The following is a 258,575-nucleotide window of genomic DNA, read 5'->3' on the forward strand; positions in this document are numbered from 1 at the left end:
TATTCAAGTCTGATTGGCCAGACCAGACATTGAAAAAGAAAAAAGAGTCTCTGTTTCCCTAACTGCAGCCTTAGAATTCTCTGGCTACCTGCGTTTCAGATTTTGCATGGTATAGACATTTCACAGCACATGCTCTCACACAGACAGTACAGACAATCAACAAAACAAATACAGAACAAATACAGACTGAGCTCAGAGTTTAAACAACAGAGAATTAGAAGCTTTCATGAGTTAGCTATTAGCACCCCTATAGTCTTTGGGGAAGCCTTGGTGTTCCTGATTTTTCTGACTCTCCATATCCTATCCCTTAGGAAGGGGGAAAGGGGAGATGGAGGAGGACTAGGACAGGTAAAGGAAGGCGAGGAGTAAGGATAAAATGCATTTATCCTCCCCATAATCAGAGCCTTCAAGGGAAGGAAGCAGGAATAGGGCAGAAGGCAAAAACAGAGCCCTTAAGGGAAAGGGGAAAGGGGGAGGGGAGGGAGAGAGAAGGCAATGGTAGCAGAACAGAGTTACCTCCCTCTGGATCAGAACCTTTCCTGGGAGGCAGAGGGGGAGGGGGTAACAGCAAAGTGCAGTTTTTCTTTCCCTGGATCCGGGCCTCCAAGGGAAGGAAGGAAGGGAGGGAGTGGAGGAACAGTTGGACTTCTAATTCTAGTTTTTGACTGATCCATAGTTAATTTTCTAGATCAATCAGTGTTTCCAGGGGATCTATGTGCGTTTGACCGCAGATCTGCGTTTTACCACAGATTTGATCCCTGACCCCAGAGCTAGCTTAAAGGGAATTTTCAGACTTCAACCAATTTTGTGGGAGTTCTTTTTGGAAGCTGGGAAGAGAGACAACTTACCCCCACCTTGTCAAGGCCAAAATTCCAGGAAAAATTAATCCTGTGGTGCCCAAAAGCGTTGGCAAGGTTGGGCTGCATTGTTCCAATTCCATCATTTCCATCCGAAAGTCACGGCACCGTAACTGTTAAACCTCAAAATTTGGTTGAAGGAAACAACAGAGCTAGGTGATAGAAAAACCCATGTTGTTTATTATTTTCCTTTAAAGCTAGCAGAGCTAGCTTACTTGTACGTACAAGGAGTCAGAGCGTAAACTCTGACTACCTGAACAAAGCAATGAGAAAACTTATATACGTTATTTTAGCAGAGCTAGCAAGCCTGTATTATCTCATTTTTTATGACCCCCATGTATGTTTAACCATGATACAAGAAGAGGATTTTCCTTAATTGAATAGAGTTGTAAAGGATGTTGACAAAAGTCAGTTGAGACTACAGCCCAGCGTCTCTGTGTCTCATTACATTCCATAACATAGTATATACCTGTAGAATATTAAGCAAGGTAATCTCTCTTGGGGTTAGGGTAATGTCCTTAATGATCTGGCCCTGTTGACAGAGGTAAGAGTATTTCCTGAGCAAACTTTTAGAGAGAACAAAGAAGCCCAGGTCCTGGATCTTCATCCAGTTACTCATTAATTCAGGCTTTGGGTCTAGTTGAAATTAGAAATGATATAAAATAGTATAATATTTTCCACATCAATTGCTTTTGTTAGTCGTGATTCTCCTCAGGCCCTGGCAATTCTATAGTCCTTGAGAATTCACCTTAAAATTGCTTAAGATATTAATAAAATGTGAATCTAGTAGATTGGATGTTTTCTCTTCTCTCTCCCAATCCTGGGAGGGACTGTCCACAGCCTCCTGCCACTCCACACTCCATCAACGAGAAGCTAGTAGACATTTTGAGTGGCTTTCTAGCAGAGAAGCAAGAGGGAAATATGGAACCAACTACTGAAACCGAGACCCCAGGGAGGGCCCAGCCAGAGCCCTGGAACCCAACTGGCAACACACTCCTCTGAAAGTATAGCCAGAAAATATAAACACCCCTCCAACACCTAACAGATTGCTTCCTATGCCAGCTTGGCCCCTTGAGGAAGTGAGGGAGATTAGCCACCCCCCCCAACTCAGCTCCTACATAGACACCAAGTTCAAGCCCAAAGACCTCCTCGAACTAAAATCCTAGGATCCTTGCTCGTCAGGACTACAACATCTAGCCTGGAATCCTGGGCTCCAGGATCTCCGTGGCTCAAGCTCCCAAGTCCAGGAGCCCATTGTCTTCACTTAGAACTAAAAAGAACAAAAAACAAGACAGAAACCCCAAGCCATTTCTCGGAATCCCATGGTCTGGGCAGGGAGGGAAAGGTGGCCCTCCTGCCCTTGCATTTTTACCGTGTGGTCTCACATTGAGTGACATCCTTCACCTCCAGGTATGGCAGAAAAGAGGAACTGTCCACATTGGATACACAGATACAGAATCAGTTTAGGCAGTGTGGGCAAAGGAAGCAGGTGGCTCCCAACCCCAAGGCAGGCTACTCCAAAAGATTCGAGAGTGCACCAGTTGTCCCAGCTCTCAGAAGCAGGTCCCTGGCTCTCCCACATGAATACTTCCATCCATCTAAGATGACTCGAACATATGCCAAATTCCACTACACTCAGTGTCATCTTACCACAAGGGTTAGACCCTTCTGTGGTTCTTTCAGAACCCAAGATCCTTTTGTTCTAGACCTCATTCTGGCCAAGAAAGAGGCAATTATTTTCAACACCTCTGTCTCTGGAAACTCCACCACCACTCATTCCTGGTCATGGAGGCCACGTGGCTGGTATGATCCCTAAGGACCCAATCTCTAGGAAGTTAATTGCTTCAACCCCAGGCTTGACTCACTGCCACCCTACCTCTCCTGGGTTTGGGAAGAAAACGGGCCATTTTTACAGATATGTTTTCCCAGCTGCTCTACCAGCTCCACCCCCCATTCCATACTTGTGACGTTGAGCATGCACTTATTCCTATGGAATTTCATTGTCTTAGATTTAGCCCAATGCTTTGGCCTGTCAAGAGCCTTCTGTCATCTCCTGTCTTAGCTATTCCTCCCAACTTGGTGTCCTCCGCTAGTTGGATGAGCACGCTGTCTTTATCCAAGTCATTTATACATGTGCTAACCAGCACAGGAACTGGACAGATCTCAGAGGCATTGCACTGGAAACTTGCTGGCAAGCACACATTGAACCATTGCTGACCACACCTTGAGTTCCGTCGTTCAACCAATTTCAAAACTATCTAATATTTAATAATAGCAATAAACAGCCTGATATTACATTTTAATTCTAGACTACATCTATCCACCTTTTGTACAAGAAGAGCATGAAAGAGTTTATCAAATACTTTCCTAAAATTTAGGTAAACTAACCTGCAGCACCCCATATCTTTTGCTTTAGCAACCCTGTCAAAAAAGGAAATAGACTTAGTATGGAGTGACTCGTCCTCCTTGAAGTCTTTGTAATCACCACTTCCCTTTCCGGAGCATTGGCTTGGAATAAGGAATTGCCATCTCTGTGAGCTCAAATCTGGCCTTAGACACTAGCTGTGTGACCCTGGGTAAGTCACTTCATCTTTTTGCCTCAGTTTCCTCATCTGTCAAATAAGCTGGAGAGGGGAATGGCCAAGCAGTCCAGTGTCTTTGCCAAGAAAACCCCTGTAACCGGAATGGCCTTTGTTTTCTTTGAATGACTCAGCTTACCTCATTGAGCCTCACTGGGCCATACCTGGGAGCAGAGAACTTCCTGTGTGATGAGTCATGGGGCTGGCTGAGGGGAGGTGTTAACTCTAGAGCCATGCCCTGTTGGGTGTTAACCTAGTTTACGCTAGGGGGAGGGGCCAACTCAAGAGCCAATCGGCGCTGGTCATTCAGGCGGCGCTTGATGATGTCAAAAACTCTATAAGAGGGGAGAGGACAGCTTGAAGAGCTCTCTTTCCTTTTCCGGTTGGCGTGGGAGCAGTGGGGAGCGTGACTCTGGGCCAGCCCTTGCCCTCGGGCTGAGCCCAGATGTTGGTAACTATGAATTGTATTGGGTCTGTCTGTTGATATTTGTAATTTGTTTGTATTTAGTTCTGAAGTTCGGGATGATGGTTTTGTTTTCCCCCAAACTAAATGAATATTCTGAACTTCAGGGTTCTGGCTGTTTGTTCCCCTGAACTAGCTGACTGTAATCTGTATTTGGCCTGTCTGTTGATGCTTGCCTGTATGCTTCCCTGAACTAACTGAATGCTGGTGTTTTTTGCCCTGAACTAAATGAATGTTGTCTGTATGCTAACTGAATGCTGGATTAAAGTAAGCTGGTCAGCCCCTTCACTGTGCTTTCCTTGTTTAAGCAGATAAAAAGAACCTGTGCTTTTCCAGCATGCTGGCAGCCTCCTGGGTGCATCTTACGCCCACACAGAAGCTGCTAGCCGATTGTTAAAACAACCCCAAAGGGGTCAGGAAGGGACACGACTGAAATGACCAAACAGCTCTTCCCTCACCAGGTGCTTACTAGCTGAGTCTTTTATGATTTGTGCTAGAACTTTTCCAAGAATTAAAGCTGAGCCCACAGGCCTAGAGCTCAGTTGCATTTTCTTCTCTCTTTCTAAGAAATATCTGAACCTTCCATGGGCTGCCAGTTTTTCAGCAGCTAGCACTGTGCTCAGGCGCCCTCAGTTGCCTGCCCCTGCTTCCATTCCCTGTTGATCTGTTTCAAATTCGAAGGTGATGGGTGTGTTCCTCACACAGCCATGTTGGTCTATGGAGACAGCTCCTATTTTCATCTCCACATCGGAATCCTTTCCTTTTGTGTCTTCAGAGTCTCAGTCTTGATAGCGCTCTGTCCCTCCTGGACAACCTTTCTTTGAGCCTTTTGAACTTTGCTCTCCCCAAATCTAGGTGCATGTTGGATGATGCCTGGCTTACCGTGGTCACTTCTGCCCAACATTCCCAACCTTCCCAACCTTCCCACCCTAGCAGCCAGTTCTTCCTGGTTAGGGAACCACATCTAGAACAGAAGCTCCCTTTGTTGGTTCCTCTACATTTTGAACCTTTGAGAGTAGCTGGGTGGTACAATGGGTAGAGAAGTAGGTCCAGAGTTAGGAAGACTCAAGAGTTCAAATCTGGCCTCAGATATTGACTAGCTGTGTGACCTTGGGCAAGTCACTTCATCTTGTTTGCCTCAGTTTCCTCACCTGTAAAATGAATAGGAGAAAGAAATGGCAAACCACTCCACTGTCTCTGCCAAGAAAAGCCCCAGTGGAGTCACAGAGAGTCAGACACGACTCAACAACAACAACCACCAGCATTTGAATTATCATTAAGACAAGTCAAGAAGAGAAATCTAGATGACATTTGGATGACTGAAGCCTGCCCATTGCTCTCTCCTGTTTCCCTGCTTCTCATGTATTGCCTCTCCTCTCCAGCTGGTCCATGATACCTTCTGACAGCAAAGTTGCTTTTCACGTCTTGATCTTCACCTAAATGCTCCCTGGCATGCCCTCCCCCCCCTTCTGGTGCCCAGGATGCCCCATGTATGTACAGTCTGACTACTCAGTCCTATTCCATGTAAGGTAATCCCCTCAGAACCAGAATCAGGTCAGGTTTCATCCCACTGAGTCTCATGATACATAGGAGGCCAAACTTGCCTCCATGGGCTACGACCTTAAGCTCTTCTTATCTGTTGCCCAAATGTGGGGCATCAGGGAGACCTGAGTTTCAATCCAGCCTCAGTCACAAGAGAGAACAAGGCCAGACTGTGAATGGCACAGCTAAGAGGGAACATCATCAGACATGAGATCCTGGACCATTGAAGTGTCTAGGTCTGAAAGCAGGGGTGTGCTCTGTGGGCTGTGACCTTCTCCAATTGCTTTCCTATTCTCTGAATCAGGAGCGATCAGGAACCCCATCCCCTTCACCCCCAAGCTCTTTGATTCCTGCTGATCCTCATCTCCAGACATACCCTTAAGATTCCTCCTGGCAGTTTCATTTATCACCGTGAATCATCCGCAGTGGGTAGAGTCGTCAATTTTGACAAGTCAGGGGAAGCTCTTTGTCATGTCCCAGATGCACGCCCCAGGAGGAAAGCCTGAGAGCGGATGCCTCCAACTGCCCATCTCATCTCTTCTGCCTGTGACCAGTGCTGGATGGCGTCCCTCTTTGGGTTATACTTAGTGGGGCAGGCGTCAGACTGAAGCTAGCCCATGGAGTGCTGAGCCTGTGTCCTGGCCACTTCTAGGGAGACAGCTCAACGACAAAGCCTGGTGCATGAAGCAGACTTGTTATTGGCTCAATGAGTTGATTTTCCCATCTGCCAAGTATAGCAGGAGTCTTGGGTTCTTCGATCTACCAGGCTTCCTCTTCCGGAGGGGTAAGGATGAAGGTCAGGCTGTTCCCTTTGCCCCACCCCCTGCAGAAAGGTGGACTGGCAGTGGCTAAAGCAGGTACAGCAGGTGTGGGCGCTCAGGCTCACACAGGCTCTTTAGGTGTCCAAAGGCAAAGACAGAGCTGGCTCCCCAGTTGCCAGGCTGGCTCCTTATTCCCTATACCAGGGCTGTCCAAAGTACAGCCTGCAGGCCTCATGCTGCCCACAGTGCGATTTTATGTGGCCCACCTGTGGGTTTTAATTTTCATGACAAAAAAATAAAATAATAATCGCATGGAATGCGTATTAGATTTTTAATTCCATCACTAATAAATAATCTCGTTGATGTTCATTTTCTTTGGTGTTTTAAGCGGTATTAGGGACGGAACACATCACACGGCATTTTCAATCAATCTGTGGGATGCGTTCCGCTTGTACAAGGCAGACTAGTCAGTATGCACCCACCTTTATACTGTTGTGTTGTCCTTTGTTGTTTTGTGTTTGCTTTTGCGCTTTGCACCTTCACTTGCTGTATTCATCTCCTACTTTCTATCAGTGTACTGTATTTTTTATTCTGGGTGTGGCCCTCGAATAATTATTTTATTTTAATGCAGCCCTAGGATAACCTAAGGTTGGACAACCCCGCCCTATACCATGCTAATCTTCAAGGTCCTTATCATTTGGAGCAGAACTGTGTCTTGGCTGGACCTGATGTGGAGAACTCTCCGTAAGGAAACTCTGTCTACCAATGCCTACAGGTGCCCACTCTTCAATTTGTGGCCATGAGGCAGTATAGCTCAGTGGCTAGAAAGCTAGCCTGGCTCCAGGACAGCCTAGGTCCAGATCTCATCTCTGACATGGTCAAGCTGTGTGACCCTGGACACATCACTGTCCCGATAACTCATTATAATTGTTGTTTGTTGTTATCAGATGTGGCATTAAGCAGTGGCTGGAAGGGTACCACAATGGAGTCATCTTCATGCCAACCTAAGACCCATTTAGTGAAGTTACAGAGAGGCAGGTTCGACTTCTATATACACAGGAACTTCCTCCTAATCAGAGGGAAGGTAGTGAGTTTTCTTTCATAGAAGGCAGGATGACCACCATGACATGTCGTTGGGGGTTCCAGTTTCTGGGGAGGCTTGACTTGTACGCCCTTTACCCCTCTAAGATTCAATGATCTCATTCGCCAAGGCATCACCTCACTGATCCTACGGAGAGGACTGAAAGTCACCCCAAGATCTGACCAGCCGGTGACCTGTTTCAAGTCTTTTCATCTTCTATGACCTCAGTTTTCCTATCTGTAACCTCAGGAGATTGGATCCACGTAGAACCAGTCTCTCAGTATTCAGAAAAGCGTTAACCAAAGTCCCCTGAAGTCTGCTCCCCAGGTGCTCAGTTTCATCCATGCGTACCTCCTGCATGGCCTTGCTCCATCCACCATCCAGGTCACTTCCCCACCCCAGGTTCCCACCCCCCAGCCTGCAAACATGCTTAGGTCTTACCTGTAAAGAACCACAAGTGAAGCCTCTTCCCTCAACCAGCTGCCCTTCCAGATCCTGTCCATCACCCTCTTCCTCTAGAGAGTCCCTTTAATTGCTGCCTTCTCCATCCTCAACCCTGGCCCCCGAGTGACCATTCCCACCACCCCAGGCAAACTGCCCTCCCCCAGCTCTCACCATCTGCTTGTCACCAGGTCTACCTCCTCCCCTTGTTCTCTACCCTCCACCCCTGCTCTTCTGGACTCTCCCCCAGGGTTCTCAAGGGACCACACTCAAGGATTCCCTCCTCCAGCCCAGTTACATCTAGCATCCACCATCCAATCACCTTAAAGTTCACACAAAGGGTCAGCTTTAGAGCTGGAAGGAGGCCTAGAAGTGAACCCATCTTTTAATTTTACAGATGAGAAAAATGAGGCACACAGATTAAGAGACTTGCCACATGAATAGAAATGGGCAAAATGGGATGGCCCCATGATGCTGCTTGTTTAATTGCAGGCTATACTCACTATGGGATGCTAGGGGGCACCATAATGGATAGCCACTGGGCCTGAAGTGGAGATCTGAGTTCAAAACTCACTTTCTAGCTGTGAGACACTAGGCAAGTTATTTCACTCTGTTTGCCTCAGTTTCCTCATCTGTCAAATGAGCTGGAGAAGGAAATGGAAAACCACTCCAGCATCTTTGCCAAGAAGATCCCAAACGGAGTCATGAAGAATCAGACACAACAGAAAAAATGACTGACATCCTCGCTCTAAGCTTGATTGGTTCTGACAATTTGGTTGGCCCCTTACAGGGCAGTCCTAGTCTTGGTTCACTCCAGTGAGCCTGATTTCACACTTGGGTCTGGCATCCACTCAACTGTCTACAATGACAACTTGCTGGGTGAGAGAAGACTTTGGAGAGCTGTGGCTGCTGTCCTTACATCCTGGCAGGCTGGCAGCAACAAGGTAGCACCCTTGGTCTGCATATGTCTAAGCAGGGAACTAGGACCACTGGGTGGAAATCGTAGGGAAGCAGATGTTGTTTGTCTTTCCTTCTCAAAGAGGACCGTGACATCAGAGAGGTGATGCCAGGACATGCAAGTGGATTGGATCGAAGTGAGGGGGAGCTGTGCAAAGTCACCAGCCTCACTTTCTCTTCCAGAGCCATCTGGGTCCAGAGGCCCAATACAGCTCAGGATGACTGGAGAGGACCCCAGATACAGTGGGAGACCGGGCCTTTTCAAGTTAAGGTCTCAGTTTAATAGGTCTCAGTTTGACCAAGGCAATGCCCATTCAGTGATTAAGACTAGGCAAGAAATGAGGCAGAGAGTGGTCTCTTTTATCCAGTTTAAAAAAATTAGTCTGGGAGAGGAAGATGCCCAGGGTTTCTGGCCAAAACAGAAACATTGCTATTTCCATTCAATCTGAGCCAATCAGAGCCTAAAGAATGACCAAGTGGGGCTTGGCCTGGGACCTACTGTCGGCCAGTCAAGGAGATCCCATCCCAAGAGTTACCAGATCACTTCATTTCTTTCTCTAAACTACAAAGCTGAGGCCTCATTATCTGTCCTCTGGACTGTGGCCACAGACTCCCTATCACAAGTCTCTCTGCACCCCCATCATTCTTCTGCCCATCTGCCAAAGTGATTCTCCCAATACATAAACATGACCCTATCAGCCCACTCTAACCTGGACACACATTCTCAACAAATTCGAATGGTTGCCTACTATGTTTAGGATTGAATATAAATTCCTGTTTGGCCCTCGAAACTTCACACCTTGGCCCCCTCCTACCTTTCCTGTCTTCCTATATACTACTCCCCTCAGCGTCACCCTTAATGCCTCATTCCTTCACTCTATTCCCCCCGCCCTGTCCAATCTGTCACCAAGGCCCATCGATTGCACCTTCGCAGTATCCCTCCAATATGCCCCTTCTCTCTTCTGACATTACCAAGCCCCTGGTGAGGTCCTCATCACCTCATGCAGCAGGTTCAGGGCTCTCCCCACCCCAGTCCATCCTTTTTTCAGCTACTAAACTGATTGTCAGGCCATTCCCACCCCATCCCCTCCCCCGCCAGTGGCTCTTCATGCCTCTAGGATCCTATCGGACATCCAGAGTCTTCATGATCCAGCTCCCTCCTTCCTCTCCAATCTTCTTATACCTCACTCCCTGGTGCCCCTCCCCTCTCCCCAGTGTATTCTTCCATCCACTGACACAGGCCTCCTGTCTCTTCCTCGAGCACATTCCACCCCTCAGTTTGGGGAATGCTCTCTGGCTCTCCTTGTGTCTGAAATACTCTTCCTCCTTACTTCTGCCTCCCAGCTGCCTGACTTCCTTCAAGACCCAGCTAAAATCCCACCTCCAACACTTTCCTGATCCCCTTTCATTCTAGTGCCTTCTCTCTCTCTCTTGATTATTTCCTATTAATCCCTTAAATAACTTGCTTCTACATAGCTATTTGCTTTTTCTTCTCCCCATTAGACCACGAGGTCACTGAGGGCAGGGACTGTCTTTTGCCTTTCTCTGTGTGCCCAGCACACAGTGCACAGTGCATATAGGAGGCATTTAATGTGTTTATTGACTGACTCACTGGCTCTTGGGTCTGAGTTTTAAAGGGACCTGGGGATTCTCAGAGAGTGGTGGAGAGAAGGAAGGGCATTCTACTGGAAAGAGCCTGGGCAAAGCATGGACCCAGGAGATAGAACACTGCAGTTGAGACAGGCCAGGCTGCCAGGGCATCCCCGTGACCTCTGTGTCCACCTCCCTGCTATCTGTGGGATGTGGGAGAGCCTCAGTAGAGCATGGACCCAGGAGATAGAGCGCTGTGGGTGAAGCAGGCCAGGCTGCCAGGGCACCCCCATGACTTCTGTGTCCGCCTCCATGTTATCTGTGCTGGGATGTGGGAGAGCCTGGGGCCAAGCAGCAGCCAGCACACACTGGAAGGGCTGGCTAGGGTTAAGGCAGGCTTATGTTCATCCTTTAGCCTGTGCTGCCCTCTTGTGGCCCTCAGCCAGTGATGCAGCCTCAGAGCCCACTTGAGTCTCCTTCTTTTCTCAGAATCCCCACAAAGAGGGTGGTGGCCCCTCCAGCAGGCAGCCAGGGTGAGGCAGGAGCCTGAAAGGAGCTCAGGAAGCATCTGGTATAAATTCTGACTTGACAGAGTCCTGGGGGAGTCATTGCGAGCACTTAAGGGAGCTGAGTTTATAAACCAATGTGAGAAGAAGAAGGATGGAGAAGGAGTTCTGGACTGGAAGCCAAGAGGGAGGGTCCTAGCTCCACTTCTGCCACGGAAGTGCTATGTGACCTTGACCCAATCATCTCCCACTTTGAGCTCCTGTTTTCTCATGTTTGAAGTGAGAAGGCTGAGCTGCATGGTCCCTTCCGGACAGTCTTCACCCCCATGGCTTAGGGCTGAGAGGGGCAGGAATTGAATGATGTGCGTTGCCTAGTGGGGAAGGCTGGACTTCTCTTACAATGGGTTTTCTTGGCAAAGATACTGGTGAGGTTTGCCATTTCCTTTTCCTATTCATTTTACAGATGTGGAAACTGAGACAAACAGGATGAAGTGACTTGCCGAGGGGCACACAGCTAATGAGTGTCTGAGGCCAAATTTGAACTCAGATTTCCCTGACTGCAGGCCCTGTGCTCTCTCCACTGCACCACCTAGCTGCCCTCAACATACACACACACACACAAACCAAGGCACATGTACACAATATGTATACATAATACACACATGTACATGTACATAGGCATATACAGATATAACACGCACACACTTATATGTACATATAGAACAATGCACACATAAACATATGTATGTGCATATACATAACACATGTGAACACACATGAGCGTATGCATATACCACGTAACATACATGCATACACACGTGTGCATGCATTCTATACCCCAAATGTGTTCTGGTTCAAAAATGACTAGCAAGGCATGCAGGAGGAAAGTGTTAAGCCTCGAGGAAAAGCTTCAAATGAAATAAAGTCTTCTGTGCTCCTGAAGAAGCAGCATAAAGGAACTGGCACTGTGGCCCAGCGGAGATGATGCTGTGATAATAAAGGAAACCTCCATGGCCCACCCCCAGCCCCCACAAGCCTGGTAGTTTTTAGTGCATGGTCTGGCCTCATGTGGTGATGTTTAGGAATTCACATGTCACATTATCGGGGAACTGACTATACCTAGTTGGGTAGTGACGGTGCTCGGGGTCGTGGAGGTAAGGAAAGCCTTCACGCCGAATATTGCCCATGTTGGAACTATGTCTGTGTAACAACAATGTGGCTGGCAGCTGAGCAACAAGAGCTGCCAGCACAGGTTCTTTGATCTCCTTTACTAAGGAAAGTAACTTATAGGGGTTAACAACCTCACTTTAATCCAACATACGAATATCATTCACTTAGTTCAGGCAGAAAAGCCTGTACCCTGAACTCCAGAGCAAATACAAAGAAATTACAAACAGAGACAACGTGAGCAAACCAAATCACAATTCATGGTTACCAGAGAACCAATGGGTCTGGGTTAGCAAAGCAGGGGCAGGGACAGTTACAATGGCTTGCCCAGAGTCTCAACACTCCTTCTATGAGTGAGCCCCCAAGGAAAAACACCAGCCTCTGAGTTTATACATACCCATTCAGGGTCAAAGGGAGTCACAATGGGACTCAAAAACCCATGTGACCTAAAAGCATCACAAACATTTGACTCAAACCCATGTATATTAGGCTATCCCTTGAGGTAAGGAGGTCATCAAAGACTCTGGATTTAATCAAAGAAACAAAGGCTGGACTCATCAAGGGCACTTGATTACATAAGTGTTCCAAAAGAGAAAACAGTAAAAAAAAAAAAAAAGTCCCACCTTAATTACTGATACAGTCTGAAAGGAAAGACTTTGTTGGGTAGAAGTGAGGAGGGAGGAGAGTGTGTCCCAGGCAGGTGGGGCAGCCAGTGCACAAAGGAGAGGAAGTGTTGGGTCTGAGGTCCAGAGGGAAGGACAACTTGGCTAGATGGAGGGGTGGAAGGGGGGAAGGAAAGCTTATGAGGCTGGAAAACCTCTAGGTCAGGTTGTGAAAGGATTTAAAAGCAACCAGAGGAACAAACCTTTTATTTCAGAGGTAATAGAGAGGCTCTAGGGTCATGTCGAGTAGGAGAAACACCCAGGCAGGTGAAGAGAAGGGTTGGGGAAGTGTCTGTTTTGGTTGGTTAAATGTTTGGGTTCCTTTAGACTTAATTAGATTCTCTTGTTTTTCCCCATCTTTGTTGGAAATGTTTCCCAGGTATATATCTATCTTCCTGAATTAAGGATCTTCCAAAGGTGTCCCTGCATCAGTGGGTATCAGCGGATAGAAGACCAGGAGCCTGGGCTGCAGGAACTCCGGACCCAGGGCATCCAAGGAGTTACCTTCTTGTGAAAAAAAAGCCCCGATCCCCGGGTGCTTTTTAGGGTCATAGGAGTCTCTCGTCTTTTCCTTTCTTTTCTTTCATTGAACTATATGAAAGAAGGGCTAATCCTACAGAGGAGGACACCTCGGTCTAAGCGCATGTGACTTGTTCCTCCATTTAACCCCTTGATCAAAGGGAGAGGCACCTGCTTCCTTGTTTCTTTGAAGTGAAGTTCAGGCAAAGCATGGGTTAACTGCTCGTTTTCTGGATTGGTCTAGGTTAATCAAAGTTCTAGATTCTTAGTACAAGGAAATATTGTGTCTTAAGGCTCGTGGTTCCTAGATGATCCTTCCTCAAATCAGGTAAGCATTGGATCTGATGTCTAGGTTCAGTTCCTTCACTAGCGTTGATTAAGAGCCTGTTGGGTTCCAGGTGCTGGGCTTAGCCCTGGGGAGATAGACAAGGTACAAATAGTCCCCGTCTTTCCGGAGCTTTCATGGGGAGTGCATGTTTCTTACAGAAATACAAAGTGTAGACAAAGTAATTTCCAGAGAGAAGGAAGGAGTGCTGATCTCTCTGATACATTGTATCTTTTAAAAGCCAAGGTGAAAGGGAGGGCCTGGCTGGCCCGGAGAGGGCTAGGTTTCCCAGCTCAGACAGGCTCCAGTGGTGGGGAAGGCTAGCTGAAGGCCTGGAGATTGTGCCTAGTCTGGCAAGACCAGCAGACTGGCCCTCCTCTGCCGCCCAGCCTCCTCCTCTTCCTCCCCTCCTCCCTTCCTCTCTTCTCTATCCTCTTCCCTCGGTCCTCCCCTTCCCTGAGGGCCAGGTTGGGGGGGGGGGAAGAGGGGGGGAGGAGGAGGAGTTCCAGGCTCAGCCTCTGATGCCACGGTCTCCACGGCAACACCCCCAGGCCAAGCCAACCGACAATAGGCTGCTCCCCCTGGGCCACCGCTGCTTGTGGGCTGTTGCTGCTGCTGCTTCTCCTGCTGCTGCTGCCGCTGCTGCTGAGGCGCTTTGAATCCCTCCTAGATCCTGGGTTCTAATGATCATTGCGGGCAGGCTCTGTCTGAAATTGTTCTGAATGACCAGTGCCAATATCAGGGAGAGACCACCCAAGGAGACTGCAGGGCTAGGCATGGAGCACCTCTTTGTGGAGGAGGTAGCGGCATCTCTGGTCCGAGAATTCCTCAACAGAAAGGTAATTTCTACACCTGGGGGCTGTCCCCCAGCCCACCCCCACCCTGGCGGGTGCCCAGCTCCTGGCTGCCCCCAGACCTGGGAGCTACGGGTGGGCGGGCTGGGGAGGGGCATGGGGCTTGGGGGTCGGGGAGCTCCGCGAGAGAGTCGGTCAGGCAGTCCTGGCCAGGGAAGCAGGGATCTGGCCCTGGCCACTTTGGAAGGCTTCCTGTAACTTCCCAACAAAGCACCCACCCAGGATCGCCTGCAAAGTGGCTAGACTACATCTCCCATGAGTCACTTCTTTAAACAGGAATTTCCTTCATACACTGAGTCCTGGATGGTGCCTTCCCGGCTGAGAGTTATTTACAGCCCCTCTCCTGGGCGTCCAGGAATCAGCAGCAGCCACGTGGCACTCCCTTGATTAGAGTCACAGTCTCAAGAAAGGAAACTTCTATCTTGCCCTCAGATAAGAGGCTGCCCCTCTGCTTGTCTCCAAGGGGGCAGGATGCAGGCCTGCACTGAGGCCAAGCTTATCTGCTGGCTGTAAATGGACAGACCAAGAGCCACAGGAAGTCAATAGCCTCAGTGCGCCAGAAGGTTAGCAGAGTCTGCTAACTGTGCTTTCTAAAGAGGAAGCCCTTCTCTCCAGCCTCCTCCTCACCCTCTCAACCCCACTCCCCTTCTCCCCTGTCCCCCCCCCCCAAAAAAAAAACCCAATAAAGTGAGAAGGAGCTCTGTACAATGCCCTTACAGCTACTAGGCTGAGCATCCCTGGGCATTAGCTCATTTGCCAGCACAGCCCCAGGTAGTGCCCTCCTCCCCCCGGGGTTCCTTCACTAGCTCTGTGCTGCCTGCCTTCAGGTAACAGCCAAAGCAGCGATGTCATCGCAGGAATGAAGGGCAGAGGACCTAGGTGGTGGCCTGCTGGGGCCTACCCTGGGAGGAGCCTCACATTCAATGCCACTCAATTCAGTAAGCATTTATTGAGTGCCTACTGTGTGCCAGGCATAGTGTGGCTTTCCAGCTTCCACTGGGAGAGGGAGGCCTGCTGGCAGGAAGACTGAGGCTCAGATCCTGTTTCTGCTGAGGCCTCTTGAGGCAGGGATGCAGTAGAAAAGGTGCTGGCTCTGGAGTCATAGGATATGAGTTTGACTCCAGGCTGTGTGACCTTGGGCCAGTCACTGCAAGGAGCTCCAGTTTCCTCATCTGCAAAATAAGGGAGGTGGATTCAGTGGCCTCAAAATCCTATGATAAGCTGAAGATTGTCCAGGGAGGGCGAGCAGGGCGGTGAAGGTACTCAGAAGCATGTTATGGGAGGACAGGTTTCAAGCTTGAGCCGCTTAGTCTTGAGGAAGACTTGATCATTAATGACCTTCAGTTGTTTGAAGGGCTCCTCGGCATGTTCAGCTCAGCTGGGACAAGTTCTGTTCTTGTCTGGTTTTTGGAGGGAAGAACCAGGACCAGAAGGAAGAGGGTGCCGAGAAGCGCATTTCAGCTCTACAGGGTTTAGTGTCGCCTTTGTTGAAGTGTCAATGCTTGTGCTTGTAAAGATGAGAAATATGGCACCCTCAAGGTTCTAAGGAAAGTGTTCTCAACAATGGAATGGGCTACCTTCACAGGTAGTGAGTATCCTGCAATAATTCTTCTTCTTCTTCTTCTTCTTCTTCTTCTTCTTCTTCTTCTTCTTCTTCTTCTTCTTCTTCTTCTTCGTCTTCGTCTTCGTCTCCCTATCTCACCAAGGCTGGAAGTGCAGGGTCTACTCCCAGGCTCAAACCCTGTCTGCTTGTCACAAGACCTTCAACCTGCTCCAATTCAGACCGGGGCTGGTTTTTTCCATCCTTTGGCAGCCAGGGACTGGCTCCCAGGGGCTCATCATGTTAAAGCTGAGCCTAGTGTAGACACCTGCTTGGCTTAGCCTACAGACACTCAGATCACCTGAGCTCAGGCAGTCAGCCAGCCTCAGCCTCCTTGGTTGCAGTGGGATTCTTCAAGTGGAGGCAACATCCCCTTGTTGGGGTCAGTGCCTAGGGGATCCTTGCATAGATCAGGTTGGACCCTTCCAACTTTGAGTTTCAGGGTGTTTCTATGGCACTCAATATTTCATGGCTATCAGTAGAGCATGCTTGCTACATGACTGAACCACTGGGCATGTAGATGTTTCTATTCGTACATGGCACAGATCCTCATGAGATTTTTCATTCTCAGATCATTACTTGGCAATGTGCTACAGCCTTAAGCACCCAACCATGTACCTTCCTACGGTCCTTTGGGCCAGCTGTGATTTGGATTCTTCTGAGATGCAGGTCATGCTCCCTACAGCTTTCAAAGACTATTAGTGCTGAAAAGATGAGCAGGTGTGCAAAGAATGGATCAAATACTTCCCCAACTTTGATCCAGTCCCATTTCCTCTAATTCTACTCTGGATCAATTCACTGTTCTTGTGCATGGTTGCTCCAAGACACACACACACCTAGACATACATAATACATTCCTTCCTTCCTTCCTTCCTTCCTTCCTTCCTTCCTTCCTTCCTTCCTTCCTTCCTTCCTTCCTTCTTTCCTCTCTCTCTCTCTCTCTCTCTCTCTCTCTCTCTCTCTCTCTCTCTCTCTCTCTCTCCCTCTCTCTCTCTCTCTCTCTTTCTCTCTTTCTTTCCTGAATACACATATTGGTGAATCAACACACTCAGTGAGATGTCTACTGAGTCCATTATCTGGGCAATATGCTCTCTTCATGCACTGATTTTGTCAGAATAGGTCAACTCTTTGGAGTGGCCTTACTGGGGAAACTGGGCACAGTGCAATCAGCACCATATCATCTACAAACAGGGGTATCTGGGGACTGCCCTAGGTGAGGGGGCCTCTATTCTATTGGGACTTTCCACAGAACAACTTCCATGGGGCTGCTAAACCCTTTTGATGAGTATGTATCTTCCTCCTTTATGCCCCTCTTTATATTAATGCTCAGAGCATCCTTGAATAGTTATCTCTGTGGCTGGGTCTGCCATGAAATCTTGTATGGTCTTAACCCAAAAGGAGAGTCCCCAAGTTTTGTCTTTGTTCCATTGAGTCAAAAGGACTTTTTTCCCAATCCACAAAGACAGTAACTTATATTCTCTATTGACTGTGGGCCTATGCATTTGTGGGGTAGTGTAGAGAATCAATGGCCAGTGTCTGTCTTTGCCCTTCTCATGTTTCCAGTAAGGATGCCATGTATAGACTGTTCTTATAATGATTTAAAATTTTGGGGGGATATTTTGAGTTCTGAGTTTCCCTCCCTCCCTCCTAACACCACATTAGAGAAGGCCAACATTTGATAGAGATAATACAGGGAATCATGCAGTGTGTATGTCCATACATGGTTCTTTCTCTGGAGGTAGAGCATCTTCCTTCATAGGTCCTTCATAGCTGACTTGCTTGTTGATACCACTCAAAACAGCTTTAATCATTCACCATTATTCTTCAAACAGGATTACCGTTGCTGTGTATGACATTCTCTTGGTTCTGCTCATTTCACTTTTCATCATTTCATGCAGGTCTTTCCGTGTTTTTCTAAAACCAACCCGCTCATCATTTCTTATAGCATGGTAGTATGCCATCACAATCACAAATCACAACTTGTTCAGTCATTCCCCAACTGACAGGCATCCCCTCAGAGACACCTGCTATAAATAGTTTAGAACATATAGATTCTTTTCCTTTTTCCCTGGTCACCTTGGGAAACAGACCTAATACTGGCTTTGCCGGGTCAAAGGGCATACACAGTTTTATGACTCTTTGGGAATTGCTCTCTAAAATGGTTGAACAGTTCAAAATTCCACCAACGTTGTGTTAGTGCCTCAATTTTTCCCACATCCCCTCAACATTTGTCATTTTCCTTTTGTCATATTGGCTAACCTGATAGCTGTGAGGTGGTACCTCAGAGTTGTTTTAATTTGCATTTCTCTAATCACTAAGGATTTAGAGCATTTTTCACATGACCACAATTTGGATTTCTTCTTCCAAAAACTTACTATTCATATCCTTTGAACATCTATCAATTGGGGAATGCCTTATGTTCTTATAAATTTGACTTGGTTCTCTATATATTTGGGATATGAGGGCTTTATCTAAGAAATTGCTTATAAAATCCCCCCCACACACACACACATAGTTTTCTGCTTTCCTCCTAAGTTTGGCTACAATGGTTTTTATTTGTACAACCCCTTTCTAATTTAATGTAATCAAAAGTATCCTTTTTAGATTCCGCAATGCTCTCTGTCTCGTGTTTATTCATAAATTCTTCTCTTATCCCTAAGTCTGATAGGGAATGTCTTCAGAGCTTTTCTAATTTACTTGTGATATCTGCCTTTCTTTCTAGGCCATGTCTTGGTAAATAGTATAAAATATTAGTCTGTTCCGGGTTTCTGCCAAACTGCTTTCTAGTTTTCCCAGCAATTTCTGATCCTCCTTTCTATTTCTTAGCCAGGACCAGACAGTTTTGATAATTGCCATCTTAGAATAAAGTCTGAGATCTCCTTCTTTTCCATTGATTTCTTTGACATTCTTGATCTTCTGTTCTTCTAAATGAATTTTGTTATTTTTTCTAGCTCAATAAAACATATTTTGCTAGTTTAATTGGGGTGGCACTGAATCTGAATAAGTGTATTAGTTTAGGCACAATGGTCATTTTTATTATGTTGGTTTGGCCTGACCATTAACAGCGAATATTTCTCCAATTATTTAAATTTGATTTTATTTGTATAAAAAGGGTTTTATCTAGTTGCTTTGTGTGTCTTGGCAGGTATACTCTCAGGTATTTTATATTGTCCATGATTATTTTAAATGAAATATTTCATACTATTTCTTCTTGCAGAGCTTTGTTGGTAATATATAGCAATGGTGATGATTTATGTGGGTTTATTTTATATCCTGTTACTTTACTAAAATTATTATTTCAACTAATTTTTTAGTTGAGTCTCTAGGATTTTCCAAGTGTATCATCATATCATCTGCCAGATGACATACTCTTATTACCTCATGGCCCATTCAGATTCTAGCCATTTCTTTGTCTTCTCTTATTGCTATAGCTAACATTTCTAATGCAATATTGAATACTATTGGTGATAATGGGCATCCTTGTTTCATTCCTGATCTTATTGGGAAGGCTTCTATCCCCCTTACAGATAATGCTTGCTGACGATTTTAGGTAGATGCTTCTTAGCATTTTGAGGAAAAATCCATTTATACCTATGCTTTCAAGTGTTTTTTAATAAGGAGTATTGTATTTTGTCAAAAGCTTTTTCTGTGTATATTAATATAATCACATGATTTTTGTTGCTTTTGTTATTGATATAATCAAATATGTTAATAATGTATAATCATATTATATTGCAGAGTTCTCCTAGCTAGTATTTTATTTAGGATTTTTGCATCAATGTTCATTAGTGAAATTGGTCTACAATTTTTCTTTGTCTGATTTTGCTCTTCCTGGTTTAGGTATCAGCACCATATTTGTTTCACAAAAGGAGTTTGGTAAGACTGCTTCTTTGCCTATTATTCCAAATAATTTATCTAATATAGGAATTAGTTGACCTTCAATGTTTGGTAGAATTCACTTATTTTTTAAAATAATATTTCATTTTTCCCCAATTACACGTAAAAAGAATTTTTAACATTCGTTCTTTTTTTAAGTTTTGAGTTCCTAATTTTATTCTTCCCAACCCCTGTACCCTCCCTGAGACACTGAGCAATCTGATATAGGTTATGCATGTGCAATCATATAAAACATCTCCATGTTAGTCATTTTGTGGAAGGAAACTCAAAAAACAAAGACAGGAAGGAAGAAAGGAAGGAAGAAAGGAAGGAAGGAAGGAAGAAAGGAAGGAAAGAAATATGTTTTGTCTGTATTCAGAAGCCATCCATTCTTTCTCTGGAAGTGGATAACATTTTTTATCACATGTCCTTTGGAATTGTCTTAGATCATTGTTTGCCGAGAATAGTTAAGGCATTCACAGTCTATCATCTTAGAATGTTGCTGTTACTGTGCACACTGTTCTCCTAGTTCTGTTCACTTCACTTTGCATCAGTTCATGTAAGTCTTTTGAGATTTTTCTGAAATCATCCTGCTCATCATTTCTTATAGCACAATAGTATTCCATTACATTCATATACCACAACTTGTTCTGTCTTTCCCCAATTGATGGGCATCCCCTTCATTTCCAGTTCCTGCCACCACAGAAAGAGCTGATATAAATATTTTTGTACAGATAGGTAGAATTCACTTCTCTATTCCAATGCTTTTTTCTTAGGAAACTCATTTATGGTCTGTTGAATTTCTTTTTCTAAAATAGGTTTATTTAGATATTCTGTTTCCTATTCTGTTAGTCTGGGCAGTTTATATTTTTGTAAGTATTCTTCCATTTCACTTAAATTGTTAAATTTATTGGCAAATATTTGGGCAAAATAACGCCTATTGGGGCAGTTAGGTAGCTTAATGGATAGAGCACTGTGCCTGAAGTCAGGAAGAGCTGAGTTCAAATTTGGCCTCAGATGCTTATTAGCTATGTGACCCCAGACAAATCATTTAACCTTTGTTTGCTTTAATCCACTGGAGAAGGAAATGGCAAACCATTCCAAGATCTTTGCCAAGAAAACCCCATGGACAGTATGGTCCACAGGGTCATGAAGAGTCAGACATGACTGAACAACAACAAAACTCCTAATAATTGCTTTAATTTCTTCTTCATTAGTGGTATATTCACTCTTTTCATTTTTGATACTAGTGATTTGGTTTTCTCTTTTTTTCAAACTATATTAACCAATGGTTTATCTATTTTATTGTTTTTCTTTTCATAAAATCAGCTCCTAGTTTTATTCATTAATTCAATGGGCTTCTTACATTCAATTTTATTAATGTCACCTTTAATTTTTAGTTTTTTCAATTTGGTATTTAATTGGGGATTTTCAATTGTTTTTTCCCTAGTTTTTTTTTAAATTGCATACTTAATTCATTGCTCTGGTCTTTCTCTATTTTATTGATGTAAGCATTTAGAATTATAAATTTTCCTTTGATTCCTGCTTTGCTGCATCCCATACATTTTGGTATTTTGTCTCATTATTATCATTCTCTTTAATAAAATTATTTAGTGTTTCTGTCATTTGCTCTTTGACTCACTCATTCTTTAAGATTAGGTTATTTAGTCTCCAGTTAATTTTAAATCTGTGTTTCCATGGTCCTTTATTAAATGTAACTTTTATTGCATTATGTTATTGAAAAGATGCATTTAATATTTCTACTTTTTTGCATTTGACTATATTTTGCAAAGGTGCCACACACCACTGAGAAAAAGGTATATTCTTTTCTATTCCCACTCAGTTCTCTTCAGATGTCTATCATATTTAGCTTATCTAAGATTTTATTCATTTCCTTGACTTCTTTCTAATTTATTTCTTGGTTAGATTTATCTAGTTCAGAGAGGAGAAGGCTGAAGTCCCCCACTACTATAGTTGTCTATTTCCACCTGAAATTCATTTACTTTTTCCTTCAGAAATTTGGCTGCTGTAGCATTTAGTGTGTATATGTTTAGTATTAATATTACTGTGTTATCTATGGTACCTTTTTACATTATGTAGTTTTCCTGCTTATTGCTTTTAATTAAATGCATTTTAGCTTTATCTTTGTCTGAGATCATCATTGTTACACCTGCTTTTTTTTTTTTAACATTAGCTGGAGCATAACAAATTCTACTCCAGGCCTTTATTTTTGCTCTATGTGTATCTCTCATTTTTAAATGTGTTTCTTGTAAACAACATATTGTCGGGTTCTGGTTTTTTAGACATTTTGCTATATATTTCCATTTTGTGGGTGAGTTCATCCCATTCACATTCAAAGTTATAATTATTAGTTGTACATTTCTCTCCATCTTATTTTTTCCCATTATTTATCCTTCTCTCTCTCTCTCTCTCTCTCTCTCTCTCTCTCTCTCTCTTTAATTTACTTCTGACCACTGCCTCCCTAACTCACACACCCTTCTGAGTCCCTCCCTTATCCTATTTCCTCGCTCTTCCTATTTCTCTATAAGTAAGAAGACTTTTATACCCTTCTAGATGTATATGTTGTTCCCTCTAACCCAGGTCTGATATGAATAAGATTCTCATGCTGCTGACCCTCTACCCCATCTTCCCCTTCACTGTAAATGTTCTTCCATTTACACTTCTTTTGCATGAGATAATTTGCTCCATTTTACCTCTCCCTACCCAGTTTTATTCTTTAAGATCCCACCATAATCAACTCTTTATCTTCATATGCTCTTTCTAATTACCCTAATAATGATAACATTCTTAAGAGTTACAGATATCATTTCCCCATATAAGAAGAAAACAGTTTAACCTTATTAAATCCCCTATAACTAGTCTTTCATGTTTTACCCTCTTATATTTCTCCTGGTTCTTGTATTTGTAAATCAAATTTTCTATCAATTCCAGTATTTTCCTCAAGAATATCTGTAAGTCCATTAAATATCCATTTTTTCCCCTTGCAGGATTACACTCAACTTTACTGGGTAGGTTATTCTTAGTTGCAAACCCTGCTCCTTTGCTCTTCAGAATGTCACATTCCACACCCTTTTGTCTTTTAGTATAGAAGCTACTAAATCTAATGTTATCCTGACTGTAGCTCTACAATATTTGAATTTTTTTTCCTAGTTGCTTGTAATATTTTCTCCTTGACCTAGGAACTTTGAGACTTAGCTATAGTGTTCCTGTGAGTTTTCATTTTGGGGCTCTTTCAGGCAGTGACCAGTGGTTTTTTCAATTTCTATTTTATCCTCCTGTTTTAAAACTTCAGGGTAATTTCCTTAATAATTTCTTGAAATATAGTTTCTAGACTCTTTTTTTGATCATGACTTTCAAGTAGTCTAACCATTCTTATATTATCTCTTATTGACCTTTTTTTTAAGGTCAGTTGTTTTTCCAATGAGATATTTTATATTCAATTCTATTTTTCATTCTTTTTATTTTTTTATTATTTCTTGATGTTTTATAAAGACATCAACTTCCCCTTGCCCAATTCTAATTTTTAAGGAGTTATTTTCTTCCATACGTTTTTGTATCTTTTTTCAATTTCTTTTCATTATTTTCTTGATTATCCGGCATTATTCTTATTTCTTTTCCCATTTTTCCTCAACCTCTCTTATTTTACTTTTGACGTCCTTTTAAATCTCTTCCAAGAACTCTTTTTGGGCTTGTGACCATTTTACATTTTCCTTTGAAGCTTTATAGAAAGCTATTTTGTCTTCTTCTGAATTTGAAACCTGATTTTCTCCATCACCACAGTAGCTATCTAGTTCTTTCTCTGTTTTTAATTCATTTCAATGGCCTGTTTCTTGGTTGTTGACTTTATGTTAGAGTCAGGCTCTGCTCCTGGGGTGTGGAGGATAATGTCTCAGGCTTCAGGTTTTTTGCACTGCTGTTTTCTTGGCTTTATCTGGGGGCCTTTGATCTCTTGGTTCTTCCATTGTTCTGTAATTTAAGGGGAAGTGTGGTCACTGTTCCTCATGCTTTGGTCTATAAGTGACTTCAGGTGCTCTTCTCCACCTCTGAGCCATGACCAAGGCCCCCAGCAATGCTGGCACCACAATTGCTCTTACTCTCTGCAGTTCCCCCAGCGGCTGCAAATGCGCTCACCCCTCAGCCCTGGAACTGAAACCAGGGACTCTGCTCTCCTGCAAGTATCCTTTCTGCAGTGGTGGCATTCACTCTTCCTCATTCCCCAGCCTGGGATTGCATCCACCAATGGCCCTGCATCTAGTGCCAGTAGGTGCTTTGTCCCCTCCCCGTTAGTCTTCCACATGAACCACAGACCCCCAGCAGTTTGTGGGATAAAAGTTCTGGAAGCTGAGACTGCCCCCAATATGTGCCTGCCCCCAGGCCTTGCATTTCTGCCCCTTCACGTGTCGCCAGGTTACCAGCCCATAGGTCACATCTTTCCTAATGTCCTCCTGAGTTGGTTTAGGCTGGATGACTGCTTTAACCTGACTTTTTGTTATTTCTGCTGCTCTAAAATTACCTTTGGGCATTGTTTTCATGCACAAAGGGCATTTGGGAGAGCCGGGTCATTTCCTGCCTTCTCCTACCATCTTCCCACAATTCCTTCTCATAATGATTTTCTAACTATAACAAAGTCAGCGTATGGCTTGGTGAGTGCTAATATCTGATCACAGTCCTTTTTGGAATAATCTTTTTTTTCAGTCTGTAATCTTTTCCCTTCTTTATAAAATAAGGTCACACCCAAGGATTTCTGCTGTAGGTATTTGGTGACATTTTCATTTCCTCAGTGAACACATCTGGCTTCTAAAGCTGAGTAGGTCTGACACTCTTCCTTCAAGTCCATATTTTATTTCCAGGTAACCTTTCCCTAGGGTATGGTGCTGCTTACATCGGGGAATGTGTTGGACTCTCAGTCTGAGCTTGGAAAGTGATGTCAGACCAAGAACCAGTTAGTGGGCCAAACCACTAAGAATTGTGGTCTAGCACAGTCTAGGAAAGGCCCTGCCTTCTGAATGCAAGCCCCTCATTTCTGCCACTTGCTTTATATGGTAACCAACCAGGTAGCTTTGGGTGAGAGCTGGTGGCACTGGGGGCATTGATCAGCCTGCCCAATGGAGCTCTAGGGGTCCCCAAGGCCTAATTTCTCATCTGCATTCATTCAGCAGCCTGTACAACATCCTCCTGAATGAATGCTCCCCTGCTGGCCACCACCCATGCTTCCATCGGGCTATCCAGGGGCTGGCCTTCCTTCCCCTGGCAGTATGCTTGACATTTCCCAGAGCCTTCAGTCCCCAAAGCTCTACAATGTTGGCCACAACACCTGTGCTCTCACTGACTCAGTTTCACAACTTATTTGAGTGTCCAGAGTGTCCTAGAAGAGAGGAGAAAACTGAGGTGCAGAGAACTATGGCGTTAACTAAATGTTGGTTGAATATAAGACATTCAGAGAATCTTGACCTCCCTGGGTTCTAGTCCAACCCCCCTCACATTTAAAGCCCAGAAGGAGGAAGACACTTTCCCAAGGTCTCAGGGGTAGTAATGCCAGAGCCAGAATTTGAACCCACCTCTGATGTTTTTGGTGTCTCTTCCACACCATATACAGTGTCATACCTTAGGAAAGGTCATTTTAAAGCAAAACTTAGATACTATGGGAGGGACTGCCCCCTAAGCAGAAAGGACTGATGAGGAACTTGGGTGGGGGAAGTCAAACTCAGAAGGGTAGGGGGGAGGGTAAGGTTACTCAACACAGAAAGCTGTTTATTAAGTTCTTATGAGGTTCCAGGCATGATTCTGGGGCTACAAAGAACAAATGAGAGATTCCTGACCCTCCTGGAGGGCCACTTTACTGGAGCCTGGGGGCATCTGGCATCTACATGGACGGGGTGGAAGGAGAGCCCCTGGAACAAGGTGGGATTGGGAGTTGGGGTGGAGACTCCCAGGGAGAAAGGCAGGCCTAGATCAGGCAGAGGGCCAGACTTTGTCGGACCACAAACACTGCATGGTCACATAACTCGTCAGTAAGTGGCGATGGTGGACTTCAGACTGACGCCTCTGCTGCTGCTGCTGCGAAGCCCCCCCGGGGCTTCTTTGGAGTTTCTTCCAGGCAGCGGGGCCCTTTGGGTCTGCCCCAGCGGCTTCCAGTAAGTAAGCAGTACCAGACGCGGTAGATTGGGCCAAAGAGAAGTATCAACCAGATGTTTCCAACTTCTTCCAGGGTTTAAAAAAAACGAGCCTTGTCATGGACCAAGAACACCCTCGAGGTGAACACAGCATAAACAACAGGAATGACCTGAGGAAGGTTCTGCATCTAGAAATGCTTTATAAAGAAAACAAGGTACGCAAATTTAAGGGGGCGGGGCGCTTAAAGCTGGGGGAGGGGTGGCTGCTCTCCCTGAGCCCAATTGGGTGCAGGGTTGGGCCCTGCGGGGAAGATGCCCATATATGTGAGGCCCTGCTGGGAAGATGTCCAGAGCGAAGTGTATGTGGGCAGCTGCCAGGAAGATGCCCAAGGCCGCTGGCCTCAGTATAGTTGGCTCTCCCTCATGTTGAGAAGGGGTGGGGTGCAATGATGCCGACATTGCCCATGGTCATCCCCCCAGAAGTCCACTTCTCTTACTTTCAGGCCACCTCAGACAATAGCTCTTAGGCCTTCTCCTTCCCCCACACGATGATTTTTCATCACTGATGGCCAATTATTCCCACATGTGCCATTTTCTACTCTTCTGTCCTAAGGAAAAGCTGCCTCAGCTCAGCTTTCCAGCCCTGCTTGTCACCTTCAACATTCTGTTCTAACAAGGTGCATTGCCCAAATGTCAGAATCCTACACAATACTCTAAAATCGATCAACCAGTCATTCAGCCAACAAACATTTACTAAGCACTTTGGTTGTGCTAGATGTCGGGGACACGAAGACAGAAGGGAAACATTCCCTGTCCTTGGGGCATGACCATGGCTTATGTTCCAATGAAGGAATCAATGTGTAAGCTTCAGGAAATTTGAGACCTATACATACCCAGTAATTTCTTGGGCAGACAGCTCTAACAGGTGGGGGAATCAGAGTAGGCCTCCTATAGGAGGGGGCTTAGGAGCTGTAGGGAATTCCAAGAGGGGAAGTTGAGGAAATGCATTTCAGGCATGGGAGATACGTGTGCAGAGACAGGACAGGGAATGTCACATACTGGGAACAGCCAATTGAGCTGGAGTACAGCATGTGAAGGAGAATGGGTTCATGGGATCATCCATGTAGAAATAGAAGGGACTCTAGAAGCCCTGAGGAAGTCTCTGGGGCCTTATTCGCAGGAGAGAGTCATGGCTAGGAATAGCCATTTGGCCTGTGTGGAAGATGGCCTGGAGAGGGAGACACCAGTTATGAAGCTTTTGGAATAGTCCAAGTGAGAGGTGATGGAAAGAAGGCGTATGGAACTGATAGTTTATTTGTATATTCCTCTTGAATAATGCATTTCATTCGTGATTGATAAGTGTCTTCTCTTTGGGGGAGTCCATAGAATACACAAATAGCCTGTCAAATGCATAATTACACCCCATGTTCATGTTCACTCTGAGAAGGAAGGCAGCAGGATCTCTTGAAAGGCCTCGTCTTTCCTGCATTTCATGGCGGTATTTTCAAGTTAAGAGAATTTTTATTCCATTAACCAGAAAACATTTATAATTAAGTCTGCTTCATAATTGTTAATATGCCAGCTGGGGATTCCCTAACTTTGGAATGCGCGCTGGCCATGTCTCTAAAGCAAAGTGAACTGGACAAAGGAAGTGAAGTCATCCAGGCCTGAGTTGTGTTTTCAACCCCTGGGTTAGGAGCCTCCTTCTCTCCCAAGCCAGCTCAGCACCTTCTCTGAAGCTTAGGGAGGGGCCCAAAGCACTTGCCCAGGGTCACACTGTGCTATGTCAGAGCAACACTAGAACCCAGTTCTTGGTGGCTTGGAGGCCAGCTCTCTACCCACTGCCCCCTGCTGCCTCTCCAGTGAGGTCCTAAACTGGGCAACTGTCTGTCTGCTTACAGTCAGCTATTCCAGAGCCCTAGGATTTCACTCGTCTGCCTGGAAATACGTCTTCCACTAAGGCAGATGGAAATGCTTTCTACTCTATGGAGCTGTGTCTGAAAGGGATCAGTTTTCCGGTAGTCCAGAATTCCTGTAACATCCCCTGTAATATTCCTTTCTGATGATGGGCGCTCCCACTATTGGAGAGAATCAGAAAGATGAATTGGGTCAGTCTGGTTTGCTACTTTGAACACTGAGATAACTTCAGTTTCCTAGATTCTGGGTCCTGGGTATTCGGTGACCTGATTCAGATGAGTTGTGTTTAATAAACCAGGCTACAAGAACTGAGCCTGTGGGGATTTTGCTCATTCTTCCTCTGAGCTCTCCTCAGTCGCCTCCTGGACAGATCCATGTGGGTCTCTCAACAGGATCTCAAATTCGATCTGCCTAATCCTAACTTTCCATCATTTTCACCTTCTCCGGTCTTCCCTGGTACCACTATGCTCCCAATCATCACCAAGCAGAAACTCAGTTATCTTGGACTCCTGGCAGTTCTTGCCCCTCATCACTTATATCTGACCATAAGGCCTTGCCCAGACTCTCACTACCTCTTACCTTGAGTCTATGACCCACTCATCTCTACTGAAAAAGGATTAAGATATTGGTGGCAGGAAGAAGATCCCAGACCTCCATTACTCCAGGAGAACCCTTGAGGGGAGTGGTCTAAAGCAACTAAGCAGTGACAATTGTTCTGGAATGCTGCCCCCAAATTTGAACATATTCTGATCTTGTTCAAGGTTCCTATAAACCTTACCTCAGCTAGATGGTCCTTAGGTAGAGGGGCATGTCTGGGAGGCACTATGCCCATTTGGACATTTTTCTCTTTAAGTGAGAAAGAGCTTGGATTTAGGATAATGTTAATAAAATAAAACTGTCAGACTGGGGCCTAAAATGCAGAGTAAAGGATTAATATTTCTTCCCTTAACAATAGGATGAGAAGATCATAGAAGGGCCCTTGGGGCCTTTAAACCATGTCTTCGTTTTAAGTTGCTGAGGCTCCAAGGCCACGCAGGCGTCAGAGCTAGGGTTCAAACCAGGTCCTCAGGCTTCATGTCCAGTCCCTTTCCACTGGCCCACACAGTCTCTGCCAGATAAAGAAGTTCTCCTTTCAACTGGGGGAAAAAACGAAAGATGTAAACTGGAAAAATTCAAAGATGAATGTTCAGGAAAAAGGTCTTGGGAAAACTTGACTTTCTAAAACTTGAAGCAATTCATACAGCTAAAATTTTTGTCTCCCAATAACAGGTAAAGAAAAATCCTCTGAAAACAAGCCTCGAAATCATTACAAGTTACTTTTTGGATCATTTTGGAAAGAACAGTTACAATTTAATACAAGAAACACCACTTTCTATTGTTTCAGCTTCCAAGATGAATAACAAACTACCTTGGAAATACTCTGAGAATTCTGCAGTGAATGATAATAATACACGGGAGATTTCAGATGAAGAAGGAAAGCACAGGTACCATAGTGCGCTGTCAGAATAGCTGTTTCCCTGCAGTCTAGTAAACACTTTTCTAGCTAGTGTTTGGGCTTAAAAGTATTTGGGGGTGAAAGATCTACAACATAATAGGGTTATTCATCCGTGGCTTTCTTGGTCACGTTCAAGCCTCTTTCTTTTTCAAGGGAAAGAGGAGAAAGTCAGATTGGCATAGCACCTACTATGCGCCAGGCACTATGCTAAGTGCTTTATAAGTATTCTCATTTCAGTTGTGCCGTTTGTAAAAGGATGTTTTAAAACGAAATATTTGGGGAACCCGAGGAGGAACACTAGGCTGGCATTGCGGAGGCTTTCCCGTCGTGCTGAGAGCTAGGGCCTTCGTTTATTTTCAGGTCTCAGGGCCTTTAAGAACCTGCTCGGCTCTCTAGAGAAAATTAGTCTCCTGAGTATAGAGGGGAGCAGGCTCGGGATTTCTGCCCCTCATCTTCATGCCTGCAGTCCCGGGATGCGGGGTGACCGTTCTTTGGGGAGCTCCACGCTCAGTGACCCAAAGGGCTGGTGCTCGCAGATCTGTACAGTTTCTCTTGCTGGCCTTGTGGGACACATTGTGCGGTGAGCTCAGAGCTGGACCGATGCCCTGGCGGCTGCTCTCCGCCCGGGGCCGTGGGGTCCGAGCCTCGGTCCTGGGCTCCGCCCTCCCCGGACGGCCGGCACAGCGCGAAGGGGCGGCCGGGGGGCGGGGACCAGAGGATGCTCGGCTGGGGACAGCGGGCACCTTCTCCCATGAGGGACCTGTGGGGGGGGGGCGCGAAAGAAAGCCCCCAGCCGTGGTCAGCCGTGGCACCGCTGGGCACGGGGGGCTCCGCGGGAGGGCGGCCGCCGCCTGGCCCGTGGAGAGGGGGCTCCAGGCGTGGCCGCGGGCTCGGCTGGGCGGAGCGAGGCAGTGAGCCCCTGGTCCTCCAGCGAATCCCAGTCCCGCCCCGCCTCGCTGGGGGAAGGGCGCCCGCGAGGAGGGGGACGGTGGGGAGCGGGAGCGCCGGGCGGGGTGGCAGCTGTCCGCACCGCCCCTTAGGGCACGTGCAGTGGGGGCGGGCGAAGCTCCCCGCCGGGGCCCTCTGCGCATGTGCGTCGGGCCGCCCGGTGAGGGCGCGCGGCCGGGGCTCCGCCCCTCTGCGCATGTGCGGAAGGGCGCCAGGCCCGGCGTCGGGGCGCGGGCGGCCGCCACCTCGAGCTACCGGTGGCTGCGAGGCCGGGCCCAGGGAGCCTCGTCAGGGCCGCGGGCCTCGCTCGTCTGGGGCCAGCCGGGGAGCCTGGAGGAGGGGCGCCAGGGCATGTCCTCGGCCGACGTCAGCCTGCCCTCCATCGGGCCGCGTGACCCCAAGCCCAGGGCGGCTCGGGCCTGGGGCTGGCCCCCAGCCTCGCTGCCGCCCCTGCCCTCGCCGGGCCTCGAGTGGCCTCGTCCACCCCCCAGTCCTCGAGCCGCGGCCCGCCTGCAGCTCCTGCCCAGGTAGCGCGGCCCGAGAGGAGAATCACGTGAGGTGGGGAGCTGGGATGGAGGAGAGAGCCCCTGGAGGGGGTGGGGGAGGGGGAGGAGAGAGAGGGAGAGGGAGAAGGAAGAGACGAGAGGAGGAAGAAAAGGAAGAAGGAAGGAGGAAGAGGAAGGAGGAGGAAGAAGGAAGAGAAGAGAGGAGGAAGAGGAAGGAGAAGGAAGAAGAGAAAGAAGGAAAAGAAGAGAGGAGGAAGAAGAAGAAGGAAGGAGGAAGAGGAAGGAGGAGGAAGAAGGAAGAGAAGAGAGGAGGAAGAGGAAGGAGGAGGAAGAAGAGGAAGAAGGAAGAGAAGAGAGGAGGAAGAGGAAGGAGGAGGAAGAAGAGGAAGAAGGAAGAGAAGAGAGGAGGAAGAGGAAGGAGGAGGAAGAAGAGGAAGAAGGAAGAGAAGAGAGGAGGAAGAGGAAGGAGGAGGAATAAGAGAAAGAAGGAAAAGAAGAGAGGAGGAAGAAGAGGAAGAAGGAAGAGAAGAAAGGAGGAAGAGGAAGGAGGAGGAAGAAGGAAGAGAAGAGAGGAGGAAGAGGAAGGAGGATGCGAAGAGAGGAGGAAGAGGAGGGCTGGAGGAAGGGTCCCTTTGTTGTGACCCCAACCCGCTAAGCATCCCCTGTGCCCCCTTTTCTGCCCTGGCTGAGGGCCCGCCCTGAGCCCTTCCCCCCTGTGCTGACCTCTCGGGAAACAGAGAAACCTTCTACATGTGGAGGGAAGAGGGGCCGCTTCTGGCTGCGCCTCTGCTGTCCGTCTGTCCAGGAAGGTGCAGAGCGAGTGCAAGCCTGTGGGAAAGCCTGGGCAGGCTCAGGGGACGCAGCCGGAGAGAGACCCTCTTAGAGTGCTGGGCATCCACACCCCTCCTTGCTCTGGGTGAGGGGCGTCAGCAGCGCCCCAGAGAGGTGTAGACAGTGAGCGCTTATGGATGAGAGGCCCTGCTCCACCGAGGTGGAGGGAAGCTCATGTTTGTGAAGGAGAAACCGAAAGGAGCTTGTGCCTGGCACGTAGTAGGTGCTTTACTGCCTCAGCTCTGTGTGACCACTGAAACTCCCTAGTCCAGACCGACCAGATAAATACTGTAGGAGCCATGAGAGCTGGAAGGCTTCGCAGAAGCACAGCCAGTGTCCTTCCTTATCGAAAGGGGGGGTCTGGTGAGGGCGACCCCTTGGCCGAGGTCAGCTTTCGGCTTTTTGGAGGCACAGAACACAATGAGTGTCTCCTTCTTGTGTCCAGCCAAACCCTAGAGGCGTTAGGTCATTTAGGGCTAAGGGGGGGTCATTTCGCACTTAGGGAAACTGAGATCCGTAGAGGTACTAGTACTGGTGCCAAACAGGGTTTGAAGCCCCGGATCTTGTGATGTCCAAATTTTCCTGCCACAGATAATTGTAGTCTATATACCACGGAGGCAAAAGTCCTAGTATTGCAGTGCGTAGGCTTGAAGGCCTTAGGAGTTAGGCAAAAACTGACGCCTATTAAAGTCATTTGGCAAGTGGTTTGCTGGTAGTGGGTTCTGTCCTTTGGGTTATGCACTATCCCGTGTAGTAGTAGTGGGGGTAGTCGGAGGGTGGAGAGGTCTTCCCCAGGTGGTGCTGGTCGGCACCGTAGTGCTGAATGCCTGCTTGGTGGCTCTCCGTGGCAGTGACCTTGGTGTTTTGGGATCGTGCTTTGGGAAGACCGCCTTGCCCATTTGAGACATGAAAGTGGCGATCCTGGACCTGGGAGCTCACAAGGCAGCTGCCACGGCCACGCCTAAATGGCACTCCCTCTGAGACTCCAAAGCTTTCTTCTTGGGAAGGATTGTCTTGTTTGTTGGTTTGAGATGAACCCTTAAAATGGTATTTGAGATTAAAAAACAAATGCAATATTTGATAGCGAATTTATCCCTTCTCTAGGATTTGTTCATTGGAAGGCTGGGACTATGGGGCAGGCATTTTGTAAAGTGGGACCCCCTTGAGGGAAGGGCCCGGGGCCTCTCATCTCTTTCTCTCCGCCTTGCCTGGCACATAGTAGATGCTTAATAAATGTGGAATCTCTTCTCATTGGTTCTAATTCTTTCAACATGACTAATGTGAAAATATATTTAATATGAATTTATATGTAGACCCTGTATCAGATTGTATGCGGTCTTGGAGAGGGGGGAAAGGGAGAGAGGGAGAGAAAATTTAAAGCTCAAAAGCTTGTGGAAGTGAATGTTGAAAACTAAAAATAAATTAATTAAAAGAAATAAATGTGGAATTACATTGTTGAGACACAGAGGGCAGCAGAAGGTGGCAGAAGGCACCTGGGTGTCTTTGAAAGGGAAGGCTGGGTATTTGGGCCCTGCCTGGCTGGCTCACCAACACTGATGTGCAAATGTTCTGGGTGTTCAGAACAAAATGGGTGGGTCTCCGCATTTCTGGCATGGAGGTTAGCACTTTCTGAAGTCCACAAACCACATTTTTTTATTTTTCCTTATATAGCACATTGAAAACCACAGTTATGTGAAAAATGCCATAGGAAAAAAAACTTTTTTTGAATAGCAAATAAAGCCATTTACATCTGGGTTACCTTGGCAGCCTTTCAGGAATTATCTGTTTGCAATAAATAGTAGAGAAAAGCCACAGGGGCAGTCTCTTGAGTTAGAAAGCCACAAATTTGCATCATCTGTGTTGTATTGCATTTTTATTTATTTTGTTCAACATTTCCTAATGACATTTGAATCTGTTTGGGTCAGTGCACTCCAGTGGCTTTGCCCCTCCAGAGTACAAACTGTTGGAGTCAAATAGACCAAAGAAAGCTCCATTCTCTGACCTTGACCTTTTTGATGTCATGCTGAGCCTAGTGAGGTATTTTTTTTTTTCATTTCAAAACGACAGTTCAGCCCGTTATTTACACTTTGGCTGTGACTAATCTGAATAGAAATAAGATTCTGTGAAAGTAATAGGAGTACGCTAGACCACAGTCTAGCACTTCAGCTTTTCCTAAATTCTTGCCAGTTACCAGCAGAACATGCCCTCAAAACACTGAGAAAGAGCTGCCTTGGTTAAAGACTCCATCCCCGCCCAATGACAAATGACTGCACTGCCTCAAAAGCATTTTGCATCCCTTACTAGGTGGCATATTTGCCTGGTGGTGGGCAAGTAGTCAAAGAAGAATGTGAGTGCTGAGGAATTGGAGGAGTGAGACAAGTTCTTAAAGCAAATCTCTTCTTTCCGGTAGGCGTGGTGAATGTGACGGGGACACTCTCAGTAACACCACATCCCCAAAGAAGCCTCTGCACAAAAGTAAGACCCCCAAGTCTATCACAGGAGATGGGAGCGGTTCTCCACCAGCCGAAAGGGAGAAGATCGTGGCAAGCAGCTTGGAGAGCCCCAAGATGGCGGAGCCTTCTTCAGAAGTGAAGAAAACGAGAGATGTCAGACTGAGGCCCGGCCTCTTGGCTAGAGGAATCTTGTCTGGCCCCATCACCAACTCACAAGAGGTCATTATTATTATTTGGATGATGGTGAAAGAGCCTCTGTCTGGTGGGGGCGTGAGGAGACCCAGGTTGAAGACTTGGCTCTGCCTCACACTCGCTCTCTGATCTTGTGACTTTACTTGCTTCTTAATAGAAAAAGGGTGTTGGACTAGTGGATTTTTGAGGTCCCTTTGAATTCTACAATGTTGCAGTCTTTTTTTATTACTTGGTGTGCACTCTACCTGTCCTCTTTGGAACTGGGGAGTTGGGTCTAGGCAAGGCAGAGGGCAGCTTCATCCAGGAGATAAAAGTCAGTGCAGTAAAACAAAAAAAATATAGCCTCTAGAGTGACTTTTATTTTTCATTTAGGCAAAATACCTCTTAAAATGACTTTGTGGTTTTACAATCTCTTAAAATTATCTCATTAGGTGGCTCACCAGATCTAATGAAGTCGAAAAAGCCAAAGAATCAGCTCTGTAGCCATGAGTTGCCTGCCTGGCAGTCCTGTGCTTGGCCCCTCTATACCTGGGCAGCTGCTTAGACATGGATGGGCTAGACTAGGAGTTGGTTGGTCTTTCCAGGGATAGAGGAGGCCACCGTCCTTGCGGGTGAAGCAGAAGGACCTAGTGAGACGATGCCCTTCTCCCATCTGGCTTCTAGACCCACTCTCCCCATGGCCACAGGGAAGGTCTGCCTCTCTGGGGTTCCATTCCCTCATCTTCAGAAGGAGTCAGTGATCATTCAGACCCATTTTGTCTCTGATTTCCAGAAACTAATGACCTTTTATTTGATTTGGATCTATAATTTCATAGGTAATGCCTGGTGTGGAAACTCTCTCCTCCTCTGCATCCCATCCATTCACTCAGACTTGTAGAAATAGAGAGTTATCTGGAGTTCTGAGAAGTGACTTGTCAGGGTCACACAGCTAATAGGCTTTAGAGGGGGGAGCCCCATCTTCACCAGGCTGTACGGCTCCTCACGTTGCGGGGTGGCCATGCTCAGGCTGCATTTGTAGACAGAGGGTGTCCAGATACAGAGAGGCTGCAGTGGGCAGACCAGGCCACATCAGCAGTACTGTTTCCCAGCCAAAATGCCCCATTTTTAAGAGGGAACCTGACAAACTGTGGCACAAAGCCTGATGGGTGTGGAAGTGGATGGGGCCTTGCTGAACTTGGCTTTGAAGCAAAGGAAGGAGATGTGGGTGTGGATAGGTGAGCTGTGTGCAGGTCTCAGAAGGGTGACCTTAGGTATTTCTGGGAGACTGAGAGTTATGGGCAGGATCATGGGCTGAGGGTGGCAGGGGAAGGCAGAAAGAATGCAGATTAGTGAGGCTTTCCTTTGGGCAGTCATGATCTGCCCTTCGGGGTAGGTGTCAGCCAGAGGCTGTGGGAATTTGGGGCCAAGCCCAAGAACAGGACACTTAGGAAAGACAGATAAAAAGTCTCTCACTTTGGTTCAGCAAAGCAACTTCAAAGTGCAAAGATATGGGGGTGTAATGGCTGGACAACCGTTTGCTTAAAAATAGTCATTTAAAAATTCCCTTGACTGTAGGCCCAGTAGGGCCTAAGAGGGCAACATGGAGGCTGCATAAAGAGGAGCTCAGTGTCTCGCACTGGGAGGGCAGTCTTGTGCTCAGTTCTGGGCATCCCATTGTAGAAGGATGTTGAGAAAGCTGGAGAATGGCCAGAGGAGGGTGGCCGGGATGGGGCTGGGTCTCAGGGAACAGGTGATGGAGAGAAGAATTGGCTAGGTCTTGAGTACTCTCTTCAGGCTTTTGAAGGGCTCTCATGTGGAAGTGGGATGCCCTTTGTTCTGGTTGGCCCCAGAGGTCAGAGTCTGCAGGGGCAGCGTGAGGCAGGACATGAGGGAAAACCCCCACAAGTAGGGCTCTTCAGGTGCAGTGGGCAGCCTGGAGGGTCTGGTTCCCCCTCCCACTGCACATTCTTAGCCAAAGGCTGGCCAAGCATTAAACAAGTCTCAGTCCCAGCTTCTCTCCCTTCCCCTTCCCACCTATTGAGAAGGCAAGAAAAGCAAGCGCTTCCCAAGGACATTCCAGCCTCTGGCTGCAGTGCGTGGCTCTGCTGGTCCCTCCAGTCTCTGAAGTTGCCCCTGTCCACAAGTCCTTTCTCATTGCACTGTAGCAGGTGGAGGTTTGGCACCCTTGGTGTCCGAGGCCAGGAGCCAGCCTGTGCTACTGCCTCACCAGGCCCACTCCCACTCTAAGCCTAACTGCTGCTTTTGTAGAAGTGACAGCTCCTCGGGTCCACTCCAGCTCCCTGCTCTGCCCCCACATAAGCATCTGGGAGGGGCGCTGCTCTTCGGAGCTCTCTTGATGTAGCATGTTACTCAGTAGCGGGGTCGTAGAATGTGGCAAGTCATGGGGTTACTGCTCGTGGCTGAATAGGATTTCCCTGGTCTTAGTCTCTAGTACAGAAGAAGCAAGGCAGCCTGGTAGAGATGGGTTCTAATCCTGCCTTTGTCAGTAACTCACTGTGTAATAGGAGGCAAGCCTGTCTCTGGGCCTCAATTTCCCCATCTGTGTAATGGTGCTGTATGTAAACTAGCTGGTCTCTGAGGGCCCTCCTAGCTCAGAGAGAGACACAGAAATGACTGTTGGTAATAACATGCTAAGTAGGGATGGAGTGGACTCTAGATGAGACGGCTAGGGTACCTGGGGAGGCTGGGAAGCCTTTGGGGGCTGTTTCTCAGCCCGCTTTTGGAGAACCTGGGGGCATTCTGAGAAGAGGGAAGCACCAGAATGTTCTCCCCAGGGGCATGTGAGGGGGAATCAAAACTCATCTCTCTCAGACTCCCAGCCCAAACCCCAGAGAAGCTATCATCCACTCACCTCCCCCTCAACAGCACACCCCTAATATCTGGAAGCATGGTTCAGCCCATTTCCTGAGCCTCTAGGTAACAGTGGAAAGGTGAGGTCCACCACCTGAATCTAGAGGCCCCCGCTTTGATCCTGCCACCACTCCTCAGCCGAGCCTCGGTCTTAGCCTAGTGCTGGCCCCAGCCTCCACCCCTGTTTAAGGGCCTAAAGACTATTCATCTTTGTATTTTCAGTGCCTAGTACAGTGCCGGGCATGTAGTAGGTGCTGGATAAATACTTACTGATGATCAGGCACTGATTGAGAAGTGCTAGCAGTCGATAATCGTTGTTAATGCCTTGTCTGTCAGGCAGTAGCCTCCAGTTACCGCAGGAAGCTTTGGTTCCATACAGTTCCAAGCAAAGCGGAACCCTTAGATGTCGGACTCTGCAGTACTGGAGGATGATTTGAGTTCCCTCGGCCTCCACCTGCCCATCAGCAGGGAAAAGAACTCGTCAGTTCTGCTTCCACCTTTTGTTGTGGTAAAGGGATCCGAATGAAAATACTGACTTGTTTTTCTTGGTAACTTTCTCAGGACCCCCTCAGAAAACGTTTCCTGAGACGGTCGTCAGGACTGAGCGCAGCACAGAGCCGAGAAGAAGACCCTCCCAAACCCCCAGAACTCTCCCCTACTGGCCACACTCTTTCTGATGCCTCTGTGGCCAAAAACGCCTCTTCCTCCAAAAGTTCCCTGGGCACTCATGGCAGTTTGGACTCAGAGAAGTGGAAGAACCTGTCCGACACCACTTCTGACCCTCTCGACAAAGTGCACTTGGAAACGGACAAAAACAAACTGAAACACTTCCCGGAAGGCAAGGCCACAGTGAGTAATACCGCTGAGAAGACTGGGCCAAATGGGAGGTTGCTCTTTCCCTGTGCAAGTTCAAAGCCTTCTCAGGAAAGACAGGAAAAGGCTTTCAAATGGAATACTCGGTCTTTGGTGCACAGGTAAGCCTCTGGTGAGCTGGAGCCCCTTTCTAAAGAGGGCCTCGAAGAATATCCCCAATAAACCGGAGGAGACGCACCAGTCTACCCAAGTGACCCGAGTGTCATTTTATGTAAGAAACCTGCTTGGGACCATTCCTTTTTGCCAGGGAATTAATGTTTAGACTCATGGCAGCTGCCTTCCCCAGAGACCTAGCAGGAATTCCTGTCCTGTACCCAGGGTGGCATCCCCATCTCAGCCACCCTCTCAAAGCCCCTCCTTATGAACCGCTTAGTCCCCTCGGGCTGCCTTCAGCCACTCTCCCTTTCAAAATGCGCTTTCAGAAAGGGACCTTTTAGCTTTATTTACTGTAAGGGAAGGAGCCACTGATTAGGCAGGATTTTAATGTGTTATCTTTACAGGGGTGGGGGGGCTATTTGAATAGGGGCCCAAACTCAGAGCTAGACCAGGGGCCTTGGGTTTGGGAGCCTCCAGCCCTGGCCTGGCAATAGGAGAGGCAGGCTCTGGTGGGAGAGCTTCCCCACCAAATGTGGCTGGGGGTGCAGTTGGGAGCTGCCTGCTCCTCCTCTTCGGAAGGCGAGGCCAATAATTAATAATGTCTCAGTAGATTGTTGTGGTCATAATGTTTTTCTTTCCGTATTAGCTCCTCCTTCCTAGATTACATGGAGGAAGAACAGACTTACCTTGACTTGAGCATGGGTCCAGCATTAATTTAGCTATGACTCACTTGCTCTTAAGTATTCTGTTTAGCTGACATGCTTTATTTGTCTAGGTTCCTTATTAGTCTAGGTACCCTAAAACTTCAAATAACCAGAACTCAGCTGACCAAAATGTTCAGTTAAATGAAAATTTCCCTTTGAGGAGAAAAGCACATGATAAGAAAACACATAGATATCATGGATTTATTTGGAGAAATTGCTTGGCACCATAGAATAGAAAATGTTCTAGAGAACAGAGGACTTCGGGTCTTTTCCTCCACCTTCCATTAAATGTTAGCTGTATGACTTTAGGCAGTTGGAGCCTCTCTGGGGCTGTGTGCTCAGCCAGATGATCTCTAAGGGTCTTCCAGCTTTCATCCCAGGATCACTGGGGTCTAACCCCCAGTAAAGCTCCTGGGCCAGCCTTCATCAGGCCAGTGGATCCCCTACACAGCTGAAAACACCATTCCCAGGGTTAATTTGAGACTGTTTAAGCCCATATGAAGACAGCAAAGTCATGACTCCATTTTAGAAGGATTTTCAGGAAGGGCTTTTGTCATTGGCCAAAGGAGGCTTCCCCTTGTGGCGGCCAGGTGTTTGCTGCTGTCCAGAGCCTCTTGGCACTGAACTGTCTGGTCCTGAGCCCCAGAACTTTCTGGGAAGCCCGTCCAGTCGGCTAGAAGCTGCCCAAGCTCTCCTAGTCTGCTGGAGACTGGGGTTGGAATCCAGGCTCCGGCACTTATCAGGTGACCAGGGACAAGTCTGGACTATAGGCCTCAGTTTCCTCATCTCTAAAAAGGGGGTCATGACAGTGACCTCACAGTTTTGAGGAAAGCACTTGGTAGCTGGAGAACTTGTCCAACTTCCTTGTTTTACTAACAGCTACCTCAGGCTTGCTCAAGGGAGCACAGGTAGTTTGTGCACTCAGTGCTGTCACTCTAAATCCATCCGTCTTCTTCCTGTACCACGCTGGGCCTAAGGCTATTCCCTGCAATCTCAGATGTTGAACCATGAGGCTAGGCATGAGCTGGAGATTCATTGGAGGAGGTTGTGAAGATTGCCAGGACTTGGCCTCCTGTCTAGCAGACTTGGCCTCTGCTGGATGTCACCCGTACCTAGTGGTCATAGCTAAAGGCAAGAATATTGAGAGGAGGATGAGAAGGATGGTGAAGGACCTTGAACACATACCATAGGAGAGTCTGTTGAAGGAACCTGCAGTATCTAGCTCTCCTACTCCTAGTAGGAGCATTTCGGCCACTTTCTAGCTCTTTTATGGTCCACTTTATAGTTGCAAAGTATGCATTAAGGCTTCCTCCGCACAGGTGCTAATTGTCCTGAAGGAATTCTTCCCTTTTAACTTCAGTTTCAGCGTGCCAGTAAATTTCTTCACATGTTCAGACACAGACTCTTCCTTGTTATCTTAATTCTGTAAAAAGCAAACAAGGTATTTCTAACCTTCACCTTCATCCTTTATCTGTTGGCTCAGTTTGACTTCTAGACTTTAAATCCCTCATCAGTGTGAGCTCTTATAGAGCTCCTAGTTTATTTTCAGGGTCTGCCCCTGAGCTCTCAGGACTCAAAGGCAGGAGCTCTAGTTAGGTAAGCCAGGGCAAAGAGAAGGGCTGGCAGCCAGCCAGTATTTGTTATTTAGGGCCTTCTGTGGACCAGGTAGGGGCTGCCCTGGGAGAGACACTGTGCATGTCAGCAGTGCTATTCGGCCTCAGGCTGAGAGCCTCGGAGGATGGGAGATTGTTGGCCTAGAGCTGAGGACCCCAGGTGGCAGAGAACAATTAGCCGGGATTCTGGGCTTGCCAGAAGCCATTACTTGGATCTGCCTATAAGCCCTGACAGTGTAGGGGTGGGGTCTCAGTGTCTGGGCTACTGTGGCCTGCATACATTAGCCAGATTTGGCAGAATTCATATTTTAAGATTTGTAATTGCTGATGACACTGGGCGATCTAGCCTGAGAAAAGAGCAATTCGTGAGACCTCGAAGCTCTGTCACTGTCACACGCAGTCCTTTTAGTTAACAAGCTATATACATAGGCATATGTATATCAATGTAGCTAGATTGTGGAGAGGCCTGCCTCCACAGCAGCAAAATTGGTTTGGCGTAGAAAACATTCTCTATCATTTCTCTGTGAAGATTTGCTGTTTCTAACCACAAAGGAGTTTGCAGGGGTGCAGTTATTTTGTGTGGGGCTTGATAGCATGGCCCAGGTGTTGAGGGGGGCAGTTCCCATTCTCAGGCACCTTCACGCAAATTCTTGGATGGCCACTTGTGGCGTCTGGGCATCCTCTTCCTCTGTGACTTGGACCAGTTCAGTGCGGAGCTCCCTTTCTCCTCCTTTCCCATTCTGTGATTTTGTGCTCAGTCTTCGGGGGCCATGTCACTTGTTCAAGGCACCAGATGAAGGTGCTCTTGGCCCGTCTTTGCTGTTGTTTCTCCAGGAATGTGCCATCTGTCTGTCTGACGAGAACATGAATTCACAGTGTTTGTGAGAGTTAGGAATTCATTCTGTGGCTGCAGAACCAAAGTTTGTTTTGTTTTCCTGTGTTGAGCTAATCAGCCCAGACAAGAACTAAACACACGCTTGTTGGCCTCGTTTGTACTTAGCTCATTCAGCAGCTGGTGTCTGTTGGCTGGCTGCAGGGGCTGTAGTCTGGGGCCACTTTCTAGGGAAGGCAGTTGCTCAAGGTGCCCCTTTCCTCCCCACATTGCCCTGTTCGTGCCTGTTTACCCTGAGCTCCCTCCGGAGGGTGGCCAGGGACGGATTTGTGCCCTATCTTCATGCCCCGTGTGCACAGAGCAGATGCTTACTATACGTTTGCTGGTTTGGACTGGACTGCAGCTTCCTGTGGAGGCATGGGGGGCCCTTCTGAACTTCTTGTGCTCTTGTCCTTGGCTGGGACCCCATCTTGCCTCACCCCATCTATCCAACCAGTTGCCAAGACTTGTTTCTAGCGCCATCAGGTCCTAAAACTCCGACCGTAATTTAGGCCTATTGCCTCTTGCCCTGTCACTGCGCTAGCTTTCTCACTGCTGCCTCTGCATCCACTCTCTCCCTCCCCAGTCCATCTCCACACACCTGCCAAGGTGGTTGAATCAACGAAGATCTGATTCTTGACAAGGAGGAGCTGGCTGTTGGGGTGGCACTGACCTTTCCACCTTAGTTTATGACAGAGAAAGAGAGGAGAGCCAGGCACAGTTTGATGCTCCCCAGATTTCTGGGGAAGTTCCTATTTCAAAGATTCAGAGGGAGGAGATAGGTAGGTTCTGTTGGCCTGCGAATCTGTAAGGGCTCTCAGCCCAGCAGGAAGAATCGCAAAATATCTCTGGGATGAGATTCTGGCTGAACAAAGGAAGGCAGGCCTGCCAAGGAGGATCAGGAACAGTGTGCAAGTCCAAGGAGCTTGCTGACCAGCTGAAGCAAAGGGCAGAAGCAAAGACAGGGCTGAAGGACTGGCCCCACTGGGAAGTCAGGCCCGTGAGCCCAGCCCAGCCAGGGGTGTCTTTAAAGGAAGAAAAACGGAGATTGGGTTTGGTGATTTTGGTGAAAAGAGGGGTTAAGACCAAGGAGAGAGTGGCTGTGGGGAGGGGGACTGGGAGGGTAATGCCACCGTGAGCAGCCCAGCTCGAATTGTCCTGTTCCTGTGTCAAGTAGACTGTTTTTTGGAGCAAAGATGAAAACCCAAAGAAGTAGAGGGGGGTCAATTAGGAACCAAGGAGTATTTGTGTCCGGATTTGTATGTGACAGGCATGAGTTAATCACAGTTAAAAGCAGTTGTACTTAAGTAGGCAGTGGCACCTCGGTCTCTCTGCAGCTGTGTGTAGAGGGACGCATGCTCTTGCCATGAGTCCTGAGGGACCTCATATCTAGATCCCACTTAGAGTTTGAACTTGCATGAGAAAAGTGGCCGTTAGGTGGCAGCAGACCTCCATGCATCCACATAGAGCGGTAAATCCACTCTAAGGACTAGGCTCCTCTTGCTGGCATGTTCTATGCCGGGCTAGAAACATCTACATCTCACAGCTGGAGTAAGGCTTAAATTTTCATTTTAAATTTATCTCTTATTGCTTTGATTGTTGAAGTCCAGACTCTTCACATCAGCTAGATTTTGTTAGTTCAAAGAAAGACAGTACATCAAACCAAGGAGAGCCCAAGGCTGTTATGGGTTGGGGATGGCTTGGAGTCCAAGAAACTTTGTCATCGTGCATGACTTGGAGTCTAAGATTGCTGCAAGCTTTTGGGAGTCTCTTCTTTCTTAAAGCGGTTAATCTCTTGTGTGAACAGTCTTTTAGCTACTCACAAGCTTGAGCTGTGTCTAAAGGGATGGAGGACCTAAAGTGGGTCTTGTAGGAGGCTTCTGATCCTAGCCTATGCTTTGGGGGCCATCATGGGGATATTCTGAATGCATGCCATGCCCCATCCCCCATGGCTCCTGAATCCAGGGAGGGTAGGCCAGTGGTGCTTGTTGTGATCTGGGGGAGATAGGTGCTCCTCATTGCCTTGTTTCTGTATGGATGGATATCTGCAGGGAATGCAGATATGCTTGAACAAGCCTTACTTAAAAGGGGTAGCAGCTTTGTAAAATCGCCCCAGTGTTACCCACAGACAGGACCATCTCTAGAACATGAGTTGGGGTTCCAGTTACTATGTGCACTTCACGTAGGAACTCTTTTCTCACTTTGAAAAGCCATAAATTGTGTTTTCTTGTTCAAGGTTTTCTTCAGGTGCCGAGGAGTCTTGTGTATTCATCTCATATGAGTGGGATTCATCTTGTTTGAGGGAAGAGAACCTTGAAAGGCCAGATTTTGAATCATCTGGTCAAATGCTTTGTGATCAACAGCCGAAAGAAAGCGATGCGATTTTATCTTTTCTAAACCACAGGCAAAGACTTGCTAGAAAAGCTGGTTCTGGAATTACGCTTCCAAAGGATGGGGGGGAATTTCCTAGGTAGCTTGTGAGGGCATTCTAGGCATGAGGCAGCATGGACGGAGGAGGGGAAGGAAGTCTAGCTTGGCTGGAGTGTGGACACCCAAAGGGGAAGAGGGTGAGATAGTAAGTTTACAAGCCGGTGGTGTAGACAGCCTTTCGAATGCTGGGTGTGGCAGGCTTTGAGCATAGGGATGACATCATTGAATCTGTTAAGATAGGTCTGATAGTGGTGTGGAGGCTGGTTTGGAGGGGTCTGACAAGGAAGTTTGGGGGTTGTGTTGTGGGGCTCTTTAATTCCTGGGAAAGACTATACTGAAAGGCTTGCCTTGGGAAGGATCTGGCAGGAAAATGTGCCTTTTGAATGTTTTCAGTCCTGATTTGGTGGTGGTGGTGGTGGTGTGTCTGTCTGTCATCTGTCTGTCTGTCATCTGGGCTGTTTCCGTACAATGCAGAATAAGTGTTAGCCTGTTGTGTGTGACTCTATTAGAGAGTTTAAATGCAGGCCTTCATTAACAGGCATCTTCGAGTTCCCCTAAGATGTGAACATAACACTTGCTTTTATCCTTTTCTGTTTTACTAAAGAATCTTAAACCTAATTAGAGACAGAAGGTTGAGCATGATTGAAGGAGAGAGGATTTCTGAAGCTGTTCAGAAGAAGCCAAGAGGTCACAGAAAGTTTATAAAATCCCCTCCTCTCCCCAGCTTCCCGGGGTCAGTGGAGGCAATGCTAGTGTGCCCCTGACTTCCTTTCACAGACATTTGCCCCTAAACCTGGTGGTGGTTTTTGTCAAAGCTCTGACAAAGTTACTTTCCTAGAATGACAGACATTTTGTCCCTGGGAAGGGGGGCTCAGCATCCTGGGAAGTGTCCCCATAACCTGGGGTCTGCAGTGGGCACGTTGCGTGATTCTCTCTGTTTGCAAAGTGCATTTGTGTGTAGACGCTCCATTTTCCATTTCTGAGAAGTGCCCTGAAAGCCATCAATTCTGCCTTTTGTGGGGAGGCCAAAATTTCTTGCCGGCTCCTTTCAAAAGTTGAAGATCCTATTATCACAAAATAAAGACACCATCAACAGTAATAAGCACGATGGCTGTTGTCTTCTCTCCTCTGAAAGTAATGGAACAGACGTAGTTACAGGCCACACTGGCTCTTAAGACTGGCACACAATTTAGTGGAGGCCGAGATTTTGCCATTGTATGCATGTTTGCCAAGTACTCATGGTTGTCTACTGAAACTTCCAAAATGAAATGATTTCATCTAGAAAGCACAGTTTTTAGTCTTCTCTTAGAGGATTTAAATACACAATAGGAAACCATGCAGTCCGGCATGTTACAGCCTGCTTTTATTGGAAGTTTTTAAGATGTTAGTGTTAGATGGCATTTGAGAAATGACCTAGCTGTTCAACCTCCTACCTGATGTAGGAATACTCTATTTTACCACATCTCTGCTAAGTACTCATCCTCCTGGTGACCAGAAACTTCCTTACTCAGAAGACAGCCCAAGCTTCTTTTGGCCAAGAGGAAGGTCAAAGATGGTGTAACTCCTGGGCTCAGAGACTCCTTCCTGAAACCAGTGGCCTGATGACATTTTGGGGCACAGATGACCCATGATGCCCCCTACAAATCTGATGTTTACCATATTACAGAATAAAGAATTGTAAAAGCCAAAGAGAAGCTTTCTCTTTCATCCTGGAGGTAAAACAAGGCTCCACTGGAGTTTACTGAGAGTGGCATGATCAGAGCTGGGCTTTGGGGAGAGAGCCACTGGTGTTTATTTTGTGGTGGTTGGGCTGATGGTGTGCGGAGGATGGATTGGAGTGGGGAGACCCTGGCGGCTAGAGGTGATGGAGGCCTTGCTTGGGTGGTGCCTGCCAGGGCGCAGCCAGGAAGCAAGCATTGTGGAGGGGGGTGAATAGGGAACTTCTCAAGCCAGGAAAGGACAAGGATGAATTCTGTTCCAGACAGGTGACGTTTGAAAGGGATGTCCAGTCTGAGATGTCCAAAAGGCAGCCAGTGAGTCAGGCCGAGCGCTTAGGATCAAGATCAGAGCTGGCGATCATTCTGGCCCACTGTGAGTCCTGTGGTTTTTCTGCATTTTCTCTTATATGGTAGACCTGAGACCTGGGTGGTCACCCTACGCCTTGGAATCCAGACATGAGCTCTGTTCTGACCAGATTCAGAGATTTCCTAGAGGCAGCTTGAGTAATGGCAAAAATGAACCAAAGAGAGACCCCAGGATGGAAGCTCTGGGCTTATGCGGACCAGGTTCAATCTTGGTGGGGGTGGGGCACTTAAAAAATCATGGCCTTTGATATGTTTTGCTTTGTTTTCTGGCTTTAGCCTCCTGCCAGCCTTCTAGCTATAGGAACAATGTACTTAATTCTTTTCTTGCAAAGAAATTGCCTTCCTTTTTCTACAAGGCTGGATCTCAGAACTCTCAAATGTAGAGTGGCTTGGAGAGGCAGCCCTGAGGCCAGGCGCATGAAGTGGGATTCCCTTTCTTCCTCTTTCCCTTCCTCCCCTTCCCCCTCTTCTCTCTTCCCCCTCCTCTTCTTCCTCCTCTTCCTCCTCCTTCTGCCCACTCTTCCTTTTCCCCCTCCTCCCCTGTCCCCTCCTCCCCTTCCCCCTCCTCTCTCTTCTCCCTCCTCCCCTTCTTCCTCTTCCCCCTCCTTTCTATTCCCCCTCCTCCCTCTTCCCCCTCCTCCTCTTCCTCCTCTTCTTTCTCCTTTTGCCCCCCTCCCCCACCCCACTGGAAGTCTAGATTCAGGAATTCTCTATTATCCAGTAACTCTTCCCTCCTCTATTTGGGAGCCTGAACTTCAGAACTTTGGGATTCAGTAGCCACCCTCTTGGCACGTGAGTAAAGGAAGCTCCTATGCGCCGTCTGGTGGAAGCCGATAGGAAGGGTTTCCAAGGGAGGGAAGGGGGTCTTCTATGTCTGCCCAGGCCTGTCCATCATCTGCAGCAACTCCCTCCTTCCCAGCATCAGGCTCCATCTCTCGCTCTGCATCCTGCTTTTTCCTGGCCTTGCCAACAAGGTCTCCGACTCTGCAGTCCACCTCATTTTTATATGTAGCAGCCTGAGCCAGACTTCCTTCTCCAGCTGATCCTTTCGTCCCCATTCACTGAGATACAGTCAAAGCCCCAAAGCCTCCCTGGTGAACTAGACCGAGTTCTCTACTAGTGGTCAGCAGCATGACCTGTTTGACCTTGTGCTGGAATAGAGCTATCTGCCAGCCATCCCTCTTGGTCCTGGCTTAGATCTGGCATGGTTTGTGGGGCAAGCCCCAAGCACAGCCCCACTCCCTGTGGTACTGCTAGCTTCTAAGTCATGCCTTCAGTCAGAACTGCTGGGCTCTGGGATGTATCCAGTCTTTGTCCATCAGGCTCAGTGCTAGGCTACAGCGTGACAGCATTCATTTGGACAGGGCCTTGTCTGTCCACACCTAGGGCTATGCTCCATGTGTACATAGAGTGTTGGAATTGTACTAAACCACAGAATCTGAGCATTGGAAGAGGCATAACCTCTCCGACAAGGGGCGCATGTGGCCTTTTGGCCTCCCTGGGAGGGTGAAGCTGCTGCTTTTGAGGCAGGCCATTCCTTTTCTGGACAGCTCAGATTGTGAGGGGGTGTTTCCTGACATCAAGCCTAAATGGTCAGTGCCAGTCAGAGCAAGGTTAATGATCTCTCCTCCTCATGGCAGCCCTTCCTGTGTTCTTGTCAGTGTGGCCCAGCAAAAGTGAGCCGGATGTCGAGTCAGAGAACCTGGGTTAGAAATCCTGGCTCTGGACCTCAGTGGAGGTTAGATTAGATAGTCTGGGAGGTCCTTCTTAGCAACAAGTCTGTGATCCTGTGTCGTTTCCCCCACCCCAAGTCTTCTCCAGACTCAAGATGCTCAATTCCTTCAAACGGTCCTCATCCACGTGGACTGGAGACCCTTCAGCATCCTGGTTGCTCTCCCCTGGATCCTCGCTGGTTTAACTGAGGTGCCCAGGATTGAACCAGTACTCTAGACGATGGTGATGAATGATGATGATAATGATAATGCCTGCTGGGATGGTTCTTTATTTCTTAGAGACCCTAAGATTATTGGTTTCTGTCCCTGCTTGAACCCTTCGTCCATTCAGCCGTGTCACTCATCAGTAACCTCCAGTGGCTCCTTTTTACCTCTAGGATGAAATAGAAACCTTCTCTTTGGCTTTTAGAATTCCTTGTCACCTGACCCCTTCCTCCCTTTGCGGTCTTCTCGCACCTTATTCGCCCAACTCTGTGAGCCAGTGACCCAGACTTCCTGGCTATTCCTCACCCAAGACACTCTATCTCTCCATTCTGCATTTTCACTGGCTGTCCTGCGTGCTGCAGTGTTCTCCTTCCGTACCTCTGCTTCCTGTAGATCTCCATCGAAATCCTGTATTTATTCCAAAAGCCTTTCCCATCTTCACAGATCTCCATTTATCCTGCAGATATCTTGTTGATATAGTTGTCTCCCCATCAGACTGTGAGCTCCTTGAGGGTAGGGGCCATTTTTGCCTTTCTTTGTATCCCTTCCACCTAGCACACAGTAGGTCCTTAATAAATTCTTGGTGACTGCCTGCCTGATCGATTTGTCTAGTAATGTCAGAAAAGGAGAGCAGGGAGTCTGGCACACCCTGTTTTTGATGAAACCAGACTGGCTCTTTGGGATCACTGCTTTCCTTTCTAAACCTTCACGACCATCTCATTAATGATCATCCTAGATTGTTTCCAAAGGTCAGAGCCAAGCTCAGTGGCCTCTAGTCTGAAGACTCTGTCCTCTTACCTTTTGTGAAAATCAGGAATTTCCCCCTCTCCAGTATTGTGGCACCCTGCCTTTTTCCACTGTTTTTCAAATATTGACAAAGACTTGGCAATCAGGCCCATTTATCAGTTTCTTTGGGATGTGAGGTGGTAATTCATCTGGGTAGCTAGGTACTCTCTGAGGCTTTCCTGTCTTAACTTTCTGAAGACAATCCATGTTAGGGCCCAGAACTCCTTAAGACGCTCTCACTGTCAGTGAGTATTTTACCCACAAATACAGTAGGTTTCTGGTACCCATTACTTTGGTGTTTTTTTTTAAAGAATGTTTTGTTTTATTTTTTTCTCAATTACATGGAAAGTTTTTGACATTCATTTTTTATAATTTTTGAGCTCCAAATTCCTTCCCTCCCTCCCCTTCCCTCTCCTTGAGAGGGCAAGCACTTTGATATAGATTATACATGTGCCATCAGGCAAAATGTATTTCCATATTAGCCATGTTGCAAAGGAAAATATGCAGACCGAAAAACCTGAAGAAAAATTAAGTAAAAAAGTCTGCTTCAATCTGCATTCGGTTCTCTCTCTGTGGAGATGGAGAGCATTTTTTATTACGAGTCCTTTGCAGTGATACTGAGAAGAGCTGAGTCATTCACCGTTGATGATCCTACGGTGTTGCCGTTGCCGTGTGGGCTGTTCTCCTGGTTCTGCTCACTTCACCTTGTATCAGTGCATATTAAATCTTCCCAGGTTTCTCCGGAACCATCCTGCTCATCTAGTACAGTTGCATTTCATCGCAGTCATATACCATGGGCTCTAGTGGGTGGCCATCCCCTCAGTTTCCACTTCTTTGCCACCACGAAAAGAGATGCTTTAAATATTTTTGTACACATTTGGTTCTTTTTCCTTTTCCTTCATCTCTTTGGAATATGGACCTGGTAGTGATATTTCTAGGTCAAAGGGCATGTGTGGTTTTGTAGCCCTTTGGGCATCATTCCAGATTGCTCTACGGAATGGTTGGATCAGTTCACAACTCCACCAACAGCGCTTTGGTGTCCCAGTTGTTCCACATCCCCTCCAACGTTTGTCATTTTCCTGTCTGTCACATTAGCCAGTCTGACAGGTGTGAGGTGGTAGCTCTCAGGAGTTCAGTGTGTGGTTCCCAGCTCTACACAGCCACCTCTAGACTTTTGTCCTGTGTTCTTGCCCCACATTACTGATTGCTTAGTAGACATGCATTTGGCCTGTAACCTTCTCATTGTCTTCCCTACCACCAACCCGTCGCTCTTCTTGACTTCTCCATTTTTGTTTTTGTTTTTTTTGCCAGCCCTTTACAGAAATTTCCAGTCACTCAGGTTTCCTCTCTCTATCTCCATATCCAGTCAATTCCACCATGTCCATCCTTTCCTTCCCTCCCTCATCAGGTAGAGTGCTGTACAGTGGCCTCCTAACTGGGCTCCCTGCCTCCCATCCATCCTCCCCAGAGCTGCCCCGGGTCTCATCGTGTCACTCCCTCTTGGATCGAATACAGGCTCCCTTCGCAGTCTGGCTTCTGCCAGTCCTCCCGTGTTCTTGTTCTTTTCCAGCCAAATCAGCCTCCACGTTGTTGTATCCCTTGTCCCTGTGCTCGGGCTGCATGTCATGCCTGGGGTGCAGGCCCTTGTTGCCTCCATTTCTGCACTTCTTTGCTTCCTTTAAGTTCCCTCTCTTGGCCCACTTCCCTTCCTACAGGAGGCCCACCTCTACCAAGGGTGAAAATGATGCTATGAAGGCTGAGTGCCCGAAGGGATGAAGAAGAAGCCCCTTGGGGTGGGGGGGCAGGCGGCGAGGCTCTTAGGAGGCAGGGGGAAAGGCTCCTCAGGACTCACAGAAGTGGTGCTGAAGACAGTTTGGAGAATGCTGATGTGACTGAGCCAAGAGGCCATGAAGTCCAAGGGTCTGAAGCAGGTTCTCCAGGCGGGGTCTTGGGCAGGAGAGGAGAGGATGCCTGACAGCTGGCCTGGTGAGGACTGTGAGTGACCAGGATGAAGAGGAGGAGGAATTCAGTTCAAGCCAACAGTCCTTCCCATGACTCAGTTCTACGAGGCAAGGCAGGCTCAGTCATAAAGGCAAAGCAGAGGCATGTGTTTTAGGATTTGCTGAGAGGAGTCGAAGACAACTCCTTGTCATCCTACGCGTCTCTGGTGGCGTTTGTCCAAGAGCCCTTGGCAGTTTTATTACCTCTCACAGCTTTGCTTCTGGTGCTCTGTGTTTATTGGGAAGTTGGGAACACTTCCTCCCAGAATAATTTATGGACAGAATTACTGTCAGTTTTCATTAGTTAACACATGCCCCAAACTTCCTTTTTTGATCCTTTGGTAAATAAAACCACTATGGATGAGGCCATCCTAGGGCAGCTCCCTTGGGATGCCACTACTCTCTGCAGTACACAGCTCCATTACCTAGCGGAGTACTGCATGATCTGGGTAATGGCATTGATGGTAGGCTCATGACCCAAAGCAGGGAGGAATGGGTCACCCAGTGGAGGAGGGGGGCCAAGATCGTGAAGGGCTGGGAATCTATAACCAGGAGGTTAGGTTGGAGGGACGTCTGGGAGAGGAAGTGATGACTCTTCAGGTATTTGAAGGGCTGGTCATGGAGGACAGATTAGATTGGTTCTGTCACGCCCCCGCCTCCCCAGGGCAGAACCAGGAACAATTGGGGGAAGTCATGGAGAAAGGTTTAGGGATGGATGTCAAGAAAAACCAGCTTCCCATTGGAGCGGCTGGGCTGCCTGGGAGCTGGTGGGTTCTTCATCCCGGAGGGTCCCCCCCCTGAGTTGTGTGACCCTTGTTGGGGCCCTGATGTCCCTGCTTCCTCTGGGCCTCTTCTCTAATGTGGCTTCTGTGCGTCTGTCATTTCTCAGCTCAGGAAGTTTCCTGGCTCCTGACGCCTCCAGGATAAATGCAGACTGCTCTCTGGGACACTTAACTCCCTTTGCCTCCAGCTTCTCTTCCCAAACTGATTTTACATTACTCCTCCTCATGTACTTCATGTTCCCAACTGGCTCCTCGGTCCAAGCCTGGGCACAGGATGTTTCTAGTGTCTGGAATGCTCTTCCTCCTCCGCTTGGGCTTTTTTCTGATCTTCCAACTGGGGTTGTTGTCCTCTCCTCCCCCGTTCTTTTGAATCACTAGCTTGGGTCCTCCTGTGGAGCTTCCCTGGTGAGAGAGGTCAGTGGATAGAACCCTGTGCTTCTCGTGTGGGGCTTACCGTCTCTATTGTGCTGAGTTCCAGCTTCTGCTGTTGTCGGATTGGCTCTGCGTTTGTCCCGCCATTCTCGTCCCTCAGTGCGTACGTCATGGCTGAAGACCAGGACACTGCTCTGATGCTATCATCCGAGTAGGCAGACATCGGGGCGGGCCCAGAGTCTTAGCTGCCCTTCCGCTTTCACAAAGGGCTCTCTCAGTTCCCTGTCACCCCTGTGCACACTACCATAGCTTTGGCCTCACTTGACTTGGGCGTCTCTTGCCATCTTCATCTTCTCTAGCAAGCTGGAGCTGCTGTTCATCTCTGACAGGCAGTGTTCAGCTTCGTGTGGTCAAATGTAAATTAGTGGATTGTCAGTCCATCCTTGAAATTGGACCCGCTCCATACCTACAATCAAAACTTTGCAGGGACAGCCTGTTTCAACAATCTAGCTAGCAGCTTCTGTGGGGGTGTAAGATCCACCCACAGCCAGCACCCAGAAAGCTGCCAACAGCACAGGTTCTTTTGATCTCCTTAACTAAGGAAAGCAAGGTGAAGGGGTTGAGAAGCTTACTTTAATTCAGCATACAAACAGTATTCACTTAGTTCAAGGGAAAAAGCCAGCACACTGAACTTCAGAGCGAATTACAAACAAATTACAAACATTGACAGACAGACCCAATACAGATTCACAGTTACCAACATCTAGGTTCAGCCCGGGAGCTCAGAACAAGGGCTGGCCCAGAGTCACTCGCACCACCACTGCTGCGGGAATGAGCTCCAAAGAACAGACAGCCAATCCCTGGTTTTTATATCTTTTACAGGGTCAGGGGTGAGTCACACATGCCAATCGTCACAAAGAGGCCACTTAAATCCACGTGGTCTAAGAGCCTCTGCTCTCCCAGACATGTAAACTAGGCCCTCCCTGGAGTTAGCCCCACCTTGGGCCCCACCTTAGTTGCCAATCCACACCCACATAGGTTTTACACCTAATAGGGGTTTGGGCCTGGGGCTTAGCACTTAGTAAGACTCAATGAAATACTCTGAATTACTCAAAGCAAACAAAAGCCAAACTCTTCAAGGGCACTTGTTGAACTAAGTGCTAAGGAGCCCATTTCTGCTTACCAACACACAGCCTTCCTCCAAGGCATCACAAATCTCTTGGTGAGGAAGTCTTTGCTTGGCAAATGGAGTAGCTTTTGGATAACTGCACCCCCACTTCCCAGCTGGCATCGTGCCACATGGAGCCTTTTCTGGGTCTGCCTGGCCTGATGCTGATGCACACGTGGTGGGTCAGGGCCAGGCTGACCTTCGTGGCCTTGCTACTTCTGGTCCTTGCCAGTCCTGTTGTGCCCAGCTCTTCTTGATAGTAATACCATCCTAGACGTCTTGGCTTGCTCTCAGTTTCTGCGGATGTGACCAGCCAAAACACTTCTTTCTTCTCCAGATCAGTGCTCAGGCCCTGTGGAGACACTGTTACTCCACACTAGACAGGGCTCCAGAACACTTAGCCCGTTTCAGGTGACAGCTTTGGCCCAGCATCTTTTACTTTCCTCCGTCTTTCCTTCTCATGTTCCTCCGCTGTCTTCCTGGAGACAAGGACTGTCTGCTGCACGGTCCTTCTGTGTAATTCCTGGCTCCTCTCTCCTTTGCCATGTGCCTTTGAAACACGGCAGGTGCCCCTGACATCCTTTGGAGCACATTCTCAAACTGATGGGATGTTGTAGGGCTGCTAAAACCTGGCATCTTGTTTTCCTCTTCCATTGGAATCTTCTTCTATCCACTGCTCAGATCCAGTAAGTGGATGTCTGGCCATGGCGGACCACTTTCATCCTCTTGTTCGGAGCCCAGGATGCTTCTTGCACCTGGGTCTTCCTCAGTCCTTTTCTTAATGACCACTAAGACAGACAGAATCTTTGAGGATGACATTCACTGGCTGTTCCTTCAGGTGGTTTTTGAGAGATAGCTCTGCTAATGTCAGGTGTGGTGAGTTGCTCATTGGGCATACTCCATTCTCCATTCCTGCACTGCCATAATAGGGACAGTGAACTTCACCATTGCTAGTGGGGAGCCCCAAGATGGAAGCCTTGACTTCTTTAGGGAGGTAGGCCCTTCACACAGTCCAGTATCAGACCAGAAGGAAAAGCTTCTCACTGCTTTTATCCCCATGAGGAAAGGCAGTCAGTCTGTCTTAGAAGCCAGGCTATGGTAGATTTCTTCTCTCCATAGCTTTACTTACCTAGGTCCACGTTGGCATCCCCCAGTAGAGCATCAGCTCTCTGAAGGCAAAGACAGTAGTTTCTGTGAAGATAATTTGGATACTGCCCCCCCCACCAATTTAATCAGCATCTATTCAGTTCTTGTGATTTGGTGGGTGTTAGTGATTGTATAGTGAATTAGGTAGAATAGGATTAAGTTTGAGTTTCTTAGTTAATGCTCTTAGGATAAAGTTAGGATTGATTAATCCACCATGTATTGATGATGATATTAATTGGGTTTGATTTATCAGCTAGATTCATACTGTATCACTCATGTCTGTTGTAAGAATTTAATTGCTGTACTGCACGCCTTCCCCCCCACCAAGTGCATGGCTCTTTGCCCTGTGAATCACTGCTACCCACTCCCTCATGACCTTTGCTTTAAAACTGCAACTTCATTGGACCCTAGCACACTGTTGGTCAAACACTAGGGTTTGATGTTCTTCGGAAGGCCCAGGAGCCTGCTGATAGGGTCTTACGACCTTTGGAAAACTCTGGTTAAGATGGCCTGCAGCTGATGACCTGTGAAAGACCTGAGACCAAAGTAGTTTTGGTTGATGGACTTTGACCTTAACCAATCATAGGCATTTCCATGCTTCTGAAGGAACCTTCCAAGAACTAGAGGACCTCCCAGGGACCCCCAAGATCTGGAAAGCTCTTCAGCCCCTGACCATGAGGAAGGTCTTGGACCCCACTGATTAGGGACCACTGGTCTTCCTCATCATTGGTCAGTCATGTTTGGAACTATGTCTTGGTGACTTTTGCTGCAGATTGGAATTTTGTGGTCCACCTTTCCTTTTCATCTTTGTACCCTGGCCACTGTCTCTTGTACTTTCTGGCTTAATAAATGCTTCTTGAATTAAACTCTTACTTGTCTGCTGAGTAAGAGAATTGGTTATTAAGAGGTGAATTTTTTCTTCTGAAGCAATTTATCTGCTAAACCATAGTGGGGTTGCTATTGGCATTGGTGAAAGGGATACTCATTCTATTGAAATCACAGATTTTATTCCTCAGAAGAATGTAAGCTTCTTGAGGGTGGTGGGCTGTCGGGTGTATGTCCTTGTATCCTCAGCCCCTTGCATGGTACCTGATATAATACAAGGGGTTTAATAAAGGTTGTTGAGTTCAATTAAGCTAAGTGGCTGCTGCTCCAGGTGACCCCAGCCTAGACCTTGAAGGGAGTTGTGATTGACCGAAGTCCCAGAACCTTAGTTCTCTATGATAGAGAAGGCCAGAGACCTTGGAGAAAAGTTGGCATGCTCTCACAAGTTTGGGTTTTTCACAGTCATTCATTGATTCGTTCATTTGGAGGAGCCAGGAGAACACCTCCATGCCAGCTTGTGGGGCAGAAGTGTGAATGGCAGGCCCTGGAAGGGGCTTTTCTTTGACTGCCTGGGAAGCTCCTTCCCAAGGCTGGGAGCTGGGAGCTCAAGGAACATGTACACGAAGTACTTGACACATTTCCTCCGGAGTTTGCTGAAGTCCATGGGGGCACAGGGAGCTCTCAGAGATGGGGCGACACACAAGGAAGGAGAATTAGCAGGAGAAATGATTGTTTGTGGGGATACTGCATCAGTGTCGTCTCCAAAGCCACTTCATTGTGCAGCGACTTTTCCACGACTGCCTGGTCTCTCCCCACCATCTGATGCCTCTTATGGTCACACTTTGGTCCCCACGTGGCCATTGCACCTAGATGCCTACCTATGACTTCATCTTGGTTCTGAAGTTAAGTGGTTAAGGCACAATGTTTTTGTGGAGTCCAAAGCTGTGAGCGTTCTCACAGGAAATGTCAGGCCACATGATCTTAGTCAGCTTTTCCATATCCTTAAAGAGAGAGGGGAGGAGGGAGAAGAATCTGTTTGTAAAACGTCAGCGACTCCAGATCTTGGTAAAGTGGCCACACATTGTGATGACGTGTTTAAATGGTGCCTCTTCAGTAACCCAATGGTTTCAGAGATCTGCCTGACGTTTGTGAGTAGATGCAGCATCTGGGTCTTAGGCCACTCCAGGCCAAAGGACAGGGCTGGATTTGCCCATTTCAGAACTTGTCTGCTTCTGACCCTAGGATTTTGTGAGTCTTCTTTCTCTTGGAGTGGCCTCAGGAGTTGTTTGTCCACAGGCCAGCTGGAGGGCTGAGGAAAAAGAACCAGTAGAATTTAGCCCCTTTCTCTTGGGGAAATCCAAATTGTCCTTTGTTCAGATTGGCTGAATGCATGGATCAGACACGTTGGGTCACCGCCACTTCTTCAGTCCAGGGATTTTGCGTGTGTGTGTGTGTGAGTGTGTGTGTGTGTGTGTGTACACACGTGGGGAACACGTGTTCAGGTTTGATATGATTCTGGTACAAAACTTTTACAGAATGGTTGGAATTGGCCCCTTGGGTAAACTTACATTGAATGGGATGAGAGGAAGTAAACAGTGGATGACAAAATCACTGAGGCCTCCAACCTTAGTGTCTCACTGGACTCCTCTGCCCATGACCCCAGGTGCTGTCATTTTCATTTCCTGGTCATCTCTCATGTGTGTATGTCCACTTCTGTCCACCCCTGGTCAGGGCTTTGCTGCCTCCAGGAGCTTTCTATTTCATTTTTGTGCCTCAGTCTCTCTTCCATGCTGCTGCTGGGGTAATGTTCCTGAGGTGTTAAAACTACTTCCTGACCTCTCCCCTTCCCACCTTTAGGATCCAGACCCCCAGACCTCATTGAGGCACCTTTCCCATGGCCCCCCATCTCCCTTCTCTATGTCTTTCCACTGGCTGTTCTCCATGCCTGGCTCGCTCCTGGCCCGGGGTAGAGAGGAATTAGGAATAGCCAACCATAGAGAAAGACTTCTGCCCTCTTCTTGCTTGTCTTCTCTTTTCTCTGCCAAGGAAAATGGTCTTTGGCCTGCAAAGGACAAAGCCATTCTGAATACTAGGGAGGTGATGCCCAAGATAAGTGAGCAGATTGCAGGAGAGCAGCTCCCTCCCTCCCCTTCAGGAATGGGGTGGGCCCTCCTCACCCCAGACCTGTACCTTGGCAGTAGCTGCTGGTGGGGGGAGTCGTCTTCTGCCTCTGGGATCTCTCCACTCCCACCCATCCTCTTTCTGTAGCCACTGAAGAGATTTTCCTAAGTGTAGGTCCGATCATGTCATATTTCTGCCCCTCACCCAGTAAACTCCACTGGTTCCCTAGTGCCCTTGGGGATCAAGTTCAGAATCCTCTGCTTGGTATTCAAAACCTTATCACTTAGCCTCTCCCCCAACTTACCGTCTTACCTGTACTCCCTGGCTCTGGCCTCCTGGCTGTTCCACAAACAAGCCCCTCCATCTCTCAGCCCTGGGCATTTTCTCTGGCTGTCTACAGGCCCGGAACCCTGTCCCTCCTCTGCTCAGACTGCCAACCTCCCTGTCTTCCCAACCCCTCTTGATTCTAGTGTAGCATGAACACATCGTGTATATAGCTTGTACATTTCTGTTTCTTTTTGTCTCCCCCCCATTAGATTGTGAGCTCTTTGAGGGCAAGGCCTGTCTTCAGCCTCTCTTTGTATCCCCATTGCCTAAAACAACACCTGGCACATAGTAGGCACTTAATAAATGCTTATTGAGTGACCGATCGACCACACGCCTGGCAAGTTACCTGGTCCAGATGAACGATGTCTTCAGGTGCTGTAAGAGCTGGTGGATGTGATCACAGCTGCTGAGATTTTGTAAAGACAGTGAAGGAAGGGGGACTAACTGAAGGGGCAGGAAGAGGGGAAACGAGGAAGATCCTGGAGTCTGCAGCCACAGTGTGAGAGCTTAGAGATGATTCTGGAAACGTTCTCCAGTGTTAGTAAAGACAGGCCTTGTTTTCCTCCAGAGGTGAAGGCGTTGACCACAAAGACTTCAAAAGTAAGTCATACTGAGCTAGCCTCATTGCTAGCCAGCATTAATTAAGCCCCGACTGTGTTCCAGGCATGGGGACACAAAGAAAGGTCTTCAAGGGATATTGTCATGCATTCTAAAGGGAAAGACAACAATTATATCCACTCACACACACACCCAGAGGTGCCTATATTCAGTTCAATAAACATTCATTAAGTGCCTTCTGTGTGCCAGGCACTGTGCTAAACATTGGGGATATAAATAAGGTAAAGATAGTCCCTGCCCTATATATGTGTGTGTAGATATAAAAGTCATCTAATACTAAAATCTCTGCTTTGTCTTATTAAGCAATAGCCTTGAAAATTTAAAAAAAATGCAGTGAAACTCATTTTATGGTTTAGAGAGAGGGTTGTGCCATAACTTTACATCAAAAGAAATTCTTTTTGATTACTCAGTTCAGTTCAGTTCACCAAACATTTATAGAACCGGGCGCTGGGTTGTGTGGACAAGAAAAATCCCTGTGTTCAAGGGAAGGGAACAAGTGCTTGTTAAATGCCTACTGTGTACTCTGTGCTGTGCTAAGAGCTTTACTTATTTAATCCTCAAGGAGTTTTTGTTCTGCTCTTTATGGTCTATATATGTTCAGGCCTCTATTTACAAGTTTATAAGCTGGTGGATGTTTGAGATAAATAATCGTCAGGTTTTTCTGGTCAGTGCATCATGTTAGAGAATGCTTGAGTTGAAAGAAGAGAAGTAATCTGTACTTGAGGAGGACTTGCCTAAGGAGAGGAATCCTGGAGTCTAGTCCCTTCATTTGTTAGAGGAGACTCTGACTGTGGAAGGCATGTGCCCATCTTAATGCTGGGGCCTGGCTTACTGGGTGATTTTTCTTTCTTCCTGAGAGGTGTCCCCACACCTGTTTGAGGCTTCAGACTCAGTGGCAGGTGGGTGGCCACTGGTTTATGGTGCTGGGTAGTCAATAAGATTAGAATGACACCCAGTGAGCTTGAGAGATTTCTGACTTTTGTCCTGGCAATGCCTCATTCCCCACAGAGCCACTGTCCTTTGGTGAAGCCTGCAGCCCCACGGTGCTGGTTGTCTGTTGCTTGTCCTTTGTTTCTGAAGAGGACCCACTTGACGTGTCTGATGATAATTTGGTCCTTCAACAGGTTGAAGAATCAACAGTGGGAAATTCTATTCTGGACCTCACCATAACTGGCAGTGAGGAACTGATTCCTGGGGTGGGAGTGGTGGGAATCTTGGCAAGAAGTGAGCCTCCCTTCCTAGAGTTTATGATGGAGAAATAGAAGGCTGAACACAGTCTGACCTGCAGCTTAGATTTGGGGAAGGCTCCTTCAAGGGACTCAGATGAGGAGTAGGTGTAATCTTTTGGCCTAATATTCTGCAGGTGATATCAGCCTAAGAGGAATGGGAGAAACTCAACAAAGAAACTTCTGGAGGCCCAAAGCTGGAGGCTGCTGCCCTCTGTCCTGGTTAGGCCACATCTCAAATATTGTTTTTAGGGAGGACTTTAAAAACCTGGAAAAACACCAAGAAGTGAGCAGACTCAGTGGTAAAGGCCTAGGGTCCGTGCCATCTGAAACTTAGTGGTAGGAACTGTGGGAGGGGGCATGGAGTTAACCTGGAAAAGAGAAGATGCAGGGTATGTGTTCACTCTTGCCAAGTATTTGAAAACGTTGATATGGGAAAGGAATTTCATTTGTTTTGTTTGGCTCCAATGGGCGAACAGGGCAACAGATGGAAATTTCAAAGAGCCAGATTTCAGCTTGCTCCAAGGAACACATTCCCTAACAATTAGCACTCGGCATAAGTGAAACTGGCTTTGTAAGTATGACCACTGTTGGGAATGTGGGGTGGGTGCGGTGGACCTGAGTGGAAGTAGAGGCTACTCAAACCTCTCCTGGATTCTTGGATTTTGTGAACAGCCAGTACGAAGGCCTCAAGGCAGGAAAGCAGAAAGCTTCCCAGGGGCAGAGGAGGCTAGAAAGGTAAAAGGAGTGCCAATAGGCCAGAGGGCCTTTAAGGTTAGGTGGAGCCATCCAAACTCCCTTAGTAGATAGCAGTAAGCCCCCAGAGGAATGACATGGCCAGGTCTGATCCACTTTGGTTCTGAATGGATGAAATAATAAAGCATTTATTTACTCAGTGTAAAGCACCGTCCCAGGGGCCAGAGCAGGCCCTGCTCTGGAGGAGTTCGAGTTCTAATGGAGTCACCACATTTAGGCAAGGTTTTAGCTGCAAGTCGGAGGGAGAGGGCTCTGTGCTTGGTGGGCAGTGGCAAAGCAGGTCATCCTGCTGCCTTTTTAATGTCAGAGACGAGCAGCCTGGAGAATTTCTCCTCTTCCTCCATCCTTTTTTTCCCCACTTCTCCTCGCCACCGCTATGCAAAGCAAAAACCTGAGATCTGAAGGACAGTTGGTTCAGACAGTGTCCAGATGAAGAGCAAGAGAAAGAAACAGAGAAGGAGAGTCCCAAAGACATACCCTGTGTGGAGCCATTCCACAGGGTGGTGGGGAGAAGTGCCAAGGTCTGGATTGCCTAATATCAATTTCAAAAGATGTTTCTGAATCTAGGTAGTACAGGAGTGTGGGGACCATTCAAGTGTAGGCAGACAAGCCAGCTGAGTCAGACCCTGCTCCTGTCAGGTTGACACATCCCTACGTGCACCTGCTTTATTTTCACATTTTAATTCACTTACTTGAGTTGTCAGTGTGGTTTTGTTTATTTGTTCATATTAAATAGGGGTTTGCTTTCAAAGGGCAAAATGCCTTTTAACTGACATTTTAAATGTGGTAACATTTGTGCTACAAAGGGAAATTTAAAAGAAACAATGAAGACATTTTCTAAGAATATTCACAATGCATACATCCGTCACAATTTGATTTATAGGCGATGGAGAACAAAGCATCATAGAAGGCTCTTCAATAAGTCACAGTCTTTGAACATGGAAATCCCATGACTGAGTTTAGGAGACCAGCCTGTTTGTCCTCTCACTCAGCTGGGAACCCCCTGTTCCCCTGCTCAGCTTTCAGCTTCTGCTGGGTGAGCTGCCTGTTGTTCCAGAAACACTCACAGTAGAAAGGGGGCCGTCAAGTCAGGCCGTTTGGGATGAGCGCACATTTTGGGGAACTCGCATCCCCAAACCCAGACTTCCATTGCCACTCCCATTGCCCACTTTTATTTTTTAATAGCGGCTTCCTTAAACAGGGGGAGGGAAGAGCTGTCACATTTGAGGCCTGCTAACCCCTTGAGGCAGACATGGGAGGAAGAGTGGCAGGTGCAAAGAGGCAGGTTTAGGGGCTCTGGGCTGCCCTGCTGGGGTGGGGAGGTAGGGTGCGTTTTCAGAACTGACTTGGCTATCGAAGTCCTTTATCTCAGAGACTTTCTGATTCTGAGGTGCTGAGTGTATAGTTTCCTAATGTACTTCTGTCCTGCCCAAATCAGGTCTCTCTCCTTTCAGCTTCATTTCTCTCCATGCCCTGTATTGGTTCCATCTCTGTGCTGGTGTTCATCTTCTGCCTGCTCTCACTCTCCCTGTCCAAAGCTCTTTTCCCTTTATTAAACAACAGACACTCTGTGCTACAGCAGCTATTTCAAGGAGAAACTTGGGCTCGCCAAAGATGCCTCCCGATGTCCCAAGAGCAGTCTAGTCTTCTGCCCTGTACTTACTCAGTTCTGGGCTTCATTGATCTGTGTTCATGGGCTCTCCAGCCAGCTGCGTGTCCCATTATGGACAAGAGGGGTGTGTGTGTGTGTGTGTGTGTGTGCTCGCCCATGGAGATGGTTGTGCTGATCTCTTTGGAGTGCTTATGGATCTCATTGAGGAAAGTCACCTGTGTTCAGGGGTTTGATCAGCATGGTGGCCTGTACCAACAGGAAAGAGGATCTGCAACACTTACCCCCCTCTAGGGCCCTCTCTCGCATTGGGACACAGAACGGGGTCTTCTCCATCACAGTGACAAACACCTGGTGAGCATTTGTCTCCCTGTTCTATCCCTTGCTTGATATTAATAGAGGATCTTTCAGAAAGGTAATTTTAATCAGTGTAATTTCTTAGTATCATACTATCCTATCATTTAATGGTCTGTATACTTTTTCTGTCCTTATGACATTTACCAGCTCTTGAGTCTTGCCAAGCTAATACCACCATGCCAGGCCAGGTTGTGAGGCAGAAGGCACATAAGATCTGAAATTAGAAACCCACCTCAAGCTCTCATCTGACGCTTGCTAGTTGTGTGACCGTAAGCAAATCAGTAAGCCTCTGATCCTCAGTTTGCCCATCTGTAAAATGGGGGTCCTTGGACTCCCCACTTCACAGGGCTCTGGGAAGGTTGAGAAGCCACTGAGTGGTAGATGGACTGAGCTCTCATCAGCCGCCCTTGGGCACTACCTTCTTCTACCCCTCTTCACTCAGAGCTTGCTGAGGTAGAATGGGCAGAGTTGAGGATTGGGCGTGAGGCGTTCGGGTTGTCACGCCTGGCCTTTAGTTTCCTCCTCTTAGTGGCCAGTATCCCTCAGAGCTGCGGCGGGGGCTGATCAGGGGACCTTGGTCAGCACTGATGTTCCAGGGGGTAAGGGGCAGGGCCAGGAGACAATGGGCAGGTCTTGAGGTTTGGCCTGTTCCTTAGGCCATTGTTACCATCTTTGTTCCAGGAGGAGAGGTGAAGAAGTTTTACCTAGAGCTCTGAGGAGAGGCAGTGATAGAGGAAGAGCTCGATTCTGCAGAGGTCATAGCTCTTTGCCCCAGTTCCCGAGTGTAGCAGGTAGGGAGGACTTCACTCCTGCCCCCACCGTCAGCACTGGTGACTTAGTACAGGATGCTCTGTCCAACAGAGAGCACCACCACAGTCCAGCTGTGGGTTTGAGTGGCTCCAGGGAGAGAAGCAAGCCAAGGGAACCCCAGAAAGAAGTCTGAAGATGCCATGAGACAAGCCATCAGGACCTTCCAGTGCCCAGGGTGTGAGGGAGCGGCCCTTGGGAACTTGGCCTCTATGGGACCTTGCTTGGCAGGGGACCCCACAGAAAAGTTTTTGTCAGGCTGATCTCACTATCCTGCCCTCTCCTTCTCAGAATTGCTGAAGGAAGTCTGTGGAGTAATGGAGGGGAAAGTGTCCTGTGAACCCCTGAGGGCTTTCCTCTGCTGAGCACGGTCAGCTCAAGGCCAGCTGCTCCCTGGAGCAGGACACCAAAGGCTAGTCCTTGGCTTGTGCACGACCTCATCTGCAGGGAGCTGCTTCTTTCAGCTGTCTGCATGTAGGCTTGGCTGGAGCCATCACTTAGCCCTAGGCAAGTGAAGAGATTTCATTGGTACCGAGAACTCTAGAATAAGGGAACTCCATCCACCAAGGCAGGCTGGCATTTCCTCTGTAGCTGTTGTTCTAAGAGGCTGTGTGACTGATCTGGGGCCACTGAGGCATGGGTGTGTCAGAGGTGGCCTGGGACCTCAGTCTCGGTGCTGGGGCTCTTAACTTGGGGCCTGAGAACTCAGGCTGTTTTTTTGTTTTTGTATGTTGATGACTTTCATATAGTCACTGGGAAACTTGTCCTCATGGAGATGGCTTCAGCTTTGGGACTCACCCTTTATTTCCTTCTGCCCCTGATTGGAGGACTCCCATAGCTCCCCTTTGAGGGCATCAACACGCAGCCGCTTGCCCCTATGCCCATTTTCAGCTTCAGATTGTGAGCTCCTCGACAGCAGGGGCCATCTGACTTTTTCTTATTTGTATCATCAGCACTTAGCACGGTGCCTGATGCATAGTAGGGACTCAATAAAAGTTTGTTTTCTGCATAATGGGTTTCCTTTGTCATCCAATGTATGTTATCTTATGAATTTAGAAATGTGCTTCTAGAAGGGGAGAGGGGAGGAAGGGAACAAAATTATTCCGTTCCTACTATGTATTGGAGGCTGTGCTGAGTGGGTGCTTTATAGGTATCATCTCATTTGAACCTCACAACCACCCTGGGAGCCCCTGGGCTTCCCATGATGACCCTCAAGTCAAGACCCTCCCCCCTCAGAGAACTGTAATTTGTAATAAGATGAAAAAGCAAATTAATATGGAGGCTCCTGCCTTCCAATCCTAGGCTCTTTCCTAGGGATAGTTGGCACAACTGGTAATAATATACTAGCAAGATCTGAAATTTTTATCACACTTTAAGGTTTGCCAATTATTTCACATACATTATGACCCCAGGAAGTAGATGCTGTTATTATCCATGTTTTAGAGATGAGAAAACTGAGACTGAAGATGTTTAAGTGGCTTGCCCAGAGGCACACTGCTAATCAGTATCTGAGGCAGGGTCTGGACTCCAGCCTTCCAATTGGAAGCCCAGCGCTCTAAAGCCTGGACCACCTAGCGCTTGGGTGGCAACTTTCCGCATCCTCCCCAGACCTGCTTCTTCTGATAGAATGTCCAAGGCTCTGGTCAGTACTGGCTGACGGATTTCAGTCGCTTTCAGAGGGATACCATCTCAGCACTGCAGCTTGGCATTCAAGGCCCCCCACACTCTGGCACTCTCTTACCCTCTAGCTTTTTGTCACACTAACCCTCTCCAGGAGCCCCACATTCCAGTGAAACTGGACTCTGACCTCTTCTTCATTCCTTTCATCTGTGCACTTGAAAAAGCGCCCCCCGCCCCACCCAGTGCCTGGAATGTACTCACTCATCCTCTCTGCTTCTCTGAGTTTTGTCTTAGTTCAAGCCTCTGCTCAGAAACCCCCCTTCCCATGATCCTCCGATTTTTCTTAGCTTCTCCCTCTTCAGTTTATGTTGTCCTTTGTTTATTTGCTGACAGAACTTCAGGTCTTGGGGACAAGGAGCACTTTATTTTTGAAATTCCAAGGCCATGAAATCTTGTTTTTGACACATATTTGTGATTTTTAAAAATATTTTTTTCCAATTACATGTAAAAACAATGTTTAACATTCATTCAGAATTTTGAGTTCCAAATTTTCTCCCACTCTCCCTCCCCTCCCCCCTCATTGAGAAGGCAAGCAATTTGATATTGGCTATACATGTGCAGTCATGTAAAACATTCCCATGTTAGTCGTGTTACAAAAGAAAACAGACCAGAAAAAAATGAAGCCCAGAACTGAGTAAGTACAGGGCAGAAGACTAGACTGCTCTTGGGACATCGGGAGGCATCTTTGGCGAGCCCAAGTTTCTCCTTGAAGTAGCTGCTGTAGCACAGAGTGTCTGTTGTTTAATAAAGGGAAAGAGCTTTGGACAGGGAGAGTGAGAGCAGGCAGAAGATGAACACCGGCACAGAGATGGAACCAATACAGGGCATGGAGAGAAATGAAGCTGAAAGGAGAGAGACCTGATTTGGGCAGGACAGAAGTACATTAGGAAACTATACACTCAGCACCTCAGAATCAGAAAGTCTCTGAGATAAAGGACTTTGATAGCCAAGTCAGTTCTGAAAACGCACCCTACCTCCCCACCCCAGCAGGGCAGCCCAGAGCCCCTAAACCTGCCTCTTTGCACCTGCCACTCTTCCTCCCATGTCTGCCTCAAGGGGTTAGCAGGCCTCAAATGTGACAGCTCTTCCCTCCCCCTGTTTAAGGAAGCCGCTATTAAAAAATAAAAGTGGGCAATGGGAGTGGCAATGGAAGTCTGGGTTTGGGGATGCGAGTTCCCCAAAATGTGTGCTCATCCCAAACGGCCTGACTTTACGGCCCCCTTTCTACTGTGAGTGTTTCACAGAAAGAGCCACTATAAATGTTTTTGTACACATGGGTCCTTTTCCCATTTTTATGATCTCTTTGGGATACAGACCTGGAAGTGGTATTGCTGGGTCAAAGGGTATCCACGGTTTTGTAGCCCTTTGGGTACACATTTTTATGATTTCATTAGAACTGGGAAACTCTTACCTAGAAACTCCTGCTGCAGAGGGGCCATTTCCTTGGAAAGCCTTGTCTTAGAGAGAGAGTATCCAGGCACCTGCCCAAAGTCTTGGCTTGAGCTGAGCCCACCATCCTCTCCCAGGAGCCGCTTTGTAGGCCATAGGCAGTCAAGAGTTTTGTTGAGTGGATTGGCCTCATTAACATCCCACTTCTTCCACTCCCCACTCCTTTCTTAAGTCAGTGAAAGGATTGTGGGACGGGAACTAGATCTAGTTCTCAGGTGGTTTTTAGTGGCTGCTCTTGATCTCTCTGCCCGGGTCGTTTCCTCCTGTTCCTGTCCCCACTTAGGAGAGCACCCAGCTCAAGGTGGTGCATCGAATAGGTGCTTAATCAACATTTTGCAGTGCGTGGCACATAGTAGGTGCTTAATGTTGAGTGATTGTTTATGTAATCACATTTGAGAGTGTTTAGGATTATGGGGAGGATGGGAGAGGGAAGGGTGAATTAGGAATTGTGGGAGGGCAGCAGGACTGGAGATGTGAGAAAGGAGGAGGAGGATGCAGGGAAGAGTGAGGTAAGAGAACAGGGATTGTTTCACCTGTGACTCTGTGACCCATTTAGGATTTTCTTGGCACAGATATTGGAGAGCTTTGGCGTTTCCTTCTCCAGCTCATTTTACAGATGAGGAAACTTGCCCGGGGTCGCACAGCTAGTGTCTGAGGCCAGAACTGAACTCAAGACAATGAGTCTTCCTGACTCCGGGCCTGGCTCTGCGCCATGGTGCCCCCTAGCAGCCCATAAGATGGAAGAGCAGAGGAGGAGCTTCCTATCCTCCGAGGCCCTCTGGTCCAGCCTGGTCTATGCCATCCAGAGGATGCGTGTGTGTCCAGCCTCCCGAGGCAGCCTGTGGCCCTTCTAGATGGCTTTCCTGGGGTGCCAGGGGCAGGAACTCTGGGCTCAGCACAGGGCCTCAGGCACCCTTGGTGATGGTGATGGGGAGGATGGTGACCGTTGGGAAGTGCCACAAGTCTGCCTCTTTGCACCTTCCGTTTGTGGTTTCGTCCTCTGGGGCCGAGCTCACCCCTTTTCCGCAAGATCGTCCTGCAGATGCTCTCATGGCTGCTGACCACCCTCGGTTCCTTCAGCCCATGCTCATGTGCGTGCTCTTGAGGCCCTTCAGCAGCCTGTTGTTCAGCCATTTTCCAGTCATGCCCGTCTCTCTGTGACCCTGTGTGGGGTTTTCTTGACAGAGATGCTCGAGGGGTTGCCGTCCCCCCCCCCACTCGTTTCACAGATAAGTACACTGAGGTAAACAGGGTCACACCGTTATTAATGAATGTCTAAGGCCACATTTGAATTCAGGTCTTCCTGACTCCAGGCCTGGAACTCTATCCACTGAGCCACCCAGTTCCCCTTCACCATCCTAGTCACCCTCCTTTGGACACTCTGCAAAATAGTGGCAGTTTTTTGTGGGGGGGGGTAAGTCAAGACCCGTGATTTCTTGGTGTGGGGAACTCCATCCATCAGTGCTGGTGAGCAGCAATTTGGCCATTTGTAGCCATAGAGAATGGCCTGGAGCACCGAGGGACACCAGGACAAGGCAGTTGCTTTTGACTTTCTTTGGAGCCGGCCCCTTTTCCTGCTGCCCTGGCAGTACTGGAGCTGGCTCCCCGGTCCTGCACCCTTTGCTTGGCATGACATGGCCTGAGAGCATATTCACTTCCTTACTTCTTACTCAAGGGAGCTGCCCAGGTTACAGGCCCAAAGGAGTTAGGGATGATCAGTGGCTTTCGCCTGTGCCTGCTCCCCTCCCGCTCCTCCTGGGTGGCCTTTGACTTTTCCCTCTCTTTCCTCCCATATTAAAGACATTTCTCAGCTACCTCTCAAGTCCCCCTGGGTGGCTCCTTCTTCACTTGACAAATTGCCCAGACTTTGGTTGTTCTTACCCAGCTTTAGATGACTCTACTAATCAGCCACAGCTGGAGACGAATCTATGAATCCTAAAAATTTTAACCCCTGAATCTTGTAGATGAAGAAATGGGGAGGGGGGCTCTAGGGAAGATGGGAATTTACCCAAAGCCCTCAGCCAGCTCATGTGTGGCAGAAGGAGAGAGGGAAGGAAGAGAGGATGGAGGAGAGGATGGGGAAGTCAAGGAGAAGGCGGCCTTCTGGCTAAAATGGGGATTCTTGATAGACTTTGCAGCCCAATCCAGCAAGAGCCTCCTCTGTGCCACGGATTGTGCTGGGGACTGAGCCTGTCCTCACGTACTTCCTGCTCTCCCCAGCTCCCATCCCGCCTTTTCAATTCCTGGACATGTGCTCCGTGCTTCCTGGTGTTGATCCTCTGGGAGAGCGAGAGCTTCTGCTTTTCATTTGGCCCCCTAGCCCCAGCCCCAGCCTTGAGCATAGTGAGTCTTCAGGTGCTTGTAGAGTGAATGAGCATTCCGGGACATGCTCGCCAGATTTCTGCACCCTCTGGAGGTGGGATTCCATGGCCTTTTTTGCTTCAGAACATCTCCAATTTAAAGATTATTTGGTCCTTTGATTCTGGTGTAGACCAAACTTCACAGAAGAAAGCCAGAGCTTTGTAAGGCAGGTTTTTCTGAGGGAGGGGACTGGTCTTTTCCTTTGTTGGAGCACGAAGTGCCAGAGCCAGAGAAGGAACACGATGTGCGCTGTGTGGCTCTTTTTTCATTCATGTCACTTTATACATTTGTCAAAGGAAATTAATTCAATGGAACACACTACAGCGCAGCCGGGATTGTTTCTGTAACAGTCTTGCTTGCTGCCAGCGGCTAGTGGGAAATTAATTTCTCTGCAGGGTCAGAAGAGCAGTCCTTTGTGGGGCAGAGTGATGCCATGCTGTTGTTGTGAAAACATTCTTTAAAAACCCGATTGTCCTTCAGCTGCTCCAGCTTCACACAAGTTGGAAAACACATTTTTCAACAATACCAAGAAGTGGCCATTTGTATTTTCTGAACGTTTGCAGTGATTCTGTGAGGTGGGGACTTGGAGGTGTTGCCACCAGACTCTGCTGGTGAGGAGACAGAGACTCTGGGGGTCATGCAGCTGGGATTGGAGGTCAGATGACTTCCAGGACACACACCTCAGCTCTGAACTTCTCAGCCATGTCCATCAGGCCGTGGCCATGCCTGCTTTACAGGGTTCATTTCAGGTTGTCCTTAGATGCTGAGTCTATGATGTTCCCCTGTACATACACTGAAGGGTCTGGTTTGTAAATTGACTACGTGACAGACGTTGGAGAGCAGAGAAACTCGGAGTCGAAGTTTCAGGCCCTGTTGTCCATCAAAGGTTAGGGAGCGACTGAGAATCAAGAATCTTTGCGATGAATGGGTCCCAGCTGAAAATGGAGGTGCCTGGCCCTTGTCAGCCACCTAGCAGCCACATAGACAAGGGCTCCCCCTGCCCCTGTCACCATTCGAGTATCGGACATTTTCAGGGATGGTTTACCTCTGGCACATACAATCTATGCTTACATTTTGTTTTTCAGGACGGTCCCTATACATACCGTGCCCGTCTGTGTGAATGAAGAAGCAGATATCCTCACACTAGGTATGCCTATTACATTCATCCTTACTTGGCGGCTATCAATGCTAGATTTAGTTAAGGGCCAGGCCCTTGTTGCCCGCTGGTGTTCCAGGCCCATGGCTAACTGCTGGCCAGAGTCCTGACTCTGCTCCTCCTGTGCTGAGACCCTGGGCGAGCCTCCGTCTTCTCGTATGTTAAACAAGGGGTTTGAACAAGATGGCCTTCCAGGTCTGATTCCCCTCAGGAAGATGTGACTCTGACCATTCAAACTCAGCATTTCCAAAATGGAATCTTTGATCATCTTTCCTTGAGCCAGCTCCCACTGCTGGCTTGTTCCCTCCCCAACTTGCTCCTAGGGCAGAGCTAGCCTCAGAGCTGCTGAACACCCCCCCCCCCCACAGGGCTAGCCTCAGAGCTCCTGCTGCTGAGCCCTGCCTACCTGCTCCTACAGGGCTAGCCTCAGAGCTCCTGCTGCTGAGTCCTTCTTTGTTCTCCCACAGCGCTAGCCTCAGAGTGCCCACCACCCTGTCCCACAGGGCTAGCCTCAGAGCTCCTGTTGCTGAGTCCCCCCCCCCCCACAGAGCTAGCCTTGGAGTTCTTGCTGCTGAGTCTCCCCCCACCACCCTCACTCTCAGGGCTAGCCTCAGAGCTCCTGCTGCTGAGTCCTTCTTCCTTCTCCCACAGGACTAGCCTTAGAGTTCTTGCTGCTGAGTCTCCCCCGCCCCACTCTCAGGGCTAGCCTCAGAGTGCCCACCACTGAGTTCCCTCCCACCCTCTCCCACAAGGCTAGCCTCCGAGCTCCTGCTGCTGAGTCCACCCCCCCCCCCTACCACAGGGCTAGCCTTAGAGTTCTTGCTGCTGAGTCTCTTTCTCAGGGAGATGAGTCTTCCTGCCTCCTAGCTGGCACTCTGGGCGCTGTGGTGCCCCATGCTGGCCCCTCCAGACCTGGTGCTCTGGGTGCTCTGGCATCTTATTTTTCCATCAGTAAATAAAATTGCAAGGAAGAATCAATACTGATAATTTTCCTCAATGTGGTGCTTTAAACTGAGGTCTTAACAATGATGTTTCCAAATGGACAGGCTGTGTCAGGGCTGGCATCAGACTCTCCCTTTCTGTGACCCTGGCCTAGTCACTTCACCTCCACCTGCCTCAGCCCCCAACTATGAAATGAAGATCATACAGCCTCTCCCTCCAGGGGGCTCTCTGAAGGCTGCCTCTGCCCCTTTTGTGACACCTCTCTGCAGAGTTGGTGGCAGGGAGGGCGCCCACCTGCATGGGCATAGGGCATTTCCTTGGCTAGAACCAATGAAACAATGGCCCCAGACCCTCCTAGTTTGGATTCTGAGAGGGGGAGATAAGCATAGCCCCTGGGGACAGGAGCAAGACCAGTGTGCCTAGACTGTGCTGTGCAGGAAGGGGAAGAACAAAGCTGGAACAGCCTGTGGCTTGGGGCCAGCTCTGGAAAAGCTTTCAGAACCTCAGCATTTGGTTCTGAAGGCAGCTGGAATTTGCTGAGCAGGGGAGCCCCTGGTCCTACAGGGTGATTCCAGGGGGCCTGGGCTGGCTAGAGTGCCCAGGATCATGGATGGAGAGCCCAGAGACCCTAGCGTCCATCCGGTCAAGAGGTCCAGGGAGGCGATATCATGTGGCTAACAAGTATCTGAGGCAAGCCTTGAACCCAGAACGAGTCCAAGACACTTGAGGCAGGGAGACCCAGTGAGAGGTTTATTCAGTAAGCCAGGCAGGCCATCAGTGGCAAGAATTGGCTGCTGGTTGGATAGAGATGTGGGTCAGGAGAGGGAGGAGTTGAGGCTGGTGCCCAAGGTGGGGCCCTGGGTGACTAGGAGGCCCAGTGCTTGGCAGCAGTAGGGGAGTGAGGAACAGGCACAGGAAGTCAAGCCAAGGAGAAGACCAAGTTATCCTCTGGGGGAGCCCCTTTCCAGAGTCTGGTTTGCTCTCTGGTCCCTGCCCTGATCCTTCAGTCCCTCAGAGACATGGCATGAAGCTCTCTCGTGGCACAGTCCCCTTCCTGTCTCAGAGAAGGTGCCCTGTACCTGTGGGAGAGAACAGATGGAAATAAGGCTGCTCACTCAAAGCCTAGTGTTACCGAGTTAGTGGGAGCTCCCCGCAGCCAGAGAGGTGTCCAGGCTGTGCTCCATCCCTGCACAACAGCCCTGGGTTTTTAGGGCCTGCCTCCCCCTCTCAATCTTTCTTGGAGAATGTCACTTGAGGAGCTCATTTGAAATCCACGTTTATTTTTTCTCTCTAGTTTCCAGGCTTTTGTGACTCTATGGAAAAGCTCTCTAATACCTGCTTTGTCCATATGCCCAGTGCTCTTAAGTGGCCAGAAACTGCCCCACTGGTCGGGCCTACCCTCAGATACTGTTGCTAAGGCCTGAGGCTCTGATTCCGGAGGTGCTCACAGGGAGAGGCAGAGCGGAGGACTGATTCCCGGCCTCATCTGGGCACATGGTCCTTGTGATACGGGGACTCACCATGCCATGGTGGGTTTGGTGATTCTACCTTTATCTCAGGGTGGCATTATAGGGACATATTTGATTTAATTCCTTTTTAAAAACAGACGCAGTTGGGCAGCTGGGTGGTACAGTGGATAGAGTGCTGGGCCCGGACCCAGGAGGGCCTTCAAATTCAGCCTCAGACCCTTACTAGCTGTATGACCCTGTTTGCCTCAGTTTCCTTATCTATAAAATGAGCTGGAGAAGGACATGGCAAACCACTGCAGTGTCTCTGTCATGGAGAGTGAGACACAACTGAAATGAGTGAACAGCGCCAGTGAGATACCTCATTGTTTCAGAGAAACTCACTCACATCACAGCTCCCTTGTTGATTCCCATAGATGTCTCCTGGCTTATGTGCGACCTGAGCAAAGCTGTCCCTAATGCTGTTTTCTCAGTGTATACTTGGATTTTATTCTCAAAGAAATGGCATTTTAGGGGATATTTGGGGACTCTCTACTTTCAGACCAGTGCAGTCATTTTTGTGGGTTGGGGAGGGGGAAGAGTCCCTTGACTGGGCTTGTCCGCATGTTATTTCCAGGGTGGCATGGAGTATTTGGCTCCAAATACCAGGATTTTCTCTTTGTCCACCTGGATACTGACCTTCTTAGGGGACTAACATGGCAGGGATGGTCTCCATTTGTTCTCACCCTGTTTCGTGGCCTTCATGGTTACCCTAGAGGAGAAGGTAAATTCCTGAGCCCTTCTGTACCTTCATGAATTAGAAAAGGGCCCCTGGGGTGAGGGAGGAACTAGAGTAGTAACATTTGACTCAGTCAATCCAGACCCATTTCTGCCTCCAGTGGGTGATGTGAGCCACGAAGCTGCACATCCCTGTTTCTTGTGTTTCAGAGGATGTGGAAGATGAAGAACTTTTAAGTGAAGATGTTGTCCAGTCCTCTGCCCTGTCAGGGCCATTGCTGAAGCTGCAGGTGACATCCAAGCCAATGAGCCTTTGGGCAGCAAAAGTAGGTCTGGCCTTTCTGGGGCGAGAACATGGAAGGGATGTGCTTTGGATCTCGGGAGGTTTCCTCGAACCTGGCTGGGAGCACTGTTGCCTTGGGCCGTGCTCTGTGTAGGAGCTCTCGGCCTCACTCCATGTCCCCACTCAATGTCCTCACTCCTCCTCCCTTTCCCGGGAAGGAATGGCATGCTGGCATTGATCTCTGCCCCTCTGCATCCATATGCACATGTGCTGTTGGCATAACCCAGAGAGATGGGAGGGGGAGCAGAGAGGAGTACGTGGGGTCCCAAACAGCCGACACTTCAGAAAATGGGTTCTTCCACAGAAGGGTCCTAGCCTTCAGAATGGAAGTCACTGAGGAGGTGCAGGCAGAGGGTTTGCAGGAGGCCACCCAGGGCGCAAGACCTGAGTGGAGCCGCCAGGGCGTGACCAGTATCTTGTCTAAACCCTTGTTTTACAGGGAGATGCTGAGGACCAGAGGGGGAGGGGGTTGGGGCAAGTGCCATCTGGCTCCACCTGCTGTGCTCTGCCCTCCAGTCTCTGGTGCCCCCATGCCATGCCCTCTGCAGAGTATGGTTGTGGCACAGCAGCCCTGACAACAGCCGATGTGAACAGGACACCTGGAGCAGAGTTTGGCTTTTGCTGGTCACTGGGCTCAGAGAGACTGCCCAGCTAGTAAATGCTAGAGTGGCCACCAAATCCCCAGCTTGCCTGCCTACCTCACACAGTGAAAATGTGGAGGGGAGCAGGAAGGAGAAAGTGGGCCTTTAGTCACTCATTCAGGGAGCAAGCTTGGAGAAGAGAATGCTGGTCCACAAGCCAGAGGGACCCATGTTGAAGTCCTGCCCCTGTCCTGGGTTGTTGGGGGGCACTAGGTGTGACTCTAAGATTCTTAGCTGACCTGCATTGGTGGAGGGACTGTTCACACAGGGAGTGAAAGGACTAATTGTCAGCTTAAATTATACTGCTTCTGACTGGGACTGGGGTCTGTGAAATAAGTGACTGGTTTGCCTGCCACTAAAAATTCAGTCAGTGCCAACCTTTACTCATCAGCTGCAGTGACCATGAGGGAAGGACACTTGTTCAGGGGCTTGTTGTAGTTGATGGGAGACAGAACCATAAGGAGCAGCTTTGATGAGACATGATTTCTGTTTCCAGCCCCCAATCTGCTGAGCTAGGCCATGGGCCTGATGGTGGGCTGGTAGCTGCTGCCCCAAAATAATTCTGAAGTTTTACTTGTTTTTGATGAACAGAGTTCCAGATCTGTTGGAAAGCGGTTTGAGAGAGTGAGAGAAACTGTCCCAGCCTGGGGGATTCAGGGAAATCAGGACCTGAAAGACCAAAGGCACATGGAGGGAGGGGAGTCGGAATCTGGGCCCAAAGCCTGCCCATTCACTTAGTCAGCAGACCGTAAGAAGGGGGCTCCTCTTTTACACCAGGTTGAGTCAAGGGGAAGGACCAGGATGGAGACCAGGATTGAAGCTGGGATGGAAGGCATTCCCGTCTCCTTCTTGGGAGCTGATCCCCTAAAGTCCTTCCTAGGCCATGCAAGTGAGGCTGCCTGCACATGTGTGTAAGTTCAGGCTGATGATCAGCAGAGAGAGTGGCAAGAGGTCCCTTGGGCCTTGGTCATTGGGCGTAGCTATAGTTGTTGCCCGTCACCTGCTCCCTCTCACCCCCTGCAGTGGAGAGGCATGAGGACATCGATCAGAGGGTGGAGCCACCCAGTCTGCAGAGAGGAGGGGGAGAGGGAGGCACTGAGGCCACTGGGCAGGAGAGAGTGGCCAGAGCCAACAGTGTGCCCTTGTGGGAGAGAAGCATATTAGCTGTCACATTGGCTCTTTCGGGGTAATGTGGCAGAAGGTCCTGAATTAAGAGCTAAAGGGGATCTTAGGAAGGTAACCTAATGAATCAGTCAATCAGTAAACATTTATTAAGTGCCTACTATGTGCCAGGCACTGTGCTAAGTGCTGGGCATACAAAAGGAGCCCCCAAAGTCCCTGCCATCAAGGAGCCTATAATCTCATGGGGAGACAGCATGCAGACAAAGACCTACAGACAGGATAAATAGGAAGCAGAGGGAAGGCCCTAGAATGAAGAGGGCCTAGAAATGGGGCCCAGGAAAAGAAGGCATCTTAGTTGGGACTTAGAAGAAGCCGGGGGGTCAGGAGGCAGGGTGGAAGAGACAGCATTCTACGTACGGGGGGATGCCCAGAGCTGAGGGATGGTGTCTTGTTCATGGAGCAGCCGGAGGCCAGCATCACTGGGCTGAAGGGACTGCGGTGGGGAGCGAGGTATAAAAAGATTGGAAGGGGGGTCTGGGTTATGAAGGTCTCTGACTAACAAACAGAGCATTTTGTATTTGCTCCTGAACTAATAGGGAGCCCCTGGAGTTTATTGAGTAGGGGCGGGACGGTCAGATCTGCTCCAGGAAAATCGCTTTAGTTGCTGAATGAAGGTTGAAATGGAGTGTAGAGAGTCTGCTCAGTAGCCATTGCCGCAGTCTGGGTGATGGGGACAGTATAAGAAGAAACATTGCCGAGGTGAGATCAGCGGGCCTCGGCATCAGCTTGTACGTGGGGAGTCAGAGGAGTGAGGGGCCTGAGAAATGGAGAGGAGGGTGATGCCCGTGGCAGTAATAGGAAAAGGTAGAAGGTCGGGGTTTGGGGGAAAGATAGTGAGTTCCATTTTGGACACATTGAGTTTGAGATGTCTGCTGGACGGCCAGCTCGAGATGTCTGAGAGGCAGTTGGAGATACGAGACTGGAAGTCAGCAGAGATTGGGGCAGGAAAGGTAAATCTGAGGATTATCAGCAGAGATGGTCATTAAATCATGAGAGCTGATGAGCTCACCCAGTGAAGGAGGACAGAGGGAGAAGAGAAGAAGGCACAGGATAGAGCCGTGTGGGACCCCTCTGGTTAGGGGGCGTGATCTAGAGGAGGATCCGGCAAGAGAGACTGAGGAGGAGCTGTCAGAGAAGGAGGAGGAGACCCAGGAGGGAGGGATCCTGAAAACTTGGAGAGAGGAGAGTGTGATCCCCAGTGTCCAAGGCCGCAGAGAGGCCCTGGAGAATGAGGACTGAGAAAAGGTCATTGGATTTGGCAACTAAGAGATCACTGGTGACTTGGGAGAGAAGTGTTAGTGGAATGGTGAGGTTGGAAGCCGGATGTTAAAGGGTTAAGAAGAGAACAAGAGGAAAGGGGAGGCCTCTATTGTAGGCAGAGGAGAAAGAAGGCCATAGTGGGAAATGGAAGGATCAAGTGAGGGGTTGTATGGAGAGGGAGACATGGGCATGAGTCAGTAGACAGAGGTGGAGGTAAATGAGAGAGAAGGGATGACAGAAGAGCAAATCTGTTGGAGGAGGCAGGACGGATGGGGTCACTTGAGCAGATTGAGGATTTGGCCTTGGTCAGGAGTCAGGCCGCCTTTTCATGCCAGATGGGGTGAAAGAGGAGTGAGGGACAGAAGGCACCGGAGTGACAGGAGGGGAGGAAGAGGTGAGAAGGGGGAGCTTATGGTAAGTGCCTGAAATAATAAGGATAATTAATCAATACTAATAATGACTAAATCATTAAAATGGTGATAATATTAACAATTATAATAATACAGATGTGGACCCAAAATAGACTTAGAGATTCACCAGGTAAACTGACTAGCATTAGATCTCCCTTATACACAGAAATGCTGCCTTCTACTTCCTGGAAAGAACATCGGTCCATAAAAATGTAAGAGCATTTTAAGCAGTTGTTGCCATCCTGAACACTCATCTTCACCAAACTACATGGAATGAAAAGCTTTTAAACTACAGAAGTCTAGGGTGTGGAGCCAAGATGGCGCTGTGAAAGGGAGGAACTACTGGAGCTCTTTCACAAATTCTGTCAGATATGTCTAAAAAAGTGAATCTGAGCAGATTTGAGAGAGCTGGAAGCTACTAGTAGACTGAGAAAGGGTAGAAGCACCAGGCACGCACAAGGGCACCAGACCAAACCAAACTGGAACATCAGAGGAATCCAGCCAACATGCCGGTCTGGGAGAGTGCTGGATGAGCAAAACGCTGGAGCAGGAACAGGCCCAGGGCAGAAGTGCCGGCTGTGGCCAAGATTGAGCCCCAGTCCTCTCGGCCTAGGATGGGAGTCTGTTGGAGCACAGAGCCTGCAGCCCTGGGAGCAGCTAGCCCGCAGGCCTCCAACCCATAGGCTAAAGGTTTGAAACTCGCCTTCTTGAACTTCCAGGAGCCATGATGTGCAAGTAAAACAGCTTTCATCCCTCCCTTGAATAAATCCAGAGAATACTACCTCAGGAGAAACAGAGGAGCTGGAAGGGGGACTTCAGTAGTTAGGAAGTTGGGGAAAGGGGCATTCTTGTGGTGGTGGAAGGAGACTAGTGCAGGAAGAGAGGTGTCCCAGCAGCCCTCACCTTAGCAGAACAACGAGAGTAACAGAGCCCCAGGGGGTGGAGCTAACTAACGTCAATGCCAGGACCCCAGATGTGCCTTTGCACAGCCAGGGGAAGTGGCGGACACCAACACAGACAAGAGCTGAGACCACCCCTGCTGTAGAACAGTCCTGGGGAAGAGGAGACACCCAGCAGGCAGACCACCCCTCCCCCACACCTCACGAAACCAGAGGCCATAGCACATAAAGCTAGATCCCAACACAAGAAACTTGGGACAGAGCTCCCTGAGCCCCAGAAGGAGAGATCCACTTTAGAAACCAGGAGGGAAAAAACACCATGAAAAAGAACGGTAAGAAGCTTTCAAAGACCATTGATTCGTATTATGGAGATAGGGAAGATCAAAATACCAGTTCAGAAGAGGACAGCGTGGATGCTGTATCCACATCTGAAACCTCAAAAGGGAAAGTGAACTGCTCTCCAGACCAAAAAGAACTCAAGGAGGACTTTAAAAACCAAATTAGGGAGGTAAAAGAAAAAATGGAAAAAAAATTCACGGAGAAAAACAAATCTTTCAAAAGTAAAATCGGTGAATTGGTTAAGGAGAATCAGAATATAAATGGAGAAAATGTCTCAATGAAAAGTAAAATCAACCAAATGGAAAAGGAGATAGAGAAGCTAAAGGAAGAAAACAATACATTAAAAATTAGAATTGGGCAAGTAGAAGCTATTGACTCTGAGACATCAAGAATCAGTCAAACAAAATCTAAAGAATGAAAAAATAGAAGAAAACATGAATATCTGATTAGAAAAACAACTGACCTGGAAAATAGATCCAGGAGAGACAATCTAAGAATTATTGGTGTACCTGAAAGCCATGAAGAAAAAAGAGCCTGGACAGTATCTTCCAAGAAATTCTTAAGGAAAATTGTCATCAAAAGAATCCACCGATCACCCCCTGAAAGAGATCCCAAATTGAAAACTCCAAGAAATATTCTCTCCAAATTCCAGAACTACCAGGTCAAGGAGAAAATACTGCAAGCAGCTAGAAAAAAAAATCAAATATCACAGAACTACAGTCAGGATCATGCAGGAGCTTTCAGCTTCTACATTAAATGACAGGAGAAATTGGAATATGATATTCTGAAAGGCAAAGGAGCTTGGACTACAACCAATGATCAACTGCCCAGAAAAATTGAGCATAATTTTCCAGGCAAGGAGATGGACATTCAGTGAAATAACAAAATTCCAGACCTTCCTGATAAAAAGGCCAGAGCTCAATGGAAAATTTGATCTTCAAATACAAAACTCAAAAGAGACATAAAAAGGTAAATGGGGAGGAAAACCCCTAGTTAATCAATAAGGCAAATTAGTTATATCCCTATATAGGATTATTTTGTTTTATATATGTTTTATACATATGTCAATCTTAAGAATAGTGCAGTTATTATGACAATTGAAAAGGATATATATAGACTGTGGGTGTCAGTATAAAATAACTGATACAATGATAAAGATATAATTAAGAGATATAAAGGGATAGTTCTAGGAGAATAGGTAAGGAGGTAGTAGAAAAGGGTAAATTATATCACATGAAGAGGCACAAAAACATATTATAGTAGAGGGTAAGAAGGGAGGGAGAAGAGCAGTATTTGAGCTTTACTCTCATTGGATTTGGTTCAAGAAGGGAATAACATACCTGATAAGTATAGAAATCAAACTTGTCCTACAGGCAGTAGAAGGGGAAAGGGGAAAGAAAAGGGAGGGGAATGGTCAGAAGGGAGGGAAGAAGTAGCAAGGGTAAAAAGGTAAGATAAGGGAGGGGAATCAAGAGGGAGGGTAAACTGAGGAAGGCGGCAGTCAAAAGCAAAACTCTGTTGAGGAGTGGAGGGGAGAAGGGAGAAATGAAAGCATAAAGGGGGAAATAGGATGGAGAAAAAGATACAGTTGGTAATCATAACTGTGAATGTGAATGGGAGGAACTCTCCCATAAAACGGAAGTGGTTAGCAGAAGAGGTTAAAAACCATAATCCTACAATATGCTGTTTACAAGAAACACATTTGAAACAGGCGGATACACACAGGGTAAAGGTAAAAGGCTGGAGTACAATATATTGTGCTTCAGCTAAAGTAAAAAAAAAAAACAGGGGTAGCAATCCTAATCTCAGACAAAGCAAAAGTAAAGATAGATCTAATTAAAAGAGATAAGGAAGGACACTACATCCTGCTAAAAGGCACCATAAACAATGAAGCAATATCATTGTTTAACATATATACACCAAGTGGTATAGCATGCAGATTCTTAGAGGAGAAGTTAAGGGAGTTACAGGAAGAAATAGACAGCAAAACTATAATAATGGGGGACCTCAACCTCCCCCTTTCTGAACTTGATAAATCTAACATCAGAATAAACAAGAAAGAAGTTAAGGGGGTGAATAGAATTTTGGAAAAGGCAGATATGATAGACCTCTGGAGAAAACTGAATGGGGATAAAAAGGAATATACTCTTTTCTCAGTGGTACATGGCACATACTCAAAAACTGACCATGTACTAGGGCATAAAAACCTCACAATCCAGTGCAGAAAGGCAGAAGTAGTCAAAGCATCCTTTTCAGATCATGATGCAATAAGAATTATTTGTAACAAAGAACCATGGAAAAGTAAACTAAAAATTAATTGGAAACTAAATAATCTAATTCTAAAGAATGAGTGGGCCAAAGAACAAATCATAGAAACAATTAATAACTTCATTCAAGAGAATGACAATAATGAGACAACGTACCAAAACTTACGGGATGCAGCAAAAGCAGTTCTTAGGGGAAGTTCTATATCTCTAAATGCTTACGTGAATAAAATAGAGAAAAAAGACATCAATGAATTGGGCATGGAACTGAAAAAGCTAGAAAAAGAACAAATTGGAAATCCCCAATTAAATACCAAATTAGAAATACTAAACATCAAAGGAGAGATTAATAAAATTGAAATCAAGAAAACTATTAAATTAATAAATAAAACCAAGAGCTGGTTTTATGAAAAAAGCAATAAGATTGATAAACCTTTGGTCAATTTGGTTTAAAAAAAGAAAGAAGAAAACCAAATTACTAGTATCAAACATGAAAAGGGTGAATTCACCTCCAATGAAGAGGAAATTAAAACGGGTAATTAAGAATTATTTTGTCCAATTGTATGCCCATAAATTTCACAACTTCAGGGAAATGGATGAATTGTTACAAAAATAGAAACTGCCCAGGTTAACAGAAGAGGAAGTAAAATACCCAAACAACCCACCTCAGAAAAAGAAATTGAGCATGCCATCAATGAACTCCCTAGGAAAAAATCTCCAGGGCCAGATGGTTTTACATGTGAATTCTATCAAACATATAAAGAACAATTAATTCCCATACTTTATAGAATATTTGGGAAAACAGATGAAGAAGGAGTTCTACCAAATTCTTTTTATGACACAAGTGTGGTACTAATACCTAAATCAGGAAGAGTCAAAACAGAGAAAGAAAATTATAGACCAATTTCCCTAATGAATATTGATACAAAAATTTTAAATAAAATATTAGTAAAAAGATGGCAGCAACTTATCATGAGAGTAATATACTATGACCAGGTAGGATTTATTCCAGGAATGCAAGGCTTTTTCAATATTAGGAAAACTATCAGCATAATTAATCATATCAACAAGAAAACTAGCAGAAACCATATGATCATCTCAGTAGATGCAGAAAAAGCCTTTGACAAAATACAACACCCATTCCTGTTAAAAACATTAGAAAGCATAGGAATAAATGGAGCCTTCCTTAAAATTATAAGTAGCTTCTACCTAAAACCATCAACAAGCATTATTTGTAATGGGGATAAACTAGATGCATTCCCAACAGGATCAAGGGTGAAACAAGGATGTCCATTATCACCCCTATTATTCAATTTGGTACTAGAAATGTTAGTTGTAGCATTAATAGAAGAAAAATAAATTGAAGGAATTAGAATAGGCAAAGAAGAAACTAAATTATCACTTTTTGCAGATGATATGATGATTTACTTAGAGATTCCTAGAGAATCAAGTAAAAAATTGCTTGAAATAATAAACAACTTTAACAAAGTTGCAGGATATAAAATAAACCCACATAAATCCTTGGCATTCCTATACATTACTAACAAAGCCCAACAGCAAGAGATAGAAAGAGAAATTCCATTTAAAGTCACTGTAGACACTATAAAATATTTGGGAGTCTGTCTGCCAAGACAAACCCAGGGCCTATATGAACATAATTATGAAACACTTTTCACACAAATAATGTCAGATCTAAATAAATGGAAAAAAATCAGTTGCTTGTGGTTAGGCTGAGCTAATATAATAAAAATGACAATCTTACCTAAATTAATTTACTTATTTAGTGCCATACCAATTGAACTACTAAAAAATTATTTTACAGAGCTGGATAAAATCATAACAAAATTCATCTGGAAGAACAAAAGGTCCAGAATATCTAGGGAATTAATAAAAAGAAATGCTAGGGAAGGTGGCCTAGCCATACCAGATATTCAACTGTACAATCAAAGCAGCAGTCATCAAAACTACTTGGTACTGGCTAAGAAACAGAGTGGTGGATCAGTGGAATAGATTAGGTACACAAGACTCAGAAGTCACCAACTACAACTATAGCAATCTGCTCTTTGATAAACCCAAAGAATCCAGCTTCTGGGCTAAGAATTCACTATTTCACAAAAAATGCTGGGAAAATTGGAAAATGGTATGGTAGAAACTGGGCATAGACCAATATCTTACACTGTATACCAAAATAAAGTCAAAATGGGTTCATGATTTAGGAATAAAGGCTGATATTATAAGCACTTTGGGAGAGCAAGGAATAGTTTACCTATCAGATTCATGTGAAAGGGAAGAATTCATGACCCAACAAGAGATAGAGAGCATTACAAAATGCAAAATGGATAATTCTTACTATGTTAAATTGAAAAATTTTTGTATAAACAAAGCCAATGCAACAAAGATTATGAGGGAAGCAGAAAATTGGGAGAAGATCTTTACAACCAGTGTCTCTGATAAAGGCCTCATCTCTAACACATACAGGGATCTAAGCCAAATTTATAGGCATACAAGTCATTCCCCAATTGAGAAATGGTCAAAGGGTATGAACAGGCAGTTTTCAGAGGAAGAAGTTAAAGATACCTATAGGCATATGAAAAAATGCTCTAAATGACTACTAATTAGAGAAGTGCAAATCAAAACAAGTCTTGGGTACCACATCTCTCCTGTCAGATTGGCTAACATGACAAAACAGGAAAATGATAAATGCTGGAGAGGATGTGGGAAAATTGGAACATTGTTACATTGCTGGTGGAGTTGTGAACTGATTCAGCCATTCTGGAGAGCAATTTGGAACTATGCCCAGAGGGCTATAAAAATGTGCATACCCTTTGACCCAGTAATACCACTTCTAGGGCTGTATCCTAAAAAGATCACACAAATGGGAAAGGGACCATATGTACAAAAATATTTATAGCGGCTCTTTTTGTGGTAACAAAGAATTGGAAATCAATGAAATGCCCATCCACTGGGGAATGGCTGAACAAGTTGTGGTATATGAATGTAATGGAATACTATTGTGCTTTAAGAAATGGGGCATATATGGACTTCATAATAACCTGAAAAAACCTACATGACATAATGCTGAGTGAGCGGAACAGAACCAGGAGAACATTATATGCAACCACAGTGATATTGATTCTGTGATGACTAACTTTGATAGAATTGGCTCTTCTCAGCAATATAAGGCTCAAAGACAACTCCAAAGGACTCATGATGGAAAGAGCTATCTACATCCAGAGAAAGAACTATGGAGTCTGAATGCAGATTGAGGCAAACTATTTGCTCTTCTTTGTTTTCTCTTTTGTTTTTATTTTTGTTTTTTTTTTGTTTTGTTTTGTTTCTTCTTTTTCATGATTCATTCCATTGGTCATAATTCTTCTTTACAACTTGACTATTGTGTAAATAAGTTTAATGTGAAGTTATATGTAGAAGATATATCAAATTCCATGCCGTCTTGGGGAGAGGCAGGGGGGAAGAAAATCTGGAACTCAAAATCATGCGGAACTGAGTGTTGTAAACTAAAAATAAAAAATCTTAATTAAAAAAATAAAATAAAATACAGAAGTCTAGCGAAAGAAATGAAAATGGTCTCAGAACAGAACAAAGTCCATGTCGTATCTATGAATCTGTCTGCCGCTGAGGGGCCTGCAGATCCTTCCAGTGAATCTACAGATTCCCCACAGATCCCAGCACTCTGGGTTACAAAATGCAGTTGCTGCATCCACCTGTCAGGAGTCCGCAGGATAGTAGGGGAGGTTGTCTTCAGGTCGTTTTTATCTGAACCCTGTCAAAAATATGAGAGGGAGATGACAGTAAACAAAGAGAACTCTGTATGGTTTCCAAACTAAAGAAGTTCAGCCAGAACATCCTATTGATCATTTGATGTCCAAGGATGACCTCAACGTCTGTGGCTTCACCAAAAACCAAATTGAGCAGCTCCTTCACTTCATGGTGCCCTTCTCCAGTGACATAAGCATGACGTTTGGGTTTTATAAGTATAGAGATAGAAACTGAAAGCTTTGATCTTGGCTCCAGGCAAGGCACATGAACATAAAACCATCAAGGAGAAGGCCATGATTGAATATATTAAGAGGTTTAGTGGAATCCTGAAATCAAAGCTGTGAATACCTGTGCCATGTACACGGCCAGGCCACAACAGCCCAGGAAAGTAATCCAACCCAAACTGAGTGGAGTGCAAGCCCCTTCAGCTTCAGACAGCTCTAGCTAGATGATTCAAAAGGACTGAGACTTGTTCTTAGAGCACTAAAGCCCAGACAAACCGCCATCACTTCCCTGAGCATAGATCTGGGCTGATGTCCAGGCCCAATGACCTGGATAGGGCAGGCTTTCCACGTGGGATGTCCAAAAGGAACTCAGACAATAAGACGAGCATTTTCGTGGACCGAGCAGCACCCAGAAAGAAGTGCATCATAAATCCCACATATCCCTTTTAAAACTGCCCAGCCTCCCTATGCTTCCTTCTCAGCTTCCTTCTGTTCTGGACTTCATATTAAAAAAAATTTGTGTAGTCTTCTTATATTTTGGTGTGACTGTTGTTCACGCTTCTCTCTCCCCCAATTTAAAAGAGTAAAAACAACTCTGTAACAAACAAGCTTAAGAAGCAGAAAAGCCACCTCAAAGTCCCCTGGAGTCTGTCACCTGCCTGCCAGGGAGTGGGTAACACACTTCACCCTCAGTCCTCTGGTGGTGACCATTACCTAGGTCAGTCCTTCAGAGGTTTTTTGTTTGTTTGCTTTTTACAATTCTGTCATTGCATAAATTGTTTTCCTGGTTTTGCTCCCTTCACTGTCTTAGGCCCAGCATGCTTGGATTCTCTGAAATCCTTCTCCTTTGGCTTTGCTCACTGCACAGTAATATTCCATCCCATCCATAGATCATCATGTGTTTAGCCATTCCCCAGCCGATAGGCATCTCCTCAGTTTCAGTTCTTTATAGGCAACAGGAAGAGAAAGACAAACAATGACTGATTTACATAGATTTGTTGGTGGAAATGGAGGGGTTGGTGATGGGAATTCAGGACCGAGTTATTGCCACCAGAAACTGCCAAAGGACTGTCCTGTAGGAGCCTGGACTTGGTGTACAGTGCAGACTATGCAGGCCCCTGCAGGCTGTAAAAGTAGAATGTCCGTTGAAGACCTAGTGGCTAGAATCACATATCAGAAGCACTGTGTCTTTCATGGCTGACAGATGACAGATCCCTGTAATACAAATACAGACTCCAAAATATCCTGGAGAATTCAACCAATAAATTGTACAGGAATTGGACCAAAGTGCTGCCCGTAATCACTCAGACATAGCAAAACCCCAGGAAAACCTAAAACCAGTGTTTTTAGTCAGTATCCCCCTACTGAGTACTCAGTCTCCCAGTTCTGTCATGGAACAGAAGGGAGGAGCATCATGGGGGATCAGGCTGACCTCATGCTATCTCTTGTGTCTTAAGGATTTTTTCATTGGGCATGCAGAGGGTGACAAATTATCCCATTGCTTTTATTCAACTACAAAAGCAGTTATTTCACCAACCTATATCAGTATCTTTAGTAGATTAAATATAAATGAGGAGTGGCAGGTTCGTGACTTGTCCCTGGACCATTTGTATCTCAGCAAAAAAGGTGAAAAGATTAGAACAACAACAACAATAAAGTCTACTGCGCTGTGTTGTTTTGGTGGAGATTGCCACTTACAGATGCTTTATTGAACACTTGGAAGTGCATAGAGATATTGATAGTTCCAAGAAAGTAATCTCCTCGATGGTATCAAAACAGGGAGCCCTGCTACTCTGCCAGGATGGGTTGGAGATTTCCTGCACAAAGTCTGTGTTTATGACCTTCTGAAGCTGTGGTGGTGGGCCTCTGCCCCAATATGACTATGGAGTGTGCATAGAAGCTCCGACCACTGAAGGGAAGAGTGGAATAGATTGTTGCTTAATGTCATATGCTGGAGCTGTAAGGAACATTAGATTACATCTGTCTTTTTTAAAGTAATATTTTATTTTTCCTAATTATATGTAAAGACAATTTTTAACATTTGTTTTTCAAAATTTTGAGTTCCAAATCCTCTTCCCTCCTCCTTCCCTCCCTGAGATGGTAAGCAATTTGATATGGGTAATACATGTGCAGTAATGCAACCCATTTCCATATTAGTCATATTGTGAAAGAAAACACAGACCAAAAAAACTACAAAAAAGCAAAATGAAAAATGGTCTGCTTCTGTCTGCATTCAGACTCCATCAGTTCCTTTTCTGGAGGTGGATGGCATTTTTCATTGTGAGTCCTTTGGAATTGTTTGGGATCATTGTATTGCTGAGAAGAGCTAAGTCATTCACAGTGTTCATTGTGCAGTGTTGGTGTTATCGTGTACAATGTTCTCCTGGCTCTGCTCACTTCACTTTAAATTGGTTCCTGTAAATCTTTCCAGGTCTATCTTACTTTTTTATTAAAAAATTTTTTTCAAATAAAAATCTGCCTTCTGTCCCTTCCACCCCCTCATTGAGAAAGCAAGAAAATCAAAACCCTTATTACGGACGTACATAGTCAAGTAAAACAAATTTCCATTTTGGTCATGTCCCCCCACCCCAAAAAAGTTTGTACTTTGCATGCTAAGTCTGTTACATCTCTCTTCTGGAGGTGGGTAGCGCGCCATTTTGTTATCACTTTTCCAAAGTTTTTCAGGGTTATTTGTCTTTACAGTATTGTTATTACTGCATAAATTGTTCTCCTGATTCTGTTCGCTTCATTCTGTCTCTGTTCAGACAAGTCTTCCCGGACCAGCATTCTCAGATTTCTCTGAAACCATCCCCTTCATCATTTCTTATAGCATGATGTGTTCCATCACCATTCCCTAAGGTTCCAATTAATTGATTTCGTGGGTCTTAGATGAGACCTCCACACTCAGGTCAGGTGTTGAACCAATGTGACATTGACACAGTGACTCTGAACACCTTTGGTTCACACATCCTTCATGGTACCAGAGATTCCCTGAAGGTAAATGTAAGAGTCATGGACAGAATGTTGGATCAAGCCCAAGGACTTGAGTTCTTGTCTTTTACTCACTAACGCATGAGAGGGTCCAGTGGCTCACCAGCCTCTCAGGGGAATCAGCACACCTGCTCTGTCACCTCCCCACACTGTTCTGAGAATCAAATAAGAGAATGGATCTGGAAGGAGGGATTGGAGGGTTAAACACTCCTGGAGGAATTGTAATTCATTAAATATATGACACATTGGATTTGTAATATGAAATATACTGCCAGAGCTCTCCTTTTTTTTGAAACAAGGAAATTCTGTGCACAGCCACAGAGGTGACTTTTGTTTTATTGTTTTATTGTTATTATTTATTTTATTATTCACATTACAAGTAAAATTATTCCTTTCTTCTTTTTAAGGAAATAAAAACCATTCTGTTTGGCTCAACTCTTTGTGGCTTCAGTGAAGAATGGAAATTGCAGAATTTTACATTCAGTGAAATGGATCAACTCAAGTATGGCCTCGTGCAGAACAAGGTAGGAAGTGTGAACCTCTCTGCCACCTGTGGCACTTGGAAGAGGCTGGAGCTGTACAAGGAAGGAGGCTCTAATAGACCAGGGCACAGTGTGTACTCTGAGAAATCTGAGTCCCGACAGACCCAGGGTCAGCTTGACTTTTTGTGCCCCTTCTTTGCCCCCGGGCCAGATGGTACGTTGGGGCAGGGAGCACAGGCTCAGAGGGAGCTCTCCTGGCTGTAAGCAAGGCCAACCTGACCTTCCTGCTCCAGAGCATTTGACTATATTTTTGTTGAATGGTTTTTCAGTTTCACTTTAAGAAAGCAGATGCACTGTGGTTGCTCTTGGCTGACCTTTTCACCTATCACATTTTTACCTGGGTTCAAAACATTCCAAATTGTTCTCCTGAAATTTCATTGCACATCAGTTATAAGATAAAAGAATTATCCAGTGATGCCGAAGAACTGAATGAGGCTCTGTTTCTAACCCTCTGAGGACTAGCACATTCTGTCTCCCTCTGCCTCAGTCCCAATGGGGTGGGAGTGGTGCTGGCCCTCCACTATCCTGTTCTGATCCAGCATGGTGACCCAGGGTCACAGCTCTGTGTCTGTCAAGGGGACTAGGGATGATGTCCACAGTACCCTGATCTGGAGTTTTCCCAGTTGAATGGGGGAAACAAGAGGAAGCTTATTAAGTACCTACTGTGTGTCAGGTATGATCCTAAGTGTTTTTTTTTTCACAAAGACTATCTCATTCATTCTTCACAACAACCCTGACAGGTAGGTGTTGTTATCCCCACTTTACAGCAGAGAGAGGTTCACTGATTGGCCCAGGGTCCCAGAGCTTGTCAGTGCCCAAGGCTGGAGCTCTAGGCAAGGTGGCGATACCAGCTGCCAGTGCCCATGTGACCAAGTTGAGTCAGGCTTGGCTCCTCAGACCCCCCAGGAGCACAGCTGTCCTGCCAAGGGTCTGGGGCCTCTGTGATTGTGTGTGCAGAACTGGGGCACTCATGGCTTCCTTTCAGGGGTATTGGTGAGGCTCCATAAGTTCCTAGTTAGTGGGAAATCTGTCCAGTGGCATGAAATTGTGGGCAGTATAAATGGCACCCTAGAATCATGCTTTGTCAACTCATCCTTCTCGTCCTCCTTATGTCTGATTCTTTGTAGGGGGGACCATGTGGTGTCTTGGCAGCTGTGCAGGGCTGTGTCCTGAAAAACCTGTTGTTTCGGGGAGAAAGCAGAAGAACCAGCATTCGGTAAGTCACCAACTATGGTGAAGGTTCTGTATTTAAGGAAATTCTGAGAAATTTCCTCTGGAAAAGACAGCTGAACTGACCTACACTAGTAGGAAATTACCCACCTGCAAGGGCTTTATAAAAAAGCTCATTAACGGTCCATTTCTAATTGCAGTGTTTAATGAATTGATTTAGCAGTTGTGCACATTAGTTCCTTTGTTAAAAATTCATTAGTTATTTATTTTAAACATTCTTTTCTTTTTAAAGTTTGAGAAGGCAAGCAAAATGACATGTTATACATGTGAAATCATGCCAGACATATGTCCGTATTTGCCACATCACAAAAAGCCCTCCGAGATTATTAGTTCTCTCTCCGGAGATGGATAGCAACTTTTCACCATGAGTCCTCTGAAGTACCTTGGATCATTGTATCGATCAGAGTATCCAAATGTTTCATGGTTGGTGATTGTTACAACATTGCGGTTAGTGTGCGCAATGACCTCCCAGTTCTTCTCATTTCACTTTGCATCAGCTCGTGTAAGTCTTGCCAAACTTTTTTTTGAGGAGGGGAGGCAGGACAGTTGGGGTTAAGTGACTTGCCCAAGGTCACATAGCTAGTAAGTGTGTCAAGTGTCTGAGGCTGGATTTGAACTCAGGTCCTCCTGACTCCAGGGCCAACGCTCTACTCTCTGTGCCACCTAGCTGCCCCCCTTGCCAAGCATTTCTGAAACCATTCCCCTCACTACTTAGAGCAAAACAGTATTCCATCACAATCACATGCCATAGCTTGTTCAACCTAATTGATTACAATCCCCTCAATTTCCAATTTTTTGCCACCACAAAAAGAGCTGCTGTAACTATTTTTGTACTTATAGGCCCTTTTCCTTCTCTTTGATCTCTTTGGGGTACAGATCTAGTATTGGTATAGCTTTGTCAAAGGGTGTCTACAGTTTTATAGTTCTTTGGGCACCATTCCAGATTGTTCTCCAGAATGATTGGACCAGTTCACAACTCCACCAACAGCTCATTAGTTCATTTGCCTTCCTCCTCTCCAGCATTTATCATGTGTGAGGTGGTGCCTCAGTCATTTTAATTTGCATTTCTCTAATCAACAATGAAATTAGAGCATGTTTTCACATTACTATAGATAGCTTCGACTTCTTCTTCTGAAAGCTGTCTGTGTCCGTTTGTCGATTGGGGAATGCCTCTTATTTTTACAAATGTGACTCAGTTCTCTTTATAAGGGAAGTTTGCCTTTAAGAATGTTTGATATCACTTCATTGTCTATGGTACCTTTTAGCAAAATATACTTTCCCTGCTTACCTCTTTTAATTAGGTCTTTTTTGCCTTTGCTTTGTCTGAGATTGTGATTGCTACCTCTGTTTTTTCACTTCAGCTGAAGCATAATTTATTATGCTTCAGCTCTTTATTTTAACTCTCTCTATGTGTTTCTGTTTCAAATGTGTCTCTTGTAAACAACATATTGTTGGATTCTAATGGATTTCTATCCATTCTGGAAATGCTTCCATTTCATGGGTGCGCTCATCCCCATTCACTTTCAGTTACGATTTCACTCAATCCTCTTTATTGCTTATTCTTTCTCTCTCTTTGTCCTGTCTCTTCTCCAAAGTCAGTTTTGCTTCTGACCACTGCCTCCCCTAATTCGCCCTCCCTTTTATCATCATTCATCCGCCACCTCTCTTACCTACTTCCCCTCCTGTTTCCTGTTTGCATAAGATAGATTTCTTTCCCTGTTTATATATATATATATATATATATATATATATATATATATATATATATATATATATATATTTACACACACACATATACATATATTCTTCCTTCTTTGAACCAATTTGATGAGAGCGAGGTTCAGGCATTGCCTGTTCCCCCATTTTCCCCTCCACTATAAAAGTTCTTCCTTCATGCCTCTTTTATGTGAGAAAAATGTTCCCACTCTGTCTGTCCCTTCCCTTCTTCCCACGCTTCTCTCTTTTCCTTCAATTTTTTTAGAGATCATCTCAACATGATTGATTCAAACCCAATGCCCTCTATCTATATGGACTCCTCACTGCCCTACCAGTGATAAAGTTCTTAGGAGTTAAATGTAGCATCTTCCCATGTAAAGATGTAAAAGGTTTAATTTGATGAGTCCCTTATGATTACTCTGTCATGTTTACCTTTTTGTGTTTCTCTTGAGTCTTCTATTTGAATGTCAGATTTTCTATTTGGCTTTGGCCTTTTCTTCAGGAATGCTTGAAAATCCTGTATTTCATAAATGTCTATTTTTCCCCTGAAGAATTATACTCAGTTTTGCTCAGTAGGTTATGTAATCCTAGCTTCTTTGTCTTCTAGAATATCATATTACAACCCTTCTGCTCTTTTAAAGTGGAAGCTCCTAAATCTTGTGTGTGATCCTGACTGTAGCTCTCTGACATTTGAATTGTTTCTTTCTGGCTGTTTGAAGTATTTTCTCCTTGACCTGGGAGCTCTGGAATTTGGCTTACAATGTTCCTGGGAATTTTCATTTTGATCTCTTTCAGAAGGTGATTGGTGGATTCTTTTCATTTCTATTTTACCCTCTGGATCTAAGCTATCAGGGTAGTTTTCCTTTATAATTTCTTAAAATATTATCTCTAGACCCTTTTTTGATCATAGCTTTCAGGTAGTCCAAAAATAATTCTTAAATTATTTCTCCTCAATCTGTTTTCTAGGTCATCTGTTTTTCTGTTGAGATATTTCATATTTTCTTCTATTTTTTTCATTCTTTGGACTTTGTTTTATTTTTTTTCTTGATGTTTCATGGAGTCATTAGCATCCACTTAGCCAATTCTGATTTTTAAGGAGTTCTTTTCTTCAGTGAATTGTGTCCCTTTTACCATTAAGACAGTTATGTTTTTTAAGGAATTATTTTCTTCAGTATTTTTTATGCCTCTTAAATCAAGCTGTTTATTCTCTTTTCACAATTTTCTTGCCTCTCATCTCTTTTCCCTCTTTTTACTTTACTACTCATCTCTTTCTTTAACTCCTAGAATTCTTGTTGGGCTTGGATGCAATCAGCCTTTTTCTTTGAGGCTTTTCTTAAAGCTGTTTTCACATTGTTGTCTTCTCAGTTTATGTCTTGGTCTTACTTGCCACTGTAGTGGCTTTTATGGTCAAATTCTTTTTTTGTTGTCTGCCCATTTTTCTAGCCTATTTCTTGAGTTTGAACCTTCTGATGAAGTTGGACTCTGCTTACTCATCCCTTACTTGTCCCTTGCTTGCTCAAGCCTGCACATCTCATCACCACATTAGACCATGTACAGTCAGGATCTCTCTGGATCTGATTGAAGAGCACTCGATGGACCACAGGGGGCCCAGAGGACAGAAACCTGGGTATGAATCCTGTCTCTGCTCCTTAGCTGGCCTGTGTCCCCAGAGGAGTCAGTCAGTGGCTCCTTCTGCAGGAACATGCTGTACCCTGAACTCTGATCATCAAGGAAATTTTGAATGGCTAGATGTGGGCCCTGGTAAACCCCTGGCCTTGGGAGGGGGGTATCATCAGCCCCAGGAGAGTAAGTGCAGGGTGCTGCTGCTACTCTCTCAGGGAGACACTTAGGACTCTACAGGTCAGGTCCTTTCCGATGGCAACCCTGATAATTTCTGAAGACCATTCCCAGAGCTCGGCCAGGTGCTCCCTTATCAGTCTGTAGGGGATAGGGGATGGCGATAAGCTTGGGGACACGGAGAAAGTCTTTGTCTCAGCAGGTGTGCACCCCCTGAACCAGCTGCACTGCTTCACAGAGATCGATTCACCACATTTCAAGGCAGTCCTCGACCCCCAGGCTTTATCATTTCCCTTCTCTGAGACAGGGCTTAGCACTTGTTCCAGCTACATGCCACCTTCTCCATCTTGTCCCACCATCCGCACTCTTGGACAGGTCGAGTTTGGATACCTCTGGGACATCCAGTGTGAGATGATGTAGGACTGGTGGTCCAGAGAGAAGTTTGGGCTGTATTTCTAGATTTGGAAATCACCTGAATAGAAATGAACCCTGAACCCCTGTAACTGATGAGATCCTCAAGTGAAATCAGATAGAGGAAGAACAGAAGGCCCAGACTGAAGCTTGGGGGATCCCTGGCTTAGTGGCATGACCTGGATACAGATCTAGGTTTGGCTTCAAACTAGATTATTTCTGCTGGCACTTCTAGCTTTGACGCCATAGCCTACCCTCAGTGTTTGCCCCAGGATATCCTCTGGCTCCCCCAGCCTTGTGGACGACCCCCTTGGAAAGATATTCCCTTTCTTTAGTCCCCAGGCTGACTGAAAGGCCCTCAGAAGAGTCTAGAAGGCTCAGGAATGACCAGGCTTTTAGATTTCCCAAGGAAGGCTCTAACCTCTGCCCATGGAGCTGTCCAATAACTCATTTCAACTTAAAATTGAGCCTCAGAGATGCTTTTGAACTCTGCTTTTGGAAGCCTTAGAGGAAATTATGGATCTTTTCCCAACAATTAGGGCAGAGTCTTTAAATCTATTCCAGGAAAGGCTTGTCAGCTCTACTATGGCTGGCTGCTCTCCTGGGCCATTAAATCATGCGTTGCATGGGCCTCCCAGAACAGCTTACCTCATGAACCCAGTGGTTTCAAGTGGGTACCATAAGACTGTGACTTCCTTTCCGAGTACTGAGTTATCCTCCCAAGCAAAGGCAGGCATTGCCACGTAGGATGGAAAGCCAGAGACAGCTGACGCCCTGGTCCCAGTTACTCAGGAGAGCAGTGGGGAGGGGAAATTTTCCTGTTATTGGGAGTGAGGCTATGTCCGCGTCTCCTTCCTCTGCCCCTGCCACCAACTGAGGGGTCATTCATGATGTAGTTGCCAAGCTCTGGACTCAGCTGCTCTGTGTGGGAAACAGCTCGGGCCTGGGGGAGCAGAGGTGTGAACCCGAAGGCAGTTCTGTGCTCAGCCATGTGCTTCAGCCTCTCTGGGTCACAGATGGGGAGGGCTTGCTGGTTGAGAACATAGAACTTGGTGCTTGGCCTCAAAGGATGGGTAGAACAGCAGAAGAATCCTAGGTGGGAGCAGGCGTGGCCTGGGTGATGAGCAGAGAGGAGCTTCACAGTTTTATTGGCATTTCTTGGATAGTGATTCTGCTTCTTCGTGATGCCTGGGGCCTCTCAGTGGAGCCAGGCTGCCATTTCTAATAGGTGGCAGCATCCATTGCTGGGGTTAGGTAGACAGGCCACAGCAGCCCGTGGCTTTGAGGGAGAGAAGACAAAGGCTCCCTCAGGTCCTGGTGACTGCCCCTAACTGACCTGCCATGTGAGGTGTAGGGCCGTCCTCGTGCACTGAGCCAGAGGCCTTCATCATAGTGGGGCCACTACCCCTCACATTCCTACTCTGTCCATAGGAGAAACCCGACTTGCATGGCCCGGGTACTTGTGCTGGTATTAATAAGGTGGCTGCTCATCAGTTTTCTTTGTGGAATGTCAGTACCTGTGCAGTGTTTGGGGCTGTGTTTCAACAATCTGGCTAGCAGCTGTTCCCCCCATGGGGGAAGACTCATTCTCATTCTCTCCCAACAACAAGAACGCTACCAGCATACTGCAAAAGCACAGGTTCTTTTGATCTGCTTAACTAAGGAAAGCTATGTGAAGGGGTTGACAAGCTTACTTTAATTCAGCATACAAATATCATTCACTTAGTTCAGGGGAAAAAGCCAGCACCCTAAACTTCAGAATAAAATACAACTAAATTACAAACATCGACAGACAGACCTTGTCTGATTCAAATCCCAATTCATAGTTACCAGAGTTTAACAAAGCCTCAGCTTCCAGGTTACAAGCTAGAGGGCCCTTAGCTACAGCTGCCCAGAGTCTCTGCATCAACACCATCTCCAGTGAGAGCCCTGTGCAAATGGCTCTGTCCTCTCTTCTTATAGGGCTTCAGACGTCATCAAACGTCATCTGAATGACCAGAACTTAGGCTGCTATGATTGGCTCTTGGGTTAGCCCCTCCCCTTAGGACCCTGGGAGGTTCATATCCACATAGGTTGGGTTAACACCTAATAGGGGTTTGGGCCTGGGGCTTAGTACTTAGTAAGACTCAATGAAATACACTGAATTACTCAAAAGAAACAAAGCCAAACTCTTCAAGGGCACTTGTTGAACTAAGTGCTAAGAGCCCATTTTGCTTACCAACACAGGCTGGGAGGAAGTGGCAGTGAGCATGGTATTTTGTAGAGGTTTGAGAGTATTGGGTGGTGGGGGTACTTGGTGTCTCCATGGCCCTCCATTGACTCTTGATCTATCTGGGCAGGCCGATGATGGGAGAGCAGCCACTGAGAGTGTAGAGAGGAAGCCCTGATGAAGCCTTCCCTCTGGGCAGGGTGGAAGAAGAGGGATTCCTGGTGGAGACAGCCTCCTGCCCTCTTCTCCTCGGCCACCTCCAGCAGCTCCCCATTACCTTTGGGGTCACCTAGAAACTCCTACCAAGACAGGCCTCGAGCTGCAAGTGTTCCCCAGAGCCTCTCTATTCCTTACCCATAACACTGTCTCCTGTCTCTGTGCCTTGGTTGTCCCTGGAAGTCACTCCCTTCCTGTCTCTGCCTCCTGGGGTGCCTCTCTCCCCTAAAATGCCGCTCAGGCACCATTTTCTACATGAAGCTTTTCCTGACATCCCCCTTCACCCCACTTCTCACACCCTCCCTCCCTCCCAGACCACCTGGCTCTTTGACTGCTTTATGTGTGTTTGTATTGATGCACTTCTGAATCCTTGCTATGGGTGTGGTTAGGTGTGCTTGTCAGCTGCCCCAGCGGAGCGTAAGCTCCTTGGGAGTAGGGATCTTGCTTCATTTTTTGGACGTGTCCTCAGCATCCCACGGTGCCTAGCACATAGGAGGTACTTAATCGAACCCTTATTTGTTAACTGATTGGTTTGGCACCAGGGCCAGGATAAAGTGAACCATGGGGGAAGACTCATTCTCAGCCCATCTCCATTAGGCAAACCCCTGAGCTAATTCAGTGCCTTAAGCAATGCAGGCTGAAGTGTCCTGATTTCTGGCCTGTGGTATCTCCTCCATTCCCAGCTAGCACATGTCCAGGCGCACTGGTCTGGACCACTTAGTGAGAGCTCATCTCCCCTGGCTCTCTCTCCCACTACCTCCCACCTTATCTTGGGTTTAGCTGCCCAGTTAGCTTAAAAGTCTTCTTGACAGAAGAAAAGAAACAACCCTGGCCTTCACCAGTTGTCTTGTTTTTAAAAAGCGATCTTCTGGAGGCGTATCACTCTGATGTCACAGACGTTTCTCCACCTAGGCCCCACCCTCCATCCTTGCCCTGTAGCCCAGCTGCATGACGAGCATGATGTTGTGCATGGGCTCGGTGGCCTCTGCGGCTGCAGCCCCACTTCTCTTCCACAGGCTTGGGGACGGGACAACTCCACGTGGGGCTTTCTTGGTGGGTTCTCTTGGTGGTACTGCTTACTTTACTAATTGCATCCAGCTGGAGGGCTCTTCCCAGGTTTCACCATTTCTTCCATCTGCCCGCTCCTTTCCTCTTTCTGTCCAGCCTCAATCTGTAAGCTGATCCCTCCCTTGTATGTTAATTTCTTGCTCCCCTCCTTCTCCTCCTAAGCATCCTCCTGAGCCTCTGGTGGTTCTGGATGGGAGGATCCCTGGCAGCACACAGCCTTCTTCTGGTTTAACAGTACAAGCTTGCTGGGATCCCTTTCGGTCACATCACTCTGTCCAGATTCCTGCCCCCTCTGCTGGCCAGGCCATGATGTCCTGAAGACCCCCCGCCCCAACACACACACAAACACTCTTTTTCTTTTTTTTTTGAGGGGGGAAGGCAGGGCAATTGGGGTTAAGTGACTTGCCCAAGGTCACACAGCTAGTAAGTGTGTTGAGTGTCTGAGGCTGGATTTGAACTCAGGTCCTCCTGATTCCAGGGCCGGTGCTCTACTCACTGTGCCACTTAGCTGCCCTTATCCCCCCACACTCTTGAGGAGGTCGAGGCCACTGAGATTCCCCCGATGTTTTATCTGAGCTCTCTGTGTGCATCAGCCAGCCTCTATATGGGAATCCTTTTGCTTAACTATCCCACACTTTATGATGTCATGGACATTTTCCCTCAAAGTTCCCATTGTTTGTGGTTCTCCTTCTGCAAGTCCAGAATACCAGTGTTGATGTCTCCAATTTCTGAATGACAAAATAATCAACAAGGCAAAAATTGATCCTTTACTTATATGCGGCTCATTGTAAGGAGACCTTCCTAACATCCTAACAATCTCCCGGAGATTTCTGATCCCCCCCAGCAGAAACTGAATTAAAATAGTTAGGAAGTCATGAGTCATAGAACTTGGAAGACTTGGATCACCATTTTTTCCAAGTCCAAGATTCTCTGATTCTGAAAAGGAAAAGATTGGTCAAGAATGAATATTAACTAAGAAGAGTCCTAGAAGTTACAGTGGCCACCAGTGATTTCATAATGTTATTTAAAAATTTAACATGAGAGGCATTAACAGGGGGCAGGACAAAGATCATCCAGAGGGCCATTTTGTCACAAAGCTATAATACATTATAAAAGTGGCAGCTCTCATCATTCTTAGCCATCCATTCTAGCCAGCTGTTGAGGGTTTGAAACAGGGTTGGGAAACCTGTGGCCTCGAGACCACATGTGGCTCTCTAGGTGCTCAGGTGCAGTCCTTTGACTCTGTGAAGTTTGGATTCAGTCAAAGGGCCGCATATGGCCTCGAGGCCCTGCCCCTGTTTGGAGCCTTTTGCAATAGAACAAGACAGACCAATAATGTTAAAAGCAGCAGTCATTTTTTTACAGGCATGTGTGACCTCAGTCTAAGAGAAATACTATGTCCATCAGGGGACCCAGTGTGACTTGTTGTGTGGAGACCTGGTTAGCTGTTCTTGTCTAAAAGTCTGAGTCTGGGTCTCCTTTTACCTTGTCTGATAAGGAAAACTGCCCCCTCTCCAAAGGATCCATTTTAGGAACTCCATAATGCAAACTCCTAGCACCCAGCACTTGTAGGCCCCCACACATAGTAGGGCTCTGACGGATGTTTACAGAATGCTTGCTGACTGTAAAATGGGACCCAACTTTTAAAAAAGTCAGTTTGTATGTAGTTTTTGAGGAGCACAGAATCTGAGCAAAGCCACCTGCCCCTAGATTGGTTGGAGGAGGGAGACATGCACATGCACATTTGTTCTCAGTGATGGCTTTTGAGGAGACATGCCTAGGTAGACGTGTATGTGTGTGTGTGTGTGTGTGTGTGTGTGTGTGTGGTCAAGGGAGAGTGGCATCCCTACCTCGTTTATTTATCCTTTTCACCAGGAAAGGATTCTGTGTGAGGAGTGGGTGAGGACGGGAGGGTGGCCTCCAGGGAATTCATGCTGAAATAAAGGATTCTTGGCCTGGAAGATATTTTTGTTTTTGCAGGAGTGTCTGGCTTTATCAAGGCTAATTCCATCAGGGCAGAACCTTTTCTTATTGAGAAAGGAACCAGACAAATGAACAGTCATGTGTATTTTTCCACTGGCTGAAGCAAAACAGGGGACTCATTGAAGGCTTACGCTTTTTAAAAGATGCGTTCTAGATGGTGGCGTGACTGTACAATAGAGGGGAAGATGATGGTGGGGCCCGGTTCTCTGACCAGTCAGTCAATCAGCAGTTAGGGATTTAGCTTTTTGGTTTTTTGGTCATTTAAAAAAAATTACATTTAAAAACAAAGCGAGAAAAGAAAAAAAAAAACCATCGCCATGCACACAGCAGACTGTAAGAGAGGATTCAGTACAAGACAATAAATTTCCATTTCAAGAAAACCTAGGTAATAAACACTACACATTGGTTTAAAAGCTGCCCAGCTTGTCTTTGCTTCCATGTTGGTTTTCATTTGTTCTCTGCTGTCCCCCCACTCTAAAGAAGCCTATAATTTAGTGTGGCTATACATCCACATACACAGATATCTACAAACATACACATATATGTAAGCCCACACTATGCTTATTTCCTCCTATCATCTGTTTCTCTTGAGGCGGAGAGCATCTTCCTTCCTAAGTCCAAGTCCTTCCATGTTTTCCTAAAGCAGCCAGCTCATCACTTCCTACACCACAGCAATATTCCTTTCTGCATTCAGACAGCATCTTCCCTCCTGAGATCTCTGGGGTTAATTCAGGTATTTGTGATAGTCAGAATGACTTAGTCACTCAAAGGGGTTCTTAAAGCAATACTGCTGTTACTATGTACAGCGTTCTCTTGGTTCTGCTCATCTTGCTTATCATTATTTCGTGGGGTCTCTCCATGCTTTTCTGAAACCATTGAGCTCATCAAGCAGAGTCATATTCCAGCAAGAACATATACCACACTTGGTTCAGCCATTTATTTATTTAGCTCTTGTTCAGTCAGGTCATGTTATGCAGAGTCCACACAAATTTATTAAGCACCCACCTAGAATTAGGCACCAAGTACCGGGGGCCAAGTGAGCTGGTCCCTGCCCCCAAGGGGCTTTTATCCCACCAGGGAATACAATGCTTTTAGTTAAACACTGGATATAGGAAAAAATAGGTAGTGATTTTTCACAGGGATTGAGGGGAGATGCTAATGGCTAAGGGAATCATAGAAAGCCTCTGCCTCTTCCTCATCCCAACCCCATGAAATGTGGCACTGCAGCTGAGCCTTGAAGCTTGAGAAATGGAGGTGGAGATGGGACATTCGACAGCTTGGGGGACAGCCTGTGGAAAGGGTAGAGGGTGTTTACAGAGAACAGTAACAGGCAGGTTTGTCCAGAGCATTGAGAGTGTGAAGGGTGTGGTGGGTAATCTGCCTGGAAACATGGGCTCATGCCAGGTGGTGAAGGACTTTAAATGCCAAATGGAACAGTTTGCATTTTCACCTAGGGCAAGACAGAGCCACCGAAGTTTCCGGAGCAGGGGAGTGGCTTGCTCAGACTGGGGCTTTGGGGATATCTAAGGATATGAGTATATAAGAAAAGCTTACAGTGAACAAAAGATCATAATGAAAGGTAGGGGTAACCAAAAGGGTGGGGTTTCTCTTTGTCTGTCTGTCTTATCTGGCTGGTTCTCTCTTAGCTCTATTGAGGATGAGCCAGAGATCAAAAGAAGGATGGCACCAGTGCTTTGGGGGGTGCATGGGACAGTGGAATAGTGGGTAATGAAAGAGAGAGTACAACTCAACTTGGGCTGTTTTTTCTACCATAGAGAGTGACCTTTGCACTGAAAGGAATGGAACAAAAAACTGTTTAGCCATAGGTGAAACCAGGGAAAAGGGTAGGAGCATTTATCTGCCCTTGATTCACACATCCCAGGGAAGAGAAGAGAGCAGCAGGCCTGAGCTAATCTCTCACAGCTGACAAAGGTCTGAAATGGCTTCTTTTGAGGGAGATGAGCAGACATGTACAAAAGGAAGCAGTGAACACAGAGAGAGCCTCTGCACAGCTTCGTCCCCAGGAGGCAGTGCCAGGCACACCAATAGACCTGGGGTGGAGCTAGGTATTGGCCCAGCTGGTTTTGGAACTATGCCAAGAAAATGACAGAAATCTGATCCATGCTCACTGATGCAGGTTAGGGATAACAAGAAAGGTCTCCCAGTGCCAGCAGCACTTTTGTAGTAGCAGACATCTCCAGCGGGCTGTCCAGATCTCCTGCCTTAGGCTCCTCAGACCATACCCAGTCAGGCAAACCTTCTGAAACAGATGTGTGGATCTCCATGTATAAACATAGGAAGGGAGAGTAGATCACCTACCTGTCTGGTAGGACTCTACGTGTGTAGACGCTGCAGGTGATGATCTGGCTTCAGGAAGTTATCCTAAATTACATCCAAGTCAAATCAAGCCAACAAGCATCTATTAAATGATTACTGTGTGCCAGGCACTGTGCGGAGCCCTGGGGATGTAAAGAATGGCGAGACAGCTCTAAAGAAGCTCGTAACCTAATGGGGGAGACAACATCCATGCAGTTATCTATGGGGTGCAGTGGAGATGCTCACAGAAGGCAGGAAGATTTTTTTTATAAATTTATTTTTTTAATTTTAGTTTACAACACTCAGTTCCACAAGTTTTTGAGTTCCGAATTTTCTCTCCCTCCCTCTCCTCCCCCACCCCCCACAAGACAGCATGTAATCCAGTGTAGGTTCTACATTTACCTTCACGTTGAACTTATTTACGTAATAGTCCAGTTATATAGAAGAATTATAACCAATGGCATGAATAATGAGAAAGGAGAAATGAACCCAAAAAAGGAGGAAAAAAAGCAAAAGTTTACCCCAATTTGCACTCAGACTCCATAATTCTTTCTCTGGATGTGCATAGCTTTTTCCATCATGAGTCTTTTGGAGCTGTCTTTGAACCTTGTATTGATGAAAGGAGTCAAGTCTATCAAAGTTAGTCTTTACAGAGAACGTGTGTCTGTAATCATGTATAGTGATGTCCTGGTTCTGCTCCCCTCACTCAGCATCAGTTCATATAAGTATTTCCAGGTTAGAATGAAGTCCGTCTGTTCCCCATTTCTTATAGCATAATAGTATTCCATTACATTTATATACTACAACTTGTTTAGCCATTCCCTAATTGATGGGCATCCCCTTGATTTCCAATTCTTTGCTACCACAAAAAGAGCTGCTATAAATATTTTTGTACAGACTGGTCCATTTCCCACTTTTATGATCTCTTTGGGATATAGCCCTAAGAAGTGGTATTGCTGGGTCAAAGGGTATGCACATTTTTATACCCCTTTGGGCATTGTTCCAAATTGCTCTCCAGAATGGCTGAATCAGTTCACAACTCCACCAGCAATGTAGCAGTGTTCCAATTTTCCCACATCCTCTCCAGCATTTATCTTTTCCTGCTTTGTCATGTTAGCCAATCTGACAGGAGAGATGTGGTACCCAAGAGTTGTTTTGATTTGCATTTCTCTAATCAGTAGTGATTTAGAGCATTTTTTCATATGCCTATAGATGTCTTTAATTTCTTCCTCTGAAAACTGCCTGTTCATACCCTTTGACCATTTCTCAGTTGGGTAATGACTTGTATACCTATAAATTTGGTTCAGTTCCCTGTATGTGTTAGAGATGAGGCCTTTATCAGAGACACTAGTTGTAAAGATTTTTTCCCCAATTTTCTGCTTCCCTTTGTTGCATTGGCATTGTTTGTACAAAACTTTTTCAATTTAACATAGTAAGAATTATCCATTTTGCATTTTGTAATGCTCTCTATCTCTTGTTGGGTCATGAATTCTTCCCTTTCACATAAATCTGACAGGTAAACTATTCCTTGCTCTCCCAAATTGCTTATAGTATCAGCCTTTATTCCTAAATCATGAACCCATTTTGACTTTATTTTTGTATGTGGTACAAGATATTGGTCTATGCCCAGTTTCTACCATACCATTTTCCAATTTTCCCAGCCTTTTTTGTGAAATAGTGAATTCTTAGCCCAGAAGCTGGATTCTTTGGGTTTATCAAAGAGTAGATTGCTATAGTTGGTGACTTCTGCATCTTGTGTACCTAACCTATTCCACTGATCCACTACTCTGTTTCTTAGCAGTACCGAGTAGTTTTGATGACTGCTGCTCTATAATACAGTTTAATATCTGGTATGGCTAGGCCACCTTCCCTAGCATTTCTTTTTATTAATTCCCTAGATATTCTGGACCTTTTGTTCTTCCAGATGAATTTTGTTATGATTTTATCCAGCTCTGTAAAATAATTTTTTAGTAGTTCAATTGGTATGGCACTGAATAAGTAAATTAATTTAGGTAAGACTGTCATTTTTATTATATTAGCTCAACCTAACCACAAGCAACTGATTTTTTTCCATTTATTTAGATCTGACATTATTTGTGTGAAAAGTGTTTCATAATTATGTTCATATAGTCCCTGGGTTTGTCTTGGCATGTAGACTCCCAAATATTTTATAGTGTCTACAGTAACTTTAAATGGAGTTTCTCTTTCTATCTCTTGCTGTTGGGCTTTGTTATTGATGTATAGGAATGCCGAGGATTTATGTGGGTTTATTTTATATCCTGCAACTTTGTTAAAGTTGTTTATTATTTCAAGTAGTTTTTTACTTGATTCTCTAGGGTTCTCTAAGTAAATCATCATATCACTTGCAAAGAGTGATAACTTAGTTTCTTCTTTGCCTATTCTAATTCCTTCAATTTCTCTTTCTTCTCTTATTGCTATAGGCTAGCATTTCTAGTACCAAATTGAATAATAGGGGTGATAATGGACATCCTTGTTTCACCCCTGATCTTATTGGGAATGCATCTAGCTTATCCCCATTACATATAATGCTTGCTGATGGTTTTAGGTAGAGGCTGTTTATAATTTTAAGGAAGACTCCATTTATTCCTGTGCTTTCTAGTGGTTTTTTTGTAGGGAGGAAGGCAGGGCCATTGTGGTTAAGTGACTTGCCTAAGGTCACATAGCTAGTAAGTTTGTAAAGTGTCTGCGGCTGGATTTGAACTCAGGTCCTCCTGATTCCAGGGCTGGTGCTCTACTCACCGCACCACCTAGCTGCCTCTGCTTTCTAGTGTTTTTAACAGGAATATGTATTGTATTTTTTCAAAAACTTTTTCTGCATCTATTGAAATAATTATGTGGTTTCTGCTAGTTTTGCTTTTGATATGATCAATTATGCTGATAGTTTTCCTAATATTGAACCAGCCTTGCATTCCTGGAATAAATCCTACCTGGTCATAGTGTATTATTCTCATGATAAGTTGCTGTAATCTTTTTGCTAATATTTTATTTAAAATTTTTGCATCAATATTCATTAGGGAAATTGGTATATAATTTTCTTTCTCTGTTTTAACTCTTTCTGGCTTAGGTATTAATACCATATTTGTGTCATAAAAAGAATTTGGTAAGACTCCTTCTTCGTCTATTTTCCCAAATAGTTTATAAAGTATGGAAATTAATTGTTCTTTAAATGTTTGATAGAATTCACATGTAAAACCATCTGGACCTGGAGATTTTTTCCTAGGGAGATCATTGATGGCTTGCTCAATTTCTTTTTCTGAGATGGGGTTATTTAGGTATTTTATTCCTTCTTCTGTTAACCTGGGCAATTTATATTTTTGTAAATATTTATCCATTTCCCTAAGGTTGTCAAATTTATGGGCATACAATTGGGCAAAATATCCAAGGCAAAATATGGACTTTCAATAAAATAGAGGACTTTCAAGTTTCTCAGTGAAAAGACTAGAGCTGAATAGAAAATTTGACTTTCAAACACAAGAATCAAGAGAAACATGAAAAGGTAAACAAGAAAGAGAAATCATAAGGGACTTACTGAAGTTGAACTGTTTTGTTTACATTCCTACATGGAAAGGTGCTGTGTGTGATTCATGAGACCTCTATATCATAGTAGATGAAAGGAATATGCATATATATGTGTGTATACATATATATACATATGTGTGTATCTAGGTATGTATATATGTAGGTATATATATATATGTGTGTATATATATATATTTATATATACACAGAGGGCACAGGGTGAGTTGAATATGAAGGGATGATATCTAAAAAAATAAAATCAAATTAAGGGATAAGAGAGGAATATATTGAGAGAGGGAGAAAGGGAGAGATAGAATGGGGTAAATTATCTTGCATAAAAGTGGCAAGAAAAAGTGGTTCTGTGGAAGGGAAGCGGGGGCAGATGAGGAGGAATGAGTGAATCTTGCTCTCATTGGATTTGACCTGAGAAGGGAATACCATACACACTCAATTGGGTATCTTACCCCACAGGAAAGAAGTAGGAAGAAGATAAAAAAAGGGGGGATGATAGAAGGGAGGGCAGACGGGGGGGAGGAAGTAATCAGAAAGAAACACTTTCGAAAAGGGACAGGGTCAAGGGAGAAAATTCAATAAAGGATAGGTTAGGAAGGAGCAAAACATAGTTAATCTTTCACAACATGAGTATTGTGGAAGTGTTTTTCATAATGATACGCATGTGGCCTATATTGAATTGCTTGCCTTCTTAGGGAGGGTGGGCGGGGAGGGAAAAGGGGAGAGAATTTGAAACTCAAAGTTTTTTTTTTGTTTTTTAGGTTTTGTTTGGTTGGTTTTTATTTTAAACTTACAACCATTTAATTCAAATAACTCTTTAGTTTTGTCCCTCCTATTTGACTGAATTTTTCACTTTTCAGTAAGTTGGTTTGACACCACATAAATGCAGCTAGGTACTGAGAGCAAGAAATTTAAGGCAAAGAGAAATACAGGAATTGAAAAGATTAAGAAACATATCATATAACATTCAGCTGAAGAAAGGCAGATATGGCAGCTGTGATATCCAGTTAAGTTGAATTTAGTCTGGAAAGCATTAAAAGAAACAGAAAATGTTATTACATCATTATAAAAGGAATAAGAAATAATGAAAATCAAATATTGAATTCATTTGCCCTAAATAATTAAAGCTTGAACTAATTGAAGAAAACTGACAAATCTAGTAATAAATTATAAGATATTAATACTTCATTATCAGAATATGATACATTAAGCAAAAAGATAATCTGTTGAATCCTGCGATTTCTTTATGGTTTATTTAGTAAGCTGAAATGAACACATATTTCAGTTAAATTGTTTGAGCTTCTGTAATAGGGCAATAATTTTTAAAAATATATTTGGATGAGTAGGACTCTGTGTGTGTGTACATTTGTCTGGACCTATTGGGACAAACTCCTCAATAAGAAACTCCCTCTTAAAGTACAGATTGGCACCTGATCTAAAATATATAATCTTAGTGGCCTAGGGCACTGAGAGGTTAATAGGGGTAGGGAACCTGCGGCCTCAAGGCCACACGTGGCCCCCTAGGTCCTTGGATGTGGCCTTCTGACTGAGTCCAAGTTTTATAGAACAAATCCTTTTATTAAGGGGATTTGTTCTCTGAGGAACTCAAAGTTTTAAAAACAGACATTCAAAAACAACAACAGCAAAAATGTTTTTGCATGCAAATAGGAAATAAGATACACAGGCAATGGGGCATAGAAATTTATCTTGCCCTACAAGAGAAGAAGGGAAAGGGGGATGGGAAGGGAGTGGGGTGACAGATGGGAGGGCTGACTGGGGAATGGGGCAACCAGAATATATGCCATCTTGGAGTGGGTGGGAGGGTAGAAATTGGGGAGAAAATTTGTAATTCAAACTCTTGTGAAAATCAATGCTGAAAACTAAATATATTAAATAAAAAAGTGGGAAAAAAACAAAAACAAAAAACAAAAAAAGACAGCACTCATCAACCCCCCCCCCCCCAAATAAACAATTGGGCAAAATAATTGCTAATTATTATTTCAATTTCCTCTTCATTGGAGGTGGATTCACCCTTTTCATTTTTGATACTGGTCATTTGGTTTTCTTCTTTCTTTTTAGAGAAGACAGAAAGATTAAGGAAGACTGGGCTGAAGTCCTCATTGAACTAATGCTAACAGCCCAATCTCTGCTTCCTACAGAAGTTGGGACTTTAGCTGAGTCTTGACACTTTGTCTTTATCTAGACCCTTTGAGGCTTAGTTCAGAATTTTAAAATGTAAAAGAATAATTTGTGTGTAATATTTTACAAGCTTATTGTACTTTTAGCTCAGAATGCATTCTCCATTAGCATAGTATTATTATTGTTATTTTAAATAATATTTTATTTTCGCCCAATTACATGTAAAAACAATTTTTTAATATGCATTTTTTAAAGTTTTGAGTTCCCAATTCTATCCTTCCCTCTACTCCCCTCTCCCTGAGACGGTAAGTAGTCAGATATAGTTGTACATGTGCAATAATGTAAAACATTTCCATATTAGTCATTTCATGCAAGAAAACTCAAAGACAAAGAAAGAAAGTAAAAAATAGTATGCTCCAGTTTCTATTCAGACATCAGTTCTTTTTCTGGAGGCAAATAGCATTTTTTATCATGAGTCCCTTGGGATTGTCTTCGATCATTGTATTGCTTAGAATAGCTAAGTTACAGTTCTTCATCGAGCAGTACTGCTGTTACTGTGTACAGTGTTGTCCTGGTTCTTTACACTTCACTTTGTATCAATTCATTTAAGTCTTTTTAGGTTTTTCTGAAATCACTCTGCTTGTCATTTCTTACAGCACAATAGTATTCCCTCACAATCATACACCCACTTGTTCAGCCATCCCCCAACTGATGGGCATCCCCTCCATTTCCAGTTATTCCCGCCACAAAAGAGCTGTTATAAACATTTTTGTCCAAATAGATTCTTTTCCCTTTTTTATAAAAATTTCTTTGGGATATAGATATAGCAGTGGTATTGCTGAGTCAAAGATATGCACAGGTTTATTGCCTTTGAACGTAGTTCCAGTTTGCTCCCCAGAATGGGGAGTTCACAACTCCACCAACAGTACATTGGTGTCCCATTTTTCCCATATCCCTACCAACATTTATCCTTTTCCTTTTTTGTTATATTAGCTGATCTGATAGGTGTGAGATGGTACTTTGGAGTTGTTTTAATTTGCATTTCTCCGATCAATAATGATTTAGAGCATTTTTTCATATGACTACAGATGGCTTTGATTCCTTCATCTGAAAATTGCCTGTTCATATCCTTTGACCATTTGTAAATTGGGGAATGACTTGTATTCTTATAAATTTGACTCAGTTCTCTATATATTTGAGAAATGAGACCTTTATCAGAGATACTTGCTGTAAAATTCTCACAACCCCCCAGTTTTTTCCTTCTGATTTGGTAGCATTGGTTTTTTGTCCTCATTGACTTTCCATTTATTTATTTATTTATTTTGTTTTCCATATTTTAGTTTTCAACATTGATTTCTACAATATTTTGAGTTACAAATTTTCTTCCCATTTCTACCTTCCCCTCACTCCAAGATGGCATATATTCTGATTGCCTCATTCCCCAGTCAGTCCTCTCTTCAGTCACCCCACTCTCCCCCCCATCCCCTTTCCCCTTACTTTCTTGTAGGATGGGATAGATTTCTATGCCCCATTGCCTGTATGTCTTATTTCCCAGTTGCATGCCAAAACAACTTTTTTTGAGCATCTGCTTTTAAAACTTTGAGTTCCAAATTCTCTCCCCTCTTCCCTCCCCACCCACTCTCCCTAAGAAGGCAAGCAATTCAACATAGGCCACACATGTATCATTATGCAAAACCCTTCCACAACAATCATGTTGTGAAAGACTAACTATATTTCCCTCCATCCTATCCTGTCCCCCTTTACTCAATTTTCTTTCTTGGCCCTGTCCCTTTTCAAAAGTATTTGCTTTTGATTACCTCCTCCCCCTATCTGCCCTCCCTTCTATCATCCCCCCTTTTTATTTCCTTCCCCCTACTTTCCTGTGGGGTAAGATACCCAATTCAGTGTGTATGTTATTCCCTCCTCAAGTCAAATCCGATGAGAGCAAGATTCATTCATACCCCCTCACCTACACCCTCTTCCCTTCCAACAGAACTGCTTTTTCTTGCAACTTTTATGGGAGATAATTTACCCCATTCTATCTCTCCCTTTCTCCCTCTCTCAATATATTCCTCTCTCACCCCTTAATTTTATTTTATTTTTTAGATGTCATCCCTTCATATTCAACTCACCCTGTGCCCTCTGTCTGTATATATGTATATTCCCTTCAACTACCCTAATACTAAGAAAGGTCTCATGAATTACACTCCTCCATGTAGGAATGTAAACAAAACAGTTCAACTTAAGTAAGTCCCTTCTCTTTCTTGTTTACCTTTTCATGCTTCTCTTGATTCCTGTATTTGAAAGTCAGATTTTCTATTCAGCTCTTGTCTTTACACTGAGAAAGCTTGAGAGTCCTCTATTTTATTGGAAGTCCATATTTTGCCTTGGAGCATTATACTTAGTTTCGCTGGGTAGGTGATTCTTGGTTTTAATCCTAGCTCTTTTGACCTCCAGAATATCATATTCCAAGCCCTTTGATCCCTTAATGAAGAAGCTGCTAGATATTGTGTTATCCTGATTGTGTTTCCACAATACTCAAATTGTTTCTTTCTGGCTGCTCGCATTATTTTCTCCTTGACCTGGGAACTTTGGAATTTGGCGACAATATTCCTACTTTTCTTTTTGGGATCTTTTTCAAGAGGCGATCAGTGGATTCTTTCAATTTCTATTTTACCTTCCCATTCTAGAATATCAGGGCAGTTTTCCTTGACAATTTCTTGAAAGATGATGTCTAGGCTCTTTTTTTTAACATGGCTTTCAGGTAATCCAATAATTTTTAAGTTATCTCTCCTAGATCTATTCTCCAGGTTAGTAGTTTTTCCAATGAGATATTTCACATTGTCTTTCATTTTTTCATTCCTTTTCATTCTGTTTTATAATATTTTGATTTCTCATAAAGTCACTAGCTTCCACTTGCTCCAAGTTAATTTTTAAGTTGGTGTTTTCTTCAGTGGTCTTTTGGACCTCCTTTTCCATTTGGCTAATTCTGTCTTTCAAGGCATTCTTCTCCTCATTGGCTTTTTGGAGCTCTTTTGACATTTGAGCTAGTCTATTTTTAAGGTGTTATTTTCTTCAGTATTTTTGGGGGTCTCCTTTAGCAAGTCATTGACTTGTTTTTCATGGTTTTCTTGTATCACTCTCATTTCTCTTCCCAGTTTTTCCTCTATTTCTCTAACTTGCTTTTCCAAATCCTTTTTGAGCTCTTCCCTGGCCTGAGACCAATTCATATTTTTCTCGGAGGCTTTTGATGTAGGCTCTTTGACTTTGCTGACTTCTTCTGGCTATATGTTTTGATCTTCTTTTTCACCAAAAAAAGATTCTATAGTCTGAGTCCATTTACCCTTCTTCATGTTCCCAGCCAACTACTTGGCCCTTGAGCTTTTGGTCAGGTTATGACTGCCTTCAGAGTAGAGAGTGCCTTGTCCCAAGCTTCAGGGGCCTTGCACTGCTATTTTCAGAGCTACTTGGTTGCGTTGGTTTTGTTTGTGCAAAAACTTAAATTTTATCTAATCAACATTTTCCATTTTCCATTTTGTAATATTCTCTATAACTTATTTGGTCCTAAACTCTTCCCTTCCCCATGGATCTGACATGTAAACTATTCAATGCTCTCTTTATTTGCTTATGGTATCACCCTTTATATCTAAATCATGTACCCATTTTGATCTTTTCTTGGTATACAGTGTGAGATGTTGGTCTGTTCCTAGTTTCTGCCATATTGTTTTCCAGTTTTCCCAGCATTTTTTGTCAAATAATGAGCTTTTGTCTCAAAAACTTGGATCTTTGGATTTATCAAACTTGAGATTACTGTGGTCATTTAGCACTATGTATTGTGTACCTAATCTATTCCACTGGTCCACCACTCCATTTCTTAGCCGGGACCAGATTGTTTTGATAATTACCACTTTATAATACAGTTTGAGATCTGGTACAACTAGGCCACCTTCCTTCACTTTTTTTTTTCACTGATTCCCTTGATACCCTTGACCTTTTTGTTTTCCAGATGAATTATTTTCTCTAGCTCTACAAAATACTTTTTGGTAGTTTGATTAGTATGGCACTGAATAAGTAGGTTAATTTAGGGGTAGAATTGACATTTTTATTATATTGGCTCTGCCCATGAGCAACTAATATTTTTCCATTTGTTTAGATTAGACTTTATTTGTGTGAAAAGTGTGTTTTGTAATTGTGTTCACATAGTTCCTGGGTTTGTCTTGGCCAGTAAACTTCCAAGTATTTTATATTGTCTATAGTTACTTTAAAAGGAATTTCTCTTTCTATTTCTTATTGCTGGATTTTGCTGTTAATATATAGAAATGCTGATGATTTATGTATGTTTATTTGTATCCTGCAACTTTGCTAATCTTGTTCATTATTTCAACCAGTTTTCCAGTTGACTCTCTAGGATTTTCTAAGTATAGCACCATATCATCTGCAAAGAGTGATGGTTTTGTTTCCTCATTGCCTATTCTAATTCCTTTAATTTCTTTTTCTTCTCTCAGTGCTATAGCTGGCATTTCTGGTACAATACTGAATAATAGTGATGATAATGGGCATCCTTGCTTCATCCCTGATTTTACTGGGAAGGCTTTTAGCTTATCCCCATTACAGATAACAGCATATTACTTTTAACACTATGTGAGAAAAACGAAGAAATAATGGTAGTCCCCAGGGTGCTGTTGGATGGACCACTCTAGAAGAGGCGCTGAGATCCCTCACGTCATTGAGAAGCAGTGTTCTTTTCCAGGAGCAAGCAGTGCCAGGGTTTCTGAGCCCTTTCTGTAGGTTAGTGGTTGTGTGCTCCTGTGCCTACAGAAGTGCCCACCTCCTCACTTTGTGCCTGTTCACTGGCTGTCCCTGAGGTCTGGAACATGGGTCCTCTGCCTCCACCCCTGAGCTTCCTTCTAGGCACAGCGAATCTTGTCCTTTCCCTTCCTCCATTCCTCCAAATGAAGGAGACATAGGAGAAGTTGTCCAGTGTGTCAGGCGCCAAAAGAAACCTGAAAAATGAGTCAGGAGCACAGTAAAGGGTTGCTGGACCTCATACTGACCTAGCTCAGGTGGTTCCTCATTACCCCAATACTGCCGCAGCTTCTGATGGACCACGAATTAGACTCACAGCCTTGTGATAGAGGGATCTTAACATTTTTCAGAAGTTTTTTCTGTTTTTAAGTATTTTTCATGTGTTTCAGAATTTGTTTCACTCATCCACAGAGTCTGCTTTTCTTTTCTCTTCTTAGGGATCTACAGCCTTCAGACACCTACCGGACCAATTGCCTCATCATGGCCATGGCAGACATTCTGTGGCGGGCAGGTGGGGAAGAAAAGGCAGTCGTTACATTGTAAGTTATTAATAGGGAATTTCTCTGTTTTCACATTGTTCACATCTGTACAAAGTCGAGCCACTTGAGCCCCAAACAGAGCTGTCACTAGGGATTTTGGCTACCAGGGCAAGTGGCATGAGTCAGGTCCTCCAACCAGTTCTGAGGGCATGGTGAAACAGTGGGACAGGAAGCAGGATTTTCTAAGTTCAATTGAGCAGGACAGGAAAAGAATGCACGTGGGGCTGACATGGAGGTGGTGGTGATGATGATGGGGCTTCCATGATCCAGCAACACGTCTCCCCACTTTGTGCCTTTTCACTGGCTGTTCCTGAGGTCTGGAACGTGGGTCCTCTGCCTTCACCCCTGAACTTCCTTCTAGGCGCAGCAGATCTCGTCCTCTTCCTTCCTCCAGTGCCCTCCCTTTGGGATGGCCTCCTCTTTCATTTGCTTCCCAATAGTGGGCCATTCTTCTTTTGAGAAATGGGTATTCCTATCTTTTGTCCATTTCCCTATTCAAAAATTGCTTTTAGTTGTGTATTTTTCTTTTCCTTCCTTCCTTCCTTCTTACTTTTGCTTTCTCCCTCCCTTCCTTCCTCCCTCCCTCTCTTCCTTCCTTCCTTCCTTCCCTCTTTCTTTCTTCCTTTCCTTCCTTCCTTCCTTCCTTCCTTCCTTCCTTCCTTCCTTCCTTCCTTCCTTCCTTCCTTCCTTCCTTCCTTCCTTCTTTCCTTCCTTCTTACTTTCGCTTTCTCCCTTCCTTCCTTCCTTCCTTCCTTCCTTCCTCCCTTCCTCCCTTCCTCCCTTCCTTTCTTCCGATGATTATGATGGCTGCTGCTTTATAAAATACTTTTAAATCTGTCCCTACTCTTTTTATTTTTTCCCTTGATATTCGAGGCCTTTTTTCCCCAAATGAATATTGTTATTATTTCATCAGGTTCTCTCAATCATACCTTTGAGACTTCATAGCAATAACATCGTAAATTAGCTTTAGTAGTATTTTTATTTTACTATGTTGGCACAGCTCAACCATAAGCACTGACTATTTCTCAAACTATTTAAGTTATTCTTTATTTCTTTTTAAGGAGAACTTTATATTTGAATTTGTGGAAGTCTTTTGTGTGCTTTTGTAGATTAATCCCCTGCATGTATTATGCAGTTTGTAGTTATTTGGAATGGAATTTCCATTTCTGTTATTGCTTCTTGAATTATATTACTCTATCCATCTTTATGGATTTAATTTTTTCTCTTTATTTATTGTATGCAATAGAGTCTTAAATGATCTTCCTGTCTCAAGCCTCACTCCACTTCAATCCATCCTCCACAAAATTGCCAAAGTGATTCTTCCAGAATGCAGTTCTGTCTTTCCAACTTAGTAAGCTTTTCAGTGGCTCCCTGTTACCACTAGGACCAGATATATTCGACATTTAAAGCCCTTCAAATCTGCCCCCAACTTATCTTTCTAGCTTTATTACACATTACCCCCCTTCACCTATTCTGCCTGCTCAGGATGGTCTTACTGTTGTTCCTACAACACACTGCATCTCCAGTCTCCAGGGCTTTGCACTGTCCATCTTTCATGGTTAGAAATTCTCCCTCCCAGCCTTCATTCACCTTTTAAAGCCCTTAGTTTCCTTCAAAACTCAGTCCAGGTATTGCCTCTCCTGATTCCTCCTTCCCTTTCAGCAAGTGCTATACCCTGCTCTAAGAAAAAACCCCCTCATATCTGTTCTGTAGATGCCTGTAATGCACATGTGGCAGTTACCCATCAATAATCCTCCACTTGGTTAGCCCATCTCCTGAGGTGGTTTAGTGGGATTTGACTGCTGCGCATGCTCCAGCTTCTTAGAGCCACAGGCGAGAGCTGGGGGGCAGGTGGACACCAAAGGTGGAAGAGCAGCCCTGAAGAGGTCTTGGCAAGCCCTCACACCAGAGGTGCTAGTCCTCCCTGAACACCCTATACACCGACGGGCCTCAAACACATTGGTAAGTCGGGGCGTATCTACCCTGAGCATGTGAAGACTTCCCCTGGTGGAATGGTGGGCCACCAAGGCAGCTGAAGCAAGTGCTATGGACAGGTTAGAGTTTGATCAGACATCAGAGATGCCAACATTATCCACCACACCCCAGACCATCACCAGTCATCCTGACTTTTGTCTTGCCAGTGGACTCAGGTGACTCAGGAAATGAGAGTAAGGCTAATGACTTTGGGTAACTCTGCCTTCCTTAAATCTAATTTGTGTGCATGTCAAGAATCACCCTGTGATGTCATTGGTCCTCTTCAGAACGAAGGATGAACAGCAACATATATGCACGTTATGTCTCCCCCGGTAGAGTGTCAGTGCAGATACACATAGAATACTCAAGAAAAATTATAACAAAAACATAATGACTAGACAAATAATAAAAACAAAAAGTTTTAAATTTAAAAGGAAAAGCATTTAAATACTTCCTTTATAGGTAGTGATGCAATTAAAATAATAATCAACAAGGAAAATAGGAGCAAAAGCTTCATGGCTTTTAAAAATTATGCCTAGTTTAAGAAAAACAAGTTATAGAAATACTACCATGATATTCAAGGCCTTTTGCTAGATTCAGGGGGTTCAGGGACAAAAACAGGAAACAATCCATACCTTCTTCTTTCCCTGTCAGAATATAAGCACTAGTTCATTCTGTAACCCTTCTGATTGCCTTTCTTAGATTTCTTTTCAGTGTTTGCATTTTAGAGACTACTAAACTCTAGTTTTCTCAAGAAGAGTGCTTAGAAGTGTTGCAACAATCCGGCTAGCAGCTGCTGTGGGGGTGAAAGGCCAACACAAACCCAACAACAAGGATGCTGCCAGCACAGGTTCCTCTGATCTGCTTTACTGAGGAAAGTAGTGTTAGGGGGTTAGCAATCTTATTTCAGTCCAACATACAATTGTCATTCACTTAGTTCCGGGGAAAAATTCAGCACCCTGAACTTCAGAGCAAATACAAACAAATTACAAACATGCATTATAAACAGACCAAATACAATTCATAGTTACCAAGAAACCATCAACATCTGGGTGAGCTGGGAAGCTCTTAGAGCGGCTGCCCAGAGTCCTGCACCAGCACTCCTCCAGGAGCGAAAGCGTCAAGCAAATAGCTCTGTTGTCTTTTTTTATACACTCTTTAGCTGTCATCCAACGTCATCTGAGGGACCAGAACTTAGACTCCTACTACTGGCTCTGGTCTTAGCAACTCCCCTTAGGACCCTGAGGACTTCCTGCCCACATAGGCTTAGCACCTAGTAGATAGGGGTTTGGGCTTGGGGCTTTGCACCTAGTAAGGCTCAATCAAAGACACTTAATTAATTTATCATTCTAAAACAGTAAAAAAAAAAGTCCCAACTTAAGTGATATTACACTCCACCCCTTTCAGGGTCCATAGCCTAACAAAAATCTAAATTAAATGGCCATGGATCCTGGAACAAATAGAAGCATTACATACTGTGATCCAGTCAATCAGGAAGCTAAAACATCTCATTCACAACAAAACGAAACATATCATTCAGTGTCATTCCCAAATACTTGTTTACAATACAAATATGATCCACCCCTCAGTCCCAGCAAGTTAATCTCTTCAATCAGTTATTCCCAAAATACTTGTTTACAATTCAAATGTCCACCCCTAGGTCAAAGCAAGTTAATCTCTTTAGTTAATACAGTGTCCAAGTAAAGTAGTTCTTGAAGGTGGGTCCTTCTCCCTACACTGGTATTGCAGGTTTCCTCTTGGCACCCAAAGTCCCAACTCAAAGAAAAAGTCCAAACAAAGTTCTTTTGGGAGTCTGTCCTCTCCATGCTGTTCCAGTCCCCACTTCCAAGTCCTGAGGGGCGGTTGGGCAATAAAGCCAACAGGGTGGGGTCCCTGGGGGTCCAAGGCACTTCCCCCACTCCACCATAAACAAATCCACTCCTCCCTCCTGGGTCTCAAACAGCCCCGGGCAAGGTAGCAAAAAGGCACACTTAGGTCCTTGCTGCAAAGTTTCCATCTTGCCCCAGGGCTGAATTCCAAGCCCCTAGGTTCCTAGTCATCTCGCTCCGACTTCCCTCTCCTGGCTTCTGCCGGAATTGCAATTGTGATGTGGGTGATTCTTCACCTTTGCGCTCACCTCAAAGTTCTCTGCTCTGGCTGGGGAAGGCAGCATAAAAGCACACTCAGCACTTTGCTGCAAAGTTTCTATCTTGCCCCAGGGCTGAACTCCAAGCTCCTGGTTTCCTGATCCTCTAGCTCCAGCTGGCCCCTCTTGGCTTCTGCTGGAATCCTGATGGCAGGCAGCTCACAACTCTCACCTTTCCAAATTTCTCATGCAGGCAGTTTTCCTTGCCACCATCTTCTGCTTCTTCTCTCTCTTCACCAGCCATTCCTGTTCCTGTTGATTCGCAGGAAGGTCGTTCTCCATTCCTGTTTCAAAACTTGTCATACAATATAATCTCAAGGCATTGAGTCTTTCAGCACAGTCTTCCAGAGCCAGGCTTATCAGCTCAAGACCTCAGAAGGAGGGATTATCTCCCAGGGCCCCTGCTCTGGGCTCCTGGGAAACCACACCCATCATTGCCACCATCCTGTTTTTCTTCAGGCCTTTGTTGCTCCTGGGGCTCCACAGAACCATAGCGACCCCAAGTACAAAGAGCAATCCCAAAACTGGGAAACATTCAACCACCCCAGTACCCCAAATGCCATACTTTCCTTTTAATCTGGAGATCCTACCCGACTACGCCATTTGTTGCAGCAATTTGGCTAGCAGCTGCTGTGGGAGTGAAAGACCAACATAAGCCCAACAACAAGAAAGCTGCCAGCACAGTTTCTTCTGATCTGCTTTATTAAGGAAAGTAGTGTTAGGGAGTTAACAATCTTATTTCAATCCGACATACAAATGTCATTCGCTTAGTTCAGGGGAAAAAGCCAGCACACTGAACTTCAGAGCAAATACAAACAAATTACAAACCTACATTATAAACAGACCAAATACAATTCATAGTTACCAAGAAACCATCAACATCTGGGTGAGCCAGGAGGCTCTTAGAGGGACTGTCCAGAGTCCTGAGTCTCTGGGAGGAGTCTCTATTGCCTCAGGCAAATAGCTCTGTTCTCTCTTTTTATACACTCTTTAGCTGTCATCCAACGTCATCTGAGGGACCAGAACTTAGACTCCTGCTATTGGCTCTGGTCTTAGCAACTCCCCTTAGGACCCTGAGGGCTTCACGCCCACATAGGCTTAGCACCTAGTAAATAGGGGTTTGGGCCTGGGGCTTTGCACCTAGTAAAGCTCGATCAAAGACACTTACTTAATTTATCATTCTAAAACAGTAAAAAGTCCCAACTTAGTTGATATTACAAGAAGTCACTAATTCTCTTAAAAGTCCCTCCCACCACCAGTCCAAACTGCCCCATGGGGTTATTCTTAACTTTGAAGTAAGGCTAAATTAATGAGCTAATCAGTGAAGATTCTTTTCCTTTACTTTTCAATTCAGTCTTTTCTATGTATCATAGTCTAGCTTTTCCATTCATTTTTCATTGACGTCCAGCATGATTCTGACTGGGATTCCTTGTTCCATATTCAGATATGTGTCTTCTGCATGATCACAATATTTAATTTGACTGGAGCTTAGTAGTCATGTTTCAAGGTGAATTAAACCTAGGATTCCTGAAGCAATGAGATTATATCACCCACCCTTTGACCTCTGGTTGTAATGGAGTTCTAGAATGTCTTTTAACATTTATCTTAAACCTTAAGTCCTCTTTTTGAGTTTGTATTTGAACTCTAATTTTACTCCTTATTTCTTCTTTCATTTCTTTTATTTGCCCTCCCAACCACTCTCAGGATTTTTGTGACCATTGCATTTTCTTTGTAAGTTAGTCAGTGAACATTTTTTAAGCTCTTATTCTTAGTAAGGTTGTAGTTGTAGTTAAAGAATTATTCTTTTCTGGAGTTTGCCCCTGGAGTTCTCCAGCTGCCACAGTATTATGTGATTTTCATTGGTCATTTCTTTCTGCTGTTTTATTCCATACTCATTTCACCTCTGGTCTATGTTTTTCCCCTTGTGAGTATTTCTTTCCCTTTCTCTGTTTTAATTTTTTTTCCTCCCCCTTTGGTCAATTTCTATTTGTTTTAATGTGCTGTGGTGAGGTGGACTTCTGCCAACCACTAATTTAGCCATACTGGTATCAGTTTCCTTTTTTCCTGTTTTTTGAATAAAATGAAACAAAACTCTAATGAAATTGCTTATCAACTTTGTCATGAAAACGGTTCTTTTCCATTTATCTAGTCAATTTTTAAAAATACTTTTTTTGCTTGACTTCCATCTACTAACTTCCTAATTTTCTTCAACTTCAAACTCAAGTAATTTGGTTTTTTTTTACATTTATAGAACCATTCAGAGATCTAAATTTGCCTCTCCATACATCTTTGGCTACATCTGATAAATTTTAATCTATGTATTGATATTGTCATTATCTTTAATATCCTTTATTGTTTCATTTCAATTCATTAAACATTTATTAAGTGCCTGCTTTGTGCCAGGCACTGTGCTAAGTGCTGGGGATATAGAAAGAGGTAGAAGATGGTTCCTGCCCTCAAGGAACTTACAGTCTAATGGGAGAGACAATATGCAAGCAAATATATACAAAGCAAGCTATATGAGAGATAAATAGGAAATAATTGAGAAAGGCTTCCTTTGAGAGGTGAGATTTTAGTTGGTACTTAAAAGAAGCCTGGGAGGTCAGTAGTTTTAACAGAGGAGAGAGAGCATTCCAGGCCTGGGAAACAGCCAGAGAGAATGCCCAGAGCTGAGAGATGGAGGGTCTTGGTCAGTGTCACTGGACCAAAGTGTACGTGAGGTGGAATAAGGTATAAAAAGGCTGGAAGGTTAGGAGGGGGCCAGGTTACAAGGGCTGTGAATGACAGTGCCTTTGTATTTGATCCTTCAGGGGACAGGGAGCCTCTGGAGCTTATGGAGTGGGGATGGTGCCATCGGACCTGCACTTTGGGGAAATCACTTAGGGCCTCAATGGGAGATGAACTAGAGGAGAGGGGGAAGAGAATTGAGTCAGGCAGAGCTCTCAGAGTGAGGAGGTGAGGCCCTGCACTAGGGTACAGGAGAGGAAGGGGCATATAGGAGGTGAAATCAACAGGTCTTGGCACCGTATTGGGAGAGGGAGGAGTCCAGGATGACTCCTTGGTTGGGAGCCTGAGGGACTGGGAGGATGGGGGTGCCCTCTGTAGTGACAGGGGAGGTGAATAGGGATCTGGGTGCAGAGATTCAGGGGAGGGATAGTGAGGTGTGTGTTCTGGACATGCTGGACCTGAAAGGGCTAGGAGGTAGCTCTGTAATTTCTTTTGTAAGGCAGACAGCATTTAAAAAGTCATTTTAGTTTCTGAGTAGGCCTGGAGCTTTAGATCATGTGTTCATTGTTGATCACTATCTTCATTGCTTCAGTTTTTGTAAATGTGAATGTTTGTCTTTCCAAATATAGCACTTTTTGTTCCTGAATGTGATTCCTTTTTCTTGTATATTTCCTATTTTTTACATTCATCATTCATTTATACATATATCCTTGTGTCTTCATATTAGACTTTTCAACATTCTATTCAAGTTTGGTAATTCTCTCATTATTTTGTTTGATATATCTTGTTCTGTTGATGGGGTATTGAAATCGGTCATTCTCATCACAAAGGATACTTCTATTGTTAATTTGATTTCCTACGTAATTAGGTGTGGAGTTCTTTAATGTTTACATTCTCTCATTGTCATGGTACAGAAGTGTATCTGTAGTATAATTTCCTTGTCTGTTTCTTACAATGAATTCTCACTTGAACCCAACTCTGTCAACATTATCGCTGTCCCAGGAGTATTTGGAAACAGCTGAAGGATGGTTAGTCCATCCCGCCGTCTCCAAGCATGACTGTCTCTGGGCATATCAAGAAGGGTTTTTTTCATCCATTCGACAATGTTTTTTTTTCTTTTTTTGAGGGGAAATTTCAGCAGTTAATTTTTGAAATTCTTCAATATTTCAGGATGTCCATAATCTCATCAGCGTGGGTACTTTGTTGTGTGGTGCAGATTGCAAACCCACGCCTGTCTTTTCATCCTGTGAAGCTCTTCTCTGCCAGGCGGTGCCACAGTGAACAGAGCTCCACCACATAGCCTCGGACACTTGCTGGCTGTGGGACCCTGGCCAAGTCACTTTACTGCTGTATGCCTCAGTTTCCTCAGCTGTGAAATGGGGATGATCATAGTGCTTCCCTCACAGGATCACTGTGAAGCTCCTAGGAGATCATCTTTGTGGAGATGCTAAGCACAGGGCCTGGCACGCAGCAGGCACTGTAGGAGTGCTTACCCCCACGTTCCCGAGTTCCTTCTCCCTGCCTCAGAATGAACCTTCTCAAGGTCTTCCCCCTACACTCCGAGGCCCATGGCCTCTACTAAATGAGGAGGTTGGTGGGGCCTCTGAGCCAAGTTAGAGACTTGCCCTCCTGTTTCAGGTCATCCTCTCCTGGGTGATGTCTTAGTGGTGAGTGATCATATGGGGAGCTTTGTCAGGCCCACCCTGTGTGTCTCTGTCACCTGTGGGGGATTCCCCAGAGATGGAGGCACTGTGTGATTTAGGGCCAAGCTCGGGGGTGTTGCCTGATTTCCAAAATGAAGCCTTATGGGTTCTCTTCCTCCTTAGATTGTAGAGAGAATATTGGCCTTGGGAAGAAGTGTAGGCTCCTGCTGTCTTCATCAGTTCAGAACATTTGAAAGGCTCGTGCACCTCCGTGTCCTAGCCAGCTCTTTTCCTGAGAGCCCATTGGGTGCTCAGACTAACCGTCCATTTGCCATTTCTGTAATCAAGACATACTCTGCCATCCTGCACACCTGTGGACACTGCACCCCCTCCTTTGCCTTGCAGCCCCAACCCATTTTCTGGCCTCGCTGTGACCAGTCTCTTGACTCCCCAGTTCTTTCTCAGGCCATCGGTGCATGTCCTTCCTTCCCCGTCTTGACCCCTCGGAGAGTCACTCCAGCCCTGCCCTGCTGTCCTTTCCAGAATCCTTAGCCCCTGTCTCAGCCTTGGCTCATTCCGTCCTGTGCTGACTTAAGTCTTGCTTAGGTGCTGCTGGGCAAAAGTGGAGACAGTCGTGAAGCCACTGATTGAATCCAGTACAAATGTCTGTTACACAACCTCAGCCATTCTTTCACATCTCCTTAATTAACCCACTCTCCCACAGGCTGCAGTGGAGCTTCCAAAGCTTCTGATTTTCATCTCCTCCCCCATCCTCAGGGACCCCTGCCACCCTGTCCACTTTCACCCTGACTCCTGTGAAGAGGTGGCCTTTTTCCTGACCAAGGCAAACACCTCTCCCATTCCATCCCGTCTTCTCTAACTTCTCGTCATCTCTCCCTGTCCCCTGGGTGCTTCCCTACTGCCCACACACATGCCCAGGTTTCATCTATCCTCAGAAAGTCCTCACTTGATCCATCTGCGCCCTCCAGCTATGGCCCCATATCTCAGCTGCCTTTTGGGGCTAAAGTCCTTAAGAAGGCACCTACAGTGGCTCCTTCTGCCTGCTTTCCTCCCACTTTGCAATCTGATATCTGCCTTCATGATTTGACCAAAAAAAATTACTTGTGATATCTTAATGACCTCCCAGGCTTTCTTCAAGTCTCAACTCAAATCCCTTCTCGTACAAGAAGCCTTCCACATCCGTCTGAATGCCAGGGCCCTCTCTCTGTTAATTCGCTCTTCTTTATCCTAGATAGAGCTGCTTTGTACGGATTTGTCTGCATCTTGTGTCTCCCGTGAGGCCGTCAGCTCATCGAGGGCAGGGACTGCCTTCTGCTTAGCACAGGGCCGGCACATGGGAGATGCTTAATAAATGTTAGGTAATTGATTGATTGATTCTGTTAGCAAATGGGAATATTGTTCCTCTTTGATGTTTTCCAGTTGTCTTTTTTAATGAAGTTTTTCTGATTCAGCCTAATGGGTGAGTCCTAAAAGTGGGGGGAAAACAACAAAAAACCTGCTCTGCTACATTCTTTCTCTGTAACCAAGTTATTTTGTCTTCATTTTATTACATATGTGGTTTAGCCTTGGCTGAAGCAAAAGACTCCTGTGTCTGCTTGTCCTTTTTAGGGCCTCAGGAATGCAGCAGTTCAGTCCAGCAGGAAAATACAAAGCGGATGGAATCTTAGAGATGGTACGGTTTTCTGTAAAATTCGAATAGTGGCATTTTACTATATTTGGGGACGTGGGCAATAAAAAAAAAAACTCTTCTTTTTCAGCTTGTACTGCACAGGGTGACCAAGTATGAAGATTTAGTCATTTTTCTTCAAGAGAACATTCACCAGGTATGACAGTGTTTTATTTTAGTACCATTTCATTTGTGATTAAGACTTTGACCTAAAAATCATTTCTGAGGGACACTGATGAATCCTTTCTCTGCTGCTCATCCTGGCTGGAGGCTTCCTTGGGTCTTGACAGGAAAGGTCGACTGGTGAGGGCTTCAGGCCTGGGAGCACGACGTGGTGGGGGCCCTCATATCAGAGGGTCAGCATCGAGCCTGAAGCAGAGGGGCCCCTCTGTGGGCAGTTTGCATCAAGGGGCCACGTCCCCATGGGGTGTGGCTGGAGCAGAGTGAGGATGACCTTGGCTTGAGGAAGACTTGGAGTCTTTCAGAGAAAGACACAGTCACTCTCTTCAGAAGTTGAGGGGCCAGTGGGGAAGAGGGCTTGGCTTTTTCCCCCAGGATCTTCAACACATGGAAATTAGAGGGAGGCAGGTGACACCTCCAGGTGCCAGGCTGTGCCCAACTCAGCACCAGCAGCACTCCCAGGCACATGGCAGAGCCAGGTTTTAAATGCAGTTGGGAGCTATTTAATGAAATAAATAAAAATGCAGTAGGGCATAGAGAATGTCGATCTGTGGTCTTCTCAGTCCGCATGTGCCTGCCGGGATCCTGGCCACCCTTTCCCTTTGACTCTGACACCAATGCTTTGGAATCACCTCAAGCTTCAAATACAAACTGGTTTGACACTCAAGGCTTTCCCTGACCTGGCCCCAGCCATACTGGCCTTTACCCATTTTTGTGCCTCTTTTCCCCTCTGCCTTTTGAATCTCTCCATTCCTTCAAAACTCAGCCAAGCCACCACCTCCTCCATGAGGCCTTGCCCCTAGCTTCCCTCAGAAATCACCTTGGATTTAATATTTATTTCCTTACGTGGATGAATTAAAGAGCCTTTGTTAAATGTTTCCTCTGGGCTGTGCGTTCCTGCACCAGGTATGTGCTGTCTCCCCCCACCCCTCATAGAATGTGAGGTGGGAACACTTGTTTTTGGTCTCTGTCCCCCCAGGGCTGGGCGTAAGGTAAGATGAGGAAGAGGAAGACAGTAACTGGGGGGGGGGTGGGGTCAGAGGCCTCTTGTGAGGTGGAGTGCCGAGGAACAAAAAGAGAGGAGGGTGTGCGTTCTGGGGAGTGGAGATGGCCTGTGCAAAAGCGTGGAGGTGGGAGATGGAATTCTGAGTTCAAAGCAGCAAGTTGACCATTTGGTCTGGAATGTGGAGGGCAGGATGGGCAATGATGAGAGCAGGCCTGGAAAGGCCCAGTAGCTACAGCCACATGTGTGTACAGAGCTTTATAAACAGCAAGCCAAGGAGACTTGGTTTACCCCAGAGGTGATAGTGGGTCCAGCTTCCTGCGGGGATGGAGGGTGGCTGGGGTGGGGCTTTGTGCTTTTAAGTCCTGTCAGTCTGGCAGCTAGGCCAAGGATAGAGGCCCAGTGAAGAGGCTGTGAGCCGGGCAGGGGAAAGGCCTGGCTGCTGAGTGGCCATGGAAGTTTGGAGTGGAGGAGAATGTCGAGGTTGTGGACCTCAGGTGACTGCACGGAATTGGGGTTTCTTCAGGGGAGAAGAGTCAGGGATGCCCAAGACTCAAGGCCAGGGGAGAGATCAGGACTGGCTGTTTAGATCTGAGGGAATCATGGGAGCAGAGGAGATCCCTGAGTGAGCTGGTGCTGAGGAGGCAGAGAAGGAGCTTCTTACTTGGAGCCAGGTGATGGACAGGAGGCTCAGCCCTTCCCCAGGTGCCATCATTCAGGAATTCTTGTGGGCAGCTGAGAAGGGGTAGAGGATGGGAGCAGAGAGTGGGGGGCGGTGTGGGGGGCGGCGAGGCCCTAGACCAGTCTGCTAAGCTAGCTGCTCCTTTGGAGGTGAAGACACTGCCCATGACCCTTAGCTCCTGAGTACTTTTGAGTATCTGGGATGTCTTCAATGCCCCCATGCAGATCACACCTTCCCCTTGACGTGAAAGGAAGAAAACAAGCATTCATTAAACACTTACTGTTTGCCAGGCCCTCTGCAAAGTGCTGGGGATACAAATGCAAGGAAAAAGAAGGTCTCTGCCCTCAAAGAACTTCCATTCTGTTGGGGGAAGACACGGCCCAGGGAGCTGGAAAGGGGGCGGGGCTGACGTGGAGGAGAAGGACCTCTCCACAAGATGGAAGCCCCAGGAGGAGCTCAGCCACCAGTCGAAGGAAGAAGCAGACCCAGGGCAGGGATATTGCAGGGGTGGAGGGAGGTCCCTCGTCCCGAGGGCAGTTCTAGGAGGTGACAGTGTGGCTTTGGAGTCAGGAACTGAGCCAGGAGGGGAAGGAAGGCTGGCTTGGGCCCCTGCACAAGATGGCGGCTCCAGGAAGAACTCATCATCTTGGGACACAAGGCCTTGCGTCGGCTTTCTCCCGGGGCTTTGAGAAGCTCAGTGTGGCCCGTGGACATGGTCAGATCATTTAGGCTGCAGGCCTAAAAGAAACATTTGAGACTGGGGATTGGGCAGTAGGACCAAGGGTCCAATAGGATGGAATTACCCAGATCCTTGATTCCTCATGATCTCATGGAAGGAGCTCTGAACTCAGAGTCTAGAAATGCTGGTTCTGGTTCTGGCTTCTGGACTGACTGACTGTGAGCTTAAGACTCCTCGATAACCCTGAACTTACCTGTCAGATAAACAATGCCAGCTTCCTAGGGAGGGCTTCGTGGACTGTGCTGGAGAGTGTGTGTCTGTGAATAGGAGGGGACGGCTGACAGGCAGACTCAGCCCTTCTGACCAAGCTTTGTCCCCTTTTCTGGTGCCCAGGAAACATTTGCCTTCCTCCCAAGATCATAATATATTTTTTTCCTTCAGTCGAACTGTATTTTTATTGGAAGAATTTCAGCTGTCTCAGCAGGGCCCTGACAAAATTCATTTTCAAGAGCTGCAAACCCAGATGAATTCTCCATGCCGAGCCTGGGGTCTTTGCCTAAATAAACAGCTGCCGTGTAGGGTTCTCCTTCCCACTCCCCCACGGCCCAGGCAGTGCCTGGCAACCCTGTAGAACTTTGGGGGAACAGATCTCTTCTTGATCTCCCTCACAAGGGCTGGCCCAGAGCTCCTGCGGAAGAAGGGCTCTTTCTTCCAGCGCGGTCTCAGGCATGTTCTGAACGGTCGGCGGTTTCCAGCTGAGTTGATTATTGGCAGCACCCGAGCCTTCAGGCAGAAGGAGTTTGGGAGTGCTGACCCTCCCTGCATCCTGCGTGTCTTGGCAGCTTTGATGTTGGATAGGATGATTTTGACACAGCCTTAAGAATAGCATTTCGTTTGTTTTAGACAAAAGTGCAAGATCCCCAGAATGGGGAGATTTTCCTGCCCCACAGACTCTAGGCCTCTCCAAGAACCCATATATAAACTCTAGGCCAGCAGCATGTTACGGAGAGGGCCCTTGGCCAGGCGTTGGGAGACCAGAGGCCTAATGTCTCTGCTCCTGCCCAGTTCTTGGCCTCAGTCCCTGAGGCCTGGGCTTCCTCTGCCCTTACCTGAGTGGCTTGGATGAGAGGACATTGTCTCCGAGGTCCCTTCCATTTCCAACATCCCATTTTTTTCTGAATATGGGAGAGTTAGTTAAGTGTCACATCCTGAGCCAACATGGCAGTCCCTTGAAATGTTTGCTCACTGGGCACTTGGGGCTGGGGCCATTTCTCTTTGGGGAGCACCTGTAAACTTGATCCAGGAAGAATTTCCGGGTGGAAACCAGTATGAGTTGTATTAGGTACAGTTGATTCCCCTCCCATCCCCTCCCTCTGTGTGACTTTTGTCTCTGTTTCAGTTTCAGGCCGGACCCTCTGGATGCATCCTTCTGACCCTCTCCGCTGTCTTGTCCAGATCCACTGATCTGTGAGTATCGCGTGCTCTTGGTGTCTTCATGAGTTTGACCCCAGGGATGGACCTCTGAGCACAGGTGCTGCTTCGGATTCATGGAGAACATGCCTGCGGGGGTGGGGCTGAGGGGGGGAGGCATCTGGGCTCAGTGTCCTGGCTCCTTGGACTCCTGGGTGCATGCCTGGGGGCTCTTAGACAGACAGCTCCTCTTTGGGCCTGCTAACGCATGATCCCTGAGGTCTCTCCTGCTGTGGAATCCTGTGATCCCTTAACAGAGTCAGGAAGACCTGAATTCAAATACAGCCTTGTGACCCTGGGCAAGTCACGTGACCTCTCCCGTCCTCTGTTTCCTCTTCGGTGAACTGGGGATACTGCCGTCTGTAAAGTGCTCAGCACAGTGCCTGGCACACAGTAGGCACTTCATAAGTGCTGCTTCCCGCACCGGGGTCAGCTGTTACGTACTAAAGCTCCTGGACGTTGGCTAAATTGGCTGGTCACAGTCTGTAGGTGGCGTTCGTGCAGGTTTCCTTGTCTCCTGTCTCAGCTAGAAATGGGGAGAAGGAACACGGACCGGAGCTGGGAGGGGCTGGGCTGAGAGTGGACGCCCCCAGGTCCTTGGTCACAGACTTGGAGGCCACCGAGTCCAGCCTCTCATTTCAGCAGTGAGGAAACCGAGGCCTGGTTTTCTGAAGGGAGTGAGCGGCGCAGGGCCGTGCGGGGAGTACGCGGTCCACTCAGAGCTCAGGCCCAGCTGCTCTGACTCTGAGAGATTCCACGCGGGATTATTGGGAATGAGTGAAGGGGCTGAGCCAGCCGGCCTCAGAGGTCCCTTCCAGCCATGAAGGCCTCCTCGTGAGCACCGCTGGCTGGCTGGTCTGAGGGGCCCAGCTGGACTGCGTCCTGGGCGGCTGCGGCGAGAAGAAAGACACTTGCACCTCCTCCTCTGGATGTGTGATCGTGTGCGTGAATGGATCCCAATTATATCTTCCCTGTATTTCCCCTCCAGCCCCAGCTTTCCCCATTCCTGTTAAAAAAAAATGTGGTTTTGGCTCCCCCCTCCCAGGATTTCCTTGGTGTGAGGAGCCTTCCTCTGCCGGTGTGTCTTGACCGATTGGTCCATCGATGACCCAGTCTGGAGCATCCCCCAGTGTGTGACCTCCAGACTCAGAGGCCAGACTTGAGGCAGAGAAAGGGGAGTTTGAGGCTGAAAAACAAGATGAACAGAAATTCCTTAATTAACGGCAGCCCTTAACCTTTAGCCCTGGGCCTTCCTGTCGCTTATTCCACATTAGGGAGAGTGTTTAAAGAGAAGGGAGTTGGGGGGTCATTGAGGGGCTGCCCCAAACAATGGGCACCCCACCCAGGCCCCACTTCCTCTTACTGACGCTGCTTCCTTTTCTGTGAGCCAGCCTTGAGCCTCTCAGTCATTCTTTCCTTACAACTCACCTGTTCTCAATGCCCAAAGCCACCAGCCAGTTAAAAATAAAACTCCTACTGTGTTCGGCTGCTGGAACAGAGGAGGGATTCACACCCGCTATTTCTTCTGAGCCCGTAGCGACTTTGGCTCGGGAGGCTGACGGTGTCGTTCCATTCAGTAGATGAAGACACTGAGGCTCAGCGCTCTCGCTGTGCTGGCATCCACAACCATCAGGTGCCTCCTCAGTTTCCAGCCTGATGCTTCTTCCAGATCTCCTTTCCGGCATAGGTGTATGGGGTGGATTAAACAGAAGAGCGCCATTCCCCCTGGCCCGACTTGTTCAGATTTCACCTGTTTGTCTTTGCTTGTGGTGTTCTTCCCTGAATGTGCCAGCTGAAGCTTCTTTCAAGGACAGGGAATGTGCCCACACATTTGAATCCCTTCTTTTCCTGGTGCCATCTCCAGCTCCCCAAGCTTCCTCCCAGCTCACCACCTCTGGTGTCTTGGGGCTAGAGTGATATCATTCTGAGGCCGGCGCAGGGCCACAGGGCCAGGCTGAGTATGACCAAAGCTGGGCCTTAGGACCTCTTAGTTCTGAGGGGCTTCCAGGAGGGCACAGACTTAAGTTCTAGCTTGAGGGAGATGGGCTGGCCATCAGAAAGAAGATGTAGGCTGAAATGGGCTGGCTGAGGGTAGTTTGGAATCTCCTTTCATAGCAATTCTCTGGGAAGAGCCTCAGACACACACTACCCTGGTCCCCTTGAGAGGGCCCCTCATCCTCTCTCAGGCCTCAGTCTACAAGGAGGGGTTTGGACTGGATGCCCTCTGAAGTGCCCTCATATTGTGACGGCTGCAGTCTGAAAAGACTTAGAAAACAAAAGTTTGAACTTCCCATCATATCAATTTATTGAGCACTGCATGCCATTTGCCTAGCAGACCAGGACCAGGCCTCCTTAGCCTGGCGCTGGACCCCAAATACAGGGGCAGACAGATTTGTATGCCTCAATAGGAAATAATTAGCACATTATAAACCAGGATACAATATTAGGTCATCTGATTTCTAATTGGAGGAAAAATTAGGGACTTTGCGAGTCGGAAAGGGGAGGGAGAGGTGGTGCAATTCCCTGAAACCAGAAAAAGGTCCCCCTTTTCCTCCCCACAAATGTCTGTAAACAAGCAAAGGAGCAGGGAAACAGTAACTGATGGACCAGGAGGGGCCAGTTTTCAGATGAGACACTTTGGTTCCTTGAGATGTATGATTGTGAGAAAACTTGCTCCGATCTTTGGGCCTGACCGGGTTCTGGTGCGTCCTCGGTTAAGGGTCTCTAAGAAGTAGGCACAGGGCGTCCAGCTTCCCAGCCACGCTGAGACAGGTGCAAACAAACAGAAAGGGAACTGCGCTGGCTCAAGAACTGAGTCACAAGATGGAGTTCGGGGGTGCCCTCCATTCACATAACACTCTAGATCTAAGAATCTGGGGTGAAGAGGAGGTAGGCAGGGTCTGCTTTGAGGCAGAAGGACTGTGACTTGGAGGCTCCTTTCTCCTCCTCCTATCCAAGACTCTCACCCCTTTCAGGCTGGGCCTGGTGTTGAGGCCCATCCATGTTCCTTCCTTGCCTAGGCTCACTTTGGCTGGTCGGAACCATAGGGAAGCAGGCATAGCTGGTGATGCCCTGGCCTCAGTGCCTCCTTCCTTTTCCCTGTAGGCTGGCTGCGTGTGGTGCTTCAGCTCCTCTTTGCAGTGATGGCATTCCCTGGCCCCTCACCCCACCTACCTAGTAACTGGACACCCTTTGGGATATGTCCCAAGCTGCTGCTCCTGATGCTAGCCCTGCCAGAAGGACAGACAAAGGCCCATCCCTGGCAGCTCAAGCCCCAGGGGCTCCCTTTGGAGAGGTAGGGGCTTTCTGCAGCATCACAGGGTCTGAGTGCAGGCGGTCCTTCATTCAGACCTCTCCTGGCTGCCTCTCAGCTGGAGCCTTTTGGCCCAGACTTCCTGGGGGGCCTCCAGAGCTGCCCGCCAGCACACGTGCGTTTACTTTGCTCACCGCCGGACTCCTTTGCCCTTGGCTCCTGTTTCTTTCACCAGCAATGAAGCTCAGGAGCTTGAGGTTGCCAGAAGCTTGACCCAGGGTAGAAAGGACAGTCCCTGCTTGGGAGAATGTAGGGTGGAAATGGGAAGAAGGGCTGACTGACATTAGGGAAGTCTGAGCAGGGTATGTGGGGCAGTCTGGAGGGGAGAGAGGGGATCTGGGTGGGCAGTGGAGTGGTCTGCCTGCATGTACAGAGGCGGCTGGCTAGACTTGTGGGCCCCTTGTCCAGGCCCCCCCACCCCTCCACACACACACTGTCACAGAGCCAGAAAGGTCCTCCCTCAGCATGATTAATCCCACCTCTATCAAACCCAGTCCCCCCCATAAAGCTTTGATCAGCACGCCCATCAAAGAGTGGCTAGCTTCTGTGTGGAGCCTTCCAAGCAGGGTAGCCTGTCGCCTCCCCGAGCAGCCTCCTCCACCCTGGGATGGCTCTCATGGCCAAGAACTTTTTCCTGACCTAAATCAAGCCTATATCTCTTTGCTCCTGGGTTTGCCTCTGGGGCCCAACAGAACAAGTCCTATCTCTTTATGTTCCAATGAGTTTTTGGGGGGTGGTCGGATCACATCAAATGCCTTGAGACCAAGGAAAAAGCTCATTCCTCCTTCTTCACTTGGGCTCCCATGTCTGCACAAATTTTGGTGCCCATGGACCTGACAGGCTGGGCCTGGCTCTTCAGCACCTCCTCACCTGGCTCCTAAGGAAGATCCCAGAGCTAGCCTACAGTGACTTTCTTCGGTTGGCTCCCACCAGATGCACTGACTGCTCCAGCAGCTCCACCTGCCTAGAGCACAGGCATCTGACAACCTCACCTAGTGAGAGGCCAGAGGGAACCCAGGAAAGAGCCAAAGGGCACCCATGTTTTATTCCTAGGAGAGCCCTCAGGCCCTCCTGGGGATCTCTTCACCTTTGCTTACCTACCATTCTGTGCTAACCATACCGTGGTAATCCTGCGTTTAGAAGCAGCCCAGGGAGGGGGCAGTGGGGAATGACAACTGTCAGCCTGTCTGGAGGTAGGGAGTGGGCTATCTCTCCCCACATCTGTCTCCAGAGGCGCTTTGGGGTCACTGTGTCACAGCCCAGGACAAGACTGGCGGTTCTGAGAGACTGGTCCAGCGTGCTCTGTTTGAGGAGGCAGGGGTGCATGGAGTGGGTGTCAGAAGGATGTACCTCCAGAAGGGCCAGAGTGTAAAAGACACCACTTTGCTCTGCTCTTGTTCCCTCCTCTGTTAGAGGGGAGAAGAGAAAGCTGAGGTCTGACACAGCTGCAGCCCCTGGCTCTCCTGACACTGATTGCAATTAACTCCCATAGCAGCAGCAGGAACAATGGGGTTTGACAGGTTTCTTGGCTCCTTACTTTCTTTTAAACATTTTTAAAATTTTCTTAATTTCTAAACCTTGTTGGTCAGTGAGCCCAGGCATCAGGCCCCCTGGGGGCTACTGCTCACTCTGCTTGCTGGTTATTTCCTGGGAGTTGTTTGGCTAGGGAAAGAAAATACAGACATTCAGAAATGAGGGAGAGGACAGGAATAGAAGGACATGGAAAAGTGCATGATCTCACGCTGCTCCTTCTGAGCGTTTCTCACTAGCCAAACGTTGACACTTCTCCAGACCTGGCTTGACCTGGTCTTGTCTCTCGGCCTGTAACACAGCTGTCTTGTGGCCTCTTCCATATCAGATCCCTGTGCTGATTTGTGCTAGAGTATGCTAGAGCACCCATGGAAGCAGCTGCAGGATTCTGGGTTCAGTGCAAGTCTAAGGGCCCAGGGTGGAATCCCTGGCCTACCACACACCCATGTGACAGTAGCTGCTCCAGGTCTCTGTGTCCATCTCCATTGAGGGGCCTGGACTAAATGACCTCAATGGTCCATTCCAGCTCTAAAGATATTCTCCCTCTGGCATGCTCCATCCTTACTCTTCCCTCCTCACTGAATATTAGTTTCCTCTCAGTCCCAGCCAAGGGAAAAGTCGAGCAAAGGTGTTGCTGCCACCTCAGAAGTAAGTCAAAGATAACTCAGTCCAGAGCACAGAGCATTCCAAATGGACAAAAGACACCCCTGTGGTCCCCAGACTCCCAGCTGCTGCTTCTCTTTTAATTTCACCTTGGGGGTCTGTATTCTCTGGGAAATGGTCTGGGATGCTGGTGAGAGGCAGGATCCTGCAGGTACATACGGGAGGAGGCTCAGGGGCCCTCTGAGGCTGGCCGCTGGCTGCAGGAGCAGGCTATGCCCGCCGATTGGCTGGCCGGCCCATTTCTCCCAGATTCAACTGGGGATCTTGTGCCATCGTGGTGCCCATCAGTGTCCATCTGAACTACAGCCCCGGGGGGCTCATGAACCCTGCTTTCAGGGAGCAGTGCACACATGGGGAATACATGAGGTCTATCACTGAGCTTTCTGTGACTCTGTTTCTGCTCTGCCACTGGACTCTCCTTTTAGGTGAATCAGAGTAGGCCTTGAATGCAGTGAATCTGCCATCACTGAATGCCTGGAGGGGGTGGTGATGTCAGCCAGGTCTCTTCCTTTGTTGTTTTCACAACACTGAATTCACTCCACTCTTTTTCTTTTGAGCATCTGCTTTTAAAACTTTGAGTTCCAAATTCTCTCCCCTCTTCCCTCCCCACCCACTCTCCCTAAGAAGGCAAGCAATTCAACATAGGCCACACATGTATCATTATGCAAAACACTCCCATATATAGTCATGTTGTGAAAGACCAACTATATTTCCCTCCATCCCATCCTGTCCCCCTTTATTCAGTTTTCTCCCTTGACCCTGTCCCTTTTAAAAAGTGTTTGCTTTTGACTACTTCTTCCCCCTATCTGCCCTTCCTTCTCTTGTACCCCTTTTTTATCCCCTTCCCCCTATGCTCCTGTGGGGTAAGATACCCAATTGAGTGTGTATGTCATTCCCTCCTCAAGTCAAATTCGATGAGAGCAAGATTCCCTCATTCCCCCTCACCTGCCCCTTCTTCCCTTCCAATGAATTGCTTTTTCTTGCCACTTGTATGTGAGATAATTTACCCCATTCTATCTCTCCCTTTCTCTCTCTTTCAATACACACACACACACACACACACACACACACACACACACATATATATATATTCCTCTCTCATCCCTTAATTTTATTTTTTAGATATCATCCCTTCATATTCAACTCACCCTGTGCTGTCTGTCTGTCTCTCTCTCTCTCTCTCTCTGTCTCTCTGCCTCTCTCTCTCTCTCTCTCTCTCTCTCTCTCTCTCTCTCTGTCTGTCTCTCTCTCTCTATGTATATATACATATATATATATTCCCTTCTAGTGATACTGAGGAAGGTCTCATGAATTACACACATCATATTTCCATGTAGGAATGTAAACAAAACAGTTCCACTTCAGTAAGTCCCTTATGATTTCTCTTTCTTGTTTGCCTTTCATGCTTCTCTTGATTCTTGTGTTTGAAAGTCAAATTTTCTATTCAGCTCTGGTCTTTTCACTGAGAAAGCTTGAAAGTCCTCTGTTTTGAAGATAGCGGCTGGAAAGCAGGGACTTGTGTGAGCTCCCCACCAGGTCCATCCAAAAACCTATAAAAATGGCTCTGAACAAATTCTAGAACTGCAGAACCCACAGAATAACAGAGGGAAGCAGAGATCCAGCCCAGGACAGCTTGGATGGTTGCTGGATGAGGTCTGTCGCATGGAGCGGAGGGGAGCGGAGCTCAGCATGGGCGGCGGCAGGACCAACCAGACAGGGAGCCGGGTGGAACAGGCCCTAGTGCCCTGAATCAGTGAGCTGTGGCAATTACCAGACTTCTCAACCCATAAGCACCAAAGGCAACAGAGAAGGCTAGTGGGAAAAGCTGCAGGGGACAGAGTTCGCAGTTTGGCCACTGCCCCAGAGGCAGCGGGGGTGGTGTAGCTACAGAACTAGAGCTGCAGTTACTTTGGGCCCCAGGCCCACCTGGTGGGAGGAATTAAGTGGCAGATCAGAGCAGGAGTGCAGAGCCTGCTTAAGATTTGGTCAGGGTTGGGTTGGTGGTTCTTGAGGAAGGAGGAGTGCTGGTGTGGCAGAGCTGGCTGTATAGAAATAGCTCTGAAATCAACAGCGCATCCCCTCAAGCTTGGAACAAAGTAGTCTTTGCTCTACAAGCAGTCATACCCTGACGAAAAACTCAAGGGTCAAGTAAGTTGGCTGGGAACATGGCCAGGCAGCGAAAATGCACTCAGATTCAGTCTCAGACTTTGGAATCTTTCTTTGGTGACAAAGAAGACCAAAACATAGAGCCTGAATAAGTCAACAAAATCAAAGAGCCTACACCAAAAGCCTCCAAGAAAAACATGAACTAGTCTCAGTCCATGGAAGAGCTCAAAAAAGAGTTGGAAAAGCAAGTTATAAAAGTAGAGGAAAAATTGGGACAAGAAATGAGGTTGATGTGAGAAAACCATGAAAAACAAGTCAATGACTTGCTAAAGGAGACCCAAAAAAATACTGAAAAAAATATTGAAGAAAACACCTTAAAAAATAGACTAACTCAAATGGCGAAAGAGCCCCAAAAAGCCAATGAGGAGAAGAATGTCTTGAAAGGCAGAATTACCCAAATGGAAAAGGAGGTCCAAAAGACCACTGAACAAAATACTACCTTAAAAATTAGATTGGAGCAAGTGGAAGCTAGTGACTTTATGAGAAATCAAGATTTTATCAAACAGAACCAAAGGAATGAAAAAGTGGAAGACAATGTGAAATATCTCATTGGAAAAACCACTGACCTGGAAAATAGATCCAGGAGAGATAATTTAAAAATTCTTGGACTACCTGAAAGCCATGATCAAAAAAAGAGCCTAGGTATCATCTTTCAAAAAATTATCAAGGAGAACTGCCCTGATATTCTAGATCCAGAGGGTAAAATAGAAATTGAAAGAATCCACAGATCAACTCCTCAAAAAGATCCCAAAAAGAAAACTCCTAGGAACGTTGTCGCCAAATTCCAGAGCTCCCAGGTCAAGGAGAAAATACTGCAAGCAGCCAGAAAGAAACAATTTGAATATTGTGGAAAAACAATCAGGATAATACAGGATCTAGCAGCTTCCACATTAAGGGACCTAAGGGCTTGGAATACGATATTCTGGAGATCAATGGAGCTAGGATTAAAACCTAGAATTACCTACCCAGCAAAGCTGAGTATCATGCTCCAAGGCAAAATATGGATTTTCAATAAAATAGAGGACTTTCAAGCTTTCTCAGTGAAAAGACCAGAGCTGAATAGAAAATTTGACTTTCAAACACAAGAATCAAGAGAAGCATGAAAAGGTAAACAAGAAAGAGAAATCATAAGGGACTTACTAAAATTGAACTGTTTTGTTTACATTCCTACATGGAAAGATGATGTGTATGATTCGTGAGACCTCAATATCATAGTAGATGAAAGGAATATGCATATATATATATATATATATATATATATATATATATACACACATATGTGTGTGTCTATGTATGTATATATGTAGGTTTTATATATATATACATATATATACAGAGTATATATATATATATATATATATATACACACACAGAGGGCACAGGGTGAGTTGAATATGAAGGGATGATATTTAAAAAAAAATCAAATTAAGGGATAAGAGAGGAATATGTTGAGAGAGGGAGAAAGGGAGAGATAGAATGGGGTAAATTATCTCACATAAAAGTGCCAAGAAAAAATGGTTCTCTAGGAAGGTAAGAGGGGGCAGGTGAGAAGGAATGAGTAAATCTTGCTCTCATCAGATTTGACCTGAGGAGGGAATACCATACACACTCAATTGGGTATCTTACTCCACAGGAAAGAAGGAGGAAAAAGATAAAAAAGGGGGGGACGATAGAAGGGAGGGCAGACAGGGGAGGAGGTAATCAAAAACAAACACTTTGGAAAGGGGACAGGGTCAAGGGAGCAAATTGGATAAAGGTGGATGGGTTGGGAAGGAGCAAAATATAGTGAGTCTTTCACAACATGAGTATAGTGGAAGGGTTTTGCATAACAATACACATGTGGCCTATGTTGAATTGCTTGCCTTCTTAGGGAGGGTGGGTGGGGAGGGAAGAGGGGAGAGAACTTGGAACTCAAAGTTTTAAAAACAGATGTTCAAAAACAACAACAAAAAAATTTTTTGTATGCAACTAGGAAATAAGATACACAGGCAATGGGACGTAGAAATTTATCTTTCCCTACAAGAGAAGAAGAGAAAGGGGGAGGGGAGGGGAGTGGGGTGACAGATGGGAGGGCTGACTGGGGAATGGGGCAACCAGAATATATGCCATCTTGGAGTGGGTGGGAGGGTAGAAATGGGGAGAAATTTTGTAATTCAAACTCTTGTGAAAATCAATGCTGAAAACTAAATATATTAAATAAATAAAAAAATTTTTAAAAGGGTGGCAGATTTGGGCACTGGCATTTGACAGGATCAGGGGTGGAAACTAGTCAAACAAGGGGGCTCCTGATGGGGTTTAAACTGTGGGAGCCCCCTTGAACTCTCCTTGAATCTTGCCACTTGATGAGGAGTTTGCCTGAAGCCATAAGCCTTTCATTATAGCTAGGCCCAAATCTTTTGGTTACTCTTAACCTAGCCTAGCCCTCTATTGTCTGAGCTACTTCCCACCCTTGATCCTGTCGGGGTGCCGATGCCCAAATCTGTTACCCTTAAACTAGCCTAGCCCTATGTTGTCTGTTATCTCTAGGTAGCCTACAGCTACTTCCCACCCTTAATCCCATTCTCTTGGTTCCTGGAGTCAGCTCCTCCTTAGACTCCTCCTCAAGACCCTCCCTAAACCCCTCCTCCCATCACGCCAGGACCACCCTAGATCCCTCCCACAATCTTTCTGTATATAAATTTCACCTTGCCTCCATGAAGGGACTCAGACTCAATCTACCTCAGATTGATTCTGGCCTGCTTGTGAAAATGAGCTTCACAAAGACTAACCATGATGGCGAATGTTTTTCTTTGGCTGTGAAAAAAAAAAAAGTCCTCTATTTTATTGAAAGTCCATATTTTGCCTTGAATCACTCCACTCTTACCCTGAAGAGAAGTCCAGGGCCCACCACTGTGTGAACCCAGTGGTCTGGTGCTTCAGTCTCTTAGCTATAAAATGGGGTGATAACATCAGCCCTTCCTGCCTGCCTCACATGAATATTGTGAGAACTGAATTCATGGAGCTGATGTGTTAATGGGCTTTAAAGACTGTCGTGAGAGAGAAGATGCAAGGAAGTATTACTGAAAGCTGATCACCATGGAAATGCCAGTGTCCACAGACCCTAGAGACCTTGAGAGCCTGGTATTGGTCCCCCCAACCAGTGCACCCTTCTCACATGACACGGGGGTCTTGAGAGAGCACTGTTTGACCCCCCCTTCCACCCCCCTCCGACCAAGGAGAAGAGACTCCCATATGAGGCGTGAATCACCGACTGAGCCTTTGCAGTTAGTAACCTGGTGGTCCCCCTCAGATGGGGTCGGGTGGTGGGTTCGGGTGTGTGCAAACCAGCCAGCTGCACATTGCCTTTGTATGCCCTCCTCACTGATGGAGTAATGTGAAGCACAGATGTTTCTCTCCTTGGAGACAGGAGACCCACTGCTCAATTCCCATCACTTTAGCACCTGACGATGTAATTCCCATTTCCTGCCATTGTCCTTTTCTGTTTGCTCCACTGCTCGGAGCTGACGCAGACTTTAAAGTCATTGGATTATCCTCAGGCCATGGGATAATGGTGATGGGGCTCTCCTAACACTGCCGGTGTGGCTTGGATCCAGAGATGGTTATCAGGGAGCCAGGGAGGTCAGTGTCTTCTCTTTAGAAGAAGCTGGTTCATACAACAGAGATGACGGCCACGAATTCTCCCTTGGCCTCACAGTGAGCCCAGCCCTAGGTCTGCCCCATCCCGGTCCTGCACTGCCTCCCATGGAGGAGCCCCAGGCCCCTCCAATACTGAGCTCCTCCTGGAATCCCCATGTGAGGGTCTGCCCAGAAATGTCTGCCACACCAGACTGGTGTTCTCCAACACGGAGAGGAGTGAGGGGTGAACTTGGGGTGGCACATGTGTTTCCTGATTTAGCATTCACACCAGTGCAGCCACTGAAGCCCTGCAGGGTAGAGTTCTTTAGGATGGATCTTAGGTAGGAAGTCAAAATGTAGACCAGGCCTTGTTTCTATTCCCTTCCCTTTCTTTAAACTCTGGCTTCCAGGGCCTCTGCCCTTAAACCAAAGCCTTGGCCTTGACCTCTGCCCCATCTCCCTTCCCCTCTCCAGAGGATGCTGTCACATAAAAAATGGTTTTACAGTGGTGGGGGGATGCTCATACCAGTTGGGCCAAATGGGAGAAGTGCAGTACCCTGAGAAAACCTATCCCACCCCCTTTCTGGGACTCTTTTGCCCCAGTGCTATTGGGAAGAGGAGTCCTCTTTTGGAAATAAAATGTGTCACGACTGCCTTGTGATGTATTTGATCTTACCCCTTTCTTCCTTGACAGCCTGCTGAGACCAGGGCACTTGGGGGGCAGCCTGGTTGGACAGGGTAATGAGGAGTCCTGAGCCGCCACCTGAGGGGCTTTGAGAGGCAAGACTTCCCCCATAGGGGATCCAAAGCTGGTTTGGCCTTGCCGCTTGGTGAGAGAGAGGCTGAATGACTTAGCCAAGGTTGCCTTCTGACTCTAGATGTGGCACCATGCTCCCTTCCAGGCCCAAAGGAGCAGAGCCCAACTAACTGAATGCATCGGGTGCCTCCTCCAGTCATGACTCTTGTGTTTTTCAGAGTGCGCCAAGACTTTGACATGCCCACCAGCTGCCTGATTGGAGCCCACGGGTACTGCACCCAGGTACCCATGGGAGTGGTCCTGGGAGAGGTGGGGAGAGAGAGGGAGAGCCTGGGGTGGGTGTTTTGTTTTGTGTGGTCTGTCTCTCTGGGCTCCATTCATTTATTTGTTCCATAAGAACCTATGCAGGGATGCCTAACCTGGTGCTCCTGGGCCTGGAGGGAACAGAATCGTAACGATTAGTCCGACAGTGCTCAGCTCACAAACATGCTCTGAAGCAGGTGGTACAGGGGCTATTGTCCCCCATTACAGATGGGGGAGCTGAGGCTAAGAGCTTGGCTGACCTGCCCAGGGTGGCCCTGCGCATAAGGATTCCACACTCTCTCCTGTGTTCCAGGCCACCATTCCTAAGCAGAATTCCCATCTCTGTAGCACCTGCTTTTCTCATAGCAACCCAGGGAGAGCACTGAGTCCCGGGGAAGCCATGATCGTGCCAAGCAGCTGGAGAGGTCAGAGGCACAGCATGGACCTAGCTGTCCTAGTGGTGTTCCTGATGCCCACGGCTGCCCATCAGAATGCTCAGTCTGGCTGGGGCAGAATGCTCAGTCGCAACAAGGCAAGGATGCAGGATGGCATGGGTCAGAGCAAAGGGTCCCTGCAGGGGGAATGAGCCCCACAAAGGCCTGAGGAAACAGACCTAGCTGTAGAGGGGACCCTAAGCCTTATGGAAGAAGCTGGAGGAGGTCACAAAGCCACGTTGACTGGCTCCGTAACAGATGTCTGTCCACAATCTTGACTGGGCCCTCACTGCTGCAAGACAGTCCTTGTGTGTCTCCTTAATTAACTGCAGTGGCTCTTCCAAACCTTCTGGGCCCTCCTTGAGCCTCCTGTGGCTCTCCACTCATGGCTTGTCACCTCGAGGGCCCCTTTCAGCATTTCATGTTGCTTGTCTTAGGTTGACTCCATTCCAGCATCATGAAGAAGGAAGACTGGGTAGACACAGAGACCAGGCCTTGTCCCACTGCCTAGTTCTGGGAAGGCTTATGCCTGGCCAAAGCCTTGGAGGAAGCTGTCCAGAGAGTATAGCATCAACCCCTCCCCATATCCTCGAGGCCAGAGGGGAAGACCTTTAGCCCTGTAGGACACAGCGAGCTCAGCCTCCCCTTCCTGAGGGGCTGATAACCCCCCCCCCCCAGGGCACCATAACTTCCCTCAGAGTCCTTCTGGGCTTCCTCTGTATACACACAATGCAGGGCATTCCACATCTCCCATCAATAAAACCAAGGGTCCCTCTCACTATCACTGGGTCAGGGGTTGTCAGCAGGGATGAAAGTAATTTACTGCTTGCTACTTTTCTCACCATTGTCGGTACAGAAGAAGGGAGGAGGGCTTTCAGTAAACTCTGTTATCTGACGTGGTCTGGTGATGTGAGGCAGATGAAGTGCTGGGCTTGGAGTCAGGAAGAGCCGAGTTCAGATCCTGCCTCTGACACGAGAGTCCCACTTAGACTCTGTGGGCCATATCTGAAATCAACAGAAGCGGGGTTAGTGTTGGCCAGGGTCCTGGGAATGGCAGCCCCAGGCCTAGCTCTGGAGAAGGAAGGAAGAAACAAACCCAGGGCCTCATCCAGGGTCCCACAGTAGGAAGTCTCCAAGGTGGGCTTGGGACCCAGGCCCTCTGACTAGAGCCTGGGCTTTTCACACCATGCCCTTCTGGGCCCAGAGCCTTCCATCCTGGCACATTTACATGATCCAGTAAAGAAGAGAGACCTTTATGGCTTCTCCCCATCCCAGCTCAAGAGCAGGGTCCCCAAGAAGGGGATGCCACACAGGTTGATGGAGAGAGGTGGGCACTGGAAGACAGCCTCCAATGGATTCAGAAACTGGTTGAATGGCTGCTCAGTGTTGGCGTGGCCTGAGATGTCCAGTGGGATCAGGGATCTCTTTCTGGGCTTGGCCCACAGAGACATGGATGGGAAGCTACCAGATTTGCAAATGACACAACAGCTAATGCACTGGATGACCAAGTCAGGATCCAAAAAGTGTTTTGTGAGGCTGGAACTTTGGGCCAAATTGATGAAGAATGAAATTCATTAGGGATCAATGAAACATCTCATGCCTCAAGTTACAAAAGGTAGAAATATGGCTAGAGAGGTTTGTCTGGAAAAAAATCTGGGGGTTTAAGTGGACCACAAGCTTAATATGCGATAGGATGGACCTGAAGAGTTCTGGGGTTGTGCTGAGAAAGACCATGCTTCCAGGACTATGGAGAACAGTCTGGCCGTAGTCCTCCCCTGGTCACATTTCACCTGGACACGTGTTCGGCCCTGGGCACCAATATTTGAGAAGAAGCTAGACAGCGTCCACAGGAGAGTGATCAGGGTGAGAGATGTTGGCCATGCAGATCTTGGAAAAGAGGAGAGAGAGCTCCTAGTGAGGATCCTTCTGCTGTATGAGTCGGCCTAGTCTCACATTCCGTGTTTCCACCATGCGCTGAACCATTCCAAAGCTCCTCTTTACTAGCAGAATGAAGCACAAACTTATTCTGAGCCTGGCTTTCAAGACAAAGGCAGTCCCAGATCTGATCTCCCTTCCACCTCTTGAGCTCTGCCTCTACAGGACTACCACCTGAGCCCCCTTGACTTTCCTACCTCCAGACCTTTGCTCATGCCATTCTTCTTACCACCTGACCTTAAAGGCCCAAATCAAATGCCACTTTCTGGATGAAGGTTTTTGTGATGCCACCCTGATGCCTCTTTTACCAGAAGTGGTCCCTCCTCCTCCTGAGCTCCCCCAGCCTTTTGTTTGGGTGTCTCTTAGGGTACTTGAGGCATTCTGCTTTGTATTACAGTTATTTATAGCTAACCTTTCCGGGCATCCATTCCTTCATCTGTAAACTGGGGACATTGCCATTCGCGTTATCTTTATCAGAGGGTTATAAGAAAAGTGCTTTTCAGGGTATAAAATGATTGATAAATGTGAGTACATTTCTCAAGAGTCACAGCCAAATGAGCTGTGGTACGTGATCGTGATGGAATACTAGTGTGCTATAAGAAATGGTGAGCAGGACGATTTCAGAAAAACCTGGGAAGACTTAGGTGAACCGATGCACAGTAAAGTGAGCAGAACCGGGAGAAGAATGTATGTGGCTGCAGCGATGCTGAATGACGACCAGGTGAGAATGACTTAGCTGCTCTGATCGAGACAGTGAGCAACAGGATTCCAAAGGCCCACCTCCAGAGAGAGCACCGATGGACTCTGGGTGCAGAGGGAAGCAGACCTTTTAAATTTTGTTTCTCTTGCCTTTTTTGGGCAACGTGGCTAATATGGAAATGTTTTGCATGATTTCACATGTATAATTGACATATTGCTTGCCTTCTTAATGAGTGGGAGAGGGGCTAGAGGGAGGGAGAGAATTTGGAATCAAAATATTAAAAAATGACTGAAAAAAATTTTTACATGTAATTGGGAAATATTTAATGAAATAAATAAAAATATATTTTTAAAAACTTGCTTTCCAGAGCCGTGCTTGAGGGCAAGGTCAATGGTTTTGTGTCTCTGTGGGGTCAGAGATGTAGAGTTGGGTCAGCAGGTCCAGTAGAGGCAGTCACTGAGTCCAGCGTCAGATGATTTGCCCACAGAAAAGATCAGATCAAACAGTAGCTTACAAACTTAGAAGGAAAGTGGCCGAAGTTTTGTTCCCTGTGAGTTGTGGAAAAAATCCTCTGTTCCTTTCTTTCTTTTCCTCCCCACCCTCATCTTATCTCTTCTGAACTTCTGTCCTCCATTTCTTTTGTGTGTGGTACATAGAATTCACAAACTTCCTGTTTCTCTTGTCGACAGGAACTTGTCAACCTGCTTCTGACTGGCAAAGCCGTGTCCAATGTTTTCAATGATACGGTGGAGCTGGATTCTGGAAATGGGAACATCACCCTCCTCAAAGGAATCGCCTCCCGCAGCGATGTTGGGCTCCTGTCTCTGTTTGAGCACTACGACGTTTGTCAGGTGGGCCGGACCCCAGCCCCGCCCCCCCCCCCTGCCCCCACCGGTAGCACCTCCTGGGGTGGGAGGGAGGGAGATAGTGCCAGGATGACCATGGCCCATCATTGGGCTCATGAGGTGTTTATTCTCCCAGAAGAAGCCAGCCAGCCTCCAGAATCTGAGGAGCGAGGAAGGCCAAGGGGATCTTACACCATTTCTCACATGGTCCCATTGGTCACATAGGGTAAAATAACCCCCCATGTGAGCGGTCCTGAGGGAGCCTATTGCAGTGACATGGGATGAGATCCAGGGTTGATCCAGGATGTCCTTGAGTGTGCCAGGGAAAAGGGAGGACCCCATGCAGCCTGGCTTACACTGTTACCTTCTGCCTTGAGAAGAGTAAGGATTACAGTTTTAATAATTAGCAGTAGGAACATTTTTATGGTGCTTTAAGGTTTGTGAAGCACTTTACATAGATTATCTCATTTGGAAAAGAAAGAGGTTCTAAGCCAAGGTGAACTTCAGCCGTCCCTGACCCTCTAAACGAGGAGCAAAGTGGCCTTCCGGCCGCCGGGCCTTTTTCCGAATGGCTCCCGTGACTGCGTTTGCCAGAAGAACGGCGTTCCCCTTTCTGACCTAGTTCCCCGCTCCCTGACACAACCAAGCCAAGTTTTCATTATCTTTGGGGAGGAAAACAACCATAACAGCTATTCCACAGAAACATTCTTATCCTACGCTTTCACACAGTCCTCGGTAACCGCCCGGAGGTTCACAGCTGTGAGCTGGCTGGGCCACTAAGGTATTTGGCCTTAATTCCATTTTCACGTTTGGAAGCTCTTGCTTACTGTGTCAGGGTTAGATTCATTTGCCCCCCTCAGCCCGAGCGGTAACTCCCGTGAGAGGCTCTGCCCCGGGCTCACGCGGACCCCGGAGGAGGGTGTGGGGGGCAGGCTCAGGCTCTTCTCTCTCTGTTTCTGTCTCACCCAAACTAAGTCCGGAGAAATCTTTAAAACAAATATTATAAATGGCTCCTGTTGAGGGTCTTTCCAAAGTGCGGGTAACGGAGTCCCAACTAGCAAACGTATTCAGTATACAACGCAGTTGTCAGGTATGGAAGGACAGCAGTGCGTAGAATGGAAGGGATGCCCAAGCCTTCCTTAGCAAATACGGAAATATCCAACATCTCCAGTAGCCCGCTGGGTCTTTGTCCTTTGTCCTTCCTTCACACCCCAGCACCAAAGTCATCCCTCTGGAACGGTCGCCTCAGTTACTTGACCCGAGCAGCTCACAAGGCTCACTGCTGGCTAACCTGAACGCAGTTTTTCGTAGTCCTTCTTCTGGCAATGGTGCTTTTCTCCTCTGGTCAGAAGAGGCCTAGATCTGGAACTCTTGACCCAGGAGTAGCTGCCCAGGCTGGAAATGCCCATTTCTCAGGATCTGTGCTCAAGGAAGGAAGCAGAAGGCAGCTAGGTGTAGGGCTTTGGGGCCTCACCTTAGGTCTGCCTGGTCCCAGTACGTCATGTGTCCTAGCTGCCACTGCCGCTTGGAGGGAGTGGGAACATCCTTCCCTCCACCCCCAAACATTCCTTTCGCTGGAAGAGTCCCCAGAGAGCTGGGAACTGCTGATGTGCCAAGCTGTCTGTTCCCAAGACTCATGTGTATGAGAGGGGGTGGCTGGAGCAGGAAAAGAATCATCCGACCCAACAGCGTATATATTCTGTGCTATGCTAATACTGTTAGCATATTAGTATGTAAATTATATAGGAGAATAATGTATGCATTATTCTGTCCTAGTAACATCAATATAATATTAATATCTGTTCTGTAGGGCCTTCGTTGGTTTTCCAGTTACTTAGACCGTGATATTCTCACTCACGTCACTACAGTTAGTAATTGTTCTCTCGGTTCTGCTTATTGGAAGCCGCATCAGTTGTGTTAGTCTTCTCATGTTTCTCTGAATTGCTGAGGTTCCTACTTCTTACCACACAGTAGTATTCCATTGCATTAATATACCATAGGTTTTCTTAGCTAACCCTCAGTCACTGAGGACTCACATCAAAGGGACATTAAGAATGTCTTGGTGTATCTCTTGGCCCTTTGTTTCTGTCTCTCGCTTCCTTGGGGCATTTGCGCAGTAGTGGGCTCATTGGGTCACTTGGCTTGCATAACTCCAAACTGATCTCTTCCCAGCTCCCCTAACCCCGTGCCGGCATCAGAGGCCCCTCGAGGTCGAGCTGGGCGGCACCTTGGATGTCCTCTGGTTCAGCCCTCCATTCGTGTAGATGAGCTGAGACAGCTCTGTGTCAGGCCTCCGCGGGCCCCCTTCTTCCTGGTCAGCTTTGCCCGTTTGTGTGGCATAAGATCACGGAGCAGGTCTTTGCGTTTGCTTTGCTGTTGTGATTGATGAATTGTGGGATGCTGCCCTGTGCTCTGTCCTATTTCAAGTTCTGCTTTTGAAACCTCCCGTTCCTTGACCTCTCATCTACCGGGGAGTGGCTCTCAGTGTCACCGGCTGATGTCAGGTCCCTGTACATTTGACAAATCAGATTTTTATTAGCGATGTTTGGTGAAACTTGCTCTAGCTGCATTGATTTTGTCCGTCCACAAACTTTTTAATGTTTTGTAATTCAAATTGTCTTTTGAAAAACCTTTCATGATTTTCTCTATCCCTCTTGAAGATTTCTACTCCTAGCAGTACTTTGGAAAAGTGCCTTAATCTTATTCCGTCTACTTTGTTTTTTAATGGTGTGACTCTTTCAGGTCTCATCTACTTTGACCGTATTGTGGCATATAACATAGCTGTCTACATCAGACTTCTGCCAAAATGCTTTCCAATTTTCTAATTCTAGTTCTTTTCCAAAAGGGAGTCCTTCCCCCATATTTCATGTTTCAGGGTTTACCAAACACTAAACTGCTATTTCCAATTGGTTCCATTTCTTGCTTATTTAATCAGGTTTACTGATGGACTTATCATTTTTAAAAAATGTTGAGTAGTTTTTATGACCGCCTGCTGATTTATATAAAATCTGGTGGTGCTAGCTATATCCCCTTCATTCATACGTTTTCTCATTCTTTTCCTTGAGATACTAGGTCCTCTGTTCTTCAGAATGAATTTTGTTATCATTTGAAAAAGTATTCACGATTTGCTTGATGTGGCATAAATGAGTCAATTCATTTAGCTAATACAGTTCTGTTGAACAGAACTAAAGATCCTAAAACAGCTGACTCCAGTACAAATGTCTGTTAGCTAATCTCACCCTTTCTCCCTGAGGACATTGCCTCATACTTCCAGAAAAAAAAAAACATCAGGGCCATTACCAGGATCTCTGTCTTCTCCCCTCTTGTTACCTCACATCACTGAAATCCTTCCTCTGCTTTTTCCTCCTTCAGCCCTTTCTTTCCTGAAGAGGTGGCCCTTGCCCTTGCTAAGGCACACCAGTTATATGCCCCTGAGCCCATCTCCTCCAGTAAATTGTCCTCTATCCTTCAGCCTCTCCCCATCTCCTGGCTCCTTCCCTGCTGCCTGCAGAAATGCCCCCATCTCCTCTCTCTGCCCCTACTAACTCCTGTCCCATCTCTTTCTCCTTTTAGTTAGAAAGTCATTTGTGTGCCTACATTTCCTCTCAGTTTCTTCTAAACCTTCTCATTGCATATAGACCTCATTAGCGGAGGTCTCTGAATTGTAGATCTGATAGTCTTTCCTTAAACCTCATCCTTCTGGGCCTCTCAGCAGCCTTTGCTACTGCCCCCGCTGTTCTCCTCTCTAGGTTTTAGTGACACTGCTCTCTCCCGGTTCTCCCCCTCCCTGTCTGATGTGCATTCTCAGTTTTCTTTGCTGCATCTTTATCCAGGTCGTGCCTGCCAGCCACAGTGCGGTCTCTCCTTCCTCTAGACTCCTTTGGAATTTGTTCTCCCAAGTCTGGATTCAGTCAAAGGGCCTCAAGGGCTGCAGGTTCCCCACCCCGACTGAGGGTGATTGAGTGGGGCAGTCACGTGGCCTGATGCATCCTGGATGATAATTATTTCAGCAGCCATGTGTAGATCCAGGCTAACAGCGGTGAAGGCATAATCAGAGCGGGTCGCTATATGAGCGGGGTGAAGGAGGTGTACGGGAGAGTCATCGTGAAGGCAGAAAGATTTGGCAACTAATTGGATATGTGGGGGGAGTGAGGAGTCCACATTAATGTCAGTGTCTGGGAGACTGGGAGGATGTTGGAAGGAGGGGGCTTCAGGAGAAAAGGCACTGAGTTCCACTTTAGAAACATTGAGTACAAGGGATCTCTGGGACACACAATTTGAAGTATGCAGTGGGCAGTTCATGAGATGAGATGGAAATTTGGGGAGGAGAACAGGACTGGGTATGTATGTGTGCATATGTGGGAGTCATCTACATAGAAAGAGTCATGGAAGTCCTAGGAGTTGAGGAGTCACAGAGAGAAAGCGTAGAGGGAGAAGAGAAGAGGGCCCCAGGTAGAACCTTGGGAAACACCACCAGTTAGGGGCTGTGAAGACTGCCAAGGAGCAGTCTGAGAGGAAGAGAGAGCCGTGTCCTGAGAACCCAGGACGAGGGGTCAGCGGTCTCAAATGCAGCAGACAAATGGAGAAAGACCACAAATCTGGCCATTAAGACACCGTTGGTTACTTTGAAGAGGACCGTCCGCTTGAGTGCCCCAAGTTGGGGGAGAAGTGGATGCGTTGAGTGTGCACAGTCTTTTCCCAAGGACTTTGGCTGAGAAAAGAAGGAGACAGAGACATAGCTTGTGGTTTGGCAGGGCGAGGGAAGGTTATGTTTGTTTTAGGATAACGGGGCTGGGGATGAAGGCCGTGGGAAAAGAAGTTCTCTGTTCCCATAGATCCTCCCCTCTTCCAGGCTTCTCTTTGACTGTGGAGCTCCCCGCCATGTCCCCAGGCACCCAGGCTCAGAGCCTCAGGTCAGCCTCACTCAGTCCCTCGTCGATCACACATTGACAGCATCCCACGTATCGGTCACCTCTCCTCTGGTGCAGACCCCCATCCCTCAGGCTTCTCCTCTGACGGCCACCTCAGAGTTATTCTCATGAAGCACTGGTTTGACCTCCCCAGCTCTCCAGGGCTCTCCCTTGTTACTCCTTTCTAGCTCCACCAGCCCCCTGGATGTCTCTTGTGCATGGTTGCGCTCGATTCCTGACTTTTCACTGGCTGTCCTCTTAGTGTGGGATTGTCTGCCTCCTCATCTCCATCTCCTGCCTTCTCACTTCTTTCCACGCCCGACCCAAATGCCTCCTTCCCGGCCTGTGCCCCAGTAGTCCTTTCCCGCTGTGTACATCCAGTCACCCTGTGTACATCTTAAATATACGGTGGTCCGCATGTTGTCTTCCCCATTAGAAGAGTCACCCCATGAAGGTGGGACTCTTGCCCCCTCTGTCGTTTTTGTTCCCAGTGCTTAGCATGGCGTTTATTGACAGAGTGAATGTGATAACCACCACCCCCCCGCCATGCTCTCTGGGAGCTCCTGGTCTGACCCTCGAGAGGAGGTGCTTGTGGAAAACGTGGGGAAGACAGAACATGAGGTGCCCGTGTGTGATGCATGTCACAGACAGTGTGTTTCCTGGCGTCTTCCAGCTTACTGCCCTAATAGAAGAACTGGCTTGTCATAGCCACAGATCAGTTCACACTTGCGTTGCTCTTCGCCTTCTTCCCAGACACAGTGAGATTGGTTTATTTTCAGTTATGCCCATGCGGAAGCAAACACTGTCTTCCTGCTGAAGGGATAGAGAGCACAGACCAGTGTCACGTTCCTATGGACGCTGTGAATCTCCTCAGGAGAACGTAAAGAATGGGGCCATATTAGACTTTCTTCTTCATCGGATCGGAATCAATCAGCAGACATTTCCTGGAATTGTCTCCGTGCAGGACACTGTGAGTAAGATAGACCCATGCCTTCCAAAGCTTCTGGTCTGCTGAATGAGAAAAGGTGCCTACAGGAAATGAGAGTGAGCCAGGAGGTCGCCGTCCTGGGGAAGTGTTTGCTGAGTGGGGGAGCCTCAGAATGGCTATGGTCCTGAGAGTTGGGCCAGGGAGGGAGCATTTGGCAGGTGAGGTTGGCCTTAGGCTGGCCTGGAGACCCCTGACCTAGCCCAAGTACTAGGGAGGACTTGGCCGTTTCCCTCAGAGAGGGAGCCCCATTGGAGGTTTCTCAGCCGGACACTGATAGAACACAAGTGGTATGTTAGGAAAATGGGGACAAAGCAACGGACGGGTCTAGTTGAGACAGCACCATTCGAGCAGGGTGCTCACAGCGGGATGCAGGGCTGAGTGGGGTCAGGGAGGCCACAGGGACCACATCCTGTCTCTGATTGGCCATCTCCTCATCTTGGAAATGCAGGCCCCAATCCCCCTGGCACCTGGTTCCCGGTGTGGGTGGGAGGTGCAGATGAGATCATGTACGTATGGGGAGTTGGCTCAGAAGACTTTGAAGAACTATAAAAACTCAGTTTAACTCATTTAGCCAGTCAATTTCACAAGCATTTATTAAGCTCTTTGCCAGGCACTGAGATGAAAAACAGGACTGCCCCCTTTAAATTCTGCTGAGGAATAACCACCGAATTCAGTTCAAAAGGCATTTAGTAAGTGCCTGTTGTGTGCCAGGCACCATGTGCAGCCCTGGAGAAGCAGAGATAAAAACCAAAGCTACGTCTACTCTCAACAGGACAGTTTCACTAAAGACATGGCCCTTCCACAGTATGTGTGAGAAGAGGCACCCCTCGACATCCCCTTGCCCAGCTGGCCACCGTCTGTGACCCGAGGCCTCCCTTACTTGGGCCCCGCTTTTTCACTCCAGTCACTGACACTGCCCTTGGTGCAATTCTTCATCCTAATCCCGCACTGAGGCATTTCCGAGTGTGGATTAAGGAAGTATGGAAGTTATTTTGCCATCAGCCAGAAGAGCTTGGGTTTTTTTCAGTGCCCATCAATTAAACTGGCTAACAGGGTTTTCTTCAGGCTTCCCAAAGAATCTGTCCCTGGGAAGAAACCAAGCTGACATTTCAAGGTAGAAGAAGATGCTTAAAAAGCTGCTTGTGTGATTCTTCAGGAATTCTTCATTAACTAATACTGTTGCCTTTGTGGGACAGAACCTAGGAGGATTACCTTTAAATTAGAGCCTCATTTTCTTGTTGCAGAAATACCCTAGGGTGCTTTGAGGGCTCTGGCCTTGGCCTGCGCTGGGAGAAGAGTATCCAATCCTAGCTCTCACGCTGGCCCAATTCACCTCTAACTCAGCAGGTGGCCTGGAATGAATCACCCTATCAGTCTGTTTCCTACGCCTGTCCCAAGGGGGCATTGCAGGGCATGACCTCAAAAGTCCTTTCCCACTGGAGACTTTGATTTTGATGTGCAGACTTATCCCCTGCTGGAGACGAACAGGTTAACCAACCCTTCTTGTCTGGCCTGCAGAAGGGATTCAGCAGGGGTCCTCGCGGTTCTCCCAGACAACTGGCAAGCTGGTACTTCATGTGGAGCTCAAGGTGGAGAATGGCAGGCCATCTTTGGGGACAGTTGGGATTCCAGTCACTTCATATATCTTCTGATTCAGGGAATCTTCATCAGTTGCAAATTCTGACCTGGAGTCAGCTCCATAGGCATGGAGGGTGGGATACTAGGAAGCCGTGTTCTCGTTGACACAAGAATGTGTCCCCTTTGGTGAGCTGACCACAGAAGTAGGCCTTGCCCAGACCCCAAAACTTCCTGTCTGTTTGTGATTTTACCATTGGATCTTCATTCCTTGAGGGGAAGGAATTACCCCTTCAAAACTCAAATTCACTAGCACCTCCGTGTGACTTAGTTTACCTGAGTTTTCCCAACTGAAGATGGATTTCCTAGGGCATAGAGAGTGAGTGAAGAGTCTGAAGCATAATCCATGTCCAAGGAGAGCAGGCTAGGGTGGGATGAAGGCATCGTTGGGGGAAGGGAGGAAAGCCTTTAATTTAGAGGTCCTTGTAAATCAGAAAGTATTTATTTACCACTTAGTATGTGTCAGGCATGATAAGAGGCACTGGATGTCAGACCAAAAGTGAGTCAGGCCCTGCTCTCAAGGTGCTTCCATCTAGCCAGGGCAGACAGAGCTTTGGGAAGGAGAAGTGGTACCAGCAATTTGCGGGGGGGGGGGAGCAGGGAAGCCTTTGGCAGAAGGAGATGGGGGATTCTGACAGGTGGAGGTAAGGAAGAAGAGCATTCCAGGCATCGGGAAGGCCAGAGCAAAGGAAGATTAGAGATGGCGTGTCATCTGTGAATAGTGGCAGGGAGGCCAGGATGAATGGAGCCTAGGGATGATGGGGAGCCACTGGAGTGAGGTGTGTGTGTGTGTTTGTGTGTGTGTGTGTGTGTGTGTGTGTGTGTGTGTGTGTGTGTGTGTGACAGAGAGAGAGACAATCAGACCTATGCTTTGTGATGGCCACAGAGGCAGAGAGGGCAGTTGGGTGAGGTTATTGCATTAGTTTGGTGATAACAGACGCTAAGCGTCTGCTGAGGGTGGCGTGAGGTGAGGGGAGGAGGAAGCGTATCCCAAAGACGTGAAGCCGAAAATGGCACCAAGAATGGGAGTCCGTGTGGTGGACCCAGGGATGGTGTTGACAGTGATGGGGAGAGTTCTGACGAGCGGTAGGTTTAGATGGAAAACTAAGTTGTTTGGGGCTGCGGCGGCAAGGCGGTGCAGTGGATAGAGCACCAGCCTGGAGTCAGGAAGACCTGGGTGTAAATCTAGCCTCAGACACTTCCTAGCTGGGTGACTCTGGGCAAGTCATTTTGCCCTATTTGCCTCAGTTTCCTCATCTGTAAAATGAGCTGGCGAAGGAAATGACAAACCCCTCCAGGATCTTTGCAAAGACAACCCCAAATGGGGTCATGGAGAGTTAGACTAAAACAGCCGAACAAGGACAAAAATACTTTACGTTCCCTTGTGAATAGCCTGCAAGCGTTGTTTTCTTTATCTGCCTTGATATCCCTGGATAGACCCTTTGCGTCCACTTCTGTTTATTTTTTCTAACCTTGTTCTATTTTCCCTGTGATTTCATTGGAGTAGGGAACCCCTGGTGAGGAAACTCCTCCTGCCAATGAAGATAGGCCACCCTGAGTCTTGGAGAAATCCCTGGGACCCTAAGAGGAGAAGGGATCTGGCCAGGGTCACTGGGCTGGCTCTGGCCACCTCAGCATGCTGCCTTAGAGCCTGTGTTTAAGCCCTAGAGAATCTCCACTTAGCGCCCAGAGTTCACAGTGGTTGGAGTGAGGGGAAAGGAGCCAAGTCATGGTGGCAGTGACTGAGGATGAGGAGGGTTAGTGGGCAGCCTTGGCTCAGTCTCATGGAGAAACCGATGCCTTAGGAATCGAGCCTTTCTCTTCTGTCTCATGGGGGTTGCGGGGAATGAGGAACCATTACATCTGGGCAAGCCTGGGAAGATGAGCCAGTAAGTCTGGAGCACCTACTAGGTGCCAGAGGCAGGAGAGGCAGATCTGGTCGCTGTCTTTGGGGGCCTCATACACCTCAGGGTAGGAGAACCACTAGCCAGCATGGTGCCCGCTCCGACGGCGGGGGGCAGCTGGAGGAGGAGGGACGTGGCCTGGGGACCGAGAGGACCAGTGTTTGGATGGAAGGGCAATGGCCGTGAAGATTTAGGTGTCCTGAAGACTGAAATGAGGCAAGTGACAGTCACCAAGTCCTAATGACATGAGAAACTCTGCCCCCCCACCCTGAAGATGACTGCTTTCTGGGGCCCCCCAGGCCCTTAGATGCTCTTCTCCCACTCACCCTGGCTGTTTCTGGGCTCTTGGCATTCCCGTTTCCCACCCTCCACAGCACTCCTCCAACCTGGACTTGCCAAGAAATGTGTCTGCCTAGCTGGAGGTCTGGAGAGCAGCCATGCTGTGAGGGGAGGGAGATGTTTGGCCATCTCGTGAACAATAATGAAGAACAAAAGAACCTGCAGCATTTATGGGCCCAAGCATTGCTCTGTGCCATTTCCTTCTTCAGAGAGAGCACATGTTCCCTGCATTTCAGGCTGGACAAGCATTTGTGTGCTAACAAGGAAGAAAAATCCCCTGGGCATGTCTACACCAGCAAAGAAAACTGAAGAAAGCCACCCTGGTTAGAGGAGGGGCCAAGAGCCTTGGAGGCTCAGTGGTCCTGGTTACTCATTCCTGTACCCCAGATTCACTGTGTCATCGGTAGCTCTGCTTGCCCTCTTGGGTTTGGCCTTAGAGCCCAGCTGGACATGTCGAGGTAGAGGAGAGCAGAGCACAGCAGCAGAGGGGAACCTGAAAGCCCTCTCACAGCTGCTGCAAGAAGCAGGAGACAGGGATCTCAGGTCACCCAGCTGGCGATGTCCTCCATCTCCCGGAGGGATGCGCCAGGCTCCCACTATGTTTGCACCCCAGGGAAGCTTGGAGAAACGTCTGGAGAGACTGGATTTGAACCCCCCTCTTCCCATGACATTGTGCTGTTTGCAGCAGTCACCCTTTTGTCTGCCGTGTTCCTGCTTCCACACCTTACTTTTTTTAATGACAGAGTTTTGGGTGGCTGTAGAATCTGTGCCTAGTTTTCTTAATTCATAGAACAACTTCACCCTGTGGGTGGCAGAATGGAGAGTGGATTGGACCCAGTACCGAGGGTCAGATCCCAGCTCTGGTGTGTGATCACCTATGAGCCGGTGGGAGGCACTGCCTTGGGCCCCAGCCTCTCACCTGGATAAATCCAGGGCCTGACTCCCAGGGCTCACAGGACCACGTTTGGAGCGTTTTTATATTTGTATGCCCAGAATCTACCACAGCACCTGGCTCATAGTAGGTGCTTAATAAATATTCCTGTAACTACATCTGCATTTACATGTGTATTGACACAACCTTGTATTTGTGTGTATATATCAAGCATTTATTTTATAATCCACTTCACCCATATAGGCCTCTATGTATGTGTATACACACACAGACACACACACACACGTGCGCGTGCGTGTGCGCGTGCATTTATTAAGCACCTGCTGTGAGCCAGATACTCTGTTGGGCTCCAGGGATCCACTGTATTTTTTGAACCTGAGATTTGAGTGTGGGCCTGAGCCAGATTAAAATATAATTAGGAAGATTTAACAAAATATATAAAAATAAAGTAAAACATAGATAATGTTACACTTAAAAACGAAGGCAGTATGGGCCACTGGTATCAAGGGCTGAGGGGCCACCTGTTTATCCATAACCTGCTCTCCCCTCACCACTCTTGGGCTTCACTCATCCTGCATCCAGTCCCTCCACCCCTCAAGGCTTTCTCTGTTTATTTTTCCTGTTCTGACTTTCCTTGCCTCCTTCACCACCTCCAGAGCATTTCAACTCTGCACTGTTCTGTGCTCTTGAATGACCCCATTGCCACTCTTCTTGGATTACTCCCATCGCCGTCTTCTCTGCTCTGTATTTCTGCTCGCAAGCTGAAGATTGAAGGAAGTCACAGCCTTGCCGACTGGGCCCATGACACACCGAAGGCATCCACAGTGGCATCTATTCATGTGATTCACTCTAGCCAAACAGGCCTTTTATGCCTCCTAATTGATTCTCTCTCCCCCCGAAGAATATATTTCAGACCATCTCTTTCTTCCTCAACGTCCCCTAACATCATTCCCCAGTCTCTTCTCATTTTCCTTAGTTGCTTTCAAAGAGGCTATCTTTCTCCTTGCCAAGTCCAACCCCTTTACCTGGGCACTTGATCCCACCCCTTCCCATATTCTCCAGCAGATTGCATCCTCAGTAACACCCTCTCCCCAATCTTCAATCTCTCTCTCACTGGTTCCTTCCTTACTACCTTCAAACATAGCCAAGTCTCTCCATCCTTAAAAGCCTTCACTAGACCCTACCATCCCCTCCAACAACTGGTTCTCTTCCTCCTTGCTTTCTTAGCCAGATGTCTTTGAAATGCTGTCAGGACTCACCGCTTTCACCTCTCATTCCTTGATCCTTTGCAGACTCCCAACTTCATTACTCAGCTTAATCTGGTGACTTGTTACCAATGTTCTCTGAATTGTCAAATATGGTGGTCTTTTGTCAGTTCTCAACCTACTTGCAGCATTTGACACTAAATACTCTCTTCTCCCTGGGTTCTCCTGGCCTCTTACTTACCTGACTGTTCCTTCTCCTTGTCCTTAGCTGGTTTCTCATCTCCATGTTTCCTCCAAACTGTGAACAGTCTCTAGGGTTCTCTCCTGGCTCCTCTTCTCTTCTCCTATACTCTCTTTCTCTTGGTAACCTCATCAGCTTCCATGGGCTTACCCATCATGTCTCTGATGATCACACAGATCTGTCTCTCCAGTCCTGTTCTCTACCCTCAGATTCCACATCACTAGTTGGCTACTGGACATTTCAGAGATGTCCTGGATTATCTCAACGTCACCATGTCCAAAACAGAACTCATTATCCTTTCCCTAAAGCTTCTTCTCTTCCAAATGTGCTTTTTGTTGAAGACACCACTGCCCTTCTAGTCTTCCAGGATCATCGCCTCAGCCTCATCTGTGCCTCCTTACCCTCCCTCACCCAGAAATGTAGCCTGTTGCCCAGTCTCCCTGTTTCTACCTTAACAATGCCTTACACCTGACCCCTTCTCTCTCCTCACATGGCTCAGACCCCTTCAATGTCCTCATACATTATCGCAGCAGCAGCTTCCTTGGTCCCCCTGCTTTTGTCTCTGCCCAGCCCAGCCCATTCTACCCTCTGCTGCCCAAGTGATGCTTCTTAAGTGCAGGCCCGAGCAGGTGACTCCCCATGCCCTTGCACCTCCAGTGATTTCCTCCTGTTGCTGCTAGGATCAATATAAATTCCTCTGCTTCACTTCTGAAGTCCTCACAACCTGGCCCAACAGGAGATTGCTTCCTCTCGGCACTCTGCGACGGAGCTAATGGGTCTTCCCTGCATTCCTCACACACAGGATGTCATCTCTCATCTCTGGGCCTTTGTCCTGGCTGTTGCTTAGCAGAACTAGAGAGTCCCTGTCTTCCATTAAGAGACAGCTCAGGTGCCGCCTTTGTACAAGCCTTTCCAGATCCCCCCTCCCCGCCCCCAGTCCACCTTGTATTTAACAACTTTGTACATATGTGGGGTTTTTTGTTCAGTCATTTTTCAGTCATGTCTAACTCTTCATGGCCCCATTTGGGGTTTTCTTGGAAGAGAGACTGGAGTGGTTTGCCATTTCCTTCTCCAGCTCATTTTACATTTGAGGAAACTGAGGTGAATAGGGTTACACAACTTGCTCAGAGTCACACAGATGGTCAGCATCTGTGTATTTACTTCATGTTTATTCTGCATATATTTTTTGTGGGTACTCCCCCCCATTAGAATTAAGCTCATTATGGGCTGGGATTGGTTGATCCTTTGTATCCTCAGCACCTGGCACGGTATCCAGAATGGGGTAGACATAGATTAAATATTCGGACTGATGGGTTGGTTGAAGGTCAGTCTGCTTAACTCTCAACTCTGCTCTCTGTTCCATCACACTCTGTCTGTGTATGTGAGCGTATATACACATATATACATACACACATGTGGTAGATACGTGACTTCTCAGCATCCTTGTGGTTGTGTGGACAGCTCTTGGACTTGGCCTGTCATTCCTGTTGAACACTTGGCTCCCTGACCTGAAACCCACCTTTTTAATGCCAGGTCTCTTCAGGAGATCGCTGGCCACAAGGCCCTGGAAGGGCTCTGTTGTCAGCAGTGCTGCTACTGAGAAGTTTGCGTGGTACCAGGTCCTCTGGGCTCCTGCACTTCCTAGTTGATTGGAATCTGCCTGCATGACTCTGGGTCTCATTTTACTCCCCTTTGCGTGCCCTTGCCATCAGCCACCTGCCTCCTGGGCACTGTGGAGAGGACACGGGTGTAGGCAAGGCCATCCTGTAGACACTTGGTCTCTTTCTTCCAGTGGTGGCCCATCCTCTCCTCGGTCAGTGAACCCCCATTTGGCTTACTCTTCATTCTGACATCTCCCTCTCAGGTTGGCTGTTATCTGAAGACTCCCAGGTATCCCATCTGGGTTGTGTGCAGTGAGAGCCACTTCAGCATCCTCTTCAGCCTTCAGCGAGACCTCCTCAGTGACTGGAAAGTGGAAAGAATATTCGATCTCTATTACTACGATGGGCTGGCTAACCAGCAGGGGGAGATTCGACTGACGATAGGTATGTGGCTTAGCACAGGTCTTGCCCTTCCTCCTGGCCTACTGGCTGCCCCACTCCATGCCTGGTACTATGCACAGCACATGAGAACATGGCTGCTTTCTTCCTGGGAACCTGAGATAAGCTGTGCATGTGGGGAAGTTTGGATGCCAGCACTAGAGCTGGTGTAGGTGCCGAGGGCAGGCTTTTTGAAGGAGGTCGCTGTGAGAGGCTCAGGAGGGGTGTGCACCCAAGCTGCAGGCTGGGAAGAGGGCTTGGGAGAAGACCGGCGAGGCTGACCTCGCCTTGTGAGGAGGCTGGACGGAGGCCGCAGGGTTTGGAAGGAGGAGTGCTTGGGGCTGCCTTGTCTCATCATCACATGGCTCCAAGCTTGACTTTTAAAACCCATAAAGTTTAGTAGTGTTAGCACCCATTCAACAAAAATTTTCACCTGCCCTTGGGACCCGAGACACTGTTGCCCCACTCTGTGCCAGGAGGCACATTTACATTTGACATCAGGCAATACCTGCAGAGGGGTTGGTGAGTTCCCATTCACTGGGGTCTCCAAGCACAGGCTGGACCACCCTAGTCAGCTTTGTTAGAGGGAGGATTCTTATTCCAGCCTTTGAAGTCCTTCCCAACTCTTTCTGAGGAGCAACCAGCTCTCCTTCCTCACCCAGTCCCCTCAAAGCCAGTGATGCACATGTGTGTGAGAATGCCAGGTTGGTGATGAGACGGGGATGAGAAATGGGGGATCATAGGTCACAGCCTGAGGCCAGGTGAAAGAGCAAACTCGTCCCCCCACCAGCCTCAGACATTCTCTAGCCCCCAGACTTCACAATCATAGACCGAGTCAGGTGCCCCTATTATCCAGCTCCTGTTCAGAAGAGGCTGCTAGCCATGTGTTCCCAGAGCCCAGCTCCCCTCCCCCACATTTCTTTATGTTTATGTCAAGCAGCAATGCTTGCCTCAGCACATTCTGTCCTTCCTCCCTAGGTGGGGGTGGAGAGGGTCTCCAGTGGCCAAGGCCTGGGCTTGAGCACCAGTCTGTCCCAGCACAAGAAGGACTTTGCCTTTCCCAGGTTACCTGGTAGAACACAGCCCAGGAGAATGTTAGAGGTGATGAAGTGTGGCTGTGGCTCTGGCCTGGATAGCACTGCTCAAACCTCTCTCTAGCCTTGACAGGCCGGGAGCGATGAGACTTGGGGAACCTGAGGGTCACTTTCTGCATGTTTAAGATTGTGTGGCAGCCATTGAGTTTGATGACTGGCCCAGCCCAGGAGAACTAAGATCAGGTGAACCTGATTACCCATTACCTGCTTAATGCACTCACTCATTTGAGCAGATTTGGCTCAGCACAATTCTACGCGTATTATTGATCCAGCATCTACTCTGTGCTGGGCATTGCTCTGGGTGCCAGCAGTGCAAAGGTACCACAGCACTCGGGTCCTGGGAAGACTGCATGTGCTTTCAGGGGCTGGGCAGTGGGAATGACCCCTGGCAAGCCTGTGGAGCCACAGGATGAAGGGAGGTGGGAGCAAGAGGCTGAGGATGCCCACCTGGGGCCAGGCGGGCCACAGAGAGAGCACAAGAACATTGTCCAAGGGAGACCAACAGGGTAGAGATTTCTCAGAAAGGTCGGTTTGCTGGTCACCCGAGCACTTTGTGCTTGATCCTAGAAGCCATAAGAGCAATGGGAGCTTCCTGAGCAGCTTTGTGGGGGGTGCATAGGAGAGGAGGAAGGGCAGATGTGGATGGAGACCAGTTAGGAAGCTCCTAATGGCTCAGGCGAGAGAAAGGTCCTTAGCTGGCAGGCTGATCACAGGAGTGGAGGAGAGGGCAGGCCTAGGAGAGAACACAGGGATGAGCTCCTGAGGGTCAGTGAGAGGGAAGAACTGAGTGTTCTTGGGGGCCACCAAAATCTCCTCCCTTCCAGATACAACCCAGCCTATGCCTGGAGGCAGAGAGAAGGACCTCGTTCCCCCCCTCGAACACTGCATCCGAACCAAGTAAGTTGGCTCCTCTCCACAATGCAAGGGGGCGGGGGTTCAAGTGGGGAGCTGGCCTGAGATTCCTTGCCTTTCCATCCCTCTTCTTAGTCCCTTCTCACGACACGTGGGTGACCTTAGGAGGCCTGGGTGGTTATCTCTACTCTGGAGAAGTGATCTGTCCTGTGACTCCAAAGCCAGCAGGGGCAGGTCCAGGCTGGAGACCCAGGCCTCTGCTCAGATTTTCAGACCAGGGAAGCCTCTGGCAGAGGCAGTGACACGGAGCCAAGCAGATGGATGTCCCCTTTAGCTTCCGCTGGCTTCATTTGGGAGCGAATGGCAGCCTCTCATCCTTGGCTGGGTGGAACTTGTTGGTTGTTGTTACTGTTTGTGTAAAGTATTTTTCTACTCAGGGTGGTTGTGAGGAAATGCTTGTTTAGCTGTAAAATGCTAAAGAAATGTGAGTTATTTTTGTGTATCAACCTGTAGTGATAGGAATCTGGAAAAATCCATTCCTCGGGAGCCTTTGAGGAATGAGTCATCCAAGAGAAACAAGGGAGTGGACAGTGCTGGCCCCTGAGTGGAGAAAGGGGATTCACTGATCTCAGGACTTCAGCACTTCTTTGATGTCAGCAAAGATGCCAGAGCCAGGGGCATCTCATAGACAGGAAATAGGATATTACTGGGGAGCCCCTAGAATGAGAGAAGGGCCCTTCGAGGTCAGCAAGCCCAGCCCCTGCATTTTACCGATGAAGAAACACAAGCTTAGACAGGGGAATGAATTTGCCTCTGGTCACCTAGGTAAGAAGCCTCAGAGCCAAGATTTGAATCCAGGTTCTCTGCCTCCAGATGCAGTGCTCTTTCTCCTCCCTCCCAGCCCCTCCTTCCGTGACATGAGAAGAGACAAGTCTCCCGGCATGTGGATGGAGCAGATGAGACCCAGACGGGCTGTGGAGAGTGTGGCGCCTGCCTGCCCACCCACCTCCAAGTACCCAGAGCCCTCCCAGGCAGGGCAAAGGTCAAGAGTCTGAGAGCTGGGCTAGCCAGGCCCACCATGGAGAGATCCTTAGGCAGTCTGCCTTGTTCTCTGAGTTGTGACTCTCCCTCTGTCTGTACTTTGGATTCTTCGTTGAGGTTCGGCCTTCTTGGACTGTGGCAATAGAAGCTCCTTCAAAGATCTGTAAGGTCCCCAGTGGGAGGAGCAAGGGGACCTTTCATGATGTCTCCCCCTCCTTAGTCCTCCTTGCAGCAGGGAGAACAAGGCATCCTTATGGGATTGAGCAATAAGGATGGGGCAGCCTCCCCTACCGGAGGCACTCTGGGCCAGGACAGACAACAGCTCGTCACCAGATAGCCAGAGGACCATCTGAAGGCAAAATACATTGAAACCCAACGCAGCAAATCAGGTGACCAGAGATGCCCCTGCATCTGAGTGAGGTCACCATGCCACCTGTGCAGGAGGGCACACACATGACAAAGACGAAGCACAGAGAGAATGGCCAAGGACCCTGTGGGAAGGAACCCATGGAGTTGAGGAATAAACGTGGTCAGGACGTGTGAGAGGATGTCATCAGGTAGGCATCTGGGTCTCCACCCTCTGCTCTCAATTGCATTGTCTCTGCTGTCATCTGCTGGATCTCAGTGTCTACAAAGCCTCTCTCTGATAGTGGTGGATTGACCCTCTATTACTGTTAAGAGTGACCAGAAAACCAGCAAGGATGAGTGGCAGCCCCCAGTTCCTCTAGAGCCTAACATAGACTTGACTTTACCAGTTCTGCTTCAAGATCCAGGGTTCCAGATAACTATCTAACTAGGGCTTAGGAAGCCTTCATTTTTACTCTTATTAAACCCCTGAGTATTAATTTCAAAAAAGAAAGAGCCACAGGAGCTTTGTACACGCCAAGGTTGTGGGGCTTGTCTTACTTCCCAGGCCCTCTCTGACCACCATGCACATGATTCTAACAGGAAGAACTAAAGGCCAGGTGAAGCCAGATGAAGACAGAGGTCTTTAAATTCTTATCATTCTGCCCATTAGTAACTTCTAGGCTCTATATTAACCAGCATAAATCTCACTCTTTTCATTCATCTCCCTCCCCGTACAGAATCTGCAGTCCCTGCAAACTGCATGGGGCCCACCGGGATACGTGTAGACAGAGGTTAGAGGCACACAACACAGTCACAGCAGGGTACCCCACTACACATGTGGGTGCCAGGATGTGTGTAGACAGAGGTTAGAGGCACACAACACAGTCACAGCAGGGTGCCCCACTACGCATGTGGGTACCAGGATGTGTGTAGACACGGGTTAGAGGCACAAAACACGGTCACAAAAAGGTACCCCACTACGCACATGGGTGCCAGGATGTGTGTAGACAGAGGTTAGAAACACACAACATGGTCACAGCAGGGTGCCCCGCTACACAGGTGGGTGCCAGGATGTGTGTAGACAGAGGTTAGAGGCCCACAACACGGTCACATCAGGGTACCCCACTACACATGTGGGTGCCAGGATTTGTGTAGACAGAGGTTAGAGGCACACAACACAGTCACAGCAGGGTGCCCCGCTACACAGGTGGGTGCCAGGATGTGTGTAGACACAGGTTAGAGGCACACAACACAGTCACAGCAGGGTGCGCCACTACGCATGTGGGTACCAGGATGTGTGTAGACACGGGTTAGAGGCACAAAACACGGTCACAAAAAGGTACCCCACTACGCACATGGGTGCCAGGATGTGTGTAGACAGAGGTTAGAGACACACAACATGGTCACAGCAGGGTGCCCCGCTACACAGGTGGGTGCCAGGATGTGTGTAGACACAGGTTAGAGGCACACAACACGGTCACAGCAGGGTGCCCCACTACGCATGTGGGTACCAGGATGTGTGTAGACACGGGTTAGAGGCACACAACACAGTCAAAACAAGGTACCCCGCTACGCAAGTGGGTGCCAGGATGTGTGTAGACAGAGGTTAGAGGCACACAACACAGTCACAGCAGGGTGCCCCGCTACACAGGTGAGTGCCAGGATGTGTGTAGACAGAGGTTAGAGGCACACAACACGGTCACAGCAGGGTGCCCCACTACGCACGTGGGTACCAGGATGTGTGTAGACAGAGGTTAGAGGCACACAACACAGTCACAGCAAGGTGCCCCGCTACACAGGTGGGTGCCAGGATGTGTGTAGACATGGGTTAGAGGCACACAACGTGGTCACAGCAGGGTGCCCCACTACACAGGTGCCAGGATGTGTGTAGACATGGGTTAGAGGCACACAACGTGGTCACAGCAGGGTGCCCCGCTATGCAGGTGGGTGCCAGGATGTGTGTAGACAGAGGTTAGAGACACACAACACAGTCACAGCAGGGTGCCCCGCTATGCAGGTGGGTACCAGGATGTGTGTAGACACGGGTTAGAGGCACAAAACACGGTCACAAAAAGGTACCCCACTACGCACATGGGTGCCAGGATGTGTGTAGACAGAGGTTAGAGACACACAACATGGTCACAGCAGGGTGCCCCGCTACACAGGTGGGTGCCAGGATGTGTGTAGACACAGGTTAGAGGCACACAACACGGTCACAGCAGGGTGCCCCACTACGCATGTGGGTACCAGGATGTGTGTAGACACGGGTTAGAGGCACACAACACAGTCAAAACAAGGTACCCCGCTACGCAAGTGGGTGCCAGGATGTGTGTAGACAGAGGTTAGAGGCACACAACACAGTCACAGCAGGGTGCCCCGCTACACAGGTGAGTGCCAGGATGTGTGTAGACAGAGGTTAGAGGCACACAACACGGTCACAGCAGGGTGCCCCACTACGCACGTGGGTACCAGGATGTGTGTAGACAGAGGTTAGAGGCACACAACACAGTCACAGCAAGGTGCCCCGCTACACAGGTGGGTGCCAGGATGTGTGTAGACATGGGTTAGAGGCACACAACGTGGTCACAGCAGGGTGCCCCACTACACAGGTGCCAGGATGTGTGTAGACATGGGTTAGAGGCACACAACGCGGTCACAGCAGGGTGCCCCGCTATGCAGGTGGGTGCCAGGATGTGTGTAGACAGAGGTTAGAGACACACAACACAGTCACAGCAGGGTGCCCCGCTATGCAGGTGGGTGCCAGGATGTGTGTAGACAGAGGTTAGAGGCCCACAACACAGTCACAGCAGGGTACCCCACTACGCAGGTGGGTGCCAGGATGTGTGTAGACAGAGGTTAGAGGCACAAAACACGGTCACAACAAGGTACCCCACTACGCACGTGGGTGCCAGGGTGTGTGTAGACAGAGGTTATAGGCATACAACACGGTCACAGCAGGGTACCCCACTGCGCACGTGGGTGCCTTGTATTGGCTTTTCGCATGTTCTCACTTGAGTCTTGGGACAGCCCTGGGGTGGGGATGGGGGAGACCGTTAATCAGGGCCACCAAATTAAGGCAGGTTTGTGTGTGCTAATAGGCTGAGGGCATGTGAAACTGGTGAGAATCAAGTGCTGGGGCCTCGAGGAAGGAGTGAGCAGGGAGTGAAGACACCCGAGGAAGTTGGGTGACCATGTGCCCATGAGGCAGCCCCTCGAGGTTTTGTTATCCCAATTTGCACATGAGGAAACAGGCTCACGGAGGCTAAGATCCCACAGCTTAAGTGTGAGGGGCCAGAATCGAGCCCTGCTCTGTCTACCTGGAGTCCAACACTCTCTGCTCCCTCCCACTGGAGCTCCTTGGAGTTTATCTAATCAGAAGTGATTAGGCATTTAAAAATAATGTATCGGGCAGTTAAACAGAACCCAAATAAGGGTGCATTGACAAGCAGGACCCAAGCCCCAGCTCATCTGCCCCCACCCCGTTGGATGGAGAGCCCCGCCATCAGCATCGTGGGTGCCATCCCTGTGCCCCTTGGGGGCCTCCTCGTGCTCCTTCATTCCTCTGCGGTACCACCATGGCCTTCACACGTAAATGTCGCCTCCATTGTGGATCGTTGACACCTTGGGCAAGACCCACAGGCAGGTGCTGCAGGGTCACCTACTTCTGCCCACAGGTGGAGACCACCCCCACCCTACCCCCTACCTCTCATGGGTACACAGGAGACCCCTCTGCCCACAGACCCATGAGATCAGTCTGGTGAAGAGTCTGAAGCCAGATCAGAAAGGGCATCATTGAAGGAATGTGGGGAAGAGAAGGCTCAGATGCCATGTCAGGGGCCACCCCCAGAAAGCTCACTGGAGGGAACAGTCCATGGTGGTATCCCACCCTACCCTGACTTGGCCTCCTCTCCCATGTTTGCACTGCCTAGGCATGGAACCTCTGCTCCTCCTGGTAGCTGTGCCTTACTCTCAGTCTGTAGAACTTGCCTTCTGACCTTCCTGCCCACTCGGTGCTCTTCTCCCATGGTTCCAGGACAAGACAGCCTGCTGCAGCATATCTGTGTTCGAAGAAGCTAGAGTAGGCCTGTCGGGCATCCCTTCAGAGACCAGTGTGAGTGGAGATGCCTGGGACACAGATCTCTCAGCCCTTTTTGATGTGGACCTTCCTCAAACTGAGTGGCCAGCAATGGAAGGACCCGCCTGCCACCGAAAGGGGTCAAGGAGAAGTTAGACTCACCTGCCAGGAAGGCGGTCAAGGAGATTCCTGTGGTGGAAGAAAGATCGACCACTTCCAACCTTCTGAGTCTGGGCCTCTCCATTTCTGGTTGAGACTAGCTCAAGAGTTCATCGCGCTTCAGTCAGGGAGCGAGCAGCACCTGCTTGCCAGACCTTTGTTCAGAGTAATCCAGAAGCCCCTCATGGCAATCTAGACTCCAGTGCAGTGGGATGCCATGGGGTCTGGAAGGAAGGAAGGCTGCCCCAATGGAGCCTACAGCCAGAGTAGGCCTTAAACCGGGGAATGCCAGGAAGACTCACCTAGGCCTCCAGACATCTCCACCAGCCTTCCACTGCTTGCGCTTCGTTTCTTAGTGATAAGACACTCTTCCTTCTTCAGATACAAATGCCCTAAAGATGACCATTTACTAAACATCCCCTATGTCCTGGGCACCGTGCCAGGCACTGTGCATACAAGGAGTTCAGTCAAATGGGAGACAGCATATACAAATTATCAGTTAAGGAATAGGGATGATGAAGTGTCTTTATCAGTCATTAGTGACAAATCATTAATATAAATTAGGGTATCAGATTCTTCCCAGTGAGTTTGATCTGAAAGGAGGCCCTGCTGGAGGGAATGATGGAGTGGCAGCCAGAAGCTGAATGAAGAGCCTGACAAAGACCAGCTACTGCGCTGGTCACAAGCCGGGCACTCAACAGGCCCCGATATTGTGGGAGAGCTGGGGTCACGACCGCTGCCAGCCTCCAGCAACAGGGTCACGACCACTGCCAGCCTCCAGCAACGGGGTCACAACCGCTGCCAGCCTCCAGCAACAGGGTCACGAACACTGCCAGCCTCCAGCAACGGGGTCACGACCACTGCCAGCCTCCAGCAACAGGATGGTACCTGCAGGGCAGCATTGGCCACCTGGCCTGTGGAGAGGGCAGGAGGAGAGCCAAGGAAAATGGGTTTATTCGCAATCTTACAAAAGGAAGAGGAAATAGGAGGAGACACTGATTTTCTTGGGAGCATTTCCAGTCACAAACACAAAGCATTCCTCCAAGGTCACATGCTGCCCCATCTGTCATCAGGCAGATTAAAAGAACATCCTACTTGCTCTTTTTATGTATAAAGAAACATTCATTCAATGCGTTGAAAGAAATGCAGCCATTTGGAAAGGGAGCTGAAACAGGCCTCTGGAGATGGAGGCCAGAGGCCATGCTCTGCTCACCCGCTGGGCCCTGGCAGTCCTTGTGTGGGACAGAGTGCTCCCTCCACAGCCGTACCTCCCTGGCTAGCACTCCCATGATCCTCTAGCTTCCAAAGGCAGGGTGGGTTGAGGAGTGGTTGGGGGAAGGGCCTTGGTTCTGTTCTTCCGAGGGTCACCAAGTCCCAGGATGGCTGGTAGCCGATCAATAAACCATTAAGTGCCTACTATGGGCCAGCAGACACAAAGAAAGACAAAAGCCAGCCCTTGGCTTCAGGGAACTCATGGTCTAATGGAGGAGACAGCCTGCAAATAAGCCAGGCAGAGACAAGCCACAGGGCCCAGGAAAGGCTTCTTGGACAAGGTGGGATTTAATCTGGGCCCCAAAAGCCTGGAGCGTGGAGCACACATGGCTGCCACCTCCCTGCTGCCTCTAGCCTGGTCCCTGCCAAGAGAGCAGGTGGGGAATCCAGCGGTGGAGTGGGAGGAATTAGGGTTTGCCATGTGCCTCTGGACCCGCTCTCACAGCTCTGGCTGGTGCTGCCGACCCTGACCACTGGAGACCCCTCAGGAGATATCTCTGGGCCCTCGCCGTTCATTTCCGCCAACACACATTAGGTGCTTGTGCTGTGCCAGGCACTGAGGATGCAGGTGCAGAAGACTCAGGGGAGTCTGTGCTCCATTCTCCTTCCCCACCCCTCTCATTACCCAAGGCACAGGGTGGCCCTGGAGCCGAGGCAGGACCCACTTTCCCAGCTGGGCAGGTGGATCCATGGGTGGCGGTAATCAGAGCTGTCCTCTGCCCATGGCAAGGAGAACTTCTCTTGGGATTCCCTCAGAGGTATAATGGGGTCCCGGAACCTCACTTGGAAGGGACCCAGCCCTCACCTGAATGTGTACCTTCTCAAATCCCTGAGATCTGGCCAGTACCATGGACATGAGGAGCAGGGAAAGGGAGCGCAAGCCCCTTGAGGGCAAGTGGTGATGAGGGAGGTGGAACTCCTCTGTCCTGCCTGCCTTCTGGGGAGGGGCATGCCCAGCATACCCGAGGAGGGCTGCCTTCCCCAGCCGCGGTCAGTGCAGCATCGGTGTGGCGCCTGCTTTGTGTCAGGTGCTGGGCTGAGAGCGGGAGATAAGGCAGAAATTCAGACTCTGCTGTCGAGGAGCTTACAATCCAGTGGGGAAGACACGCGAATGACAAGGTTCACACCAGATATAAGGTGGGAGGGAGGGCATTGCAGGCATGAGACTGCCAGGACAAAGGTGTGGAGGTGGGAAGTTGGGCGTTGGGTTTAGAAACTGCAGCTAAGCTAGGAGTGTATGAAGACCACCAACTCCAACCCCTTCACTTTGCAGATCAAGAAACTGAGGCAAAGAAAGGTGACAACCAGGGTCACACAGTGTCCAAAGTGGGATTTGAAGTCAGGTCTTCCAGAGCCCATCCACTTCACTATCCTCTTATTCAGTCCTGTCTTCTAGTGCATCAGGAGACAGGTCCAAGGTGGTGTTCAGAGCTAGGGGAGCTCTGGGGCTAGGTTAGTGGAGAGCACACCCTTCAAGGCTTGCTTCCACAACCCCTTCCTCTAGGAAGCCTTCCCTGATTTCTCTCCCCCCACACACACACTTCTGGGTGTTTGCCAGGCAACGTCAGGCCTGAGGGCCCCAGCTGCTGTCAGTCAGTCAACAGGCACCACGCTAAGCCCTTGAGATGCAAAGAAAGGCAAAAACCACCGCATGCCCTGGATAAGCGTTCTGTCCAATATGGGAGAGGCCATGCCCGCCACGGAGTGCAAACAAGCTAGAGACCAAGCAGATTGGAAGGCCCTGGAACGAACGGGCAGAGGGCTGCCAGGCCTCCCTTCCCCTTGCCCCAGGCTGCCTCAGGAAGTGGTTAGCACCACATCGACTTTTCTCAGGGTCCCCATGTGCTCTTTGGGAGCAAAGAGTCAGAAAACAGTATTTTCTTTTTCATCCCCATCAGATAAAATACCATTGTAATCTAAAGCAGATCCAGCCTCTGTGGCCCTGGCTCAAAGGGCTCAGATTACAAAGGATCCGCCTTTTGTTTTTGCCCCTTGACTCACAAATAGCTCAAAGGAAGAGTTGGTCATTGGGCCTCGATGATTTGGAGGAAGCGGGCCCTTCCCCTGACTGAGAACGTTCTCCTGGGGAGGAAAGAATGCCCCCCTCCCCTTCCTCCCCCTTCCCAATGCTCCCATATACTTGTGGGGCATGGGCCCAACTGCTGCCTGGGAGGCCCAGTCTCCACCATCCAGCCTCTGGGACATTTCCTCTCACCATGTTCCTTAGCAAGAGCAGAATTTGGCCTTGAACCCAGGGCTCCAAGGTCTTAGTCAAATGTACTTTTCATCATCCCACGGCCCTAGGGTGCTGACAACAGCCCTGGGGCATCATAAGAATAATGACGATTCACATTTGGGTGAGGAAACTGAAGCTTAGGAAGCAGAAATATCTCACCCAGTTTCCCCTAGTAAGCCAGTGGCCGAATCAGGACTTTGGAGTCCCAAAGGGGACAGGATAGGACTTGTAGGAGCGGCATCCACACAAGAAGTGGCTGTTCTCGCATCCTGATGGGAGCCAATGCTGGGTGTCCACCCTGAGTTCAGCTCCTGGTCTTGAGACCCAGACGTTCCTGGCGCTGTCCCGAAACCATCTCAGCAAAGATATCTGAGATGGTGATTCGCAGTCACAGCTGAATGAGAAAAAGCAAAAATGAAGCGTTTGGCTGAAGTCCAGAGAAGTCCCGAGGAAAGATCTCAGGGTTTGGTCCAGGGCCGTTGGGAGGCAGATAGGAATCACATAGAACTTCAGTCCATGGCAGGACTTTCGAGAAGCTAGCACAAGAAAGCCAAAGGTCACCTCGTCTACCCTCAAGCCCATCCCCCAGGCTGGCCATCTCCACCCCCTCCCTTTCCCCTGGTGGTCTGTACCACACAAACTGACCCTCAGCTGCATGGTTGGACCCCATCTCCCCACTAATAGGCCTTGGCATTGGTCCCTTCGTAATGCAACCAGAATGATGGGGTTTGCTCAGTGGGCAGGGGATGCTGCTGTACCATGCAGGACGCTGCCCAGCCATGGTCTCGTTCTTGTTCCTAGTCCTGTCTTCTGCCTTGTTTCTTGTATGCCTGCCTCCGACTCTGTCTAAGCCTGCTTATGCCTACATTCTTCTTGCTACATGATTTGTACCCAGTAGAACATATGCTCCTTGAGGTCAGAGTTTCTGTATCTCAAGGGGCTAGCACAAGGCTTGACACTTAGGAAGCCCTCTACTTCTTGGATTTGTTGTAGCATCCACAGGAGAATGTAGCTTTTACAGGGGTGGGCACTTGTGGGCACTTAGGGAAGAGTCTGACCAGTTTCCCAACTACAAGCCATCCTGAGTTCTTATTTGCTCAGTTCTAGGCCCAGCTCATTCTCCATTTGGAATGAGATCCCGGTGTCCAGGGATGACCTCCATGGCTGCCCCTCCAGAGTGGGCAGTTGGACCTAGTTTGTCCATTATGGTTTGGCAGGGCACTACCTTAGGTATGGCTAGACTGATCTTTTCCCGTGTTCCTGAGGATTTCATGGAAGTACAGCCATGTAGCCTGGCCCACAGCATGGACCTCCTTAATTGCAGCAAGCTGGGTAAAGAGGGTCCTCAGGGGGCTTGGAGGTGGAGTCTAGCCCCTTTGGGACACGCCTCATAAGCAGCTGCATTAGAGCTTTGCTTGGACCATCATTGATGGCCAGTTGTCGAGCACAGGCACCTGTCGTTGACTTTTGTGTGGCCGTGCTGGGCACCTCCAGGGAGAGCCTCCATTTGCTGTTAGGAATCATGGTGGCACTTGAAGGTTCCCCAAGAGCATCCCTCATTTCACAGGTGAGGAAACAGAGCACTAAGAAGTGCTTCCTTCTCCTTGCTTGGCCTCCCATCAGACTTCTCTGTGCCCATTTTCTAGCTAGGTCTATCTTTCTGAAGCTGAGTCCGCTTTAGAGACTTGTGGGTGAAATCCTGCCAGCCCCTCCACACACTTTCATGCAGGGTGCCTCGGTGCAATGAGAGAGGAGTAGCGAGCCTCTCAGCTCTTGGGCCTGCACTGCCTTTTCTGGCCTCACTTTCCCCGCAGGCCTCAGTGTTTGCTTGGCAGTCAAGTCCTCCCTAAATCGTCTCTCATTCATCCCCCACAGAGGGTTGTGTTTGCTTTGTTATGGGGAGTAGCATAAGGCAAGGTGACCAAGCTAGTGACCACAAGAGAGGAGGGATGGGACCCTGTGGACTTAGCCCTGCGTTCGGCCTCTTGGGGAAAAGGGAGACAAAAGCCTCAGTGGAGAGAATGGATGGGCCTCAGGCTCAGCTGTCCATTACTATACTCTGCCGACTGGCTGTTCCTCTATCTCCCCCCACTCTGCCTTTGCCCCAGCTGTGCCGCATGCCTGGAGCGACTGAAGGGCAGTAGTCGGAGCTATCTTGACCAGGGACACAGACACAAGCCAGCAGGATCGTCTCTGCCCTCAGGAAGCTTACCTTCTAATGAGGAAAGACAATGCACTGAGGGGACCTAGGAACTGGGGGTGGGCTTGGTGGCCCTGTGTTACTCCTCCTCTACCCTTAGAATCCCTTCCGAGGCTCGGCCTGAAGCATTTCCTGCCCCCCCCCCCCAACTTCGTTACCTATGCTTAGGTGGTGATAATCTCTCCTAGAGACTGGACACTCTCTGAAGGCAGACACAGGTGCCTGTTTGTGCTTGTGCTCCCCAGACCTGGCCCAGCCCTTGGCGCAGTTGACACCTAATGGCCACTTGTGGACTAATGGATCCTGATGCCCCCTCATCCCACCCATCCTGCCTTATTCTGCCTCGTTCCTCCGGATCCCATCCCACCCTGTTCCTCTTCCTCACTTCTTCGTCATGCCTGGGCCTGCTGTGCCCCAGCTTTTCCTACTCCTGCCCATCCTGCCTCCTGTGTCCCTCCCCTCCACCCAGCCCTTGGGGCTTGGGGCTGGGGATCCCCTGGAGCAGAGCCCTAGGTGTTGGCAGGCATTCTACCTAACAGGCTTCCTCCCCTCTGTGCCCCCAGGTGGAAGGATGCCTTCGTGGACTGGAATGGTACAGAACCCATCCTGTGAGCCCGGGCCCTGGCAGCCCTTGCCTCATACCTGCCACTGAGCTCCTGCCAAGGGACACTTACAGAAGCCCCCTCAAATTTTCTTTTGGACCCACTTTGTTGAAGAGATCCAGCGTCCATGTGACCTAAAGCTGCCTGCCTCCTGCCATTGTCTCCAAAGGTCTGCTGGAAGAAGAGGCCCCCAGGCACTGTCTCCCTGCCTCACTCATGGATTTTCTCCTCCCTTGACCCCAGGAAAGACCTTGCTGCAGGCCTGCCCAGCACAGCCCATGTTGCCCTGTTGTCCATCCCAGTAAAGCAGGGGCTCAAAGTGATTGTCATGGGTCTGGTCTTCTTCCTGCCATCCTTAAGGGCCTGGGTGAGGTTGGGGTGCCTGGGGGTTGGGGTTCCCCTGAGAGCTCTATCTTCAGGTCCAGGTCCTAGGGATGATACCCAAGGGATGCCATGTCTGTGGCCTGTGACGTGGAATAGGAATGGGCATCTGGCATCAGGCCCCTGCCCCCCTGGTATGCCTGCCTAGGCAGATGGGATTGAGGAAGGGCCCTGGTGGGGAGGAGGCCAGGTCCCTGCCCCATGTCACAGATTATGAAATTGGTGGGGTTGTTGTCCAGGCTGATGCCCCTTGGCCTTCGCCCTTCTCTTCCTGCCTGTGCTTTAGCCGCTCTACTGACTGCTGGTATCTAAGGGAGCCCACCCGGGATAGAAAGCACCACTGGCTTTATGCCAAAGAGAGCTGCTGGCCAAGGGCTAGGGGGTGTCTGGGGTGGTGCAGGGGGGCCTTGAAGCAGCCCCCACCTGTCTGCAGCTGGCCATTAGGAATTCTGCTCCATCAGCTTCTTGTTTTAGGCTCATATATTCTCCCCTCCCTCCCCCCTGAGTTTCCCAACAAAAAAACTCCTTTCAAAACTCCACCTTTTGTCCATGCCTGCACTGGAAGGAAGGGAACACTGACCATAGTGGACCTCTCCCATGGATCTTCAGTGGCTTCCCATGGTGTCTAGGATTAAAACACAAACTGAATACCTTCCGTGGCCTGGCTCCTGTCCACCATCCCAGCCATTTCCCATTCCTCCCTTCCTCACATTCCACCAGCTGTTCCCCAGACCCATCTGGGTGCCCCCCTCCCCCTTCTTCCTCACTTGCTCATAGGAGCCCTCTCCTTCATGGAATGACTTGGTCTGTAAGTTCCTCTAGTATAAAGTAAGCTCAAGCAGAGCAGGGCCTGACCAGCACAGACCCTTAGGCTGTCTCAGGAGGACTGAATGGGCTGGGGAAAGAGCTACTCCAGGGCCCATAAGGGCCTCATTAACCGCAAGGAAAGGGAGGACAAGAGAGGGGCCAGAAAAGAGCCAACAGCTTGGTGAGGGTTCTGGAGACAGGTTTTGGAGCATGGGAAGTAAGACCTTTTTGGATGTTTGGGGCCCGAGCCTTGGGTACTTTGTGCAGACTGGGGCAGCATTCCCCCAGGCAGCCTCAGTCTCACCACCAGCCACAAACATTTCCCAAGCAAGGGCCTGCCATATCCGGGGCTGGGCTGGGCTCCTTCATGAAAACATGCACCTCTAATAAGCCTGGGCTTTGCTTGGAGCATCTGCACTGGGTGTTTTTAATAAGGCTGCTCCGGAAAACAAGCCGGGTCCCTCTAGCCCAGCAGGGAACATCATCAGTAAACACACGTCAGCAGCTGCTGGCCCGCGCTCAGCCCCCTCGATGAATCCCAGATGCCTGCTCATAGCCTGGCCCACACTTGCCCAACAAGGTGGTATCAGGTCCCTAATAGGAGGGGGGCTCAGGCTGGGAGCCCCTCCAGCTCTCAAACTCAGAAATTCTGTGACTTGGAGGATGTTCTTCCTGGAAATCTGCTTCTCTCTGGCCCTCCTCCTCCTGCCCCTCCCCAGCCCCTACTTCTCTGTTCTTGACTTCCAGGGCCAGTCCCTAAAACAGTTCTCAAAGACTGGCCAAGGCCATGCTGAGTTTTGACCATCGCATATTCCTCCAAACCCTTGTGGAACAGGGTCCCTCTCCACCCTGGCTGCCGGAGTTGGGCATGGGACTGCCCATGGGGCCTGACCAGGACAGCCTGGTCACCATCAGGGGATGCAGGGTAGGACAACTCTGTGCCCTCCACAGCCACTGCTGAGTTAATCTCTGCTGCCAAGTGTCTTTGTGTGCTAATGGGGAGTAGCTGTTTGCCTCATCATTAGTGGGCACAAAGAGCTTGGTTTGCTGCCAAGCTCTCCTCCTGTACAGGTTGTGTGCCAGATAGAAATGGGGAGTTCTCGTCCCTCCAGGTTGCCACTGGTGGGGTGGCATCACTGCTCACTCCTCAGTGACTTAAGAACCAAGTCCCAGAGCCTTGAATTGCAGCATCCCCGTGATGAGGGACTGCCGCATCCCTGGCTTTCCAGGGGCTTTCCAGGGGACTCGGAGAACAATCCCTCCTCGCCCCTGGCAGCCACCCTGCAGGGAGGTGCCTGTTCACAGCAGGCTACCAGCAAAAAGACTTCCTATAGATGGCTGAACTATTTATTTGTTTATTTTGCTTGGCCCGAGGGCCAGGGCTAGGACTGAGCTCTGGGAGGAGGAAATCGTTTTCCCTGTAGCAGCCCGGGGAGGAAGAGTGAGCCTTTGTGGGAAGCCTCGCCTAACCTCCTGCCCAGAGCCCTGGCCAGCCTTTTGGCCTTGTCGAGAAAAACAATATTCACCGTGTTGGTCAAGACATGCTTGGGGGCCCTGGACCGAGACAGGGCTCTGATGCATTTCTCTCATGGAGCTTGGCCCCAGTTTTCCAGGAGCAGGAATGCTATGTGGGGGGGGGGGGGCAGTGCACAAGCAGATGATCCTTGCCCATTTCCTCTCCCCTGTGTCCCAGGAGCTTCTAAAAGGTTTCTAAAGGGATGTAAGAAGGACTGTACAGGCTGGAAATAAAAGCAGGTTTAGAAAAATTTCTATAGGAGAGAACTTGGACAGGTCATTTGGAGGTGTTTGGGGGCATCCTTAAACTGTGAGGGAAGCATGGGGGGGGTGCAGAGTGGTGAATGTGGCCTCCTCCCAACCCCTCCAGGGGCCCTGCCAAACAGGCCCCAGAACTGAAGGGTTGGGACCTAACAGGGGAGGGGACGTTCCTCCCTTCCCTTTCTTTTATCCAAAGCTACCCCCAGTTTGTTCAGTGACAGACCCCAAAGAAGCAGCCAAAGGGTTGGGTCTGAGGGGCAGGACACCTGAGGAAGCCACAGACTGTGTGGTTAGTACCATCCAGCAGCCTAACACTCAGCAAACATTGTACTGTGCATTGTACTGGGCTGCAAAGACAAAGGTGAAATTGTCCCTGTCTGCCCCCAAGAGGCTTCCATTCTGTTGTACCAGCAAGTTGGCCAGTATCTGCCCCCTTAACTTGATTGTAGTGCCCCTGGGCCTTCATTTGCTTCTGAAGAAGGTCTCTCTCTGCATGGGCCAGGGCAGGCCCAGCCCTACAGTGTCAAGGGCCCAGTCGGGGCTAGCTTGGACAGTATCCCCTCTCAGCTGCTGGGGTGAGCTTCTGTCTCTGAGGCCTCCAACGGCCTCCTCCAGGGAAACAGCAGTGGGGAAAACAGGCCCAGGGTGCCAACTCCTGAGAGTTGCCTGTTCTGCAGCAGAAAAGTCTCCATCCTGGCAGAGGGCTGGTGGGCCACCTGAGGACAGGCCAGACAGGCAGGCTCCCAGTGGGTAACCTGGGAGCAGAAGACACAGGGCCTGATGCGAGCTGTCAGCAGCAAGTGGTGCCTGCCCAGCTCAAGCTCAGGAGCCCCAACTCCCCCTATTGTGGTCATGTCGGGCAGGGCTCTCCAGAGCCGTGAAGAATCCATAAATATTACAGGCGGCAATCAAGTGGCCAAGTCCATTTGCAGGCATTTTCCGTGTGTGTGTGTGTGTGTGTGTGTGTGTGTGTGTGTGTGTGTGTGTGTGTGTGTGTGTCCTGTTTATGACACAATCAGTATCTTAATGACGGCCTGTCTGCCAGGTCAGTAATTACCAGACTGAAATGCCAGCACTGAAGATAATGTCCGTTACCCAACATGACCTTGACGATGGAAGTCACTGAGGGAGAGGAGGCAGAAAGCCTTTCTCTTCATTCACTTGAAGTTTTTTTCTTTTGCTAAGGGTCAGGCAGCCTCCTCGGGGCCTACAAGAGGGGCATGAGAGACCCAGCCCTTTGGGAAATGAGCTGTCTGCGATGGTGCCCTCCTTCTGCTGTCTCTGAGCCCTCCTTCCTCCCTGCTAGCATCCTGCCCCGCCCCACCGAGGCCCAGCTCTCACTCTTGTGGCCCCATACAGCACCCCTCTTCTCTCATAACCTGTTAGAGCTAGAAGGGACCATGGGAGTCAGCCAGCCCAGTGTAGCCATTTTATTGAGGAAGAAACTGAGAGGTTCAGGGGGAAAGACTTGCCCAGGGCCACAGTCGTTGCTCTCCATGGCTTTTAGAAATGGAATCACCGCCTATGTGTGTGTGTGTGTGTGTGTGTGTGTGTGTGTGTGTGTGTGACAGAGATAAAAAGAAATAGAGAGGAAAGGAAGAAGGGAAGGAGGGCAAGAAAGAGGAGAGGGGGAGAGGGAGAGAGACAGCCAGACGGACACGTAGAGGAAGTAGAGAGCAGCAGACGCAGCATGAGACCAAGCCTGGAGTCTCCCTGCCCTCTGCCCATGAGGAAAGCTCACCCTGGTGGTGTTTACATGGTAAGAAACATCCGGGCTGAGAGGAGGCATTCTGGCAGCACCTAGTCATGGCCTGTATGGACACCCTGAAGTGTACCAAGCACGTTTCCGACCTCAGGAGGTGGGCACCGTGGGTTTCATGACCCATTGTACGGATCAGGAGACAAGCCTTTGGCCACACAGCTGGTAGAGATCTGCAGCAGATCTCCAGACTGAACCACACAGCCTCTCACCGGGCACGTTCCCAGCCCATGAGTCAGGCTTCCCTCCCTCCCACAGACAGGTCTCCCTCCAGGCTTCCTCGAGTACTCCCCTCTTCACCCACAGGAGGCATGTTGCCTCGTTGGGCTTCCCAAATACCCAAAGAAGTCAGTGGATCTTGGGGGGAGGTGAGGAAGGGGGAAGGCATTGCCCTGAAAATCCAGGCTGGGCCAGACTTTCAATATCCTTTGAATGTACCCCTTAGGGAAACTGAGACCCGGGGAGCGGGTGGGGGCAGCATGACTTGCCAAAGGTCACTAGAGTTGAAATGAGCCCCCAGATGTCAAGGTGATCACCCCCAGCACCAGAGCCAACTCACCAGGTGACAGCTCTCAGCCTGGTGATGAGTCACACCTGGACAACACCTAGTCCAAGCCCCAGGAGCTGGTCTGTGCCGAAGTGGGTGCCCTCTGAGGGTGAGGAGCCTTTTGCTTGTTCTCTTGGCTCTCCTTGCTTCAGGGTCCAAGCCTAGCTCTCCCTTCACGGAAACTTCCCCAGAGGCACACTTGAGGCTTGCCCTGTGACTCAGCCCATCCTCTGCCCCGAAGGGGCTTCCCCAAGGCCAAGGGCCCCACAAATATTAGGCACCCACTCTGTGCCAGGCATACCTCTTCTCCTAAGAGGCTGTCAGGTGTACACAAAACACATAGAAAGCAGAGATAAGGTAACCTCGTGGGGGAAGGCACTGAATGACCAGCGGGGGCATTGAAGGAGACCAAAGCCTTGGTCAGTGTGACAAACAGCCGGAAGGCGGGCTTGACTGGGTGGCAGCCCGGGTGAAGGGGAGGAGCATTCCATAGGTCTGCACAGGTCAGACAAGGTCAAGCAGTAGTGAGCTTGAGTACTAAGCAAAGGGGCTTATGCTGGGTCCCAGTGGTAACAGGGAGCCCCAGGAGTTTATTGAGTAAGGTCAGCCCTGCATTTTAGGAAACTGTTGTACAGTTCCCTGGAGGACAGATTAAAGTGGGGAGAAAACTTAGCCAAGGAGATCAGTTAAAAGGTTATTGTAATAGTCTAGGTGAGAGGGGATGGATTTTCATGGACCCACAAGTCCAGGGGAGGCTCCACCCCCTACTCCCCTCTACTCACAGCCTCTCTGCCAACCACAGCATGAACTTCTGTCAGCCTTCCCCCCAACACACACAGCACACCTGCTCACACACCATGCCTATCATACACACCTATACATACACAACATGCCTACTCACATACACCTACATAGACACTCATACACACACACACAACACAACTACTCGCAGACTTACACAGCACGCCTGCTCTCACATACCTACACATACACTCACACACACCTACTGGCACACACAACACACAAACTCACACAACACAAATACATACAACACAGTCACCCTACACACACACTAACACACGACACACCTGAACACACACATACGTCCCAAAAGGACAGTGAAACTGAAAAGGGAGGATTATGCATAGGAGAGGAAGAGGGCCTTCCAAGAGAGTCACCCCAAATATGTGGGGGTGCTGTTTGGACACTAAGGCTTCTTTGCCTGCACAGAGAGTTCTCTGCCAGGTCCCTTGTGATTCCAGCTGCTCTCTTGCATCTGAAGGTGTTGACATCTTGCCTCTGTGGAGATGATCGAAAGACCACAGCCTAGAGCAAGTGTGGAACGGCCTCTGCTAGGGACACTCTGCAGATGGAGAAAGCACCCCCATGTCCCTGCCCCCAGGGACCAGCTGAGTTACAGGAACATTGGGATCACTTTGCTGGTCCCTCTCTCTGCCCGCAGCCTCCCATCCTCCTCCTGTCCAGGTGCCTCATCCCCCAAACCTGTTCCTGGCCTTTCCTGCCAGGCCCCGTGCCTCCAGACTTCCCAGCTTGCCCGGCCCTGCAGCCCCTCTCTGGTATCGCCTTCCTCCCAGTTTCCCAGGGCGGGAGCTGGCTCAGCTTGACTCTCTTCTCTGCCCTCGGTGATTCCCCCTCCTCCTTATCCTGTTGTTGTGTGTCCCTTTGCAGGACCCCCCCCCCCAACCTTGTCTGCTCCTACTCTGGTGCTGATGGATGGGGCTGGAGAAGGCTGCTCAGTCAGAGGAACTGAGTTCCGCCAAGTGATGTTGTTCAATCTTGGCTGGGTCCTCAGTGGTGCAGCTGGGCCTTTCCCTCTTCTGCACTCTGACTCCTTTCTCAAGCCACTGACATCAGCCCTTCCATCCCTCCACCCTTCTCCACCCAGGGCACCCAGGGAAACATCGAGCCCATCCATCCGACTTCCCTAATTCTGCTCTTCAATCTCCCCAGGATCCCCTTCCCCCCATTCTTTCTTCCTTTCCTCCAGTCTCTGTTAAGGAAAACTCAGAGTTATGAGAAGTATGTGTGCTCAAGGGTGTCGGATAAAGATAAAACTATGGGTCTGAGCTTGCATTCACCTAAAACTCTGGCCCCAAAGAAGGTCAGCTGACCCCCAATTTCTAGGAGGTTGTTCTCAGAGCCCTCCTGAGGCCAGGCTGTAAGGATGCGGGGAGAAGAAGATGGGGGATTTGGAGAAGGAGCCAGGACTCAGGTTAGGACTACAAAGACAGCCACAGCGCAGGGGAGAGGGCAGTCCTTGGAGCCAGGCCACCTGATCCTGCCTCTGCCCCCTAACAGGTGAGGGACCACAGACAAGTCCTATGTTCACAAGAACAGAGGTAGGGCTGAGAAGATGGGGAGAGTCGATGGACGGAAGGGAGGTGTTCAGGGCAAAGTGTCCATTGAGGTGCGGAGTTACTGGAGCGCCACTCAACTGCCCAGCCCGCAGCTGGCTCCCCAAGCCTCTCCAGTGCGAGAACAAGCTCTCTCCTCCCCATCAGCAGACCAAGCTCTCCTGGGAGCCGAGTTTGCAAAACATCCCTGCTTAATGATGAAAGCTTCCTCCATGGGCCTGCTTTGGCAAGCCTTAAAGCAAAAGGCAGCAATTAGCAATTAGCACGAGGAAGTCCAGCAGAGCCTTTGTTCTGGGCCGAGCCACCCGGGACCAGCCGGGAGGTCAGAGCCAGGAGGGCCCAGGGAGCTGGTCACGCAGGGGCTTCAGGCCAAGCCCACGCCTGCCAGGCTCAGTGAGGGCTGGAAATTTCCCCATTACTAGACACCTGCCACTCACCAGCCTTGGGACCCTGAGCCGGCCACCTTCCTGCTCTAGACTTGAGGGTCCTCATCTATAAAATGGGGGAGGAAGGGCCGTTAGAGATCAAGCCGAGGACCAGACGATCCCTGGAGGGGAAGCTCCCAAATAGGGGGGCTGGCTCCTTTGCTGGGTCTTCATCCATGTTAGGCCTGCCCAATGGTGGGGACCCCTCCAGGCCCGATCCTGGGCCCTGCCCTGTGAGCGGCCTCCATGTCCCGTCCCCCCTTACTTTCTACCTCCTGGCTTGCCTGGCTTCCTTCGAGTCCCAGCCAGAATCTCACCCTCTTCCCCCGTGCTAGATCGTGCCCGCTGAGGCGTCTCTAGTTTGCTGCTATGCTTCATGTCTGTACGATGTGGGGCCAGGGGTGGGGGGCATGTTGTCTCCCCTGTGAGCCTGCTACCTCTCTGAGGCCAGGGAGACTGGTTTTGCCTGTCCTTGTACTCCCAATCCCTGTTGACTGACTGACTGGCAGACTCCTCTCCTTTCTATTGTCCCTCTCATCAGCAACAGAGGTTTTATTCTCATCTCTGTGCAAACGAGTGTCCAATCTACATGTGCAGCTCGTCTCTCCTGAGCTCCATCCGCCTCTGAAATGGATGCTCCATAAGCAGTCCAAAGCCAAGAGTCCTAAACAGAACTCCTTCCCTACAGCTTTCCCCTCTGCCTCACTGCCCCATCACCGGGCTCCGGGCCACCCAGGCCCAAAGTCTCGGTGTCTTCCTGACCCCTGGCTCTCTCTCCTCCTAGCCAATCACAGCTTATCGCTACTACCTGTGTGTCCTGCCCCCCTCTCTTCTTTTCTCTCTACTCAAATGGCCGCCACCCTGGGACAAGAAGAGCTCCGCACTCATGCCTGAACCATGCCATTGCTTTCTTTTTCTATTTGTAATATAGTTTATTTCATTAGATATCCCAATTACATGTAAAAACTAATACTCATTTTTAAAATGTTGAGTTCCAAATTCTTTCCCTCCTTCCTGCTTTCAGCCCATCTTCTGAGAAGGCAAGCGGTAGGATATCGATGCCACACGTGAAGCCATGCAAAACCTATTTCCATAGTGAGCTTTCTTTTTAAAACTAAGTTTTTATTGATGTCCTTTGTTGTTTTGTTTGTTTGTACATCACTGCAGTTTCCGCAGCAGCCTTCTCCTTCCCGCCTCCCCCTCCCCCCAGGGCAATTTCATCTAACAAATAATATTTTCGGAAGACAAAGAGCAAAGGGAAAAAATGAGGCACAGTGAGCAATATCTTGCAGGCGTCTGAACGTGCGAGCAGCAAGCAGCATACAGACCTCGTGCCTCTGCATTCTGGCTAGGGTTCCTTAGAGCTTGGCACTGTTCACTTGTGCTATTGGAGCCGGGTTTCCTCTACTCTGCTGCCTTCTCTCTGCATCAGTTCAGGGACTTCTTCCCAGGCTTCTCGGTTTTCATCGCCCATGTTACTTCTCACAGCCCCATCACATCCCGTTACACTCAGCCGCCCCACAGCTGATGAGCACCTACTTCTCCTCCAATTTTTTGCTGTCACAGAAAGTGCTGCTACCAATATTTTGCCATCCATGAGGCCTTTCTTCTTATCTGGGGCTTTCTTGGGGCATAAGCCCAGCCACGGAGTCTCTGGTTCAAAGGGCATCGGTACCTTATTTACATAACTTCCAATGCTTTCCGAAACGTTTGCACTGACTCACAGCTCCATTAACAAGGGCTGATACATTGTCATGGAACTGTGGATCAGTACAAACATTGCTCTTCCCACCAACCCTTTTGGGTCATCTTTGCCAATGTGTGGGGTGTTGGGTGAAACCTCAGGGTCCGTTCGATTTTATGCCATAGTTTTCCACTGGTCTTCTAGCCTCCAGCCTCCCCCCACTCCAGTCCATTTTCCACATAGCCGCCACAATGATTTTCCCAAAGCAGGAGGCTCGCCATGTTGCCCCTTCTCCGACTCTTCCTATGTCCCAATGTCCTTCTGCTTTCACACACCCAGCCTGTTCCTCATACAGTGTTCCATGGGCTGATCCCTCATGCTGGGAAGGCTCGACCTCAGTGGCCCTGACTTCCTTTAAGACTCAGCTCAAACCTCACCTGCTGCAGGAGGTGCCTCCTCTCCTCTGGTCTTCCCTCGGAACTCCCCTCTACGGAACTACTTGTTTACGGGGCATTAGAAGGTGAGGACGGTGCTTTTGCCCTCAGCTCTCGGCTCAGAGCCGGTATTCTCTGGCCTTCTCTCTGCCAAGCCGCCTGCTCGCCTCCCGTTATATCCATCTTCCGCTCCTGGGAACCACGGGCTCTGGGTGGTGGTGCCGAAGCCAGACCCCTGAGCCAGCCCGCCCCACGCGGAGCCGGCCCTGGGCACGCCCTGCCCCTCTGCCTCACCCCCTTTTTGTGTTGGGAAAGTCCTCGGGGGCAGGGTCTGCTTTGCTTGTTCGGCCAGGTGTCCAGTAGACAGTAAGGACTTAATAGATGTCTTATCTGTTTAGTAGACGCTCTTCTTGAGCTTCCCTTCCTGTTACAACACCTGGCACAGAGTTTTGCGCGTAGTTGGGGTCCCTCGGTCTCAGTCAAATGGAAGGCATCACATCCTTGCCAGAGCCCCATAATAATTAGTATCAGTCAGTAAACATCGATAAAGCTCCTGAAGGTTTGCAGGACACTTTACAAAAGCCATCTCATTTGTTCCTTACAACTCTGGAAGGTGGGCGCTGTTATTATCCTCATTGTACAGATGAGGAAACTGAGGCAGGCAGATGTTAATGGACTTGCCCAGAACTGGATTTAACTCTGATCTTCAATACAAGTTGGATGTGCCCTCATTACAAGAGCCTAGAATGTCAGCTGCCTCTCGTGTTTGAGTCCTGCCTTCCCAGCTGGCCCTTCCTCAATGGACTGATGGACCCAACCAGGCTGGTAGCTCCCTGAGGGCAGATTCCTGCCTGCCTCTCCCCACTGCAGCCCAGCCCAGGACCAAGCTGGGAACACAGCAGAGCAGGGGAGATGCAAACAGCAATTGATTCTGGCTGGAAGACAGGACTCCTAAAAATGAAGCTGTTCCATTGAACCTGCATATATTGAACACCTACTGCATGCAGAGCACTGTCCAGGCACTGGGTATGACCTTGAGATACAGGGAGCCCTGGCCCAGGTTGAGCAAAGTGCTAGAGAATGTGGCACAGAAACCCAGGGAGCTGGAGCCCTTGGGAGCACATTTCTGACTTGTGCAGCCAAGCCTTGGAAGATCCCAGCAAAGGCTTCACCAGGAAGAGGCCTCCCCCAGCCAACCTGCCTCCTCCTCCTTCCATCTTCCCTGGGCCCCTCCTGGAGCTCAGGGCTGGCTTTCTGAGGGGCTGGAGGGGCCATGGGGCCTGGCCCACCAGGCTTTCTAAAAGCTGCTGGATTGGATGGAATTCTTGATGTGGCCTCAAAAGTCCCTCCATATCTAAGGCCTCCTGATTTCCACCCTGGGGCATGGAGCTCTTTGCTCTCTGTCCCTCAAAGCCACTCACTGGTGGGGAGGGGGTGGCGCTTCAGCCTGCCCCCCCTCCCTGCTGGAGCCCAGAGGCCTCCTCTCCCCACCCCCACCCTCCACCTCCACTGTTCCCAAAATGTCCCCTGAAGGGTGGGCCTGAGCCCAGCCCTGTCCTGATCCAGGCAGAGGAAGAGTGGGCCACGGCCCCAGGAGGCTTCAGGACGAGGAATGGAAAAACGCTTGCTATATTTATCCACCTTTTATGTCTCCGTCGCCATGGCCTGGGAACCAGGGCTTCCTGATCTTCGGTCCAGGAGAGGAAGGAGGTCATTCCATTCCCGTACGCTGGCCAGTCCCAAAGCCCCCTGGCCCTCCTGGCTCTCAGCCCCTTTCGTCTGTGCCCAGCCCTCTATGCAAGTGATGAGTGAGGCTACCTTGGCCTTGGGAAGGGATGATGGGGCGTGCCCAGATCTGGGTCAATCACCACATTCCAAGGGGGCTTCTGGAGCCCCACTTTGTGTCCAGGCGTGTGCCCTGCTAACACTCAGCAAGACTCGGAGACCCTGGCTCCTGCCCTCGGGGGGCTTACTGTTGAGGGTGGGGGGAGGCTGGCTGCCCCCCCCCCCAAGGGGGCTGGATTCCAGAGTTCCTGCTTAGCCTTGCGGGAAGACCGAGGAAGACAGCAGAGCAGCCTGGAGTGTTCAGGGGCCATCAAGCTGGGCTTTAAGGATGGGGCGGCTCGTGACCACAGTGCTGAAAGCTGGCAGGAAACAGCGCTTGTCCAGACTGCCCCCATTTCACAGACGAGGAATCTGAGGCCTGGAATGTTCTCCTTGCTCCTCTTGGCCTCCTTCGAATTCCAGCTAAAATCCCACCCTCTATTAAAAGACTCTTCTGGTCCTGCCCAGCCTCTGCGATCACCAAGCGTCTGCACCAGGCATCTCTCCTCAGTACCCAATGGATGTTTGTTTCCTTCATTCGACTGTGAGCTCCTTGAGAGCAGGGGCTGTGTGTTTGCCTCTCTTTGAATCCCTAGTGCTCAGCACAGTGCCTGGCACACAGCTGGTGCTTAATAAATGCTGGCTGACTTATCTCGACTCAGGGTAACAAGAGCCAAGCTGGTGCTTCACCCCAGGGGCCCATCCTCTGGAGCTGTCCCTGGCAAGATCGTCCCTGGTGCCTGAGGTGCAGAAAGGAGAAGTTAGAGCCTCCAGTGAGGAGAGGGGCCACTGTCTTCCCCTCCACAGGGCTGGACATACCTGTGATCTGGGAGGGATCAGTCAACCAGCATTTATTAAGCACTTACTGTGTGCTAGACCCTCAAGTAGCTCCCAGTGGAGATTAAGCCTAGGAAATAGCAGCTGGAAGTTAAGCCAGGCATGAGATCTCTATGTGTTTAGTAAGACACCACCACCTCCCCCCAGGGCCTCTGGGAAGGAGATGGGGTCCTCAGGAAGTGTCCAGCTCTCAGTATTGTACAGTGTGGGACCTGGTCTTCCCTTGTGAGGTCAGAGGCGAATAAACGCTGTGTCTGGTGGGAGATGAGGAGGGGACTGAGCCTCGTCGGGGGAGCAGCTCCTTCCTGGGGCTCCTCAGGGGTTTCTCAGAGGGGCATGACAGAGCCAAAGGTGGAGGGGCCTCTGAGGATACCCCTCAGGCAAGCTGCCCTTTGGCCTCTTTGATGGATCTGAGGCACTCTGTCCCTCATGGTCCCCCTGCCTGACCAGAGTGGGTGTGTCCCTCTCCCTCCATCACCTCCTGGGGGGATCATGAATGTGCTGGGCAGAGAGCAGAGCTTCCTCTCAACCTCTCGGCCTGTCTATCCGGCATCCTTCATATTCCATGAGACTCTGGGCCGGTGTGGGGAAGGCACCAGCCAAGCACACCTGCCCCAGTGACGCCAGCACACTTGGCCAGCTCCATCTCCAGACCTACGCTTCTCCCAGGACATCCTCTACCCCACTTCCTCTACGCCATCCCCACCTACACCTTGTGTTCACCCAGCATTTAGATGGAGTCCATTCTGCACCCCTCCTCCACAATGCTGTGTTGTGATGAGCTCCAGACCCATCACACCCACCCCATGCCTCCTCTATGGAACCCTCTAAGTAAACCTCAACCTTCATTCTTCAGAGCCCCGGGGATTCCTGGCCAGGCATCAGAGGAAGAACATCGGATGTTCAAAAGATGGGCCTTTGGCTCAAGGAGAGATGGAGCCCCTTAAAGGCTCAGAGGGCCCTCTCCAGAGAATCCAGCCCACTCTTCTGTTGCTGCTCACTTGGAGGCCCAGCTCATTGTCCATTGGGATAATGTCCTGGACATGAGGGCTGATGAAGAGCTCTGCCGGTCCTGCAGCTTGTCAGAGTACAGACGATCCAATTCTTCATCCACTTGGTCTGGCCTGTGTGGATTGTGAAGCCAAATTCTCTTGAGTGAATATGCATCTCCTTTAAAAGGTTCTACAATATGAGGCCCACAGAGATTCAATGACCTATCTAAGGTCACAGAGGTAGAAAGTGACAAGATTTGAACCCAGGTCCTCAGACTACAGATCCGAGTGCTTCTCCACTGTGCCAAGCGGCCTCATTGCTTGACTGAGTATTCCACGGTGGATGTTTCCTTGATGAAAGGGCTCCTCATCCTCGGCATGGATGGCAGATCTCTCGTGGGGAAGAATCCCAGTGTGAGTGTGAGAAGTGGCCCCTGAGTGTTGGGTCCTTCCTGTTGACTTGGGGGCTTTGAGAAGATCATTGACTTAGAGAGCTTCTGCCTAGAGGCCTCCCCAAAGTTCTGGGGGCTCTGAAATTGCTCTTTAAATTGGCTCCCACAGGGTCCTTCCGTTTAATTTTCCTGTTTTTCCAAAGGCTCATTCTCTATCAGGCCCACGAAGATGGGCTCTGAGCTCAGCCTTGGAGACCTGTTCAGGTTCAGATCAAAGAAACACCGCCATGTCTGGTCCTCACCTTGACAACACCTTCCATTCAACCAGGTTTAATGGGCCATGATGGGGAGAAGCCTTTTTTAGGACTCACTGATGGAGCCTTGCCAGGTTTTTATTTCCTTGGGTCAGTCCTTCTCCTTGAGGAGTGTGTGTGTTTGTGTGTGTGTGGGGGGGGTATATATGTGTGTGTGGGTAGGTAGGTGGGTGTGTATGTGTGTGTGGATGGGTGTGTGTGTGTGTGTGTGTGTGTGTGTGTAGTGTGTATGTTGTGTGTGTGTGTGGGGGTATATATGTGTGTGTGTGGGTAGGTAGGTGGGTGTGGATGTGTGTGTGGATGGGTGTGTGTGTGTGTGTAGTGTGTATGTTGTGTGTGTGTGTGTGTGTGGTGTGTAGGGGGTATATATGTGTGTGTGGGTAGGTGGGTGGGTGTGTATGTGTGTATGTGTATGTGTGTGTGTGTAGTGTGTATGTTGTGTGTGTGTGTGGTGTGTGTGTATGTGTGTGGGGGGTGGGGGGTGGGGTATGTGTGTATGTGTTTAAATGAAGGCTTGCCTGGTTTTTTGTCCATCTCTGCCAACCCATAGTGTCCCCTCTCCCGAGCTACCCACGATCCCCCTATCAAGGTCATGTCGTGCTTGCTTCATACATGTTTTTCACACCCTCATATATGTGTACACGTTATCTCCCCTGTTTAGAATGTAAGCTTCTTTTTAAAAGTTTGCCACGTACACAGCAGACCATAAGAGAGGGTTCAATAGAAAACAGTAAATTTCCATTTCGAGAAAACCCCTGTATACTCCACATTGTTTTCAAAGCTGCCCGGCTCGTCTTGCTTCCGTGTGGATTTTCTTTTGTTCTCTGCTGTGCACTTTTTACTTTATTTTTCCCCTTCCTCCCCGCCAAAGAAGGTTACAATTAAATTCAGATATATACATACATACATACACATAGCAATCTATAAACATGCACATACATGCACATATACTCTCATACGCATACATGTAAGAGTGTACCACGCCCATTTCCACTTGTGATCTCTGAAGGCGGGGTCTCTTCCATCATGGGTCCAAGACCTTCCATTTTTTCTAAATCAACCAGCTGGACACATCGGCTAACTAGGTTTATGGGATAGTGGACAAGAACTAAGGAGAAGGCTAGACAAACTATACGGTGAAAATGGGTTGTGTGTAAACACACTTCTGAAGAATCTTTGTTTTAGACCCAAACATTGCTAATGACAATCTAATTTTAAAAACACATTTATTCCAACTTCAGACCATTATTTCTTTCAGCATGAGTTTCTTTAAAATCTGTAACAATATCCCTGAAATTATTTTTCATTGAGCCTTCAGTTATATTTCAGTCGCTTCACCAGATCAAGGGAAACAAACATAAAGCGTCTTAACCTCCCAGTACACACATGCTGCTCTATAATGGTACCAGCAGTCTGGATGCTTTGGGATATGTGGCAGTGTGAACCTGTATCCCTTTTTTTGACCAGAACAAAGGAAATGGCACTGTGGGGAACTGTCTGAAGTTATATAAGCAGCAGTGTGTGATTGTATTATCACTGGGCTAGCTCACTCTTGAAAACCCGTGGAGTCTCACTTTCTTTCTCATTTCGGAGACTGTACCATCTCACATAAACGACTGATTGGGTCATTAATTAGTTAAAAGCCATTTTCCTGTTAGCTCTGAAGCTAGTGAGGTTGAAGAAAGGTCAGAGAGTAAATGTATAACGTAAAAAATATAAAATAAATCATTGGGTCGATCTGTGGAAGGTTTATGAAAAAAATAATGGATAAGAATCACACAAGAGGTTTGGAGAAAGTGCCCATGCTAGTGAAAAAACAGATCCATAAAGCAAATTATCCCGAAGAGATTCTAATTGATTAAAACAGGTACAATTTTGTGACCCCTTAGGGCATTAACAAGGCCCAGTAGTAAACAGAATATGAAATACTTATTGGTCAAAATCTTTCTGCTATCAAAAGTTTAATATTGAATTCATTTGTTCCAAATAAAAACTTAAAGAAAATTTGAGGATACTAACATGTCCTTTAAAAATGTGTGTGTCTAGATAATTTTTGTATATAGCATTTCATGTTATTTCTTCTTTTTTCCCCAAAAATGCCCATATGAAAATTTAAAAAATAAACCGACCAGCTCATCATTCTTACACTGCAGCAACATTCCAGCCCAATCACATCCCATCTGAGAGAGTGTCTAGGAAAGTTTTTTCTCTCCCAATTTTCTTCACTCCTTCTATTCTTGGCCACATTGGCTTTATTTGTATAAGAAAATTTTCATTTAAAATAATCAAAATTATCCATTTTACACTTCAGCAATGCTCTCGCCTTACAATTTAAGATCTGACACTGCTGAATCTCCTTTCTTTACATCTTTTTTCCCCCAGTTTCTTTGAAATTCCTGACCTGTTGTTCTTCCAAACGGAGCTTGCTATTTTTTATAGCCCTGTAAGAGAATTTCTTAGTAATTTAATTGGGATGGCACTGAATAAGTTGATTAGTTAGTTAAAGTTGTCATTTTCTTACCAGCTTGGCTTCACCTATCCATGAACAACAAACATCACTCCAATTATCTAGATCTGATTCTATTTGTATAAACAGTTATGTTCATATAGCTCCAGTACCTGTCCCGGCAGGTATATCTCAGGTACTCTACACTGTCTAGGTATTTTAAATGGTCTAAAACAATATTAAATAATATTGCTGACACATAGTGTTGTTTCCCTGTTTGTCTCTTATGATCAAGTCCATTTTAGCTTTAACTTTGTCTGAGATCATGATTACTACCACTGCTTTTTTCACATAATAAATTCTAGTCCTGACCTTTATTTTATCTTTGTGTGTATCTCTCTTTTTTATTGTGTTTCCTGAAAGCAAGATATTGTTGAATTCAAATTTTTAATCTGCCATCAGTTTCCATTTTATGGCTAAATTCATCCATTCACACTCCAAGCTATAATTACTTCTTGTTTTCCTCCTTCCTATTTTTCCTCCCTGTCCTTCTCACCCTATTTACCCTCTCCCTCCTCACTCCTCTGCTTTACTTCTACCCACTGCCTCGCCCTCCTATTCTTCTACTGACCCACCCTTCTAAGAAGCCTTCCTTTATCCTCTTCCCCCTACTCTATCTCCTCGCCCTCTTATTTCTGAATTTAGAATTCTTTATACCTTTTTAGATGTAAATGTTGTTCCCTCTTTACCCCCTTCCCAATGAGAGTAAAGTTCCAGCCCTACCTGCCAGCTTCCACTATATCAATTCTTCCTTTTATGCCTCAAATTTATGAAATAATCACTCCATTTTATCTCTCCCTACAGTTTTTTTTAAGAATCACCCCATTATACACAGTTCAGCCCAAGCCTTCCTTTCAAACTATCCAAATAAGGATGGCAGTTGTAAGAGCACTGATAACATTTTCACATGTAAGAAGTACACAATTTGACCTTATTGGGTCCCTTACAATAAGTCTTTAATGTTTACCTTATATTTCTCCTGGATGTCATATGGTGAATTTTCCCTTAAGTTCTGCTGGTTTTGTCACAAATACCTGAAAGTCTTTCAGTTTGTTAAATGTTCGTATTTTTTAATTCAAGATTACACTTAACTTTGCTGGGTTAAGTTATTCTTCGTCATAACCCCAGCTCTTTTGTTCTATGAAATATAGTATTCTATGACATATGGTGCTTCAACATAGTAGCTGCTAGGTGTTGTGTAATCCTTACTGTAGCTCCATGATATTTAAATTTGTTTTTTTTTTTCTTCTTGCTTCCAATATTTTCTCCTTCACCTGGGAGCTTTGAAACTTGGCTATAATATTCCCGTAAGTTTTCCTCCTGGCATCTTTCAGGTGGTGATTGGTGGATTTTTTCTATTTCTGCTCTGCCTTCTTGTTCTGGAACTTCAGGGCCATTTCCTTGATAATTTCTTGGAATATTGTGTCAAGATTCTTTTTTGATCCCAAACGTCAGGTAGTCTGACTATTGTTATATTATTTCTACTCAACCTATTCTCCAGATTCTTATTTTCTGATGAGATGTTTCACTTTCTCTTCTATTTTTTCATTCTTTTGACTTGGTTTTATTATTTGTTGGTGTCTTAGAATGTCATTAGCTTCCCCTCGCCCAATGCTAGTTTTCAAGGGATTATTTTCTTCCATAAGTTTTTGATTCTCTATTTCAAATTGGTTGACTTTCTTTTCATGATTTTCTTGATTTTCTTGGGTTGCTCTTATTTTTTCCTAATTTTTCCTCAATCTCTCTTATTTGATTTTAAAAGTCCTTTTTAAGTTCTTCCAAGAAATCCTTTTGTGTTCGGGACCATTTGACGCTTGTCATTAAAAAAAGAGGTGGCTTTTTTAGCTCAATTATCTTCCTCTGAATATGAACCCAGATCTTCTCTATCCCCATAGAAACTATCTATGGTTGGGTTCTTTCTCCTTTGCTTACTCATTTTCATTTTGTTTTGTTTTGCTTTTGCAGCTATTAGTACAATCAAGTTCTAGTCCTGAGGTATGGGGAATGATACTCCAAGCCTTAGGTCCTTCTTACTCTTTTTTTTCTGAACTCTGTCCCAGGGTCCAACTTTGGACTCTCCTTTCCACTCCTATGGCCATCAGACATGCTGTCCTGCAAATGCTCTTGCTCCCTGAAATCCCTCCAGTGACCACACACTACAGCTGTCCTCTCTGCCCTGGTACTGAAACCAGGGACTCTGCTCTCCTGCAAGTGCCCACAACCAGCAGGGTCCCTGCCCCTCTGCTACTGCTCCCCCCAGGCCTGTGTTAGCTCCTCCCCCGCACCTGAAGCCTGGGATGTGTGACAGTGGAAGATGTTTCAATCTTTTCCTACTCAGCCTTCCAACCCCATCCCTATCCTTAAGATGAACGTTCCTGAGGCTGAGGCCTCCTCCCAACCCAGCTGCCTTGGGGTTTGTTCTAGGTTGATTTTGCAGAGTGGGCCTGGAGGTGTTTGCACTTGGCCCAGGTTGAGCCTCTGCTCCAGGGGTCAAGTCTTCTCAGGTTGCCTGTTAACTACTTTATCCTGACTTTTATTTATTTCTGCTGCTCTACAATCCCTCTGAGGTGATATTCTGTCTTTTTATGGAGGAAATTTGAAGAGCTGAAAGTTTCCTGACCTACTCCTCCATCTTCCCAGAATCCTCTCTCAGTGTAAGCTTCCTGGTGTTCTGAAGGCAGGGATGGCTTCAATTTTATCTTTGTCCCCAGAGCCTTAGCAGAGGGCTGAGAGCACAGTAGGCCCTTCAGAAGTCCTTGGTGATTGACTGCTCTCTGACAGACCAGAATATTTGTTGCTGTTTATCCTTTGTTTTTGAAGAGGACTGATCCCATCGTGGGTGATGTGTTGACTTGCCCATGAGTTGGATCTAAGTAAGGCAGAGCTGCAGTCACTGGCCTCATTGTCTCTTCTACAGTCACTGGAGTCCGATGACAAGACAGAAGTCAGGATGACTGGTGATGGCTTGGGATGCAGTGGATGCCCTTGGAGTCTTCAATGTCTAACCAAGTTCTAAATGCCCCACAGCACCCGTTTCAGTCACCTTCAAGGCTGTTGGAGAAAATTGTCCTCGTCTGCCCATTCTGCCAGGGGAAGTCTTCACCTGCTTGGAGTAGACCCCCCCCAGCTCACTAATGGGCTTGAGACCCCTTGGTTCCCTCCACCTGGACTAGCCCATCTACTGAGATGGTTTGCTGCTGGTTGTGCTCCAAGTGAGGGCTGGGTGGCCAGTGGACACCAAAGGTGGGTGAGCCGGTGCTGGTCCTTCTGAACACCCAGAGTCCTGAGATACAGTCAGGATGCTTTTGATCTGGAGCCCATCTCCAGAGAGGTTTCATTTTTTTGGAGCTATTTCAGGGCCCTCTTCTTCTGCAGAAAATCCCATCTTTTTATTCTGGAAAGTAAAAGTTCCATTTGGTTTTTGGTTCAGATTAGATCTGTTTAAGCTTTAAATGAGGGTCTGAAGCAGGAAAGTGATTTCAAATGTGGGAGGGGTGGGGTCACCACCCATCTGGTCCCTTTGTCATAAAGAACCTCATCATTAACATTTGGATTGTTGGGTCCCACTTCTTTCCTTCCACAGGCTTCCCAGGAGGCCTTCCTTCTTCTCTCATCTGGCCCACCATTGGCCCCATCTGCTGCGCACTGGAGGCCACCTCTGAGAGTCCAGGATCTTCTTCCACGAGAACTTTTCAGGGGGAGGGGGAATGAGGAAAAGGGGTCAGAGTTCAGAAGACATATGTATGGGTGCACCAACGTGGGCATAGACAGGCTAAGGGACCTGTACAAAGCCACTTGGTTGGTGAGTAAAGAAGGCGGCAGGGCAGCTGGGCAATGTACAGCATGGGAGAGGTCAGTGGGGTCAAAGGTGATAAGAAAGGTCGATCAGTAGGAGCAGACAAAGAGCTTCAGACACAGGCCTCCTTAGATGGGCTTGTAGTTCCCTAGGCACCTCTCTTCCCAAACACCAAAATACTACTGTGCTGTCTGAAATTTCACTATTAGAAATTCATTCATTGGGGCTGGTATATTGGAAGCCCCAGTCAAAAAGAAAAGTTCTCTGAGAAGGCTTCCTAGAGATGAGCTTCTGTGAGCCCGTGGGACTGGCCAGAGACCCATCTTGGGCAGGTGGCGGATCAAGGGAACACAGAGGTGCCTTGAGGGGTCCTGATTTCCCGTCTTCCTTAGACTGTTGGTAGAAGTCACTGGTCCTCCCTTCCCCACCCTGAAGATGTTCTTGTAATGCCCGTTCTAAAGCAGAAAGGCAATCGTGCATTCAGGACCTACTATGTGCAGAGCACCCTGGCAGGCTCTGGCAGACAAAGTTGAGAGAAGACTCTGCCCTTGGTCCTGCCTTCACCTCAACATTCCAACAATAGACAACGATGCCTGCTCATCCTCCTGTTCCCTCCTGGGCTTTCTGAGTCTCCCCCGTCCTGAGGGCACTTGGCTTCACTGCCAAGATGCTCCATCTGTGGCCAATTTCCCTGTGATGGGAAATCCCAAAGCAATTTCCCATTGAAGGGTCACATCTGCTCTGAAAGCTGTGATGCCTTAAGTGTTCCATTCTCAGAGAAGTGATTTGGTAAAATGCATGTGGGCCCACGATGGTGGAACAGCCACCTGGTCTGAGGTGGGAAGAACCATTAGCAGATGCTTGAGTCGAATGGATTCCCCTTCCCAAGGCCACTCCTCTAAGAGTCATGGAAACTCGGCAATGGGAGGGTCAGAGCCTTCCCCACAATGGGGGCTTCATCTCCTCGGCAGCATCCTTGACCTATTGTCTCAGCCTCTGTTTGCACACTGGCAGGGCTGGGAAGCTCACTACCTCTCAAGGGCCTCTCAGCCCCAGTATCTTTGGACATTGGCATTCTTTCTAAGACTCTGAGCCCACTGAGCCCAACAGGGAGCTGAGGAATCTTCTGAGTGCACCTGTGAACGGTGATATGGGGGCTAAGGCCCCACCCGTTCTCCTATCATCCCAGCCAGGTGCCTGAGGTGTTGCCCCACCTCTTCCTCAGCCTGCAGCTGGTGCCAACCCAAGTTCTCACTTGGCTCCAAAGAAGAGATACGAGGATGCACCTCCCTTTCTCTGAGGAGATGGCAGCTGTGGGTGTGGGCTGTTGCGTGTTCATTTTGCTAACCTGTTTCCTCCTCTTTCTCTTTTTTTATTTGTTATAAGTGATGGCCCCCTGGAAGGAGCAGGGGGAGAGGCACATTGGGAAGTGGAAGGGATGGAAAACAAAAGGCGTCAATAAGAAAAGTAAACAAAAAGCCCTCCTTCCAGATGGACCACCAGCTTCGTGGGAGCTGTCCAGAAGTGCAGCCGAAAGCCCGCGTGGGCTTTGCTTTCTGTAAGGGGTATAGAGGTCCCTCAGCCCACGAAGGTAGTTGGTTCATCAGGGAATTGCCAGCTTGGAAGACACTTCGGGGTCTCCTGAACATTGAGCCCACAGATTTGACGTCACTGACAATGGCTTCTTTGTGAAAAGCTCCCTGTTCTCGGTGGGATGGTGGGGAGGAAGGGTATCTGAAGTGAGAGGTGTGTGTGTGTGTGTGTGTGTGTGTGCACGCCCACGCGTGCACGAGTGAGTGCCCTTTCAAGGGGGTCACTAGGCAGTGAGAGGAAGAAGGAGGGAAAGTTTGTTGTCCCTGTCACCTCCGTCAGCATAAAGTTTGCAGGGAACATCAGTCCAGCCCTCTCATTTTACAGATGGAGCAACTGAGGTCAGTGACTTGTCCAAGGACACAGAGGCAGGAAGTGGCAGGGACCAGGTCTCCTGTGCCCCCTGCTTCCCTCCCCAGACACCTCCTGCACTCTGTGCTGGGCCTTCTGGGCATGCAGAGATAAACACCCTTCACTGGGAGAGGCTCAGGAAGGAAGAGAAGATGGTCACCCATGTCTGACACCAAGGACCGGCTTGTCTGCACGTCAGCATCTTTCATGCCTTCCACACTCCCACCAAACTGGCCAGGCGCTAATTCTGTCTACTTGGCCTCCCATCCCCCGTCCTCCCCCCAGCCCCCAGAGTGTTCGCAACCCTCAGCTGTGCCTCACAGAACACCCAAGCCCTTGCAAAGCTCAATTCAGTTGTCATTCCCCAGGCCTCAGACACTTACTAGCTGTGTGACTCTGGGTGAGTCATTTAATAGCTGTCTGCCTCAGTTTCCATATCTGTAAACTGTCGTTGTGAGGCCCAAACATTAATAACATTAAATAATAACATTAAAGCTCTTAGCACAGTGCTTGGCACATCGTAGGTGCTTAATAAATGCTTATTCCTTTCTTCTCCCCCCATCTAACATCTCCTCCCTAAAATTACTCTGCAGATATTTTGTGTTTATTTTTTTCAGTGAACTCTGTGGTTCCCCCACAACAGAATATCCAGAGACTAAGGCCAGGGACTGCCTTGTTTCTCATCCTTTGTTCCTAGCCCAGATCACAGGGTCTGGCCAATACAGGCACTTCGAACATGCTTATTGAATGACCCAGTGAATGTGGATAAACAGGGCAACTGATGTGCCAGACAACTTTTAGCAGTGACTGGTCAGATGGTACCAGGAGAGGGAAGAAAGGGAGGGGCCAAAGATATCTCCATTGGGTGACTGGACGAATGGTGGCCCTGAGGCTGGACCAAGGCCGCTGGAGAGGACCAGGGCTGAAGTTTGGTCCAGCTGCTGGGGCCACTGGGGGAGAGGCGCAGCAGGCAGCCGGAGATGCATGGAGAGCTTAGCAGGGAATGTTGGGCTGGAGGTGGGAACTCGAAGTGGGCCGCTTCAGGCTCAAACCTCCCCTAACTGGGCTTCATTGCCCAGGAGCATGGTCATGTTGGGATGCAACCACCCCAGGAAGGTGAAGGGAGGAAGAGGAAGGGGAGAGCACCAGGACGGAGGGAGCTGCATGGAGAAGTGGACCAGATAGGGCGCTGGGGAGTAGCCTGGGCTGCCAAGAGCAGAGAGATGACCCAGCATGAAGGAGGCACTGACTGCCCTTGGGCAGGGGAGGAGGAGCAGAACTGCAGCAGCTGCTGGGGTCTTCTAGTGACCTGTGCAGAGCTGCAGGAGAGGGCAGTGAGACAAGGAAGGAGGCTGAGGGGCCAGGCACTGTGGAGGAGGGCAGGAATGTGCTTGTTTGGGGAGCATTTACTGACAAAGTTTGGTTTGGTTTTTCAATTCCTCTTCTGTTCCAATTAAATGCTTTGGGGACTCTATGATGTGGTTTCCCAACCCAAGAGTAAGCAGCCATCTAGACCCAGATCTCTTCAGAGGTGGGGACCAAAACCACATGAGGTCCACTGACCAGAAAATACCCCCTCATAGACCTGAAGTCCCACCCACCTCCCCTCCTCAGAGCCCCAGGGCAGTCAGAGAGCAGAGACTGACTTTGGTTGGACAATCCAGCCCCCAGCCCCTCATCTGTGGGCTTGGCTTTGGCATCACTGGGCTGAGAAGGGCCACAGGGAAAGCTGGCACATCGCTCTCCCTCCTCCCCTTCCTCTCCCTTCCTGTCTTTCCCTTTCTTTCTCTTGCCTTTCTCACCCATCCACTCTGCTAAAACAGGGAAACCAACGGATAGATTACTGACAAACCACCTCAGTCAATTGTTGCTTTTCCAGTGTGAGGTGAGAGAACTGGAATGGGCCTCAGGGTTGGGACCCCATCCCCTCTATGTGTGACCTTGGGCCTGTACCCCACCTCACACTGAAGGTTCCCCACCCAGGAGATGAAAATGAGAAGATGCTCTGCCCACCATTGAATCAATACTATGCCCTGCCTTTGTCAAGAGAAACTAATCAACCAATAAACCAAAGGCTTGGGACAGGAGCAACCTTTTCTTGACTTAGAAGTCCTTGAAACTTCCAGAGATGAAGCAAAACAATGTTACTCACACAGGAAGTCTATTCACACTGCTGCAGGTGTGACCAGTGGGTCAGGCCTTGTGGGTTTCTATAAACTGACCACCTGATCTGGAACCCAGGGAGTCTGAGCATTTGCCAGCCTAGAGGAAGCCTCCCGGCAAGTCCCTAAAAAGGAACAGTTTGGGGGTGGGTGTGTGGGGAGTAGAGGAGGAGAAGAACCCAGCCTCAGTCTTGGTCTCCCTTGACCATGGGAAAACCTTGTGAACTTGGTGGTGGGGGTGGGAAGAGAGGATTTGGGACTTCTCCTCCAGATCCTAATCCTGCTTTAGGAGCTGGGACAAAGGGCAGCTTTTGAGACTCCAGAATGATCTCAGCAAAAAGCTAGAGGAAGACTTCTGGAGCCCCTGTTGAAGGGGAGGAAAGGGCTTCCAGCAGCTGAGAATCACCCCCTTTGCCTCATGCTGTCTCTAAGCTTGAGCCCACTTCCCCCTGGACTTCTACGGAGAAGAACGTGAGGCTTGAGGGGTGGGCTGTACCCACTGTTTGTATGAAACAATTCCATCAACTATTCCTTGGCAAATTAACTGTTCCTTAGTAAATTCATCTTACTGAGTCAGGATAACTAAGAGTTACTGTGGGAAACACACCAGTGGGGGGCCTGTGAGCTATGGCACTCCAAAGATGACCTGGAGGGGGTTCACCCTAGAACCTGGAGGGGAGAGGCTGGCAAAGGTGTGAGAGAGAGCCAGAGGATGGGCTGCCCTTGTGTAACCAGAATGGACTTTGTTTTCTTTGAATGACTCAGCTTACCTCATGGAGCTTCCCTGGACACTGGGGCTTGCTCTTCCGGGGCAGGAAGCCCAGCGACCATGCCAGGAATCAGAGAACTTCCTGTGTGATGAGTCATGGGGCTGGCTGAGGGAGGTGTGTTAACCTGGTCTACGCTAGGGGGAGGGGCCAAGTCAAGAACCAATCGGCCCTGGTCGTTCAGGCGGCGCTTGATGATGTCAAAAACTCTGTAAGAGGGGAGAGGACAGCTTGAAGATCCTCTCTTCCTTTTCCAGTTAGAGCCAGAGACGCCTACAGCCGAAGCTGAGCTGCCAGTAGCAGAGCTGACTAGAGGCTAGTGGGTAATCTTCTTACCGTAGAGGGGAAGCATGTATACGATTTTGCCTTATACCATCTCGCTTCTCTGTGGCCTTCTGGTTACCCTTATAAGGCGGACTTATTGGGCCTGGAAGCTTTTGATGAAAATATCAAAATGGGGACGCTGGTTCGTGGGATTGTTACTGTGGAGTGTAAATACATGCTTTAGTTCTCCTGCCTTCTGCCTAGAGAATTCCTTATATCCTGTGGTTCCGGACCTTTTAGGCACATATGAGATTCTCTCTGAAATCATAAATTCTGCCTTCCTAATATACCTTGGCAATGAGGGGGATTCCCCCGATGCATTGGCAGTGCCCTCCCTCCTGCCCTCCTCCCCTCCTATCATCCCAGTTGGTAGAGTGTGTAATTTCTGGGAAGTGTGTTGTGTTCACTCCATGTGTGTGTGCATGTGTGTGTGTGTGTGTGTGTGCGTACATGTGCTATTCCTACCTCCAAAGAGCACACAGGCATGACTTCATTTTTGTCACCGGATCCCTGTGCCTCAGATAATTTCTAGGTACCTAATAAATGCATGTTAAGTTTCATTAAGTGGAATGCTTTCATACGCGTCATTCTTTAGGTGTGCATGTCGTGTGTGTGTTTGTACACCGGTGTGTGTAAGTGCACATGTGTTTTCTGTAGGTGCATTTTGGGGTGTATGCATGTGTTTTCATAATGTTTTTGTCAGCATGTTCCTACAAGCACATATACACAGCAGCTGCTTAGATACATGTGTGTAAACATATGAGTGTGTGCTGGGCATGGAGACATACGAAATGGTTAGAGTGATCACATACCCAAAGTATCAGGATGCCTGGAAGTTTTCTGGGTAAACCCAGGACTCACACTTTTGTGGTTAGGGAGAGGAGCCCAAGGTGAGGATACAAGGCATCCTCTTTGTTGGACACTCTAGCCTGTTGTGGCCTTCCTGCCCAGGATACTCTCCAGGACGTTAAGTAGGAATGTCTGGTGGACTCACATCATGATGATGGGAAACCTTATTTATATTAAATAGTTTATGAATAGGGATTGGCATGAAAGATATTCAGGAAATGAGACTGGAAAAGGACAGGGAGGGAGCTTGATAGATACCAGATGGCAGCCCAGCCTGGGTGCTCACAGGTGCAATGCATGGCCAATTGTTCTTAAGGCTATAGATCAAGAAGTCAGTCAGTGATCAAATGGGACCAGGCAAGTGTGCCCGCAGTGGCATGAATATATGATGAAGTAACTGACATGAAAAGACGAAGACATGGGGCTAGGCGAGTCATATAGTCAAGCTATAGACTGATTTTAATGGAGTTAGTGACAGTATTTTATACAGGTTAATCGCTGAGTTATCCTGACTTCAAAGAAGAGTACAAGAAAGCATTGATTAAGTTTTTTATCTCCTTGTTCCCGGGAGTGAGACACTATTTTTCCTCGAGGCTAACCAAATTGAAACATTTATGTTCTCTTGCATATAGATAACCAGACTGAAACATTTCTGTCATCTCCCATATAGATAATCAGCTACAAAGGTGGGTTTTCTTTGCCAAGTCTTCTTATCCTAAAACTGGCCTTGCTGGTGCGTAGACCCATTGTCAATTGATCCTGCCTTGCAGAGGTCTAAGAGGCCTAAACAGGTTATAGCTGGCTCCCCACATCTCCCCCCTTTTTATTCTGTAATTTTAAGTGGCTTAAACATAGCGTTTATTATCCTAAGGACACAAGGTAGACAAAAAATTACCATGACCAAACAAAAAATATAAGGTAGTGTATGAAAAATAGTCAAAAATACATTATTAAATGGGTTAAATTTTTTGAAAATATCAATAATTGTTTTTGCTACCTGCTCTGGATCAATACCAGGAAGAGGGGCATTTCACTACTTCAGCATTCCAATCAATCCCCCTTTCTGTTTTGTAGACACTTCACCATTATAGATACATGTAAATTCTTCCCCTTAACCATCACCCATTTAAGTAAATATGGGAAGGATTGATCAATGCGTTGACAAATCAAAGGGGGCAGTCCCCTTTATGAACATAGATACATAGACTTAAAAAGAAATAAAAAATGCAATTATCTTTTTAAGATTCTAAAAGTCTTTTCTTATGCAGCTGTCTGGCAGGGAACATTGTCAATGCAATCTTCTGGTTGTTGGTATGTGTTTCAGCCATCTCCAGCACAGGCTCTTCTTCTTCTTGTCTTCTTATAGGAATCAGCTTTCTGTCCATTCTCCTACAAGAATGATCTTAGCACAATTTTAAATCACCATTTCTAATCCTTATAACCCTGATCATTTTTACAAAATCAAAATTTGAACCATGGCCAATTGTCATATTTAAGAAATTCACGTCAGAAGCCAGCATCTTACACTTTATATTCATCCATTATTAATTTCCTCACTAGGAGGATGAGATGTCACTTAAGGAATTAATAACAGGCTTCAGTACATACATAAATACATTAAATTGTCAATTTTTAACATAATGCATATAGAATCTTAACCTTTTAGTCATGCCATATTTCTTTGATGGCATTTGCAAAACAAACCACAAAACGTTCTTCTTTTTAGAATCAATAATTGTAACAAAACTTTAGACAAGCATGATATTAATCAAATAACAAAATAACATTCTCACATTGCTTAAGGAACATTTACAAAGCGAGCCCTAAGTGGCTCATATGCATTTCTACCCTTGTTGATAAAACTTTACTAAGTTGGTGAAAAAGTCCTTAAGTAACTCTAAGTCCAGAGTACGTAACAAAGTTTATAGTTATTACAGAATTCTTAGATATCGCAAAGCTTCTTAGTCAAAAAGATGTTGTATACTGCTCTTAGAATCCTTTTTAAACAGAGGGAACATCTCAAGGTGAGTCTTAAGCAGGTTGTATAAGTTTCTGCACGTGTTCTAGTTCTAGATAATAATAAGATTAGATTGCCTAGTAAGATAACACAAAAGAGTTTATATCTTATACTAACGACTTGTTCTGATCACAGAAATTTGCTATAGAAGGTATGTGACATACCCAATATGACAGGATAAAACATCCTTGCTTTTTTTAAACTCAGATATAGTTACAGATCTTCAATGCAGATAACTATACCCAAATTCAAACTCAAAACAAAACTAGTTATGGTCCTAAGTGCCTTTTGCCTTAAACAGCAAGTTTCACCAGTCACAGCTTAGAGCCAGATACAGACCTGCAATAAGCAATAAAGATGTATCAGGACTCACATGCATAAGGGATTTCATTTAATATCTTTCCTTCTCAAATTTAAACTTGTCCTGGTGTAAAAGCCAACTGTTAGAATCTTTTCTCTGTGTTGTACATAAACTTGCAGCTTCTCAGTAAGCCAAGTTCATTGTTTAGAATTTACATAACTCAAACAAGTTCTTTTTCTGGGGCTGATGACCTTGCCTGTGCAGATAGTTTCCAGAGGCCTTGGCAATTTTACAAAATAAGGAGAAGTAACATGGTCCCCAGGAAGGGGTGAATAGAAAAACCTTGGGCCTGTCTTCTATCTTTTGCCTTTTCTCTGAGCACACTTATTCAAGGTCGAGGCTTTCTAAAAATCATGCAAAGGATTTTACAAAACTTTTCTTCATAAACTTATTTCCCTTTCTCAGAAACAGCTTAAAATTTATCTTGATATTATCATTCATTCCTAAGTATTAAACAATTCTTAAATTTGATCACCAAACCTTTTCCACATAATTGGAGAGAAAAAAAAGAGAACTAAACATAGTTTTGTAAATCCTAGACTGAAGCTTAACTAACAATCTCACAAATTTCCTAAATGATAGCAAAACAATTAAAGACAAAATTTGGTAATTTATGAGTTCTTAAATTACAACACTACAAAATATTGTAAGACATGGTCAATTCGAATGATTTAGGTTTTCAAACTCAGTACAATTCTTAACCTAACAACATTTAGATGATAAAAGAAATTGCTTTTCTGACAACGCAGATGATACAGTTGCTTACCAAGGTATGCAATAAGGAAGATTTTAGAAATATAACAATATCTTAAACTATTATCATCTATTTAAACTTTAAAACCAAAACCAATTAGTTACCACTCTGGTGGCTTTACCTCAGTCAGATGTGATCCCAAATTGCCTGATACAGAGAATCACTCACCTCACATTGGAGAAAATTCACATAAAATTAATGAATATGAAACAATTATATTCAACTTTAAAGAGTGTACATTCAAATAGCATTTATTTTATGCCACGCATTGTGCTCAGCACCTTTATAATCATGTGATCTTTGTAATATCCCTGGGAATGAATTCCGCCACCATCCCCTTATTGAACAGTAAACTACAGTAAATAGAATTTTCTTGGGGCTATATAGTTAATAAATTTCTCAATGCCAAATAACAATATGCACCTTTTTATTATTCAAATATACATTTCTAAGTTCCATTCATATTTTCTTGGAAAAGTTTTACAAACAGTTTGGAATCACCTATTATAAGCAGGTCGGTTTAAAATGTGCTGGGCCAGTATTCTAACTACTTCTTTTGGCCCAGGTGAAAAGGAAGCCTAAGGAATTTGAATCATTGCTAACAAGGTATAGTCAGTTTTCCCCTTCAGGCTGAGGACTTTGATAATTAATTGAACAGTAATAATAATAACTCACAATAATCAACATCTTTACCCTAATCAATATCCATATAAGATTTAATAGAACCCACCCACAAATCTAGGCAGAAAGGTGGGAATTCCTGGTTTTCTAAATGGCAGTTATAAAACATAAGAAGATGGGGGGCAGAGCCAAGATGGCCGCATGAAGGCAGCGTCTTACCGGAGCTCTCTCACAAGATCTGTCAGATTCCCATAAAAAAGTGAATTTGAGCAGATTTGAGAGAGTCAGAAACCGTGAGCAGTCTGCGTGGGGCAAATTTCCAAGCCAGGAGAGTCTGAAAGGCCGGAGGCACGAACCTGTAGGCTCGGAGAGTGCTCAGTGTGGAGCTGCTTCAGACCAAGGCGGAAGCGGCTGGCCGGGAAATCCACGTGGGAGATGGGCTGGGAGAAAGCTGGGCGCCCGAAACTGGCAGAGATCCCCAGGACTCCCAACACAGGACGGCAGTCTGTGGAAGCGATGAGAGGCAGCGCAACGCCACCCATGAAACACCGTCTCCAGAAGTTTGCAGCCCAAATGTATTAAACGCGGCTTCTTGAACTTCCGGGAGTTCTTAATGTCCAGGTAAACAGCTCTAATCCCTCCCCTCCCCACCCAGAGAATCCCTCGGGGAAAAAAAAAAGAACGCTGGAACTGAGCAGAAAGTAGTGGGGCTTCAGTGGTCAAATAGCAGAAGTTCATTAGTCTCATAGGGGCAGAGTCGGCAGGGGTCAACGCCAGGAGCCCAGACGTAACCTTGCTCCCCCAGGGGAAGTGCCAGACATCAGCTCAAACAACAAACAGCTGAGATCATTGCTGAAAAGCAAGTGCTGGAGAGCCCTCACAGGGAGTGAGATGCCAGGGAGCCAGACCCCTCCGCCACACCTCAGGAAACTGAAGGTTATAATTCTAGACTCACAACCCCCAGAATAAGAAAGCTGGGACAGAAAGCCCTGAGGCCCACAGATAGAAATTCGTTGTAAAGCCAGGAAAAGGCAAACCAACAAACATGAAGAAGAACACAAAAAAACCGAGGACAATAGATTCTTTTTATGGAGACAGGCAGGATCAAAATACAAATATGGAAGAAGAAAGTAATGATACGGTAGATACATCAGATACCTCAAAAGGTAATATGAACTGGTCTCCAGCCCAAAAAGCACTGCTGGAAGAGCTAAAGGAGGATTTTAAAAACCAAACTGGGGAGCTAAAAGAAAATATGGAAAAAAAGATTGGCGAAATGGCTACGGAGATTCAGAATCTAGAGAGAGAAAATGACACCCTAAGAGGCAAGATCAACCAATTGGAAAAGGAGACTCAAAAGCAAAATGTAAACACTAACTCATTAAAAATTAGACTTGAGCAAGTGGAAGCTAATGAATCTATGAGGCGCCAAGAAGTAATAAAACAAAACGTAAAGAATGAAAAAATAGAAAAAAATGTGAAATATCTGATTGGCAAAACAACTGACCTGGAAAATAGATCCAGGAGAGACAATTTGAGAGTTATTGATCTACCGGAAATCCATGATGAAAAAAAGAGCCTTGACAGTATCTTCGAAGAAATTATCAAAGACAACTGCCCAGAGGTCCTAGAACCAGAGGGCAAAATAGTCATTGAAAGAATTCACCGATCACCCCCTGAAAAAGATCCCAAACTGAAAGCATCAAGAAATATTATAGCCAAATTTCAGAGCTATAAACTCAAGGAGAAAATACTGCAAGCAGCCAAAAAGAAGCAATTCAAATATCGTGGAACTACAGTCAGGATCACACAGGATCTCTCAGCTTCCACATTAAAAGACAGGAGAAATTGGAATATGATATTCCGAAGGGCAAAGGAGCTGGGACTACAACCAAGGATCAACTACCCAGCAAAACTAAGCATAACTTTCCAGGCAAGGCGATGGACATTCAATGAAATAAGGGAATTCCAGACCTTCCTGATGAAAAGGCCAGAACTCAATGGAAAATTTGATCTCCAAATACAAAACTCAAGAGAGACATAAAAAGATAACCAGGGGGAAAAACCCCACAAAACTTATTAACCAATAAGGATAGGTTGTTTACATCTTTATGTGGGATTATATCATCTGATGTATGTTTTATATATGTGTGTGTGTGTGTATATATATATATGTGTATATATATATATATATATATATATATATATATATATATATATACACACACACATATATAAGTCATTCTTGTGAATGGTACAGCTATTATGACAATTGAAAGGGATATACATAGGTTGTGAATGCCTGTATAAATTAACTGATGTAAAGATATAAAATATAAGTAAGAGATATAAAGGGAGGGCTATGAGGGAAGCGGTAAGGAGGTAGTAGAAAAGGGTAAATTACACCAAATGAAGTGGCACAAAAACATATTATAGTAGAGGGAAAGAAGGGAGGGAGAAGAGCAGTATTTGAGCTTTACTGTCATCTGATCTAGTTCAAGAAGGGAATAACATACCCTGATCAGTTTAGAAATCTAACTTGTCCTACAGGAAGTGGGAGGGTAAGGGGGGAAAAATGGAGGGGGGTGGTCAGAAGGGGGAGGAGAAGTAGCAAGTGGGTAACGGTAAGATAAGGGAGGGGAATAAAGAGGGAGGGGTAACTGAGGAAAGCGGCGGTCAAAAGCAAAACTTTGTTGAGGAGGAGAAGGGGAAAGGGAGAAATAAAAGCATAAACAGGGGGAATTAGGATGGAGAAAAAGACACAGATAGAAATCATAACTCTGAATGTGAAGGGGATGAACATTCTCACAAAACAGAAGCAGATAGCAGAATGGATTAAAAACCATAATCCTACAATATGCTGTTTACAAGAAACGCATTTGAAACAGGGGATACACATAGGGTAAAGGTAAAAGGCTGGAGTAAAATATATTGTGCCTCAGCTAAAGTAAAAAAAGCAAGTGTAGCAATCCTAATCTCAGACAAAGCAAAAGTAAAGATAGATTCAATTAAAAGAGATAAGGAAGGACATTATATCCTGCTAAAAGGCACCATAAACAATGAAGCAATATCATTGCTTAACATATATGCACCAAGTGGTAAGGCATACATATTCTTAGAGGAGAGGTTAAGGGAGTTACAGGAAGAATTAGACAGCAAAACTATAATATTGGGAGACCTCAACCTCCCCCTTTCTGAACTTGATAAATCTAACCTCAAAATAAATAAGAAAAAAGTTAAGGAGGTAAACAGAATTTTAGAAAAGGCACATATGATAGACCTCTGGAGAAAACTGAGTGGGGATAAAAGGGAATATACTTTCTTCTCAAAAGTACATGGCACATACTCAAAAATTGACCATGTATTAGGGCATAAAAATCTCACAATCCAGTGCAGAAAAGCAGAAGTAGTCAATGCATCCTTTTCAGATCATGATGCAATAAGAATCATTTTTAATAAAGTACCATGGAAAAATAAGCTAAAAACTAATTGGAAACTAAATAATTTAATTCTGAAGAATGAGTGGGCCAAAGAACAAATCAGAGAAACAATTAATAACTTCATTCAAGAGAATGACAATAATGAAACAACATACCAAAACTTATGGGATGCAGCAAAAGCAGTTCTTAGGGGAAGTTTTGTATCCCTAAAGGCCTACATGAATAAAATAGGGAAAGAAGAGATCAATGATCTGGGCATACCGCTGAAAAAGCTAGAAAAAGAGCAAATTGAAAACCCCCAATTAAATACCAAATTAGAAATACTGAAAATCAAAGGAGAGATTAATAAAATTGAAACCAAGAAAACTATTGAAATAATGAATAAAACAAAGAGCTGGTTTTATGAAAAAAACCAATAAAATTGATAAACCTTTGGCCAATTTGATTAAAAAAAAGAAAGAAGAAAATCAAATTACCAGTACCAAAAATGAAAAGGGTGAGGTCACCTCTAATGAAGAGGAAATCAAAACAATAATTAGGAATTATTTTGCCCAACTGTATGCCCATAAATTTGACAACCTTAGAGATATGGATGAATATCTACAAAAACATAAACTGCCCAGGCTAACAGAGAAGGAAGTGAAATTTCTTGATAACCCCATCTCAGAAAAAGAAATTGAGCACGCCATCAATGAACTCCCTAGGAAAAAATCTCCAGGGCCAGATGGTTTTACATGTGAATTCTATCAAACATTTAAAGAACAACTAATTCCAATACTTTGTAGACTATTTGGGAAAATAGGTGAAGAAGGAGTCCTACCAAATTCTTTTTATGACACAAATATGGTACTAATACCCAAACCGGGTAGAGTCAAAACAGAGAAAGAAAATTATAGACCAATTTCTCTAATGAATATTGATGCAAAAATTTTAAATAAAATATTAGCAAAAAGATTGCAGCAACTCATTACGAGAATAATACACTATGACCAGGTAGGATTTATTCCAGGAATGCAAGGTTGGTTCAATATTAGGAAAACTATTAGCATAATTGACCATATCAACAACAAAGCTAGCAGAAACCATACGATCATCTCAATAGACGCAGAAAAAGACTTTGACAAAGTACAACACCCATTCCTATTAAAAACACTAGAAAGCATAGGAATAAGTGGAACCTTCCTCAAAATTATAAATAGCATCTACCTAAAACCATCGACAAGCATTATTTGTAATGGGGATAAGCTAGATGCATTCCCAATAAGATCAGGGGTAAAACAAGGATGTCCATTATCACCCCTACTATTCAGTTTGGTACTGGAAGCATTAGCTGTAGCAATAAGAGAAGAAAAAGAAATTGAAGGAATTAGAATAGGAAAAGAAGAAACTAAATTATCACTTTTTGCAGATGATATGATGATTTATTTAGAGAATCCTAGAGAATCAAGTAAAAAACTACTTGAAATAATAAACAACTTTAGCAAAGTTGCAGGATATAAAATAAACCCACATAAATCCTCAGCATTCCTATACATTACTGACAAAGCCCAACAGCAAGAGATAGAAAGAGAAATTCCATTCAGAGTTACTGAAGGCACTATAAAATATTTGGGAGTCTATTTGCCAAGACAAACCCAGGGCCTATATTAACATAACTATGAAACACTTTTCACGCGAATAAAATCAGATCTAAATAAATGGAAAAATATCAGTTGCTCACGGTTAGGCTGAGCTAATATAATAAAAATGACAATTTTACCTAAATTAATCTATCTATTCAGTGCCATACCAATCGAACTACCAAAAAATTATTTTACTGAGCTGGACAAAATAATAACAAAATTCATTTGGAAAAACAAGAGGTCTAGAGTATCTAGGGTATTAATGAAAAGACATGCTAGAGAAGGTGGCTTAGCCACACCAGATATTAAACTGTACTACACAGCAGCAGTTATCAAAACTGACTGGTACTGGATAAGAAACAGGGGTGTGGATCAGTGGAATAGGATAGGTACACAAGTAGGAGAAATCTACAAGTTTAGCAATCTACTCTTTGATAAACCCAAAGAGGCCAGCTTCTGGGCTAATAATTCACTATTTCACAAAAACTGTTGGGAAAATTGGAAAATGGTAGGGCAAAAACTGGGCATAGACCAATATCTTACACTATATACCAAAATAAAGTCAAAATGGGTTCATGATTTAGGAGTAAAAGCTGATACTATAAGTAATTTGGGAAAGCAAGGAATAGTTTACTTATCAGACTTATGGAAAAGTAAAGAATTCATGACCCAACAAGAGATAGAGAGCATTACAAAATGCAAAATGGATAATTTTGATTATGTCAAATTGAAATGTTTTTGTACAAAAAAAGCCAATGCAACAAGAATTAGGAGGGAAGCAGAAAATTGGGAGAAAATCTTTGCAACTAGTATCTCTGATAAAGGCCTCATTTCTAAAATATACAGGGAACTGAGCCAAATATATAGGAATACAAGCCATTCCCCAACTGAGAAATGGTCAAAGGACATGAACAGGCAGTTTTCAGAGGAAGAAATTAAAGCTATCTATAGGCATATGAAAAAATGCTCTGGATCACTAACTGATTAGAGAAATGCAAATCAAAACAACTCTTAGATACCACATCTCTCCTATAAGATTGGCTAAAATAACAAAGCAGGAGGATGATAAATGCTGGAGAGGATGTGGGAAAATTGGAACATTGTTACTTTGCTGGTGGAGTTGTGAGATGATCCAGCCATTTTGGAGAGTAATTTGGAACTACACCCAAAGAGCCATAGGAATGTTCATACCCTTTGACCCAGCAATACCACTTCTAGGGTTGTATCCCAAAGAAATCACACAAGAGGGAAAGGGACCCATATGTACAAAGATATTTATAGCGGCTCTTTTTGTGGTAGCCAAGAATTGGAAATCAAAGGGATGCCCATCAATTGGGGAATGGCTGAACAAGCTGTGGTATATGAAGGTAATGGAATACTATTGTGCTATAAGAAATGGGGATGATACGGACTTCGTAACAACCTGGAAAAACCTACACGACATAATGCTAAGTGAGAGGAGCAGAGCCAGGGAAACATTGTTCACAGCCACAGATATATGGATTCTGTGAGGACCAACCCTGACAGACTTCACTCTTCTCGGTAACGCAAGGTGCAAGGACAACTCCAGGGGACTCATGATGGAGAATGCTATCTTCGTCCAGAGAAAGAACTGTGAAGTTTGAATGCAGATTGAGGCACACTACATGCTCACCTTTTTTCTTCTCTTTTGTTTTTGTTTTTGGGTTTTGTTTTTTTTTTTTTTTTGGTTCTGTCTCTTCTTTCTCATGATTCATTCCATTGGTCATAACTCTTCAACCCAACTTGACTAGTGTATAAATTAATTCAATGCGAAGTTATACATGGTAGTTATATGAGCTTCCATGCCGTCTTGGGGAGCGAGGGGGGAGGAAGGGGAGAAAATCTGGAACTCAAAATTATGTAAAACCGTGTGTGGTAAACTAAAAATAAAAAAATATTTTTAAAAAAACATAAGAAGACAGGGTTATTAGGGCTGAGAAAGTAACTTAACCAGTTTAATTGTTTTCATTTTTTAGTTTCAACAAAATTTGAATTAAAAATTGCTTTGTCTAACACTATTTTTAGCTCACAACATTCACTCAAGATTTACAATATAGGAGAATTTTACTATAATTTAGAAGTACAGTAACAGTACAAATAGAAAAATTTCAGATGACATTAATCGCATTCCCAAATCATTACATATATTGGGCTTACCAAGCATAGAGGCTTTTCTTCTCTCCCCACAGTTGCAGGGCTTGGCTGCGGACTGGGGGTGGTCGAGCTAAGGATTTGGGAAAGGGGAGGGGGACTAAGGACTGGGGAGTGCTAGAAAGCTGTAGAGTCCAGCACCTGAATTAAAGGTCTGAGGAGTCATTGAGGAGGGTCCCTGAGGAACCTTTGCTTCCTAATAGGGGTTGCTGGGCTTTGGAAAACTTGGAGCAAAAGTTCCAGGTTCCGGTGGTGTGGAAGCAAGGACTTGGGGGCTTGAGAGGAGAGGTTCCTCTGCTTGCCTAGAAGTGTGGGTGTCAGGGCCTCCAGGGGTCCAGGGCTATTGTCAGTGGGGTATGAGAGGACAACAAAGTAGCAAAGTAGAGAACAGAGAGTAGAGCTTTTGTTGCAACGTGTATTTTAATTTTTGCACTTTCAATGTTATTATAGTTTAATTTACATTGAGACCTTAGGTGAAAAAAACATCAAAATAAAGGGCCTAAATAAGAAAAAGCAGCTAGTAAACAGGGCAATTATTTTGAAAAGGAGCCAACTCTCTATGGTATATTCACAGCCAAATCACTTTTAAACTTTCCAAGTAGCAAATTTAGCAAGATCAGAACAAGCTAGAAATATAGTGATGATATAGATATAGATACAGATATAGATATAGATATAGATACAGATATAGACATAGATAGATAATTCCTATTCTAAGAAATATTTTTGTTTCTCAGGAATATAGTAACAGTCTTTTGGGTAAGATATGTTCAGATTGGCTCTCATTCTCTGCTTTTATTTCTCTATTTTGGAGGCTTTAAGCCATTTTTTTCAAACTCAAATAGGAACGAGGGTCACTAAATTGCATATAAGGATCTCTGTAGTTGTATATAAAAAACTACTTATTAATTCTATTTATTTATTTAATACCTTTATGTTATTAAGTATTTTCCAATTCTGTTTATAGGATCATTACTAAAGTTCTTAACTCTAAAAATTGGGAAAGCACATTCTAGATTTTTTTAAAGTCCTTTTTCCAGTTTTTTATTTATACTAGTCTCATGGTGATTCTTATTAACCACACAAGAAATAAAACATCTTTGTATATACTTCTGACATTGAGCTGGAATTCTTAACCCCCCAAGGAGTCTACAGATAGATTGGAGGGGGATATAGAAAAAATATATATCTTTTGTCATTTAAACTGATTTTTCTTCACATTCACAAGTGTATTATTATTTTGAAAAAGGTTTCATGTGCTTCACCAGATTATTTATTGTTAACAGAATCTGCTAAAGAATTTTTAGCTGCTGTAACATTTATTGCAGCCCTGAAAAGATCTTAATAGTTCTAATTTTAACTCGAGTAAATTTTACTTCTGTGTTCACTCCTTAAAAACTTTTTTGAAAGTGAGAATGTTGAATCCTCCATCCAAGGTAAGTGGGACTCTGGAAAAGATCCAGTGGTGCCTTGTCCCTTCTCCCCCACACTGGGAAACTCAAAGTGTCTCTTTTACAGATCTATGCATTTTCCAAATTTGCCTTAATGCCAAATAGTATAATAAATTCTGACTTTATCTTAAACATCAAATTTAGGAGTAACACATTTCACTTAACTCTAAGGGGAAAAGATCCCTGTTTCTTTCCTTATCTCTCTTCACATTCCAAATTTGGCCAGAATCAGAATGAAAGGAGAAAGAAAAAGCATTTTCTTATTTCAACAACTTTAACAACAAAGAGTCAGATAACATATGCTCTTCATACAGAGACACATAGCACAAAACAGTTACAGAAAATGACAGGGTGCACAAAAAGGATTTCTAGAAATCTGGCATTTTTCTTTTCCCTTTCTACTTTGGGAACTCCCAATTAGCTAGTCTATCCCCTAGTGGGTTATTGTCATCCATCCCTGGGCTGAGGCTCAAAAGATCTCACCCCAACCCCAATATCGTGCTTAACTGATCTTTGTACCATAGGAACTTTTCCTTCTGGAGTACGACATATTTTTAAAATGTTCCATATGGAAAAAGCTGACATTGGGAAGTGTTCTGGTCCATCCTCCCTTAATTATTTACTCATTTTTTTTTCAGTAATCTCCCATCTTTCTAAATCAATTGTACCTTCTTGTTTTTGCTCTTCTGTTATACAAAAACCACTTTCTGTTACAATTTTTCTTAATACTTGCAGATACAGATCCCTATCCTTAAATTGTATCTGCCCCATAGTTAAATTTTCTAAATCTACTTTTCTAACTCTCTAGATCTCTAAAATTTCTACAATCCCCCAGTAAGCCTAGTTATAATTAATCCTCTTACCCCTTACATGAATCGGCTCTGGAGCCTGTATTGGTAAGACATTACTTCATCCGAACTTCAAGGCCCTGTTCTGAGCGCCAACTGTGCCAGCAGTGGCATGAAGTAATTGACACAAAAAGACAAAGACATGGGGCTAGGTGAGTGGTATAGTAAAGCTATAGACTGATTTTAATGGAGTTACTGACAGTATTTTATACAGGTTAATTGCTGAGTTATTCAGACTTCAAAGAAGAGAACAATAAAGCATTAAGTTTTTTATCTCCTTGTTCCTGGGAGTGAGATACTATTTTTCCTCAAGGCTAACCAAATTGAAACATTTATGTTCTCTCACATATAGATAACGAGACTGAAACACTTCTGTCATCTCCCATATAGATAATCAGCTACAAAGGTGGGTTTTCTTTGCCAAGTCTTCTTATCCTAAAACTGGCCTTGCCGTACATAGACCCATTTTCAATTCATCCTGCCTTGCAGAGGTCCAAGAGGCCTAAACAAGATATAGCTGGCTCCCCACAGGCAAGCAGAGCACCTAGGCCCACCCAGCCATAGCCACTCCTGATTGGGTGGGCTTGTGCTGCAAATCCTACCAATGGGATTTAAGAGCTATAAACTGAGTTAGCTCAACATAACATGGAGGGTGTCAGAAAGGACAGAGGCTGAGTACAAGCAATTCATCAGAAGCAAGTTGGCAGAACCCAGGTGAGGAAGGACAATCAGCTCTCTACGATAAGCAAAACCATTTCCTAAAGTAGTTGGACCAATGAAAATAAATGGTCGTAACAAGGAGACCCAAAGCTCCTGAGATCACTTCAGCCAGCATGATGGAAAACAAAACAAAACAAAACAAGAGCTCGAGCACTCTTCTCCCATCTGCCCCATGTTAAGAGTTGGAAGGTCCCAGTATATTGGGTGAAGGACGTGGATGAGAGTCCCATGGAATGGTCAAGCATAAATGGGTGGAAATCTGAACCATTGGAGATGCCTGGAATCACAGCACCTTAGTTCATTGACTTATCAATAGATCATTGACTTTGCCTCTTCATTTCTCGTGAGATAAAACTGGTTTAGAATTTATTCTCCCTCCATGATTGTGAAAGAAAACACTCCGCTATTTTCTAGGTTATTCTTTAAAAGTTAGATTGGGACTCACAAGGCAACAGATGCAGAACAGAGTTTATGCCCTCCTCAAAAAATCTAGAGGCAACTTACATCTGAAACAACGAGTCCTTTTCTCCCTCTTGGTGGGCCCACTTACAATGCTCCATCCCCAACATCATCCCTGGGCCTCATAGAAGTACTAACCCTAACCCTCTAACAATGGTGGTACTTCATTGACTCCACCGTACAGTTGTTAACTGCTGTTCAGTAATCCTTCTACAGATACCTTTGCTCCTTCTCTCACTAGATAGCTCCAGCTCTCTAGCAATTAGATAGACTGTCGAAGTCACTGACAAAGATGTTAGGCAGCCGAGGGTCAAGTACAAACCCTTAGAGGTACTCCACTGTAGACCTCATTAATGATGGTCTTCGAACCCGGTCAGGCGACCAGTTCCAAATCCATCTAATTCTAAAATATATATTAAGATTAGCCTGCAACTCTCCAGCTTGTCTGTACTCTCTCCTGGACTTCTTTCTGTTCTTTTCTCTTCATTTAAAAAACAAAGACACCTCGCTGATGCCCTTTTCTTTTTGGATTTAACCATCTGTGTGCATGTTGTATCTCTGTTTCCCCTTGTCCTCCTACCCTCCCCCCACCCCGCTCTCTCAGAAAAGGAAAAAAGGGAAAACAAAGTTCTTTTTTAAAAATATGCAGAATCAAGCAGAACAAATTCCCATCAGCCGCGTCCCAAAACGTGACGCGCATTCTGCCTCTTGACTCACCGCGGCGTTAAGGAGCGGGCAGCAAGTTTCACACAGGTCCTCCGGGATCATCATCGGTCTTTCCGTTGGTGAGATATCTTGAGTCGTTCGGCGCCGTCTTTATGACTTTGTCACCTGGTTCTCCGGATTCTGCTCACTTCACCCTTCCTTGACTCCCACAGGCTCCCCAGGTTTCTCTGAAACTGGCTTTTTCAAGTGCTTGCTGTCTCTTCATAATCGCCACTTTCATTTTCTTTGCTAGATTTCCTTTTGTTAGGATAGATCACTGGACCTGGAGTCAGGAAGACCAATCTAACCTCAGACACTCACTAGCTGTGTGCTCCCAGGCAGTCATTTAATCTGTTTGCCTCAGTTTCCTCAACTGTAAAATGGGAATAATCATAGTGCCTATCTACAAGATAATACTTATAAAGCATCCATCGCAGCATCCGGCACATAGTAGGCTCACTACTATTGTTATGTTCACCAACCATCTCTTTAAGAATCCAGTCTCAGATTTCCCTGGGAATCAAAATCCAGCTCGTTGACTCTCTTATCTTTTTTGAAAATCAGAATCGATGTTTCCTGTTTCCATCCCTATAGTGCCCAGAACAGAGTCAGTCAATTAGCCGATATCCATTTATTAAACACTGACCCAGGGTCAAGAGGGCGGGCCAGGCTGAGGATATAAAACAAAAATGATGCAGTTTCTGTCCTGAAAAAGTATGCCTGTCTGTCCTGTTCAGGGATGACAATATCCACACACATAGCAGATACCCTCCATCCTAGATGTGGTATGTCTCTACTATTGTATCTATACAAATCATACAGTCATTTTTGCAAGAGGATGCCAGGAGGGGGGCATGAACAAAGTCTTCATGGGGAAGGAGCCACTTGACTTGAGTTGTGGAGTGCCCAAAGGATTCCAAGAGATAGAGGGGAGGTGGGAGTCTCTTCCAGGAATGGAGAAGGCCTGGGTGGTGCAAAGACACAGAGATGGAGGTTGGAGGGTCATCAGAGAAGACCGGATGAACTGGAGACCATGTCACACCATCCACGGGAAACCCTTACTTGATCCAGTCGTGCCCTCTAGCTATCATCCTATGTCTCTCCTCCTTTTCATATCTGAATTCTTGAGAAGACCACCCATAATTGGTGTCTCCATTTCCTCTTTTCTTAACTGTCTACAGTCTGGCTTCTGACCTCGTCATTCCACCCAATCTGCTCTCTCCAAAGTTACCGATGATCTCGGAATTGCCTAATCCAATGACCTTTTCTCAGTCCTCATTCTTCTTGACCTCTTTGCAACTTTTGGCACCTTTGGTCACTGTCTCCTCCTTAATACTATCTTCTCTTCGGGCTTTTGTGACACTCCTCTCTCATGATTCTCCTATTTGTCTGTCTCTTTTGTGATACCTTCACCTAGGTATCCCCCAAGTCTTTGTCCTGGACCCATCTTCTTCATCTATACTATCTCAAGTAGTGATCTCATCAGCTTCCATGGATTCAATTACCACCTCTATGCAGAAGATTGTCAGATCATTTATGCAGCCCTGACCTCTCTGCTGATATCCAGTCTTGTATCTCCAATGGCCTACTGGACTTTTCAAAACAGATGTCCCATGAGACACCTCAAATTCAACAGATTCAAAATAAAAAGCCATTATCTTTTCCCCAACACCCTCTCCTGTTCCCAGCTTCCTCATTACTATTGAGGGTACCATCGTCCTCCTGGGCATCAAGCTCACAGTCTCTTTGTCACCCACTCTCTCCTGACATGTCCAATTTGTCATCACATCTTGTCATTTTAGAAACGTAAACAGCATCTATCGTACACATCCCTTTCTCTCCACTCATATAGCCATGACCTTTGTGCAGACCCTCCTCAGCTTACTCCTGGATCATTGCAATTACATATTTGTTGGTCTCACCATCTTGAGTCCCTCCTCACTCCATTCTTTATGCAGCTTTCAAAGTGATCTCCCTAAAGCACACGTCTAATCATATCATCCTTTGAATCACTAAGTTTTGGTAGCTCCCCATTAGCTCCAGAGTAAAATATAATATTGTTAAAGGGCTTTAAAAGACAAATAAAAATTGACTTTTAAGGCCTCTTAACAATATGGCCCCTTGCTACCTTTCCCTCCACATTTTCCATAGTACAATGGACTTCGGGACTTCTCTCTGTTCCTCACTACAATCCTCCATCTCCCAACTCTGGACATTTTCCCTCCTGTCTAGAATGCTCCTCATCCTCATCTCCAGTTCCTCACTTCCCTGGCTTCCTTAAAGATTCTATCCCATCTTCTGGCCCCTTCCCTCCTGCAAATGCCTTCTCCCTGAGATTATCTCCATTTATATTTTATATGTTTTGTATGTATATGTAGCTTATGTGTTGTTTCTTCCATTAAAATATGAACTCCTTGAAGGCAGGGGCTGTGTCTTTGCTTTTCTTTGTATTCCAAGCCTCTAGTATAGTGGCACAGAGCAAGTACTTAATAAATGCATATTGTTGTTGACAATGATGATGGTGGTGGTGGTGGTGGCTGCAGAGAGCAGGAAGAAGAGTTCTATGTAATAAGGCTGAAAAGGAAGGATAACACCAGGTTGGGAGGGGTTTTAAAAGCTAGTTAGAGGAATTTATATCTGATCCTGAAGACGATAGGGAGCCATGGGAGATTATTGAGAAGGGTGTTATGTGATCACAATTGTCTGTATTGGAGAGAGGAGATGCTTGAGGGAGGGCGACTGAATAGAAAACAATCACAATAGTCTAAGTGGGGACAAGGAGTGGATCTATAAAAGAGATGAGGTAGAAGTAGAAATGATGATATTTGGAAACTGAATGTTGTTTGTTCTTCATTCTCAGAGGACCAGAGCAACACCGCTCTGTTGGAGTCATGGCACGGTGTGTCCAACTGTGGCCGATCAGACTGATACAAGCTCAGAAGGCTCTGCTACAGGTCAGGCATGAACAGTCCATGTGGACATTTGGAGTGGAGATGTCTCTAAATTTGGGCATCTCACGTTTCTTTTGAGCTACCGCAATTCTGCCTTCCTCATAGAGCACAGCACCTTCTCTGATATGGCCGCACCATGTTGGGCAATCCTGTGCCAGGGTCTCCCATGTCTCTCAATCAATTCCAAAGTTCTTGAGAGAGCCATTGAGAGTGTCCTTGTATCTCTTCGTCTGACCAAAATATGAACATTTGCCCTGTGTGACTTCAACCTGAAGTAAACAATCAGTGGCTTCCACATTGGTTGATGATGGTCCACTGAGGATACTGCGGAAGTATTCAGCCCATCTCTCCAGGATCATGTCCTTGCCACTAATTAGTGTTGCTCCATCGGTACTGAGTAGAGATGCACCATAGGTCTTTGGTCCATAAATAGTCCTCGGGGCATCATAAAAGTGTTTTGGATTGTTACTATCAGCACAAAACTGAATTTTATCTGCCTTCTTACTGAGCCAAGAATCCTGCATCTCTCTGAACTTCGCTTGTACTTTACTTTTGATGGTATTAAATGCTGCCTTCTTAGAGATGGATGAACTATCTCGCTGCTAAACCCTATGGAGTTCTCGTTTTTCATTTAGCAGTGTCATGAAAGCCATGAGAAGGGAAAGCAAACATGAGGATAGAATGACTGACAGTAACAAAGCCCCCCAGAAGTCAAGAAGGATGAAGGTGGAGAAACCACCAGACGTAGCCATTAAGTGATTCTTGTGGGGAGCCTTGGGTCAGGGGCCAAGAAGGGGCCTGTGCATATAGCAGCTCTTTTTGTAGTGGCAAAGAATTGGAAATCAAAGGGATCCCCATCAACTCAGGAATAATTCACCATGGTGCCCTTCTTGAAGAAAGGATTCTTGGTGCCACCAATGGGAGCTGCTTTAGAGGTGGCAAAAGCACCTTATGTTGATCCTCACAGCAACCCTGGGAAGTACATGCTACTAACTTCATTTTAGAGATCATGAACCCAAGGCTCAGAGAGGTTAGTTGACTCGCCTACAGTCACACAGCTAGTAAGAGTCGGAGGTGGGTTGTATACAAGAGACATAATTGAAACAGAAAAATACACACACAGTTAAAATAAAGAGTTAGAGCAAAATCTATAATGCTTCAGCTCAAACAAAAAAGTAAAAGTCAGGGGTAGCAATCATGATCGCAGATAAAGCAAAAGCAAAGAGTGACCCAATTAAAAGAGATAAGCAAGGAAACAACACTTTACTAAAAGCCACCATAGACAATGAAGTAACATCAAATATTTTTATAGCTAGTGTATTTGAGAAAGGCCTCATTTCTCAAATATAGAATGAGTATAGAACTAAGTAAAATTTATAAAAATAAGAGCCATTCCCTAAGCGATAAATGGTTAGAGGATATAAACAGGTAGTTCTCAGAAGAAGAAATCAAAGCTATCTATAGTCACATGAAAAAACGCTCTAAATCACTATGGATTGGAGAAATGCAAACGAAAACAACTGTGAGGCACCACCTCACACTTATCAGAAATGAAAAGTGCTGGAGAGGAGGAGGGGAAAATAAGTGCATTAATGAAATGCTAGGTAGATAGGTGGTTCAGGGGAGAGAACACTGGGCCTGGAATCCGGAAGTCCTGAGTTCAAATCCAGCCTCAGACACTTACTAGTTGTGTGACCCTGGGTAAGTTAATTAACCTCTGTTTGCCTCAATCCAGTGGGGAAGGAAATGGCAAACCATTCCAGTATCTTTGCCAAGAGAAATTCGGTGGACAGTATTGGCATGTTATGGTCTATGGGGTCACGAAGAGTCAAACATGCCTAAATGACTGAATGACAATAAATTGCTGGTGGAGTGGGTGAACTCATTCAACCATTCTGAAGAGCAATTTGGAACTACGCCTAAAGGGCTATAAAGCTGTTCATAGCCTTTGACTCAGCAATACCACTGCTAGGTCTGTATCCCAAAGAGGTCAAAGGAGAAGGACCTACGCATACCAAAATATGTATAGCAGCTTGTTTTGTAGGGCACAGAATTGGAAATCAAGGGGACACCCATCAACTCAGGAATAGCTGAACAAGTTGTGGTATATGTGATGGAATCCTATTGTGTTATAAGAAATGATGAGCAGGAGTGTTCCAGAAAAACATGGTGAGACCTATGATCTAATACCAAGTGAAGTGAGAAGAACCAGGAGACCCTTGTGCACAGTAACAGCAATGTTGTCATGATCAGCTGTGAGAGACTTGGCTGCTCTCGTCAATACAGTGAGCCAAGATGGCTCCTAAGGACTCATGATGGAAAATGCTGTCCACCCCCAGAAAGAGAACGAATGACGCGCCATTTTCTCGCTTTCTTATTTTTTCTTGCTTAGTACTTTGCAACGTTGTTAATTTGGACATAGGTTTTGCGTGATTTCACATGTATAATTGATACCATTTTCCTTGCCTCCTCAGTGGTTGGGGGATGAGTGGGAGGGAGGGAGAGAATTTGGAACTCAAAATTTAAAAAGAAAAGAATGTTAATTAATTTGGGGAGAAAAACGTCCTAGGTGAGACTCAAAACAAGTCTTCTTGATTTTCAAAAAAGTGCTCTAAGCACTGCGCCGCATCGCTTCTCCTAAATACAAAGTACTTGCTGCCACTTCAAAGGGAAGTCTCTTTGAAGAAGCTCTGGGATCTATCCCATGCTATTTAACATTTTTATCGAGGGTCTGGCCAAAGGCACAGAAAGCATGCTTGTCAAAGGTACAGATGAACTGAAGAATCCTGGGAAAGACAGCTACCACACTGGGTGACAGTAGGAATCCAGAAGATTCCAGTATGTTAGAATGAGGCACTGAGCTAGGCACTTCACAAAGATTATCTCATTTGATTGTCACAATATTCACTCTACCACCCTGATGCCCTAATAGAGATACAAGAGGTGCCCTTTCAGAAATGCATTTGAGCTAGACATACTCTCTGATGTCGGTACGCTAGGATGTGCTTCGTTTGATGGCTGTAACAGAGATCTTGTCCCTGGGTGGGTTGGGGGAGGAGAGAATTAGACAACTGTTGGATCTCTCCCTCACCCCCTCCTCTCCCGCGCCCCCAAAAACAAAACAGCTAGTAATTTCTAATCTTGCCTTAAGCATAGTCTCATCTTTCGAAAGGAGAAGGAATCAACAAGGGGACCTTCCTAGAGGAGATTGTTACTGGGACACAAACACGGGATGCTTGAGGGAAGGTGGCCACTCTGTCCTAGAATTTTTGGTAGGGGGGAAAGGAAATGTGCCTTATGTTTGAGAAAGAAGCTCATACAGAGTTCAGGCGAAAGAGAGGTAAACTCACAGGCTGAAATCCTAGAAGGAAAGGTTGAGAACTCCCACTAGAAATTCTGGAGACACAAAGAAACTTTCCTGTCTGGTAGACAAGAGGAAGCTGCCTAAGAGACTGACGTGGATTCATGGGGAGCTCACCTCCCAACTTAGATTTTAGAAAGACACGTTCATTGGTGGAGTTGGGAACTGATCCAACCCTTCTGGAGAGCAATCTGGAACTGTGCTCAAAGGACTATAAAACTGAGCATACCCTTTGACACAGCAATGCCACTGAGATAGGTCTGTATCCCAAAGAGATCACAAAAAAGGGGAAAGGATACACACGGACAAAAATATTTATAGCAGCTCTTTTTTGTGGTGGCCAAGAACCGGAAATTGAGGGGATGCCTGTGGTGTGGTATATGGCTGTAATGGAATATTGCACCACAAGAAATGACAAGCAAGGTGATTTCAGAAAGACCTGAAAAGACTTACATGAACTGATGCGGGGTTAAGTCAACAGAACCAGAACATTGTCCACAGTAACCGAAATATTGTTCAATGAATCATGAATGACTTAGCTCTTTGCAGCAATACAATGATCTAAGACAATCCCAAAGGACTCATGATGGAACATGCCATCCACCTCCAGAGAAAGAACTGATATTGTCTGAATGCAGCCTGAAGCAGGCTGGTTTTCACTTTCTTTCTTTCATTTTTTTAAATTCGAACCTTCTTGTACACCATGACTAATATGGAAATGTTTTACATGGCTGCACATGTATAACCTCTGTCTGATTGTTTGCCATCTCACGGATAAGGGAAGGGGAGGAGGGAGAGAAGGATAGAATTTGGAATTCAAAACTTAAAAAAACTAATGTTTTTAGCATGTAATTGGGGAAAACCAAAATATTATATATCAGAGTTGTTAAAAAAAAGGTATGTTCAGACACAGGAAGAAAGGGAAGGTATGAGAGTTACAAAAGTGACTAGTGTCACGAGCTGTTGAGCTCAGAATGAACTAGAGTTGGCAAGAAAGCTAAAAGCAATAAAAAGGGTTTTAGAAAAGTTTTACTGCGGGAAAAGAGCATTAAAGGAGGGAGGGAGAGATGAGACCGCTGCTTTAGGTGGATAGGACAATGACCATGAACAGCAGAGACAAGGCGGACCCACTCAGCCACTCCTGCTTTTGCTTGTTTTCTCTGCCAAGGAAAATGGCCTTTGGATTGGCAAGAACAGCAAACATTGCTAACCAGGAGTTTACGGCAAGATAATTGAGGAGATCACGAGAGAGCCTCTGGATGCCTGTGATTAGTCAGTGTCCTGACCCAGGTGACCTCCATTCTATCGCTTCTTTATTAGGAGCAGTATGTGGGGCTGCTGAGCTTCCATCAGTGATGGCTGAACCTTGTGGCCAGCGGGGAGTGAGAGCAGAAGTGATGTTAAAGAGACTAGGCCAGAATCTGCAAACTGCTGGACCAACGGAGCTCGACTTGATTCCTGGCAATAGTCTAAAACAAATTATTCAAGAGACAGTTAATGACTATCTGAAAGTGGGCTTCATCTAGAACACACCATGCCAGATGAACTTTATCTCCCCCTCTCTGACAGGGGGAGTGGACTGGGGACAGTCAGAGAAAGCTGCAGAGAGAGCCAATGACAGCTTGACTCAGCAGAGCATTTTGTGATGTCTCTCACACTATTCTCAGAGACAAGATAGGGAGATGTGAGCTAGCCGCAAGCACGATTACTGGCCGAATGATTGATTGGATGCGTGGAGGTCTGTGTGGAAGGAAGTTCCGGGGAGTGAATGCCTCAAGAAGCCACTCTGGACCCTGTGCCATTTGACATGATTTTTGTCAGTGACTTGGATGAAGGCCTGGAGAGCAGGCTTATCATGTGTTCACCAAGTGGCATCCAGCTGCGGGGGAGTCACACAATGGATGATGGAGTCGGGATGCAGAAGAGATTTGAGTCATGAACCTTTGCCTGAACCCATGCGATTAAATTTAAAATGGATAAATGTCAAGTCTTAGGTTGAGGCATAAACAAGCACAAGATGGCGGAGGTGTGGGAAGGTTGAAAAAGAAAGATATGGAGATTCGAAAGGATCATAACCTCCAGGTGAACCAACAACACAAGATGACCACTCCAAACGTTGGTGCTCTCTTGGGTCTCAGAGGGAGAGGTGCAATGTTAAGGACAGGAAGTGCCAATGTCTCATCACGGTGTTGAGATGGTCCTGGGATTTCTAAACTATAGCCATGGAATGGGAAATGAGCTCTGGTGATTCCTGCTAATTAATTGATCAATCAGCAAATATTTATTAAGCACCTACTGTATGCCCAACAATCTGAGGGCAGAACTGCTGGGGGATCCAGAAAGACTTCCTAGGGAACATGGAGGCTGAATCGAGCTGTGCATTCTGATCAATAAATGACTGAAAAGGCGTTTATTAAATGTTCACTCTGTGCTAGGCAGAGACAAGAAAGAGTGTCATCTAGGCATCGAGGATAATCCTGGAGACAAAAGAAGGAGAATAACAAAGGGGCAAAAGCAAAAATATCCATATATGAGAGAGTGAGATGGTTCATCCCTCAATGAGCTTTTCATTCTAATTCAAAGATTCCAATCCCCAGAAGACAGAAGATAGAGGCAAATGGGAGTCAGAAAGGAATGGTTGGAGAGAATGAGGCCAAGGTGGCATGACACAGGGATGGCCAGGAAGCATTCGGAGTAAGATGAGGTGAAATGCTGATTCTTCACAGCTCAGGGTCACAGGGATGGACCTTCAGTTTGTCTACCAGCTGACAGTCAAAGAAGAGCATACCAACAGGGGCTCCCGGGCTATGGAATGTTAGAAATCTCAACCCCTGGGAGTAGTGCCCCCCAGGAACCCAAGACAAATGAAAGAGTGGGAGAAAGCAGCCTGGAGAAAATGCTGCCTAGGGCATAAGGAGAACCACAAACTGTGAACGTCTGTCTGCTACAAGTCTAAGTCCAGGAAGACAGCTGGGGTGGGGGTTGTAGGACCCGAAATATCATGGCTCTTATCGGCATTTCCAGGGCTCAGCATAACACCCGGCTTCATAAATTCCTGTTGCCTTGGCTTGAGAGGCTTGGCCCTGCTCTGAGTGGCCCATAGGCCTCATGTAAAGCCAGAAAAAGCCCAGACCTCTGGACTTATGGGGCAACACAGCAGGTCTAAGCTGAGGGTTCCCTTTAGTCAGACTGAGTGGGGGCCCAGGAGGGTGAAGACCAAGAGGCCTGATGAGGCTTCTTGGGGCCAGGGGAGCCAGCTCATGGCATGTCTGGGTGGCTGTCTTTCTGTCTATTGTGCATCCCCTATTTACTCCATCTGACCCCTCAACTTGGGAGTGAAGATTGACAAGGTTTCAGAGGGGGCATCAGCCACGTGTTACCACAGACCAGAGAAGGGAAAGTGCTCATGAGCAAAATTCTAAAGACAGAAAGACAGTCCTCCCTGGTGAGGAATAAGGGGAGCTGCCCAAAGGGACTGGCTTCTTCTCTTGGACCCTCTCCCCCCTTGTCTGCCATTTGTGTGCGGGGCCCTACAGGCTCAGATCCAAAGCCCTGATTCATAATCATCTCGGGGGCCCCAGCTCTCTGCCAGGGACAAACAGTAAGCAGAGAATTGGGCCTTGGTGGCTCTCCCAAAGTTGGAAGGGTCCAGTTACTGAGGATAGGTACCACCAAGGAGGCTGGGCCTCTTTCCTGCACCCTCCTCACCCTGGAAGATGCCTCTGCCCCTGCGGCTCCTTCTTCTGATTGGTCAGTCACTTCCAGAACTGCCATTTCCAGGAAGGTGTCCAAGCCAGTCACATTCCCTCATTCCTTCCTCCCAGGCCTCCTCCTCTCCTGACTCGGCCTCTCCCCTGCCCCCAGACGTTAGCTTTCTCTTTCTGAGGTGCTTTCTTACCCTCTTAGAATGAAGAGAGCATTTAGGGGCTGGACGGGACTCCTTCTTCACAGCAAAGTCTAGTGGGAATATCCTGCCATGCCCAACCTAGAGAAAAGAAAGGTGAGATGGAAGGTGATCAGAGGTCAATAAGGTGGCGATCTGGGGGGAGAGGGCTAAGGAGATAGTCAAGCTAGGTGTTTCTGTGCCAGAGGAGGTGGAGGCAGGAGGAGGAGACCCTGGCTCCTCCCTCAGGCTAGATTGGTGACCGGGGCACGTTCCCGTGAGCTGGCCTGGGGGACAAGGGGCTCCAGAAAACAAGGCTTTTGCAGGAGGTCTCCAAGTGAGCTAGAACAATCAGGGAAGACTTCCTGAAAGAGGAGGCACTTGGAGGTTAAGGACAAAGCGGGATGTGACCAAAGTGAGTATTTCTAAATGGGCTTCTCTTTCACCTGGGCACCCTTGGGGAGGCAGGGGAGGGGCAAGTGTTTCTCTGCCTCATCTTACCTGCTCTCCTGAGCTCAATGAGGTTCCAGGAGATCTCAGCCACCTTGTAGCCTTGGAAGGTAGAGGAAAACACCTGGCAGTTGGCAGAGCCCAGAGGTGAGGGGAGAAAGGCCCTCGAAACACACAGAGATCTGGGGGTCCTGGTGGCAGCTGAGGCTGGACACAGAAGACCCAGCCTGCCAGGCACAGGATGCTCATCTTCAGTGTTGGGGCTTTACCGCAGCAGTCCCTCACAGGGTTAGAGTCAGGCTTCTCCAATGACCCAACATCACCGCATGTGCCTCCCCTGGAGTCAGGCAGATCTGGGTTCAGATCCTGACGCAGACTCTTGCTAGCTATGACCCTGGGCAAGTCGTATGATGGCTTTTTACTTCAGTTTCCTGGTCTTGCCTCTGCCACAGACCTGCTCTGAATGTTTAGGACTGTTTTGAGAATGTAAGAAGCTCTGCCCCTCATTCTGTGGATGGAAATGGTCTCCCCATCTCGTTAGTCCATCCTGGGGCAGTCATTTCATCTTGCTGCTCATCCATGGCCGACGGGAGCAGGAGGAGGGCGCACTCCTTCTCCTGTGATTAGCTGGGGACGTCCCTTGGGCCAGAGCTTCGCAGGCAGAGGACTGTCAGTTCAGGACTTCAGGTCACCAGGCCGGCCCTCCCCCCGACCCCGCGGGGCCAGTCTCAAGGGCCAGCCCATTCCCCCACTCCACCCTACCCCCACCCCTGTGGACAGCTGCCAGGGCACTGTGGGCAGAGGTCAAGCCGAGAGCGGGAAGAGTCCTTGTTACAAAACAGTTTAGAGAAATGCAGCTTTCTGGCCGCCAAGCTGAAGTACACAGCTGGGGTCTTCCTCCATGGATCTTTGATGAGTGAGTAAGTGAACAAAGACACTAGTGAATGGGAGGAGCAGCCCCTTCCCCCGGGAGGGCTATGTCAGCATGAGCAGCTACAGGAAAGTCTGCAAGAATGCACTGGCTGGGGGCCCTGGCAGCCACTTCCCAAGGCGCTCTCCCTCTGCCATCCTGTGCTGCCTGAGCTTCGTTCCTTTGGGCTAAGAGAGTGTCTCCAGAAGGCTCTGCTGAAATGGAACTGTGCGCCAGGAAAAGTAACGTGTTCTGGGGAGCTTTAGCTTAGCTGCTTGTCACCAGGAGAGCTGGTACCCTGAGGAGGTGGGAACCCAGAAGGGGAAGGCGAGGGAGTGGTGCTGAGTGCTGGGAGCCGCAAAGCCAGGAGGGGGCCATGGGGTACCCGGGGAAGTGGGGACACAGGGTGGCCTCATGAAGACCCTGGTTAGCTGTGGGGAGGCAGCTTAGCGGGCAGCGGAGCAGAGCGGCCCAAATACCTCTTGTCTCCTCCACCTTCCACTTAGTGCGGAACCCAGCTGAGGTCCTGCAGGGCCTGCTTTAACAAAGAGACAAGGATTCTTGGTAATTAGCCACGGGACTTGCCTGAAAGCCTCAAACTAGGCTAAGTCCTTGAGATCCCAGGGTTCCCAAAGCCTTCTGCCTGGTTTACATCATCCCCTGACTCACCGGGAAACTTTGGCCGGGTCTGACTTCCAAGTTGGGCTGGAGAATGCCTGCGGGTCCTTCTCTCTGTCTGGCCCCAGTGCTGAAGGTGAGCAGTGTCCTCCATACCAGCATCCAGAGGCCCCGAGAATGGCCTCTGCCTGCAGGGAGCTCGTGGGACCGTGGGCCAATCTCTCCACTGCTCCGAGCCATTCACAAAATGGCGCCTCAGATTAGATTCCCCCATCCCCATGGGCTTTGGGGCCCTGATGTGCTATGGTTGTAAGAGTCTATTGGTCCTCCAGCTGTCTTGCCATTGGACCCCAGGAGGACTTTGTCATCTACAAGAGTGGGGATGGACATCAGTCTGGGGGGAGGACAGCAGCACCTCCCACCCCCACCATCCCCCCACCACAGACTCATAGCCATGTGACTTCACACTTTCTCCTCTCACCTCCTACCATACTCAGCCTACCCTCCTGCTGGGCTATCTGGCCTTTCTGCAGGAGGCAGGCACTGATCTGATCACTCTATAAACCTACAAACCGCTGGTAATCAGCCCGTGATTACCCACCACCCGTCAAAGGGCTTTGGGAGCTTCTGGGAGGAGTGAGTCCTGAGCAGAGTGGATTTCTAGCTCTGCCTTAGCCCTCAGCTTAGACCTGCAAAACCCTCCAGCTTCTGACCAGGTCCTGTTGTAGAAAGAGCCAGGGGTGGTGGGGTCCACATGGAGCCTCCCCCAAAAAAGATGCTCCTCTGCACCTTCTTCTTCCTGACTCTAGCGCTGCCCTCGGGGGCGTGACACAACCAGAAAAATCCCTCTTTCTTATGCCAGCCCTTCACGTATATGGGGAGGGCCCCCACACTTCTTGTGGGGCACAATCTCTGTCAGTCCTCTAGCCATCCCATTCACATGGCTTTGGACACTTTCCCCATTGGTGACACCTGCAGAATAAGATGTGGCCCCCAGCTGGCATCTGTCCAGGTGAGGTGGAGGATGGCTGCACTAGCACCTTCCTCACTCCGAGGCCCATCAAACCTAGTCTCATTGGCTTTGACTCATCTTGAGCTTGTGATCCACTTAGACTCCCAGAGCTTTTTCAGATGCATTGTGCTCTAACAACATCTGTTTCATTTTTCCTTTGTTCCGTAGGCTTTTTGAACTCAAGCATGTGATTTTACATTTATCTGCGTGATATTCTGGATGATGATGGTAGCCAGCCTTTGTATAGTATTTAAGGGTTATAAAGTCTTCACAAGCATTTTCATTTGGTCTTCACCATGATCTTGTGCAGCAGGTGCATTATTATCCATATTTTAAGAGAAGGGGGAAAGAATGGGCATTTATACAGCGCCTACTGTATGCCAGGAACTTGCAAATATTATCTCATGGGATCACATTTTGCAATTTTTTTTTTACAAATGTTACATTTAATAAACACAGAAACCGAGGCTGGGTAGTAAATTCATTCACGCGAGGCTGGTAAAAGTATCCGGAAGGGTTTGAACACTGATCTTTATGACGCCAAGTCTAGCGCTCGATAGAGTATGCCACCTAGATGCCTCGGACTTCTTGGATCCCAGAGCTGCCATTCAGCATGCTAGCTCTCCCTTCACAGTTTCGTGGTGTCCACAGATCATACAAGCAGCCCTGCTAGGTTTTCATCCAAGTCACTGATAAAAAGGTTGAAGAGAAGCCGGTCAGGGGCACAGCCCTAGGGCACTGCACTAGAGACCTTCCTCAAGATGGGTGTCTCTCTCTCTCCCTCTCTTGTCCACACAGTTTTCCTAAAAGGCATCAAACGCCTCAACAGAAGCTTCCTCATGAGCTTGTCTAGCCTCCTTGGCAATGACAGAAAGGAAGGCAGTGGGGCATGTTCTTAACGAGCCCTCGATAGTGTATGAAGTCACCAATTTCCTTACCAAGTCCTCATAAGTCACTTCTTTGACAAAGCCTTCTAAAATGGCGCCAAGACCCAAAGTCAAGATCACCAGCCTGTATTCTGAAGAGCTGCCATCCTTCCTGATGGCTGCCCTTCTCCAGGCCTAGGGTGCCTCTCCTGCTCTTAATTTTTCAAAGATCCCTGCAGTGGGCCGGTAATCATATCCTCTGGGTTTTCCTCCCAGTATCCTGTGGTGTCCTTCAGGTTTCCCTGGATGCCTGGTTTACTGAAGACAACCACCCTACACTCAGAGAACCCCTGCCTGATAACAGGGGAGGCAATGACCCACCTCTTGGAGAGTCTCTGCTGTGAGGAGGAAGACCCACCTCCCATCTTCAGAAAGCCTCCAGTCTGATGGGGAAACACGGCCTTGGCCCTCACAGAGATCGTAGTCTGGGGAGCAAGTAGAGGCCACACCTAGGAGTCTATGATACGACCCTGCCTACAGATTGAATAACACTGAGGTTCTGAACAGAAGTCTGGTCCAGGAGTGCTCAGGGCTGTGGGCTTCCTGAGGAGGTGAGAGGCTTGGGGAGACAGCACTAGGGGCAGGGGCAATGGCATGTGGCATGAAGAAGGCAGGAGCTGAGTGCCGGCTGAACTGCAAAAGCCCCACAATGTTTGGTCCCGAGAAGTCGTCAGAGCATTAGTGAAGAGAGGAAGGAAAGGGACGGGGGCCCAGATGGATGTGGACCTGCTGGGTCCTTCTTTTCCTTGGGCTGTTATGGACTGAACGTATAAAGGGGCTGGGGAAGGGGTCCCCATTTCACAGCTTCCCCTGCTGCAGAAGTGGGCCCTAAGCCCCATCCAGGTGCTCACCCCATCCTTTCTTTCCCTTCCTGCCTCTTCAAGTTCACAAACCCCGAGGAAGCCAGAATTCTGGGTGCAGCTGAATGCTGGAAGGGTGTGACAACAGAGCTACTTGCTGCTACTGTGGCTGTGGAAGGCCAGTAACACCAGCACACAGGAGGGCTGCCAGCACAGGTTCTTTGATCTGCTTTTCTAAGGAAAGGAACTTTAAGGGGTTTACAATCTTACTTTAATTAAACATACATATATCATTCACTTAGTTCAGCGGGGAAAGTCAGCACTTCAGAGAAAACACAAACAGAAATTACAAACCGAGATTATAAAAACAGAGCAAAAACACAAATCAGCAGACAGAGCGTCTAGCTGTCTGTCCAAGACATTACATACGTACATAGTTACCAGAGAAAGAAGCACCAACATCTGGGTTTTTCAAAGCCAGGGGGCGGGGGGAACTCCTTAACAACAGCTACCCAGAGTGTTGTCTGGTCAAATCACATGACACTCTTACGGAGAGTGAGCCCCAAACAAAGTGCTAACCTCAGAGTATATATAAACTTCTTTAGGGTCAGAGGGCATCACAACCATGAGACTCAAACCCATGCAGCAAGTAGCATTGCTGTTACAAAGGGGAAGAGTGGGCATGGCTTTGGGGGAGGTATTATCCTAATCCCCAGGGAACTCCATAGCACTGGGAGATCAATCAGCCCAGCAAGGACCCAGACACCCCAAAGTGTGAGGGAGAGAGACAGGATCCCAACCAACCAGGTTTGTGGAACTGGATGGCCATTCCCAATCCTCCATTGGGACAGGCTTCCTGGAGGAGGTAAGCCAGGGCCTGGGAGAGGGACAAAGGCAGTAAGTAGCAACCCAGCATCTCATAGGGCTGGTCTTCTCCATTGCTATCTTCTCTGACCTTGTATGACCACCCTACCCCTATCTGTCCCCACCTTGGAGGGTCACTACTCTGCTCTGGGACTGATGGCAGGGGCTCCCCAGGGGCCTGCATATGGCAGCCCTGTGACGAGCTGTTATCAGCAGAGACCACGAGAGAGCCCAGGTCTCAGGGTCACAGGGACCTCAGGATCTACCTAGTCCAAAGCCCCCATTTTAGAGATGAGGCAGCTGAACTGAGGGAATTTGTCCAAGGTAAGTACGTAGGTCACTGGAATCCACCTGCTCTGGATTCCAGACTCCTCCCAGCCTCACCCCCAGTTCCTGGCTTCCATTGCATCATCCTTTGCCCAGTCCCTGCTGCCTGACCACTGACTCCTCCAAGCACTCTGACCTCCCAGTGGGCCAGAGCCAATTCCTTCCACCCTCCCCCCACTGTGGCTATCACCGTGCCCACTAGCAAAGGCTGAGCTCTGGTCTGGCTTCTTCCAGAGACAGTGCTTTAGGGGCTACCCTTGCTGGCCGAGAACACCCGGGACAGTTAGCAGTAAGCCTTCCTCGTTTGGGACACTATAAAATTCTCCACGTAGAATAAGCATGTGGGATCTCACCCATGGGGAGGATGCTTTGCCTGGGACCAGTTTCCCTCTTGGGCCTTGATCGAGCTGGTCTGTGTAAACCGGGACCCCCCTCAGCTTTGAAAGGATCAAGTGCTGGAGTTCCCCCGAGAGGTGATGAATCTATGTTGTTTGTGTCTTTGTCTTTGTTGTGCTAACTGTGTTTGTTAGAGTATTTCCCCTGTCTTACAATAAAAACAATGTTCTGTCGGGAGTGTGCTTCATTGCCAGCGCAAATCTATCTCCGAACCTAACTTAGCTTAATCGAACAGGGACCTAAGTATAATCATCCTTAGGGGTGGCTGGCCCGCTCTGACCTTCGCATGGGCCGAGCCAATCTCCCTCCCACCCGCCTCCCCAGATCCTGGACCCCTAGGAAACAGAAGCTGGGCTCTGAGGCTCTGGCCTGGGATGTGGGATTGGGTCCCTCCCCTTCCCTTGAGTTTGAGAGACAGAGCAAGGGACCTCCTTCAGCTCTCTTAGGTCTGAGGTCAGGGCCTCTTCTTAGCTCAGAGCCCCCAGGCCCAGGAAGCCCTGGATTTCTATCCTTTACTCTGTCCAGCCAGGGTGGATAAAGCAGGACAGTTATGTAAGTGGGAGGAAGCACTCAGGACAGATCCTCAGGGCTGAGGGAGGAAGGACCAAAACAATTTGAGCTGATTCTTAATTGACCTTCTGATCTCGATACTGGGTTTTTTTGTTCTCTCCCTTAAAATCTGGTCCTGTCCCATTGCCACCTTTGAAGTGAGTGTCTGCAAAGGGAGCGGAAATCCGGGACTTTGAAAGGGCACATACCTCAGGGAGGGGTGAGGACAGGGCAGAACAGAGGAATGACGGACCTCATAGGCTGGGTTCCAAAATCCCTTCCTTGGTCCCTGCCAAGAGACTGATTTCCTACCCAACCACTTTCAACTTTTTCTCTCTAACCTCCTTCCCGGTGTCATCCCTGAGACTTCCAGGGCTCACACTCTCTCTCTCCCTCCCCCTTCCCCCTTCTCTCTCCCTCTCTCCCTCCTCTCCCTCCCTCCCTCCCTCCTTCTCCCTCTCTTCTCTCTCTCTCTGTCTCTGCCTGTCTCTTGTCTCTCTCCCTCTCGCTCTGTTTCTTCTCTCTGTCTCTGTCTCTCTCTCTGTCTCTGTCTCTCTCTTCTTTCTGTCTCTCTCTCACTCTTCTCTCTCTCTCTCTGTCTCTCTCTCTCTCTCTTCTGTCTCTGTTTCTTTCTGTCTCTGTCTCTCTCTTCTTCTCTGTCTCTCTGTCTCTCTCTCATCTCTCTCCCACCTCCTCTCTCTCCCCGTCTCATTATCTGCCCTGAATGTTTCTCTCTCCTCCCTCCCTCCTACCCTCCCTCCTTCTTTCCCTCTCTTTATCCCTTCCTCTCTCTCTCCCCCTGGTTGTAGAGATGCAGTCATCCTCTCCTTTCCCTTTTCTTTCTTCCCTCATCTTCCCCATCCACTCTCTCCTGACTCTTTTCTGTCCCCTTTATCTTCTTCCTCAGTTCCTTTTCTTTCTCACTCCTGTTTCTCTCCTGCCTTCTTCGCCCTCCCCCCTTCCATTTCCCCTCTCTTTCTTTCACTCTCCTCTCTGCAAAGCCCGAATGAGGCTGGGGTGCCTGGGGGCACTGCCCACATTTAAAGGGAGCAGACAGCACTTATCCTCTTGTAGGAACATCTGAGCTGAGTCTCCAGATGGTCAGGACTTCTGATAGAAGCTTCCCCTTTCTCCCCGGGAGGCTGGCATCCCCCCAGCCCCGTGCCCAGTAATGGCTATACCCCGCCCCGCCCAAGTTCTTCCTCTCCTCTCCTTCACATCTCCCCTCCCCCATTCTCCTCTGCCGCTTTCTTCTCCTTCTTTAAAACAATAGCTAACACATATACAGCATCTACCATGTGCCAGGTGCTGGCTAAGTATTTTACGAGCGAGATCTCCTTGGCTCCTCACAACCCTGGGTGGTGGCATTCACTCGTATTCAGTTGTGTCTGACTCTTCATGACCCCATTTGGATTTTTCTTGGCAAAGACACTAGGGTGGTCTGCCATTTCCTTCTCCAGGTCATTTTATAGATTAGGAAACTGAGGCAAAAAGGGTGAAGTGACTTGTCCAGGGTCACGCAGCTAGTGTCTGAGGCCAGATTTGAACTCAGGTTTTCCTGACTCCAGCCCTAGCATTCTATCCACTGCAGCACCCAGCTGTTCTTTCTTTCTTTTTTTTTCTCCCCTCCTCTCCCTTTTTCTCCTCTCCCCTCCCTTTTTCTCCCCTCCCCTTTCCTCTCTGCTTTCCTCACCTTTCCTGGCTTCCTCTCCCTTCCCCTGCTCTTTGTCTTCCCTATACCTCCCTCTTTCCTCCCTCCCCTTTCTCTTTTCTCCGCCCAGTCCCAGTCCCAGCCCCAGCCATAGTCCTCTGTCCAGTCTCCCTGGAGATGACAGAACGGGCTGCCCTTTTCCGGCCAGGAAACAGGACAAGTGCATTTCATCTGGTGCACCCGGAGGGTGAGCCTGCAGCAGCAGTCTTTGGGTGGTGGGACAACACTGCCCTCCACCCCGGCAGGTGGGGTGGGGGGACTACCTCAGGCCTCTGTACCCTCAGCCAGGCTTGGCCAGTCCTGTTCCAAGTAGGGGGGAAGGGAGGCAGGGCAGGGGAGGGGAGGGGCCCTGGCCTGGTTTCTGGCCTGGGGAGGGGAGGGGGCTTGGGGAGAGATCTGACCTCTGCCTTTGGCAGGGGACTGCACCCAGCCTGGCCTGCCCCTCCTCCCCTCCACCCCCAGCAGCCTGGCCTGTCCAAGAAGCCTTGTTGCTGGGCCTCCCAAGTAACGGGGCAGTGGGGAGCAGGGCTCACCCTGCCCCCTAAGGGCAGGGGGCATCCTGGTGCCAAGGCCCAGCCCTGACACCAGGGCGCCATCCTGGAGAGGAGGGGAGCTAGGCTTGGGGGGAAGGAGCCCCAGGAGGGAGGCATGCTAACATTCTTCAGCCTGCACCAAGAAGCTGTTTAGCAGAATTTCAGAAAGCTTATTAGAGCTGCCAGCCCTAGCCCCAGCCCCATCCTGGTCCCGGCCGGCCGCAGCAGCTGAAGAGCCCTCCCCAGTCTGGCTGGGGAGGGAGGGGAGAAGGAGAAGGAAGGGAAAAAACCAACAGTTGGCATTCACTCAGGCGGTGCTCACTCTCCATCCATCTCTCCTCCTGCCTCCCTCCTCCCACCCTGGCCAGCCGGCCAGCCCCCAAGGAAAGCCAAGCCTTCCTCCTTTTGTGCTACACCCTCTCCCTCCTCCTCCTCCTTTCCCCCTGCCCTCCCCCCAAGGGCCCTATAAATAGCCCCAGAAGGCGGGCTACTCTCCAGAGCACTTCTCAGGCTCCAAGGGCAAGGACGGGTGTGCCAACCAGCTGTGGCCACTAAGGCAGGGCAGGACAGGACAGAGCAAGACAGGTGGAGGTCAGGGTCACCATGGCCAGTGAGTTCAAGAAGAAGATTTTTTGGAGGGCAGTGGTGGCCGAGTTCCTGGCCATGATCCTCTTCGTGTTCATCAGCATTGGCTCAGCTCTGGGCTACAACTACCCACTTGAGGGCAACAAGACCTCTGGTGCCACCCAGGACAACGTGAAGGTCTCACTGGCCTTCGGCCTCAGCATCGCCACCCTGGCACAGAGTGTGGGCCACATCAGTGGTGCCCACCTCAACCCAGCTGTCACCCTGGGGCTCTTGCTCAGCTGCCAGATCAGCATCCTCCGAGCCCTCATGTACATCATTGCTCAGTCCGTGGGGGCCATTGTGGCCACAGCCATCCTGTCAGGCATCACCTCAAACCTCCCTGGCAACACCCTTGGGCTCAATGGGGTAAGTGGGGTCCCTATAGACTGGTAGAGAAGGGTGGGGCTGGACCGGTGCCCTGAAAGCTGAGGCTCACATTGGGGAGAGACTTGTCCAGAGGTATCACACGGTGGTTACACCATGACCCAGACCACAGCCCTCCTAGGGTGCTGTCCATAGCCCAGGCTCTTTCTTTAAGGGTGCAGGACATGCTAGCCACTCGGCCAGAGCCCTTCTCCCAGGACCTGGTCTTGAGGAAGGTGGACAATTGTAGGGCTTAGACGGCAAAGTGGGCTGGGTTGTTAGTTCCTTCCTCCACTTGTCTGGGACTCTTCAGTGGCTCAATGATACCCCCACCACCACCACAGGTGGCTCACTGGGAAAGTGGCCACAATCAGACACCGTGGTGGGGGGGACTTACTTCCCTGGTGCTGCTGAGCCCCTGGCCATAAAATGTCCACAATGCACACACCCACCCACACACAGAGACAGGAGGAGAAAAATACCATCTGGCCAAATTCGATCAAACAGCTGGGTATTTTGAAAACCATTAACCTGTCTGAACCCAGCCTTTTTTCCCTCCTATTTCAAACCTCTGTGCATTTGAGGGGTGGGGCAGGGGGGAGGCCAGAAAGATGCTGACCTTGGAATTGTCAGGTGTTGCCCCTCCCCCCACTTGTCACTTGGGTTTACTCTGTGCGAAGAGGTTCCAAACTCCTGCTTATTGCTTGAGAACTAGGTTCTGAACTGGAAGGAGAGGTGGGTTCAGATTTGGCGTAGGGATGTTCTGATGGGGAAGGGGCTAGGAAGGAGGACTGGAGTAGGTGCGCGCCTGCTGTGAGTGGAGCGTCGACCCCTGCTCCCCAGACTAAGAGGGATGATCCAGGCAGACGGCAGGTACGCACGTCTAGCCTTAAGGGGGCTCCGTCGGCGACTCCCGAACCGCCCCTCACATGTGGGGGACCAGGTTGGCAGCTGTGGAGAGGAATGCCCGCGAGGGCTGACTGGCGAGCTGAACCGCTCCACCGCTTCTCTCGCGGCGGCGGCGGGGGGGGGGGGGGGGGGGGCGGGGACAGTAGGAGAGGGGTGTCTCCAGCCCATTTGTACGAGACTTCTCCTTGGCTCCAGGCTTCCCCTGGGCCCCCCGGAGGGCAGTGGAGTGTGGCACACACAAGGCATGGCAGCCAACAAGCTGTCACTGAAATCCCATTACAGGGCCTGGCCCTCACCCAAGGGACGCCCGGGTCCGAGGATGACTCCCCGCCTCCTATAGGCATTCCTCGGAGGCCCTTCCCCAAAGCCCAGGTCCCTCCGGGATGGGAAGGGCGACCCCACAGGCTATTTGCATGCCTTGGGGTGCTTTCTGTCGAGGGGATCAGCCTGGGGTGGTCTTTAATGGACCAACGCCAAGCCAGCTAGCGATAGGAAATAACCAACTGTCTGTCCCCTCGGTCCTGTTTTCTTCTTAGGACATCAGGGTAGAGAGGGGGCAGACTCTTGAATGGCCTATCCCCCTGCCCCCATAGCCAAGCCATATCCCAGAAGACTGGCCAGGGTGGGGGGGCAGGGGAACAGGTCACAGGATGAGTCAGAAGTGATCTGTGGGGCAGATAGTCAGAAGGAATGGCCCAGGAACTAAGATGGTAGGAGGTCAGAGGCTGATAGAGCATGCCCCTCCTTTCATAGATGAGGGAACTGAGACCCAGAGAAGCAGTTACTTGTCCAGGCACAGGCTGCAAGCATATAAACCAGGGCATGACCTCCGGTCCCCTTTCTACTGTACCGTGATGCCCTAGGTAGGACAAGAGCCCAGAGAAGAAAGAGAGCAAGGGCTTTCCTGGGGGGGGGGGCAGCGCCAGGGGGGGGCTGGCTGAGCCAGTCAGTAGGGACCCCGGTGAGGCCAAGTCTGGGGCCCCTGGGGCCTGGAGCTGAAGCCCCAACATGGGCTGCTGGGATTTTGGGGGGCAGGGGAAGAGGCAGAGATTCTTCACTTAACAAGCTGGGGATGAGAGACGAATGTGCCACAGAATGTTTCCAGATTGTAACTGAGACAGGTGTGTGCGTGTGAGTGAGTGTGTAAGCTCTCTTGCTAAAGTCAGCCTCAAGAAGCCCTGGCCAGTGGCCAGCCGTGGGGGAACAAAGACAGACTGCAGGCTTGTTAATCAAACCCAGCAGGCACCCCTGGAGGCCGGCAATGATTAGCACTTCAGAGGTTTGGCCAACACCTCGTTGAGCCCAGTTATTAAGCAAACGGCCTCCTTTTGGCCCGGGCTTGAAGATTAGCTAGCCAAGGCCCCGTTAGCTGGAATTTGGACTTCAGCTGGAATGTGGGGTCCACTTCCAGACCAGAGGTAGGCCGCTGGAAAGTCTGGGTCATGTCATAATCAGGGGGCAAGTTATATGGCCAACCTGCCCTGGGGTTCTCTCTGAGCCTCAAGGCTAACAGACTCTGCTGCGTTCCACATCCCTGCCCCCAACCCCCAACCCCCCCATCACAGTGCTGTCATTAGGGATGTGACCAGTCAGCCCCTTTAACAAATGTGGAAACTGAGGCCCAGAGAGAAGACACTTGGCCGGGTCTCAAAGCCAAGTTCTCAGGCCCCGGGTCCCACCCTGGATAGTTCCACTTGGGTTGGATGGTGGAGTGAGGCCACTCCCCAGAAGACTAGGATGAGTGAGAATTAGGGCTAGGTGAGTCAGGGAAGCCAGGAAGGGGAGATAAGTGCCGTCCGTCATTCAGACAGCCTGTGGCTGGTGCTGAGGGAAGGTAGGGACAGAGGCAGGGATCTTCCTAGGGGTGTTAGGCCAGTGAGGCAAGCTTAGAGGGGCAGGAGAGAGAGGAGGCATGATTCTGCCCCAGTCAGGGTAGACACTAAAAGAGACATTTCTCTTCCCCCAAGCCATGGGGGTGGGCATTAAGCTCTCCGAGGAGGCCAGGAAAGAGGGTGGGGTAGGGTGGGGCGGGGCTGGTGGGCGGAGGGGAGACTTTATCTAGCACAGGGTTGTGGAAAGAGCGCCGAAAAAACCGACTGTGCTGCTTTGGGCAAATCTCTCTCCCTTCTCCCATGCCTTTAAAAAGAGGGAGCTGGACAGGGTGATCTCTCTGCTCGCTGTAGGCTTCCCGGAGCTAAGCTGAGCTAGGAGGGAGCAGGACCGTGCCTGGGGCTTATTCTAGGGACCCCAGCCCCTGTCCTCTCTTGGTGCAAGGGAAGGGGACTGGAAGGGACAGCCACCTCCAATGACACTTGGGCGTAAAGGCACCAAGGGGAAGAGCCAGGCTTCTCCGAGGGGAATGGGTCCCTTGCTGGGTCACATAGGCATCCCCCACCCTCTTCTGGCTCCCAGATGCACCCCTTCCCTGCATTTCCCTGAGATCTCAGATGGGTCAGAGGCTGTGGACACCCAAGGCAGCCCTCTGCAGGGTCTCCCATGCTGCTGAAAGCCCCCTGTCCAACTTGGGCTGCAGTCTCCTGGTTTCTCCCGGCGTCTCCAGCTGCCAACCCCAGAAGCCTGGGTGCTTTGGAGGCCAGGGCAGAAGGAGCTGCCAAATGATCAGTAACAGAGCCTGGGAGGGAGGAGGATTTTTCTAGTTGTCCTCCCTGTCAATGATTAGCTGGGCATTTGGAGGACTTGGAAGTCCAGCAGGTGAGGCCGGCTTAGCAGGGCCAGGGCCAGGGCAGGAGACTGTCTGGACTCGCTCCCAACTTCCAGGAGCTAAGGAAGGTTCTGGAAGAAAGGTCTTGGCACCAAATGGCTGGGGAATAGGGAGCAAACGTGAAGGGAGAGGGAGAGCAGTGGAGCTTGTCTGGGGAAGACCTTGATAACCACCTCCCCACCTGCGCTGCTGAGGGAGCTATTACATGGACTCTGCCTGGCTCATAAACGCTGGTTAACTGGCTGCCTGACCCAATCGCTCTAGCTAGTGCACTGCCCCCTGCCTTTGGTCACAGCCTTCTGCTTGCCTACCCTGACATCTATCTCATCCCTCCTCCTTAAAGCCCCTTAGCAAAGAGGGTACAAAGAGAGGCAAGCTCAACTTTGTAGCTGGAGGGGAAAGACCCACCCCCCCCCCAGAAGAATGGAGAAGACTTGGGGCAGTGGCCAGGACAGGGCTAGGGTTCCCCAGGCAAGGCTCAGCTTCCCAGATACCTGGGCTTCCTCTTCCTCCTACTATTGGACCCTAAGGGAGAGGCAGTGTGGCAGGGGAAGAAGGCCCTGCTTCCCCCAGGTCCCTGGGTCCCCTGCCTGTGAAGGGAGCCTCCGTGTCTCAGCAGCAGGTGGGAGGCAGTCACTCCATTTCTCAACCTGCCTGGGATGCCCCGCCCCCCATCTCCACCTCCTGGAGTTCTTCCCCGGCTTTATTTAAAATTGCACTTCTTACAGGAAGCCTTCCTGATTTCCCTTCTGGCCAGGGCCTTCCCTCTGTTGACTCTCTCCCAGGGGGCCTGTTGGCAGCTTGTTTGTACACAGCTGTTTGCATGTTGCCTCCCCTATGGGACTGAAAGCTCTCTGAGGGCAGGGGGACTGATTTGACTATCCTCGGCACTTACTTAATGCACTGACTAGCACATAGTAGGCACTTCATAAATGCTTGTTTACTGATACACCAAATGCCTCTCTAGACAGTCCTGCAGAAAGGTCATGTCATTGCTGGAATCCTTGCCAGATCTAAATTTCCAAGCCTACGGTTCTGATCAATTAATCAGTCTGCTGATTGGGTGACCAGGATCGAGAGGCTCTTCCTGTGGGTCTGGGACACAAAGGAGCGGAGCGGTAGGAGCCTTGAGGCAATGTCTGAGGCAGCTGCTGACAGTCCTAATGGCAGCTGATATTTCTACGTACTAGCCACTGTGCAATTTGCTTTACAAATAGGATCTCATTTGATCTTGTTATTACGATTCCCATTTTACACATGAAGAAACTGAGGCACACAGCAGTGCCATGTCCAGGGCCACACAGCTATGAAGAGTCTGAGGCTAGATTTGAACTCAGGGCTTCCTGAATCCAGGCTTAGTGCTCTAGGCACTGCGGCGCCCCCTAGCACCTAATCAGGGAGAGGACAGTGTCTCTGGAATCAGAGGACTCCCCTAGGGTCAGACTCTGCTTCTGACACTTAGCCCCAGCTGCCCTGTCTCCCCCAGCATTGGTCCCCTCCGATGTGAGCCAAGGGGACTGCTCTCGGTGGCCCTAGGTCCCTCCCGACTCTCCCTGGGTGGGAGCTCTGGCTTGGACTCTTAGGGGCACTCATAGTCAGCTTCATTGGCCTGAGCCTCAGTGGTCTCATCTGTAGAACAGGGAGGAGAATCCTGAGCCCACTGTAAGGTGGGTTGGCATGGGTGTGGCCTGAACAGCTCCCCAGGCGGTGTGTGCGGGGTTGCCCCGCCTGGCTCCAGCGGCTGCATCCTTTTCCCCTAGAAGGACCCTCCTGTGGCCTTGCCTTGGCTCCCTCCTCCCAAACTGGAGGAAGGCATCTGAGAAATTCATTCCCTGATCACTGGGGGCCTCCTGACCCAACAATGGAAAAACACCAAGGTTAGCTGCAGACCTGGGTTGGAATCCAGGCTCTGCTGGATGCTCCCTGCTCGACTTGGAACAAGGCACTTCCCTCCTGGGGCCTCAGTTTTGCCATCTGTAAAATAAGGTTGGCTGACCTCTAGGCCCATGATCCTTCCATTCATCCTGGTCTGAGTGAGATCGCTTTTACAAGTATCAGGGAGTGGGCCACTCAGGGAGTGTTGAGAGCTGGCTCAGGGAGCCTGAGGCCTCCCTGGAAAGATCATCCCTGGGTCTCTGGGAGCCTGGGATCCTTCCACAAGGTGCTGTGTGACTTCTCACAAAGCCTTTGGGTCACAGAACGTGGACTTTTCTGCTGTTACAAATATGTTTGCAAAAAAGCGATTGGAATCGAGTCCCCGGGTTGCCTCCATTGCCTGCTTACTTTGTGACCCATGGGGAGACTCTGCCCAGCCAGGTTCTCCAGGTGTCAGGCTCCTCTTGGAGAGGGAGCCCATTGGAGCCAGAAGAACCTGGGTAGGTGTGGGCAGGGATGAGGAGGTGGGGCAGCTTAGCACTGACAAGCACCTTCAGTTGTTGGAGGATGGTCCCCATCCCCACCAGAGCCCCGTCTGCCCCTCAAGCACTGGGCTGGAGATTTCCAGAAAAATGACAGAAGGAAGCGTAGGCAGTGGTTTGAGTGAGTCAGGAGGTGGGGGCACTTTCTCCCCAATGAGTCATGGAGGAGCCAACGCCCCGGCAGGGGTGGCGGCTGGGGGCCACATGCCATATATCTGGACTGCGGCCTCTGCCCAACCAGCAAGGTCCACTCTAGCTCTATGGACCCAACTCCAGTTGGGGTCAAGGGCAGACAAGCCAGCTTCTAAGGTGCTTCTCCTCTGAAGCTCATGATCCTTCCATCTGTCCTGGTCTGGGTAAGATCCATTTTAAAATGAATCACAATCCCTCCACTGTGACCTCCCTAGGCCTCTCTCTGTGCCCCTGGCTTCTCTGGCTGCCTTTCACTTCACCCGAGATGGTGGAATTAGGTCTTCTCTGAGAATCAGCTTCTTTATCTACCGAGCCTCCAGTGGAGTATTCCCTTGACTTCTCTCATAGGGTTGTTTTAAGGGGATGTCTCTTTGGAAAACAGTGCAAGGCAGGGTGTGAGTGTGTGTGTGTGTGTGTGTGTGTGTGTGTGTGTGTGTGTGTGTGTGTGATGGGGCTGGTTGGCTGGCTGAGCAGCTGTTGACCCTCTGTTTCATGGAGGGCACCACAGGGAGATTTGAGGCCCAGAAGGTTTGTAGCCAACCAGATCCGGGGTTGAGCACCCATCTCCTGGAGGGCAACTCCAGACACACAGTCTGCAGGACTGGGTGGTGGCCAGAGCCATGGGGAAGGCAGGAGTCAAGGCCCACTGGAGCTGGACGTGCATGGCCAGGGCTGCTGGTGCCTTCCAAGAACGTGGGCACAGACCTGGGGCTGTGATTCAAGACAGACTTCCCCTGGAGCCAGCAGACCCTGTCCAAGGCTTGCTCTCCTGGAAGGCATGCTGCATGCCCAGCTGGGGTTTGCTTTCCAGGGGCCCAGGGCTGGCAGAGGCTGAGGCCACCAGAGCAATTGGCTGCAGCAGTCCCAGAACTGGGTGGGTAAAGAAGGGAAGAGGCAAAGAAGTGTGAGCCAACCACCTTCCTTACCCTTCTCCTCTCTGGCCCTGAGGTGACCCAGGAGCCCTTCAGTGATTGGTCCAGGGCTTGTGACCCGTGACAGTAATGATGGGAGAGGAGAGAAGAGGGGAGAAGAGAAAGGAAGAGGAGAGGAGAAGAGAGGGGAAGAGAGGAGAGGGGAGGAGAGGGGAGAGGAGAGGAGAGGAGAGGAGAGGGGAGGAGAAGAGAAAGGAAGAAGAGAAGAGGGGAGGGGAGAGAGGAAGGGAGGATAAGAGGGGGAAGGGAAGAGAAGGGGAGGAGAGGAGGGAAAGCTGGGTCTCAGACCCATCTGAGTAGACTAACCTTGAAGGAGTCAGAGGCTGGGGAAGTGTGGGCCCCTGGGAGGGGGGAGGATGGCTCCACATTTTTTCCATCATAAATGAGCCTTTACCACAAAATGTGGTCTGTTCCTCATTTTTTCCCCATCTGTTTCTGATTGGAAACACTAATTACATATCGCAGACTCTCAGAGCCCAAACACAGCCAGTGTCCAAGGCAACAGCAGCCCCTCCCAGGCAGGCAGACCCCCCCACACACACACCCCATGCCCAAGGCCAGCCTCCGCCTGGCCAGGGAGAGGGGAGGCTGGACCCACTGCCCCCTGACTGCCTTCACCAGACTGGAGTCTCTTGTTTCTTCCTGTCAGGGTTTGAAGTATCAGAGGATCATGGAATCTTAGATCTGGAGCTGGGGACTGGCCAAGCAGTTCATCTAGTTCAATGCCTTTTTACAGATAGGGAAACTGAGGCTTAGGAAAGTGCCGTGACTTCCCAAGGCCAGGAGGGAGTCAGTCGACAAGCAGTGATTAGGCGCCTACTGTGCGCTAAGTGTTGAGCATACACAGAAAACTAAAATATAGTCCCTGCCCTCTAGGAGCTTCCAGCAGGCATCCCTGGAGATGTTCTGGAAGACCCGAGGTCTCCCCTGGAGATGCTGCAGAAAGTATCATTACATGGCCCTGGGACAGCATGCCCATGCCTGCTGGAGTCCAGTCTCCAGAGAGGAGGGGGCTGGGAGAGGTAAAAGAGGAGAATGTAGGGAAGGGGCGGGGGTTGGTTGGGGGTAGAACACAGGGCCAGACTCACATCCCCCCACCTGCATTTGATAGACAACACATGGGTGCCCAATGCATTCAATGACCACTGTTACACATACATTCACATACTTAGACACATGTTATACATACACACAGATACAGCAGCATAAGGCATGCACGCAGATGACACACAGACTCCTAACTCAGGCATGGTCTGACTCTCCTGGGCCGTGGGGACCTGGCTGGTAATGGCCACCCCAGTCCCTTCCCAGCAGCTGTTTCTGGGCTCCCAGGGAGAAAGTTGGCCCCTGTGCATGAGGAGGCCCTCCATGCCCTGCCTCCTGCCTTCCCTGCCTGGCCTGCCCACCCCGCACATGTCCCAAGGCAGAGTTAGGAGGATGGCCAGTGTGACCCAGAGCTGGGTCCTTGCCCCCTCAGCCCCTTGGGGGGAGGCAAGGACCCCCAGCATTCGGCCACCCATAGTTACCAAGCACCCACTGCCAAGCAGTTCCCACCTCCCTGGAAATTCAGGAGTTTGACCTGGGCATCTCCTCTGTTCTTCGAAGGTGGAGCCTCCCAGGGTTTGGGATTGCCCTGTCTTCTCATGCTCTGGGAAAGCCGGGCCCCAGGGCCAACATTTGTCCTACCCTCTGAGTACTGAGGAAAATATTAGCACCTCAAAATGGTGCAAAGAACCAGGGCTGATGCCAGCCTCCTCTGGGTTCACACCTGGGAACATTTCACTCCCCTTCTGCCCAGAAGTAGCAAGATTCCCAGCCTCCATGCAGTCCTTCCTCTGTGGAACCTCAGGAGGTGACCACTTCCATGTCTCTGTTTCCTCATCTCTCACCTAGGGATAAATAGTATCTGCCCCAACAATCTCATGTGAGATCATTAATGTTGTTATTAATTAATGTTGCTGTAAACTTGAGGACCAAGTAAGGACCCACCTTTGGTAGGTCTTGGACAAAGCAGCAGGGAACAAGTGTCTCATCCTTATTGTTCCCTGGAGCACAGAAGCCTTAAAACCAGCTGGGATCACAGGTGTAGAAGCAGCCCTGGGCTGGGAAGGGGTTTGCTCAGACTTGAGTCTGTGGGGTGAGGGCCAGCTGAAACTTGTTTGCCGGTGGATGGGCACCCTAGAGGGATGCTTGAGGTCAAAGTGCCCTGGCAGATCACCCCCACTGTGGTCAGAGTGGGCTCCAAAGAGTGCCCCACTAATCACCTGGGTGCTCCAGTTCTCGGGCATTCTTTGGACCAGTGGTGCTGTTGGCGCAGACAATGGGGTACTGGGTAGGTCGCTTTCATTTGTAGCACTAGACCCCAAGTTGCAGACTGCCAATCAAGCAGCAGGCCTCTCCCTGAACCCATTGTTGGAGGTGTGTCTGGTGCTCCCTGCCCTACCCCAGCCCCACATACCTGGAATCATGGTCCTGACTTCCCACACGCAGCCCTTAATCTCAGCATTACTAGTCATGAAAATGAAACCTGGGATCCAGGGCTATTCCTCGAGGCATTATCCGGATGTGGCCGCTCTGCAGATTTGCCCCAACCTTGAGGAGGCTCGCTCCTTCCCACACCTGTTCTGGCCAAATTCACCCCTTTGTAGCAGAGGCACTATCTGAATGTCCTCTTACCAAAAGGACCCAGACACTGCTGGCAGCAGCCCTGCCCACTTTTCCCCATGAATTCTCCCCAACAGAGAAGAGGGAAGTGCACCTTGGGAGGTCTTCTACTGTTGCCCCCAGCAAGAATTTCCCCAACCACGGAGCTCAAGGGAGGCTTCCTGGAGGAGGGGGCAATGGGCTTTAAGAATACGTCCGAATTCAATGCGCTAAGACGCAGGGGATGGAGAGGCAGCCCAGCTGGACATGCCAGTGGGACATCGGTCCAGGAGGAAGCTACAGAAGCACAGCCGGGCTAGAACCCGAGAAAGGGCGACTTGTACTGGTGGTAGCTGAAGCCTTGGGACTAAAGGGCCATTAGTGAGCCTCTGAGCCCAGAGGAAGGAGACTGGGCAGCAGGGAGAACCGAGGCCGTATTATTTCCAACTAGGGCCAATGGCCTGAGTGGTATCAAGGGACAGAGAGGCTCCAGGCTGGCTGATGGCCATTTCTGGGGAAAGAGAATGGAAAGGAGGAGGAGGAGGAGGCAGAAAGCCGTCCCCCCAGGAATTAAACCAGGGAAATAGCAAAGCAAGCACAGGTGGGGCGGGACTACATTCTGGGACACACCCACTGAAGGACCGTTAAGGGCTCCCTATCTCTACTCTGTCAAGCCCGGGGCCGCAGCAGGCCCCGCCTCTGCTCGGAGCTACTTTCCCTCCTCCGGCTCCTTCTCTTTCAGCCCTACCTGTCCCAGGGGTGAAGGTCCGCTGGCTGCTGGGTGAGGGAGTCTGGGCCAAAGCACAGGCAGAGACAGAGGCCTGAGAGAGGGGCTTGGGCCCAGCCCCAGAGGAGGAAGGCAAAGCCTGTCCCATCCTGGGGTCTGATGAATGACAGGGATGTGAGTCATGGCCGCCCAACAAAGAGGGGAAGAGAATTGTTTGGGAAGGTGACTCTAAAAGAGGCGGCTAGGTGACCCGTCCCAGAGACCCTGCTCAGAGCCCAGAAAACAACTAGCTCCTCATCCGAGGAAAGCCTAGCAGTGTGGCGGCATTCGGGGGCAGGGGGTGGGGGCGCTGAATTGTCCTCTTGCCCCGGAGAGCCGAGGCAGAGTAGGCATCGGGGTGGGCTGCTTCTGCGACCACCCGAGAGCAGGCAATGGGAGCGCCATCCAAGCTGTTTAGATGGTGGACAGGTCCTCCTTCCGCCACAACCTTGCCTCCCCATTCCAGGTCGGGCTGGCTACTCCGCTCTGTTTCCACACTTGTCTCTAGGAATGGACCCGGCCTGGGCCAGAATCGAGCTCTGGCTGGGAGGGGTCCCGCCTTGCCACAGGGGAACGGCCCTAATGAGCTCAGGGCAGCTAGACTTTCCTCCTGCTTTCCATGATTCATGTTTCTAAAAGTAACCAGGACAGAGTGAGTGCCAGCCAGACTCCATTTCCTATATGGCTTACAGTGAGACAGACCAGGGAGACAAAAGAGATAGAGATAGAAGAAGAAATCACAGAGAAGAGAGAGAGACAGAGAGAAGAAAAGCAAAGACAGAAACAAAAAATGAGGGACCATGGAGAAGAGACAGAGAAAGAGAGCAGAGACAGAGATGGAGGAGAGACAGAGAGATGGAAGAGACAGTGCTGGAGAAGGTAAGAGGCAGGTGTCAGCGGCCCTGGAGCCTCTGGAAATGCGTTGGAGTGCGGACAGCTCCCTGGCCAGAGACCAGGCTTCAGGTGGCATCCTCTGCATCTCTGCTTGGCCCCTCCCACCCCTTTCCTTTGCAGACTGATCCACCCCACAGATGGCTTCTGAGCTGTCCCCACCCAGATGAGCTCAGCCTCTTCTCTCCCTCTGGGCTCCTGGGCTCCTCTGCTGGCTCCAGATACCCCTTCCACTCCCCTGCCTCAGACGCCAGTTTTATCAGAAGCGATGTGCATTTGGCTCTGGACACGGCCCCTCCCTCCAGCCTGCTGCTGGGCTGTTCAGGCCTCTCCCCAGCCACCCTAGGACTCTTCCAGATCCCATTTGGGGTTTTCTTAGCAGACGCTGGAGTGGTTTGACATTTCCTTCTCCAGCTCATTTTACAGACAAGAAACTGAGGCAAACAGGGTTAAGTGACTTGCCCAGAGTCACACAACAAGGAAGAGTCTGAGGCCAGATCTAAACTCAGGAAGTTGAGTCTTCCTGACCCAGGCTTAGCACTCTATCCACTGTGGCAATCCTTAGCTGCCCAATCCAAGGATGAGCCAGCCCCAAGGTCACAGTAAAGCCATTGATAGAGGAGAGGCCTAGAATGTGGGGCCTCTAGCTTCCCTCCAGCAGGGCCAGGTGAGGGGCTCAGTCAGGAGACACCCATGGTTCTGGTCTTTCACGCTCCCTTCTCCTTCACCAAAGCCTCACCAGAACACAAAGGGCTGGTGTTCCAGCCCTGGCTGTTCCCAAGCCTGTGATGGGCCGTGAGCATGACGTGGGTTACAACTGAGACGAAGCAAGTGGGCTCCAGCCTGGTCAGTCTCACTGGCAAAAACATTTCCGAAGCAAGTCTTTTGTGCCAAAGCCTGGGCTCAGTGCTGGGAGAGCCCCAAAGTTGAGCTCACACATGGCCTCTCTTCTCATGGAGCCAGAGTCTAGTCCAGGGCTATGGCATGAAGCCAGGAGCTAGGGTGGAGGGCCAGGGGGAGGGCACTGTCCTCTGGGAGGCTTCTTCCCTGCCCAGGGCTATGGCAGGGATGACATCAAAGAGCATCTAAGTGTGTGAGGGTGAGTGGCAAAGGTCCAGTTTTGTGAGGTCTGAGGGGGAGCAGGCAGGGCAGGTGGAGGCCCATAGCAGGCTTCCTGGAAGAGGTTGCTTTCGAAGGATGGGTAAGATGTTCCCCAGGCAGAGAAGGGAGAGGGATCTCCAGGCCTGGGGACCAGCACGGGATGAGGTACAGAGGAGGGAACCTATCCTGTATCCCCTAAGCAGTGTTTTGGAGTACTGGAGCTTCCAAGTTGGGAAAGGAGGTGAATAGTGGCCAACAGAAATAGTCAAGTCAGGAGGGATAGGTCCAGGTGGGGAAAGAGAATCAGCTTGGTCCAGACCAAGGTACCCGCAGATAAGCGCTTAGAGGTGCCCTGGAGATACAGGCCGGGAGCTCGGGAAAGAGGTCAAGGCTAGAAATTCAGAGACAGGGATGGCCCCACTCAGGTGGGAGTCCTGCCTCAGGCCAAGAGAGGGGGACACCAGAAACCAGACACCCTCAGCTGTGAGGAGGAGGAGGACTGTGGAACATTTTGGCACTTGGTGGTTAACGAGTCATTGGAGAGAGAAGTTTCCGTGGAGTGACAAGCAGCAAGGCCAGAAGGCAGGAGTCCAAGGACAGAGTGGGTGGTACGAAGTGCAGCATCGTTGTCGCAGACATCTTTTTTAAGAAGAGAATTAGAATGGGGAAACCTCTTAGTGGTCAGTGGGACCAATGCCCTCTGGCAGAAGTGGGAATGGAGGCTCAGAGGCAGGAAGCATTTTGCCCCAGGTCTCAGGACAGGCATCCTCTCATGAAGCAGGAGGCCAGACCAGAGGCCTGAGGGATGGGGGCAAGGTCGAGGCACCCAGGCTGATGCTGACATGAAGCCAGGAGCTAGGGTGAGGGGCCAAGGGGAGGGCCCTGCCCTATGGGAGGCTTCTTCCCTGCCCATGACACCCTGCAGCCTGGCGGAGGGGGAAGGGGTGGGGGTCATGGTGGGGGTCCCTCATGGTGGGGGTCAAGGCTGGACTAAATGGTTCTGGGGCAGCCCTGGGGAGCTTTAGGAGAATATAGGATAGCAATGGGTTGGGGGGGAGTTCCAAGAGGACTATGGGAAACAGGTTTCCTCAGCTTCAGGTCCCACTCATTAGGTGGTTCTGCCTTGTCTTCTCTCCCTGACAGCTTGCCAAGGGAGTCAATTCAGGCCAGGGACTAGGCATTGAGATCATTGGCACCCTGCAGCTGGTGCTGTGTGTACTGGCCACCACGGACCGCAGGCGCCATGACATCACAGGCTCGGCTCCATTGGCGATTGGCCTCTCTGTTGCTCTGGGCCACCTCCTCGCGGTAAGCTGGTGGTAGGGGCACCCAGGTGAAGAATGGGCCAGGGGTCACCAGATAGTCATGGCCCCAGACCCAGAGGGTGAAGGGACAGGGTTTGAAATGTCCTAAGGACCCCCAAGACCTGGGTGAGTCCTGCTCTGGAAGGCAGCTCCGCAAAGCCAAGAGACAAGTACATGCTTGTAGGTCATGGGGTCCCTGAGCAGCCCCAAGTCGGGGAGCATCCAGGCCCCACGTTCTTTCTCCTAGTCCCTCTATTTCCCTCCTTCTCTCTCCATCTTCCTCATTGCCATCTCTCCATCTCCACGTCTTTCTACTTCTCTCTTGGGTTCATTCTCTCTCTCTCTTTCTCTTTCTCTCTGTCTTTCTGTCACTCTCTCTCCCTCCCTCCCTCTCTCATCACTCTCTCTCTCTCCCTCCCTTCTCCCTCTCTTGTCTCTCTCTCTCTCTCTCTCTCTCTCTCTCTCTCTCCATACATACATACATACATACATATATATATATATACATTATATATATATATATCTGTCTCTCTGTCTCTCTCCTTTTCTCTTGATCTTTCTCTCTCTGTCTTTCTGTCACTCTCTCTCCCTACCTCTCTCTCTCTCTCTCTCTCTCTCTCTCTCTCTCTATATATATATATATATATATATATGTGTGTGTGTGTGTGTGTGTGTGTGTGTGTGTGTGTGTGTGTGTATCTATGTCTCTCTGTCTCTCTTTCTCTGTATCTATATATCTCTCTGTCTCTGTCTCTCTCTCTCTCTATATATATATATCTGTCTCTCTCTGTGTCTCTCTGTCTGTCTGTCTGTCTCTCTCTCTCTCTCTCTCTCTCTCTCTCTGTGTCTCCTCCCTCTGCCTTTCCCTGTATCCCCCACTCCTATCCCTCATGTACAATCTCTGACACACAGATTGATTACACCGGTTGTGGCATCAATCCTGCCCGCTCCTTTGGCTCGGCGGTTATAGCCAACAACTTCGAGCACCATTGGGTGAGTGTGTGGAGTCCAGGCCTCACTCTGTTGGGGAGGGGGATGGACAGGCTTCTTGGATGACCATGAGCAAGAAGAAGGAGGAGAGGGGGGCCTTCAAGGGCTAGAAGAGGTGGCGGGGGGGCGGTCTTCTGGAGAGCTGGGCTGCACTTGGGCATTGGGGTACAGAGAGAGGCCTCCCTGTGGATTGTGCCAGGCCCTGAGGTGGTGGGGGGACATGCCTTCTCACCCTGAGTGTCCTTGGGCAAATCACTTTTGGTCTCTGGGCCTCAGTGTCCTGGTCTGAGAAATGGGATTAACAGCCCATTTGGGGCAGCTGCTCTCTCTGAAGCTTTCCTCCTCCTCTTCCAGATTTTCTGGGTGGGGCCCTTCATCGGGGGTGCCCTGGCTGCGCTCATCTATGACTTCATCCTGGCCCCACGCAGCAGCGAGCTCACGGACCGCATGAAGGTCTGGAGCAGCGGGCAGGTGGAGGAGTATGACCTGGATCCCGAGGACATAAACTCCAGGGTGGAGATGAAGCCCAAATAGAGGGAGCCTCTTCGAAGTGGGGGAAGGGGGCTTGCAAGGCAGGCGGGAGGGGGGCGAGGGCGGGGTCTGGGGGAAGATGTAACTCTATGTTATAGACTCTACAAGCCAGCTGCCTCAGAGACATCCTGGTGCCCCCTCCCCGGGTGCCTGGGGTGTCTCAGCATCTTTCTTTCTCTTTCCTTGTCTCCTGTTTCTCGAGCTGGATGCCTGGGGTCCACATGTTGATGTTTGTTTCCCCAAGCCTGGGACACAAGAGAGGGAAGGGAACACCTCACAGCAGCCCCCCTGAGGGCCCTGGACTGAGGTTTGGAAGGGTATTCTATCGGTAGGGCTTGGAGGTATGTGTCTACACCACATGATGTGAGGGGAACCTGCAAAGCCTTCTGGTCCCACTTGTCTCCCCCGTGTGGCCACCTGCTCCAAATCCTACCTTTTGAAGGGTCTCAGATTCCCCATCTGTGAAATGGGTCTACCGGACAAGCTGCCCTCCAAATCATGTTCTAGCAGGGATGACAGGAGTTTGTGATCATGGAGAGTGTAGATTTGAGGAGAGCTCAGGGCCGGAAATGGAGCCGTCATCCTGAGGCTTTGGGAGGAGGATGCCCCGCCCCTCCCCTCCCTCGCCACGGTCCTTGAGGCCTTCGACTAAGCCCTCGTCAAATTATCTCGTCTAAGCATGATTGTTTTCTTAAATTGCATGGATAATTTCTTCCCCTTGAAGTACGCTGATAAAGCGGGGGCTAGCTGACTTTATTTTGCCAGTGTAGACCGGACCATCTGCCCACTGAGGATGTGGGTGGCCTGAGGCACCAACTCTGCCCAGGCCCAGGGCAGGCCTGAATGACCTTACCCAAACCCCCGTGCCCATCTGTTTGCTGGGAGCTGGTCCGGGTCCCACCAACATTCCAGCAGGGTCTACACAGCCCAAAGAGACAGGGAACTCCGTCGGTGTAGACAGTGGCCCAGAGAGAGAGAAGCTGGGGCCCCTAGTGGGAGCGATGCCCTGGACCTTCTCCTTCCCTTGCCTCCATGCCTGCCCTCTCTGCAAGCAGCCAAGCCTCTACATCCCCAGGCATCCAGAAAGAGCTGGAGACACTCAGTCCAGGACCCAGGGGTGCAGCAGCACCCCAGCCACCACACTCTTTCTTTGCTGCTATGCACTTTTCACATATATACCACAGGGGTGATCCTGCCCATTGGACACATGAGGCCATTGAGACCAGGTTCCCAGGGAGTTCAGGGCAGGCAGGGACTAGAACCCGAGGTTCCTGACTCTCTCAGGATGAAGCAACTGTCTATACCCCAGGTGCCCCCAGGCCCTGGGCATAGAGAAAGAGCATTCTGAATGTCCCTACCGCCCCCCCCCCAAGTCGTGCCTGGGTCAGGAGCTTCCTGGTCACAGGGCTGGGGGCAGAACCAGTGCCTTATGGCCTATCCCCCTCTCTTCCTCACATCTAGTCCTTGGGCCTCTGTCTCTGCCTATGTGGCAACTACTACCACCTTGGGACTGGAATCACATGAACAAATAAAGGTGTATGAATATGGAATACCCACAGCCTCCTGGCTTTTGTCCAGCACACCCCCGCCAAAGGGGAGACTGAGGCAGCCTATAATGTGCCCTCCGCCTCCCCTCCTCTGTCATTTCCTCTGGGGCTCCAGCACTGGCTGGTCTTCATGGGGGTGGGAAAGTCCAGAGTTAGCCCATTGCCTCTGAGGGCCTGGGATTCCTCCCTTCCTCCCCTCCTCCCTATCTCCACTCCTCTCCCCGTTTCCCCTGCTATCACTGAAACTCCAGTGGGTAGGGCTGTCTCAGAAGGTAGTGAGTTCCCTGTCCCTGGAGATCTCCAAGGGAAGCTGAATGATCACTTATAATGAATGGATGCTGGTGAGGGGATTCCTGATCGGGTCCCTGTTGGACTGGCTGCCACTGGAGCTCCTTCCATCTCCGAGCTTTTGTGATTCTGTGAACCTGGGGTCCAACGAGGCAAGAACTTGGGGAGGGGGATCAGGGAACGACAGGAGGAATGTTTAAACAAGGAAGCTCCAAGGGGACCTGGGGAGGATGTACCCCTCCCCCACAGCTCTCCAGCCTGCAGGCCACAGCCTGGTCTGGAGAGAGAAACACCCCGGAGGGGGTGGGGGTGTTGCAGTGAGCTCAGGGCCTTGTTTAGGCTCACACACCTAGAGAGTGTCTGAAGGGGACTCAGCCCAAGTTTTCCCAGGTCCTCAGTCCTCCACCCATGAGGCCCTGGTCATCTGGGCCAGCCTACCCCACCGCCCCCAGCAGGATTTCCCTCTGCAGTCTCCATGACAGGTCATCCCTCCCCTGCTCAAATACATCCAGGGACTGGAAGACGCTCCCTCAACAAGCCACAGGGTCACAAATTCAGAAAAGGGAAGGTTGAACCTTGTCCAATGCCTTCATTTTACCCTTGAGGAATCAGAATCCAAAGGTAGTGAAATCACTTGTCCAATGTGACCCGGAAAGTAAAAGGCAGACCCAGGATTTGAACCCAGGTCTGCTCATTCCGCTGGGTAGCACACATGTCCCATCCCATTGCTGCAGGACCTAATGGTTAGGGAGCTCTGCCCTACTTACCCCTCATTCTGGCCTTCAAGGTCCAAGAGAACAAGTCTCAGCCCACTGCCACCTGTCAGTTGGGGGGAGCAGAAGGCACCAGTCACACTCCCCTCCTGCCTAAATTAAATCCCTTCTTTTCTAGGCTTTAGCTCTCTTCAGGGTGACACCTCCCTTTGGGCTCTGGATAGTCCAGATGGTCAATGTCCTTCCCAATGTGGCCACAGCCCTAGGGTGGGGGGGCCCTTCCCAGTACAGAGAACCACACCCCTCTCCTGTAAGCACCCTGGGGACCCTGGCAGCTTTGGGATCCTCAGTATAGATGCTCTATCCAAGACTGGACCAGCTGTCCTCTACCCTTCTATCAGCCCTGCTGGAATATTTAAAATCCAACAACCAGGCTGGCAATAGAGGCCTCCCAGAGGTGACATTTCTGTCCACCTATGAAGGCCGGATGATTCCTAAGAGCCTTTCCAATCAATCAACAGGCTTCTATTAAGCATCTAGTGTGAGCCAGTCACTGGGGATGCCCAGACCAAAACAAAATAATCCCTATCTTCAAGGAGCACACAATCTAGGCACCAGAGGCAGCATGTGCCTATATAAGGATATATAAAACATACTGAGTGTGGGGAGGTCACTAGCAGCTGGGGAACCAGGAAGGGCTTCATGTGTTAGAGTTGAACCTTGAAGGAGAAAAGATGGCGGACACATCTAAGACCACATGACTCCATCCTTCTGTGAGTATAAGCCGTTATCAGTCACTAGCTTGACTGTGAACTAGTTTTATCAGATCCTTTCCTGACCCCTGGGTAGGGTAGGGGAAGAAGGTAACAGAGCCAGCACTCCAAAGGTGGGTGGGGTTGAAGAAGGAGGATACTAAGGAAACTCTGCCCCTGCCCTGCCTTCCAGGCTACAGCTGGAAAAGTGCTTTGGCACCCTGGGGACCAAGGACCCTAGAGGCCAGATCTGAAGGACCTGGAGGGTGCGGCTTATCCTGTTTTGTGTCCACTGAAGGTACATGGAGAGAGGCCCCTGGGCCTGGCCACCTGTCAGGCAGAAGTGCGCTTGGGGTCTCGGCCTCCTCGAACAATGCCGGGCCAGGATGTGGATCCCTAAATGACTTCCCTTTGATGATGTGGCCAAAAAAGGCACCTTGCAGGGACTAGGGCCTTGCCTGGGCCAGGCCAAGAATGTACTGTCCCTCCTCCATGACCATTTCCCCATCCCGAGCAGCACATGCTAGAGTTGCAAGGCAGCTGTCTGGGCCTGGAGCCAGGAGCCAGAATCTGGCCGTCAATCAGCAAGAACTTACTGAGGAAAGAGTGTCGCTTGAAGAATCAGGAAATGCCCGTCCAGGCAGTCGTAGAACAAGCTGAAAGCATCCTTCCCAACAAGTGGTCCTGCAGCCCCTCCTGGAAGACTTCCAGGGAGGGGAGCGCCTCAGCCCCCAAAGCAGCCCGGCCCACTCTGGGACAGCTCCCACCATTAGAGAGCTTTCCCCAACTTTGAGCCTTTCCATTTTTCAGTTTTGACTCATTGCTCCCAGCTGTGCCTTCTAGGGCCAGGCAGAATTAATGGATGGATGGATGCATGCATGCACCAAGCCCTTACCAGGTGCCAGGCGCTTCTCTACATGCTGAGGATATAAATGTACGCAGGCAAGACCTTGCCCTAATTGGAAAGATAGCCCCTCACTGGGAACTGGGGTGGAGCCAGGTACCTCGGCCCAAGCATGGTTTGGAAATGACTGGGAAGCTGAGGTGTACGCCTCAAAAGCTCTTGAATCGGAGCATGCCCAGAGCCCAGGGTGGGGAACCAGTACAGGAAGGGGACGCTTCCTCCTGCCCTGGGTTGTTCCTATGCCTTGCTCTTTTGGGAATGGACCCATCTCTGCCTGTTGAAGTCAGATCTAACTCATTTGTCCCTACTTTACTCAGTCCAAACCAATCCAATCAACATTTATCATGCATTGTACCAAGATTCAGGGGCACAGGGCCACAGTGAGACAAGCCTCCCCTTCCCCCAAGAGAAGTGCTCAGCTCCTCCTATTTTCAATAACTTTTCCTTGGTTTCTTTCTCCTTCCCTTCTCTCCTTCTCTCTCTCTCTCTCTCTCTCTCTCTCTCTCTCTCTCTCTCTCTCTCTCTCTCCCTCCCTCCCTCCTTTGATCCCTCCCTCCTTCCTTTTTTTTCTAGGACTCAGTCTCCTCATTTTGCCCTGGCTGGAAGTGCAAGGCACTTACACAGACCCCCACTGATGAGCTTGGAAGCTTTCACCTGTTCTGTTCATGATCTGAGCCACTTCAGCCCTTCCTAGGCAACCCCCATTCCCAGATATTTCCCACACTGATGCTGTCTGGTGGGCTTGACCCAATGCAGCTCAGAACTTTTGAACTCAAGAGATTTCCTATCACCACTGTTACTCAAGATGGTACTTAGAAACGTTAGCTGTAGCAATAAGAGAAGAAAAAGAAATTGAAGGAATTAGAATGGGCAAAGAAGAAACTAAATTCTCACTTTTTGCAGATGATATGATGCTTTACTTAGAGAATCCTAGAGGACCAAGTGAAAAACTACTTGAAATAATAAACAACTTTAGCAAAGTTGCAGGATATAAAATAAACCCACATAAATCCCCAGCATTCCTATACATTACTGACAAATCCCAACAGCAAGAGATAGAAAGAGAAATTCCATTCAAAGTTACTGAAGGCACTATAAAATATTTGGGAGTCTATTTGCCAAGACAAACCCAGGGCCTATATGAACATAATTATGAAACACTTTTCATGCAAATAAAAGTCAGATCTAAATAAACGGAAACATATCAGTTACTCATGGTTAGGGCGAGCTAATATAATAAAAATGACAATTCTACCTAAATTAATTTACTCATTCAGCACCATACCAATTGAACTACCCAAAACTATTTTACAGAGCTGGACAAAATAATACCAAAATTCATCCAGAAGAAGAAAAGGTCCAGAATATCTAGGGAATTCATGAAAAGAAATGCCAGGGAAGGTGGCCTAGCCATACCAGATCTTCAATTGTATTGTAAAGTGGCAATCATCAAAACTACTTGGTATTGACTAAGAAATAGAGTGGTGGATCAGTGGAATAGGATAGGTCCACAAAACATAGTCAATGACTATAGTAATCTACTGTTTGATAAACCCAAAGACTCCAGCTTCTGGCATAAGAACTCACTATTTGACAAAAACTGCTGGGAAAACTGGAAAATAGTATGGCAGAAACTGGGCACAGATCAGTATCTCACACCATATACCAAAATAAAGTCAGAATGGGTGCACAATTTAGATATAAAGGCTGACACTGTAAGCAGATTAAGAGAGAAAGTAACAGTGTATCTGTCAGATTTATGGAGAATGGAGGAATTTGTGACCAAACAAGAGATAGAGAACATTATGAAATGCAAAATGGATAATTTTGATTATATTAAATTGAAAAGTTTTTGCACAAACCAAAGCCCAATGCAGCGAAAATTAGGAGGGAAGCAGAAAATTGGGAAACAATTTTTACAACCATGTCTCTGATAAAGGCCTCATTTCTAAAATATACAAAGAACTGAGTCAAATCCACAAGAATACAAGTCATTCCCCACTTGATAAATGGTCAAAGAATATGAACAGGCAGTTTTCAGAGAAAGAAATTTAAAATATCTATAGGCATATAAAAAATGCTCTAAATCACCATTGATTAGAGAAATGCAAATCAAAACAACTCTGAGGTACCATCTCACACCTATCAGACTGGCTAACCTGACAAAACAGAAAAATTATAAATGCTAGAGAAGATATGGGAAAATTGGAATACTAATGCATTCTTGGTGGAGTTGTGAACTGATCCAACCATTCTGGAGAACAATTTGGAACTATGGCCAAAGGGCTATAAAAATGTGCATACCCTTTGCCACAGCAATACCACTTCTAGGGCTGTATCCCCAAGAGATCATAAGAATGGGAAAAGGACCCGCATGTACAAAAATATTTATAACAGCTCTTTTTGTGGTGGCAAAGAATTGGAAATTGAGGAGACACCCATCAGTTGGGGAATGGCTGAACAAGTTGTGGTATATGAATATAATGGAATGGTATGTGCTATAAGAAATGAGCAGGCAGACTTCGGGAAAACCTGGAAAGACTTACATGAACTGAGGCTGAGTGAGGGGAGCAGAACCAGGAGAATATCGTACAGGGTAACAGTCACATCGCTCACTGACTGCCTGATAGATGTGGCTCTTCTCAGCAGTGCAAGGACCTAAAACAACTCCAAAACTGCATGATGGAGAACGCTATCCAACTGCAGAGAAAGGACTTAGGAGTCTGAAGGCAGATTATTTGCTCTTTTCTGTTTTGTTTTTTCTTTCTTGTGGTTTCTCCCGTTCATTCTAATTCTTCTTTACAACATGACTAATGTGAAAATATGTTGAGTAAGAATGTATATGTAGAGCCTATATTGGATTGCACGCTGTCTTGGGGCAGAGGGGAGAGAGGGGGAGAAAATTTAAAAATTATCGAAGTGAACGTTGAAAACTAAAAATTAATTAATGTGAAAAAGCCATTCTAGAAACTGCAATCTCTGTGGCAAACTGGATACAGGGTATATTTTTATTCAAGTGACTCTTCCATTGCCTCTAAAATTGTACCCCCGGTATGCTCACAAATATTTAACATCCGGCTCTCCAGGGGGGATTGTATATGTGACACAATTTTAGGTTGATCTGTATCATTGACATTTTTTTAAACCAACACTTTTTTAAGTCTAGACAATAAAAAGAGAGATTGCCAGCCTCAGCCTCTTTGGTAGCGGAATCACATACGTGAGCCACCAGGCCGGCCTCAAGCCCGCCAGGGATTATCTGGAGGGAAATATAAATGTAAATTAGGGTGAGCCCACCCCCACGTGGCAGGACAAAGAGCCAAACTCTCCCTGAATGGCAGCAATTCTCCTAAGCGGGGGCTCTGAGCCGCTGTGATCGCACGACTAATTTTTCACTGCATTAAAAATTCCACAAGGAAGCAGAGGAGAAGAGCCAAGCCCCATCGTACTGTCCCCAGGCTAAAGGCAGCGGACTGCTGTAACAGAGAGTGGCTGATCAGACCCAGCGCCAAGGGGGTAGGATGCACGGGCTGGTGACTCGAGAAAGGGCCCCACCCTGAAGCCCCGCTTGTCCCAGCGAGAAGGCTAGGCGATGAAGAGGAAGGACACGCATGGTTCTGCGCCTTCTCCAGCCAGGACGTCCCGCCCCCCACGGGGCCACCCACTGCCTTACGTAGCCTGCGCATCCTTTTCAGAATCTCCCGCGAGTCTTTCCCGCTCCCACTGCCTGTGTCCCATCTCCCCAAAACATGCTCGGGTCTCCCCAGCTCCAGCAAAGCCCCCCTCCACCTCCCACCCCAGTTTCTCCCTCCCCTCCTTCGTTGGGTAGGGGACAGGACCTTTCCAGGGGCCGGGTCTCACTGGGAAATCCGTCCGGGGAGAGGGAGGGGAGGGAGGTGTCTCTTGAGTTCCAGCCCAAGAGGGGAGAGATTCTGAGAGGGAGAACCAAGTCCCGGGGCGGGGGTGGGGGGATGGGTGGGGGTGCAGATGTCAGAGAGCCATTCAATAAAAGAATCCGAAGCCCTGGTCCCAATGTCTGACGAGGGTCGAGCGGTAGACAGCAGCAGAAGAAAGTCAGAATGAGGAGTAAAGTCCAGGCTCCTCGCCCAGCCGGCTCTGGTTCTATTGTCAGCGAGCCTGGAGTAGGTGCCTGCCCTCAGGGAGTTTACAGGCTAGGGGTGTGGCCTCTGCCTGGGAGGGCGTTTCCTTGAATGTGGGGCCCTTCTTTATAGCTAATCGCTGCTCCTGCCGGGGGGAACCTCTCAGATATGTGTAATCATGAACACCTGGGAGAGACCGGGCTCAGGCATCATTTCTATACCCCCACCCCCACCCCCACCCCCGCCCCGCCCCGCTCCTGGAGAGACCTTGAGGAGTCTGTGGGAGTGTTGGCACCTAGAGGCTCCCGGTGGTTCTCGTGTTTACTCCTCGTTTTTGACTGGAAAGGTCACAGGGTTCCCCCCCCACCCCCCATCAGCGTCCCACAGTCAGCACATGCCTCTCCCCCGTCCTGCTGGGGAGCATTCCCTGGATCATCCTCCCCTCTCCCCAATAAGCCTCCAGGCGTCTTCTCCGTCCTGTCCCTCTCCCCACCCTCTAAGAAAAGCCTGGCTTCTCGGATCCCCATCTATCTCAGCCCTTTTCTTGCCTCCGGTCTACCACTGCTTAGAGTGGTTGGTTCTTAGACACCCTCACCTTGCTGACTTTGCCCCAAGTGCTAAATCCCCTGGTTACGGTCTGCATAGACCAGGGGTACCCCAAGCTACCAACATTCCTGGGTGACTCCATCCCCATGTAGCATGTCAGGTACCCTGCGTGATAGAGCTGGACGAGCTGCCAGAGGAAGTGCGTGCTCAAGAACCCGTGATCATGCACTCACCAGCCCACACTGACCCAGCTCATGCCCTGCGTTCTGTGCGCCCGGCCCCTTCCCCTCCCCATTCCTGTCCAGCTGCCCTCTTCCTCTATGGTGGCTTGGGCAGCTCCAAGAGGTGTCATCGCTAAGAACAGATTCTGATGGTCTCTGTCATCATTACTTGCCCATAGTGGCATCTTCACACAGCCCCCACCGCCACCCCCCAGAGCCTAAAGGCTTGAAGCACAGACTTGGGCCTCCACACTGACCATATTCACTCAGATGGAGGTTGGCACACACACTTCTGAGAGCCTTCTCCCAGACGTGCCATCACAGTCTTCTGGACCCCGTCCTGTATGTGTCGTGATGACATCGTACTTGCTTTCCTTCTTGGTGCCCCCCACCCTCATGCTCTGATCTAAGCACTGACTCTACCTATCCCTCCCTGCTCTCGCATAGATGAACCTGTGATCCCATGATCCCAGGGCCAGTTTACCCCACCCACACCTCCTTGATCACCACCAACAGTTTTCTGGTAAGAGTAGAGCCTTTTACCAGATGACGAGGCTGCCCGGATACAGCCAAGCCTCTTCCGATGGGGTGAAGATTCTCAGGGCAGCCTTCAGTCAGAATGTTTGAGAACCCCATGTTGAATATTTCTGCCTTCACAATGGAACCCTCCTCCCTTCCTCTGTCATTCTAGGGCAGGGGGTCCCAACCCAGGGTCCTTTGGTGGACAGATGATGGTGGTGGTGATGGTGATGGTGATGATGAAGATGGAGGAGGAGGAGCATGGTTAAAGGATGTCAGGGTCTATGGATTACAAATAGGTTGAATGGCTGACTCCAAAGAGAAATCAACCATCAGCTCAGGAAGACGGTCCCCAGGGGAGTTTCCTAGGAATCTGTGCTTGACCCATGTTCCTCGTGTTTGCAGATAAGACAATGCTGAGAGGAGTCCCAAATGCACCAGATGAAAAAGGGGAGGGTCAAACAGGTGTTGGGAGCCAGAGCCAGGAGTGGAATTGAGTAAAGGGAAATGTTGGAAAATACTCTCACATTCTACAAGGGATCTGTGATCTCATTGATATGGGTGTTCCCTCCAACATTGATGATGGAAGCTCATCTCCCCCTGCCCATCCTGTGGGGCTCTAAGCTCACTCAAAGGGGTCCGCCCATGTGCCAGAAGCCGTCCTTATTTTCCCTAAGACTTTGAGGGTACCAGCAGGCTCCAGCCTTGTCGGGCTTGTTCTTACTAGTCTTCCCTCTTTCCACATGACCGGGCTATATTCTTTTGTGACCGTACATGTGTTAATGCCATCTTTCCTTCTGGCTCTTCCTCACTCACCCTGTGCCCTCTGAGTGACAAGGAGTCCCTGTGAGCCAACCTGTGGTTAAGCCACCCTTCTGTTCTGTCTTTTGTCTTTCAACAGTAAGAATGCCAGTTCCTGGTGTTCCTCAGTTTCTCCAGGAGCATGTCTGCTCACTGGGCATTGGACCAGATTCTTGCAGTTGGAGCACCAATCACAAAGTTCATGTCTGAAAAATCTCCCTCCCCCAGCCTCTCCCACCCCTTTGCCCCTGCAGGCATGCCATATTGTCTCTGTGTCACTGGTGGCTGACCATGGCCAGACAGTTCCTGACCAAGTGACTGACCTCTTCTATGTTCTCAGCCAGGCTAATCTCATGATAATTCCATGGACACTGGCTTTGGGAGCTTGAAGTCCCTTAATTTTGAGACCTTGAATGAATGAGACCTTGTCCTCCACTAGCAGCGCCTCCCCAAGCCACAGGGCACCTCCACTGCCAGAGAGAGGAGGCACTGGAGCAGGATGCTGTGGAGGCCAATGACAGTTATAATCACCATGACGATGATGATAATGACTCCCCTCCAAACACAAAGGCTTCATTGACGCACTTAAAAATCCAGTCACTTCCCAATGATGCTCCTCCCCCCCTCCCCCCCCCCCCCACCACTTCCTTTCGAACCAAGTATGAGGTTTGGCAGAATAACATCTAAGTGCTGGCCGGGGGCAGAAGGGGCTTAGGGGGG

General features: G+C 47.9%; 2 protein-coding genes across 2 annotated transcripts; both read left to right on the top strand.

Annotated features, from left to right (window-relative positions):
- The first annotated feature begins 14,009 nt into the window (after window positions 1–14,009).
- Window positions 14,010–170,047, top strand: MINDY4 (MINDY lysine 48 deubiquitinase 4). Its single transcript, XM_036738541.1, has 18 exons — window positions 14,010–14,289; window positions 26,010–26,129; window positions 29,101–29,315; window positions 34,022–34,283; window positions 37,668–38,080; window positions 69,190–69,251; window positions 72,596–72,711; window positions 87,123–87,239; window positions 88,385–88,473; window positions 111,138–111,239; window positions 121,359–121,422; window positions 121,508–121,573; window positions 125,360–125,427; window positions 137,693–137,756; window positions 141,536–141,697; window positions 155,670–155,850; window positions 157,763–157,835; window positions 169,685–170,047. Exons 1-18 carry the CDS (start codon window positions 14,173–14,175, stop codon window positions 169,731–169,733), a joined length of 2,340 nt encoding a protein of 779 aa, XP_036594436.1. The 5' UTR covers window positions 14,010–14,172; the 3' UTR covers window positions 169,734–170,047.
- Window positions 170,048–231,185: 61,138 nt separating this feature from the next.
- AQP1 (aquaporin 1 (Colton blood group)) lies at window positions 231,186–249,016 on the top strand. The gene is made up of 4 exons (XM_036739478.1): window positions 231,186–232,069; window positions 245,783–245,947; window positions 246,856–246,936; window positions 247,288–249,016. The coding sequence occupies exons 1-4, from the start codon at window positions 231,680–231,682 to the stop codon at window positions 247,465–247,467; spliced, it is 816 nt and encodes a 271-aa protein (XP_036595373.1). The 5' UTR covers window positions 231,186–231,679; the 3' UTR covers window positions 247,468–249,016.
- The last annotated feature ends 9,559 nt before the right edge of the window (window positions 249,017–258,575 follow it).

Source organism: Trichosurus vulpecula, chromosome 9, assembly GCF_011100635.1.
Source record: "Trichosurus vulpecula isolate mTriVul1 chromosome 9, mTriVul1.pri, whole genome shotgun sequence".
In the NCBI taxonomy this organism is placed as follows: Eukaryota; Metazoa; Chordata; class Mammalia; order Diprotodontia; family Phalangeridae; genus Trichosurus; species Trichosurus vulpecula.

What these genes read in the sequence shown, in the direction of transcription:
- MINDY4 (XM_036738541.1), top strand. Translation starts at nt 14,173, where the DNA reads ATGACCAGTGCCAATATCAGGGAGAGACCACCCAAGGAGACTGCAGGG. An exon ending in TGCTTTATAAAGAAAACAAG is followed by an intron (nt 26,130 to 29,100) that starts GTACGCAAATTT and finishes TCCCAATAACAG; the next exon opens with GTAAAGAAAAATCCTCTGAA. An exon ending in GAACACTGCATCCGAACCAA is followed by an intron (nt 157,836 to 169,684) that starts GTAAGTTGGCTC and finishes CTGTGCCCCCAG; the next exon opens with GTGGAAGGATGCCTTCGTGG.
- AQP1 (XM_036739478.1), top strand. Translation starts at nt 231,680, where the DNA reads ATGGCCAGTGAGTTCAAGAAGAAGATTTTTTGGAGGGCAGTGGTGGCC. An exon ending in ACACCCTTGGGCTCAATGGG is followed by an intron (nt 232,070 to 245,782) that starts GTAAGTGGGGTC and finishes TCTCCCTGACAG; the next exon opens with CTTGCCAAGGGAGTCAATTC. An exon ending in ACAACTTCGAGCACCATTGG is followed by an intron (nt 246,937 to 247,287) that starts GTGAGTGTGTGG and finishes CTCCTCTTCCAG; the next exon opens with ATTTTCTGGGTGGGGCCCTT.